Here is a 282309-nt window from a genome sequence, read left to right on the forward strand (position 1 = left end):
GTTAATTAAATGGATTCCCCTCATACCTTGACTACGTGCCCTGCAGTATTTGCCCTCATTTGGTCTGCACATGGCCTATTGATTTAACACATTCAATAAGAGCCCCTTCTGCACACATTACCCTCACTTTACCTTCTGTCTTCTTGCTTCTGTCACCTCTACTTTTATATCACCATGAGATACATGTAGCTGGATGTTCATATTCTTTATATTAATTAAATATTCATTTAAACTGGATTCACACAATGTGTAAAATCCTCATGTTTTAGGATACCTGGCCTGGAGAGCGGAAGACTGTGCTGAGCGGTGTTTCGAAGTCGGCAGACTGAATGCCGTGTGTGATAACTCCGACTGCCTGTGTGACGACGACTGTTTCCGGCATCTGCGCCTTCACCCTTGGTCCGACCCTAACATTGCCTGTCACAAACTGTGTGCACGGAGCAACGCCACGACCGGGCGATGTCGAAATTCCGGCAACTGTATATGCTCCAAAGCCCTCTGATAATATGCGTAACAACAGAACTATACTTATAGGGGTCAGTATAGGGCTTCTGGTAGATGTACATGTTCATGGGCCCTGTGACAACATGCGAACAATAAATAGAACCGTACCTTGGGTTTCAGCATAGGGGTTCTGGCAGATGTACATGTTCATGGGCCCATTTATAATATACATGACCGGGTGATGGTATAAGGACTTCTTCAGATGTAGGCCTATATGTTCACGGGCCCTCTTCCCTGTACAAACAAAGGCTATTGACATTCGGATGATCTAAAATAACCTGGATTTAACCAATGTTTGGAAAAGGCTGTGTTGGTTTTCCATATAAAGTACATAAACTTCTAACATAATACAGCTCTTTTTACCATATATAAATGTGGACACCGCCTACATTTTTGAATACGACAAAGTGACGTCTCTATTTTTTCTTTTCAGAGCCAAGGTGCATGTACCGGTAATATCAGCACTTCAGATCATATGTGTATGTGTACAATTCACTTTCACAGTTTCAAACAATTGATCGCAACTGTTTTAGAATAACTTAACTTTCCAGATGAAAGGACTGAACGAGCTAGTCAAGAGTACTGCCACATGTCAAATCACTGAAACGCCTTATTGCATTACAGAATCCTTTTATTTCAAAAGATTTTGAAAATGCACAAAATGTCTTTACATGTGACTCGTTTCTTGCATGGCAAACCTCCAGCAGGTGAAACGATGGTTAGGCCTATGTTCAGACCGTTTTGGCGATCACGTGGCGTGGTTCAGACAGAAAGGGTTGTTCAGCTCGCCTAGATGCTGGTTCTGTCTCCAGGCCAGATGTCAGAGATCGATGCACGCACGACATTACAAAGTTGATAACCCTTTCTTTTCGGCATCCTGACCACGCACCTCCTCCTCGGCAAATTCGGAAGTGAGCTCGGGCATACAGCCTTTTTGGGATATTCTTGTAAAAATAGTTTTGTTGTTGACTTGCCTTTTTGCTTGGAACCACTGATCTTGGTGATAATGGATTCCCATATCCCTGAACGGCGAAGCATTGTGACTGTATACTTGCACATATTTCCTTCAGTACTGACACAGCTTTTTCTACCGCGGTGCACTTCATTTTCGCGATTTCACAGTGCCGGCTAGATCAAAGTTGACAATGAGCACGAATTTTCCTGACGGTCACGAAGTCTAAAGCCACATCTTCCCATGGTCTTGGTGAAATAGTGGCTCTCCTAACTGGCTCAGTTCGCTTCGCATTGCTCACAAGCTGACACCCATGACAGTTTCACAGTGTTTTGGGCGTTGTTTCCAAGACCAGACCACCACACGTTTTTGCTTCACGACAGTGCCTCCTTTATGCGTTCTTTATGGACCGTCGTTAACACACTTGGACGTAACCCCTGGAATGATGCTTCGGGACCTGCGTAAAATAATTTTGTCTGGAGCCGGTGTGTAGTTCTTTATGTAGTTGTTGACAACCCCACTTAAGGTCAAGACTAGGATCGTCCTACTCCCTACAAGCACCCGCACGTGTATGTCTAGGCTCTTTACAATCATGAGAAATCTGCGAGTTACGTGCTTAGAAACACGACCTCATATACCTTGCACGATTGTTTTGAATATAAGTTTTTTGTTGTACAGTTTGATTTGGTGACGCTCATGGTGGCCTACTTTCTTGCGCCAGATTTCGGCAAAGCTCGAAACGTCTTACAACGTTTTGTACGGTAACTTTTCCTGGGGTTACCTGAGTGAAAACTTTTGCCCTCAGGTTGAATTGATTTCATCCAGGTGAATGCTGTTTTCATCCAGGTGGAAAATTAAAGGCTTTGCTCCGGTTCGAAAGACGGTGGAAAACAGCTTTGATGGGGAATTTGTCACAACAGATATAATTTCGTACTCTCTGTTTAGCCGTTTGTGTAACGTTCGTATAATTAATATACACGTATAGCTAAAACGCCTTTCTCCATCTTCAGTTCAGAGATGAGAACGTGGCTTTTATTTCAACGTGGATAGAAACTGTTTCCATTCAGGTGAGATCTGTTACCAGATGAAAACTATTCTAAACAGGTGATTATTGTTTTCACCCAAGTGGAATGAAATAAAAGTTGAAAAAATTAAAATCTTGTCAGCTTCTTTGTTATAGGGACTCTACGGATGTTATGTATAGCCTTGTGACAATAGACATAGCAACAGGACAATAGAGCGTTACCTGAACAGCCATGTCGATCTATTCTGACGGACGAGAGTGTATACCGTGGTACGTATGTAACTGGGAAATATTGCTGATAAAAGTGGTTTTAAAAATCTTGAACAACATATACCAGAAATTAAAACTTTAAAATCATGTATTATTTGGAAACCAAACGAATCCACACAGTCCTTTGTGTACTGATTGTGGTTGGAAATAAAGCGTTCGGGTCTTTAATATTCGTATCAGCTTTACTTATATCCCTCCCCAAACCCCTGCCCCTCCGCCCCCCCCCCCCCCCCACCACCCCCACCCACAGCTGAAGTGATGCAATAGTTGGGTGTTTACGCTAGCTTTAATCCTCTCTTTATACTGGATGATTTGAGAACATTTACTGTGGTACTATATAAGATTATGGTACATTGTGAGATGTGCAATTCTGACGCCAATATACTATATATCACATTCACATTCATATGGTTATGGAACTATATTTATGTAGAGACATATACATGTATGTGTACACACCCGTACACATCTAAAAATGGCATTTAAATCTATAAAAGGTATACTGATTTAAAGAGGATAACTCATTCTTCTTCAAAGCAATAGACAGAAGCCAGGCATTCGGTGAGTTGTAATTATTTGCGAATAAAAACCATGTACAGGTATTCAAGTAAATGAGATTGGAAGACGTCAGGGTAGGTAACGCAATCTGAATCATTTCACAGTATCTGACACTAAGTGTTATCTTTTCTTGAAATACTCTCTGGGGAGAAAACTCTTCGACGAAAAACATGACCGATGCTTAAATAATAGTTCTTTCCAGGGAAAAGTCTTTCTCTCCCATAGTGAAAATTATTGAGAACAAAACATCTTGAAAATGTATATGTTCTCTGTTTAGATTATGACAAATTTTGTGTTGTACGGTGTTGTCTTATAAAGTTTATAAACCGTTAAACAATGTCAAGTGATCTCTCTCTTTATAAATGCCAAGCACAACTTGAGACTGAAATAAGCTTTTTCGAATCAAGGGAAGTAATTATGACTATAAGTTGCAGGAGTTATCGTTTCCTGGAAAATATTCAGGGGAATTAACCGCCTTTGTAACTATATCTTGACCGAGTTATCTTTCCTTGGAGTTGATCAGGGGAGACAATTTTGCAATTTAATGAATTTGTCATGCAATGGAAAGAGTTGTCGTTCGTGGTAGGGATATCTGATTTTATAACGATTAACAGAAAAACAGAATATCTATAAAAATCTAATAACAAGGTATTTTTATTTGATTTTTTGTCATAAATATTCTAAAGATATTGTAAATTTAGTGAGCTTATTCTGAATGCAAGTATTAGTGTATTGTTTATGTGACTTAATCTAGTATAAAACGAACGGCCCCTGGCTGTTGCGAGTCATAGCAACGGGACGATACAACGATGGCGGACTTCGAAGAAGTGGAAACTGATCGATATTACTTACAAAGTATCCTTTGCATTTTATTTTTATTAGAATGCGTTGACGTCTGGCTGGTTTAAGTAATTTTCTATACCTTACTTACATTCCTTTGCTAATTTTACGCCTTTATTACCCATTATGGTTTAACTACCGATAACCGCTACTCAGGAGTACAACAACAACACAATTAGACCGTACAGGTGGTTGATATGAACATGATTGAGCTGTGTTGACATGGTGTTTGTAAACACATGTTTATTCACGGGACACATGTTACTTACGTTTTCAATATAACATGCTTGTATTACTTTAGATCAGTGAATGACTTTTGGATGCTAGTGCGATCAATTTAAAGGCACGTGCATGTACTTGTTGGAAATATGCTCTGAAGTCTCTGATTCGAGTGACTTACATATGCAGCTATAATTACAAAGGTACCAAAGAACTTCTGGTAAACCATTTAAAACTTTGTTCGAAAACAACAAAACAAAAAAAAACGTTGTTTCATTTTGCTAGTAGAACAATTTTAAAAGAATTTAAGAAGTGAATTTAAATTCTAAAGTTGGCTGTTTATTTTACCGATAGTGTATTAATCAAGGGACAATAAATAAATGATTTGACTGAACACAGTCATGTTGAGGACAAATTGAAACCATTTGATAACTGAAAATTCAAGCATTGGTCTTTTGGGTGGCAGTGAGAGGTAGCACAATAGTGCGTCCCAATGACCCAAGACCCTCCCACCAATGCGGTCACTGTGAGTTCAAGTCCAGCTCGTGCTGGCTTCCTCTCCGACTGTATGTAGGAAGGCCTGACAACAGCCTGCGGATGGTCGTGGGTTTCCCCAGCCCAGTCTCCTCCCACCATAATGAAGACTGTTGTCCTATAAGTTAAATATTCTTGAGTGGGTCATAAAAACACCAGTTGATTAAATAAGTAAATAAATAAATTTATTTTGGTGCTGCAGTCTGCTGAAAAAAATATTTATGTATAAGAATATAGACATATTTTACTTCCTGTAGTTTAAATGCCCCAGTTACAAGTGTTAAATATGGCACACACAGGTAACAAATGTGTTGAATTTGTGATAATTGAACTGTTGAAGTTTTCCATAAATCTCATTTCTGTTTCTTCTTTATAAAAAAATCCTACCAGTACAAGGAAGGTTCATTTTACCAATCACATTATGATTGATTGTAAAACATGTTACCTACTTAACGTGTCCACCAGAAACTGAAATAGCAGGAGATTCTGATGATGAATATCAATATGAAGAAGTCCCAGTGGATGAAGATTTTATTCCTTCAGGTTAGTTTATTGTGCTATTTTGCTCTTTTATTTACCGATTCATTGTATACACTATACAAATATTTGTTAATTGTCTTCTGTGCTTCTACCTTTTAACTTTCTTGATCTAATATGTGTGCAGGTGATGTCTGCTTTACTAAAAGTCAAAGATCTAATTTTGATTGATAACTTTTGATAGAAAAGTACAATTACTAACATCTCACAGCCTGAAACGGCCTGAGTGCATGGCAAGATTATAGTAACTTAGGGTAATTCACTTAGGGTGTTTCTGATTCTGGTTTAGTAACACTTGAATTTTGAAAGTATTTAATTTTCATTCTTGACATTTGAAGATGTCAACTTTGTCACCATGTGTTAGGAAAAGTGAAAAGGCAGATATTTTTAAAGCCATATTATTTATACTTTTGCTGAAGTAAAATGCATTTCCATCATAGAAATGATGAGGAGAGGTCTCGCATGTTTTATTTAGGAAGTTTGATATGTTAGATAACAATACATCAGAGATTTCACACAGTGTCCTTATTTCCCGTTCAGAGGCCGATGAAGATTTAGACTTTGCCGTGAGAACCATTTGTGAAAGCAAAGAAGATGGGGAGGCTATGGTAAGAATTTTACAATCAGATTTCTTCAGAAGAGCATCAGTGATGTGCATTAAGTTAAAAAGACGTACATATTAATTAGGGATCCAGGCTATCCTAGCGGGACACTTGTAGAAATCGCTTGGATTATTATTACTGAGCTCATAAAAATGTGTTATCTCGCAAACTGGTAAAGGTACAAAAACTAAACTTTGCAGTTTTTATAAGACATCAGGCTACCAGAAATGGTAGAAGACTAGTAGCATGGATCCCAGAAACACTGTCAGATAACAGCTTTAATTAAGTTTAAAATCAAACAAGGCTCTTCTTGACCAATGAGCTCACTGATTTGTTGAATCTCACTCATGTTGGCTCTGCTCTGACTGTACATCAGTCTCACTCACACATGTATGTTCAGTAATCAGCAGACATCAGGGCCTGTGGGACAAAGGTGCATTCTTTAAAGTAATTTTTGCTCCCATCAATGTTTAAAACATCATTTATTTCTATATTTTATTTCATATATCATGGCTTCTGAAGTTCAGATATTTGTAAATTTGTCTTAATGTAAGACACATTAAATTGTTACTCATTTTTTGTGGATTCAGCCAGGTATTTTTCTTTGTTGAATGACTGTCTGCATCCATAGAGGGAAATACTATAACAGAGCATTAAGTGTTAGTTCACTGCTGACATAACTTTTGTCATCTTATGTTGTTTTATAAATTCAGTCGCTGCGAATTCAAGTCCAACTCATGCTGGTTTCCTCTCCGTTATGTGGGAAGGTCTGCCAGGAACCTGCAGATGGTTATGGGTTTACGCCGGGCTCTGCCCGGTTTTCTCCCACCATAATGCTGGCTGCCATCATAGAAGTGAAATATTCTTGAGCACAGCGTAAAACACCAATCACATCATTAAATAGATAAATAAATATATTATCATTGATCTGCTTTAGTAACAGGAATCAAATGGTGTGATAACAGGACCATAAATACAAGAAGTAATGCACAAAATTACCAAAGAAAGGAAAGTGGTGATAATGACTTTCCAGAGTGGTTTAATTTGATCGTTTTCTTTTTTCAAGTATATCACAGTGGCTTGAATCCCCTCTCCTGAAGTATATTTTTAGTTATGTGAAGACGTTCAAAGTTATCACCATAAGGGGTATCTTTAAGAAGTAAGACTGACGAAAACTGGCGTTTTTTTGAGGTCAGGTCAACTGCTTTAGTGGAGCTTTCTCCCTGTGCATATTCTTTTTTTGTGCATCTTTAAATCTTTAAAGTCTGTGTGTGTGCGGAAGTTTAGAACCGTCCTAGGTTGAAAAAGGTTTTTTTTTTATTCTTGCAAAGTTGTCTCCCTTTCTCTGTACATTTTGCATCTGCACGTCTCGCCTGGACTCCAGGGATATATCTGCAAGTGAGACCTTCGGTCTGAGGGTATACATGGAAACCCTATGTACCCCCGCAGTCCCGTCATATTCGGTCTTGTATGTTTGGCATTTCAACCAATCAAATCGATAGAATTTTCTCTGGCTATTGATAAATATGCATGTATTTCTTATCCTGTGTGCTCTTCAGGAAAAACAAGATGTTCCACCAAAACCTTCTGTAACCCAAAAACCGGAGATTGTGGATGACTTTGTGAGAAACTTCCTGGTTCGGATGGGTCTTAACAAAACTCTTGACTGTTTTCAAACAGAATGGTACGTTTTGCATACTGTTTTCATTTTAATACATAAAACTTCATCTTATCCTGATATACTTCCCATATTTCAATGTCCAGGTGTATTGAACTCTACCACAGTCCTATTACACTAAGCACATGTGCATTTGTAAAGCATCGTGTGTTAAAACACATAATTACTGTACATTTAGTTGTACTCGGTTGTATGTTTGGTAGAGGTATAGTCCCTGACTTGTACACCAGGAAGCAGCTGCTGGGTCGGATACAGTTGTTTGTAATATGTTTGGTTCAGGTATGAGTTACAGCAGCGTGGAGTACTGAAGCAGGAAGATGTGGGTGTGGTCCCTGACCTGTACACCAGGAACGAGCTACTGGATCAGGAGGTCAAGTACCTGCAGCGGGAGCTCAACAAGTACAAAGATGCTGCCATGTAAATATTATAACCTTCCTTTTGTGTCTCCCCAACCAATCCAAAAAGTCCAAAAATTTTCAGGCTAAACTGTGTAATAAACTTTATAGCTACTTGTGTTTGTGATTATTAAAATGGATTCTAATGTACTCCAAGACAGTATTCTGAGACGCAGTACCTGAATCAAGGGCAGAATAAAAGCGTATTTCATGTTTTTTTGCATTTTTTGCCAGGAAAGCCAAAGATACTTACGTGAAGTTGAGGAAGGAGCGAGATTATCATCGCATGCATCACAAAAGAGTGGTCCAGGAGAAAAACCAGCTGGTTACAGATATCAAAAGGTATAGCTGTTAATATTGCATGTACCTCAGTTTTGCACTGTCCCCCCCCTGTGAAAGATTAACATTATGTTAATGTTATGAATGTTGAATCATCTAGGCAGGGACAATGCAGTGTTAGAAAGATATTCATATACCTATTTACCTAATTTATGTCTTCTTCTTTCAGTCTGTTATGATGACCATCCACAAAAAAACAAATTGAGCTGACATGCCGCACTACGTGATCTTTTTGAAATGGGCCCCAGTTCATTCATCATGGGGTTTTGGTGACAATAGTCGTCAACACTCATGTGGCTTTTTGTCAATGTTTTTTGACCACTCCTTGTGTTCTGCCAACATGGTTTGGTTATCTGTAGGAAAGTCCCTGCCTTATGTCAGTGGTTTACCAGGAGCACTCTTGTTTGCCCCAACCGGAAGGTTTACCCGGAGCACTTGTTTCCTCCACCCAGGTTTACCACGATCACTCTTGTTTCCTCCACCCAGAAAACTGACTGCCACAGTATGAGGGAAAACTTTTTCAATGTGATGCGAAAACGACAAAAGTAAATAAATACTCTGGTAACATTGTTTTTCAGACTGCGTCGTCATTACAACTCTTATGAGCCCACCCTTCAACAGCTTAAGACGAAGTATGAGCTTGCAATGAAGGAGAAAATGTTATCTCAGCTAGAGCGTGACCGAGCCTTGGGTCAGGTGGCCGGTCTTCAGAGCACACTGAAAACTGTGGAGAACTTCAAGGGAGCCTCGTGTGCCCATCAGCCAGGTCAGGTCCTTATCCACTTCTGACAGTCAGGGTTCCATAAATGCCTGTTCAGTGGTCATCTTGCACTTCTGCAAGAAGTTCTGAGTGCAGATCATGTACTGCATTTATCATTTCAAACCCCTGTAACCTTTGTGATGTAATGCTCACAAAATTGGTCACCACGGCAGATGAATCAGCTGTAAAATTCATCACTGGTGTTAACCAGTATTTTCTACCCCGAACACAGCATAGCTGTACATTTACATTGAATAAATAGACATTTCATCCCACGCTTTCATCCATTTAGTGTTTACAAAAGTATATCACAGTAAGCACGACTTGTACCTTGCACAGGACAAATGTACAATAAATGTACAGATAAAGATGAGCATATTTTGTCACATAGTTAACTTGTTTTTCTTTGCCTGTATTCAGCTAAATCTTCTGTGCCCCAAAGCCGGCCCATCAGGGGAGTAATCTTGGATGAGGAGGGTCGAGGCCCCACCCAGAGAGCTCTGGCCCAGGAAAGGGAGAAACTGGGAGAGACTAAAGATGTCAGGGAGTTACCTCTGGCTTATGAGAGACACCCAAATGTAAGATTGAATTTCATATTATCTTAGATGATAGATGATAGATCCATCCAGCACATGATAGCATTTTTGATAACTGTAGCACTAGTTTCAGGGCGATACAGTTCTGTATTGTCAGTGATTAGCAGCCCTACAAAGCATGACGTCTGAATGCCTAAAGCATACTGTTCATTTCGGCCTGGTGCCATGGTAGATTGAAGTTCATTAAAGATACATGCAAACCAAAGGTATATGAGTAACTTGATCCTTGGCATGGTTTTGTTTTCAGGACACAGAGTTTCCTCCAGACAGGGGAGTTAACCCTTACCTGGCCCAGGTGAAGGCCCCATCAGGCCATCTGACCAGGACTGGTGGATTCCGACTCTCAAACACCTTACAGGCACATGCTCTGTCTATCAGTGGGTGAGTTGTTTTGTAAAACAGTTCTAAGTAGTCATAGGTTAATGTAATGAATTAATAAGGCGTTAAATTAAGATTTTTTTCATGCTTATACACATCCTCAGTATGCCAGCATCTCCATATTGTTTTTCTGTTCCTTTTTTCCCAGCCTTGCTCTTCATCCAAGAAAACAGATCCTGGCCACTGTAAGTGATGACAAGACATGGAAGATGTGGTCAGTGCCGAATGGGGAGCTGATCATGACTGGGGATGGACACACTGCCTGGCTCTCCTCATGTGACTTCCACCCATCGTGAGTACAACACTCATCAGACACTCATCTTAATATACTGTAACACTATCATCATGGTCAGCTCCTACCTCTGGTGTGTTCTGTTGCCTGTGTTTTTCTTGTCTGTTGTGAAGTTTTAATTGTGGTCTGATATGCAGACAAGTGGTAGGTGCAAGATGTTATTTAGAATGCTACCAGAAAATTGCTAAATGGCTAAAACATTTTAGGCCATAAACTGGTGGATACTGTTAAATATTAATCAGTTTAACTATTAGTACCTGTGAGTCTGGAGAAGAAAGTTAGTAACAGTCATTGTGATAAACCACTGACATGTGATGTATACAAGTAGGCTGACAGTCAGCGTATGACCTGTGGGTTTGATTTTATACTTACAGGGGTTCCCGCCTGGCCACTACCAGCGGAGACAGCACTGTGAAAATCTGGGACTTTTCCAAATCAGAATGCATCCACACTTTCTCAGATCACACTCTGGCAGGTAAAGTGACAATCCATGAATAACACAGAACATCTAGGTGATGTAAGTTCAGAGACAGTTAGGCATTATAAAGGTAGATGTACATGTGTGTTGAATTGCTTTTATAGTGTTACAGCGCACATTGGTACAGTATATCTAAGTAAACTGTTATAATGCGCAAGGGCCACTTTCATGAAGCTCTGACTCAGCTAAGTAAGCCCTTAACTACTATGGCAATGTATGTTGTAGAGATACAAAGTGCACTTAGCTAAGGGCAAATTAACACTAAGTAAGCTTCATGACACCAGCCCCCGATTTACCATATTAACTTTCTGATGTATACTGACTACCTAGATGGTACTTGTCCCTGAAGTGGTGAATCTGTTGTCTTGTCTTGTCAGTGTGGAGTGGAAGCTGGCATTCCTGTGGAGACTTTCTGGCCACCTGCTCTATGGACAGAACAGGCAAAGTCTGGGATCTTAACAGGTGAGAGCTAACAGGATGGCCACCTGTATCCTTAGTCTGCTAACTTAATACCATTAAAATCCAATGGAGACCATAATTTATCACATATGTTTGTCATCACTTTTATCTGTTAAAACAGTCATATCACTAGGATATTTCTCCTTGCAGCAAAGCCAGTCCCAGTGGCAACATATTTTTAATGCTTCCTCAGTGGACAAGCTCAGACTGTCAGAGTATACTGTCACTATACAAAAACAATGCACTTTATGTTGTGTTTTTTTTTGAGCAGTCTGCGATGCCGTTACACTCTGAGAGGCCACACAGATGCAGTTAACAGCATTCAGTTCCTGCCCTTCTCTAACATCCTTCTGACAAGCTCAGCAGATAAAACCCTGTCTCTGTGGGACGCCAGGACGGTATGCATGGCCTGTACTTAAAAATATCATCAACACAACAGCTGTCTTTGTTAAACCTCATTGCTTCTGACTGAAAACATAGGCTGGCTTGAATTTGAACTTGAACCAGTTCATAAACACTGGCACTGATTAAATATTAACCCAAGCACAAGTCACTGCAGCTCACTTAAGTCATAAACCAAGAAAATAATCTGTGTAAGCGAACTGGAGATGCTTAAGATTTTCCCATACATGCGCATATGTACTAGCCAGTTTGATCAGTGTTCCACACATTAATTAACTTGTGATTTTCATGATGTAGAACTGAATGTGTAAGTTTAGTACATACTTTTCTGTTTGTTTGTGACACACATTTTACTTCTTTGCGTTGCTTTTTACAGGGATTGTGTGCTCAGACATTTTACGGCCATGTGCATTCAGTCAACCATGGGCTGTTCAATATGAAGGTAAGAATATGTATTAATACCAAAATGTGCTGATTTATTGAGCAGCAAGGAATATGACAGATGTCACCATATATGAATAAAACTGAAAAAGTAGTGAGTAGAAATAAATCATTTTTCTTTGGTTATAGCCGGAAGTAATGCTACCATAGCCCCACTGAATCTGCTTTTCTGTGGTACACTGTGAGTGCTGATACAGAGGTACATGAACACAAACGTTATTGCTTTCACAGTATATTTTACAAGCTGTTGTTTTGTTCTGGTTTCATTCCTCAACACCTGTGTTTCTTTAGGGTGACACAGTTGCATCCTGTGACTCGTATGGTAATGTCAAGTTGTGGGACGTGAGGACTGTCTCCCCAATGGTCAGCTTTGATGTAGGACCACACCCTGCAAACAAGCTGGCATTTGATCCTTCAGGTGCGTAGGTTTCTGCAACTTTTCGAAGTAAAACTCCTGCAACCATTTCAAAACTTTTACTTTGCTGTTTCTATAAAGGAGTGATTACAGTTCTGAAATTTTACACTTTAGAATTGCCTTCTGTCATTGGAGGTACATGTGTTTGTATGCACCATGGACATGAGCCAATTACTCAAAGCTGGTCTTTATTCAAGTCAAAATTTTAATGCTCATTTGTATACCTTAGGTGGTGAAATAGGTACAGTAGTGTTTATGACAGTTGTATCAGATGTGTACAGTTTATCCTTGTTTACAGGTGTGGTGTTGGCTGTTGGTAGCAATGATAGCACAGTGAAGATGTACGAGCTAGCCAATGGACAGGTGGGTGTTGTCAAGTAGCAGTTTGCATGAAACAAAACCCTGCATTTACACTGTGTAACTTTTTTTTTTCACATATATTTTCATTGCTTTTAGAACTATTTATTTTGATTCATTTGATTGGTATTTTTGTACAGTATTTTACAAAAATGCACTTGCATGATATTTGTGGGGTTAATAATGGGCGGGGTCAGGAAAACAACAGCAATATTACTGTTACCCTAGTTACCAAACAAGCCCATTTTATCATGATGCCATACACAGGTTTTTATGTCTCATCGAGTCTGCTGCGTAACGCACCATACACTAATATTTGAGCGCTTCCCGTCTGCAGTACAGTTTAAGTCCTTTGTAAATGAGAGTTTTACCCTTATTACTAGTAACACCGTACAGCTGGGGCATGTATGTGCTCAGTGTCAGTGCTGTTTTGTGTGACAGTCTGCCACTCATCACCACACATTGTTGTGTTTCAGATATTGAATTGATCGGCCATGAAGACGCTGTCCGTGTGGAGTTTTGACCGTGGTGGAGAGTTCCTGGTGACTGGAGGGAGTGACTCAACTGTCAGGATTTGGTCCTAACTCTATTCTCACTATCTCTTCCTATACTAATTTATGTAACCTGAACTCAAATGCAAAGAAGTTTTTGTTATCAATAAATTTTAACAAAAACAGACCTGGGCAACTTGTCTTTCATGATCGTATCAAGTAGTCCTTAGCTGCAGCTGTGGGCTTCAAGACAACTAAGGGCCTGGTTTTTAAGATCACAAGGCTGGCTTGGATTTAAGTCCCACTTAGGGACATTCCAACTCCAATGAACACAAGGTCAATTCCCCAAACGAGATCAGACAGCTTTGTGACAATGTGGCCAGGTGAGACCGTAAGCCAGATTTAAATACACAGTGATGCCTTTAGATTCAACTGTATGAGCTCAACACAGCATTCATTAACTGTCAACTTTGATTGTAAAGGTTTCAGGAGTTTTATATTTACCTTTCTCGCAAAGATACTGGCTTCAGATAACATGCAGGAAGTACTGACACTCGAAGAGCAAGCCATGGTGAAGCTGGCAACATCCCCACTCTGCAGACACCACATCAACCAGTATTTACTCTTATTTTAATTGCACATAATGAAAAAAAACAACAAATAAGTTATGAAGGTGTTTTTAATAATGTTTGTCTACCAATCCATATACACTTCAGTCAATGTAGCACTGGATCCTCTCTGATGTAGAAATGTCATTATGACGTGGAAAACAAAATGCAGAAATTACCGGTATTCCATTATGAAAACTGGTCCTGTGTCACAAACACGTACATATCAAAGCTTCCAAGTGAATTACCCCAGGACAAACAAAAAGCCGAGTATCAAACTGTTCTTCCTGAGGAATACAAATGTAACACTGCGCATAGAAAGCAGCAGCCCAGGACCACTGAAAACAGCTTATAAGCTATATGTACTAATAATTTAAAGTTCTTCCCACAACAGCACAGACAGGATATTAACCTAAACACACAGTGTTTACAAGTTTGAATAGCTACATGACGAAAAAAAAAAAAAAAAAATCACCTCCTCACAACACTGATGTAAAACTAAAGGTAAGGCAAGGTATCAAGGTACACGTAGAAATGAAAAATGACAATGAAAGCACTGATATTGGGATTACTAATCCACTGTTGTTTACACAGCTAAATGAAATATAATGAGGACTTCTTTGGTAATCCCAATTTAAACTAAGAGGTTCTGGGTTTCTGGTGCACAACTAGTGCAAATGGGAACAGGGTAGGAGTTAAAGGCGAGTAAGAACTAAATGTACCGCATATTAGGTGGAAGTGTCCAAGTAAACACAGTGGGTAAATACATCATTGTGATCTTCATATCTACTATGAGATGATAATCTAGAAGGGAAAACCCGACTGACATATTATGAAATCCACTTATGTTGAAAGCCACAGACACAGATACACAGAGGGATATACACAAACAACTTCACGCGGACAGTATACCTTGAAAAAGGTTCATTCGGTATGTAATAGCTCAAGTCGACATTCTTCCCTCACACATTAGGTAACATGATACATGTATGGCTATATTAACAGTACAGGCTATGCTAGCCGTTCAACAAAACCATACGCTTGCGGGCGTGTGACGGGAATATGCACCATGAGATATGTAGGTATAGATATTTACACCAAGAGGGATCACATGGCCACCTATGCATCCACAGACATCTCCCAGATGCATTGCTATGTATAAATTTGATTTTATATTATCTAACTCTGATCATGAAAATGTACACAGTATAACACCATATATATGTCTACAAACAAATACAACAAAGTAACTGACCAGATATACCATGATCTACAGTTTTGTCCACATAAATCATCTTTTATTGTATAACTCTATAGACAAGCTCCTGTTCCATGTCCACATACGGACCAGAAGAGGCCAGCAAAACTCATACAATTTGACAGTCTTCTGCCTATGCTAATTATTGCTCTTTGACACATGTACAAAAAATTAATTAGGAGCCTGTAGACTGTTTCACAAATCTGTCACAACATGCACCTGGCAAAATGGCATATAGGGAGGACATGCCTCATTGTAATAAATGTTGTGTTGTGACAGTTTTGTAACACATTCCCCTGCTTCTTACATTTCAAGCATCATACTACATATTAGACATCCTTTCTGTCTGCTTTCAAACTGAAATCAAAACGATAGCGTAACTATCAAAAGCATAAATAACCATTTTATGTGGTTTGCATTAAAATTCTTAAAAAACAGAGGTCATAGAAAAGCCCTTTGCTAAAATTTCAAGGAGTTCTATATAAATCAATAACAAACAGCTGTGCACCAACATGCCAGACTTGTCACGCCCAACTAATATGATAAATTATGACAATATCCCTGTCCACACCGGACACTTATTTACAGCATTGTGTCTATCCTGAATAACACAATACGAGTTTTTTGCATTAACAGAGTTATTGCATGCTGATTTCACTTCCCTCTGTTTTACTGGCTCAACATAAAATTAGGAGAAATCCACCCTCTTCGTAATATATATATATAAATATATATATATATATATATATATATATATATATATATATTAGCATGGAGCCAATGCTTACAGCTCTGTACACTATTTACAGGGTAGTAGTATTTGTTCTGTGTAAATGCTACATGTCATAGAGTCTGTGTCCAGATCTATGTGCTGCCTATATCCTCAGCAGGAGAGGCTGGAGAGGGGGACTGAGCTGTTAGTTCATCCACTTCCTACAGCCAACTGCTCCACAGCAACATGGAATCTTGTGCTGCTCATCCTCAAAATCAAACTTGTAATCATAGGTCAACTGCAACACAATCAACATAGCATTAATACACTCACAAAATTCAAAAAGATTATTGCTGAAAACAATCACCGTTTTTACTGGTTAGGAATCCTGAGCACAACAAAATGAGTTCAGCAATGATTCATCGGTTCATTGTAGTTGAATGCCACTCCCAAAATTTTTCAATGAGTTTACCAATAAACAGGATAGTACTGTACTCCAGAACGGAAATCAATTTGTTTCATTGAAACTGACCCCTCCTCTCCTCTGGCAATACGGCGATTTGTAATGATGATGATTTTACTCTCTTTCTCAAAGGGCACCACCTCAGCCACACAGTTGGGGTTGCACGAGTGATTGATGTAAGCGGGCAGGGCCTCCTGCCATAGTGGCATCAATCACTGTCTCTGGGTCAATACGGAACATGTACACACCTCGGTTCTGAGGGAACAAACAGGATTCAATTACATTCATACGTCTGATACATAGGACAATACATTCTATCATAAGAACAAACAACCTTGGAAGTTATGTAATTTTACAAAAAAGCACAAGTATCAGAGCAGGTATTCTTGTCACAACCTACCTGTGACTCGTAGATCTCCTCTCGTCTGTTGGCAACTTCATCACGAATCAAATCTCCAATGTACTCAATCACCATGGTGTGCTTCTCCAAATCCCTTGCAGAAAACAAACCTAGTCCCTGTAGACACATGAAGCTCACTTTTTAGCTCAATTTGTTAAGCACAACAAAAAATTTTACAAAGCTTACAGAATAATTAGATGCACAACACAAGTAGCAAGAACAATATTTGATCAATCTTAAAGAATGGAAATCCATCAAGTCTGTTATATGTATGCACTTCTAGTGTTCAGTTACCATCCCCTATTTGACCCAGTGGTAGTTGTGTAATGTAAAATTTACAAACTGTTCATACACAGTATGCCTTTTGTTACCTGAATTCTGGATCTGCCCAGGTAGACATTGTTCTTCCACTCTGACTTAAGTCGGCGGGTACTGCTGTGACTTGGAGTGCACAAACTGCCTTCATGTAAGGGGAGTTGATGTCCCCAGTCACACCTGTCACTGTTGCGGGTAAAGATCGTGATGTGCTCGACTGAAGAGTGTGAGGCCTACAACAACATATTCAACATTTTTAACAAGAATGTTACTAAAAAAACAATAGCCAGCCTTCACACACACAACTGCCAGTAACACACTGTGTACTCTGTACAGATTGTACAAGTACTGTGAATTACCTGGAGTTAAACATTTTTCAAATGGTACATTGTGCTTGATTCATCCACCTCACACGGCCATTTCAGAGGGTAAAGTGTTGGTACCTTTACGTGCATGTGAAGTGCATTTTTTAGATATTAAAACTTCATGTGAAAATACAGTATACATACCTGTATGTATATTAATCTCAACTAAGTCAAAACATTAAAAAGTGTAAAAAAAAACTGTACCTTTTAAAATGTGTGCGCAGCTTGGGCTCTGTTCGGGCACATCCTGTAGGGTTGATTGCCAGGGGCATTTCAATCAATGGTGACCTTCCAAACTTGAATATGTAATTCTGCAGCAAGTCTGTCCCTGGTAACTGAAGATAGGAGAAAACATGGTAATGCTGATTTACAGAGATAACCTTAATTAGGAAATGAACACTGAAAAGTGACGGGTCATGTAATCAACACTGAAGCAAGTTTAAAAGTCAAGCCAGCAGTAACTGGTGTTGAAATGAAGCTGTCTGCACAGCTCACATAGTGAGCAAACCAAAGAACTGGGCTTGCAACACTTTCTCAAATCTACTAAACAATATCAATTGTACAAAATGCAAACTTACCGATTCTACCACTCGGAGGATGGCTGGTTCAGCCAGTCCAAATAACTCCTCCCCAGTGAGAAAAGAGGGAAACATTTTGACCAAGTCCAGCTGTTTTCTCAGTTTTTCCACTGGTTCCAAAACTCGCAACCAAGCACCTGTCAATCAGTGAATGAATAAACACATCATGCACACGAGAACACACACTTAATAATGCCACACACTGGAAACTGTACAAAAATTTGGCAAATTGATTCAACCTGACAGATATGATGGACAACTAGGTGTGCTGGACAACAACTTTACCCTGATGCTTACTTTTAGCAGAAGGCTCTTTGATGACAACATCTTCGTAGCCTTTCTCAGACACCTGGATGACGAACTCCGGGTAGCCTTCATTATCCCGTATGCTGCACATGTACCTACATCGCTTGTGAACACGCTTCATGCTCCAGTAAAACCGAGTCACCTTGAAACCAACCTGTCACACAAAAAAATAGTCAGATACACGCCATGAGATTTGACAAAGATTTTACAGAGAAAATTACAGACAACTTGCTCGCTTTTACAAGTTTGCTGTTACAAAGTAGCCGATTACACCCAAATAATGCTACAAAGGGTATGGGGATGAGCAGACTTACAGGATAGATGTATTCTCGTGTGTGGAAACGCCCAGTCTGTATCTGATGAGGCAATAACTGGCCTATGTTGTGAAGAATCAAAGAGCCAATACGCAAACAGAATCTGTTCTCTTCCTGGTGAACCATGCTGCAAAGTTAAACAAGTTTGAGTAAGTACATGCACATGCTGACATTACAGAACATACAACCCAATATACTGGTTAACTTGATGTACACATATTTAACATAATTTTGGACAAAAAATGCAGCCTGTTTACTTAGAAAGTCTGTGACTTTCTGACTGCCAGAATATCCACTATAACTGGTGAACCACATTTAAACACATTAACTGAGAAGATTGTTACCTTGCCACCTGCTTGTCCTCGTCTCTGTTGACATACACCCGCCGGTACACAATCAGCGAGTCTAGCTCTGTATCTGGGTGGCCTTTAGGGGCATGCATGGAGCAGAGAATGGTCTGAAACAGAAATAAGGAATCTGAGTGAGAAAAATCAACACCTTCACGCCATATAGAGTAAAAAAAACAAAAAACTTCACACATCAACTTGGTTACGTCAAACAAATAAATGCAATGTACAGCTTTTTCCTCAACACTGGTGAGGCTCACCTTATCCTGGAAAAACATACAGCCTTCATTGATAGCACAGGCCACATGGTAGATGTTAGCACAGCGGACCTTGAAACACCCCAAAGTGGCTCCCACTTTATGGCAGGAAGAACAATTGACGCCCAGACTGCGCTTCAATGCCTGGTCCACATTGATCAAGGCTCCATTCAAGGTTTCATAGACATCATAAGACCAGAGGGCACAGTTAAGATGACACCATCTATCTATGTCCATATTCAGCAACCTGAAAATGACAAACTGGTATTAGCAATGACATTTTAAGAGCGAGCAGACAGTGGAGAATACCATCAAGCTAGAAGAGAGCAACACAAGAATTGCGGCATACTCAACAACCGTCTGGGTAGGCAACCAACTGTCTTTCATTGACAGTAATTTTAAACAACCTCTCTGGAAGTAATACGTCCCTTTCTGTTTGGAATGGTCAGAAAGACAGTTATGTCAATGTCCATAAGAGAACAAAATGCAGTGCAACTCACCAAATACCCTTTGGTCATAACAACATTTGCACAGGGCAATGTGTATACAAGACTATAAGATACAGGCCCACTGACCTTGAAAAATCATGTCAAGGTCGATGATAAACTTCTTCTACTAGGTGCAAGTCGAGGAAACATGTTTGAGAGTTCAAGAGGGATATCACACTTACAATCCTTTCACAAAATACAATGTCAATGGATAGACAAAATAGACAAAATAGGCTACGGTCAACACAGATGAAGAAGATTCTTTTCCACGTTCAAGTATTCATGTGGTACAGTGTGTTAGTCTGGTAAACCCGAATACAAGCCCTAGCCTGATGGCCTTACCTTCCTGGTCCATCAGAGGACCCGTCCCCTGTCTGGTGACAGAACGTACACTTTCTTGTGTCTTCAGTCAGTGGCTCAGCAGTCAGGATGATCTTCATGTTGGTCATTAGCTGATAACAGAAAAACCAACAACCTTAAAATACTAAATCACCAATGCATATCGCTTTTCTCCAATGCAACTTTAGTACATATAGAAATAAACCACAGAGTATGGGATATAACTTTCTGGGTATAGCACATTATTAAGTGTTGAAAATTGTTCAAAGCCATTTCAGGTTTTGAATCAGTGACTTCAGATTGTACGTGGCTGACATGTACTGGTTGTGCCAACTGAATTGGCTTACCATCCGTATGTTCTTGTCTGTGGGGGCTGAGCTCCTCTTCACAGGTTGAACAAGTATGTTCAGCTCTACTTTCTTCCATCTCACATCCTTCCACTTCTTCACCAGTGGCTGCAAAAGATTAGTAGTATCCATAGATGAAACAGACATTAGATGGTAAATTTGACCTTCCATAAGGATGACTCAAAATAACGACTGTAATTCTTCAACCTTTTCACATGTATGCAAGCCGTGTTTAGTCAAGCATATTATGAAATTATACTTTTTGCTAAGCCCTGAAACTGGCCAATCCTGCCAAAGGAGTTTTGTCTCCAAATCAAATTAAAACTATAAAATAAATTGAAAGTTTATTTCATATGCGAAAAGGTGTTGACTGATCAAATTATACTTTTTGCTAGGCCCTGAAACTGACCAATCCTGCCAAAGGAGATTTGTCTCCAAAATCAAATTAAAATTATAAAATAAATTGAAAGTTTATTTCATACGCGAAAAGGTTGATGACTTAGGGTAATAAAAACGATGATTTTCAAAGAAAGAATAAAATAAAATTTCCCTTTTTTCTTCCATACAGATCAACAGCTAAAACCTAGTTCTGGAAGAATTTTGTTACAATAAACCTGAGAAGGCGTTTTGTGCAACAGCCTCGGTGGGTACCTTAAAGAGGCCATCAGTGATCACGATTGACATCGAGGTAGCCTTTAATTTTCCAGATTCAGAGATGATCACATCTCCACCAAACTTCTTCCACAATTTGAAATCTACTTATTTCTACCTTATACTGTGTACTGGGTAATAAAATAAATCCACAGGACTGAGGTACACTGGATGAGGCTTACCTTTTGTGGCTGTGTCTCCAGATTAGTGCTGTTACTGCGGCGGCGATGTTTGGCTCGATCCTCATTCCTCTTAGGACTAGGAAACAAGGCTGGGGAGCCAAGGGAGGGGGAAGACTTCGGTGTGGCTGACGGTGTGGAAGTATTGGAGGTCGATATGGTGAGAGCAGTGAGACAGCTGGACGCAGTGGTGCTCGCTGGTGGCACTGAAGCCACAAGAGCTGGGATAGAGGTCACTGTTAATTGGCTAGACACTGTCCCAGGCAGGGGAGCTCTAGCTGCTGTAGGGGAGCTCAGTTTTGGGGATTGAGCAGGTGTTGGTGTTGGGGTAGAAGCTGACACAGGTACAGGCTGAATGGTCTTCGGAGAGCTGGTAGGTTCAGCCACGACACTCTTGTGTTCCACAAGGTCACAGGCTTCCTTCACCTCAGCAGGTGGGTGGGTCTTGTGGGTTATAGCAAACTGCCTGTAGCAGTTCATGCTACAAAACGTGATCTCTTCATCTTCTGAGTCCTGCAAAATTTGTTTGATGTGTATTAAATGCTATACAAGTATGTTTCCCTTACATGATAATAGTACACATGTAGCATATAGATGAAGGAGCCACTATCCTTAGCCAGCTACATCCTCCTGACAATGCCACAGATGATTGCTGGATCCAGGCAAAGCCCCTCAGTAAGAGAAGGTCAAAGAAATGTTAAACTCAATGACTTTTTTATTTGATGACAACTCCATTACATACTAAATAACTAATTCTTCCTCTGCTCTAAAAATTAAGGCAAGACTTCTCATCAGGTTAAAATTATAGATGACACAACACCTACCTGTTCTTCTTTGGTAAGGAACAACATTTCTGATTTCTTCTTCCTAACCCCAGGGTTTATAACTGTCACATCACAGTGCCTACAGAATTTCGGCTTTGACTTTATCAATGACTGCACATGCACTGCTTCTTCTTTATCTGAAAAAAAAAACAAAACAAAAAGACATACACACGCATCACTATGGACCAGGGGGTAAATTGCAAATGATATCTTTCCTTCATGCTGCACCTGAATGAATGATATAACCATTGTAGTGTAAAAAAATCAAAGCGGCTTTCCCAGCAGAGCCTACAGCCAAATTACAATAAATCTCTTCTAAAATAGAGAGCTCATGCCTAATGGCTCAACAGTGTATTAAGTTATAAACTAGATAACCAGTCTCTCATGAAACACTCTAGATAAGTCATAAGTTGTGCTTACGTTTCATGTTAAGCTTGAAGAGCTCCGGGGAAGGGCTGCGACTGATCTCATAGGAGGGAGGTACAGCGATTTTCAGCAGGTCAGCGATGGAGGAGAGGACACCGACGATATCCTCAGTGGCTGAGGCAGACAGGGTGAGGGTGACAGACACCTGCTGCTCCATCATTGGGTCCTTCAAACCCATAGCCAATCCAGGGATCTTGGTTGAGAGCTCCTCTGCATCCAAGCCCATAGCAAATGCCAGGTTATCCTTAGTCTTCAGGTCTCTCTCAACAGATGGCTTCATCTTACTCACAAGCTCAAAGCCATGCTTGATCTCCCGCTTTGGATCAAAGTCCAGCTTTTTCTTGAATTCTGTGTCCTCCTTAAAGCTAGCTGGTTCAGCTTTGATGGGCACAGGATGAACCAAAGGAAATGCTGGAGAGGAGGAGCGACTGTCAGAGCGGTCAGGGTCAATGTAGGTCAGCCCTGGCAGGTCAGGTTGACGCTCATCAAATGTCAGTTCAGGTGAGGAGGAGGAAATGATTGTATCAGGTGAGTCTGCATTTCTGAAAAAAAAAACAAAAACAGGACAGTAATTAAAATAGATTTCCTTTGAAACATAGGTAGTACAAAATTCTTATCAAGATGACTAATAACAGAACTTAATAATAAAAAAATGTAGACAATAAGTTGAAACAGCGTTCGTGAAGTTCACGATGTGACTACTCACCTAGATCCCAGTCTGGGTTCAATCAGAGGTCCTGAGGGGAGGTTGGGAATCTTCACTGTGGGGCGGGGGTCCACAGGTACCATTGGTCTTCCTGCCAATGCTTTGGACTGAGGCATGCTGACTCCAGAGAAGGCTCCAGGGCCGACACCTATTTTCAGTGGAATTATGGGATGATAGAGGAGGCAGTAGCGCTGCTGCTCGGACTCGGGACCTATGGTGACAGCGAGGAGACAGGAGTACATGAGGCGGACTCTAGCTGTCTGCTCACACCTGCAGTCCTTACTAGTGTAGCCTCGCAGCTTATCAAGCTTGATGGCACGTGCCTTAGGTTTGTCCACACGCTACATTCATGCAAAAACCCTCCGAAAAAAAGTTCAGAAGAGAGGGGTAGGATTCATGCCATGTACAAAGCTTTGCTTTTTCTTTTTTTATATATACCCCAGCAATTTCAATATAGCAGTCATATTTTGGAAAAGATATTTAAAAAAAAAAAAAAAAATTTAAGAAACCAAAACCATTTTCCTGCACTTTCTTTTTGTCAGCCTGATGGCAGAATGTACAGTCTCATGCCAGCCATGCTCATGCTCTATGTAGTCCTGTCAGCCTCACACAATGTCACGCCAGGTCACACGGAGTCCACTCATCACAGGAAAGAGGACATGCTATCAAAACAACTGGATATGTAAAAGTTATATCTATGCACTTCCAAGACTAGGGTTGGGGGAGGGCCTTGGTAAGTTTTCCAAAACAACTATAAACTTTTGCCACTGCAAACAATGGGTGGTCACGGTTAGCAATGGATTAAGGAATTTATGTTTGTTAGAAGGAATTTTAACAAATGCACATTTGGGAGTAGTGGTACATATGTATGTATTTTCGGCTTTTTACTATACTAAACTATCAAACATAAAATGCTTTCATATTTCATATTTTCTAAGAGAATTTTTTTTATCCATTTTTTTTTCACCCATTTATCACTATGGGTGGGCAGGTTAAACCCAAAACAAATGGCTGTAAATGATCCAAAGCTGACAAACTTACCTGTAGATTTCTCCTGCTCCCCATCACTGAGAAATTTCCTGCGTGCTGCAATATCCATTGGGTTCACTTTGTACATTTCCATGGGTAGACACCGAGACAAGGTCTGTAGGTTGCCCAATCCCCCATAATGGTCCACCATACCATCTATGTAGGCTCTACCAAACACGCCGCGCACACGTGTCTCCACTTGTTCTGTGGACAGGCAAAAGAAACATGCTTCATACATCGTTCATGTAAGTCAGATGTACTGAATAAGCGGCCTGGATTGAAAACTTCCGTAACTCCTCTAGTTGTATTCATAAAAGTCGTCATCCTAAATTCATCAGTATTTTATGCATATATGTCTCTTACCTCCTAGTACCCCGCTGCCAACTATGGGGCACACCCCAAAATTGATGCCAACATTGGGTTCCTGGAGTGGCACACTAGGCATAGCTTTTAGCTGTTCCATCAGCTTTGTGGCAAAGATTTCCATGTCCTCTGGACTCATGTTGTTCTTGTTTTTCTTTCGTTTCTTAGGCTGTCCATCCTTCCCCACACCATCTTTGTCTTTCTTCTTTTTCCGCTTCAGCTTTACTCCATCTTTAGAGGTTTTCTTTGTCTTTCTTAAGTCCTCAAACTCTCTCCTTCTTTGTTCAAATTCTAGTTTTCTCATTTCTGAAAAAAACAAACAACTAATCATAATATAGTGTTCCTGACCAGTTGCAATCCCGCTACACTCTATTCCAGCTTTCTTCACTAAGTAGATATCAGAAATAACTTTAACAGTGCTGATTAACAATGTACAGCTACCTGTTCAACTGAGCAAACAGGTAGGCCTTTCTTACCCATCAGCTTTTCTTTATCCTCCTGGGGAATAACTCCATCTGGTTCATCCTCACAGGGCAACTCTTTTTCCGTGCACAGTGGCATCCGGTCAATCATCTCCAGCTGACGCTGTTGTTCTGGGGTCAGCTGGACTGTCTCATCCAGGTCCTGCAAGAATGTCTACTCGCTTATCATCAAATACATCCACTATACTATCTAATATGTGGTACTTTAGAAAACTTTTCCTTTATCTTTTGTCATGGGTGGGGGGTTTGTTTTTGCCTGTCTTTATTTGTCCATGTTTCTAATTGTCAACAATTTTATCCCAAAAAAAGTTAAGCAGAGATTTGCACGTCCCTGCCTGTGGAGCACAAATTCATACATTTGGCTGTGAGAGTGGTTTGCATTCTCAGAGGGAAAGGAACAACTGTACAAAGTAAAGTACCTGCCAATTAAGCAGCCACTAAGGGGCAACAAAAGGACTGTAGGGGTTATAAAAGTCAAAACTACATTGATGATTACCTCACTAGGCCTACGTCTCCCAGGCTGTGTTGCAAGCAGCTGCTTAAGTAACACATTCTGCCTAGCCCGCTCTGCATCAGACATCTCTGCCTTTTTACCTGCATGAAAGTAAATACATTTATTTATTTATTTGTTTTATTCTGAAGAATTTTTCACATATACAACAGTGGTCAACTGTACTTGTTGAAGAAATTGGAGTGCCAAGGCTTAACCAATGTCCTTAAATTGACGAACTCTCTCATATGTGAAAAACAAATATGCATGCCATATTGGTGGAAGACAACAAGTCTTCAATGAAAACAAAACTTAACAAACGGCCAAATGAGAGTCATCAAGCACTTCTTTTCACGAAAGCCCCATGAACAGTGAAAATCTGTGAAAATCTACAAATTTCTTGCATGAGATGGGCTCTGCACCAGGAACACATGCCTAATATTTAAGGACTGATATTCTTAACCAAATTAAGGACTATACAGTTAAATACTAAGATTCCATGAAATCTTAGTCAAAATAAGACTGCAACAAAAAATTTCTTTGTCGAAGAAAAAATTGATAAACTCCAAAACAATTCAAGCTGTTAGCAAACATTTTTAGCAGCCTCGTGCAGTTCATAACAAAAAGAGAAAATCAAATGGTAAGAAGGAAAAGGGATTAACTGGTTTTGAACCTGAGAGTGTAGTGTGTGCAATGAGCCCATTACTAAAAACAAGTGAAAAAAGAGGATACATTGTTTTTGGGTACGTTGTTTTTAGATATATTGTTTTTTGGAACTCTTGTATGGCAACTTCAATATCCTGCAGACACTCCATTGCTCCACTGCAGTGGAGATTCCATGTTAAGTGAATGGGAGAGGGCAATAAGTAATCTCTGTACGGTGTGGACCCCTTAAATACACACCTAGAGGCGCAAAAGCTCACCTGGGGACTTGATCAGCTCGAGCTTCAGCTGTTCCACAATCTGCTGTCTATCCATTGGTCTATCAATCTGAGACAGTCCAAGCGGCACTTGTGAGGAACCTTGTTGTGGGGTAGATGCTCCCGGATGGCCTTGTAGGTTGTTGAAATCTTGAGGCAGATGTCCAATACCTTGCCTAGCCTGTGCTAATGAGGTCGGCACAGGTATGTCTGACTTGATTTCATAACGTACCTGGCGAGGGTCCACTCCCTCAGAACTGGTGGACATGAGTGGAGCAGACATTGCTGAGCTAGGTGTAGTGTTCATACTACATGTGGGCACCACACCTGCACTGCCAGAGGTCTGGGGGCCACCACCATGCATGCTAGAGGGTACAGGAAGACCCACACTGCTGTAAGGAGGTGGAGGGCCACTGGTCATGTAAGGGTGAGGCAGGCAATTCTGTGGGGCCCCAGGGTGAGCAGGCCTGGGGTGGCCACCAGCCATGTGTCCTGCCATACCTGTCATCAGTCCTGGATGAGGTGGCCTGGTTGAAGTCTGGGTTAGAATTCCCGGACCAGGAAGCTGTAGGCCAGGTGTGACACTCATCTCTGATGTAGGGGGATGAACTTGTTCCGCTGGGGGAAGGTGCAGCGCATACCTCTGATTAGGGTCTGGCTGACCACCAGGATGAGCTTGAGGTCCCCCAGACAGCAGCTGGCTGATGTGAGTAGACACGGTCTGTCCTTGCTCCATACCCTGCTCCACCTTAATCTGTGAGGTAGATAACACAGGCTGGTTGCTGTGGAATGACTGATCACTGCTGTGGGGTGTGGCAGAGGTGGTTGGGTGTAGGGCTGACTGGGCGGGGTCAGTACTCTGAGTCTGGGCAGACTGAGCGTGACCTCCACTCCCTCCTGTCTTCCCATCAGCAGACTTGTTCTGAGACTGTTCTTTATGTTTAGCCACATTGCTCAGAATCTCCACAATCCTCCGATCTGTCTCAGACTGAACTGGTATACTCTCTATACCTCTTGGAGCTGGAGCAGAACTTGTCCCTCCTGCTGACAAAATGAGACTCGTTTCATTGAACTCTGAAGAAATACATCCACACTACCATACAGAAGGTAGCTGGTTAAGGAATAAAAGAACATACATGTACCTAAAACAATATGCAAGATTTTCCCACATATATCAAGTGAAGACATAGGACATCAATGAATATGCATTTAGCTAGATGTATATAATGAATACAGTGTGTAAATTCCAAGACGAGTACAAGTGTACTAAACACAACAGGACACAGGCAACAAACAGAGGGAAGAGAGATGTATGTTTATACTGTACCTAGATGGGGAGAAGGGTCACTGGGGGTGGTGCCGGTGGCAGTTGACAGGGTGAGAGAGTCGCCAGACAGGGCAGAGCTAGCAGTAGGTAAGGGAGGGCATGGTTCAGAAGCATTCTGGGCCTGGTTCTTCTTTTTCCGCTTTTTCTTTTTCTTGGGTGGCTGAGATGGGGGGCTCTCGTCGGCAGCCATCTCACCGGGTAGTAAAGGCGGGAAATGTGGGGAGATTTCAAAGCCTGCAATGGCATGGGGAGCTCTCAAATAAGCCAATCACATAAAAAGCCAGTGTCACATCCGAAATCATTCAGAAAATGACAGCATGCAGTTAGGTAAGGGACTCACAATATGTTAAGGACAGAAAAATGCACATCACTTCATATGCAAACAACATGATATCATAAAGTCATAAACACATGGAAAGCTTTCCATAACATTTAAGAGTAAACTGCACCATGACAACAGGGCTCCACCAAATTACCTCACTTGATGTAATTTTCCCACAAAAAATATGTGTGGTTAAAGTCTGACCTCTGAAAATAGCTAATGGTGATTTCGTCATTAAAACCTACCTTTGTGAAATGAGCTGAAAGAACTAAAGGATATAACAGGCAGTTTGTATCTTACCTGAAGGAGGAGGAGTAGGAAAATTTGGTGCCTTCCATGAACCCAATTTGGGGAAAAACTTATTTATGTTTTAGACAAATACAAACCGATTTGGGAAGCTCAAAATATTATTTTAAGATTTTCTAATATTTTTTTTAATATTTTTTTTTGTAAGAAATCTAAAATCCACTTGAAATCATCGGGACATTAGACAAGAGAGCTAGGTTAAATTTTGCTGAATGGGTAAATTATACTAAAGCTGAAATCTACTGCATGATTCACAAGATGAGATGTCCCACTGTTTCATGCAGCCAAAACTAATCTTTACTTGTCCAAAACTTATCACCATGGATGCAGTCTCGCGTCAAGGGAGAAAACTCAGTAGAGGCCCATCATAAAAAAAAAAAAACACTTCTACTCCACATGTGCTTACCAAAGTTCATCTTTGGTAAGAATAGAATAACCAACTAATTAATGAACTTAATGAAGTTTTGGTTTTGTTCTTGGGCAGTGACATGCCAGAAAAACAATCCACAGTCATACACACACAGAGCATGCAGCCAGTTAATACAGGCTTACATTTACATGTATGTACGATACAGAACACACATTTTCAGAGCACAATGAGCTATATACTAACACGAACAAGCAACTTCATAACCTGCATATTATACCTTATTTACAGTCTCACCTATCAATTTACCACAGCCAAACTAAATGCACATTGAAGTGTTTACAACTTGGGGACCCACTTCTTACTCAATTTCACAATGTTGTTGTTGTTTTAAAGTCATTTCATATTATTTTAACAAAAACCTTGCTTTAAACAGGGAAAATGTGCACAAAGGTTGGTAAAATGAAGTGTTATGTTGGCAAATTAGGTGTTCAAAGTTAAACTGACAAGTTTGCTGATGGCGCATGTCAACTGCGATTTGCACTGATGTTAGACTGTTATCCTCGTCACTTTACGTACCCTCAATGACCCATAGCACATAACAGCATTTGCTTTGATCTAGAAGCCTGACCTTGAGAAGCAGACATTACAATTTGCTCATCGCTGATTCTGAGATAATGTTTTGCATTTCAGGGAAAATGGAACTACAGGAAACTGTTCCATAGGAAATACATGGCTACATTTTGATAATACTTGACCATTACTCAATGCTGATTATGTGGTGTTGTTAGGAAAACTAGCAGAGGAGAGATGTTAGAAACATACCAGAGGTTAGAGGTGGGCGAGGGCCGAACTGTGAGCCCATCTGATCAGCAGGGGGGTTGCCCAGCTCTCCCAATGAGGCAAAGTGACCCCGGGCATGCTCTGGGAAGCGGGGATCACCACCTGCCATATTGGGAAACTTCTGAGCCGGGTCAAATGGGAATCTTGAACCTGTAATGGCATTTTATCTATCACCTTCCACTAAATGTTCAAAAGATACTGTAAATAATCTAACCACTTTATAAAACTTAGAAATGGTAGCAAGACTACCAAACAACTCGCCTGTATGAATGCAAAACTTCAGCTCAAAGCACATCAGCATATAGTACTGAAATCCTGAATTTGGTAATTTATGGTAATTAACGTACACACAGAGCATTAGTGATGTAACATCCCCCTTGCGTCACTGGGCTTCACTGGCTTGTAAAACTTCAGGTCAATACATGCTGTACTTTTTTTATACCACCCCTAATACTTTGTTTAACTTGGATTGTAATACACAATACATTAAGTCAGGAATTCAGCAATTTACCGTATTTAATATGCACACGCCCATTCAACAATGGAATATACCCCTCATGTATGGTGCTCTACATGTGTGCAAACCCTGAGCTCAATACATGCAGTACTTTTTAGGATACCACCCTTAACATTTTGTTTAACATTGCTTTCTCTGATAATGAACGCCAACGCCAAAGGTGCGACATACGCTACGCCTGTACTTTGTACGGACAAGCTAAATGGTCCTCTATGAACTCCATGTGATAAACCTGTTATTTAGTAATGGATAATGGCTCGGCAGCAGAGGTTATACATGTACCATTTGCCACCATAGACATGTACCACTAATTTCCACGCCATTCATAATCCGTGCCAACTGACCTGTTTGCCGATGTTCACCTGGCTCTTTGTTATTATCAGCCAAAGAACAAGATGTGACAAGGACCAACACATAATTTTTCTTACCACTAGGATGACAAACAAAATAACATCACTAGTAGTACAACTTTTCTTTTTGTCCTTTTCTTCTGAAATGATCACCAGAATTGTAATGAACGAAAAAAGTTCATTATGCTCTAATTAATGTATATCAAATTACTAATTGTTACAGCCTGCATTTTGCACTCAAAGTTAACATCAAATACAAGGTTAAGTACAGAACACCTGTACATACAAACAATATCAAACAGATGCTAAATTCATACAGCAATGAAGCCTACCTGGCATTCTTTGTGGTCCAGCCCCTGAAAATCGGGGCCCAGAAAACCTAGGTCCCATACCTGGGGTAACACCACTCGGTGGAAAGCGAGGTCGCTGCTCAAAAGGGAGATGGCCCTCTCCAAAAAATGGCATGTGTGGTGCAACCTCCTTCATTTCTGGAGAGAAGAAAATTCTGTCAAACAACATGGTCTGGTAACAGGTCTGGTTAAATTCATAAACTTTATATAAATCTAGGGATTTTAAAGATGCATATCTTCACTTAAGGTTTTATATTTGCAAACATGATATGGACTGAGAACACTTTGTTTCTCAACTCTATCAGGGTGATGATTGAGAAAATGCCAACAAGTAGCCAGTGTTCACCTTGTTGTTGTATGGCTCTCTGCTGGTCTATCTGTTTCTGGAGCTGCTGACGCTGCATTTCTTGCTGGAGTCGGAGCTTTTCAAGCTGTTCTCTCTGCTGATAATCCTCACTGAATGGATTATTGTCCTGCGGGGAAAACCATTCTTCCTTTCTGAAAGTTGCCTTCTGGCACGCAGTCATTAGGGTGGGTGTTAGTATGTCTTAACAGAGGATTGTAACATTCACAAAACAGACTGGAGACAACATTACATTTACATGGAGTAACCTGGTAATCTGTCATACTAACCCTGACCATATTAGTGAGCATAACAGAAGTAAAACCATACACCAGACTTCAATATATCTGGTATATTTGAGACTTGTAACAATTGAATATTCCCAAAAAGGATGCCAAGGGTTGTCCAAATACAAGAAGTCCTAAAATTAGACATCATAAATGAAGAGTGTTACTTCTTCAGCATGATAGCCATCCCAAGTAGTGCTAGGACAGATATGTCTGGTAAATCTCACAACAGTGGACTGTATGAACTAAGGGAGGTGAATGTTGAAACACTTACCCCTGGCACTACACTGGTGGCTGCTGGTTTGGGCTGTTGATTCATGATCTGAAGACGTCTCTGAACATAGGCTTCATACTCCTGTCTCTGGGAGGGGCTGATCCTCACTGCTCCATGCTGCCCTGGCATTTTGGGGGCAGGGTTTGATGGGGGTACCCCAGACCTGTCAGGTGTACCTCCAGGGGAGTGAAGTGGGGACATACCCATGGGAGAAAGCTGTTGGCCGGGCAGGTCTTTCTGTACACCTGGCAACATTGGCTGACCACTTCCCTGAGGACCACCTTGAGGCCACTGGAGACCATACAATTCCTGAAACAATGAAGCCTATGATAGAACATGTAATATTGCCGACCTGTAATAGAAGTTACAGCCACATTTAAATGTGTTACTCCAGTTCCCCAGGAAATTAGGTACAGGTATTAAAATAAAATGAAGGAAGATTTACCATGAATAATATTAGTTAATATAAACTGAAGAGTATGGAAAAACAAGATCATTGTCAGTTTCCGTAAGATTTTCCGGATGTGACATGATAATATTCCTACAGTAATGCTGAATCAGGCAGATATGACACGAAGAAAGGCAAATATGCTGGAATGAAGTTAAGAGTGTTTGAAAGTACAATGTCATTTAGTGAAAACAATTCAAACTGTCTCAATCATTAAGACAGAGAGGTCTTGACACTGGTGTCAATCTGTATGTAGGTATTGAGATATAAGTCTACTCACCTTCTGCTTGAGTACGGCGTAAAACACCTATCAAATAAATACATAACTGCTCACCTTCTGTTTTTTCCTGTACTCCTCAATGTGGTGCTGGTGCTGCCTGTGCTGCTTACGATAACCATCTAGCTGTTTCTGGAGAACGGACTGCTCCTGAGTCACTCGCTCCAGTTCCTGGGCATCAGCTATAGGCATTTCCTGCCCATTTTTCTTAGCCTGTAAAACATTTTAATTAGTTAAAATGCAAGGCACACATTCATACAGCTTTGAACATTTCCCTTGTGCAACTGCAGTCAGCATTACTGTGAGAAGATGCCCACTGCCATCTCCAGGTTGTTGGCAAACCTTTTCACGTACAGCCAGAGGAGGCCAGAACTAGACCAATGAAACTTTTTTTTACAGTGAATTTCTTTCCAATATTCAAACAATATTATTCCTGTGAAGAAGCACAACTTGCAAGTGTCTAAACATTAGGTATTTAGCAACCTGTATTTATGTTACACAATCAAATACCTTCAAAAAGTATGGTTGATTGATTTGGTGTACCACACAGTACATGTATATGATGATGGTCAGTGGTTGGGTTGTATGTGCAGAAAATAGCCAGTAAACTTGGAACAATTCACAGCATATCCAACAAGTCACCAGAGCCTACCCTTGAAAAGGCCGGCTCCGTATAAAATGTATCTTAGCCAAGAATGGAATGTTGCTATACCTGTCTATTCCTGGCATTGATAGCTTTCTTGGTTTTCTTGAACTTAGCAATTTGCTGCTCCAAACACTTGATCTGCATGGCCAGATATTGGGCATGTTTGTTCAGCCAGTCTTCATACTGCATATCAGCCAAGTCCGCTGTGAACAAAAGTACACATAGCAACATTACTCTTTCTCATCTCTTGTTCTGGCATAGGAAAAAACAGAAATCATAGTAGTGTGTTGACATAAACAGAGCGAGTTATAGACTACTTACATCCCTGAGTGGGCGGTGGTGGAGGTGGTGGTGGCATGGTTGGAGACTGTAGAGTTGGAGACTGCCCTGGAGAGAAGCCTGGACTGGGTGGAGGGAACGGTGAGGGCGTTCTTGGGCTCAGCTGCTGGGCCATCTGAGCTGGTGGCCGGCCAGTGTAACCAGGAGGGGCTCCTAGTGGATAACTTTGCTGAAGGCCACCCTCAGGGACATGGGTCCAATTGGGATCAGATGTCGGAGGATGTTGAAGTCTAAAACCATTACCAAACATTTAATATTATCCTTATAGAAAGCTGCCACAATAATGGCACAAAGGTAATTCCTTAATACTTGCGTAAACAGAGTTACATACATGTGTCAAGAGAAGGCTTCTTTCATTAAAATTACCTATCCAGCAGTACAGAGTTTTTAACAATAAACTTTCCTATGAACACAAACCTGGGTGGTTGCTGGGTTCCTGGAGGGAAACTGCCAGGTCCTGGATACTGCGGAGGAACACCTGGAACACCAAACATGGTCAAATGAGCATAGCAGCTTTATTTTCATATCCACATGGTCACATACAGTACATTACCCAATATTCATCAGCTGTATAATTATCTCAACCAATGTTTGGTGTTAAGGTAAATGTTATTATGAACAGTTCAATCACAAGTGGTCTTTTCGCAAACCTGTAAAATGGGTTACAGATCTTGTATATATATACCTGAACGTCGTGCCATGGTAGGATCCACACCTCCATCCTGTCTATGGAGCATCGCCTTCTGAGCAGCATGTCTCTTCAGTTCCTCCTTTTCCTGTGTCAACAACACAGTACATTGATTATATCTGACAATCCAAACATGGCTGAAATATTGATGTGGACAATAACACCAGCAATACAAACATATGAAACCCCTACTGACCGTAGTATTTTGAATCACTAGTGAAGCATATATACCTTTTCCAGAAGGTCTTGTATCAGTAACGGTTGTTCTTCCAGTAGCTGTGGGCGACGCTGTCCTGGTGAAGCCATCCTTGGGGGTCCAGGAGGATTAGCCCCAATTCCTGTGGGCAAAGGGCTGTGATGCCGCACAGCCTGGCCTGGAGTTGGCACTGGAAAATGTGTGGGTAGACCAGGCCTGCTTGCAGGCCCTGCTCCTGGGGCCACTATCGGGTTTATTGGTTGTCTGACTCCAGGGTAAGGGGCTCTAGGACTGGGGGGAGGCATCATTCTGTGACCAGGCATCACCTCCTTTGATACCGGGGCTTGTGGGTGACCTCCCATAGATACGGGGGGACCAGGGGCTCTTGGAGGAAAGCCTGCACCATCTGGCCCGATAGGGCGGATCTGCAGTGGACCAACAGGACCAGATGGGCCTACTGAACTCGGGGGACCAGGAGGCATTTGATAGCCCGTGCTAGAACTGGGCATGTCCATCGACTGGGGCAAACCTTGAGCCTGTGGTGGTCCAGGATACGTGCCTCTCGGGAATTGTCCTCTGAAATTATGCTGCGAGGCTGCCGATTGTCCATACACAATACTACTGGGTGTTGGGGTAAGTGTGCCCCTGGTGGGCATGTGGGTACCTGGCTGGGTGTATGTTCCCTGTACATACTGGTTAGTGGGTGTGGTCGGGGCTTTAGAGAAGCGTATACCAGGAGAGGGCAGAGGTGATGGTGGAGCAGAGCTGGAGGCAGTAGGGCTGGGCACAGGCATTCTAGGGGAAGGCTGGCCTGGTTGTGACGTCTGAGAGTGGTAAGGAGACTGAGAGGCTGGTTGACTGTATGGTGACTGAGCCCCAGGTGTAGGTGGACTCTGGTGATACGGGGACTGAACAAGTCCACCAGTCGCTGGTCCACCAATGGAGGGACTGAAAGGAGACTGAGGTACAGCTCCAAAAGGGGAATGCTGGAGTGCCACAGGTGTGCCTGGCTGACTGTGAGGAGAGCTGATGGAAGCAGCTTGTGTATATGGGGATTGCACCCCAGGGGTTCTGGGAGAGGGCTGACCACTTCGGCTGGCTATATCTCTTGGTGACTGGGAAGGATTGGCCATCCTGCCAGCATTCAGCTGTTGATGAAGAGCAGGAAGAGCATCAGAAGGCTTCTGAGCTGTCTCCGCACCATACTGCCCTGTTGTTCTGTTCACATTCTCACCTCCTGCCCCTTCCACTTTCACTTTCCTTTCCTCTTTCCCTTGTTCTGTTCCTTCCTCTGGCTGTTTCGTTCTCTCAGCCTGCTTGGATGGATCAGTCTCACTTTTACGATCCTCTTCTGTATAGTCTTTGCCTTCTTCCGTTTCTCTTTCAAGTTTCTTCTTTAAACTAAACTCCAGGAATTTGGCCTGGAAGTCAATGACAGGTGTTGGTTTGTCAGTGGGGGAATCTTTAGAAGTGTGGCTGGTTTCTGTGGACTCCCCTGGTTTAGTATCCGTGCTGGGTGCTGACTCTGCTGTCTCTGAGACGGGTGTAGGCGCTGTGGGCTCCTCATCCTCTGCGGGGTGGGGATCATCTACAGAATCATCAAGATCTAGATCCCCAGAGAGATTCTCAAGTTCACCATCAGCCAGGGCCAGAATGTCAAAGGTCCCATCAGGTTCTGAAATATGACCACTCACATATATACACCACACACTTCAAGTCCAGTTAAGATGAAGACTTCGAGATAAGACATAATGACAACAGAGTTTCATCCCCTTGTGAAGTGAAAGAAAGGTAGGATGATATCCTGCTTGAAAAGTTTCAGCAGAGTTCCTTCTAGATATATGCTTTTTTTTACCAAATTTTAAGGGATAACACGGTATTTTTACTTCTTTTACACTCGGAATAACACACTTAGGACAAAAAATGAAATGAAACTTTAACACATGCATAGGAGCAATTCTTACTGAGAAGATCGTTGATGCTTTCATCTTTGTCATCTTTATCATCCTCCGAGAGGGAGCGCTTAGGGCTCTGTGAAGGAGGTAGACCCTGTCCATGACCAGCCATCATAGGTGCAGTGTCCTGGGATTGGGCCTGGGAAGAGCTGGGATCTGGGTAAGCTGTGTTACCCTGAGGCATTCTCTGGGGAGGAGGCATGGCCATCCTGCCCAGCATTTGAGCCCCTGATGGTGGTATGGGCAGCTCCGAGGCTTGGGGAGAGCCTTGGGACTGAGCCTGCATCTGTCTGATCAGGTTACTGTACGGTTCCATGGACCTAGGGCCACCCATGGGTGACTGGGGGTCCATCTGTGGGGGTTGAGGGGAAGCTTGGGGCTGCCCTGGCTGTGCACCAGGCATACGGCTATCCAGCATCTTCATGTACTGCTCTCTCTGTCTTTGCGCTTGGTTCATGTCCTGAAAAATAATGTTGAAATTATAAGACCTATTACTTTTATATTCATTTTTCAATCAATATTTTTCACAGGTTTGATAACATCTGGAGAGCAATACTCTGGTCTATTTATTCTCCTCACTTTCTGGAACAAATGAACATGTTGAAATAAAGGGCTGAAATATAAATTTTCTTGAAATTTCACAGTAATTTTTGCCTTTTATTTTGTTGATTAGTCGATTAGTAGCTAGCTATAATGGAGTATGCATTTACCGAGACAATTTTTTTTCACAATGTATCAAGGCTAAATTTACAACTATTACAGTTACCTGCTGATGTGTCAATTCTATGAAGGGTCCTTGGTGGCCCGGCCTAGGCCCTGGGGAGGACTGGCTCATGGGACTTAGTGGAGGCATTCTTCCCCCAGGAGAACCGGCACCTTGACCAGTAAACATCATCTGACCTGGGCCAGGTGGACGAATAGGCCGCACCTGTCCTGGGCCTCTCATTGCAGAGTCTGGGTATGGCCCGCGGGGTCCATAACCTGAAACAAATATCCACTTTGTAAAGCAATCGTAACAGTACAGCAAACTTTCAGAGTCTACACATACAGTGGAGGAACCAAAGTTCCTGAGGTAATTCAATGACCTTTGTCATTGACATACCGGACAAACCTACAGAAACCAAAGCATCAAAATGCAACCTGATTGGTCAAGAACCGAACAGTCGCAGCAAGCCAGTACTTTACCTGTCTGAGCCAGGAGGTTGGATCACTACAAGGTTGTATAATAACTGTATGAGCCAGGGGGTTGGATCACTACAAGGTTGTATTATAACTGTATGAGCCAGGAGGTTGGATCACTACAAGGCTGTATAATAACTGTATGAGCCAGGAGGTTGGATCACTACAAGGCTGTATAATAACTGTATGAACCAGGGGGTTGGATCACTACAAGGCTGTATAATAACTGTCTGAGCCAGAAGGTGGTACCGCCACAAGCAGGGTTGGGATTAAGCCGCGAACACTTGTTCGGGTTTATACAGCAAAGCAGTTTACAGTGCCTTAAACAGTGCATTTACACTGCAAAGCACTTAAATCTGAATACAATTTGATGACAGGTCAAATAATGATATAACCGAGACAGCTTTTTAAGATACTGAAAAATCAAAAAAATAATGAGCTGCACTAAAACTTGGTCATGTACCTGGAGGGAACTGCCCTGGGTGAGGAGGTCTGACCACACCCCCTTGCCATCTATCTGCCCCTGGGCCGCGAGGACGAAACTGACTGGGGGAAGTCTGCTGCCGACCATCCTTCTCATCAAACACTGGTGGGTGCATACCTTGTGGAAATCAAAGGTGATAAAACAATTACACTCAGCCACATCGCAAAACAAAATAAGGCAATAATATTGAAGATTAAACAATATTTCTCTGGCGCTCACATGAAACAAGATTAAGGCAGTCACAACTGGTAATCATTCATTGAAAAGACAAGAACTATTTGGAAAAGCTAAGAACCTTGTTGTATTGGGGAAGAGCTGGCTCCCTCTGGTGGCCAGTGATGGAGAGGGACTTGACCATCCTGTAACATCTTCTCGCTCTCTTCCTGAATACGCTTCATCTGCCTGTTCTTGGTATGTTGAATCAACATGTCCCTCAGATGCCTTTTGTTAGGGTCTAATTCCGTGCCCTGTAACACAGACACTTAGGCATTAAAAAGCTAAACTCTTCATTTCGAGGTTGTAGGGAATTTAAAAACATTCATCTTCATGAATGTACATGCATTACTCATCCTTTTCAATGATGAGAAACAAAATGGAAACATTGGAACATATCACACCATCTCACAGTGTACACCTTACCTACACGTAGGACACCTGATATAACATACACATTAAGATTAAGACAGACCTGAAATGCATGCTCACCAAGCTTGTGAAAAAATTTACATATCTGCATTTATTCCCCCACTGCTTATGTAATTCGTTCATCTCTTCACATGACCCCCACCACCATCAACCCCACATTGCATAGTATTAGACATTCATTTAAAGTTATTTTCATAAAGATTTATGCTTATTGTCTTAACTATGTGTCAACTGTGTGCAAGAGAAAATTCCATCATAAACTACTATAGTAAATATCTTCATCACTTTGTCAAAAGTGTAATGTTATTATAAATCATTACAAGTAAGCACATAACATTAAAACAATCTGCAGAAAGGTTGAAATATCATAAAAGCAAACTGCACTGTTCAAGATACATCTTTAAGTTCAAAAAATAAAAACCCACATGAAAACACAAACACTGATAGAACACTAACTACTCGGGTTACCTGTCAATTGGCAGCCATGCACTCAATACAGCAGGAAGTACATGTACTAGTCTGAATTCGCTCACATGTTTTGCCAATGTTTAAATGCAAAGTTAGTTTCTGATGCAAATTAAAATCCTTTCCAGGCCAAATACAGCGTCTTACTTTGGGTTCCATTTTGGACTAATTTTAGGCTAAAATATAGCAATATAGCAATACAGCAATAGCAATATATGGTGTAGTATCAGGTTAAATATGAAACTTAGCAGCAAGGAAATGATCAGTAACATTAAATCACAACTATCAAAATAAACTTCTTGGTTTGACAATGGGTTTTCTTGGTCCTTGACTGGATTTGGCCTGGACACCCCTTATGAGAATAAAAAATTGCCTGCTTTTAAATCACATCTGAGCAAATTTATTCTGCCTGAGGCAAGAGAATGAAGTGTTAACTTTCCACCAAGAGGAAACAGCACTAAACCCGAGTGAGGACAAAGTCTCTTTCACATCAGCTGACTCCTTTTTGTATCTGAATAAAATTTGCCATTACTGTCAGAGATAAATATAAAGATAACTCCTGAATTTCGGAGATCAGGTAGAATGACCAAACCCATTTATGCAGTAACCTCATTAAAACAAGCAACATATTAAAAGCTGATTTTGTTTTGTGTTAAAGTGGACAAACAGGCAGCTGTTAAAGAGACTTTGTTAGCATAAGATCCCCCACCTGGCTGTGCAAGCCACTTACCAACATGTGGTGATGAGAGAATCTACTAGAGCAAGGCCACATTCCATGCGGCGCAAAGAGTGTTTGCCGTCTCCGGGCATAGTGGAGGTACTGAGGCAGCTAATCAGAGAAGACACCAACCAAACCAAAAAATTGAGAGCAACAAAACCACTAAACTGTTAAACTACATGTATGTTGTCCAATGAAACAAAAAATAAACAGAAACGATGCTACAGCACTATAACAAAACAGCTGACAACATACAGCTGAAGATGTCAAATAATGCAAAGAAATGCTTTCCAGCTTCACATATAGTTATATACATGTAGGTGATTCCAAGGCAACTGACAAATCACACTCTGGTAAATAAAAAGGCTAAAACAGCCAGTCGAAAAACTGGTTTAGAACAATGAGTTGAAGAGCAAAGCATGTCTTTTCAATATTTGGCAGAATGATGTCATGGATATGAATTGCAAGAAGCACCAAAACCTGTCTACTAAACAAGTCACCAAACCCAGTGTACATTAAGAAAGAATAAGCTCTGTGAATGTAAGACACAGGTGTAGTCTTGTAACTATTCAATCCATCAGTGTTCTGTACCAGGAGCCACAGCTGAACATTTCACCAGTCAACAATTTTCAAGATAGTCTCAGAAATGTCAGAAGATTACTTTGCCATGCCCACCAGATGTGACAACTGTTCTCTGCCACGCAGCCACAGCAATGGCTGCCTGATAAAGAAGACTCGAAAGTTTGTTACCTTTACTGACAAGACTTTCTTGCTTGGTTAATAGAGTAGCTGAGAGCCAATTTATCAACCATATCTGGTACAACACAGAAGGAACGACATTTAAGCACAACAAGTCAGTTAAGCCACTGATCCAGTAGTTTAGTAGATAGGCAGATACATTTGTATGTGTATATATATACATATATATAAATATACACAGAGCATGCAACTGTTATATGTTCCTACTGGATAATTTAAACAAAGCAGTTAACAAATTAAGCCAGGAGTTGTTCATCTGAAGTCTGCCATACAAACTGGTTAATGAATAAAGGCCAATCATGACAATTTGCCACAAGGCTCTCTCCTTAGTTGTTCATATGTTTTTAAAACGAAAATGTGTGATAAAGAGGGAAAGAAATTACTGTAAAGCCTGTTACTCATTTTGGCATTGCCACTTTATCTTGCCTTCTACCTTGCACTACTGAATCAATTGACCATGCTTTAAAATTTAGAGACAACATTTCACAAGTTCTATCAAAGCTGTAACTAAGACTATTAGCATGCCAGCCTAATGAAGACCATTGCGTGCAATAAGCTCCTACCATAGCTGGATTTTGTTGTCGCTCATCTCGTCCACCCACCATGTACTCCATTCCTCTGTCAAGGACACCAGGCCTTGGGGTCCCAGGCTGGCTACTGTATGGTTCAGCTACAGATGCAGGAACAGGGGTGCGTGGTGGGTGAGCATAGGGGTCCAGAGGTCCCATCGGTCTTGCTGGCCTAAGAAATGGATCACCACCTGGGTGTTGCGGGGATGAGGTAGGGGGCTGTCCATACACCTCGTGAGGGGATCGAATGCCAGGGCCTGACGACACAGGGTGATGAAAATGACCTGGTGCTCTGGGACCTGGCTGAGGGAAGTTTGGCCTCATTTGGTGCTTCAGGAAGTCTGGTGGTGGCCTTGGGGTTCCTGGTGGATGAGCATATGGGTCTTGAGATGGAGGCCTGGGTGTGCCTGGAGGATGGGCATAGGGGTCCTGTGGTGGTGGCCGTGGTGTCCCTGGAGGATGGGAATATGGGTCCTGCTGCTGGGGTCTTGATGTACCCGGAGGATGAGCATATGGATCATGAGGCGGTCTGGGTGTTCCTGGTGGTTGAGCATATGGGTCTACGGGGGGTCTGGGGGTCCCAGGTGGATGCGAGTATGGGTCTTGAGGAGGTGGAGGTCGGATAATACGACCGCCTGGCGACATTAAAGGTTGTTCTACCCCAGGCCTGGGAGTGCCAGGTGGCTGGCCATACGGGTCGTCATGTCTCAGTGGAGGTTGCTGTAGGGACATAGCGATGGAAGAAGATCCAGTAGATGTCTGCGGTAATCCTGGTCTATGGCCAGAGAACACTTGATGATGTTTGGAGGTGACCTGTGGCCGACTGAAGGGATCCTGAGGCGGGGTAGGCCGACCTGACTCCCCTGGCCTTGGTGTACCTGGAGGTAAAGCATACGGGTCATAACCTTGTGAACTGGGCTGCCGCGCCAGTGGGGACTGTGGTGGTGGCAGAACTCTGTTACCCGGGCTAAAAGGATCTGTGGAAGAAGCCGTTGGCTGAGGAGTGCCTGGGGCCTGTGAGAACATGTCCTGCATGGGCTGCTGAGAGGGGGACTGAATGAATGGATCAGAGGCAGGGCGGGGGACTGGGGAGGCCATAGAGTGGGGATGACTGGGTAACCTCTGGAACTGACCACTATCAGACCTTTCAGGTGAGAAGGCATAGGGGTCGTCCTCCATAGGCTGAGAGCCTGTCTGGGGGCTGATATGAAGAGGATGAGGGGCCAGGCGAGTAGCCAAACCACCTGGACTTATTTGTATTGAACCTGAACAAAATAAAAGAAGAACTTATATCCCACTTTATTTATGCAAAAGTCATGCATGGACCAAGCTTTTTTTCCCAATCACAAAATGAATTTTTACACATGATTTCATCAAAATCGAACAATACTTGAAAACATTAATGCACAGAAACCAATGGTCAAAGACTTAAAGATCAACTTAATCGTTGGTTCCTCAAAGAGCAGTTGTACACACACTTAATAATTTTAATAAAATTATTGGATAGAAACAAAAGCCTTAACAGACCATCCAAAAGCCAACAGCATCCCTTGTTTTTGTGATAAAGTAGCAACCAGTTATCTTGGCTTATTTTAAACTACTTCAAAACAGAACAATTAGAGGATGATATGAAAGTTTACAAAATTGCTCCATTTCTTCTTATCAAATGTGACACACAAAATATGTAAATATCAAGATTAAAGACATGATTAGAGGCTTACCTTGGGACCCTTGTCTCATCAGCCCAGGCCTGGAGGGTACACCTTGACTATCAATGCCCATTCCTTGCCTAGGGGAAAGCATACCTGAGGCTGAAGCGGATGGACCAGGGCCACGCATAACTGTAAGCACAAGTGAACGAATGAATGCTTGAGATTTAACATTGCATTTAACAATTTTTCAGTCATACGACGACAAGGAGTCATTAGGTGTGTGTACACTGTGTCTTCTTGTGGCAGGTCCATGCCGCCACAGTGCTGCTGCCACTGAAGTATTATGCCGAATACACCAGTCATGTTACACTGAGACTGGGCTAACCAATCCTGTTTCCTTGACCTAACCTCTCAGTGCTGAGCACCAAGCAAGGCAGGAAAAAGTACTATTTTTTAAAGTCTTTGGTATGACTGGACCCAGGTTTGATCCTGGGTCTCGCGACTTCTAGGCAGATGCTCTAACCATTAGGCCACCAAGGCGATCTGTAAGCACAAGTGAGACAAGTGTCGCATGGAAACCATACAAAAGTTACCCACCAAATTTTTCATAAACAATGATGAACAATTCTCTTTCTGCGGGACTAACATAAGATCACGTCAGTAACAAGTATTATTCATGGAAAGCCAAGTTAGCAAACAACAGTTTAGATCACACTTAGTATCCTCATAAAATATTTGTACGCTTTCAACACAAAGTGGATCACAAAGAAAGCCTTGTAATGTTTTACCATCTCCTCCAGAGCCAGGGTGTTGAGGAGAGGCCAGTGGGGACATTTGGGAGCCCATGAAGTGTTGACCGTGGTCCTGTTCCATGGGACTGTGAAGCTGTGAGGCAGGCTGTGTGAAGGAGCCGATATCTGGGAACCTGGGTGGAGGAGGTGGGGGAGGCATCTGATCAGAGGCTACAATACCATCCTGTCTCATCTTCAGGTCTTGAGTGATCTGCTAAAGAAGGATAATAGGGTCTCCATTATTTCTAACTTTGGGGAAGGAGGAATAAATATGTAAACAATGATGTATAGATGTAATAAATGATACGATATTTCTATTTCCCCTTCATAATTTGGCACCATAGGAATCACTGAGGATCATTAAATTCAAAAACTTCAAAGATTTTGATCTACTATACTTACTTTTTGTGCCTTAGTTATTCTGTTGCTGGTTCGATTCTTTCTTGCTTTTGCCTGTAATGGGAACGGAACATTTATCATCAACTATGTGCCGTCTTTTCTGTTCATCTCACTGTTAATTAACTCAATGCTCAAATAATGTGGGGATAGTAAGCTTTGTTCTTGGAGAGAAAAGAGTTAATATCAAAAGCCGTTCCACGTTTTCCAGTGAATAGATCCAGCTTTGCCAGCCACGTTAGATCGAGCAGTCTTCACCCAGAAGTCTTCATGGTCTAGGAAAAGGGGACTTAATGTGAGTAATCCAGAGAGATCTGCCACCTATCACCAGGCTTTAGAAGAATACAAACTGACCAAAGTACATGCCAACTAACACAGCACAGTTCATACTTGTTCACAACAACTTTCAGACTAAGAAAATGTATGCTGTATGGTATCCACAAGAGACAGTACATACCAGGTACGGGGCTTTCTGCTGAGGGCTCAGCTTACGCCACAGCTTAGCAATCTGTTTGGCCCTTTCAGGCCAGTCTGTCAAAAATAGGGAGAAAGGTGTCATCTAGTTTCACGATACTGGTACCTTACAATAACTACAGTTTATGAAGCATTCATGCAATGTATTTTTCACATTAACACCAAAAGAGATACATGTTATAACTAAAATCAGATGTTAAAAGCAAAGATGACATTAAAATGAAGTAGTGTAGCCTCGCTATAAGATGCCTCGATATAGCGGGCAACTGGATATAACGTGACCCAAATCTTGTCCCCAAAAAACCTGTCGTGTACTTTAAAGTGAGAACAGATAAAACTGCAAAGGAATAAAGATTTTTCATCCAGAAATATATGTTAATAATGCAGCATCATTTGCTTCATTTCCCACTGTTGGTGTGTGACCCATGTGTGATTTGATATTTTAGGCTTTAGCTTTTGAATATTATGTGAGCATAAGCAAAAAGACATTGATTTTTCATGAATAATGGAAGAGGATGGAACTGGTTACATTTCTTTGCCAGCGAGTTTGATTCCAAACTCACATGTGACATTGTTGTTGCAGCATTACTTGTGCATGTGTATATGACTTCATCAGCTAGCAAACTCAGAACACATTTTTCTCATTGTGATAGACATACTTCATAAAGAAATTCATACTTGTACACTTTCAGTAAATGCTGATAACTTTAATCAGATTATTGAATGGCTATAATGCGAGGTGTGAAACTGCAGGAAATGAGATTTGGCTTAGGGGGCCTATCGGCATGCTGACTTTCAAGAGCTAAGATGAACTCGCTTCTGGGAATGGCTCCTTAATTTTTTTTTCTCTTTCCTTTATTTAATACACTGATTTAGCATGATATGCATTAAAATGATGAACATTATCTTTTTTTTGTTCAGTAGTTGTTTCACGGTCACGTGATAAGGTTGACAGTTGTCTGCAGTCTGCCATTTTGAATCTGAGACATCTAAGTTCCATGAGTTACTTCTGATACAAGCAAATATGAATGATTGGATATCAAATGCACTGTAGCTGTTTTTATTTAAAAATAAAGTGGCTGAAATTACGTTATTTGAATTCAGCTTGTGGAGATGGTTAACATGCACTGCGTTTTGTATATCAGCTCGGATCTGTAATTACGCTACACGAGGATAGCACCGCGGGATATAACTCAACATAAGCTGAATTGCTTGTGTTGAGTAAATGGAAAGTTGAGAACCGCAGAATACTAGTTGAATCCTTAGGTAACAAAAAATCTCATGCATTTATAGTAAACCATTAGTAACAACAAGAAAGCATTTGACAAAACACATTTTGCATCAATAAAACTTTCTTCAATGTCAAAACCTTGACCTATAGGTAACGTCATTTCATTATAGGGTGAGGTAGCCTACTACGCGCTGAGAAACCTGTCAAAAAAGCAGCCCGCTATAGCCAGGATACACTGTATATATTAGATGAAAGACCATTAACAATTGTCTGGGATAATAGATGGAGTTATTTTTTTTATATTTGTTCAAACTTGTAAAATGTATTTGAATATTTTATTCTATGGTGGCCTTTTCTAACCACATTAGGACCAGTGATGTCACAAAGTTTTTGCACCTTAACTTGCACATGACTGTTACATTTGATCATTCAAAATACATGAACATATAGATCTATGAATGCATTCACCGATTTGACCATGCAACAAAATATTTCAGGGAAAAAGAATGGATGTGATACCACTGATACCCTCTGAGTCACAACAGACCACCACAGAATCTGATGTTTTCACATCATTTTACTGTTACAAAAATTGTAAAAAAAATAAATCAAAGTATTTTCTTGGTCAGTTTTTAATGGTCATTCATGTGATGTATAAAATTTAGTTTTGCCTCTGCCTTTACAAAAACAAAACCCAAAAAAAATGGGTAAATGAGTCGGAGAGGCACAAGAATACAGTTTAAGTTAAAATAATAGTCATCAGAAACTGATTTGAACACCAGGCATTGTTGCAAATTTACTATTGGGAAGTTTCATATTTGGATAGTGCCCTCTGTTTTACCATCCCTACAAAACTACAGTGGGGATATTTGTGTAGGAAAAGGGTTCCTTTTAGAAGCTTAGGTTGTTGAATTAAACCTGGTTGTGTACCTGGAAATTCCACCTTGAGTTCTGGGTGAACCTGGTTGGCAAACAGAACAGGAGAGACTGTGGCCCACTCTCCTAATAGCTCATCCTTTTCCCACTTGAGGACACTCCTCCTACTCCCACCATCCTGGCCATCCTCAAACTCAGACAGCATGGGAGGCCATACTGATGGCTGAGGTCCAGCAAAGTTTGGGCTGAACTGGTGGCTGCAACAATCAATAGATCAGTGAATACAACTGCATGATATGCTGGTCAAAAACCTGTATATCCTCAATAGATATAAAATAAACTGTCAATACTTGGCAGTGTGAATACACCACATCAAAGCCGCAGTCTATACTGGCTGTTTCACTGACCCTATGACTAGATCTTGTACAAAGAGCAAAGGTGGCAGAGACCACTGACCTTATTGATAAATGTGACCAATAACAATACAATACAAAAACTTGTGTAATGTCTACACTTTAGCCAACCAAAGAAACAGAACTCAAGAGTCCAAGAACAAGCAATGGGTGTCTCACCTATAGTCTTGGTTATATGGTGGTGCTGGTGGCATTGGCAGAGCCTGATTTCCTGACATATCAGCTGGAGGTCTGGGGCCCTGAAGTTGTCCTGGGTGGCCAGGAGGCACAAGTCCCATACCTGGGTGATGAGGGGGTTGAGGGGGTGGTGGTGGCCCCTGTGGTGCCCCTGGTACTCTTGGAGGCATGTGACCACCATGCCCAGGCATACCACTTGGTCCAGACATTGGAACATTGAAAGAACCATCTCCTATACCAAACAAAAAAGCAAAATACTAACATGTCCAAATTAACACAGCACAATGATGTTAACACAAATATATAGTTAAATCCTTGGACTGTGAAAAAACAACTAAACCTCAACCAGGGGCAATAAAAGACAGAACATGACACTACCTGCTGGTTGATGATGTTCTGATGTAGTGTCAGGGTCCAGAACTCCTTTGATCAAGTCTTCCACAGTCTTACTGTCTATATGCGGTAAGCCACCTACAGAGAGATGAGCAAACATTATGAATATAGTCAACGCAATTCTGAATACAGTTAACATCATCCCCACTGCAGTGAAAAAAAGGAGTCACGAAGATGAATCCAAGACATAAAACTCTGATATCCAGGTATTCGCCCCTGAACCCATAGTATTTGAAACTTGGCCCCAAATTTGGACTCTAATTCCCTCCCTTACCTGTGGACAGCATGTTATCCACGTCTATGTTCTTCACGACATCCAGGCTTGGGCTTAATATGCGAGCCAGGTTATCTATGTTGTCCTTGGTTTCAGAGGACTTCAGGCCTTGGTCTCCTTCTCCCTGGTCCTCTTCCATTGGTATCCCTAAACAAATATAGTACAATTACTTGTTAGCAACATGCCATGTTTATCCCGGAAATATGCATAGCACCTTAGAAGGAAGAAAAAAAACAAAGAAACAGTATATGTGCAATTTTAAAATGTTTTTAGCAGTTAGTACCTGATTCCTTGGCCAGTTCCAGAATGTCAAAGAAATCGGCATCATGAGGGAGAAGATCACTTGGCAGGATATCTTTAAGGTCTCCTACATCTGAAAGAGAACACATGGCCATTAAGTCCTTGCATTCAAGTTGTTTACCAGAAAAGGAATAATACATTCCAAGGCAAAATGCAATAGATCAATTTTCACTTTCAATGTCTTAATAATTATTATAGAATTGATATCAGCGATTTGAACTTCCTACCATGAAAAATAATGTATCTGACCATAAAATTTCAGCTCAAATGCAGCGATCAAAAACGGGATAATATAAATCGCTAATTCCTACCAATTGGGTGACTGTCCTCTGACTGTTCTCCTGACTGGTTATGCTCAGCTGCACTGGATGTACTCTGACTGACTGCAGGTGGAGCAGGAGGTGGGGGTGGTGGAGGGGCAGGAGGTGCCTCCTTAGTCTGGGGCGTGAGCTCCTTGTTAAGACTGATCTCGCTGTCATTCTTCACCTCAATGGTCATGGGTTGTGGAGAGGGGCTTCTTGACAGATCCTTCTCTATCTCCATCGTGGGGCCTGCTGTGTTCTCTTTACTTACATCCAGTAAAGACTTCCCAAAGAATGCCTCCTGTGGATGCAAAAATAATTTGATACAGTTGTTTAATTAATGTGTGTACTAAACAAAATATTTTCATGAATTCAAAAGACAACTGTCAATTTTAAGGAATCATTTGTTCCAAACAAACAAGAATGGATCCAAACACACAACTTGATTGGTTAAAAGACTACAGCCCAGGGCCCACTTGCACTAAACTTTGCAAACCATTTTTTCGTAACTTATCTCGGAAATGATGTCGCCTTATTGCAATATAACCTATAAGTCTTTTACGAAAAAAGTTATGAGAAATCTGACTTAACAATCTGTTGTGAAAGGCGCCCCTGACCTTCAAGATGACTAGTCAGTAAACGGGTCCTAAGGTTACAGTGAACTGACAGAGTATGCACATCAGAAGAGACTTGATTTGAATGAAACAAAGCAAAATAACTACTAGTTTTTCATCAACAAACAATTGGGAATTAATCTCAGATAACAGATTATGAAATGGTATACCTGCAAGTACATGGGGTAATTTTCTTCCAAAGGCAGCTTTTTCTTTCCCCGTCGCTTTTTCTTTGGTTTATCTTTGGAGGCCTCTGCTGTAACAGCGTCCCCTGTAGTTGGTCTATCACCTGTAACACACAAGTGTTTGAAACAGCTCAGTAAAATAACAGCTGATTATTTATAGGAGTCTGTTCAACATTCCTCAGCATTCTACAATATAAAGCAGATTTCAGTTTAAACTCACCTTCAGTCTTAGCATTTCCACTGGCTCCAACATCCCCTTCAAAAGATTCTTCAGCTTGCTCAGAAGTCTGGCGCTTGAAGGACTTGCGATGCCGCACAATAAATCCACCAACACCTGTACATAAGAAATTAATGTAGAAAACATCAAAACTGAAGCAAAAACAATTCACATGGCAATGGAAGTCTGGCGCTTGAAGGACTTGCGATGCCGCACAATAAATCCACCAACACCTGTACATAAGAAATTAATGTAGAAAACATCAAAACTGAAGCAAAAACAATTCACATGGCAATGGAAGAGCAAGATTGTTTTTTTTTTTTTTCAACCTTGTAGCTGGTAGAAAGGCTACAAAGAGCTGGCCTGTAGGAAACAATACATAAAGTTCTGAAACATTTACCTGAACACGGATTCTACCATACAACAGACAAAAAACATGTCAAGGTCATAAATTTTGTAATTTAGTCATTAACACATGTCGGACATAAACACCCCTTGTGTCACCGTGCTTTACATGTGTGCAAAACCTCAGCTCAATACATACAGTACTTTCTGAGATTCCACCCCTAACATTTACCTAACATTGATTCTAATAAACAAAACAAGTCATGAATAATTAAGGTTTCAAATATCAAAACAAAATACTTATTGAAGTTAAAGGATGTACAAATGTACTCACCAACTTTCAGGGGCTTCCTAGTTCTTTTTTTCTTTACGCCTTCACCACTCTCCTCTTGTTTAACAGGTGTGCCATCCACAGGTGGAGATCCACCAATGACGCCTACAGTACTATCAATATCAGGTGTGATGCCATCAGGTTTTGACATGCTATCCTCTGAGAGTCCACTTGGCACACCCTCACACTTCAGGGTCTTCTCTGTGCCAGTTACGTCAGGGATCTCCCCAGTATCCATGGCCGTCACAACACCTGCTAATTAAACATTTACACACGGCCAATAAGGAGATTTTTACAGTAACAGTTAAAGGATAGTATACCTTATCAAGACTTAAGGCATAAGCAACACATTTCTGTTTTCGCTTTGTTCTTTATAATGCCAGTAAAACAACTGGTAAGCCTGAATAGTCATATTAGTACTTGTACGGACTGTTGATGTAAAAACTTGCAACACATAGCATATGAAGCCTTTACAAGGCTACAAGCATTATCAGAGTTTTGGACCTATACTTACTTTTGTCATCTTGGTCATCCCCATCCAGAGACTTGTCACTCAGAGAGAGAAGGCGGGCCATGTGAGGATGCTTGACTGTTGGCTCCACCTTCTTTGCTCGATTACGTGATTTTTTCTTCTCCATGACAACCATCTGACTCTGTATCTGATCCCTGCCCGAGGCAGAGACATACACTCCATCCATTAGGAAATGTTTGGGGGATTCTGAAAAGCAAAACATTTTGACTTAGAGTACCCCTGAAGATACCTCTATGGTTTATGCTATATACCCCCAGAAGCAGATGTCCTTCTTATATGTGTTTTCTATGGTTTTTCTTTTCCTTTTTCTCTCTCTTTTTTTCTTTTGGATCAACTTTACATTGTTCACGCCTGTTTTTGAGTCTGGATTTTGGATGATGACATATCTCACATCAAAGGCAATATGTATTCCAGGCAAGTCATCCTCTGGGAGAACATGATGCACAAACTGATCTGTCAGATCATCTTAAAATAATACAACTAAACACCACTCACACAACGGTGCATATGTAAGATAGAAAAAGTTATGAACTTGGTACATACCTGGCTCTTTGGGTACATATGGGGGCGGTAATGGAGGAACTGGGGGTGGGGGTGGGGTGGGTGGCTTCTCAATCTTCTCCTCTGGTGGCGGTAAAGGGGGTGGAGGAGGCGGTGGTGGTACTGCAATAACAATATCACATCAAATTTAAAGGTAATACTATTGGCTTGTGATTTAAATATTTTGTATTACATTGTTATTCCCAAGTATTTATTTACTTGACATCGTGAGCAAAACATTCAATTACAAGTGGCTTTTCAAGCAACAACTGTAGCTATAGATCTATTCTGAATTTCTCTGAATCAGTTTGAATATTAAACTTGCTGCAAGACGTGGGAGAAAAAGTTCTAGCCTTAGTGAGTCACAATTAAAATGAATGCAACATTGTTTTCAAGCATTCAATGTAAAGTAACTTACAAGGCCCAGGATGACCAGTTTTGGGTCTGCAAAAGTAACAGTGATAACCAAAGTCAGCTGCTCTCTCCGCATCTTCTTCACTTTTCAGTCCATCACAAAGAGCATGTAGCCATCTGTAGATAGCAATTCAGAAGTAAGTCAGGGTCATCATTGTTTGCTATTGCAACGGCAGTATTTCCATAACTATACATGGTCACAGACTTATTTGTGTTAAATATATAAAGCCAGTAAACAATACCATAAAGGAAACCTTACCACAGGTGAATTTTACAGCCATGAAACTATGCTTAAAAAAGGCATTAGGAAAATTGCTGAACTTCAGTTTACTGAACTTTCTCCAAAATCTACTCATGAATAGACCGAGTACAGTGAGGCTTAACTGCACCCAATGTACTGATAACCAATCTGTATCAAATCTATGTTGCACCAAAGTATTGGTTACCACAATGTTGATTTCCTGAAGTTTTCAGATATTACTAAAATATATATAAATAAATTGCAGTTACTGAATGGTTAGTTGGTGACTGCTGCTTACCGATCACACTGCACACACTGTATGATCAACTCCTCTTCTTTGTAAGCTTTCCTGCATACAGGACAGGTAGTCTTACTGTGACAGGCTCCACACTGAGTGTAGTTGTTCTGCCACTGACAGCCAAACCCTGGGGTGGTAGCAGCACAGTTCACACAGCACACACACCTGAATAAGCACAAGGCAACACAACAATCAATTAGTACACTAAATTACTAGTCAAATCTTTGTCGGGATAAAATAAGTACCGAAAGGACAAGTTCTGGTAAATTACATTGAACTTTGCACCAGAAGGGCAAACAAATGCCATAAAATATTACTTTTGGAGGTGAAACTTACATTTGTTCTGAAGGATATAACTAAGAACTGGCCAAAATGGGCAACTTAGAAAAGGTCACCTACCAACATCATTTAATGTATGTGACTTAAAGTAAGGTTTTACATTTCAAGTGGTGCAAAGGACATGCAGGTTACACAAAATTTCATACCAAAACAATGAATAACAATAAGCTACACAGCCAAACAATTATGATTACCACTAAAATTTTCAACAAACTTTTGTTGTATTTGATATACTCCCAAACTGTCATTTACCATTTACACTTCCAAGTCCCTTTGGGCACATGATCCAGTGGGGGATTGAGACAGTAGGTATGATAGCTGATGTCACAATCATCACATAACAGTAGTCTCCCTTCATCATGGGGTTTGCCACAGCCCTCACACACGGTGCAGTCTAAACAACGCCAGCCTTTCTGTAACATCACTTTGGTTACCTGAAAAGAAAAATGCCATCATCGACGTGCTATTCCCTGCTAAGCTGGGTTTTCAATTTTGAATGTGACATGACTTTGACAGTTAAGTTTAAAACCTATCTGATAAAGTGTGCTTTCTAAATATGCTGATCAGTTAATGCTTAGATGCATTCCTTAAGTATGGAATAGTAAGAAATCAAATCTGGTGACTCACCTTAATGCTGACACAATACGGGTGGTAACACTGGCCACACTGCGTACAGGCTATTAGTCGGCCCTCGTCGCCATTCCCATAGCTTCCACAACTTTTACACATATCCTAAATGACAAAATTCAAACAGTATTATTTGGACAAGCATAATGTGAGTGGACTTTGGCCACAATGTTATTTAATGTTTATTCTAGAAAAACATTAATATAAAACTTAATTCATCAGTTAGTAAATTCATGTATTATCCTTTCTCTCTGTCCAATCACCTAAAAAATGGCACAGATAAACCTTAGTGGCCTTTCATCCGAAGACATGCAATGCTGGTGTTTCATTACATTATTGTAATGAATGCTGTTGAACTTCATGCAGAATTGACAAGTTTTCTAATAAACACAAAATGTATTGTGAGAAGCATTTGGGGGAGTCTCATATTTGGCTCAAAAACAGCCAGTAACAATGTCCACACCATTAGGTAACAGCTTACTATGCAGATACACCACCCTTCCCCACCAAAGTTAATTTACTGTACAGGCACACCTCCCTCCCCCAACAAAGTTAATTTGTGCAGCCTCAGTGTTGACACAAAGACCTTTTTGCAAGTCAATTGCAGTCACATCATATGTTACAAAGTTGCCTCATTCAAATTACATATACTCCATGACACACTCGCTAACAGTTATATCTTTGGTATAGCAGCCTCACACAATGAAAGTTATGTTCCTCTTAATGAGGTAACCCAGAGGTGAGGAACCATTTGACAATAGCATAGCATTCTGTGTCTCCTAACATGAAGAGCCCATACTCAATCAATACAGATGCCCACACACTCCTTACTCTGGAATCTAGACAAAAAGCTTCAACCAGCCTCCACACTGAAACTGCCATGATCAATTCTCTCACAAATCTTCATATTACTCGTTAACAGTGACCAAAAATGAAAACTAAGAAACCAAAACATGGTTAATCTTACTGACCTGATCCAGAGTGAAGTTGTCCTTAGAGCTGGCAATCACAATAGTGGAGGGATGGTCATCCCCTTTGTCATCTTTCGATTCACTGTTCGATGAAGCTTCTCTCATCTAATAAAGTATTGTAGTCATGGTCAGTAATACAAAGCAACAATTTCTTTACTAAGATTACCAAAAAGTCCACAACTTTTAAACATTGTACAAGTAATAGAAATTATCTACTTGATATGTGTTTAATATTGTGAGTACAAAATTATCACTTGTGTAACAGCAGTCAGGCTTATAGGTGAAGAAACTTTCCACATTTACTACTCTTATTTTAGAACATTCTATTGCTTTTACCATCCATTACCCTTAAAGTCTTGTGAACTTGCGGTATGACAATATGTATGTAAAGGAAGAACAAACCTGTCCAGATTTGACTTTAGCTTTTGGGCCCCTCCTCTTATCAGCAAATGATGGCCTCTGTCGTCGTTTTTCTGCAGCTAAGTGACGACCCTGGCAACAAGCAAAAGTATTAATTAACCACAAAGTCAGATAACCATTAATCATATGTTTACTTATTTATATGATTTTTGTCAAGAATATTTCATTTATACAACGGCAACTACCATTGTGGTGGGAGGAAACCATGCAGAACTAAGGCAAAACTCACGACCATCCTCAGGTAGCTGGAATTCCAACCAGAGAGGAAGTCAACATGAGATGGACTTGAATCGTAATCATACACATGCACAAAGTATATCAATACATAGTAAACCTGTATAGATCTGACAACATACCTTTGGCCTGCCTGCTCCCATCCTCTTCCTGGCCACAGCCCCTGGCTTTCCCTTTCCTGGGCCCAAAAATGCCTCCTTCACACCCTTCACACCTGACATGTGGAAGGAGGCATGCGAGCCCAACCGAAAACCCTCAGAAAACTGATGAGATTCCTGTGGGACACAAATACAATATGTTTGAGTGTATTCAGGTTTATTCTGGGTGTGTTCACTACTGTTCTGCAGAGACTGGTAAAGTACATGTAACAACACAAACAACAAGCATTAATCCATGTATCTCAAAAATGACCGGTTCACTATGGTTTTGAGTTGATCACAGGTGATTTTAATAGAGATCAAAAACCAGAAGAAGATCAGTCAATATTTGAACAATTATATACTGCACAGCTTATATGAAGAAGAGATAGTTCTCACAATCACGTACATGTAGCAGATTGGAAGTACATAAATCCGCACATTTACCTTATCAATAGCCACCATATCAATGTCCATGCTGGACAAGGAGTCTTCATTCAGTAGAAGAGATTCATGAGAATCTGGCAAAGGGTCATCTAACAAGTAACTGTCATCCTTCACTGAACTCTCTCCATCTGCAAAACAAATATACAGACAGTATTTAGCCAAGCAAATTGATAAAACCCAACTTGGCCCAAATCTTCATTTTTCATCATATACAGAATATCAACTAATACAAATTTGTAACTAACCTTTGCTAATCTCATCAAAGGAATCCTCTGCCACAGGTATGAAACTCCCTACATCACCCTGAAGATAACAATGCAAACCTTTAGCCTAGACATTGGTACCAAAATTTAACACACATTATGTACAGGTATTGCAAACACAAAAAAACAAACAATAATCCCAGGCCTTTGGCACAATCTACTGCAAGGGTACACATGAAAGTATTATATTGGACAATGTTATTTGGTTTCAAGACTGAAAAATGAGAAACCCATTTTACCATCGTGTACTAACTTTTAAATACCTAAAACTCCCTCCAAAGGCATTTTAAAAAAATTTCTGAATCAAAAAAGGACTATAATTTCATTTAAAAAGTAGAAAAAAACAGTAAGAATCTCAAACTTAATCTGCAAATTGTCAAGGTTAAGGAACATAGATACACACTTACAAAGTTTGTCAACACTCTCCTGGACACAATTATGTGGTAGTATTGAACACTCACCGGATAGCCATGTTTTTTGCAGGAGGGGCACATGTATTCCACGGCACCTTCATTATCCTTCAATTTCTTCAACACGCTGCTATCCACACTCTCATCACAGTCAGCATGAACATATCTGCAGAATTAAAATTACCTCTTTCATACTTAGAGTAAACAGTCTAGTCTGTGATTACTATATATATAATTCCAACGTATATAATTACTTCAGTCATTAATGAGGTCCAAAAAATTATGTCAAGCTTAAGCTGTCATTGGTTTTGATGGATAGCACAATGTGTATGATGTTGAACACCTCATCCAATCAACAGAAGTTTGCAAATTTTAAATTTCAGTGATACACATAAGTTACAAAATCGGTCTTAAGTTGGAGAAAAAAAAAGGACTTACTTTCTACAAAGGTTGCACTGGACCATGGCCTTCTGTGTAAAGTGTCTGTAAGCCTTGCCGCACAGTGGACATGAAAGACCTTTGTTTCTCTGCTGGTAACAGCTATCACACACAGAGTAGTTGAGGTGCCACCTTGAGCTGGGACCATTCCCTGGGGTTCGAGCTCCACAATCCCCACACACACGGCAGTTCTAAGTACAAACAACCATGACAACATATTCATTTTATTTTACCCTATTTTGTAACAAATACCTTTAGTCCTAAACCTAGTTTACACAATCTGTCTTTAAAAATCTAAACAGAAGCTGGGTATACAATTTATTCCCATTGTAGTTGCTGTAGTCTATATATAATCTGTGTTTTCCACAAGCAGCAACAGTGCAAGGTGAGAATACGCTACAAAGAAAGCTATCTACCACAATGACTAAATAACTTACCTTACACTTCCAGCCATTCTTTGGAATAGTTGTCATAACAGGCTTGAGACAGAAGGTATGATATCCCTTATCACAGGTATCACACACCAACATCTTGCTGTCATCACCAGGTTGCCTGGGAATACAGATTGCATGGAATAAACACATAAATGTAGAAAAATTACAATTAAACACAGTGCATGGGAAGGTCTGTTAGCAACCTGCGGATGGTCATGGGTTTCCTTGGGTCCTGCCCAGTTTCTTTCCACCATGATGCTAGCCTTTGTCTAATAAGTGAAATATTCTTGAGTATGGTATTTAACACCAACCAAATAAATAAATAAATAAATTAAAGACAGACATACACATTGTTTTCATAATATTCAAAGAAACAAAATAAACTAAAAGGTTGTAAAGGACATACTGCACTTTTTCTCCTGAATTTCTCAAAAACTATGGAATGATCCAAGGTGGTGATGGTTAGGATCACCCCCATGATCTACCAAACAAGTTAAAGTATTCAAGTTACCTGCAAGTTTGACAGATTTTACAGTCAGGGCACTGCCAGCCAGCTCTAACCACTGGATTGACCTCTACATTGGGATGAAGACAGCTACCATGGTAATGTTGACCACAGCTAGTACAGAAGAGCTGCTCTATAATATTACCCGGTGTCTCACACACAACACAATAAGCCTCTTGACCAGCTGGAACAGAAAAAAAACGTCTCATTAAAGCGTATTAAATTTACTTGCCAGTGAAAAATATAGAGCATCAAGGGATTGAGTGAATGAAATATACTGAATTGTGCAGTCTTGATATACTTTTGATACCTCAAGCCTGTCACCCATTAAAATAATGTTCAAGTCAACATACCAATGGTTTCTGCTTGTTCTGTGTGGTCTGGACACAACAAAGACATTGTCTTGATATCCTAAACAGAAAATGATAACATTACATAGATATAATCAAAAAGAGGCAAACTGAGTTCTATATTACAAAGGACATTTACCCCATTTAATATCCGGACAGACTCACATGTACAGAAATCATATATGCCAAGGAGTTTCGGTATTTCTTACCTGAAAACAACCTCCTCCTGATGCACATGGATAGTGATATTTCTTATTGCACTTTGGAATCCGACATGATATAGTAGCACCATAGCGATGACAATAATTACATTTCTGAAACAGAGAATATTTAATACAACACCTGGTAACATCAGAAAATGGTGGTTCTGGGTATAGTGTAAGGATCAGTAATAACGACACGAATTCCTTCATTTTTAGGGGGAACACAATATCTGGATCAACACTGAGGCAAATCATAAAAATGAAACCTAGGCAAGGAAGATAAATCCTGCCAATTAGGCTAGAAACACCAAGCTGGTTGTCAAGACTAATGCTATATACATTGTATGTTTGCATACCCATCACTAATATTCAAATTACTGTTTTTGTTTCCATACTCGATCAATACTATCATAGACCAAACTATGCTTGCACCTACTTGAATTCTTTCTGGGATTTATGGAAATAATCTGTGTGGGCCATTATTCGGTCTATCGACCGAATAAAAAGCTTAACATCAACATTTTTAATAAACATCTGGTAGTTCCTAGAATCTTTCATTCAATACTTGAATACGAGGTTTCTGCCATGATATTTTTTAAAATACAGATGCGAGATAAGATGGAAAAAAACATTCGATATCGATAAACTCATGGGCTTTTCACTGAGATGAGAAATCCGACTATTTGCTTAAATACTTAATGTTGATGAAGAACTTACTTGAAGATAACCAGCAAAGACGGCTCTGTCCACACATTGTAGAGTGAAATCCTCTATCTGAACTACTCCCTCAGACCAGGCTGCACAGCAGTGGTGGGCAAGTGTATGACCTACATAACACACAAACAGAAAACAATGACAGCATCAGGTACCATTTCTCATAGTTCTTGTCCATGACTATGCTGGACAGAACTTGATCTATCCCACAAAAAGTCTTAAATATAAATACTTTTTATTTACTTTAATTAATCATATCACAAATTATTTTACCTGATGGTTCAAAAAGCTGATTGACATCTGTGTCCTCCTGATAGCCTACTCTACTCAGTTCGTTAACAATCTGAATGATTCGTCCCTCCTCCTCTGATGTGTGAGTAGCAAGGCGACGTGGTGACTTGCTTCTCTCCCTACAGGAGAAAACATGAACTATGAATGTCAATTTCAAATTTATAGGAAACTTTAGATAATCACATGGAATACACAACTTTAAGTAGGATTTCTGCGAGACTGAAGATTTATAATGTATTTAGCTTACAATGCTTTCCTTTCATACCTTGTTCCTGGTGCTCTTGATCGACGACACGGTGCATTTTTGGAGTTTCTATCTGAGCTGTCAGCCTCTACTCTTCGTAGTTTCTGCTGCTGTTGAGCCCTCTTGAATGGGTTAAATCCCGGGGTAGGATCATATCGAGACAGTTCCCCCTGACCTAAAAGGCTCTTCTCTCCACAATTACAGAAAGCACAGATCCTACCACAGCTTGGAAAAAAAAAAAAAAACATTGTTTGCATTATAATACAATAAAAGGATACAAAACAAAATTAAACGAACAGTGTCATTTACAGGTAGTACAAATTTGTTGAACATGAAATCAGTGTTCACTGACTCCATATACTGAAGTCATTTTATTTTATAGCTATGTTGTCATTGTTGGGGACATTCCTTCTTTCCCTATAGGATTCCTGATGATGGTAACAAAGCTAAATGACTGTTGTACTTCTATTCTTCACAGGAATGGTCACACTTACCATTCTGGTTCCTCCAAGGCACCAGCAGCTGAATCTGAAGGAATCAAAAAGTGGAGATATATACAGTAATCAATATTCCCTCATGACTAAATGTACTACACGGAATGGTACACGAATATTTAGATTCTACAGTGTTACAAGCCATAATTTCCTTGAAAATGCTGAACAAAACACCGAGAGACATCCTCAATACAAATAATACATTTGAAATGGAAAAAAAAAAATGACAAATGTTTCAGGCATTAGTCAACCGGCCATACTTAGCTCAAATCATAAGGAAATGCAAACTAGAGCTCAGTTCAAAATAAAACATTCCTGGTCAGTTCAGTAATTACTGCCACTTTACTATGAATGTGTGAGGGCTAATACCTGACATGCTGGACTCTTCTTGCTCTGCTGGGTAATAATACATGTCAGACTCCACATCTTCATCCATCTCTGCATCAGACGACTTGGATTCTTGAGCCATGGCTTCTGATGCAAGTTGACGACTCCTACGAGGAGGCCTGTTCCTGTTAATAAACATACATAATTGTTCAATCCTTTCCACATGGCCTATCACTTAAATTAAAACGTAAGCAATACTGAAAATAAAAACATATTGTAGCAAGGTACATGTATTCACATATTAATGTAATTAAAGAATTCAAAAAATTACATCTTTGAAACAAAAGTGCAACCTGAACGAATTGAAATGAACAGAGGTTTCTCTCTTCTACACTACAAATTATGGAGATTTTTATCATTTTAGATTTACTTCTTCCTCTTTGGAATTGGTGAAGCCACTCCATCTTTTCGAGGTCGCCCAGGTCCTCTTCGACTGGAGATGCCCAAAAATTCTGAGTGCATGGTAGCGTCTCCCTGAAGCGAATAGTCTTCAGTAAGACCAGTCATCTCTTCTGGACCTTCAGATCTTAGTTTTCCGGCCCCATGTGCCACAGCAGCTATTGCCTGACTGATGTTGTCTTCAGCTACATTTTCCGATGCCACCTTTGTCTCAACAGCACTTGGTTGTCCCTCAACTTCCAGCTTTACTGAACTTAAGTCAGGCTCTACTTTAACAGATGCCTGCACCATAGGGCTGCTACAACTCTGCACCCTTGCAGAAGTTCCTGCTGGAGCTTCTGTTGTTCCAGACTCTGTAGTTTCCACAGCAGTCTCCTGTTCACCCTCCTTGTTGTCATGCTCGCGTGTGGGTTCAATGACACTGGCAGACTCACGCTCCTGACTCCCAGCAACACAATCCACACTTTCTTTTTTGACTTCAGAAGCTGAAATGATAGGCAGATGTCTTTGTTCAGTATTCTAAAACACATACAAGACTCGGTATAAATTTCCATACAATATACAAAAGTTTGTGTTGAAACTAATAGTCATCCAGTTAAGGGAAACGAAGAAAAGTTTCACATACACATACGACAGGATGAGTAAAAGACCAAGTCAACACACAAATGAATGAGTTTCAAATAACGTACACATATATGTATTTATTTTATACATAAAAGTCTAAAAGCACTAGGGCCTACACACAGTAATATAACAAGTGGTAAGAAAAGTGAAAAAAAAAAAAAACACACACACACACATGGATAAATATAAACAGCACATTTGTAGATGACTGAAGCAATCATAAACAGGCCTGAATATGCACAGGATGTGGCAAGAATTAAATCAATTAAGAAATCAATTAAATCAATGAAAAAATTCACTTATTTTGGCCTGTGTTGGTCTTGACACCATAGCAATGGAATTTACTTTGTCCTCTAATCCCATTACGAGGTTCAGTATATCCATTTGTCCTTGCTGTACAGAGAATACCTTTAACTTCATGACACTTGAGCATCAACAATGGAACAAGTCTGTGCTTTCATCATCCTCTTCATCATCATCGTCACTGCACACACTAGCAGTGTTACTGCCGAGAAGTTCTGTGGCAGGACTATTCCAGTCACGAATTTCAGTGTCATGAGTGTGCACATTGATGTCTATATCCGCTAGTTCTCCAAAGGTACAGCCAAAGAGATCATGAGCTAGCTTCACGAGAGCCAGGGGAATGTCGTTGTCATCATTGTCATCCTTTGATGCTGACACATTTTTGTAACTGCGAAACCCACATTTCATAACACACTTCTGAATTGTGGGCTTGTCCACTTCCTTCCAGGCACTTGCTATCTAGTATACAGCCGGGCATCTTGAAACCATTCCAAGCATAGCTGATTGATGCCTTCATTCCCGGTCACTCGGCTCTGTATTTTAAGTTGGCTGACATGTTTGACATGTAATTCTTGATAATGTCGTTTTTCTATCATAGTACCATTTGCAACTGGGTTTTTCCGACGCCAAGTTCTTTGTCGATTTTCAGAGTGCTTTTCTTCTGTTTCTCAGCAAGTTCAATCCCTTGCATATGTTGTTCCAGAGTTAGAACTTTGCAGTAGAACAGCAATGACATGATAGGAGTTGGTTTTAACACAGTTCACCTGCCATATTTATTCCATGAAAAGAATTCCCCTGTCGATGATTACAAGTGTGATTGGTCATTAAAACAATAAACCTTGAAGCTATTGGTTAATGAAGAAGCTAATTGATTGGTCAAGGAAAAGCAGCAGTTTACAAGACTGCAAATTTTCAATCCCTGTAAAAGCTGGCGAAGTTGGTGACCGCCATTTTGGAATTTTCGAAGCGCCTGGTCATCGGCTAATTGCCCATGGATCAAGTCTTCTGGACACATGAAAGAGGTTTCTATTGGATTTTTGTTACCAAATATAGAGGCCACTGGACGTGTTAGACAGGTGCCCACATATTACAGGTCATTTAACATGGAAATTCGCTTGATCGCGGCAAAGAGTGGCCGTTTAGAGCAGATGGACACTACTTACAGGTGATCGCAAGTACATGTTGGACTGTATACCAAAACTGAAAGGGAGATCAGTCCTTCATGTAATGCTAACAAACCATTAAGTAAGTTTACTTGTTTGTTTCACGGTGCTTAGTTACACGTCCTGTTTATAATCTGATCATGTCAGAAACTGTTCAGATTCAATGCGGACATTTAGAGAGATGCTTTACGATTATGTCATGTCAAAGTCACCAGGCAGTAAAACATTAAAGGCTTGAATTCAATCCACGCAAGGCTATACCTATACTGACAGGTTAATAGGATCACTGTGAGTTGTTACTAGTGGCATAACAAGGAGAAACATGTACTCTGTATATGCATACAATTTGAAGAGAAAAGTGAATAACTAGTGGCATACTGGGGGCAAGGGAAACTTGTTTATTTTTTATGTATATGTGATGCATTAACAATTACAGCCATTTGAGTTGTAATGCGACATATCAATAGTTTAATGACCCTTAATACTGATCAAGTAGTCTTTTCACCAAAGAGCTTCATCTGTCGTCCTTCACTTCAATTATGTAATCTGAAACTAATCTTCCAAACTTGTTCCCAATGAGAGGGATGACATTCTGTGAAAGTATCATACCTACTTTCACAAAACATAGACATATTTCTTGAACTTTTTTGTGTATTAAGGCATTTTATTGGTTATACTGCCGTAAGGCAACATCATTTACAAGAAAAGTTACAAAAAAATGATTTACAAAGTTTTGTAAAAGTGCACCCAGTCAATTGAAATTTGTATTATGTAGGAAAACTGTAACTAGTTGAAAGTATTCATCAGTTTGTAGTGAAAATGTTAAGCCCATTTGTCACAATAGCAAATTCATCCAGGATGGCTATCTTGCCTGGATTTCCAATCGAAGTTTGGGGCTTATAATTAGTGCATGTACAAAGGTTTGTAAAGCCCAAATACTATTTCAGAAAACTGAATTTATGCTGACAATGACACTAACAAAACCGTTATGTTCACATTGAAAAGGCTGTTCATAAACCTCCCTGGAATAAAGACAGTCATCGTTATCGTCCATACTGTTGAAGTCCATATAAAACATTCATCATAACGTCTGTGTTAATGAATCCATGTTGATGACACTACCATCATTACTGTTCAATGTATGCATGCATGCAAGCAAGCGTCCAGCATGGTCGTCGTTATCTAGATAAGATCATCATTTTTGCGACGAAGGACACACAAACAAATATTTCTTCCCATGAACTAACTTAATTGGTACTATCAACTCTGACACAAGCAACTTACCCATTTCTGTGTTTAACGTTCTTGCAGAACGACATTTTTAACTTTCATCTTGTTTGATCAGTCCAAACACGGGGAAGCCGGTCAGCGACAGTTTGGGAAACGGCGTTAGGCTGCAGGCTCTGCACTTGATCGGATCCGTTTTCAGTAAAACCGTTGTGTCCCTAGCAAAATTTTATGAAGTTAACTAGCTAGTCAAAATGACTATTCACCTAAAACTGTTAATAAATGAAATCCATGATGAACAATCGAGTGTTTAGAAGCGATGACGGACACGGGCCGTGCCGGGGCTTGGCACGGTCAAAGCGACGACGGTCCCCCCGCGAGAGGGGAAATCAGACGGTGGGGCTGTATCGTTTGAAGTTCTTTACCCTCGATCGCTCCAAGCAGCGGTTGAAACTGCAGCATCAGATTTAAAAACATTTCTTAAACCTAAGCCCCAATTAATTATACGACTAATCTACACACTAAAAACGGTACAAAATAGGACGGGAGCATCTCTTGTAATCTGACTCCCCGTCCTGCACACTGCCATGATAACCGAAGAGGGTTGTGGACCGATCCGAGGTAGAAAATAGTTCCCCGGAAGTAACAATGTGACCAGTTTTATTAATGGTTTAGGATAAAATTCAATAAGCATAATTTTTACAGTACTTCTTGGTTCATTTGAACGTATGTGTAAATGCAAAGTAACATTTTCCTGCATTGTTCCTAGAACTTGCGCAGGGAACTACATTGTTGATTTTGCCCATGAATCGCGTAGCCTAGTTTTTGTTATGCTAATGCCCGAGCTAATAACTGAAAGGGTCGACCCAGAAAGTGTTGCTAGATGTACACAAGCATCTCCTGTGGATGCATCAATTAATCTGAAAGATGTACAGAATTTCGTAAATGTTGAAAAGATGTGTAGCGGTTAGCCGTGGTTTAACTGGAAACGATGTCTGAGTCAGTAGAGGTGACGCTGCGTTGTTAACAAGCTCGTTCGCGTCATTACCACGTTTACCACGAAGCGTTTCCATCATTCGGCCACCGCCCCACTTTGGCCTAGTTTTAACCGTGGGCCCAACTCCAGACAAGGTGTTATGTATTACCTGCATGCTCAGATGACAGAAACTTTCAACACCCCAACATCTGTATAGCAGAAAGTGAATGTTAGTGTGTTACTTCTATGTAAATCACCTTGTGCTTCTAGACATGTTAACTCATCTATGGCAACAAAGCATGAGAATGGTTAACGCTAAATTTTACTACGCACTAAACCTGGGACTAGTATAATTAATTATGTTAGTCCCAGACTAAATGAATGTCATCAGTTGGATATGCTGTATGCCTGTATATATTTACTACCGAAGTGTTATGCACCTAGTGGATTGGTGACAGTTCTGTGAAAAGGCATGGACACAGGAATAAATTTTTTCAAGGCTGTCTCCATGTATGACATAGGCCTACATGTAATACTATGGAAGAAGGTACGTGTAGCTACGCGCTGCACTTCATCCACATACATGTAGGTCTGTTTTCAGTACCTGCTATCATTTTGACTGAAGTTTGAAATAGAACTATGTATGGTAACAGTACTTACAGCTAATCCAGTATTGTGACTACACTCTGACACTTCCTTGCTTGCTCCATATTCTTCCTTTACCATTCACTGATATGAACATGTGAAACTTTTTTCCTTTGTCAGCTTTATTTATAAGTAGTTCAGCAGGCTAACATGTGGAGCTAATGCAGATATCTATATATAGTGTTAATACATGTATATACGGATATTGGCTACCATACTTCATTTTTTGGAAAAATCAGGCTATAGCCTGCCTACTCCAGGATATCAGTATAGTATTTCTGAAATGGCATCATTAAAAGCTAGGGATAAGACATCCATAAATGTTGAGAAGCTAACTGGGATATACCATGACCCATTTTCTTGATACTTATCATATTTGACCAAGATTTGTGAAGCGATGAGCCTATAGCCAGCCCTCTCCGGCCATGCGTGGGAAGGTCTGCAGCAACCTGAGGATGGCCATGGGTTTCCACCGGGCTCTGCCCAGTTTTCTCCCACCATAATGCTGGCCGCAATTTTATAAGTGAAATATTCTTGAGTATGGCATAAAACACCAATCAAATGAATAAATAAATTTAGCTACCCCATTTGGGTACAGAGCCTTGTGCTCGTCTTGATTCGTCAGGATATTTCTCAAGTATCTGCTGTAGTGCAAGTTTACTCTGGTTCTCTCCTCCCATAAACTTAAATGCATTATGATTAAATAGTGTTTCATAAAAAATCAAAGAGGCCAACATGTACATGCATGTGCAAATGAAACTAGGACAATGCCATGTCAGTCATAACACACACCATGATTCCTAGAAAGCACAAGGATTTTTCATAATTTCCATAAAGCGATGTTTGCACATAAACCAAATATGTCTGATTTATGTGTTTTTTTAATACTATACCTTAACTTAATGAGGTTCTTTTTGAGGTACCACAATGCTCTTTTCACTCAGTGTCAGCTGTCATCATTGAGCCTGAGTCTACCCCATTTTAACTTTGGCTGTGGCTTACTGGATCACTTTTTTCTCTGAAGACTGATTGATTGATTGATGTTTAAGCACAGTGCCCAATAATCCCCTGCTTATACGACAGCAGTCAGTGCCTGGAGTAAACCACAGCGAGTGCCAGCGCCCTGACAAACCTCTTGACCCAACCAAAAAACTAGTGCTGGATTTGAACATGTGACATCACTGATCAAGGACTTGACAATAACTGTGAACCTCCATGACCCACAGAAGTCAAGTTTCTCCTTCAGATATAGCATTAGCACCACGATGTAGCATTTCTTGTTTTTCAAATGATACATCACTGAGGTAAAACTGTCATAAAACTATTGTGTCTATCTTAAAACTATGTGTTTAATAAATACAATAACATGGGACGATAAAACTTTTGACATGCAAAATGCTCAAGAATAAGATTGTTTGAGATGAAATCATTTATTAATGAATATGACTATTTCACTTGATTTGCTCACACAATGTTCATCATGACATTTAGCACCATGAGGCATAATATATGTATGCATTGTGCCTCTCTACAGCAAGCCATCTTTTATTTGTAGTAGTGATTTACACACACAGAAATGACCAAAACACACAATATGTGAAGAAGTGGAATACAGGCACGTGCTGAGAAAGCATAGATACTGAATGACTTGTATAAAACAATGATGGACAACACAACAATGGCAGACTTATCACTTAGTATTTCAATAATCCATATTTAATACACAAAATCCAAATCAGGTACGTACTGTACATGTATGTATGAATCCTGAAATGTTACTATAACCAGGAGTTGCACTTAGACAAAGGAAGTGATCACCTGCCGCTAAGAAAATTTCATGCCTAATTTTCAAGTGACTGAACATACCATCTGTTTGAAGATTTTTACTGTTCTTACTCCGAGTATCACATCCTCATGCAGGTTTATCTATTCTCAGGTTCTTACCCCATTCTGATGTGAACAGGTAAAGTGAAGACTGTTATCATGAAAGAATATGCCTATCTTAAAAGTTAACAAACATACATGTAAGCCAAATGGGAAAATTAATCTCTCCCTTTCCAATTTGTAAGAGTAAAACACATTTCAACAAATCTATGCCGACAAACACTTAACATTTACAATGTACATGTACATATACATTACCACAATTCATGTATGTAAGGAAAGATTATGTAAAATGTTACACATAGATATATATATATATATATGCTAAAATAGCAACATAAACATTTTTTTTTTTGAAAATTTGTTTACCCAACATGTATCAACATAAGCAACACAACAGCTACCTGTTCTTTTAACAGATACTTTCTCTTCTACTTTCTCTCTGATTCATATCAAATACATACACATGGTGATTTCAATAGCAATGTGCATTAGACATCTACATGCATAGCTGATGTATTCATGATTAAATGTATGTAATACCAATTATATGAGCAAAACACAAGGATAATCAAAATCTTATAGAGAGATGTGTATAATAGATGATGGTCAGAAGCTGATGCACTGAAAAGTCCTGAAGAGCTGATAAAAACTTTGACCATATGCTAACAGTGGCCCAGTCGCGCACACTGTTACAATGACAAAAAGTCAAGACACATGCTCACAAACGACAAAACGAAAATTATTCATTTACTGGCACCTGTATAAAAAATTTTAAAAACCATGCAGCAGCTTTAGAAAATGTAGCAATTTTGAAGGTAGCATCAGTTAAGTGGAATTAGACATTACATGTCTTACATAAGATCCCCACAGTGACAATACCTTACTCAAAGGCTGCCCCAATTACATGTATTGATGCTATTTTCTTATCAACTTTATGTTCTGAAAAATCACTGTACAGCCTACACTCACATCCTCATATAGGGTTACAGCCATGATTTCAAAATAAAGTTTAAACATTATTAATTTGTTTACATGCATGGAGTTACTAGTTAGTTCACTTATGGTAGTAAATTTATTACACATTGATGTTACCTGACTAGATATCTAACAAAATATACATGGACATGTATTATGTCGAGTGAACCTGAGGTACGACAATCTGCACCAAACTCTGATGTCATTATATTAACAATTTGAAATACAGTGAATGGTTACTGGTACACAATACAGAGCATCTTCTATGTGATCAACCAAGAATGCCACAAAGGCACAACAGAGAACATGGCGTAACATGTCTTAATACCACAAGATACATTTTCAGCAAAGTTCTTTCAAAGAAATTGAAATTCATATACAGAACCATCTTTTAATTCAGCCCAGCATGTCATCTATGAATTATATACGTGTACATGTAATAGTACACCTGTAGGTCATAGCTACATGTAGAACAATTTACAAGTGCCTTCATATTCAGCTGGATGGATGGTAATTCTTTCAGTGACTGACTGATGAATGTACACGTACATGTACAAAACTACAAACAAATACACAACGCAGAAGGAAACCAGGCCCAAAATCCAAAGCCATGGTAACACAACATATGATAGATCCAACAAAAGCCACGTAACTACAGCCTTTTGAGATGTTTAGAACAGACAAAGATAACCTACTGACATCAGGTACATGGGTGTTTAATAAAACTTTATCACAAATTGCTGCTGAAAATATCAAACGAAAAGGACATGCAATATTTTAATATCATATATACCATACGTACATGTAGCATGAAAAAGTCCATGCACGCAGAGTTTGAAATGTAAACTAAATGTAAGTATATAAAATGTTCAACTGACAAAGCATGCGAGTTGAGAGTACGTAGCAGGTTTTGCTCAAACAGCACAATTACTGTTCCACATTTACACAATCAGTGACTGACCAATTCCTAAAATGCTGTTACTAGCAACAGCATCATCTCAAGATAAAATCTACAAAATAAAATGTGCACAAGCCTGCAGGATATGACCTGATCGAGGAGGCATCCCAAGTACAGTCCTGCTCTTCTTTTCACACATGGAATGCTGGAAGACATGTTAATCTACCCTACACATTTAGCTGTTTAATTACCAATATATATATCTAGCAATCATAGCCAGAACACTTTGCTTGAGTTATCAAACACTTTCGTAAGCATGTATGTCCTTAATGCTTCTGTGACATAACCACCTCCTGTCCAGATGGAACACTGGTGTAACAAGAAGAAGCCTCTACTTCAGGAGAATAACAGCTTGTGACTTATTTTTGATTCAGCGGATCTAAATCCTCCAAGGAGAAGTCATCTGTTCCAAAGGAAATCCCGCGACTGAAACCAGTCTGAAAGAAAAAAAAAAACAATATTGTAGCACGCATACACAAGTAGCTTACTTCAGCTCTAAGAAAAATTTCAGAACTCAAATGTGTCTACTGTATGACTTCCAGAAGTCAACCAGTTCTTAAAGCCCACATAATTCAAAGCTTAATACAGCACTATTTCTGTTCATTTAATTCAGGAAGATATTACGGAGACAAGGTACATGTATTAGTCTGCTACAATGACAGACATCCAGACATGCTCCAAAAGCCTGAAGATCCTTGTCATTATATCCAAACTATTTATTTACTTCATGTGATTGGATTGAATTAGAGTTCGCCCCATACTCAAAAATTATGGTGGGAGAAAAACAGGCAGAGCCCGTGGGATATCCACAACTATCCACAGGTTTCTGGCAGACCTTCGCACGTAAATCTGTCCCAGCAATTCTGGAAACACCACATGGACTAATATACTATATAATGTCCAAAAATTAATCAGCTCCTGTAGCCGTTATCATTAAGCACCAAACACAATTTTACTAAATTCAGAGGTATGTACATATTGTGCTGACCAGTCCAATTGTTTTCTACATCAAAATACTGACAAAGAACTGAGAAACCCCTAAAGTTGTCTGGTTCCCACTGTTCATATCATGCAGATCAGCCTACTAGTTCTGGGAGCATACAGAGGACAACAGAGGCATCAGATGACTTCAGAGGACAAACACAATACGTCTCAACCTGGATAGTGGGGCATACATAATCAACAGCTACCTCTCTAATGTTTCCCAAAATACTACATTACTAGAGATACTACAGAACAAAGAATTAAACAAACATCTTCAATCTCAAAGCTACCCTACCTGTGTGTTGTGAATTTACTTTTATACTTCCTAGTAGCATCATTATAATAATAAACAAACACTCTTATGGAGCCAAACATGTCTCCTACATATCGGTTTAAGCCATCATAATAATAGCTACTGGCATGCCAAAGTCCATGACAAAACAAAATTTGCTGTAATTTTGTTGAAAACAACTGAAACGAATAAAACTTGAACCTGTTCTGTAACCTGTTTCCGTGAAGCCATGTTACAAGTTCCGATTGAATATGATGATTTCATCCTTTTTGTTTAAATGGACGAAACGGTCTGAAACTTGTGACAAGCTTCAATTTAATACACAGCAAACTGTTTTGAAAAAAAAAAAACATAGTCCACATAAATATCCAAGTTCAAAATAGAGCAAAAATGGCCACAAGTTTAAAAATGGACTAAACCACTCGATCTGTAAATCATCATGACAAAGCCACACACCAGATCAATTCAATACAATGAAGCATTCTGAAAGTACACAAAACTGATTACTGACAGACAAGATGTAAGCTTATAGTCCTCATCTGAGCTGTCATAGGGCTAATTTCAACTGAGGCTAATCTGTTTGACAATCATAAACTGGAAAAAGCTAGACACACTGGTGAATACATGTAGAAACATATGTACCTGTAAATCCATCAGCTCATTGTCAACATTCTGGATGGCCACATCAAGCTCTTGGGGATTTTTTGTTGGTGTAAAAGCTCCCATACCAAATGGGTCATCATAGGCAGCTGGGGAGGCTGTAGCGCCTTGAACTGTGAAGGAGATTTAAAGATCAGTTAAATCAGGTGCAAGAGGCAAACAACTGTCATAAAGTATTACTTTTGGTACGGAGACTTGGTGCATTTTTCCAGTAGGATATCATCATACCTTCCAAACAAAGGTCAAAGTGCCATCCTAAGATCAACTGACATCTCAGAATCAGGAACTTAGAATTGGTAGCAAGGCTACCAAAGGGCTTGCCTGTATGAGACACATGAATGCAAAACTTCTTGCAAACACTCAATGCATAAAGAATCCAAGTCCTGAATTTGGTAATTTACGATAATTAATACTATCACAGAGCATCGGCGCTGGAACATTCCCCTTCCACCATTGTGCTTCATATGCATGTAAAACTTCAGGTCAATACATACAATACTTTTAAAGATACCAACCCTAAAGGTTTGTTTAACAGTGATTCTAATACATAATATATAAGTCAAAAATTCAGTAATTTACGGTACTTAATACATACACATGGAATCAATATGGAATACTTCCCCCTCCCCTACTCATGCTATTCTCCTCTACATGTGTGCAAACCCTGAGCTCAATGCATGTAGTACTTTTTAAGATACCACCCCTAACATTTTGTTTTAACATTTAACACTTCACATTTCTATTATTGGATGCCGACACTGACACCAATGCTCAGGGCACAACATCAGCTATGCCCGTGCTTTATACAAGCCAGCTAAAAATAGGCAACTTAGTCATTGGTGAAATTTTTTGCCAGTGGTACCACAAAATTACTACACTGTGCATCAATGGTGAATAATCAAATAAATCATTTCCTACTTTTAAGTCAGCAACTTAAGTCTATAAATCTGAATCTGAATGAATAATTGAAGAAAATCAATGAAAAAAATTTAGCCAAAAAATCTGTTATCATTTATCACCATTACTATGTGAAAACACAGATAAGAACAAATAGCAAAGAAAGAAAAGAAACTAGTACTAATACATACCTGTAGGTGGGATGCGATGAAAGGGATTTGTTGAATGTGGAGGGGAGACGGGTGACTGAATACTGCCCGTACTCTGAGCTCGTAGCTTTACTGATGCAGGAGGGGGTGATACTGAAAATATATTACCAAACACATAAGCCTAATGTATTGTACATTTCTTTCCAGCTACTGGCTCTTCTGTAGGTTATGCCAAAAATTTCTCCAGTGTTGCCTTTGTATGTACATAAGTAAGCCCCAGTTGCTCATTTTTTTTTTTTTTTTTACAGTTGGTGTTTAATGCCTTCCTCAACAACTTTTTTTGTTCTCTTTGCAGCAATATGATTTGTGGGTGAAGAAACCAGTGTGCCAGGAAAAGCCATACAAAACTCGCCGTCAAAACAGGAACAACTGGATTTATAGACAAACTTCAGCTAAATGAGCGTGTAGCAAAGCACCATTGCATGTCTGAATACATCTGAGCAAAATTAATTTTTTAAAAATTTAGAAAGAATCAGCATTTAATACAAAAATAATTCACATCAATACATGTTATACAGCACTGAGCCCCAAAGAAATAGGTGCATCAATATCTAATTAGAACAAATTCCTTATAAATAAAAAGAAAAACGCATGCAGTAAGATTTTAAGGAAAATACATACATGTACATGTATGAGTGTGGAACACACATACTAAAACACACACACTAAACAGACTGACAAGGATAGGGTATCCGTAACAATTAAACAGAAATTTTCTAAAATGGACCCTGAGCCAGAATGATTGAATTACTTACTTAGTGGAGCTGGAGAATGCTGGTGGTTTGTTCCATTAGTTTGTGCAACAGTAAAGTTGTCATCAAATACCAGATTTTCCAGCCTTCTTCCCACTGCAGGCTTTGAAGATGCTGGGGTCTAAAAATGACAAAACATATGGACAATTTATAGGAAATTAATTTGTAGTTCTGTATCTGTGTTACTCACCTTAAAGTGAACAAATTAATGTATTTCTGGGAGATGTATTATTAATTACTCTTCTTGGATTTGGATGAAATGTTGTGCTCGGCCAAGCTGTTGAATGTTGGTGGTGATCAAGATTTTGATTTAGATACAGGAATGTTTTTGCTGATTCTTTACCATTGTGAAATAGGCCACCAATACACACTACCACTACGCAATGTGGGGATAATATGCAGGGTGACATACGCGCTCTCAGATAATCTTTTACTAATAATTTATTCAGACAACATAAAATTTGATATTTTCAACCCTTTTGCTAAATATTTTTTAAGTAAACAGCCATAAATAATTGTCAAAACTATTGATGTCTGAAAAAAAATGACCTTCCTCATGTTTCACTTACCTGAGGACTTACTGGAGACTGCGGAAGGCGGGAATTATTGATACTTGTAGAGTTGTTGTTGTTGTTGGTACTAGTACTGCGAATAGCAGTCAGGTCTGCTATCTGGAAGATATACATGTACACATCTTTCTTTTATTTTCTTGAAAAAAATCATTCATTTCATCTATGTTACAATTTTGCACCTAAATTTATATTTCAGACTATTGCACTCAATCAAGCAAGAGATCCATAATATTGGGTGATGTCTAACTTTCTTCTCATAAGAGTATTGTCCCTTTCATATTCTGCCTTAATATGTTGCATTGGTAGTTAAAGAGCTGTTCCAGTTCCAAAGCCTTGGTGTTTTAATTGAATTACATGACAAGGATCTACACAATCTGGAACCCTATCAAAATGGTAACAGATTTGAGAGCCTGAGTATTTGCAGAGTATCACGTCTTCCTGGACGTTCTTGGTTCTTGGACATAAAATAAAATTTCTCTGTTGCTTTCACTTCTGCCTTATGTTATATTAGACAAGAATAAGTGCTGTCATCCACTCATGACATATAGCCATAGCTTCATTCCAGCAAAATTGTGCAGAAATTATATGTAGCCTACCTTTCAAGGATACAACAATTGTACCAAATGAATGGTGTTATGCATCATAAACCTTTTTTGGACATTGCTGTCAGTTCTGTTACATAGCGCTACTGCATATAATTGTAACAATTTAGTCTAATCATCTTGAAACTGGAATAGGTCTTCGAATGAGGAAAGGTGTATGTTTGTTCTTCTGTAAGCCATATATTTTCCCCAATTTTACATTTTCATACGTAACTATTTCATCAGTAAGGCATCTAAAATTAGGAATGCTGACATGAAACTTACATTATTGGCCTGCTTGTACTGCTCAAGATCTGATCGGTCCTTCAACTGTGATATCTCTGTAATTCTTTTTTTCAGCTGTTCATTCTCCTGCTGAAGAGTCTGGACCTAAACAAAACAAAACATAATGTTAAATGATTAAAATGCAAATATTACTGTGTGAAATAAATCTTAAAGTTGTGAACTTTAAGAAAGACACCACCAAATACCATATTAATGCAAGAGTGTAATTATGCTTTGGAGACACCGCAAGAATTTTAAAATTTGTGAAATAACAAAAGATGTTGCTATAACATGTCAGGTCCTTGTGAACCACTCTGTTGACATTTACAGTCATTTCCCAATATTATGCATTTGTAAGTCGTTTTTACATGTAGCAAAATAGGCAGGTATTCTGTAATTATCCTGGTTGTTGTAGATAGTCATGGGTTTTACCTGAATCTATTAAGCTTAGTGAAATTCTTCAGTACAGTAATCAGAAGAACAGCCAGTAATGTTGCCAGGAATGCATCGTGCACCCCTGACATACTAAAACGCTGAAGTAAACTCACAATCAACACATCCTGGGGATGCACTCAATTTTTCTACCTGAGCAATAACACTATATTATGAACAACAAATCTGTGTCGAAATCATAAAAATAAACAGGAAAAACCTTTCTCTCCACCAACTGACAGGGTTATATCTTGAGAGTTTTATTTCATGTGATTTCATTGTCATATAAGGTTCTTAAATTATATAGCTTGCACAATTTTTCCCTCAGCCATGATATGATTTGGAAATGTGTTTTGACAGTAAATGCAACTGGCAAAGTATGAGACAAGCACATTGCGAAGTGAAAAGATTTGAATCACAAAAGCACAGTGCATGTATCTTGCATAGAAGACATCCTGTGTTTATAGTTTCAACCATCAACCAATCCAAATCATTATTAACATCAAACATGAGTTTACTCCCTTGATATGGCAATTTGCCAAAAAGAAAAAACCCACAATCGATTTTGGGACCGACTAAATATCCACTTATTTAAACTCAAATGGCCACAATGATAGCCTATTGACGCCAATGCATAGCTAAGTCCACAACAGAACAAAAATGTCTACAATGTTGTTGAAAATGGACAAACAGCCCGGAACTCAGCTTGGTCTGTAACTTGTCATTGTGAAGCTATGTATCAAGTCCACAAAAATGCTGAAGTCCAAATTTGGACAAAACAGGCATAATTTTGTTCAAACTGGATGTAAAGGTCTGAATCTCAAACCTTATCCATAACTTATTATGCTGATTAACACATGTATTAAAGCTCAAATCAATGCCATGAACAATTTTGAAAAAACAATCTGCAATCTTTTCAAGAAAAAAGAAAAAAAAAAATTTTGTCCATAGGGGTCCTGACTCAGATTTGACATGTAACTTGTTATCATGAAGCCAAGCTCTAATCAATTACCTTTCGAAAAAAAGTCTTGTGAATTCCAAAATGGTTGTTTGGTATAACATGCTCTCCTTTAAACTGAATATCAAGTACAGATAACATTAGTTTTGCTTAATATACATGCCAATCGTAGCTACCTTTTTCTGTAAGAGCAAATGTTGTTTCTTCTGGTCCATGTCCTTGCCAGAGCTCTCTAAAAAGCGACGGTAAGCCAAATCAAAGGCTTGTCCCACAGTCAATGTGATCTCTTCTGCCTGAAATATCATAACGTATAGAACATCTGTATAATAAATTCTGCAAACGTTTTTTACAATATTTGTTCAAACGAATCTGCTCCCACAAATAGTAGGTAAAAGAAATTCACGGTGATAATATTTTATGTTTTCATTCTCATAAACCTTCATTACACACTCCGGGGCCTCCGTGGCTCAGTCGGTTAGCGTGCTAGCGCAGCGTAATGACCCAGGAGCCTCTCACCAATGCGATGGCTGTGAGTTCAAGTCCGGCCGTAAGTGGGAAGGTCTGTCAGCAACCTGCGGATGGTTGTGGGTTTCCCCCGGGGCTGCGCCAGGTTTCCAACAACCATAATGCTGGCCGCCGTCGTATAAGTGAAATATTCTTGAGTACGGCGTAAATCACCAATCAAATAAATAAATCAAATAAATCATTACACACAGTTTTGTAAAAATTATCTCCCTTGATGTTGAATATTCATGCATAAGTACTTGTCCACACGGACTAGATGAGTTAATATTGGTTTTGCATTATTTCCATAAGAAAAGGATAAAATATTCATACATACTGTAAATTCATGAAAACTTACATCACCTATTATAAATATAATACATGTATATAATGTTTCAACACAATAACTCTTGTTTTCCCATAGAGACTTTAAGCTCTATCGTATTCTGTGATCATTTTGGTTTAAGTATAAGTTGCCTCCCTTGACACTGAATTCCAGGTGCATAAGCACATTTGACAGGTGAAGAGGGTAAAAATAACATTACTTGTACACTATTTCCGTAAGACAGTCATCAGATCATAATCCATACTGAAATTACATGTTAACTAATACCACTTACCATTTGTACATGTATATAGCCTTAAGATTCAACAAAAGGATATAATTATTATACAGTAAATGACCAAGACTTTCATGGAATTTTTCACCTTCAGCCTTATGTTACATCAGACGAGAATATGTGCTGCAATCCATTCGTGATATATAGCCATAGCTACATTCCAGCAAAATTGTACAGAAATTATGTGTAGCCTGCCAAAGACTTTTCGAGGATACAACAACTATGCCAACTGTACATGTACATGCATATTCCCATATGATTCAACAAATTAATACAATAAAAGTACCCACAATTTCATGGAATTTTTTCACTTTCTGCCTTTCACATTTCTGTTCTACAAACTGTTGTACAGAACGTGGGTTGGTGAAAATTTTCTTTGAAATTTTATGTCATTTCCTGTTAATCATACATGCAAATAATTTCACATGTTTTAATACAAACTCAGTAGAGCAGAGCTCTATTTAGTAGATCAGAGAATGTAAAATTCCACGAAATAATAGGCGATTTACTGTAGTCATTTTAGCGAACAAACTAGCGAACAAACTACTTACACATTTCTCACTGTCAAAAACATAACAGAAGTGCTTGCTGCTGTCTCCAGCCTTGGCAATAAATGTGAACATCCTCTTGTCAGCCTTGTCATCAGCACAGTAGGATATTCTGTGTAAGGGATACTGGTGCATAATCACCTACATAGACAAAAGTAGCATGTTCAATTTTTTTCCCAGCAAACAATCAATGAAATATTCAGTCTTCAACCTTTTAATCTGCTGAAAGGCAAGTTTGTAAGGAATATATTTATTATATTACTTTGATATGCAAAGTGGTTTAACACACAAACTAATGCTTGATAAGCCAGCTGCTAAGCTTTTATGTCACACAGGTGGCAAACACATGCATTTGACTTTTTCAAATAAAATCGAGAACACCTGACCATTCTTGACATCCCAAATTCTATCTCCAGATAAGCCTATAAAAAATCTGAAAAACTTAAAACCACTAAATACATTAAACCTTGCTTTCATGGTGATTAAAAAAAAACAGTAACATGTAGAGGTGCAGCTGATTTGAGTGCTAATGGCCTGTTGCTGTAATTTGTCAGCTCCAAATATTACAACAGTGTACACGTAAGGCTAGCTTGTGATAGCAGGTCAGACTCATTTGTGGCATACTTATTGAGCTGCCTCACTGGAATGAGGTGCCCAGGACACCTGAAATGCTATCCCACCCAGCCACATTATACTGACACCTAGTCATCATCCTTTACTTGGCCTGCCACAGAATATTTGCTTAACATGTATTATTATGTTGCACCACAAAATACAATCTACAAATCTCTTTCTTTTACACTAAGAGCATTTAAATGATCTGTTTTTCCGATTCATCACTGAAGCAAAATTGTTTTGTCCATAGTGTGTATATTCCAGGCCTACATGTAGGTGGTGTTCATTAATGCTTAATACAACACAAAAATACAGCCATTATTTAATGACTAACCTTGTTTTTAGGGTCTTGTATAGTAACTCCATCTGCAGAGATGGTCAGCTCTACCTTTGGTGGCTTTTGGCCTTCAGCTTTACGAATGTGTCGAGAGAACTACAATTATGACAACATTGGCATAACAGTTCAGCTTTCAGTACTAAAACAAATTACTAGCACAATCAGTTTTATATTTAAAATACATATCTGTATCAGTTACAAAAGCTACCAAAGAATTTTAACATCTGCATAGTTACAATACAAATGGAACAGTAGAAAGTACTAAAACATGCATGTACTTTGTGGGGAAAATTATTTAGGATCTACTGCAAAAGTTCTATTCTGTAAACTGTCACTGACCTTCATTTTCCTAATGGCATCTCGGACAACATCTGTGCCCTTAGGTTGTTCAACTTCTGTTTCCCCCAAAAACTGTAATCACATATAACAGATTCTACATGTACATGAATATCGAAATTAAGGGTATATATCATTCTTAATTATGTATAGATTACTGTTATTACAAGATCATGGTATCATTTCCATTGACCTGTTAATGAAATGACACAAACTACATGTGAATACCTTTACATAATAATGAGTAAAAAAACACAAGGGTATAAATGTACACTGAATATATATATCTTATGATAACAAAAAATGTGCAAGTAATAAAACCATAGCACATTTTTTCCCTCCCCAAAAAATTAATGGCAAATTATGAAATGAGAATTCAGATGTTTTAATTAGACTTTTATGTATCTAACATGGCAAAAAAACAACGAATATATGTTTTGTTGGTTTGACATAAACCTTTCACAAACGTAAGGGTACAAAAGCTGACTTTTGAAAAAAGAACACCAGACAATGACAGAGAAACATCCACTGACCTTGACATTGTAGACAATGTGACCCTTAACCAGGGAGTCTGGTGGGTGGACCCACTGTTTGTTCACTGAAGTAGAAAACAATAGCACAAGAATAAACATATGGTTTACACCATTCCTCTTCTAGATCCTCATACATATAACCAAAAAACATGCGAGTATTGGGAGAGCATTTTGTGACAACCCACCAGCCATCTCATGGATATTATAGAGGATTTTTTGCAATTGCAAAATACTTCATTTTTTGTCTGCTATTCATCTCCTGGACTGATGTTTTGTTTATTTAATTGGTGTTTAAAGCAGTACTCCAGGATTTTTGCCCTATACAAAGGTAGTCAGGTTTATTGGTGGAGGACACCAGAGTGCCTGGAGGAAACCACAACACTTGGCAAATTTCCACACTTAAAGCCTCAGTCGAAGCATTAAGAGCTTGACTTAACCCCCCCCCCTCCCAAATCCTTTGATCAAGGGCTTGTAAGACAGTCCATTAACCATATGATCCAGCAACAGCCCTTTGAAATTTTTAACAAGTACATGTAGCTTATTAAAAAGACTGTCCTTGTTATCTGAAAAACAGTCCTGACTCAATAAATTAAACATGGCAGGCAGTACGCAATCATTTTTACTGGTTGTTTGACTGCTATTGCAAACGGTCCATTTCTCAAATAGCTGTGCTGCTTGGGAGATAACATTAAATACACCCAGTGAAGCCCTGAGATAACATGTACTTGACCCATGCATCACAGACAAGGGCAGACTGCAGTTTACATAAAGCTTCAAACCAAAGACAATTTTTGCCTCTGACCGCTTTACATCAGAAAACTAACTAACATGTCATTCAGAGTACATCTACATGACATGTAGACGTGCATGTGTATATATAGAAAAGTAGCAGATTTAGAGAACCTGTTTTGTAACGCGCAAGCTCAAGAGTCATGTGTTCCAGTCTGGGTTGGCTACAAATAACTTTACAACAATTATTTGAACACCAACATAAAATTTATATAAACTTTTAAATACTTGACATCAAAGAAAACATCAGTCCCCCCAGCTTAACTTTACTTTTTGTAATTTTTCTTCAATACACCTTAGTGATAAGTGCATACAAATTTTCCTGTACAGAAAAAAAATTGGAGTCATCTTACCAAAAAGAGTTTAACATATTAATGTCTAATATAGACACATCAGCTGTTGTGCATGCTATAAATGTACTGAATACAAAGAATGACTACAAATAGCAGTCATAAAAAAGTTCACATCCCCCTTTCTTACATCTGCTTGATACCATACGATACGAGTGAGTCAAAGAGTGCATTTACAGGTACATCACTGGTCTAAAACGGTCAGATAACCAGGTAAAGCTTTCTACGCTGTAAATGTACATGAGTAAAGGAGCATTCAGGACTGATCTCAGAAAACTAACATACATGGGAGCAAAAAAACTGGCACCAGCTTTATTTGAACTTACAGCTTCAATACTAATGCAAAGAGGCATTGAAAGATCTATCTGGGGTTTAACTATCTGGTATAAGGGCCAAATAACTTTTTATGATTCATACATACACATATAAGTCACTCTAGCCCAAGAAACAATTTGTAAAATTATATATTTAAAATTTATATACTATCCCACCAATGATTCACCTTATGATTGTCATGCAATCTGTCAGTTCCATGTTTGGCCATGGTTTGGTCAGAATTAACTCTGTTCTTCTATCTACCTTATCTTCTATGTTACAATGTGCCTGATTATGCAATATGTGGAAACACTGCATCCAATAAGTTCATTTTGCATGATTACGCCATTACTAAAATACAACATCCATATAAAAGAACAGACCGGTAATAGCTTGACACCAACAGACAATAAGTTTATCTCTTTGTCACTGAATGGGGTGACATGCTTTCTATGATATCTCAGATTAAGAAGCATGTGCATCCTGTATGAAATGTATCATGTGATAGCAAACTTTGGACGTCCTACCTAACACCCTACACAACAAGGTTTCAATGACCTACATCTAATTTTTGGAATCATTTAGGGCCATAGATACTGTACACATGTCAATTTAGATTTGTAAACTGTCATCTCTACATCATGGCTTTGGCGATTCTATCACAGACAACTGTCTACTGAACAAATTTTGACAATGTACATGTAGTATATGAGTTCAAGTTTTAAAATCCTTAACCACTCCAGCAGCAAAAACAATATGGTTTTGTTCAAAGTAAGTTTTCCATTGTGACATGCACACCCCAAAGCTACTTTTCCCTATACTTATATCCTACATGTATATCAAAACCTAGGGTACATATATACATATGTACATCTAGTACTGCATACTGCAATTGTATGTACTTACAGGACTTCATGCTGGAACCTTGAGTAGAGACTGTGTCTTTCTGAGAACTTTGGTGACTCTGTACCCACTTTGCGAAGGCGGTCGGGCGACTGGTGGCTCCTCCCTGGGTGCGTACGGAGCTTGATGATGAGCCTGAAGAGCTGAGTTTGAAGGAGGAGGGTGAGAGAACAGAGGGTTTACCAGCAGGACTGTGTCGTGAGGAAGTGTTACCAGAGCCGCTTACTTTGGATCCTCCCCCACTTGCGCCGTTACTGCCGATGTGGATGTACTTCCTCTGTCCAAAGTCCCTGTTTGGAAGAAGCAGAGTGTTTTGGCTACTTACAAAGTAATCTTTGGCCACTTTAACCATATCCATCATGTAATTCCTTGGAGTAGCCTATCACTGGTTATCTTACACACACACAAGCTGATCAGTTGTCACCCCAAGCATAAGCCCTGCACACATGCAGGTGAAGGCACTAAAACAAGGTCTATCCACTGACCACTGGAAGTCATGACTGCATGTGTCAACCACAGCTCTTGGACAAATAACCCACCTAATCTCTCAGTTTAACTCTAAAGTCAGCTGATAAGGGGCATGGAAAACTGCCAGACTGCTTATGGACAGACAACCAGTGGACATGGACCCATGCAACCAGGTGTAAACATAAAGCATTGGCTAAGGACAGCTGCGTCTGTGAGAAGGCTGTTGGCTCACAGCCAATCTTGACAGCATGTCTAGGACAGTCTCTGCACAGCCACTTTCACAATCAGCTGCTTCACACATGTACCAGTCTGCAAAACTGTCCAGCTAGAGTAATCCGCACAACATTATGCCCGTCCAATGAAGGCAGTTCGTACTGGTCAGCTAATGCTAAGCTTTTACATGTCCTCAGCGTCCCTGACCACACACCTGTTATCTCCAGCTTTACTGGTGCATCAGTCAGTCCAGGCTAATGAAGTAGGTTACCTGGGCAAACAGTGGGTTAACTTAGATAAGTGGAGATAATGTACATGAAGATCTTCCATGTACAGAGGTTGGCTGGCTGTCACTACTCTTTAGGCTGCTGTGCCCAGGTCTCCTACACCACAAATCTAATCCATGTACCACAAGTCTGACTACATTTCAACAATACAGTGTATTTTTGGCACATGGCTGAATAAGACATGGCTGCTCCTTTCCCTAGCATACATATTAATTAACCTGGTAACATAGGTGAAAACCCCAACTGTCAATCAGGCGTGTAAATGAAATGTACACATACATGTACACCTACCTGTACATGTACATAAGCTTACTTATGAATGCACATCTTCTAGCTGGGTCATACACACATGTACTTACACCCTATCAAAAATACAACTGAACAAATATTCTGTATTCACCGCATTATTCAACCTGACACATGTACACTCAACAACTTCTCATCATGTGAACTTCATTAGCGTGTGTACATGAAATTAAATTAACCCCATGGACAGTTGTGTAGTTCAAATCAATCTGTAATATATATAAGTTTGAGGAAAATTATATTATCTTTTGTTGGAAAGTTATATATATGCATGTACATGTACTCTCATGCACTTATTCTCATCCTTTCACAACAAAGATAACAGTGCAATGGATCAGACAGAGGCTGGCCACAATTCCTGACATCATGCAATTGCAGCACGAACGTAAAATATTAAGTCACCAGTCACCATACATCTGTGCACAGGCACATGAAAACTAACTATTGTATTTCACCTAAAACTTAGCATTTTTTTGAGTGAGACTATTCGCTTGATTCTTATTGATTCATCCACTTAGTATGGCCAACTAAGGGTTTTTTGTGAAGTTGGATATAACTTCTTATCTGAAATTTCTTAAGGGTTGACATCAACAGTGTCATTTTAATGCCTTTAATTGCTTCTGTACATATATACTTACCAAAACTTTAGGAGAAATACAGTATTAAGCTTTTCCATTGTGTACTTCAACATGGCCCTTATTCCACCCATATGCATTTAATATTTATACATGTATATAATGTGTTTATTCTTGAGTAGGGCATAAAACATCAATCACATAAACAAAATAAATATTATGTTTCTGATTGACCTGATGACATAATATTTCCCATAGATTGATACTATTAGGCTGCATGCTTTTATATTGCTGTTGTGGGCTGGCTATAATCCTCCACAACTTTATGTAAACCAGATCCTATAGGACAAATACAAACCATAAGTGTAATCTTATGTGTCACGCTTTTTTTAAATGAATTTGGGACTACACATAAAAATGTACATTATAAAAAAAAAACAAACAAAAAAAAAAACAGTATACAACTGAAAGAGCAGAAAGCTAGGATTGATGTAAAGAATGGGGACTCCCTGCATGCACCAGTAAACACATATGCCCAATGGCATTTACATTAAGACATGGCAGTTAAAAAATTAAGGAAAAACTTTGAGTGAACAGTATGCGTGGTTATAAAACAATTTGGCCAGCAGCCAAATAAAGTGCTTTTCAGCAAGTGAACAACTGATTACATTTGTGGCAAATACAGTAATGTGACATATAATATAAACTGTATAGTGTACATGTAATTCTCCTTAAGAACTACATGTACATGTAGCTGTTCAGTAGATTTAACTGTGAATGAATGATTGGTCTCTCTAACAGATAGCAGATTAAGATACACGTAGCTGATATTGCACCACACTGCGCTCTATCATGATACTCCATCTTGCGTAGCTTAAACTATGAGAATTCGATTCAGTTTAATTGTTACTTCCAAACTTCATGGAAGTAAATTTATATCACGAGTCGTCTTATTCACAACATTACATGCTTCATGTTCTTCTCTGCATTACACATCAGTGTGTACTTTAAAATTAATGTACATGTAATGAGAAAGTTGTTCTTTTATTTATCACTGTCACCATGATTGATATAATTAGAGGATAGATAAAGACAAAAGCAAGAGATTATCACAATTACCATAATGTTCTCTCCCTTCTCCAGTACCACTAACACTGTCACCAAATTTTGATGACAAATTAATTTTGTTGTTAACGCACAAGTTACATGTCTGCTGCATAGATATCAACCAAAACATTCTATCCATTTAGCTCTTGCTTCAGGCTGAAGTTCCTTCAAATTCGAAAACTTTTGTAGCTGTTACTGAGAGTCTGCAGGACAGCTGTCTATATTAAACTACATGTACTTTTTTTTGATAAATTATACTGGACATAAAAATCACACCTATACATATATGGTTACTCTACAAGCTTGTATGTACCACCACTGGCTGATGGCTACTAGCACTCCAGAAGGACTATACATGTACTATATACTGTACATATCACAGAACTCCTTGTGAGGTCAGAACTGGGCATATTCCCAAAACATACCGTTCATAGCGAAGCTGACAGCTAGAGAATTGACATTCACAAGTCTATAGTACATGCGCATGTGTACATGTAAGTACTATTGTACTAACACTCAGTGGGAATCATGGTATATGTGTTTAACAGAACACAAAAATAGTTTAGAGGACCTCTGTACAAATACAGGTATGATTTACTGGATGAACATTGTTACACTCTCTCTGTACACCCTCTCTGCTCTTCTGCACTTATATGGGCATGTAGGTACACCCATGTACACAATGTAGGCCTATCATACATGCAATACTTCTTGATTAAACACATAACACATTCACCACACATAAGTGTATAAGCTGTAATTTTTGGAATGATCGATTTACAAGTTGTAATCTGAAAGGTGCGAAGTTGTTAATGTGTTGAATACCAACAATACATGTAATACAGGTATTTAATGATGTATGTTAGATAAATGTACAAGTACATGTAGTCCCTTTCAACTGTAATAATATATAAACATATATACTCTACAGGCCACTGTGTGAACATGTCTACATGTACTGTAAATACAGCACAATACAATTTTCTTAATTACAGACTATCACTGAACAATTCCATGCATTGGTAGCATACAATGGATTTAAAAGTATCAGTACTTACAAAGTCTAAGGCTGAGCAATCAGACAGGACAAATAAAAGATATCCTGAACTGCTGTGGTACATGTACTGTCACTGTCTGTGACAAAACAACATGACACTAAGAGAGACGAGGTACTGACTGCAGAGGTAGATGTGTCACAATAACATATATATGTCTACGTGTATGTGCGAGGCCGTGAATCAGCCGGGTGTAAAGACTCTGGTCACAGTGCACAGTAATAATCAGTCCTTAGCTTCTTAAAAACACCCCCTAGGCTTCCAGTGCTAGCCTGTGCAGGAAGTAAACTCTCAAGGGTAGGCCAGATTTCGAGCAAGAAAAAAAAAATGAAATCAGAACAGGATATAGTTTGTGGCAAGTACATGTTGGCCACAGTGCTGCTGGTTGTTAATGATGTTGCAATAGAGAACATGTATGTGCCTGCAAATCATTCACCAGTATACTAAAGAGTCTGCCAGACGATGCCCTCATGTTTGGTTATACACATGTATGCTATCATCACAACACGCACCTGTTCTCCCAGAAGGCTCAGGAAACTTAACACTTCCATACATGTATGTACATTGACAAGTAAGCAGCCCTCTGAAGGTCTGCTTATCACGTTTCATCTATGAAAGTTCTGTTCAAAGCATAACTAGCAGAATAAAACTGAGAAGAAAATGTGACACACAGTCCCTACATATCCACTATCGTGGAAACCCTCACTGAATTTCTGCACAAAAAAAGTGTACGTACATGTAAAATTATATGGTTTACTATTAGAAATGAAAAGTAACAGGTACATGCACATGTTAGAGATTGTAAAGAATAGATGAAATTTCACCCCCCAAAAAGCGCATTTTAAGGGGCAAACAAATGTTATAAAATGTTACTTTTAATGCTGAAACATCTTTTTTTTCAGCAGGACATCAAACCTTTCAAACAAACTTCAAAATACTTTTCTCAGATGATTACAGTTCTCAGAATCAGAACAAAGTGTGTTGTGGATGAAATTTTACGTTATATTTACTGTACTCCAACACACCTCAATTTCACACATGTGTAAAGCATGTCATACACTTTACATCTACACTCTGCTATACATATTTAGCTCGGAAGTCTACTATGCACTGTCTCATCGATACATAAGATGTGTAACAGGACATGAAATCTGACTGTAAGAAGTAGCCCAGGTGAATGTTGCTAATTTCTAGCTATGGCAGATATAATGTTACAGCTTTGTACTTACATGAACATATCCATACATGTACCCCTCAATTTTCTCATGCAATTCTGGATTGCCTTATCGTAAATGTGATGACTAAACTCCTGCAAGATGTGATTATAACAAAACCTGCAAGTTTACACACTTTGAAAAACTCTGCAACCAATCACAAGTCCTTCCTTTGTGCCAATAGTCCTTATTTATGCACGGATGAATCTCAGAAAGTTTTCTCCAATAAAAAACTACTCAAGACCACTTGAAGAAAAAAATATACTATAAACCTTGTTTCTATTCATGTACATCATTGACTAAAAAGACAAATTAAATATAAAATTTCAAACTAAAAATAACTAAAATATGTAAGGTAAATAATTCCATATGTAACCCTTTCAACACCCATTATAAATGTACATACATGTAACACCACATATTGTAAATATAAAAGCTTACATGTGCTCCTTGCTGTATTTTGTATAAACATAATGCCAGACTGTTGTACATTTACTTCACTGTTTCTCACTTTTCAAGTTCAAGTTTTTCTACCTTTTGCATACAACTGGGTAACCACATGTATGAAAGTAATTTTTGAGTGTTAATTATTTAATTCATTTGATTTTTACTTCATGCTTTAAATACTCAAGAATTTTTAACTTGATAGCTTTCAGTTTTATAGCCGGAGGAAACTGACAAAATTGCCCATATGTAACAGAGATATGTACACCGTATGCACATGTGAAGACAAGCAGTCTCCAACAAATGTTAGACAGCACAAATGTTCACAGGTGCATCACTGACTGCCTATTGTTGCCAAGACACCACAAGTAGTGTTAATTACTTGTTTATTTTTCACATTGTGTTTTGTGTCGTGCTCAAGAATATTTCACTCGCACAACAGCCAGCATAAGCTGAACCTGAACTTAGAAAGATCACAGTGGTGCGACAATCCTAGGTCAATGCGCCGCGCTGGCACACTATCCACATTGGCCACAGACAGTTCCCTGTTAATTACTATTTAATTAATTTAACAGCTAAAATCAAGACTTTTATGCTGTACTTTGTCAAGCAATTGCTCTGTAGAAGTACCATTTCATGTAGGACTTCATCTCTAAGTATGATGTATGTTTCTTCATGCTGAAGGTAAATTATCAAACAATCTCCTAATCCAGTGTAGAATGCCACTGGCATGCACACCAAAGCCAGGTTGTTTACATACAGCCACTACCTCCTAGCTGCTGTACCCACCAGTTCCGCATCTACATCTCAACGAAAATACCAACCATATGAGAAAAAGTGAGGCTAAATCATGTACTCACCCCCAGAAGCAGGCAGTAAGAGCCCGCAGCTTACGCTTAATGGGCATTCTACCTGGTTTGTCAGAGCTAAATCTACACCCGACACATCCTCAGGTAAAAAATGTAGCATACAGGAGAGAAATATTTCACAAGTTTTGTGATAGGTACCAGGTATTGACACTGTCTTCAGCTTGAACCCAGAGTACCTGAAGACTTTAGTTCACACTGATTCCCTGTTAACCCTCCAAAGTTAACCCCAACACTGCCAAATATTAGTAATTAGAGGATGGGAATCAACTGACTTGTATCACTCATCTTCATACTGATTGTGCACCAATATGCACGTCACTATAACTGAATACTCCATGTATAAAAGGTAGATGTAAATCTGGCAATAACTCCTTGCACATGTTGAAGAAATAAATATATTAAGAGAAGGTATGTGTGCAATATGTATATCGATGCTACACTTCTATGTACATAGATCTACTTGTAGTTCATACACATGTAAAGATGTCTAATAGTAGAGCAGCCTGCCTCTCCCTGCATGCCTTACCTCAGTGCTTATCTCCTCTCCTACTCACAGCTGCCAGCTAACTAACACACTGATGCCTTTTAACCCACAGTTATAACCTCAATAATACTACAGTACATGTAACTTAGATGATCCAGGTCAGTTTATATACATCTTTATATATGCACAATTTAACATACATACAATCTACACAAATATTTTAATGGGAAGCTGCTTTCAACATTACAACCTACATGTAGACAGTACAAACTCCATCAACAATCACTCTTACGATGACCTATTGACATATGAAACTGTACAAAGTCTTAAATTAATCCAAATGACTTAGATAAGTGTGATTATAGGCAAAAAGCCACTACTAACAGCTATGTTCAAATTACTTGACCATGTACATATATGAAGGGTGCACATGACCTAGTTGCACACAACAGCTGACTTTTTAATGATTTGGTTAATGGACAATTGTCTAACATTCTTTTGTCTGCCAGCTGACAAAGTCTCTCAGTATACAGTGCTAGGTGTTCAGTCCTATTATTCTAAAGCTACAGTAACACAAAATAAAGCCAGCACCTCCTTAACAGCGGTGCAGGTAGAGCTCCTGAACTACATATACATGTACATTGGAACATATATAAACCACGGTGAAGGTGAATCCCCAGAGCTAGATGTACACTTACACTAGAACACAATTGGACCCACATCAATTCAATGTGTACATTCTAGACTCGACGTCAAGCTAAATAGAAGGCCCAAAATGACAGTAGAATGAATGGTTTTCTTCTGTAACGTTGCAGTGTGTGTGTGTACTCACCAGTTATTTTTATGATCACAGGCACACTGATAATTGTGATGTAATGATGGAAAGAACAATTCAGTTCACAGCTTTGGATCATCTTGATACACGCGGGAAGGATTTATCAAAGTCTCTTACCACAGATATTATGAAAAAAGAACACAATCCTAGTGTGCAATCAGAGTCAGTCATTCTGGCATTCACCTGTATCCTTCAAACCTTGCCTATGAGAGATAATAACAGGTATATGGATCAGACGATCATGAACCCACAACCAGACAGGTGACAAAACTAAGCAATCAGTCTCATTGTGGTATAAAAATTCAGTTTGCCATCGACAATGCAAGATGTCAAATTATATTTACCTTTACAACTTATCAGATCATACATGTAAGATGAACACTACTTGTGCTTTTAAAAAAATGATCACACATGTACATACACAATAATTACCATGCAGGTCAATGAACAATGATTTCAGGTTGTTCCCTAATGACTAGTCCTTGTCTTATAAATGACCTCGCTCAAAACACACTATCAGCCAATGAGAAAACCTACATACATGTACATGTGCATACATAAAAAGTATGTTTTTTTAAAACCATACACCATATGTTTATCTGACAGTTACAGATACATGTATATAAGTTCATCTAAAAGGCACCTGATCAATAGAGGGTTCATTTAATCTTATATGTACTTCACTGTGGCTATGGCTATTTACTGAAGATAGAAACACACTCAAGAACCTTTCAAGTTGTCATGCCTGTAAACTGTGAGCATAGAGCTTGTGTAAAGTTCAGCTCAACTGCATGCATGGCTTTAGTGTTGTGCCTGTATGTTAGTACATACATGTAAAGTACCACTGAAACACAGTTTTAATTCCATTCCCAAAATCTTACAATTCTTTTTGATACACTGTTTGAAAATTGTTTTTAAAATGGTTCCCATTCATCTCATTTGATTATCACTACCACAGTATTGAACTTTTCAGAAAATTCTCAAAGAAATTTCTTTCCTTCTATCTCTTAAAAATATGTTAGCGTTTCCTGTCATCCATACTCAGTGCTTCGCTCTGTATGCAATGTACTTACAATAATTACTATCATAAACCACCATTTTAAGGGATTTGAGTCATATTATGATATAAATCTTACAAATTCAATAAAGTGTGGCATGAATTATTTACAGAGCACTACAACGTAATCGAGTCGGATCTTGTGTAAAACACTTACCCCTTTACAATCCCTGTGGCTAGTGGTGAGTGGAATCTCTTGTATACAGAAGTCTGTTGTGGGCTCCCTGTTAAGTCATCTACCCAAGAAGAATATAAGTGACTTTTGTTCCTGATGGCCTTCATCATCTAGCCTCATCCAACATCTCACAAGAATAAAATGTCTTACACTGAGACACATATAGCCAGACAAGAATTAATCTTCAACTTCACAATTCTACCACAAAGCCGATGCAGGAACTTACACACATGTTAGTCACTCACACAATGAAACAGCTGATCTACGTGTAAACCAGAATGTTCTACACCAAGAAAAGCTTAGAACATTTGGTAAGAGAAAGATTATCAAATTCTGATATTAGAGCTGTTTCAATCTTTCCAGCAATGGACATAAAGCTGTGACGATACAACTGTTTCATGCAGTCTGACACATGGAAGCCTGGTCCATTAGTTTGACTCCTATCCTTCACAAGAATTGAACCAATATCCCAATGTCCTTCCTGTTACAGATGGTCCCTTTCTCAACTGCTCTGTGTGTCTTCCAAGGAGAACACTGATTAACTGTCAACACAGAGGCTTGCGTGCTGCCAAGTACGTGCTGCTGCAGGCGAATCAATAAGCTGTCAAATGAATGGACACTGATAAAATAACAATATCCCCAGTACTGGCCAAGAATGCCACTGGCTGCAAGCCTTTCATTGAGTAATTCCCACCAGGAGGTGAGCAAGAGGGACAGGCACAGGGTCAAATAATTAACCACTTTGTTTGCCAGTGGAAACACAGCAAACATAGCTTCTTGACAGCCTGTTAGAGTCATCTAGCCAATACTTACATGTGCAGTACCTTCCTCATCAAGACCACATACAGATTAGATCTAGAACCCATGCACAAAGTTGCATACAGCAGTAATGTTACTGCAGTTTTTGTACATGCATGTTCCCACAAAGACAGACACATATATTCTTATCTTAAGAAAGCACAGATGAAAATTGTTGATGAGAAACACTGCATTCTGATTATACTGAACACAAAAGGTTTAATACCTCTTTCTGCCATCAGTCATGAAAATAAATACATGACACTGAAAACACCATTAAATATCCAAAATGGACATAGGTCCCAATTCCACACACGTTATCTGAACAGACGGTGCATGGGTACATGTATGTTATCCAAATATAAACATCTGAAATAACAAAATACATGTAAATGTGTGCTACACAAAAGTAACTTTATCAGTCGATAAAGATACGACATATATAATATGTGCAGGAGTATATGTACATGTACCTTCAATCTTCCACCAATCCGACTGGTGTGTTATGCCATACTCAAAACATACAGTGTATGACTTATACAGGATCCAGTCATGCAGAATCCATCATGCTCAAGATAACAAGCCTCCGTCAATTAATCAAGGGGTGGTTCCAAAAAGAGTTGCAGTACATGTAATTCAGATCCAACAATGCACACGAACTTCAGTTGATCTAGCCAGAGCTGAATTCAGACAAGTGAATTCATTGTTCTTTGTCCTGAGGTTGAGTTGTTCCCAAATGATGATTAGTTGTAGCAATACGTTGTTTCTATTCTGCTGCTTTCCACCTACCTGTATTTCAGTATGTTAATTCCCTGCATCAGAACAAGGAAGATCACAGTTGCTTTTTTGATGGGGATCAAATCAAGCTACATGTATGAACAAGTTACACAACAAGCAAGATGACATTAGAAGCTTATCTCAAATGCTCAGCGAACATTATGTTTTATAGTGTAGTGAATACCATTTACCAAGACATGTACTCTATCCAACATAATGTTCATAATAGGGTTTACTGTGGACTGCCACAACATGCCAGCCTTCCAAGCCTCAGGCATATTCACCTACTTTGCCAGTCAGGATCCAATCACAAATGAGCCTTCAACACTTCACTGATGCATGAGTTAACAAAAATCAATTACATTCATAATTGCACTAATTATTTATCACCCATTACATTGCCATTGGGTGTTATACTTCTAATTTAGGTATGGAATTGTACCAGTACATGTACCTGTAGACGGTAGTACAGCACATTGGCAAATACATGTTGGAAGGTATCTGTTTACAGCCTTGTAGGTACAGTTGTATAAATGTATGTGGAGCCCTCCTTGGGCATTAGCAGTCTGCTGTGTGCACTCAAAAGACACCACCTTTAACATACTGAGATCCAAACAACAAATGCTTGTCTACAAATGTAGAACTTCAAACTCAAGTTTCACAATTAAATATCCATGTTCATGAATTACAAAAAAAGGTTTCTTGTGTTCTAAGAATAGATACCAGGCTTATGTACATGTATTTTCAGAAGACAAGAATCAAATTTCAAGGCCTTGAGCAAAACCTGGTCGCACAGAAGTTTAATGGGTCTCTTTTCCACTTTCAGTTCAGAAAATCAGAAAAAATTCTTTGTAAAAATAGACAAAGTCTACCAAAAAAATGATCTGAAAGGAGATATTGTGTCCAGACAGATGCAAGTGATGTCTCCCCCACTCCTGGTTCACCTGTGACTCCTGTACCCGAGTACCACAGAATGTCACTTCTACAGGCTGCTCTTGTCACATAACAGCTCTCTGTGCCTAAGTGCACCTGTACCTGTAAGGCATACCTGTATCTGTCAAACTATTGTTCTGATTCTACATAAACTACATGTACTCTTTCATATGGCAATGGCCAAAACATTTCTTCCTCAATGAATCTAGCCTACATGTATCATCCCGGTAAAGCTGAATCCATGCTCCATCTTGTCACAACCAAAAATTTTAAGAATCAAAATATTTTTTTGCCACTTGACTAATGTACCATGGGAAAATTCACCCTTATCTACATGTATTATACATGTGTGTAGATGGAGTACATCTAGTCATTAAACATTCAGAGTAGTCACCAGAAAAATGTCTGAAGTTGAAAAGAAGTGTGTGTAACATGTAAATTAAACACTTTAGTATTCAATGATTCTGAGTGGCACACACGTACAGTACGTTAAGAACAACTTTTGTAGACGTCTTTAAAAGTGATATCTGCTTTACCAGAGTCTGACATCCTGTCTGAAGGACTGAGTCAAACACTTCACAGCAGGTTTCTACCCTTGTACAGTGTTTAGGTTAAGCACTTGATGAGGAAATTCTCCCTGACATGCTCTATTGGTCCTTTGTAAATGCAGACCCTTTGTTTCAATTTCCATGATACCCAGTCCATATGTATTGTGAAAACTTTACCTTCTGGAATAATACATGTGTACTTTCGCTTTTCCCTATATAAAACACAGTACATGTACCCCTAAGTGTAATTAAATAAATGTAACATAACCACATCCTATATGTACATCTTGAAGTTAAAAACAGTTTTACGATCAGAATGAAATGTGTATTGTTCATCATGGCAAAAGTTCAATTGTTTCTTAATGAATAAGTAAGTACATGTATCTTATCATACCGTGTGACCTGAGATAACAGGTGCACATGCCCTTAATTGATGTTACACACACAAACTGCATGTCAATGATGAAGACACTAGATGACCCATAAAGCATATGGACTACCATATAACCTCCAGAACAGCAAACTGTACCATTTTGAGACTAACTACTTTGACAGTTTAACAAGACAAATTTAGGCCCTTGGGGTGAAGAGCAGATATGTGCCTCAATCACTTCAGCTAAGATTTTTATGTGTGCAAAAACAACCTACATGTATTTGTTACTGCTTCCAATCCCTTAAGATAGAGAAAAAAAGTACTGCTGCCCTGAAGTCCTCCAAACAGCACTCACCTACATGTAAATGTAGCTGAAATCTTGTTTAAAAAATCACACACACTGTATATATCCAAAACTAAAATATTACACAGGCCTCAAATGGCCTGAATAATGGATGCACTTCTCTGAAAATACATATAGCACTATCATGCCAATAAAACAGCAATCTGTGTCCCAGCACACAGGAAAATTGATAATTAGATAGGGATACATATAAACACAACCTACATGTAAGAAACAGCTCGGCCAAAGCAGGGCTAAAAAAGACCTGATTACTGGGAAGGTATCACCATGCAGTGCATGTCTGCTGACTTTAGCTACATATCTGGCACACTAGTGCTTAATGTATTTTATCTCAAGTTTGGTGTGTAAAAATGTAATTTCAGAAGCACATTAAGGCACCCTTAATGCCAAAATTTCATGCAATAAGAAATTACTAACTTCATACAAACCTTTCATGTCACACTATATGGTAAATGAATCCATCAAAACCAAGCAAAATGTGTCACTTAAAATGTTTATTTATTTGATTGATGTTTTACGCCATACTCAAGAATATTTATTTTCACTTATACAACAGCAGCCAGCATAACACATGTAGTGGGAGGAAAGCAGCAGGAAGGGCCTGGCGAAAACTCGTGACCTGAGAGGAAGCCAGCATGAGCTGGACTTGAACCCATAGCGACTGTATTGGTGAGGGCGCCCTGGGTTATGCCACAGCCACCCCCACACGACACCCTAACCACCTCGCCCACCGAGACCCCTTACTAACAGGGGCAATACAGTACATTAAGAGGATGATTGACTTACATATATAGTACCCGACACTTACAGCACTTGAAAGTGTGACACAGAAAGCAAACAATCCATAAATATGTTTCAAAAGCCTTTTCTAACATAACTGGCCACATCAGTTCCCCAATAAGATGCACATATAAGAGTGCACATAAACTATATGCCAACTGTACAAAGAGCATACAGCAGTGCAAGCAAACACTTATAATGAAACTGTCAAATCCTAGTTGGGACAGTTGTGCTGTGCTAGATTAACATCAACCAATACGATTAATTCTTGATTTAAACAGTTGATGCCTTAAAAATAAAATACATGTATTTACGTAAATGTAGTATGAAAAAAGTAGATATACATATATATGTACACACAAATGAGACTGACATGTTTATCTATGAGTGCATTTAAGGACATGTGCAAAATACATGTTACATGTATACAAAATTGATTCTATCATTCAGAAAAATATAATATATGTGTGCTTTGTTGGAATGTATATTTCTAAATTACATGCATATACATTTGATAGTTGTTCTACGCCCTAGTGATGAATATTTCACAGTAAATGTCATGTGTCATGACATGAGAACTAAACTGAGCTGAGACAATACTACTCACATGTACATCATGATGTAGCAGACAAACTTTTCAACCACAGTCACAGCCAAACTGTTAATTGAAGGTCAAAAACTCCATTTTGTCTCTGGACACACTTGTCAAATTTTGACATTTATAATGTTTTCCTCATTTTCACGTTCAATTTACACAAATTTTGAACTATGCTCTTCATACAGTCAAACAGAGAACATGCATCAGTTGGTTCTCATTTCTTCAATAAAGTCTATCATTCATAGTTACCTCCTCCATTTACTTTTTTCTTTCCACACTGTGGAGTGCATGATCAATTAACCTGGGTAATTTCTCAGTATTTCTCGGTGTACTGAGAAACTCCCACAAGGAGTAAGGAATGAAAAGAAAAGAGATGTTAAAAGAAGGGTTTTTTCTGGAGCTTCAGATCAAGTGGATTAAAAAGATCTAATTTCAAAAAACAAACAATTCCAGTTAGACAAGACAGGTACGTACACAGTAATAGCTAGCCACGTCTGTGAATTACACAAAGACAGAACATGGTTATTTGACAAGTTAGAAAAAGCTAAGTGGCTGGATGCATTTCTGCTCAGACTGGGCCTTGTCAGAGAAGGATGTATATATGTGCATAATGGGTTGTGTTAACTGGGCCAGCTTACATGTGCACATAGGCTTGGGGAGCGCTCAGGGACACATAAGCTGTTGTGAGTTACACCAGGTCACTGACATAACCTCAGCAAAACCACCATCATTGCATCCACTAATCAATTACAGCAGTTACAGACTGAATAACAGTCTCACACCTGCCACTAGGGACATAACACTACACTTTTACAGCTTGGTTGTGGGCTTATTTTTATTGTCACGGCATTCACTGTTGATGTATTGAGCTATTGTGTGTAGCATACATGAAGCTGAGAACTCTTATCAATGTTAATGCACTGAGCCATTCATCAACAGTAAATGCAATGCTCTTTTTGTGACTGTCGTGAATTTATGCATGAGTTGATGGGTTCATCTGTGCTGCACACAATTCACATCTGATGTTTTTTAGCATGCACATCCTATATGAAACAAGGTATAACATGATCTCCCATTCATTCATTCCAGTAAACAAGGATGTGGGAATGAGGTATCCAGTCCAAGTTTTGAGCCAAATAAAACAATTAGGTGTACAGGAAAACCATCACAACTCGAGTACACACAAGTATATGTAGGCCTACATGTATGTTATCAAAGTATTGACTGAGATCAATGAACTGAAATTTGTATGTAATTCAAATTCCATTCATGCCAGTGGGAATTGCAGACATATTATATACATATCTAAGCCTTGCTTGTCACTGACTTTACATGCGGATAATAAGTGTTAATTAGCATGACGACAATGGGGAGGCTGGCACATAAGTGTATTATACAGGTGATCAGTCGCAATGATAGAACATGAAAGTGCCAATTATCCACTAGAATGAGTGCCACATCAGCTGCGTCTGAAGTCTGATACAATTTTCTAAAGTACTGCAACATACATGCACTTGTAGCTCTCACCACTGTAATAGAGGCTTCTTTCACTCCAATACTTTTAAGCATTCATTTGAATAATGCTTTTAACAGCATTTACATTTATGTGTAGCTGCAGCATTTAGTCCAGGTGTCTCTTTTATTTGCATTATTGCATGTGTCTCTTTTATCATAGTTAAATTTGAGACTCAAATAATGTTAACTAATAACTGTGACAATAGAGAAACAAAACCAAGCAATTAAATAGAATTTTACAATAAACAAAAGGTTTTGAGCTTGAAAAAAGTGCTTACATGCCATGTCAATCCCCCAATTTGCATACAATAAATCTAATATACACACAAGAAAAACTCTCAGAAATGCATCTTTTCTAAACGGGCCCTATCCATGTACAGCTGGATTAGCATATCCTGTTGCATGTAATTGGTGCCGGGGGGCTTGTGTGTATTATACATTAGGGACACCTATCACATGTTCACTAAACGGCTGGAAAAACCTACAATAAACCAAATCAGCCTTTAACAAAGATCACAGTAATTAGCCCTATCAGCCAAGGGTGTCTTTCCATCCATTTTTTTTTTTACATTATTGCAGTTGTACATGTATCTACTGTCAATGAAGTCCTGTTTCTTGCACTTCAATAGAGTAATTAAGAACATGTTTACACTCTTGTCTAACACTAAATGCAACTTTCTCAAGCAGAATCATGTCATCTACATATATTCAAAGGCAGATTTTTTTTCTTTTTTGTTGTTGAAGGAATTTTGGAATAAAGAATATGTTTTATAGATAAATGAGAAGCCAGTGGAAACCCAGATGTCAGCTACATGTACATGTATAAGCTCTGATATCAAAATGCCGCCAAGTTAGGAAGGTCAAGCTCAAGACTGGTTCCTTGATTAAATGAGCACTCTACTGTGTCCATACAATCAGATTAACTTTTCAATCAGTGTTAATTTAGAAGACCTGATGGCCAAAGTAATATGCACATGACTAAATATGCAGACATATATTATTAAGGACAACATTCCCACTGAGGGAGAGATGACTGATAAAAATGTATGTACATTTACTTTATTCACATTTACTCCATACAAACACAACAGCACTGTAAATGAGCTTTGACACAGATCTGACATTCCCTGGATCAAGTTACATGTACATGTACTCAAAGTGACACTATTGATCAATTAACTCTTTAACAGCCGGATAATACTTACATGTATTGTTATTTCAGTGGAACTTTGATAGTACACGTAGGTACAAAAATTAATCGCCTTCAAAGTATAGAATAATACCAATTCATTATACCAAGACCATCTGACTCCACATCCATAACAGACAGACATCCCCTTTTGTCAATTCAAAATGATGTTTTGTGATAAGTTTATTTGCTTCTTGAGTGCTGTGCACAAGACATAAATTAATACCACGCTTTTGCTGAACACAGCATCCTACTAAATTTTCCATATAATATTTCAGAGATAGGAGATTGGTGTGATGCCGCATTAATGTGGGCTTGTGATTAAAATCTTTATAGGGTAAAAGATATATGTAAGCAAAAATAGAATCACAAAACCACCTATTTTTCTCAAGATGTGATACACATGATATATGTGTACGTGTATGCTGACACTCAGCTGAATAGTTAGGTGGAGTAGATTTATCAATTTAATGTCACAATTTCAATAAATGACACGGAAGCCATGCTGAGCTTATTTCAGTTAACTTAAACCATCATCAGGATATAAGAGAAGCGATAACCTGGCATAAATACATGTACATACTCAACTGTCAAAAAAGCTGTCTACATTAGTGTCGTACCCATAGCTGCTTACTTTGAAACATACTGTACGTGTGATGTACATGAACATTTAACAGTACATCATAGTATTCTGCTGAGCTGGAGTTAAAAATTCCTGCTCTAATTCTTAATGAATATGTATAAGATTAAGAACACATCTACATTGTTTGCCTTTATCTCATCACACCAATAATGATCCTAATGAAGATCAACAAAAAAATATTTGTTTGGACTATGATACATCAAATGCCTTGAAGAATCAAGAATGTCTGTATGATAGTTAGATCTGGCCCAAATAGATCAAATTATTTCACAGATCATGCACTTACAAAACATGTAAACTTTAAAGAGAAGTTTCTATGGTCCAGAATTTCTAACAAGCATCAAAGATGCACTTTTGGTCTTACTGATACATGTGGGAGAGATGCAACAATTAATGTAACCTCATTAAAACTCCCCTGTACCAATGACAATGTATATGTGTCTGTTCCCAAAAAGTGCTCCATGTCCCAAACCTTCACATGAAGACCACAGGTTCCAGGTCCAGCAAGGGTAACCTTACACCAGGCTCTCAGGTTCACACCAAACCACATCCAGGTACATGTACATGTATCACTTACCAGAAACTAGGCTAGTTACATGTAATACATTTACCACTACAAAGCTCTTGTTCATTTTAAACCCTGACAGAAGTCAAAGGCTTTTAAATCACTTTTCATTAACAAATGATTTTACTTGTTTGTTTACAAAATATCATAACAACCACTTCTATAAATACCAACAGATGTGGCTGAAATAAGCTACACCCTGTATATGGAGCCTAATTAATGCATGTCTAACAAGTGCACATCTAACTTGACAATAATCAATTATTTATGTCTGACACTGGAGGCAAAGCAATAAACTACATGTACATGTGTTGATACTAATTCTTAGACACAACATTGAGCTCTGAATAAACAGCTCCTCTTTAAACTCTGTATAGTCATTATGCGTTATACACACTCTATAACCTGTTCTGTATGTACCATACTTTGTCGCTTTCCAACACAAGATCTGGTTATATCACTGCCATAATCCTGAACTTTCCTTCTCAGTCATTTCTATGGCACCCATAATAACTGCATATACCTACATGAGGAACATCAGCATGTGATATTAACAGATCACTAGCCTTCAGAAGAACACAAGTTTACCCAAACTACCATGGTTTATCTGTCATCTAAATATTCATGCTTTGATGAGACTCATAGCAAATATGATATTCTGTCTTTATTAATTAAAGTAATGAAAGCACTTTTTCAAGGCTTACATGTTTATGAACATTGAAACAGAAATATCAAATATCAAAGAATAGATATTTTATAAAACACTGACTGTTTCACAGAATGGAAAATGTCAAAATCCATATTCACCAAGCTTTACTAATCATAAGAGTCATGTAATATTATGTTTTGAATGTTTTCATGTTCACAAAGTTTGTATACCACATATTTTTGTGCAATAGAGCATATATACTATATACATGTATAGATCACCAACTCTGAGATGTAATATGGTTTACATGAGCTAAAACGTTTACAAGATCTTCAAACTCAAATATGATCACATGTGATCTTTATTATTTTTCCTACCTCTGAACTCACTATAATTACATGTGTCATGGGGAAGAGCACATGGGTTTGTCTTTTTGTCTGATGTTAGACCAAATACATTTCAAACTGAATCTAAAACTTTCTCTTACATAACAAAGATTAATTCAAATCTGAGCAAAACTATCTATCTGATATTAACATCAACTTTGCTGAGATCTTTATCTTTCTACATCATTTCCTGATTGCACAATAACCCAGTATCATGCACACAACTGATCTGACTTACCTGAGAACATTGGAGAGAAAATAGTTTTGAATGCAATGAGCTGTTGTTGACATGGTGATGTTGGAGTCCCAAGTTATTCTGAGCAGTAGATGATCAGCTTTGTTCACCAGGGTACAGTGTCAGTGTGGTGAAGGTTTTACCTGGCCCTGCTGTATCTGCTGGCACCAGAAGTCACGCCAGTCAGGAGGCTGTGGTCAGGAAGTCAGTCAGCTCACAGCCTGATCCCAGCCATATGAATTAACTAATCAAAAAAACAGGACCATCCTCCACGGCTGCTGAATAGCCAAACAGGCTTGAGATAACTTTGGCCAGCTAGCTTCCACGATCAATTTTTACATGCGTTCTGCTTATCATGGAACATCTAAACAGAGCAGGTATGACTGAGTTAAGCAGCGGGACATGCTGCACCAGTCCTCTCAAAGCACACTAGGCCTTCACTGCACTGGAAAATGGCATCCCATGGCCACAGCTGGCCAGTCAATTGTCATGGAAACACCAGCCAAAATGTCACTCCAGCACCTTCAAAGGTGATGCTGAGTGGTGTGGGGCTTCAAAAGGCCACAGTGCATCAGGTGCTAACTTCCTAATTAACATAGGCAGGCAATCCAGGTATTACACTCATTAACCAATCTATGCAGGTACTTCCACCTTAATCCTTAACCAATCTGGGGTCCCACACAACTACATCCCTCTGTCTGTCCGGGTACAGTCACAACTCTGAAGTGTTAAACACACGGCTACAATGCCTCCTTGTTCATACTCACTCTTAATTCACAGATATTTTAACTCATTTAATTTGACAAAAATACATCTCTAACATTAATACTGATAAGGTCTATAAATCTGTATGTATTTATAGTGCGGTAATGTAACCTGTTTAGTTGGCTGGGGATAATCAGTGCAGCTCACCTTGATCACTATTCCTGTCTCTTATCCTCTATGAATAAGAAAAGGAGAAGGGAAGAAAAAGCCCTATGTTGAGGATCGGGATAGACAATGCCAGCAGTCAGGCTGAGCTCCTGTCTTTGTAATTATCCATCTATCATCAGAAGGGATGGCCAGTCAAACTGGATTGCTCACATCCAGACATTCATGGCTTTAGCATTTAATAATTGTATTTGATCATAGTGCACCATCTCCGTCTCTGATGCAAGATTCATGCTATACATATTAGCGCACTGACAGTATTCCTAAAACAAGCAGGCAGCAATACCACTGTACCACATGTACGTGTACATTGTAGACCAAAACAAGATCTGATCGATCCTCTTTGACAGCTGCTTTAAGGCGACATAATGGAAGCATGCTTTTGAATAAATATCAATACTGAAAACCAACTAACAACAATACACTACATATTTACCACCTTGCCCATTTACACCTTTTCATGTACTCAACAAAACTTCACAAGTTAAAATGAAACAAATTCCGTGTTTTCCTGTGTGTCTACATTACTTTAGTATATAATACATGGATAGCAGCCCAACTCTTAAATATATTTTAATCTCAACAGACTGGATCATATTTTTAACACACTGTACATGTAAATGAGTATAACAGTACCGAATTGCTTCATGCATAAGGTTGCAGCAACGAAGTGCAGTTGGGGAATATTAACATAGTTCATAAGTTAAATGGTTTAAACTAAACCATTTTAATACATCACATTTTCTTCCTTTTTTTTTTTGTTATTTATTCTGTTCCATTATTATTATAGTTACAGACACCAATTATCCTTGGGACAGGGATTGGCAGCCAGTAAATTGAAGGCGCACAAGTAATTACATGTAAGCTAATTTGAATATGTCCTGGTATCAGGTAAATGCTTAGGATCCTATGTTTTATGCAGTTCTGCTCTAATGGTTATGGGTGTCATATTGTACCTTACACTGAACTTTATTCTCACTTGCATCACTCAGAGATTTTTTCTTATCTGACCATATTTTTTGTACGTCGTCTACAATGATTAACCATCTCTGGATGTTAAAAGATAGAGATGTATGCTAGTATTCCATTTATATTCGAACACCTATATAAATCACTTCTACAAGCTGAACCTAGGCCAGATTAGATGTAGGCTGCAGGACAGAAATATAAGTAGCCAGAATGTAAAAATCATTTTTGCACTGCATATAAATTAATTGGGTGGGGGGGGGGGGGGATTATGACAAGCTGGACAACTTTCAAACATGCTTGTAAAGTTTTTTTTTTTTTTTTTAACAAGAGGCCCACTGCATACACATCAAAATCACAACAAAGAGGCTACAATTTTCACATATACATGAACATGTATGTCGGCAAAGACAATGTTTAGTGCTTCCTAATCTACAAACACATTCATCAATATTAAGATTAATGTAATGTTAAGATTGATTAATGTCTCGCACCATTTTCAAGGACATTTCACTCATGTATGACAGCAGTCAAATGTATGGAGAGAGGATACCAGAAGTCGAGAGTAAAACACTAAACTGTGACAAGTAACATATTAGTAGTCGCTTATTAGAAAGCTTGCCCAATATCAAACAGCTATCAACAATACCTTGATACTGCTGGGTGGGAGATCCACAGGTCGAAGAAGTTTATCAGGTAGACATGCAGTAAACAAGATTAGATATCTTCATAAAAATTCCTTGCACATTCTCTGAGAATTCATCATCACACAGTTTGACGTGCATGCATAATCAGCTCTTCTTAAATGAATTAAAAATTTCATTAAAATATCTTTCAAGCATCAGTGACAGCAACCTACTAGTGCTGTTAATGGATCAGACAGATAAATTACATGTAACCAGCAAATCTGCTCCAAAAGGTTAAACCTCTGATTAAGGGATTGTAAACCAATCCCTCAATCTTGCTCATGTGGTTAGGCTTCATAACAAATGTTGGAAAATATTGTTTAGACAATGTCTGACATACTTCAAAGCCAAAGTAGCTGCAGGTGTAGACAACTTTATCTGAGTACATATGGTACATACAGACTATCTAAATACATAAACAGGTACTTTGAGACAGGCTGGTAAATTAACTGCAGATAGATGTATATATATCAACATGTGCTATGAAAACCTTAGCCCTGCCCAAAAAGTACTTTTTTAGAAAAGAATAACTTCTGACATCATCATCTTATTTTATCAAACACAATCTTGTAGTATGTGTTTTACAACAGACACCTACATGTACATGTATGCACTGTATATATGTATGTACTGTATATGTGTACCTTTCTCACATATAAAAAGAGACAACCTTAAAATATGGGAATCTGATGACAGGTACATGTACACTGAACCAGATGCCTGTGATTGTAACACACCCTCAAGTATAATCACAACATAGATACAGACTGGTAGTAACAGACTGCTGTCAGACCTGGAGAGAAGGACTAGGATAGGTCCTGGGACTTCAGTGTAAAAGATGGTGTCTCGTTACCCAAAACCAACATGTACATTTGCAATCATCTATCAACACATTAAAGTATTAATTAAGTTGGTGAGAACAACCATTTAAGGACTTTAACAATAAAAAATATAAAAAATCCCCATGGAATCCACTGACCTGCAGTGAAACATACATACCAGTATACCTGTACATGTAGGCCTCATTTTTTTTTTCAGAAATTATACAAGACGACATATACAAAATGTTATCTTTGTATTGGTTATTACTTATTTTATTTAAGTCATATCAATAATTTTATCCAATATTTTACAGATTCCTGACATGAAAATTAAAAACCTCTACATGGATGCTATCCTATCTGTGAAAACAACACCATGCCCACAGGTTACTTGTATATGTATGACAGGATCACAGTTATATGTAAGTGATGCCACATGGTCCAACCCCAAATGAAACTGAAGATACATGTAGAACACAGGTTATGGCCTGCTCTAACACTTTCATATTTATGAAAATTCCCAACTTCATGGTATTAACAAGATTATCACATGCCAAATATCTACATTCAAGATACTCCCATAAGATAACAAAGACACAGACACGTATACATATATCCATGTGCATGTAATGTAAATGTAGATTAACTCTAGAAAAAGCAACAGCCTTAAAAGATAATGAAACAGCCACAAAAAAAAACTCTTAACAAAAAGCACTCCTCATGGCACACTGTAAGATACTTTCAATGATTAATAGCTTTCAAGCACCATACATGTATGTTGTATACATACATGTATATGTACATGTACAGTATGTCTGCATATGCATGTCAATAGCTATACAAAAAAAACAATCTGAGAGACCAAAAACTGCTTACATTTGACATTACATTTCGATAGACACATTTTGTAAATGTGTGTACAGGTACTTACTCATTGTGGGGTAGCTTAGGGACATTCCCAGCCCTATCCATGTCAAACTCCTCTATCTCCTCAGCCAGCTCCAGGGGCATTGTGTCATCCATTGTTATAAATTAGTTTTTCAACTGATGAACTTCTAACCAAATAATTAATCAGCAAGGATCACAGTATTAACAATACATAGTATCCTGTGAGATATTGCAAGCTATCAAATTCACCAAGAGAAAAAGTGCTCATTTAAATCATGCAACAAGTTAAAGTGCACTTTCCGACCTGAAATAGTTTAGCCCACACACAGGCCAAACTAAGGGGGAGGGGCACTATGGAGAAATCGTTAGAGAATATCAGTATCACTCCTCCCAAAGGTACCCCGTGTCAACATCTGCAAGCAATGCTTCAACACTTTCTCATGAGGACAATACAACTAATAAAACCTCTTCAGTACTACACAACATTAGTAAGGAGAGCACTCAAGTACCACTTGACCATACTATAGAGAAGCCATATGGCATGAATACTGTTGAGTGGTGATAGAGGCTAAATGTATTATGTGCACTGTAAGATTTCCATCCCTGTACTGTTGAATGGAGATAGAGACTACATGTATTATGTGAACTGTAAGATTTCCATCCCTGTCCTACATGCACATGAACTTATCCAGAATACCACCCTAATAAGCACTGTAAATATACCACAAGTGAGGGCCTAATGTTAAACTTTGCCCAGGGTGACATAACGCTACATGTATGTGAGGGCAACATTAAACCAATGATGGTGAACAATATCAGGTTTGGGTCTGTCCAAACTGTCCCACCCAGGCCTAACAACTTGACCACGGTACATGTATGTCATAAACACCTCTCTCAAACATGTCCATATCACCAGATTCATGTACCTCCATAAGTGTTGTACACAACATAACTCTTTTTCATGAACTTACCTCATAATTGCCAGCCAGGATCCTACAACCTATATTAAATGTTTCAAACAGCCTAGTCTAAGACAAACCACAAACTGTCTTAACAAATACCTACTCTTTGTAAGCCATCTATTGTGTTATATTATTAACCTGTTCTGTCTTGACGGTGGGTTTTTTTTTTTACGATAAAAGGTCTTAACAGAAACATGACTGAATAGTTGACAGTATGTGACTGTTTAATTTATCAACCAGCCACAGTCATCAGGTTATCAAAGTGAAGAATGTGCATTTCTATCTTACTGATAACACACAGGATTAATCATGCTCAAAAAACTACACCATAAAGAATGTTGTCAGTGGCCATAAAGTGATGGTAACTACATGTAAAGATATTTTTTTCTTTTAAATAATACACTGCTGATGAGCTTTTGAACAATGAACAATTGTGATACAAATACATGTATTTTATTCCTACCTCATGCTAACCTGTTATCAATTTCTAAAATACACTGTACATCTTGTTGAAATTGGTTAGCTTTTTAACAATATATCAATACTTGTGTATTAAGTACACTGGCACATATCTTTCAGGCATATATATTAGAACATGTACATATGCCAGGCAAAAATATAACCAGAGAAAGAGACATGTAATCTTATTTGCTATGACAATAATTGGGCCTAATCTGCTCCTGCAGAAATCATTTCCTTTCACTGACAGATGTAGGGGAACCATAAACATGTACATGTGGCCCACATCATGATCCGAAAGTGTCATATGACAAAGATGAGGCTAAAGCGCTTAACCGCTTTTGAAGACCTGCATATTTATAAGAATGTACAAATGAATTCACATGCAAAAACTGAAAACAACTGCAGATATCGTACGTACAAGTACAGGTATACGTATACAGTAAATTTTAGCTTTTCGGCCATTATGAAATAACTCTCGTCCACATCTGCAATAAAATGAGGAAACCCAGATTACTACATCACATGTAGACCGTCAATGATGCTGAAAAAAAGGCTGGTTGATAAATTAAACAGTCACATACTGTCAACTATTCAGTCATGTTTCTGTTACAGACCTTTTATCAGCATCAGTGTTACCATTCATTTATCAGATATGCAGACTTTAATCTATTATAGTGTCAAAGTTGTCACTTCAAATTGTTTTATAATGCTGACCTGTGCAATCTGAAGAAAAAAGGTTGGCACAAATTAAACAGAAACAGAAATCCTTTTCACTACCATTTTCTAAATTAAGCTTTTTACACTGCCCACTAAATAAAGCCTAAGCCTACTGTACAGTACATGTACATACATTTGGTAGGTTATTATAACATACTGCAGAGTACGTGTTTGTTAACATCAGGGGCTAATATATTCCCCTTGTTTGATGAGAGTTATTTCCCTTGATCTACATATAACTGCATACACTTTTAATACATATATCATTATACCAGTAGACTTAAATTGTGGTGTACTTTAAAGAGCTCTAAGAGTAATACCCAAGAATTGAACAGCATTATGATATGCATGCATTTCACAAACCCAAATTATAAAAATGATCCACGCACATGAACCCATGACACTTGAGCCTGAACAGTTAAAATACATCACCTTTAGCACACTGTCACTATGTGCCTATACAAAGGTACGTATACACCATTCTGATTATATATATATATATACATATAAAATATATATATACTTATTTGATTGCTGTTTCATTCAGAAAAATAAATATGTATCCACAGGACAGTGAAGCAAAGTACATGTATAATTTCTTCAAGGCTGAAGTCTGCACGAAGCACAGACCCTTGTCTAGGAATATATGCTGTAAGGGCAGGATACTAATATGCACTTCAAATACAGATCACAGTGGCATTTCAAACCACACACACGCCATGTACATCTATTAACACTCTGTCTGGGCACATGTGCCAAAGCACCATGCCTCAGAATTTCTATTTAAATGTTGATTCATTGAGATGAATTGGAGTGTTCCTATTTGTCAACATTCAGTAAATAAGTCATCCACTTAAGGCAATAAAATACAGAAGTTAAACAATGCATGAAAGGAACTCAAAAAGTAACATTTTGATGTGAAGGAAAACAAACAAAAGTTATGCCAAAACAAATTCAGGCTTATTTCACATCTTAAAAAAAAAACTTCCATTTTAGGCATTTTCCATCAATGGGCGGAACTTTTTGGAAATAACATCATTAAAGAACATACTAGTAATGCAGGACAATATTAGGGTCAATCAACTCATATACTTCACCACCACCACCACCCTATTTTTATGCCCCAATTAGGACACATTCTAAACTGCATGTTAATAAAAAAGCATTTATTGTGCATGTGTCCTTTAAATGCAACATTAGTTCCAAAATCAATAATGCAGTTAACCTGCCAAATCATTCTTTTAAATAACCATTCCATGTACATGTATGAATAAGAGTTGCTGCAACAGGTCAGCTGATGTCTTATTTAATAAGACCATGCAAGTACACTGCAGAACAGAGGCAGCAAAAGCATGGGGGACAGAGATTTTATTTGTATGGGACAGTACTGTACACATCATTTATTTTCTCCATGAAAGCTTTTGCAAAATTGTGTGAAAAAGTATGAAAAAGTATAAAAACAAAAAGTATGAGCCATAACAGTTTAATACCCACGATACAATTAACCAAGATGTAAAATCTTTATAGTGTTATGATATTTCAGAGTGATAATCATGTGTTATATAAAAGGGCTTAGCATTTCAAAGCTTATTTATTCCTTAGCATTGTACAAAAAAACATGTAATTCAGTATAATCTAAATCTTAATAACAAAGAGCTGCCTTTGTTAAACAAACAAAAAAAAATGTAATAGACCATCGCAATAACTTCCATCAGTGTTATACAATCATGAGTAACATATTTAATCTACCAGTGTGTAAACATATGGAAAGACATAGCCAAGTGACATCATGCATACCAACATTTTGTTCATACAAACATCACAATGTTATAGTCTGAGACATGATTTATCACTCACATAAACATGCCACCAATCAAGGTGTGCCAGATAGCACTGAATTGTATCTGAATGCATGCTTTAGGAACTATAATGGGGAGAACACCTAGAGAAGGGAGAACAAAGTTACAGTGCCTCCCAACATGCAAGCAGTTTGCACTCTATGCTGATCACTTTCAGAAATTCCCAAGTAGCACTGACTGAAAATACATGTACCAACAAAGAGACATATTAAATGACAAGATAGTAAATTATATGCCCTAAAAATGCATAACCGGTACCAAACCATTACACTGTAAATTACAGTAATCATTTCCCCTTCATGTTTCATCAATTTTTTTTAATTTTTTTCTATTCATATCTTGTGATCATGGCAAAGGGATTATATAACCAGTGTATAACAGATGTGCCAGAGGTTGAATGAAAGTGGAGACGCAACATTCGTTCCAATTTCCTTTTCTGAAAACCAAAGCTACACATATCTGAAATATGACACCAAAGATAAATGACTGATGAATCATGCAGCATCACTGATACTGATAAGAAACAGCAGGAAATCAGTGCATGTTTAATTATTTTCACAACTGTTTTAATACACGTTTTAATACAGAACCTCTTACCTGCCAAAGTCATTACACTGCCTTCTCCCTCTGTCTGTTCACCTCAGATCCATGTCAACAACTGATTTTGCATACCTACGATACATGGTTAATTATGATGTTAACAAGCTGGTGTCTGAGGGAATTAAGGTACCGGGTGGAAGAAAAAATGGTCAGCGAAGAGCGCCACCTGGTAGAGAAAGTGATGTCTCGTACCTTGCTTTCGTATACAAAATTAATCATATACAATGTACGAGTGAACCACTTCTGATAATAAGAGAATCTTCTCTGTTCGTGAGTGAGAAACGATGACTTGTTTGTCGAAACCACGGTGATTAGATGGACACGATTCATGATGGAGACATTACTTAGCGATGCTCATAACGGAAGGACAATATCATGGGCAATTGGAAGGGCGTGTGTCTGTGAAAAGCTCAAGCAGGTTGATGCCATCGCTGTTTGACGTTTCTCAGTGAGCGAAAATGGCCGACGTTCATGGTCACTGCCAAACCAGAGAAAATGTAGAACTTGATTTCCAGCGATCCAGAGCAAGACACATTTCTTCTGGAAGTGGTAACGAAATAGAAGACGAAGCCCTTGATCCAAGAGTTCAGGTGATAATAATTAATATCTTCGATATTGTTTGTACTACACTGATAATCACTTAACTCATACTCAGTCAAGACTGGTAATTTTCAAATATAACGAATCAACAAATTGGGTGTATTTTGTTTAAAATCCTATATATTCCGCACCAGATGTTCTAAAATGACCCATTTTGTTAGGTATGGTTGTTGATTCGAATAAGTAATAGACTTAATGTAATCCCAGTTTCTCAGAGGGATACATGTACTTCGTTATTACCCTATGTCTTCTAATTTTTGGGATACCTGGTCTTGGGACACCATATTCTCAGCACTTTTAACATGCAAGAGATAGGAAAAAAAATGTTATCTGGGCACCCTGCTATAACAAAATATTCTTTCTATTATACGTCCATGATAACTGATGAAATCATTGCTAAAGTTGTCATTTAAGACTGGTTGCGTGATCTTGTCTTGTTAGGTTGATTTTCGTATCTTTTTGGTGCGCAGATTTAAGACTTAAGTACACCCGACTCGCCATGCCAGCACAAAGTTATTTTGCCGACAGCGACAGAAATACTTCTGTGGATTTCATCAACATTTTGACTCGAGAATGGATTAAGACTTGCAGGAGTGGTAATAAAGGTCACATTGTCTTTAATGTACACCAGAAATTGACATGTGCCGATGTTTTAAAGTGGATTTACAGGCCCACTTTGTTCCACAATCGAGTTTTTGAGTTGAACAATTAAACAGTGAGGCAGGTAAATGTCAGAAATTGTTGAAAATAGACCACATTGTTTAAGTTAATTCAATCAGCTAACTTCTTGGTTCATCTCCAGCCCTTTGGCTGGATACAGTACTATGATGCTGATGAACAAAGATGTGGAAGCTACACATATTGGGTGGTTCCAGACTTTGGCCCTTACTTTTGTTTGATTTCTTTCAGTAGCTCTCTCGATATCAGGACATAAAGTACATGTAGGAGAGTTGCAGCACAGTGTCAAAGTTAAACCGTCGAAAAGATTTTGGCATAACCCAACCCTATCAGAAACACTAGTTGTGGTAAACCAGTTACATTTGGATCCTCAGGATGCATGTTACATGGAGAGCATGTGTCTCTGTAATGTTCTTCTGTCAATTTGAGGATGGATTATGCATGCAAATGCTTGTACATGCCCTGCAGTTTCTTTTGACCTGAACGTTGATAGGAAGTGCGGGTCTGAAGTAAAGTCTACATAAAAATAGACATACATGTATATCCTGATTTTTCATTGTTGTACATTACTAAATGAAAGTGAATTATGATAACAGTAACTTGACAAATATGACTGCAGGTTTACATGCATAAATAAGTTGTTTTTTTTTAACCTTATTTATCTGATAATAGCCCATGAGTTAAATGTCATTAATTATTAGGATTTCTAATGACATTTTCTGCTGATTACTTACAACTATTTCAGACATTGACAATGAGGCTAGTTTAAAATGAAATAATTTGGGCCAGCATTTTGGAGGGAGGAAGTCATGTGGAGTCCACTGGAAAGCCCATGACTATCCACAGATTACTGACAGTCCATCTCACATACGATCAGAGAGGAAGCCAACATGAGCTCAACTTGAACTCAAAACCCATTACATTAGTGATACACATTTTTGTACTCTTTAATCACAGTTTTGGTAAATTATTTTAACAGGAGGAACTGGAAAAGTTAAATCATGGCTCAGACGATATCAACAGGCTGGAACTGGAGTTGGATGTAAGCATAACTATTGTCTTTCTTTAATTGCTTTTCCATGTTGTACATTACCAATCAGAAAGCTATACTTTTTCAGACTCTAAACACATCACTGTTCAAGCTAATGATTCTCATTAATTTTGCAAACACCCTAATGATACAATAAAGAGTGCTTACTGCTATAGAGAGAGTGTATGGTTTTTGTGAGTAGAAGTGCATGCACATGCCAATGTACTTTAGGCAGTGGAAAACTAGCTCATTTCTTTTTATTCATCCTTTCTCATTTCTGTACTATGTTTACATTTTAAACATGTAAATTACATATAAATTTAAGAATTTTTGTGTAACATTGCCTATTTTTCTGTTTCAGGATGCAAGGTCCACTTTTCGGCAAACATTGTCGGATTCTACTCAGAAGTTAAACACCTTGACAAAGAAGTTGGGATCATGCATAGAAAAAGCAAGGCCATATTACGATGCAAAGGATGCGAGCAAAGGAGGTATACACTGTACATATTCATATGAAATATTACTGATGATGTTTGTTAACACCTGTTAAACCCACCTTGGTATAACATGTATTTATATCATATCCCACGTTAGCATGAAATTCATGCATGCTTTCTATTTTCTTTTACAGTAAAATGGTATATTTTTAGGTGATATTACTTAAAATGACCCTGTATGTGAATTGTATTTTTGCATAGTTTGATTATATCAGTCTTTCAAATATCACAATCATTCGCCCTTACCCTTGTTGTTTCAAGGCACAAGTAGAGACTCAGCGTGCAGCCTTGAGGTTTGAGAGGGCTATGAGCATGCATGAGGCAGCCAAGGAGATGGTGCAGTTAGCAGAGCAAGGTTATATGAACAAAGGCGAGCCCTTTGACCCAGCCTGGCAGGAAATGCTGAATCATGCCACAATGAAGGTAGACAATGCCAACAGATAAACATATATCTCTCTTTTTGATCACAAGGGTTTTTTTGCTTTGAGACTCCAGGAAATATAGCTGTTCAGGTCTTTTTTTTTTGATGTTTTATTTAAAGTGACCCTTCTTACACTTACCAAATTACAAATATCATCCACTGCAACTAACCCATGGGTAGAATCTTCATTATATAACATGTATCTCTTAGACATATCAGTTTCTTTTAGCAGAGCTCCAGAAATTCAAATGTCGTACATCCAAAGTCTCATTGTGGTTAGTGTGTAAACCTATGATGAACATATAGAAACTTGTTTGGGTTTTCTCCAATTCTCCTTTTTTCCATTCAGTGGCTGGCATAATACAGTCAAAAGCTGGCTGTCAGCCAGGACCTGATTAATTAGGTAAATTGCAGCACATCTAGCAATGATCCTAAATGTACATCTATACATTAAAGGTGAAACATTCAGATTACTCCAGTGTTATAACATTCTTGGCAAGGATTCCCTTGACCAGATGTGTTGACAGTATGTATGTATAAGCTGTTGTGATTTAGGTGAATGAAGCTGAGAAGGAGAGAATAGAGAGTGAACAGGAACATCAGCTCACGGCCAAGTTCTATAATGAAGCTGATCAAAGAGTGCAATTCCTACAAAAAGAGCTGAAGAGAGCGATCACAAAGTCCAGGTATGTTTATGGCATGTGTGTTGAGAATCATAAGCTAGAGCATTTGCATAAGGAAAGGCAACACAAAGTGGGCTAAGCTCATTGTGAAGGAATAACTACACTGAAGAAAATTGGATACTTGCACATTTGATATATAGCATAATAAAGAACAGTGCACCGTCTCACATTAAGTGTGTTATCTGCTAAAAGCACATGCAAGCACAAGCACATGGGGAATTATTTTGTCTGTTCTGTTGATACTTTACATAATATTGATGTGGTTAAGCTAAACTTGTGCTCTAGAAACAAGCTGGAATGCCATGATAAATTAACAGTTAATAAATATTGTCTAATCATTGATGGTCACCATTTAGATATGACAGCTTGTGTTATTTGCTGTTTTCGTACCTCTAACTATTCTTCAGTGTTGAAGCAGTTGTTGCAAAACATAGCTACATGTGAGACTTCTGTTGTCCTGCTAGTAGTGTGTTACTGCTCATTTATATTGGCGCAATCCCATTCCTAGTTGCTCTCATATATCCCATACCTGCAGGTCTCCCTTTTTACCCTTGTCTCTTGTTTTTTTTTTTACTCCCCTTTTTATTATTTTTAACTTTTTTGAACACCTCTGATAATCATTATAAGTATTTATTTATACAGCTGCATGGGGTGCCATGGTTAGACAAAACTGCACAAGTATGCATGTGTGGATTAAATGGGGTGAAGGTTAATGATTCCTGGTGATTGACACTCAATTTTCACGATACTTTTTGATAGCCTACTACGCACTCACTAATAATTGACACTGGTAATTAAACACAGTGCATGTATATTTATAATTGAATGACACTAGTACAAACTATTTGCCAGTTTATTGCCAGGGTTAAACAGGTTAAAACGGCGGCTGTCAAACATGAATTCAGCCTGCTGCTAGTATTGACCTTTCCAGAAACTAAATCTTCTCCTGATCACTTTTCTTTGTTCACAAACTATTACATTGTCTCTAAGCAAGGACACTCTGCTGTATATGACCTAGAAGGTACTGCCAAAATGCAAAATGATTTATGACAATAGTTTGATTTCTGTATCGTTGAAAGACAGTGATATAATATATTAAGTTGACAGAAACTTAACTTACGTGAAATACAGAAGTTAGACATAGTAATTTCTTAAATACGGCTGGCACAAGTTTTTGTCGGTTTACTCCGGGCTCTGCCTGTTTTCACACCACAATGCCGGCCCCCATCATGTAAGTGAAATACTGTTGAGTAGGGCATAATCAATTCAATAAATAAATAAATTTTTCACATAAAGCATTGTTCTCCTGTCGGTACAAGTACTTATAGCACTTCAGCCGTGACCAGAGTGCTATGATAATAAATGTTGCTGGTCATACATGTAAAAGTTTGCTCCACTGATTTCCAAACAGGCTCTTACTGTTTGTGAGACGTGGGTGACAGTCGACAGTGATCATGTAGCTGGTTGCACAGTCTAATGTTCCTTGAAGATTACTTGCTGTGCACATACGTAGTACATGTGAAAGTTTGTCAAGCATTTAGCCTGTGTGCTCCGGTTTTTGTCACCCATAAAGCTAGCTGCCATCATATAAGGGAGAAAAAAACTTGAGGTATTAAGCAGTAAAGAAATAAATTAAATTGTTACCAAAGACAGATTTAGGCAGTACTGTACTGGTTATCACTTACAAAATTTGCAGAGATTAAACTGAAAAGAAGCTATGAAGTTATCACTGGTTTATAACAAGATTTTATACATGTCTTGCATTTTACATTCTTTTATACATTAAAATCAAGCAGTAAAATTGCTGATCTCCTTTTACCAGAAGCTGCTTTTTACATAAAGTGGAATTATCATCTTATTTGCCAGATCATATTAAATATTTCTGTTGCATTTGCAAATGTTTACATTTCAAACCTGTTGTACCCAAGCTATCTTTGAGAATTGACTTTATACCCTCTGATGACATATCATGTGAATTGTTTCTACTCACAGTCTGATAGTCTGTTTGTCTATGAATGATCTCTGAATGATCTCTGCATCAGTGGTTTTTCAGATATACAGCAACATATCCATGTATCAGAATGAAAGCCTGAGCACCTCCACCAAATGGATGTTCTTTCTTTAGTGGCACAATCTGTTAATGCACCGGAGAAAAGGCTATACTAAAGATGTTACAAAGGGTGGTGGTCTTGCCTTGTAAATATCCCCCTCGCTGAGTTTAGATCATTATAGCTAGTCATCTGGTTGTGTTTTAATACAAGATTCACTTATAATTACTCTCATCATTATTGTACCAGATTACTTTTTGGGATATGACATAACGACAACAGAGTGACATCCGGTAGAGACGTGACACCATTGCTTTATGACATGGTAAAGTCAGTCTGATTGATATTTACAGTATGGAAGACTTATTAAACAAGATATATAAATAATATTTTGAATGAGATTCACAGGTTGGTTTGGTTGTCAAATGTAGCGAAAATGATGACATTGTGCACAAAGTTTTATCTACATCTGTGTGGTGCAGAGAAATACTTTGCATAGTGTCATGAAGCTTGCATCTTTATTGACACAAACAAATCATTTTTAATATTATTTTCATAACAATTATATGCTTAAATTCCTCTGCAAAATGGGCTTTGGTGGTTGAAACGGTTAAGGATTTACAGTAAATGGAAACACTTTCATGTTAAAAGCTACATGTAGGCCAGTGGCCCTAACATGCTATATGTCTGATATCATTGTGTTCAGGATGTCACTACAAGTATGTTGTAATGATGTAACTCGAAAACAATGAAAACTTTGTGTCATGGGTAGTCATTATGATTCAACCTATTTCATAACATTTGGATAGCTGTACTTTTTGTGCTTGTGTGAAATCAATAATGAAACAGATTTAAGCTTCTTACATGTACATGTTTTGATTATGTGCAAACATAAAATGAAAAAATAGGTTGGACAGCCTTGCTTTCTTTTATATATTATGCTTTTATTTACCAGTATTTATATATGTTTTTGTAATCTTGTGGCTTTTGTACATCACATTATTTCATGGCCAAACTTATTTCTATCTTATCACACATGTTAAATTCATTTTTATATATACTCCATTTAATACTGGAAAACCTGGATAAATTTATTCCTATCCATATGAAAATTTGAGTTAAATAACTGATCAATTGAAAATCTTCATTTGCGGTAACAATGATTATGTAACTTTATCAGAAACATTGCTCTTCTGACCTGCTAATCCAGATTTTCCATTTTGCTTTCTGGCTAGTTACTCAACACGCAGCAGTTTACTTCAACTCAATAACATTGTCAACCAACATCGATTAGAAATCCTGTAAGTAAACTGTATTCTTGAAATTCTAGTGGTATCTGTCACCTTCTGCACTAACCTAGATGTACCTAATATGGTGATATCTGAGCCCACCCTATATCACAATCAGTTACTCGTATCTGTTGTATACATTTATTCCACAGCAACAACACACTTGTACATGCTCCGTTTGTGACATTGAAACTGCATGCACATCATGGAAAAGAAATGTACTTCATGCTATGTTTTAAAGGAAGAGAAAACATTAGTAGTGCAAACTTCTTATGAAAAGCTATGTGTACATGTATGTTTTACAATTTTTTGGATTTAATTCTCTAAGAGAAATGGGCATTTGAAAAGAAACTGGGTGCAATGCATGTCTAACAAACATAGGTATACCAAAGTTTGGTGTTTCTCTTATGAAAAGTGTTAAACCAGGATTTTAATCATTTTTCATTACATAATCAGTATATTCATATAAATGTACATGTATGTTGTTTGAATTCATATTTAACGCATGTTAAATATACATTTAAATAAAATAGCATGTATTTAGACATGCATCGCATCCTGATTTTGAGCATATGATAAGTCAGATGTCCATTATATCTGAGGGGTAATTCTAACATCCACCACACAAAAACTGTTGTTAATTGTCATTTTCTCCTGTACGAAACCTTCAAGAAAAAAATTCTCAGAGGCCATATTTTTAAATAACTTAAGTTTCCTTCACCCAGAATCAGGTTTTGACACCGTTAACACAGAGAAATTCAGGCTGGAAATTGTAAAAATAAACACATTATTGCCAAAAACCACAATCATAAGCCTCTAATGCATGCTAACTTGAGAATAAATAACTACACTTGAGGTGTACATGCCATTACACAAAGTATAGTGCTATACATTGTATGCGTTGCTTATATCAGTTCTTTTATCCATTCAGAAACAAGACTTCTTTGACAAGTTTGACAAATCAAAATACATGTGAATATTTATTCAATGTTTGTCTGTTTTGGTTGCAAATATGAAGTTAGACATAAAGTATTAATGTCAGTTCTGTTGACTTTTACAGTCATTGCTGCTGCAGCTTGGTAGAGCACATTCATGTACATCATTCAGTTTGTCTAATACGTAAAGTGTGTCTTTATCCTTTTCAGGCCATATTTTGAAATGAAAGGGAAATTTAATCAACTAATGGAGGTAAGCAGGTCGCTATTTATATCTCATGTCAGTAATTTATTTAAATAATATATATTGTTTCTTGTGACTTATTCTCTTCTTGTAAGTACGATCCCCTTGATTTTATAATATTTAAACACATATACTTAAACTTCCTGAAAAGTTAAATGTACCGCTTCAAGTAGTAAAACTGAATGAGAATTTCTTTCAGAGGTGAAAATAACAGTTGAAAACTATGTTTATAATATTATTACATTTTTACCATTTGAGTCAGTTAGCGTGCTAGTGCAGTGACCCAGAAGCCTCTCACCAATGTGGTCGCTGTGAGTTCAGCTCATACTGGCTTCCTCTCTGGCTGTAAGTGGGAAGGTCTGTCAGCAACCTGCAGATGGTTATGGGTTTCCCTCACAACCATCCATTGGTTTCATGGAAGTGTTTTACACACCACAGCAAGTTCACTTCTAATGAGTGAGATCACAGACTTGAATCCAGCTCTTGCTGGTTTGACTGCAGAGTTGACAGGTACCTGGCAGTGGTGCTGAAAGATGCCTGCTTTCCACCAAAAATAAGCCTGACCACGTACACACAAGCACATACATTCTTTAGTACGACATGAGATTTCAAATAAATAAGTAAATTGACAGGATATTCCAGTTGACTATTTGATTGCCAGTTTAATAATGTACTTTAATGTTTCTCTTTGAAGGAACAGAAACAGTATGTGGCCAAGCTGGAGGCTCAGGTTGTGGCCGCCAAATCCATGTACTCAGAGGCACTGAGGAACCTGGAGTCTATTAGTGATGACATTCACAGGCAGCGGATGGAGAGACGCAAACACAAAGAGCTTGGCATCAGGAGTGCTGGTGTCGGGGCAGAATCCCCGGCCCCTCCCCCAATGAGGGAAGGTGGTGTTATGATTGAGGGCAGTGACAAAACTCATCCAGACACTCAGATGGACTCCCCAGAAATCAAGACAGGTAGTCACGAGGATGGGGACATGCTCTCCCCTGTCTTATATCGTTCACCTGAGAGTGCTAGAAACAACAGTTATCGTCAGGCAATAGATGCCAGTATGTCCAAGTCTCCCACATATGAGAGCATCAACTCAGCTGATTATGATGAAAACTTTGATGTCCCTAGCTTAGAGGACGAATACATGGCACTGCCTCCTACTCAAACCTCCCAGGGGAAATCAGTTGTCCAATCTTTCCCCAAGACTGTTGGTTCCATTCCTGAAGAAAATGACAGTGTGTTCCCCAGTTCACCAAATACGCGCGCAGCACCATCAAAAGACTATGTTTCAGATGTTCGCAGCTCTAGCCCATCTTCCTCTATGGGCTCCCCATCTGGGACTAGGAAAGCAAAGCTCCAAGGAATTATTCTTAAAATTGATTCCAGTATGGACGGAGGCCTGAGGCATCCAAGTTTTAAACCCCCAAAGAACTCAGTCGATGTATGCTACTGCTCCTCATTACTACAAAGGGCTCAGCAATAATGTCAGCCAAAAAACCTGTAGGGAATGGTGTCACAAGGCATCCTCTGTCACGACCAATGAATGGTTCACTGTGTCACCTATACTTAACAATGGCCGCCCCTCAGGAGTTGGTGAAAAGGCGACGACAGAGAATCCAGCTGTGATGGCTGGGGTAACGGCCAGTCCTGTCAAGAAACAGGCCACCTTGTGCCTACCCCGCCCAGCCAGTTCGCAGGATCTGGAAGATAACTCGGACACTGAGAGTATTGCAAGTACAGGACCCATGCTGGACGATGAGCTGGTGGAGATGGCAACATTGGAACTGCCAGACGAGGAAGAGCTCGCACAGGAGGAGAATGAGTTCAGGCAGAGGTTCAAAAGAGATTCTTGGAGGCGTCCGCAGCCTGCCGCCTCACCTTAGCTACTTGGCCAACTACTTACCACAGCAACCCGGGGATAGTGCTAGCCTAGAATCTCTACCAGAACGCCACTAAGGTGGAGGACTCTGACAATAGATTGACACAGGAGAAATTAGGTCTCTCCTCAGAACCTGTAGAATCCTCAGGAGGGATGAAGCAGAAAAAGTTTTGTGTATGAGTGTATTTTTGTGTGATTGTTATTTTTTTTACTTTACCAAATTCTTTTTAAAATTTTTATCATGCAGAATATTAAATTCATTTTTAGTTTCGTCAGTCATAGTTTTTATCAATCATTGTTTCATATTATTTTTTTTTCCTTTGGAATGTACAATTGCCTGTAGTAGTTTTACACAGATTCTTATGGCAGTGTTGATCCTTAGTGACAGTTTTAGCATCTTTGGTCAAGGTGTGACTACTAGAGCTCTGTGATATTGTCATGTATGGTATCACTTGTATCTCCTTATTAGTGTTGATTGATGACATAGAACTACAAGGCACAGGTGCCTGTGTGTTATACTGTATCTAACCTTGTATAAAATTTTAAAATGATATGTTTTCTATGATGATAGAACTGATTTAGAATATGTTTACGTACACAAAACTCAAGCTACTAATTAGAAATATGTAGATAACTTAGTAAAGAGATATGGTCATATTTTTAAACAACTGCACAATTCTAGTCAGTTTTAGCAGTATGCCTAATTATTTTTAATCCACTTAAAGGATTAGTGTCCAGATTTAGCTACTTAACATAACAATATGTTACCAGGAGGGCCTCTGAGAAACGTAATTAGGGCTTTAAATCCTTCAAAACAATAGATTTACTGCCCTAGCCGATCTCCAGCCGAAGCTTAGTTTTGGATTGTTTTCTGTTTTAATCGTCTGTAGCCGGTCTGAAACCACTAGCATTGGCGTAGCTGTCAAACGGCCATTGCGTTGTTGCACACAGTTCACAAGTTGTTAGAAGGCCACTCATTGGCTCACATGAGAGTCATGGCGAATGGGATAGCATATATCAATTGGAAGCCATCACGTGGTAGTATCTACTTTACTTTCACTTTACAGGCAACTGAAGATTGATCAAACCAATGACGAATGAATTCTGCTTTGTTTTACACCCATTAAGTCCTATCACCAGAGTTTATATACATATGTTTAAAGCCGGGTTTTTCCTCCCTGCTGTTAAAATTTAGCTGCCTGCCAGGATTTCTTATCCCAACTCCTGCCAGCCCGACAGAGATTTGGCTGTGTTTGGTGGGTATCAAACCATTCTGTCTTATGCCGTGAAAAAAATGCATAAACCAAGCCTCATTATCTCATGATTTTAATGCCAGATTACTGTACTTTTTTGGCAATATTTTTTAATATGTGCAGGGGTAACTAATTATGAATAAATAACCATTCTGGACTGTAATCCTTTAACTTAGACCATGATATAGTCCTCTCTAATGCATACAGACACAACAAATAAGACTGCGCAAAGTAGCATCGTTCTTAAGTACCGGTACTGTTGTTGGACATCTGTGCTCGATCATTATATCAAGTGATAATATAAGCATCAAATTTAAATGAAGTTTTATGGGGAGACTGAACGGAAGGTTACAAAAGTAACACTAACATTTCTATGCACAACCTGCATATCAGTCAGTTGTCTCAGTTTACTTCCATAGTGTTTGTATCCAGGCATTTGTGTGAAAACATTTGTTTAGTTCATGATGGCCTTGGTAACTGGCCCAGCATTAGAATAACATTAAACGTTTATCCATGGTGGACCGAGATGGTGTCTCGTTCAGGTCAGGAGGTCAATACAGAACACACGTGGACAGGCTTTCTGAAGAACCCTTTGAGTATAGCCCATTCTGACAAGAATTAGCCTAAAAAACCAGTACATGTATTTGTGGGAAGTCTCAAGTTGTCTGTATTGAGCTCAGGCATATTTCTCATGTTGAAAAAATGACCAGATCTTTCCTGGTAAAATATATATTTTTTTAGTGGTAGTGTATCAGTTTTAGTGTCTTTTAAAGTCACCAGCGTCCGTTGTCCCAATTGTTAACTTGCACAGACTGTTCTGGGTATCAGTGAATACGTGTATTAGGTTCTTTTACGTCATTACTGTTATGAAGACAATGGGGTATTATAGAACAATATCCTTGGACTTTTACCATATTTTTGCCTTTTGAGTTATAATGTATGCTACATTGTTTTTGTTTTTGGCTTTCGCATGGGGGATGGAAGGGGTCTTTCTGTGGTATGTCTGCACTGTGGTATTGCCATTTATGAAGATGTTGTGAATGGCGCCTGTAAGTTATGGAAAGTTCTTACACTTGAGGTTTTATTTCAGTAAAAGTCTTCAGATTCTAACTTTTTGTTGTTTTATTCCCTCTTTTAGCTCATTGTGATTGGAGTGAGTGCTAGTTAACTGTGAATAATTATTGAGTACAAGCGTGTTCAAACTGAATGCCAGTAATCTGAAAGAGAATTCTGTCGCTGTTTAACCTAATTGTAATTCCGGAATATACATGTAGGGGCACGTTGTGAACTGCTTTGTTATAAAGCCATAATTTCTGACTACCTGTAAATATGACAAGCTACACGTTTAGGATCACTCTATCCTGAAATTGTTGCATTCTTTAAAGTGATACGGAGTAGATTTTGATTGGCTGGAGTGAGAGATAGGAAAGTCCAGACTAACCATTGCCTAAGCTGAATTGTAGGTGTGGTACATTTTTTCAAGCGTAACCAAGGCTGCAAGTTTTGACTCCAGGAACCCTATCTCAACCGTCAGCCAGTCAGCGTCGATTCTGTAAAATGATCACCCAACGACGGCTTAGATGTCGCATAAGGTTCAGTAATTTGTGTTGGAGACAAAACTGTGATATTGTCAAATAAAATGCACTGAAGGCAGCAAAAAATCACAACAATAACTGACAAATATCAGACTCGTACCTGTACTGCGGTGGTAAAGCGAATCTAATGAAAAAAAGTTACAATGCCACTAATCATTAATCTTTGCTAATGATTATGTCCTGTGACGAATGTGATGTTCACACACGTATATACCAGTATAAGAAAGTCAGGCAAAACCGCGTATGTTTTGTCTGGCCACTTTAACCAGTCATGGTATAATCCATATATCGATCAGATGAGACCTGCCGTTTCAGCCCATTCTCAAAGGAATTGTCTAGATTCCCCGTGTTTTCACTGTTCTCTGGGGTCAGTTTCATGAAGCATACTTAGTGTTAAGCACAGGCTTTAGTTAAGTGCACTTCATATCTCTACAACACATGATGACATGGTAGTTAAGGGCTTACCTAGGTAAGTGAGCTTCGTGAAACCGGCCCCTGGTGAAAATTGAGGGTCGATTGTGTCCTCTTGTGTGGTGTTGCACGGACGTCGCTAGGGATAACGGTCCATCCAGTGTAACACGTCTCGTAGGTCCCTGTATATGTAGCTCTTAATATATATAGAAATGAAACCCAATTCAAATTTGGGACTCGTAAATCCGTGATATATATACATATATATATATATATATATATATATATGCTAATCATAATCAGAGCATTCCTCAGCGACAAAAGCTTCCTTTCACGTACATGTACCTTGGCGTCTCTTTAATTTATTCAATGATGATTTGATCATAATTTTATCAAATTGAAGGAAATTGAAAAAACATATTTCATCAAAAAGCTACATTAATTATGGTGCATGGCGTTTTTTCCGGATTGGTCGGTTCTCTGATATAATAGAGCTTAAGGTCAGAATCTTTCCACATTGACACAGGGACACTGTGACAACATATAGTACAAGACCTCACTAAGTCCAGATGGCGTCCTATGTGTTTGAGTACTTATATTATTTAGCTTTTTTATTGTGGAAGACAAAAACGGCCAGATTTAAAGACTTCATTCCATGTCTTAGAGAAAAATGTACCTTAAAGTGCTTAAATATCGCTTTAATCTATTGGACATTCTAAGATGTATGTATACGTTTAATTTGGCAGGGCTAAATCATTCACATTTTTATCATATTAAGTGAAATATTCTTGAGTACGGCGTAAAACACCAATCAAATCAATTTTTTATCGTTAATATTTTTTACTGTCAGAAATGGTGCGCACTCGTTCTGTTACACTTAGCGATGTACGTTTTCTGATTTATAACATAAAATCTTATATGCATTACAAGGGGGGAGGAAGCAAGTGAGAAGTTAGGGGGTGGGGGGGTCGGGGATCGGGTTACTATCCCAACCAATCAGCCGAGGGTCCAAGACCCGCCAAGGCGTCAGAAGCTCTTGGATCCGGTATAGACTTGCACGCGTTTGAGCGCATTTAAAGTAAAAGACAACTAAAACGATGAAGTAAGCTTCATCGGACAGACAACTGAAAACTATAGTTTTAAAATACAGTCATTTATCTTTTTAGATGTTTTGTCCCCAAGACGTTCAAATCTTTGAATCCTATGAGGGGCGTTATGGGCCATACTGACAGTTTTTTAGGAACTCTGACGTCACATCACAGTTTTTGCCTTATACGTTCACCAGAAGGAAGGTATTGTTGAGAACATTATTTTAGTAATACTTTACGCTTGTGGCAAAATATTCTATTCCAACAATATATGTCGTGGTTAGAGTTGAAAAACCTCAAGTGAGGTCAGAGTTCCTGAACATTGCTAGTAGGGTCCATAAATCCCATCTTAAAATTTGAACGCTTTTAACTCTCTTGAACAAAATCCTAACAAATAATGATTGTATCTTTACGCATAGTTTTAAGTTGTCTAGTGATGCCTACTTTTGAGCATTTTTTTTTTTTTGTTCTTTTTACTTTTTTTTTTCCTTTAAGAGAAAAAATATTCATCTATCCTAAAGGTTGTGATTAAATATACTGCATGTTTTGGCACAAATTTAGTTATCGGATCGCTTACATATTTTACATAAATGTGCTTACTTTCCGTCAAAATCCGCGCCATACCATGCACTTGTAAACTATTCAAATACGGCATGCGGATTAACTGAAGAATGTCAGTTCTACATTGGCAAGGGTAACCATGCACGTATAGTAAGCGGGATGGTGAGGCGGTGGGATCGTATAAAGGCAAGCGAAACTACCCCATCTAAGTAGGCGAGGTCCAGGGGCCACCCGGCCCCGAAAGCTCTGAGATTCCTGACGTACGGGGGCATACAAATAGATATATGGAGCCTTTAAAGGAAAAAACCTCTAAAAATCGAAGTAGACATCACTAAATAGACCACTTAAAACAATGCACAAATATACTTTCCTTCATTCTTTTAGATTTTTGTGAAAGGAGTTAAAGGCGCTCAAACACTTGATTTCTATAAGGTGGGCTTAATGGACCACACTATCTGAGTTTAGGAACTCCGAGGTCACAGGAAGTTCTTCCAACCCTAATCACGACACTGAATGTTGAAATAACTCTTTATATCCAGGGGTAAAAGATTATTATAAAAATGTTCCGAAAAATTTCTTCATTCTGGTTATGGTCAGGAAAAAAAAGGTGATGTGACGTCAGAGTTCCTAGATAACATCAGTATGGCTCATAAAGCCCACCACAGTATTCAAATATTTGAATGCCTTTCAACACTCTTTTAAAAAATCTGGAAAGCCTAAGCGAAAGTATTTTACGCATAATTTTCAGCTGTCTACTTGATGAGCCTTACTTCATATCTTAATTTTCTTTTACTTTACTTGAAAATTGTTGAAAATTTGTATGCAAAGTTGGAGCTCATCTCAACGGGGAGGGGGCAGCCGCAAAATCACAAAAGGGAATTCCAATAAGCATTATGATAAAAACAAATGTAAACTCGATATTCTAGCGTTTTGTATGATGGTAAACATGCAGGCAGACATGCATGGCTTCAAAACCACCAGCTTAGTAAGTGTTATAGCCTTTGCTGAAAATATATATGCCATAAAATAAACACACAAAACAAAAACACTTGTGGTGTATGAGCACAAACTTGTGTTTGATTTCAAAAAACACACGTGCTGTGTGTGTATAGGGCAAATACTGTATAGATTTGCTGGCGGCTGGATGATAAGGCGCGTTTGGAAGGAATTGAAGTACATGTTTGAATGATAAGTTACATAGCCCGGTTTTGCACATTGCAAAATTTCAGATATCAGTTTTCAACAACGACATGATCACTTTACCCCAGGATAAAAAAACAAAATTAAGAAATGTTTTAAGTCATTTGTTTGATTGGTGATTTACGCCGTACTCAAGAATATTTCACTTATATGACAACGGCTAGCATTATGGTGGGAGGAAACTAGGCAGTGCCCCGGGTAAACCACGACCATCCGCAGGTTGCTGAAAGACCTTCGAAATGTTTTAATAATTGGATCAAAACAATGAAGGAAAGCACTTAACATTCATTGTTTTGTATTTTTATTATATAAATGGATTGAAGAGTGGGGTGGCCTGAGTTGGCTCTCTCGCTTTGGAAAGTGCGGGGGCACTCCACCCATCCCCTTGTCCCCTACGCCTCTGTATTAGCGAGAAAAGAAGGAACGATTTCACACAGCAAACTTGCTGACTTGTAGCTTGAGGCGGTGTATAGTCAGTGATGTTATAAGTTTTAAGCTCTCTTTATTTTTGGCCTTTTGGGTTTTACTTGGAATTTGTACGACCACGTCTTTCTCTTTTTTTTACTTTTGAAATAAGAGTACATGAACATTGAAACCCTGGCCTAATTCAAAATACACTCCAGGCACACAACCCTACAGTTGGGTGTTATATGAGGCTAAGCATTTCATATAAACCTGACGAGCTTCAAATGGCGAAGCTTTATTCCATGTTTTCCAAATATCCCTCTCAACTGTCACTCGACACTCGTGCTGTGCTGTCATGTTTGCCTTACCTACTTTACTCTGTCTGTAGGTGGACGCGTGCGTATACACACACGACAACCGATTCTTGCTAGTGAAAATACTATACATACATAAACACGCCATGTTCTTAAGGCCACACATAACATTTCGCATTTGGCCGCGGTGTTAGCGTGCCAGCGCGGAACAATGACCCATGAGCCTCTCACAAAGGCCTACCAGCAAGCTGCGGATAGTCGTGGGTTTCCCCGACCTCTGTCCGTTTTCCTCGCACCATAATGCTGGTGGACGTCGTATAAGTAAAATATTCTTGAGTACTGTGTAAAACACCAATCAAGTAAATAAACAAATAACATTTGGCTTGGGTTATACCAAAATGCAATGATAATACTACGTTTTAGGAGCTAGTTCATAGTAGCCTTCAGGAATTCTTTGTTATTATAAAAATTAGATTTATTTTGTTATTAATATTATTGTGCAGGTATGAAGGTGATGGAAGTTTGTTCTTGTACAGGTACTCAGTCTTTGGCATAAAGCATGTATTTGGAAAACGTGAAGCTCGTCCACATAAAAACAACAAACAAACAAAAAATAACAAAAAAAGGCACGCACGCACAATACAGTTTCAAATAAGACTTTTATCTGGGTTAAGGAAGTAATGTCTTTGTGTCTCTGTTAATGCCTTGATTTGGATGAAATTTTGTGTATGCACAAAAGATCGGACCAAGGAACGATTCTTCACCACGGTCAGGTAGGACCCACATGCACATTTTATCAATACTTGTAGATTTTTTTCATTATTGTGTTGCCTCCATAGAACAAGTCTTAAGGTTGCACGTGCGAAATTGATGCAATTGGGATTTGCCTCCTAGCTGAAGCATTTTGGACACAAAAGAAAGCGCTTTGCCTAGTGTTATTAACCACTTTGTCTACATAAATAGTAAAGAAAATTGATGTGCTCTTGTAACCTTAGGGATGTTAAGTGTACAGTGTTAAGTCCCCTGTATGGATCCTCATGCAGACAATGCTTTCCCCTGGCTGAAGGGACCGTGTATCGACTTGACTATATTAAGCACCTAGAGTGCTTACTATAGTTAAGAAAACATATATCTCGTGAATTATCGTTGAGCAAAATGTCTAGATCTGGCAACATAACTTTAACTTGCAATTAACACTTGCAACTACTGACTTTATGATGACGATGAAAAGGTCACGGATTGCTGCTTGGCCTATGGCCATGCTGTACAAAAAGTTTCATCCAAATAATGTAATACCCTTTTTGTAAAGTTGCTGACCGACAGACAGAGAGATTTTATATATTTATTTATTTGATTGATGTTTTACGCCGTACTGAATAATATTTCACTTATACGACGGAGGCCAGCATTATGACGGGAGGAAACCGGGCAGAGCCCGGAGGAAACCCAGGACCATCCGCAGGTTGCTGCTAGCAGACCTTCCCACGTGCGGCCGGAGAGGAAGCTTGAACATACAGCGACCGCATTGGTGAGAGGCTCCTGGGCCACGGAGGCCCCGACAGAGAGAGACAGCGAGAGAAAACTAATCAACAGGCAGACAGGAGACAACTAATCGACATGTATAGTTTGTTTGTTTGACTGATTCGTGTTTTACGCCGTACTCAAGAATATTTCGCTTAAACGACCTCGGCCAGCGTTATGACGGGAGGAAACCGGGCACAGACCGCTGGAAACCTACGGCCATCCGCAGGTTGCTGACAGACCTTACCACATGCGGCCGGAGAGGAAGCCACCATGAGCTGGACCTGAACCCACAAAGACCGCATTGGTGAGAGGCTTCTGGGTCATTACGCTGCGCTATGTATAGTTTGTGATTGGGTGCCTGACATTTGAGGTCGTTGGTTTGTGATTGGAAGCCTGGGATTTGAGGTCGTTGGTTTGAAACTCTGAGTTGTCTTGACCCTAAAATGTGTACCCAGAAGAGTATTTCCAAATAACCACAATTCTGTTGAATTACAGTTCAATTAATTCATTATTTGAATTTCGGCTTCCCCACTGTATATCTACTGTCATTATAACGAGAAGAAAAGCACCCTGTCTCAACGTTATAGTTACATGTATATGCATATGTTTACACACGGATTCCTGCGTGTAGTTGTTCAGCATTCCCAGCTTCTATATAGTGAACTATGTCACAGTGCCCGTCTATATAATATCCCTATGCAATGCTGCGTGTCAAGAATGGAAAAATTCGTGTGTAGAGAGATGTATTTCAAAGCAGCAAAAAGAGATAATACAACGCAGGATCGTGTTACTGACTGGAGCTTATGATTGTCAGCTTAAGCAAACATTTAGTGGAAGTCTTACACCGTACCATTTCTTATACGACATCAGCCAGGGTATATACCCCGCGATGCCTGTCTATCATTTTTGTTGCTGGGTTTCGATGATTGTTGACACACATATTGGGCTTATCTAAGATTTCAGCTACCTCTGACTGCATTTCTGGAGACTGCGCTTGTGGAAGGCAGTGCCTCCTGTAGGTCATCTATCTGAAGTCACACCTGAGAGTAAGTATACGAATTATCCACACCGATTTCTGTCCCTAGCTCCTCGTGACGTTTTCTGATATCGTCCAAAAAAGAAAGGAACTGTAGTTATTATCTGCAAACTGTGAGAAGACCGTAAATTTAAATAATATGATACTTTATCCGAAAACAAAGGCGCGTGGTGTTGGCACAGGGTGGTAATATGAACATCCATTTGTGACTTCACTATTGACTTCGTTTTACTATAGCTCGTAAAACACAACTCCTGTACGATAACATGTAAAACTTACGACATACGGCCGTTTCAAAAATTCATACTATATGCACCTGCTCGCCTGTACTAATTGCAGGCATAACTTATGCCATGCCCAGAGCATTAACGTCTTCGTCGAATAACACTTAAAGCAATGTTAAAGTCATTTTTTAATGATGGTACCTTACAAAGCACTCACGTTTGAGCTCAGGTTTTACATACAAGTAAAACACAACGATACGAGTGGCGGGGGTGGGAGGGGAGGGGCTGGAGGTTTTATAATCAATGTTAAGGCAAAAATATCACAGAATCCATATTAAGGTAAATGTTTAAGAACCTTATGAGTTCAGGTAAAGTTTTGTATTGATGTGTCTCCTACAGGAATCTTCTTTTGTATCTTCGCTACCAAATCTATTTTTATGAACCAACATGTAAAGTTTACAACCCACGCATTTCTTTCACTTGTGAATTTCCTTTTTGCTGAAGGACGAAGGGAACGGGTAAAGCCATCAAAGATCTCGCGATCTACATGCATAAGAAGATAGCTCACTATCGTCCTTGTCGTGCAATCAATAATATGAACTTCCGATAAATTTCTATCAGATAAATCTGTGTAAAAGAAAAACAGTGGAGACAAATTGTATCGCTAAGTGCTACCACTATGCGTTCATTGTATGTAGGCCTATATATCTGGGAATTCATCTCAGATAAAGCATAAATGCCTGGTGTATGTACGACATCCTTTGAAATATTCCTGAAGGGATAAACTTTTTAAATAAGAATAAAAACATATTTACCATTTCAGGAAGAAGACTGGCGCAATTCTGAGTTTTACAGAGATAATAAATCCAGTCAAACGTTAACTGCGTGTCGACAATTATTTTGTTCAGAAATATTGATTTTGTGTAGAATGTCGTCACTGAATTCGACATCATTATTAAAGCCGATATAGCGAAGTTCGGCTATTATCAATTATCCGATATGCCCATGTGTTCGTTCTCTTGAAGCCATAGATGGTCGATTGAGTGTCGGGTGACTGAGGGGAATCAGTCAGGACAATGACGTTCTCTACTGGACTGAGCTGGTTACACAGGTTCAGCCTTTTCACCTTTGCCCTGTGTATTTTGGGTTGTCCCATGGACCATTTCTCCCAGGAATCACCAAAAGATGTAAGCCCCATCCCCACTGTGTTCCAGACTAGCAGGTAAATATTGTTGACACATTCTGCATTGGTTTGTCCAACTTTTAGTTGTGGATTAATTAGAAATGTGTACTACTATACCGCTTTGATAAATGGTATGGAATTAACACTTTATAGCAACAGTGAGTACATGCATTTTACGAGCGGACATATTGCTCGATGAAGCATTTGGTACTGAAACTACTGAATGAAACTTTTTCTTAACTTTGTGCACAATCTCTCGTTTTATAGCCATAAGTATATGCGTGCTAGGCTACAGGTACAAGAAAAGCTTCAGTATGATTGCAAACAGCAGTAAAAGTATATGCACTATTCCATAATCGGGTGAACACAGCACTGTATGTTCGTCTTGACCTAAGGCATGCTTGCTCACATAAGGCTATACCAAAGGGCAAAATTACAAGTTCGCGTTGACATATTCATGTTTGCTGAGTAAGAAAAACGATACCACTTTCACCAACCAATCCTTTGGTTGGTGAAAGTGGTATCCAGATAATCCTCCTCTGGAGAACAACATATTGATCAGATTGTTTACAGGACATACATGTAGACTCAGTCTGTTGTGCTCACCAGTTACTCACTCTGTTGTGCTCACCAGTTTCTCACTCTGTTGTGCTCATCAGTTGTGCTGTCTGGTTATCTCCTCATGCATTCATGATCTCAACCATTTCTCAACACAGCATGTATAAACAAATCGCCCTGCAGGCAGAAAGGGTGCATTCAACTTATGGATATGGCATAGTGACTGCTTGAGATTGAACCCATCAAGACCATCACCTTGCGATGGTGCTTGTACTTTAATCCGCGCTTAATGGTGCTACCAGTTGGTAAACGGGCTTTGTATGTATTTCCCCTTAGCATGATAGATACGTGTTACCGATGAAGTTTAATACAAACCAGACTGAACTAGAATTGTCGTCTTGGTGGAAAGATCATCATAGAAGATATTAAAGAGCCATATAATTACAAATAGGAGAATTCATGGAAATTTGATTTAATTTCCATTTGATTTAGTTTCGGTGTTCATTATGAAAATTTGTTTGAAAACACTGAGGGTCATTGCAGGATTTTCATAAGGTTAATTCAAACCTGCATAAAAATAAGACGTTTTTGAAGACTGATATTTGTAGAACCCGAACATCCAGTGGATGACTTGAACGTGCCAGAAGTAATGTAATCTTTTAAATCAGCATGGTTGATCAATGGCAACAACATTTAAATTTCTCAGTTACCACTTCCAAACAACCTTTCAAGCATGATTGTTGTTAGGGTTGTTGTTTTGAAAATTGTTGCTTTTTGTAACTATGGAGATTTACTTTGTATTGATGGCGGGTATGTATTCGGATCTGGATTAAACAGGAAAAAGCACTAATATTTTTACTGGAGCAAGCAGGTCTGTAATATGGATTGTCTGTGCACGCCTGTGTCAATCCAGGATTTGACCAAATTTCGTAGGTATATGTTCTTTTTTTGTCACATTCCAGGCTTCCTCACGATAACTCTACGAATGGCATTGACTTCCGGTACATGGCATCTGTTGGGAACGGCCATTTAGCAACAGTTGTCTACAGCGACACTATTTACGTGAATGGACTGTACAATGGTGTATTGGGTGAGTAGGCCTACAGTAGAACCAGCTCATGCAACATTTGCGTTTAACAACCGTTTTCATTTAATTACAAATAGAAAACAGATTTGAATCACCAAGACCTATCTTACACGTGGTTAACACACATATATATACATAAACCAGAATGCCGTGAAGTGCAAGCTCCAGTTCCAGCGTCAGATTTTCTGTATTGTGTGCACATATTTTCAGGATGGAGTCACCGTGCACGAATCCCTTCCACGCAGGCAATCCGTATCCAGGTGGCAGGTAAACAGTGCAATACGACCAGAGAATACAGCTTGGACGTCGCCAGAGGTAAAAACTTGATTGTTTCAGTACTAAAACTTACCAAATCTTTTTTGGTACCATGTACATCGTAGTGATACGCGGAGTTTGATTGGGCGAGCATGCATGTGCACAAGTTGCTGTTAACATACATGTATAATAATCATATGTAACACTCATTGGGTATATCTGAACAACAATGAAAACGTAGTTTAGTGTGTTGTCAATGATTATGCATGGTATAGTCTATAGCCTATATAGATATTATTAGTAGACCTATGCACAGTATCGCTGGTAAATTCCATGTAAGCTACTGTTTTGAATCCGCAATAGATTCTGACTGTAGTGCCGTAATGTGATCCAGCTCTCACTGGCATGCCTATGACATTCCATAGTGGGGAGGTTGTCCGGAATCTGGTGATGTATAATGCTTTCTCCAAGACTTTGGTTATTTCCTTTGTCCATTAACCTGTGGGAAAGCTGTTATATACTTAATCAGTGAAACTATCGTGAAAATTGTAAGCTTAAAATGCATGTATTTTAAAAAAAAATCTACTTGTAGGTGTTTTTGAGGAAGTGTTAGCTGTAGACGGTATGGGGGGTCGGGTAGTCCAGCGGACGTACGCTCATCAGCGCTTTACACGCCTCCTGATCACAGAGGTTATGGTGGACAGACAATCAACCACGGGTCAGCCCTTCGTCATAGAGCTGCGTAACTACCCTGGCAAAGAGAGTACCGACATTAAGTTCTCGGAACAAGTCGATTTCGTCAACAACATCTGGTAAAGAGAATCGCATGCTTGTTATTTAGAATTACCGATGTGGAAAACTTCCAAAGGTCTATAAAGAAGTGGTATATTGTGCTTGTATGTTTGGTAAATCTCTCAGTTTAAGTGTTTGTGTAAAGGATGTATAGTAATTCCTGCTATTCATCTACCAAGAAGATGAGTATAGTGGAAAAGCATAGATACTTCGCCAAATACACTCAGCATATTGTATATTTGACGGGCCCTGGAAATGACCTATGTAATTTTGTCGAAAACTGAAACTTCATGTATGCGACTTCTCAGTTTTTGGGAGTATATATATGCTGTTACACTGTGCTAAATCCCGTTGTTAAAACACCGTTTTTGGTATTAACCTACAGGCCTTCCTACCAGCAGAATGGGACGACGCTGGAGGCTGAGCTGAACATGACCACCGCTAGCGGAATCGGTTCGCAGTCACCAGATGATAACGAAGGCGTACTACAGACTGTTAATATGCTTTCTACAAAACTCCCCAACTCCCTCACCTTAGACTCACATCAACAGAAGGGACGGTGGATTTTCTTTACCTCAATTGACCTGAATTACACCTCGGCGAAAACAGAGTTTCAGAATGGGTTGGATATTTTATCAAATGCGCCTGACTACTTGTACCAGAGTCATATAAAAGCTTGGGAATCCAGGTGGAACGGAGGGAGAATAGAGGTTTCCGGAAACCTTCAACTTCAAAAGCTAATTTATGGATCGTTTTATTATCTGCTCAGTTCTCTTCCATCCATGGAATCAAATCTTCCCGCCAACCAATTCTATGGTCTCAGCCCTGGCGGTCTGTCGAACGGAGCTAATGCCACAGACTATCAGGGTCACGTGTTCTGGGACATGGAGACATGGATGTATCCCACAATGCTTATGTTCCACCCCAAACTGGCCAAGGAGATGCTGTCGTACAGAAATAACGGTATGGAATTTGCCTATGAACGGGCTCGGGACGGTGGTTATGCGGGACTGCGCTTTCCTTGGCAGAGTGCGCTTACTGGAGCAGAGTTGACAACAGTCTGTATTCCGTGCCGTGACAATGAACAGCATATCACGGGTGATATTGGATTTGCAGCAAGACAGTATCTGACAGCAACTCGGGACACAGACTGGCTAAAATCAGAACAAGGATATCAACTTATCAGAGATATCGCCTTTTTTTGGGCCACCAGGGCAACCTATAGTGCGGACAAAGATGCCTATGACATCGATGGTAATTAAACTGTGTACATTTACTTTTTCTGATCAAACCATTGTTAGTGTGAAGTTCTGCAGCAACTTGCATATGGTCCTTTTTTCAGAGCATAGTTTCCTCCCATCATACATATTACCTGTCCACAATTTCTGGGGCTCAGCTTCATAATAGTTTTTAATTCCGTTTAACCTGCATGGAACTAGGGGCTTAATATGCATTGTGTTCAGGAAAATAAGGATGCTTAGATTGACAGTTACAATTAAAGAGCAATTGAGGTTCATGTGTTTAATTAGCAACACCTTAGAAATTAGCATGCATGGTACAAAGTTTGAGTACTGATTAAATTTGCGCACCTATACATGTATACAGATCATTCCTTGTGTTTTTCCGACATCATTGAAAACTGTGGAATATTTCCTGTTATGTGACTTCGTTCAAATTTCTTATTCTATATACATTTAGTTTGGCTCGTCGGTGGTCTGCGTCAAACGTTGTTTTGGAAATTGTTCTTGAAATTTGTGAACTGAACATCCATTAATGCTTTTTATTTAACTCCGTTCTTTCCACGGCCATGCATGGAGATGCCACCTATGACGAGTGAGCTCGGAGTTGAAAACTGACCATTGTCAATTATAGAATATTCAACCATGACTGAAGAAATCAAGTGATTTTACATCACCTATTTACGTTTGTTAATTGGTTTGTAAATGTCAACACTGTTGTCGCTGGTTTCATACATTTTGGTATACGGTCTTAATTTTGTGTCCAAAAATGAAATATCTCACTCATTATGAAAACATCTGTATATTTTCCTCTAGAGCAAAGTATATAGCCGCCTTGGTAACAACAAACACGTACTCTACAGCTCTCATACGCTAAGGCCATTTGGCGAGACTTACATTCTTCGACGACCGCTGGTCTTCCACCAGTGTGGCATGCAAGTGTACGCGAACAGTATAAACACCGTCGTATATAATTCTTGAGTATGGCGTTGAACATCAAATCATTTAACCAACACTCAAAACCCACATGCAATGAACAGACCTGTCCGTAAAACTGGTTGTCCTCTGCAGATGGTATCTAACTTAAACGCGAATACTTCCAAAAGAAAAAAAACGTGTGAATTTCCACAAATAGTGTATATGTTAAACATAAATTTATACTTCTTGAAGATACCACCAACATCTAGAGTAAAATACATTTGTCCAAAAATTTATGGCGAATAATAGCCGCCAAATACAAATGCTTTCCATAAATAAAAGTTTCTGAAAGGACAATACATGTATAGTTTCACCCAAAGACATCTCACCTCTGATTTGCAGCTTGTGTCCATGCCCATGCTGTAAAAACTGTAATCCTGTAACAGTATGAATTAGTGATAGAAAGTACGAAAATGACCACAAGTCCTAGAGATCACGAGTTTTTTGTCCGTATTTGAAGTTTGATTTTATAAGGCGAACTTTGGAGAGAAGAGATTTGATAATATATACTTGATAAACTTTTCGTTTCAGATAATTTAAAAATAAAATTGTTGTAAATATTAAGTTGTCAAATATCGGAAACACTATACCAGGCCCTATTATATTCCTGTTATAAAATTTGTAAACTTAACTATTACGACAGCACGGTAAGTTTTGAAGACACGTAAAACAAATGTATCGTTTATAGTATACGTATATGTAGGTGTTTCATATATATATATATATATATATATATATATATATATATATGTATATATATATATGTATACATACATACATGTATGTATAGGACTAGATAGACTTGCAAGGCATGATTTTGTCTGTGCCTGCAGCTGTGCGTGTATTTTTATCTTTTAAGGTGTAATGCCACCAGATGAGTATGCACAGTCTGTGAACAATTCAGTGTACACAAACGTCCTCGCCAAGAAGAGCATCCTGTTTGCTAGATATGCCGCTTGTCTCAATGACCTGGATTACTCCAAAGAAATTAACGATTCCCTCATTTCAAAAGCTGAAAACATCTTCATCCCATTTAACCAGTCATCCCGGTATCACCCAGAGTTTGAAGGGTACGAGAGTTATGACAATGGTAAGTCGCACCCTCAATATTTTTAATCCTGCTCAGCGATAGTGAAGGTTAGCGAGGAGAATGTTCACTTTCGGTGAATTCATTTAGCCTATATGGCGTATACATTATATTAAAGTTAAAAATGTCAACAGATTAAGTAAGTCTCAGTGGAAAGACCAACATGTTCTTACTCTATCCAAATCTACCTTTAATTGTGTATATGTGAAGGCTTCCAATCTGAAATCTTGAAGCCTATATTGTTTTTGCTCAAACATTTAAAAACATATATTTGGACAGTGCTTTTTGACGTTTTTGTAGAAAACTACAAATGGCAACTTCTTGAAATTTGGCAGCAAGATTATCTTTCAGGGTTCAGAAGTTTGTTCCTCTAGGTTCCGGGGTGTGGTGGCCATATTGTATTTCGCGAAAAACCTTTAAATATATTTCTCTCAAGGGCCACTGGGTGGATTTTTTTGAAGTTCTGTCGGGTGCAACTAGGCCTAATATCATAGTTTAAAGAAGACTTTAAAATCCGTTAAAAACCGTAGAAGCTCGCCATTGGTCGAATATAGGGCACAGTAGACGTAGGCAAACAGAAAGTCTTGAAGAAGAAATAGATCTAAATGTTTGTAAAAGACGAAGTCTTACATGGAATCATCCGTTCCACATATTCTGGTGCTTTTTGTTGTTTTTTTTTTTTTAGATGCTCCCTTGCGAAAGTAACCATGTTCTGTTGTAGTGGCGCGGGCTGTTTAATCTGGGGGACCCTCAGCAGTTGCAGACTGCGCATTTGTCCCAGTAAATCACGGCATGTTGTAGGTACACATAAAGTGAAACAGGCAGACGTGATCCTGCTGGGGTATCCCCTTATGTACGACATGGATATAGATGTCCGTCGCAACGATCTGGAGAAGTATGAGAAAGTGACAGATGAGGGTGGCCCAGCCATGACATGGGGAATGTTCGCTATCGGCTGGCTAGAGCTGGGCGATGAACAGAGAGCTGCTGGGCTGTTCAACAAGTCACACTCACCGTACACCAGGGAACCTTTCAAAGTATTGACCTTACATACATATGTAGCAACTTTTTGTGCAATTTCAATGGACCAAGCTACGATTTTAAAAGATCGAAGTCATAGTACTTCTGTCAATTTGCATATATCTGCGCATAACAAGATAATGGGCGATGAAATTTAAATCTGATCTTGTGATTTTATTGTGATGGTGTTGAACATTTCCTTTATATTAAATGCATAGTATGGGACATTTTTAAACAAAGCATGAAGTAATGTGTATAAAACCCGGTAGTTCATACGATGATCACATGTCAGATGGGGAACTACATGTAGATGTGCAACGTGTCTATATTGAATGGTATTGTCATAGCCTATTGGTTTCACTTGTATTTGTGTTTTGTTTTTTTTTGTTTTTTATAATTGGAAAATGAAGTTCAGATCAACATAAGGCACATGTATGTATCCTTTCAGATCTGGACGGAAGATCATTATGGTCATGGAGCAGTGAACTTCATCACAGGGATGGGAGGATTTTTGCAAGCAGTATTTTTTGGTTATGGTGGTGTGCGGTTACAAGTCGAGCAGCTCACTTTTGACCCAAGACTTCCTCCAGGAACAGATGGCATGAAGCTTATAGATGTGGATTATCTGGGATCCAGATTTGATGTCATTATAAAGGCTGAAAGAGTTCAGATTAATGTGACAGAGGCCCCCCTGGGGTCAGAGTTGATCCTGACTGTTAGCTCAGATGGCTCACAGTTCCTCCTGACAAAAGGTACATGTACATCAGCATGTTTGTTTTATTAACTGTTGCTTATTGTCAGCATTAAAAACGGAAAGGCAGTACTTCTGTATTAATACATCTAAATTCATTACTATCAAGCTTTTATTATGATAACAGGCATGGGAATAATCAGTGTATTGAATATGGATGTCAGGCCTTCTTATTTCGAACACTAATGAAACAGAAAACTTTCTATTACCATTACAAAATGCCTTAACTACCCTAATTGTTCTAATTTTTTGGACACCTGGTCTGCTCTTTTTCACCAATATAAATGTAATTGTAGGAGGAATATTTAGTTTCTTCTTTTCACATGGTCAGTACATGTAATGACAAACATATTCATATCTTTACTCTCCCCAAAACTGAGAGAGATATGTAATTCTTTGCTTTCAGCACTATTTACATCTGTCCGAAAAATTAGAGGAAGTAGGGTAATATAAACTTGCAGTGTCAGGCAGTTTTTTTGGTAAGATGGCTGTGACAAGGCAATCCTGTTGAGGTTTGAACCAACAAGTTTTTGGTTTCATGATCAGGATTCTACCACTGGACGAACTTGAAATTCCCTCCAGACTGGAGGTACATGTAAATATAGCATTTAGATTCCACCCTGTTACATGGGATTGTCAATAAGAATGAATATCATAATGATGTTTTAATACCTCCTTTCTTAGGTAGACTGATTGACATGGCCAGAGAAGCATTTTCCTTGAAAGGATCAGAAGAGACAGACTGTCCTGTGCCTGAAGGTGACATTTAGAACATTGCCCTCATGCCAGTCAGTGCTGAAAGTAGCAAATCCGTACCATGAGGTTAACGTTCTTATGACAGTGCTAACAATTTGCAGACGCTCTACAGTTTCCTTGTGCTGCATGATCAGTAGCACCAATTTTAGTTCAATTTTACAAATAACTCCAGCCCTTTATTTTTCATCATCTAACAAACCTAAAGTTAAATGTCAGAATTATTCAATATTGCCATGTTTTAGAATTCAGTTTGTCCAATATTACCCTGTATTTGCAGGAAGCTCATGTTCCCCTGGTGTCCCATGGTCAGATTTGTCACCCACGCCCAGTGTGAGTCCCAGCTCTGGGGTTCTTACTAACCCAGTCAACTACATAGTTCTCACCCACACACAAGGGAAAGGCTGTCATACAATGCTGGACTGTAAATATCAGGCCAGCAACTATTCGGTAAGTCTGCATTCAGACAAAAAAACATTTACATCTTGCTAACCGAAATTTTTTTTCTAGATTTACTTGAAGGAATCACCATTTGAATCCTAATTTACCAGGACTTGAGATGAAATTGTGACAGGGATGGTCTTCAGCATGTTTCATCAGTAGGGGATCACTGTAAATATACCAGTCTTTGATGTGTCCTGCTATAAGGGGACACTTATGTCATGTAATAGAAATAGTGTTTTAAATGATCTAAAACCTGAAGTACAAAACAACCGAAAAAACTAAAAGTCTCCAATATATATATATACACCCTGTTCACCTGTAAAGAAGAATTTTCTGGAGAAGAATTATTTGTTACTTTGTGAAGAGACAGTGTCTTTACTACACCAGTGTCAAAGATTTCAGAATACTTGTAGAGTAACAGGTCATAATCTTCAGCCTTTGATACAACTATTTCACAGTTCTGGATCAGGTCATGTCATAAGCTTATATAGCTTCATTGTGTATGGAAAATGCCTGACAGTAATATAGTATAGACAGTAATCAGATAAAAGAATGGCTTATAGTGCAGGTAATGTAAGTGCATTGTTGATGTGTTGTTGGTTTCAGAATGACTACAACTACCTGGTTGGGGAGAATGGTATAGCATATGAAGGTGTGGGCAGCAGGTTTACCAGCGGAGTGATGACCCAGTTGACTAACAGAGCTATTACTATAGCTGTCATGGGAGATTTCAAATGTACTGCCCCTAACACTAAAGCATTTGCAGCAGTTAAGCGCATTGCCAAATGCCTGTTAGAAAGGTGGGTGCCAAATATTACTCAAGAAGTTTTATTTTGTCTGTGATGTTTTTGTGCCTGTGTTATCATCAATCATTTTATCTTATACAAATTCTACCTACTTCTGCCTACTTAAAAAAAAATTGTTATTTTTAATCCAGGTTGCGTCAATAAATAAGGTCACATTAAAGTTATGATGTTCAGGGCATGTAATAATAATTATAGAAACATACTAGTGCTTTGCAGAGTGTTTGCATGACACGCCTGAGAGCCTGGTTGAGGTATATTATGAAATTTGCATTCAAACTTGTCACTCTGATTCCTTACATTTGCCTGATTTATGAGTCATTAGTCCGCATGTTGTTTCTTTCATCATTTAAGTGTTATTGATAAAACTGTTTATCTTATTCCAGAAACATATATTGAATATTAATAATGACCATGGTTCATCTATATTATAATATCCTCATTTCTTTTGTAATAGTATATACAAACCATGTTTAACACCAGCAGTTTTATTTTTTGGATCTACATGTACTTTTGTCTTTTTTTTGTGTTAAAAAAAATATATTTTTATATATTATTTTGGAACTGTGCAATATTCCAGTGGGAAATTGTCTAGGAATTACACTGTGCTGACACTAGAACAAGCTACTGACAGTGGATCCTCAACTGAGAGGGATGATGCTATGTTCTGTGTTATCAAACAGTGGAAACACTGGGTATGTAATTGGTATTATATTCTACAATCGAAAATTACAGTTTTAAAAATTCTTAGTTTAACAAATAAAATATTTTGGCTACATTGTTAAGGTTCTTTGCTTTTACTATAACTGCATTTGTAGAGAGAATAAAACACTTGACTTTATATCCAATGTGACAGTTAACACATTGTTTCAAATACAAATATTCTGAAATACAGATATTAATGGGAAGAGTGTTTATTAGTGCCCCATCGGTCTGCCTGTTGGTCGGTCATTTCGCTATCTACACAACATGTTTATATTGGTATTGCGATTTTTACAGATATTCACATGGTACAGGTATCTGCATTGTTGATAACTGAAAGCTTAGCATGACTTTATCATGTTTAGATACACAAGTTTGAAACTTACATGCATCTGGTTTTTTTAAAGTGAACAATGTTTCCAATATTCTTTTTATTACCTAATCACTGTAAGTACTTTAATGGGTGAATTGTGCCCAAGCTCAGCATGATATATGGACATCCATTTTAGATGCAATATGTTTGGAATGTTTGTTTCCTCAGCAGTCATTTCAGTCGTCAGGAGAGCTGAGGTACCCACGCTGTGATAGGCTGTGTGACAGAGAGACAGACTATACTTTTCAATCAGACGGGTTTACAGACCTGAGTGAGGAGCCTCATATATTCCGCACAGATAGGTGCGTTTACAACTAGTGTCTTGAACACTTACAACTAAACAGTAAAAAAATGATTCAAATCAAGAAAGTAAATATTGGCACAGTGTTTCAGCATTATGTTTTTCCACACAATTACGGCTCTGCAAAGCTCTGAACTACTAGTTTCGTTATTGTTTTGTAGCAAAGCAGCAGTTTTTTCAAAAAGAGCCTCAAGTAAAAATTCTATACTTCTCTGTTTTCAAGACTCCCCATGGTGGCGGGCAGCCAGTCAGTTGACACCAGATACATGCCCTCTGTTGGAAACGGGCATATAGCCACGGTGTTGTACAGCTCCTCTGTCTATATGAATGGATTGTTCAATGGATATAAAGGTATTGTGTACAGAAATCGATTGATTGGTTAACGATTAATGGCATGCTCAGGTGTATTTGACTTGTAAGGCAGCTGTCAGTGTCATTGGTGGAGGAAACAGGATTGCCTGGAGTAAACTTGTATGGTAAACATGTCTTCCACTGATAAAACTGACCTTTGTATAAGTGGAATGTTCTTGAGTATGACATTAACCAACATTCATGTAAATAAAATAAATGAAATCTTCCACAGTATATTTGGGGTGGTTTTTGTTTATAATACCATCTGAAGTGCCCTGCAATCTATATGTATGTCAATCCCATATTGCAAGCTAAGGGAGAGCAGATGTTGATGAGATGCTGATTTCTTGTTATGTGTACATTATGTAAATTTGACATCTGTGTTGTCCAAATGGTTGCTGGTTATATCAGAGTTCTTTAAATGATTGAGGTTGAGAGTCAGAGTATCAACATCCCTCCCAGTTTCAGTGGTCATTGCAGGAGCCCCAGCAGGCTTACTAATGTTTCTGAGTGGGAGCACTCAGAAACATTAGTATTCTTGAGCTTGTATAAAATATAAAAGGAAATCTAAAATTCACAGGGAGTACTGTAAGTAACGGAACATTTTAATTTCTTTGTTAGGTAACAGTCACAGAGCCCGAATTCCATCCCTGCATAACGTAAGAGCCTCCCTGACTGGAACTTCCGATCAGGAATCATGGTCGTATTCTCTCGATGTGAAGAAAGGTAGGTGTGCACCAAATGGTGAAAGTGAATGTGCTATCTTAACCAATGCCTGAGAAACATTGTCAGCATTATGGAGACGGTTTTGCTCAATTTGGATGGGAGAGGCAACAGGGCACATTTCATAAAACTTATTTTTGTCACATCGTATTTGCCTGTTATTTAACATTTTGTCATTTAAGACAGTGTACATGTACAATGTATCTACACATCATCATGATGCTGTGCCTTTTTCATACCGCAGGGGTGTTTGAAGAAAGACATGAAACTCCCAATGCCACTGTTCTTGTTAGGACCTATGCTCATCAGCATTACACCCAACTTCTGGTGACAGAGGTCAGAGTTCACAGGTCAGAAGGTCACAGGGGGAATGTTACAATACAGCTAGAAAACTTCCCTGGTAAGCCAAGTGCTGACATAGACTTCAGTCAACATCAACAATACTATGACAAAGAGAACAGGTAAGTTATTTGTAAGTGTCATACACAAGTGATCAGTTGAATGAATTTGATGTATTAAAAATCACAACAGATTACTTCAAACTTACAATTTGGAACAGCTCATTACAAGGTAAAATATAACTTGCTGTAAATGTAAGAAACAGTGTGTTGATTTGTTGTTTTCATTCTGATTAAGGAAATAATCACTCTGTTTACTCGCCGTACATGGGAAGGTCTGTCAGCAACCTGCGGATGTTTGTGGATCGTGCTCTGCCCAATTTCCTTCCACCATAATGATGGCTGCCGTCGTATATGTGAAATATTCTTGAGACTCCAATCAAACTAACAAATCAAACAAATCTAAAACCCATCTTTGGTTGGTTTTATTCCTGTTTCTGAAGGCTAATAGAGGGATGTTTCTGGCGAAGAGGTGTAACAAAGCAGTCTGAGTGGAACACATCCTCAACACAGGAGGTGTACCAGTACTGGAAACGTCTGGACACAGAACTGGTACTGCTGGAGGCACAGGAGTCAGAGACGTGGATTTACATATCTGCCTTAGACAGTGACAAGACAAGGGCAGCCACTGTGTTCCAGTCAGGCCTCTGGAGGATTGGGGATGGAAGTGATCGACTGTATCACAGCCATGCAGAGGCTTGGCGTCAGAAGTGGGATAATGGTCAGATAGAGCTTGAGGGAAGCACACACCTGTCCAAGTTAGCCCACAGTAGCCAGTATTACCTTCTTAGCTCCCTCCCTTCCTTAACTCCAAACTTCCCCAATGAACAGTTTTATGGGTTGTCTTCAGATACCTTGGCACGTGGTGGGAGTGGTCATGTTCAGTGGTACATGGATGCTGTGTTATTCCCACCTGTATTACTGTTCCATCCAGAGCTAGCGAAGGCCATTTTGTCATATCGCGGGCTCACAATGCCAGCAGCGTATGAGCGAGGAGAAAGTGGTGGTCTGTGGTTTCCATGGGAAAGTGGAGTCACAGGGATGGACATCACCCCAGACATCTCATCCTGTACCACATGTGCTGACTCCGCCAAACATGTCAGTGGAGACATCGCCATGGCAGCACATCAGTACCTTATCCTTACCCAGGATATAGACTGGTTGAAGGAGGAAGGATATAAATTGATGAGAGACATTGCCAGGTTCTGGAAACAACAACTATTGTGGGATGATCAGAAACATGTGTATGTCATCAATAGTAAGTATAGTAGTTAGGCCCAACAAATGCTTGGCTGTGAACTTCATGTATACCTGGACATTGTAACATTTGATTTTCTCATTAATTAAAATGTACATATGCAGGAGATGGACATATATAGGAGATGGACATATATAGGAGTTGATGATAATTTAATTGAGAAACACACTTGTAGAAGCTTCTTAGAACATGAAATATTGTTGGCTTTGATAATTTTTTTGCTAAAAGGTGATTTTGCTGAAGGGTTGCTCCCACTACAGCTTATCTGCATTTGACCAGTTAATCCATTGGTCATGTTGGTTTATTCCAACTCCCAATGGTTGGGTTATGGCTGTAAGTCAGGAGGTATCTAACAACTTGAGGGTGATGACTTTCTCTCATCTCTGCCTGCTTTCTTCCGTCCATAAACTAACATAAATGCAGCAAAATGAGGGAAATAGTCATGAGACACAATGTCTCAGAAACTAATTGTGGTTACAGCTTCCAAATCGTGCTCATACGTTCCCTTCAGCTTGCAGTTTTTATAATAGCACCTTTTTGTCCTCATATTCTCTGACGTACATGAGCGCAGGTGTGAAATATACATGTACCATCAATTCTTCTAATTTTTATGACACCTGGTCTGCTGTTTTTAGACAGTACACATGTAATTGTATAAGGAATATTTAGTTTCTTTTTTTCTCACATGGTGAGACCATCTAATGAACAACATATTTATATCTTTACTTTTCCAAAGAACTGGGATAGAAATGTGATTCTTTGCTTTCAGAAATACTAATACCTGGCCTGAAATTTAAAAGAATGAGGTGAATTATTTTTCTCATTTTCTTTTTATCTTCATAGATGTAACCCCTCCAGATGAATTGGCAGGCAGTGTGAATAACTCTGCTTATACAAATTACCTGGCCAGACTAAATATTCATCAAAGTAGATACGCTGCTTGTATTAAAAGTAGAAACTATAAGAATGAAATAACAGATGAATGGCTGAAGATGGCTGATGGCATCTTTGTGCCGTTTGATTCTGTGAAGATGGGGAATTTGGAGTATGAAGGATTTACAGCAGTTGGTAAGTGTTAGGTAATTGACAGATGGTGCATGTACTTGTCTGACAATTTATACCATAAAACAGGAAGAGAATTATTTATTTATTTGATTGGTGTTTTAATCCGTACTCAAGAATATTTCACTTACGATGGCAGCCACCATTATGGTGGGTGGAAACCGGGCACAGCCCGGGGGAAACCCACGACCATCCGCAGGTTGCTGCAGACCTTCCCACGTATGGCCGGAGAGGAAGCCAGCATGAGCTGGACTTGAACTCACAGCGATCCCATTGGTGAGAGACCCCTGGGTCATAACGCTGCGCTAGCGCGCTAACCAACTGAGCCACGGAGGCCCCAGGAAGAGAATATGTCTGACTTATCATAACTTATCATCTTTCTTGTGTCAGATGTTTTTTCCAGAGCATGATTTCCCCATTTGTAAGAGCAGATGAAACATTACCTGAAAATATTAAAAATAAATTGACTAATGACTTGAATGTTTTAAATATTATGAAACTTTCCAATCACGAGTTTGTTTCATGCGGACTCTTTGTATTTCCCCATCAGACCTGAGTGCTGTGAAGCTACCAGATGTGATCCTGTTGAGTTATCCCCTGATGATGGCACTGAACGACAGTGTACTGAGGATTGAACTGGAGCGATACTCCAACCTCACACACTCAGACTCTGTTATGGCATGGGCTATGTTTGCCATCAACTGGCTTGAGCTGGGGGACTTACAACAAGCAGAAGATGCTTTCAAAAACAGCTACCTGTCCTTGGTGAAAGAGCCTTTCAAGGTGAATACTAGGTTTGGTTCAGTGTTTCCCTTCCGGATACTTCATGTTATTTATTTGTTTATTCATTTCATAGGGTGTTTTATGCCGTACCCAGGAATAATTACCTTCCAAATGCCTGGTGGCATATAGGCTTGCAGGTCAGTAGAAAGATTTGACTGATAAACAGGAACCTTCTTCCTCGACTCAGGGTACCTTGTGAATACCACGGACTGATGTATGTTTGGGTTAGTGTTAGGTTAAATGTGTTTAAAATTGAAATGTGATCAAATACCATTCATTGGTGAATGTTTTCTTCAGATGTCTTCAGTTGATGCCTATTTCATATAGGTAGATGCATGGGCCAAATAAGCAGGGAGAAAATTTGTTTGCATTTATTTGCAGTATATGAGAGGAACAGTTTATAGTGAAAGTGTCTTGCATAATCTATGAATTGTTGTTATATGAATTACGCACAGTTTTGCTGTCTTACACATTACAGGCACTGTTGTATAACAATGATGCCATCAGAGCTCTCAAGATGTTCTTATGGTATAGATTGTTCCCGTCTTGACATGTACATGTAACCAGTCATGGTTATGTTGTGTGTTTGTCACTGCATGTTGTAGGTGTGGCAGTCATCCCTATCAGATGTGGGGCATACCAACTCTCTTGTGGCCATGTCCAGCTTCCTTCAGGCTCTGATATTTGGTTATGGTGGAGTTCGGCTGAAAACTGACCACTTGGAGGTTAATCCCAAGCTACCATCTAACCTGACAGGCATGAAGATGAAGGACTTAGACTACCTGGGTAACAGCATTGATATTGAAATCATGGAGGAGACAGTACGAGTGATGATCAGAAGAATGTCTGCAAAACAGCTGTATATATCCAGGGATATTGGACAAAAGCTGGAGATAGTAGCCAAGCTTGAAGAAGGTATTTTAGAGGAACTGTTACCATAGTATTGAAATGTCATCCAGTGGTGTGAAGACACCAGACATGATGCCATGTATATATTATCTTTAAACATAAGCATATTAACTATTACTAAAATATAAAGTACGTGTGTGTGTGTCTTTTTTTGTTTCAGATATCATTCCAAAATATATGTTAACTAGTCTTATACATTTTAGCAAATTATGATCAAACTGCATGTATGCTTTCTTGTTTTTCTGGCTGTTGTTGATAGTTTTGAATATTGTTCCTTGTTTCAGGTGTAGAAATCATTCTGTCCAGAACCCGGTTTTACATTTTTACATCGAATGTGACAGAATGTCCTGTTTCTATGGGTATGTGATTAGAGTTGGTTACCATTGATATATTTCTTACATTTGGCGTTGTTCTTTCATCCTCTAATGATGTTTGTATATGATTCTACACAGAATCTGTTGCCATCCTGTTAAATTTTGTTCATGATAGCTTAAGTTATTCTAAAAATCACTTTATCCTGATTTGCTAGAAATAAAATTTGTGTGAAACTCGCTGGGTTTTTTATTCAGGATGTTTGTTAGGTACCTGGCAATAAATGATTATGAATGGTCCCCAGATAGTCAGTTTTCCTCCACTGGCACTCATAAACCTGACCCTCTTTCTAGAAGTGAAAATTCCTGAGTATACCAGTCAAATAAAGATAAATAATAAGTTTTCATGTATGAAGTATGTCAAATGAAAGAACATTTAACACTGTGAAATGAGAAACGCAGTTCCTTCAACCTAGTTAAATGCATTTGAAACTTTATATTCTTCAGTGGCCTTTTCTGACCACACAGTATTTTGTCTGAAGACGTCACATCAGGTTCTTGCACCGTGCAGCATAATGGACAGCTAGATTTCATTGTTCAAAATGCATATATGCATGTATATGTTTGAATTTGATTTTTAAAAGAATTTTACTCAGTTGGAAAAATTCTAAAAAAATCAGACTACCGGTATTTTGCTCTTGGACAGTGTTTAATGATCTTTGATCTGATATGTACTTCATTTTACTGTTTTCTTTGCCTTTAAAACAGGAATCATTAGTAAAATGTTATTTCTTTTGACCCATTTTCAAGGACATACCATGGCTTTGGTAGGTTAGCTGTATTTTACCTTTGTTTTTTTTGTTTGCTTTGTCAGGAACATCCTATGTGCCTATGGTAATGAGATCTGAGTGGGGAGCTATGAGTCCACGATCTCCTGTCAGTGTTGTGAACCCAGCTGAGAGGGTGATTGTGTACCAGACAGCAGGTTCCAGGTGTACAGACAAGAGCGCTTGTATAAAGGAAGTCAACTCTCTGCAGGTAGTTCTCATTTCAGGAGAATGGCTATCTTTTTTTTTTGTCAGAGAACTTTTTGGTATTGCTGTTTACATATATGTACACATGTGCACATGTATATAAATATTTATTTTCTCAAAATAATTATGGACCAGGTAAAGTGCTAAAATATTAAGATGATTTGATGACGATGTTGATGTTTTAATAGGCAGGTTAGTTTTACTTGTTTTTATCCCAAACATTTTATTTGATTGGTGTTAACTGGGGTACTCAAGAATATTTCACTTATCTGAGAGTGGTGAGGGAGGAAACCAGGCAGAGCCTGGGGAAACACACAACCATGCGACCACAGTGCATGCCCAAACACTTAAATTTCTGGACAAGAGAGGTGGAGCATTACCTGCGCTGTTTGTATCTTAGTTTGACATTTTTTTACATTTATTGGTGTAGAAGTTAAAAATGAGAATTCTATTCTGCAGTATACATGTACATGGTATACATGTATACATGTATACATGTACATGGAAGTACAATATTAACAATAGCTAATATGTTGATATTAATCATTGATAAAATCAGCGCAAGAAACATTCATTTCTTCATGCATGTTGTTTTCAGATGAAGGACATGAAGGATGGTAAGCTGTCTGATGTAGCGTACAACTTTTTGGTTGGGGAGGATGGTCGTGTGTATGAGGGTCGAGGCTGGGAAACCCTGGCTCACTTCCCCACCGGCTCTGCCATTGACAACTTAGGTAAGCCATGCTTAGTCTAGGTGTACACTAGAATATACCAGCTGTTCACACTGTTTATGATAATTAGCGTGTACCATGTACATTTACGGTGTTGATATGGTACTGAATTTGTATTAAGACCCCACTTATTTACATTGCTGTGTGAGAAACTTTTATGAGTGATTATCAAGTTGATTTTATTTATTTTTATTTTGATTGGTGTTTTACACCGTTCTCAAGAATATTTCACTGATATGACAGCAGCCAACATTATGGTAAGGTGGTTTTAGAGCCTTCATGCACAAGTGTGTGAGATTGTCGCTAAAAACTAACCTCTGTGAAGTCCTGTAACCTATCAGTGTCTCTATTCTACATACAGTTTCTCTGTTACATGAAGTCTGCATTATTGTGTACCTGGGGTTGTATTGTTACAAATATTGGAATTATGAGAGACTTCACTAGTTGAAGTCTTTGATAATGTTCTGTTACATGTTTGGCTATGTTGTTCCAGCTATTGGAGTGATGGGAGACTTCATGTGTGAGTTCCCATCTGATCTGGCCATGGTTGCTCTCAGACAGTTGATTAAAAACGGAGTAGAGAGGTAAACATTTTGTTTGCTCTTAAAATTGCCCAAAATTGTACAATTACCTTGTTGCAGTAACAGTAACTGACCATATTCAGTGATATGTGTGGCTTGTTGTATAAATTAGCTTTTGTCTCCAGCAGATGGCATATTAAATTTGAATGAAGATCTGTATTTCAAATGCTGAGACTAGACCAGCATAAATGAATTCTGATAGTTTACTGTGAGTGGGTGTCATGTGACATGTTTTCTGTTGTAGGGGATATATTCATTGGAACTACACACTTCTTGGAGGACGGCAGTTAGATAATATACACAATCTCATTACAACAGAGGATCGGCTTCTGTGTCAACTATCGAAATCTGTACACTGGGTAAGAGGGAAGTTTTAATTCTGATGTGTGAAAATCTGCATGCTTAGTATATTAAAACTTTCAAGACGTATCTCTCAAAACCTCTCTGAGGGCTGGATATATGGTATAACTTTTAATATTAACAGTTACATAGAAATTTACTTTACATGAGTGTCAACTGTTTAATTGTTTCACACACTGATGGTATTACAGCATTATCACAGTGTCAGTAATAACATGTGGACGATTTACAATACAGGAGCCATACCAGTATGGTGGGATGTTTGTGAAACCAAAGTGTGACAGGAAATGTGAACGACCATTTCAAACACCTGAAAGCCGCTTCCATGATATTAGTGAAAAGGCGACATTATTTGAAACAGACAAGTGAGTGAAATTATGTTTTATGTTTTTGCCTTTATTCAGGAAAGTTTTTCACTTAATTTCCTCATTTAATATTTGCTGATGTGACAGCACCTGGGCCATTTCTTTCCATGAGTGCATATGATAGACTTAAGGATGTTTCATAGATCTGAACAAACACGAAAAACATTCATGATTCAGCACTTTGAATGCTACTTCAGGTTTCTGTGTTCCATTGTTCTTTTTAAACTTGTTTACACATACATGTACATGTAAGTGAGTGAGTGCTTGGGGTTTAGCACATGAACATATAAGTTCAGATTATATGTTTCTCGCTAATGTTTGTAAGTCTTTAATATGTGAGAACTGGAACGAGTACATGTATATGGTGTGTTGATCTGTTATACAGGCTGCCTACTCTCATGGACTCTGATGAAGTGGATTTCAACTACATGGCCTCTGTGGGGAATGGTCATTTGTCCACTGTTGTGTACAGCCCCACTGTGTATGTGAATGGCCTGTACAATGGACCTACAGGTACATGTATTGACTTTATTCCTGTGTGAATAACTTACATGTAGGTGTATTAACAATGTAGTAAGTTATTGTTTAGCAAATCAACATAAACTTTCTTGTCATGGGGTGTACTATAAAACACTGATAGTTACTTACATATTCTCAAATTATCCATTTGTATTGTTATAGTGTAAAGACAATCCCACTGGCTGGCCACAGTCAGTCCACAGTTAATTTTCCATTCCATTTCCATTCATATCAACAATGTTCCATGTTTGACTCTTCCTAGGCTGGAGTCACCGTGCCCGGATACCCGCGCTCAATGCTATCCGTGTTAACTTCACTGATACCCCCGAAAATCATGTGAAAAGGAAATTTGCCCTTGATGTTGAGAGAGGTTAGTGGGCTGAGACTAGTTAATTCTTCATTGGTAGATTTAGCAAATGGCTGACCAGTATTGGTGTGAAGTCTAGAACTGCTTTTAGTGAGATTAGATTAGTGTTTTTACTTTTGTTGATCCATTTTTTTTTCCACACATAATCCTCTATGCTGTTAACTAAGCAAAATATTGAGTATGGCCAAAGAAACAAGTGAAATATTGAGTATGGCCAGAGACCCAAGTGAAATCCTTGTTCACAGAAATATTGAGTATGGCCAAACACACAAGTGAAATCCTCGTTCACAGAAATATTGAGTATGGCCAAACACACAAGTGAAATCCTTGTTCACATAAATATTGAGTATGGCCAAACACACAAGTGAAATCCTTGTTCACATAAATATTGATTACAGCCAAACATACAAGTGAAATCCTTGCTCACAGAAAAAATGAGTGCGGCCAAACACACAAGTGAAATCCTTGTACACAGAATAATGAACAACAGTGACAAATACATGTATGTGTCAATCAGTACCGTAATTGTTGTTTCAGGTGCAATCTGACCAGGATATTGAACTAAATGCTCTTAATTTGGTTACGTGAGAGGGATGTGAAATTTGCGTTGTGTTGGCTTAATTTGCTCTTATGGGATCACTGCAATACTATAATGCCATTAATAATTGGCTGAGTCAGTTTTATATTTATTTAATTTTAATTTTTCAGTAATGTATCAAATTACTCTCACCTATTTGCTTTAAATTTCTAGCGGTGTTTGAAGAGAAAATCCTGTCCCCGAAGATCCATGTCTTACAAAGGACGTACGCTCATCAATTTTACACTCGCCTCCTGATCACAGAGATACACGTCCAGAGACGCCCAGGTGTCCGGGGAGACGTGACTTTTGACCTGGACTTAAACATAGGAGGAGCAAGCAAGGACATTACCTTTAATGCATTTGAGAACGTCACGAATGATCAGATAAAGGAGTGAGTCCGATTGAACTTTTTTGAGAACGGTCTGTGTTTCAATATCACTACAATCAGACCTAAAAAATTCCACCCCTATAGACCTATACTAGCCAGTGACTATCTAGATGTGTGAAAGTAGCTACTCCCAGCCCATTGGATGATCTGCCTCAGGTGGTAGAGGTAAAGCCTTCCTACTGACAAGAGTTGTCATTTCATCAAACAAATGACTGAAAGAGCTGACTTGACTTCCCAAAACTATGGAAGTAAGAATTTGATTGATTCAACAGCAGAAGGGCTGAGAGTTGGTCTCCTTCAGATCTAGTGAGTGACAAGCCAATATGAGTGACTTCTAGGAATGACTTCCGTGAGATTAGTTTATAGTTGTACTGACCCAAGTTTTTTTCACCCATAATCTGTTGTCTGTTTTGTCATTGAGTATGGGAAAACAATCACGCATGACGTGTTTACACCCAGGGAATTACATTCCATGTGCACTGTGCTTCAAGTGTATATGAAAATGATATATTTGTTGCAGATGTGATTGTGTCTATCATCATGGGCGCACTAATGAGGCAGAGATAAATGGCACTGCCCTCCAGGACATTCACCTCTATTGGAACAAGCGTCCTGAGTCCGTGACCTTGCCGGCTGACCTTGAAACATACGTGTGGATTTACCTGACAGCTATGGATCAGAATCGCGGAGTGGCCGAGGAATCCATGAAGGCTGGTTTGCATAGGCTGCGTGAAGGGGATCAGGTTCTCTTCGAGAAACATGTGCAGGCTTGGAAATTACGCTGGGATAGAGGTCGAATTGAAGTTGATGGCGATGTCTATCTTAGTAAGCGAATCTACGGCTCTTTTTATTACCTCCTAAGTTTTCTCCCTGCGTCTGATCCATACATCACACCTAATCAGTTCTATGGTCTCAGTCCAGGTGGTCTGGCAAATGGTGCCAACTGGACAGACTATCAGGGTCACGTGTTCTGGGACATGGAGACCTGGATGTATCCCACAATGCTCATGTTCCACCCAGAACTTGCCAAGGAGATGCTGTCATACAGGATTCATGGGATGAAGTATGCAGAAATGAGGGCCAAAGAAGGGAACTATTCTGGTTTGAGGTTCCCCTGGGAGAGCGCTTTCACAGGATATGAACAGACGCCAGATATCTGTGTGCCATGCCGAGAAAACCAACTTCACATCACAGGAGACATCGCACTGGCTGCACGACAATACCTAACCTTGACACGTGACTTTCAGTGGCTCAAGCGAGAGAAAGGTTACGAGTTTATCCGTGGAATGGCTGACTTTTGGAGGTCACGACCCACATGGAATGCCACAAAACAGGCTTATGATGTGAATGGTAATGATTGGTCTTCGTTGTTTTAAAGCTGTAATCCTAATAAATACAGTACAGTAAATCACATATATTTTCATGGATTTTTTCTTCCACTAATGAACCAGCTATACTAAAAAAAAAAAAAAAACCTGGGTGGCAAATTTTATTTGATCATTAGCACTTCCACACTTTAAATTTTTTTCCCCAACTAATCAACCCTCTGCACTACACAGCAGGATGATTAGTTCATGTTAAACAGGTAATAGCCGAATAAAGGTTAAAATAATCGTAGTAGTCTTTCTGTCTCTGGATGTAATAATTGAAATATAATATTTTTCAAACTTGAAATATCTGCAACATCAAATAAACTGAAATTGAACTGAATCTGGCAGACTGAGTTATCATTTTGCCTACATATACAGGTGTGATGCCTCCAGATGAACATGCTCAGAGTATCAACAATTCAGTGTACACGAATGTTGGGGCAAAACTCAGTGTACACTTTGCCAGGTACGCAGCATGTCTCTTGGGGATGAATGCCACAGAGGAAGTGCCTGATGATTGGTTAGAAGTAGCAGATAAACTCTATTTGCCATTTAACAGTAAAGGCCAATATCACCCAGAGTTTGAAGGATTTGAACAGTGGACAGGTCAGTTCACTTTATTCTTCATTTTTCCAATATTGTTTTTCATGGTTGTTTCTGATTGCATCAAACTTGAATCTTAATGGTTAACATTCACATGGTTTTCAGAGAAAAGATTTTAAAAACCATGTTTCCACCAGAGTTTAACCTTACAATTAATGTCAAAGCAAGTAATGATTTCTTACAAATTATTTTCTCCTCTGTGACAGTCTGTTGTGTTACCACATACTTATGAAATAAATACCTGTATAACAATTCTTTGTGACTTTAACTCGAACTACCACCTGAATTGAAATAACCATGAGAAATTTCTTTGCTGCTGTTTTCCAATGTTAATCTATCATGTATTCGACATACTAGATGAGAGAGGAATTAAACAAGCAGACGCCATCCTGCTGGGCTACCCTCAGATGTGGCCAATGAGTCCTGAGGTCAGAAGGAATGACCTTGAGATGTATGAGAAGATAACAAACCCACTCGGGCCAGCCATGACCTGGGGAATGTATGCTATTGGTTGGCTGGAGTTAGGGGATGAGGCCAGAGCTAGAGAACTCTTCTGGAGGAGCTACAAGCTTTACGTGCGAGAACCATTCAAGGTTTGTTCAGTTTCTTAACCTTTCATGTGAACATTCCTTTCTGTGCAAGACATGTAAACACAAAAATGGAATAAGTATAAAGTTTAGAGATGAATGGGCTTAAAGCAGAGTTTGACAACACGGATTCAAAACAGGCAACTCAGGTTTGTTAGAACATGTACATATAATGTTTAGTATAATATGTGTTAGTTCTGGATGTAAATGTCAATATTTTGACTCCAGATTTTGGTGTTTAACACTGTAAACGTTACTAGTGCTTATGTTGTGGAAAATGTGAATGAAATTCTGTTTTGACATAAATAGCCAATGGTTTTCCTAGAAATTTAATGGCATCGATCTCCATATTTCCAATCTTATATTTTTAAAGGAGATACCCAAAAACTTTATTTTCACATTAAATGATGACTAGATCATAACAATATTTATGCTGTGTTAGTCTGTAAACTGCATTTAAAAATATATTATCTTGGCTAGTTCTATTTAAAAAATTCCATTAAAGTTGGACCATCTGCCTATCTTGTCGACCGCAGAGCGGTGGCCGACGACGTCATGCCAGTAACATCTGCCAGGATTATGTATTGAAAAACCCTGCAAAGCATTACCAAATCCATGCATTAGGCTTACCTGCTGTGTGCTTTTCCAGAATTAGCCATTGTATAAATGAATCTATAGTTACCCCTACATGTACACCTCATAATTAGCACACTGAAAATCATATAAGTAGAACAGCTTTGCAGCAAATATTTTGAAAAATACAGAAGTTGTTGTAGATCCTTGAAAAGCGTGTACACCATAGTGACTGGGTGATACGATGACCGATTTTCACTCACGTACCTGCCACTGTAGATAATGCAGCTGCAGTCCCATCTGGTTTGTCTGCCACAAATTGGACATGGACATCCCGTGGAGAATGTAGCATGGTTTCACGGTCCACAGTCTATAAATCTTTATAACCAAGTTGAGCTATAGACCTACTGGTGGCAACATGAGGATTGACACGACGCAAGGATCCATGCTGTCAGACCAGTGGATTGTGAGTTGTAGTGACGAGATAGAAAAGTCTTTTGCTCAACGCTGGTGAAAGTAACAATCGAGCTAATCTTTTATGTTTAACTTTGTATTGCCGACAAAAATCAATAAGGCTTGAACTATATTGAATGGAAACAGTGATTGGTAAAGACATCTAAATGCCAACTTAAACTTAGTCTGAGTCCAGTTATGGGCATCACGGTACGGCATGCTGTGAGGTATCACGCCTGCGTGGTGTGAACAGTAGGTTATTGGCTCCCTACAGTTCGTGTCACAGCCTGCTGCTTCAAACAAGCAAGTAACTAAACAGCTTCCATTGAAAATCCCGGCTTCTTTTCTTTTTCATTTGTCTTTTTGGGAGTTAAATCAGCCTTTTCTTTTAAAGGTAGAATTAACAAGTCTCAGACACGTACGACTACAATCGATCAAGGGTGTTCACGATGAGACATCTGGTTCATATTTTCTCAGTCTGTGTCAGTTTAGACCATGTGAAACTTTACAGTATCCTGTGTTGTGTTACTGCAGGCGCAAGCCACACTTAGGCATGGATTGTACCGGTCACAAGGTCAAGGATGGCTTGATCATAGTGCTGTAGAGGTTTGATCACAAAATTCTACTGTTTTTCTTCCCTTTTCGACATTTTAAACAATCAAAATGGATTCAGGGGACAAACTATGTATAAGCAGTTTGGAAAGCCCAGCATTGGGGTTCTGCTTTAGGTCACTGACATTTTGCTGTGTCATGGTGTCAGCAACATTTCGTTGGTTGCGTCACAATTCCCATGCGATGACACTACAGTCTTTGTGATGTCACCTTGCGCATCCATTTCAGTGTAATGAGATTGGACCACAAGCATGGGTATTACTTTCATACATTAACATTGTCATATGTTGGCCGGCCGGGTCAGCACCATGTTGGAAGGGTATATATATATAATAAAGTACATGTATTATCTCACCAGCAGCTGGACCTGGCATATAATACAGATAAACTAATTATAAACACCCATGAGTTAGTGTTTGTACAGTGATGATTTAACCCGTTGCTGTAGGTCAGTGTCTCGTAGTGATGAAATATCTTCAGCGTTATTCACCCATATTGTGTGCAGATCTGGACAGAGGTGAAGACTGGCCTAGGAGCAGTAAACTTTATCACAGGCATGGGAGGCTTCCTGCAGACTGTCTTCTTTGGTTACGGAGGCGCAAGGATACACGTAGAACATTTGTCCTTTGACCCCCGCGTGCCGCCAGGAAACACTGCTTTACGGTTTGTTGGAGTGGATTATCTGGAGAACTCTTTTGATATGGAAATCACCCATGATAGAGTGCGGATTCTGCCCACGAAAACCTCCCCCGACTACCCACTAGTACTCAGAATGACGATGTCTAGGGCAGAGTACAAGTTCATCAAAGGTAGGATGAAAGGATTATGTCATCTCTGTTTATGTAGTTTGAGGGTATAAACTTGCAAGGAACATTTAGCTTAAGCCTTACTTTTTGTTTTTTTTTATTAAATATGATTAAGATCATACAGCTGAGGCTTGAACTTAAATTTGTACTTGATTTTTTGGTCACAGACAAAGAGCTGTTGTTACCGAGGAAAGCATTTACCTTAAGGACATCTGTGGTGACAGACTGCCCTGTACCTGAAGGTAAGACCTCTACACTTGCATCTTGTAAACTGGTAGTGCATACTTTTCTCTTGTACATTCGTTTATATGTATTCTATTCTAGTCTATTGTTTGGTAGCGTTGATTTTGTTTATTTATTTTATCAATGTTTTACGCCATACTCAAGAATATTTCACTGATACGACGGCAGTCAGCATTATGGTGGGCGGAAAATCGCTGTGTTTGCAAACAATACAGTAAACCATGCTTGTACATTGTGTGACATTAAGAAATGAAAATGTCCAAATTGTTCCCTTCCCCTCCCGTGGTGGTATCTTCAGCTGTTGATATTTGAAATTGCCTGCATTACAATTCCAGGTAGTTCATGTCCCCTCGTTATAGAGCGTTCTTCTTGGGACACTGACCCTCCCACCTGGTCAGCCTTAGCTCGCTCACACCCAGCCAAATACGTCATTCTTCATCACACCACCATGGCCAGGTGTTTTAACTACGGGGACTGTAAACAGCAAGCCAGACTGACAGAGGTCAGAAACTACAAAGCTTGTCTAACATTGGCATTAAATTATTACTACCTAGAGTTCAGACATATATGCTAAATAGCAAGGAATTTGATTATATTTATATAATTTGTAATGTTGGTGAAATGCAGTTCTGTCCACATTGATGAACCTGAAACAGTCACTAACATGTAATTATTCTGTGTCATTATTTAGAGCTTATTACTATCAAGAGTTCAGTATGTGAAGAAATCATAGAATTATAACCTGCATGTTGCAGAACATTTTCTTACATGCCCATGTCTCTTCGTTGTTGTGACCTACACTGTTTTGTTTATGCATTTACCTATGTACAGATGTACCACAAGGCCTCTATCCCCCAAGGCTTAGGACTGTCAGATGTGGGGTACAGTTTTCTGGTCGGAGAAGATGGCAGTGTATTTGAGGGAAGGGGTTGGGATGCATCTCTGCCAGACATACTAGGGGACAAAAAGAATTCCATTGGTTTGTTGTGTTTAGCATACAGAACACAAAGATTACATAATTAGGAGTATAATTTCACAAAAAATGGAGACTTTTAATATTTTTCCTGTGGTAAATATGAACTTAACAGTTTTCCAAACAAGTTCAAATTTTTTTTGAAAGAAGGTTCCCATATTGAAAGATTAGTTCCTAGCACATTAACATATACTGCAGCCTACTGTGATGTTGAGATCCTTTCTACATGACAATTCTTAAAGACTGTTTAATTCATTGTTCATTGCTGTGCTATGATTATTTCTTTGTTGTCTGTCACATTCAAGGCTGTATATTTATTCCGACTTTCACATGGAACACAGTGGAGGAAAGCAGCATTTGTATTACATACAAGTACTTGTACAAGGTGTGAAGATATATGTCACACATGATTCATGCATCTAAAGTTAGCCATCTCCGATTTCTCCTGGCAGGGATTGGTGCACTTGGGGACTTCTCCTGTGGTGAGCCCAGTGAGAAGTTTCTGGAGGCCATACAGAGACTGATCAAGTGTGGGGTGGAGAGGTGAGGCTAAAGTGCATCTAAACAATCTAGGCTATGTTTTCTGTATGTGTACATTTCCTACAATCCTGGGAATTAAGCTTTTAGAGGCATTCTGGCAATTTTCATGTGATTTTTGAATTTTTGCAAGTTGTGAAAGCAGGCCATTGGTTAAATATAGGATATCACAGAAAGATTTGATTTTTAAAACAAATTCTAAACGGCTCAGTATGTTTTGCTCTCCTTATTTCAAAACTGATCTCACTGTTTTCCTACATCATACTGTGTTGTTGCAAATTGTGTTAAAAGTGCCAAAAAAAAATGACCTTGAAAATTTGTCACATTCTACCTGATTATGTTTAAACATTTAGCTGTGAATTGTGAGTTCCTATTGGCCATCAAGGTTAAATGCTGGAATTCAGTTCAGTTGTTGCAGGTACACAGGTAGATTAGAAAGAGTTTAAATCCCAGTGATGGGTGATAGTGGAAATCGTGGTACAAGGACTGAATTGTTTTGTCAAAGCTGAAAGTGATCGTGTCTCCTTGCAAATAAAACCAGAGATATGGGACTAACACATTCAATATTTCAGTACATGGAGACAAAACTGATTTAACTGGAAATTATGTAATTGCTACAGGAAAACACAGAAGCACAGAAATGCTGTTTTCTAATTGCTGTAATTTATACTTTGTCATGGTCAAGAATTTCAAGAAATTTTTCTTCCTCAAATCTTCATTTTGCAGGAAGAAGATTCATCCACATTATCGGGTGATTGGTTTTGATCAGATTCACCATAATGATGTTCCGGCTGATCGGCTCCTTTGTGAGATCCAATCTTGGCCACAGTGGGTGAGTATCATGAGTGAAACAAAAGTCTGTGTATAAATGTTCTTACTGTATGTTTCATATTATGGGCTTATTATGTCTAATGTTACAAATACTGATTCTGTCAGTGGAGGAGAACATGGAAATCTCAGTTTTTCAGTCGCCACATAGATCTGGCTACAGGAATGAAAGTCAGTGTGGCCATAAAACTACATTCAGATAATGAATAATTTGTAACATTTAATGCATATGTATGATGTATTTCTTATTCTCTTACTGCCTTTTCTTGTTTCAATCTCATCCTGTAACAGCTTTTTCCTGTTTCAGCCTGCAGCCTGTCTCTTCCTGATACAGCTTCATCCTGCAACAGCTAGCCTCTACCTGTTACAGCCTTCTTCCTGTTACAGCCTTCTTCCTGTTACAGCCTTCTTCCATTTGGCTTTATGTGGTGTCTGAGCCTCACTCCATCTATTTACATCTTAATCCTTCTCCAGCTAACTCTAGAATCTACAAATAAATGATACTTGACATTTTACAGCATAATTTTGACACGGGAAAAATGATGGCAGGGCTAGACTGTGACAGTCCGTGTGATCCTACAGCACCCAGGACACTAGAGGGGGATGTCAAAGATGAGAGTCCCCACCCTACTGTTTTCATGACTCACAAGTGGGTGAAACATTTAGGGTTCACTTCGGTTTGTACAGTTAGTACAGTACAGTTTGAGAGAATTCCAGCCTATTGATGCAGAGATCTTGAAATGGCCAGGTCTTCCTTTTTTATGATGCGTCTGTGTTTGAACTGCATACATTACTATTTTGAGAATGTCACAGAACGATTTGTAACTTTCAAGCAAAGAAAGGTGGGGTGAAGGAAGTACATCATTAACACATAAACACATATGGACCAGCTATTCAATTTGGTATGTTCTCACATGATTAAACAACAGTGTGTCCTTAATATGAGGAGTAATATGATGATAATGAGGTGTATATCTAATAATAATAATGCAATTATAGGTTAAAATACATGTAGATTGGAAAAACTGTTTGCTGGATATCGTACTTTAGCTGTGATTCTTCGCCTTCAGGTTACCAATGAAGAAAGGCAGTGAGGAGGTTGACTTTCGTTACATGGCATCTGTGGGTAACGGTCACCTAGCTACGACAGTCTACAGTGACACTGTCTATGTGAACGGCCTTTACAATGGACCCACAGGTACCTCCTCCACATAAAAGCAAGCTTTTGTTCCGTTTATTGTGAAATTTTTGAAAATAAATTTGAGATTTGTTTTTCTTTAAGTATATGGGTAAGGCGAGTATGTCATATCTATTGCCAGAAAAGTCATCCTTTTTCTCTTGGAATATACACTTGCAAGGGGATTATGCTGTCATATTGAATGGAAAACAACCTGACTGCTTGAAGCAATGCTGTTCATGTAGAATGAGTGTGCATTCAAACTTTAGCTGGCACCTTACAGGCACAAACATGTATATCTGGGTGGCATAAGCAGGATGATGCTCCTGAGAGTTGATTCTTGTTTTATAGAATAAGTATGCAATTGTCACTCATTGGTTATCAGCTGCTGTTAGAGTACATGTGTAAGACAATTTGTAAACACTGCAATTAGATAACTTTGGTACATCTGACTGGTAGTGACAAGTTTCTTCCCAGGCTGGACACACAGAGCTCGCATCCCATCTTACAATGCAATACGCTTACACGTCCAAGGGCAGCCAAGTGAAGCAGTCAAGAGGACATATGCTTTGGATGTTGAAAGTGGTAGGTGGGCAAATAATCAAAACATAAACATGGATTTATGGATGTTGTTTCCAGTGTTGTTTAGAGAACAGCAAAATAGTGTACATTACTGCAACTGGAATTTGTCAGCATTTTTGCATGTTTATGCTCTGCCAAGTGTGGCATACAAATGGCATTTGCAGGACATGTGCATAAACTGAAGAAATTGTGCAATTTGTTAAGCACTGAATTTGACCAGTGCACTGGATACAGTTTGGGCTCTAAGATGATTTTGGTGAGTATGAATGAATTAAATCTGGTTGTACATAAAAATACTGTAGATTGATCCAATCAGATCCAATTCTGATTGGAAAGTACACTAGACAGATATTCAAATCCTTAAGAATTGCTGTATGGTGTTTTTGTTTTCTTTAAGTCTGTCATTGTAGTTAAATTTGTCATTTTTGAGTTTTTAGTTAAATGATATGGATATTTTCTGCCATCACAAAAATGTGAATAATGATAGTTTGCTGATCAGAGAGAATTTGGATTATCCACATGCATTTATGCAGATGTTTCTGCCTATTTCCAGCCGTGTTTGAAGAGAGTATTATCTCCCCTTATGTGACCGTCAAACAGAGAACGTATGCACATCAGTATTATAACAGGCTGTTACTGACTGAGATCCTTGTAACAAGGCAGGGTGATACTGACATGGCTGTCGTGCTTACAGTGAAAAACAACAGGGGAAATGACAGTATAGATATCAGCTTTAAGCAGCCTGAAAATTACCAACGACCCGAAATGTGAGTTATGTGCAGCTCTATTGAACATATTTTAGGTGATGCTGGTCGGAAAATATAAAGTACTGTCCAGATGGAAACTGTCTTACTGATGATAAGAAGACCGTTACTTTTTCTGGGGTGCATTTTGAGTTCTTTCCCTTTTTATATGGTGTTTTCTAATGGCTAATATACATTAATGTACAGCTGTATTCATGGATCGTGGTGTTAAGGTACATCATTTCCTGTTATTTTGTTACATTGCTGCTTATATTCTTTTCTTTATTTGATACCTGATGTCGCAGTTAAGAATGTATGTGACTTTCATCAGGTTTTAAATATTAGCTGAGAAGACTGGAGTGCAAAGAGTAAATTACAGCTCTTTTCCAGGTACTTGACAAACCACCTACCTTAATTAAAATTAAAGCCAAATCAGACAAGCTAATGTGATCAGTCATATCGTTAAGACTTGTCCAGCATGTGTATAACCGCCTCATCGTAGGAGTTTAGGTCCATCATTTTTGTGAGTTTCACACATTGTTTCTAACGGTTATTGTGGTTCATTGGTTACAGCTGTCCTGATGGCTGTTCTCTGATGGAAGGTCAGACCCTGATTCCAGAGACAGAAACCAGCTCCCTACACCATATCACAGTTGTCTGGAAGAACCTGCCTGCTAAGCTTCGCGTGGAGCCTGGTGTGAGTGAGGCACGCTGGCTGTTTGCCATGTCAGCTGACCAGAACAGGATTGCTGCAGAACAGACATTTGACGATGCACTGCGTCAGTGGACAGCTAACCATGACTACCTGTACAACATGCACGTTAAGGCCTGGGAGGAGAAGTGGAACAAAGGACGAATTGAAGTTGATGACAATCCACGTCTGTCCAAGCTCATTTATGGAAGTTTCTACTACATGTTATCGTTCTTGCCTTCCACAGACACATTTGTTCCAAATAACCAGTTCTATGGTCTCAGTCCAGGCGGTCTGGCAAATGGTGCCAACTGGACAGACTATCAGGGACACGTGTTCTGGGACATGGAGACCTGGATGTATCCCACAATGCTCATGTTCCACCCAGAACTTGCCAAGGAGATGCTGTCTTATCGTATCTACAGTATGCCTCCCTCCCAGAAGCGTGCCGAGAGTGGAGGGTATTCAGGGCTGCGCTATCCATGGGAAGCTGCTTTCACCGGAGGGGAAGTAACTCCTGATATCTGTGTACCCTGTCGTGAAAACCAGCAGCACATTACTGGTGATATAGCTTTTGCTGCCAGGCAATATCTAACTGCTACCCGAGACATACACTGGCTTAAATCAGAGAAAGGCTATGAGTTCATCAAAGGAATGGCAGAATTCTGGAAAACTCGGCCAGAATGGAATGAGAAGACCGGTTACTATGATATAAATGGTAGGTGCATTCTTGTACATGCACACACTAGTATTTGTATTTGTACTTAAAAGGAGCTATAGGTTTATCCCTTGTCTGTCTGTCAGTCCATCACAACATTTTGGACTTTTTTGTCCATTTGAGATGAAATTGTGTACGTTTTTGTCCTGTTGTGCATTTACAGACTTTTTCAAAAGAGTTCGTTAATCTGAAGTAAAACTTTATACGTGGTTTCACGGAGGCAAGTTAGAGATCAAGCTTGAACTTTGGGGTATTTTCATTCGTTTTCACAAATTCATAGCTGTTTTTGTTCTGTTGCGGTCTTAAACATTATTCTGACTGCTCAAACTGGTGCAGGACATTGTAAAAGAATTACTTTCAAAATGCTTGCTTTCCTGATTTTTTAAGGGTCTACTTCAGTGGGCTGTCTTCATTTAAAGCAGTGCATGCAATAGCAGCAGTGGAATTTGTGAATAACACCATATTGATGTACCAGATCAGCTGCATCCATCCTTTCTATCAAGAATGACAAATACCTTTGTCAGCATATAACCTCTAAATCATAAACACTAAGCTCAGCTTTCTCTACACCTGATGTGCTTTGTAGGAGTTATGCCCCCTGATGAGCATCAACTCAGCATCAACAACTCTGTTTACACCAACATTGGTGCCAAGCTCAGTATTCACTTTGCTCGCTATGCTGCATGTTTGGTTGGGATGAAAGCCACAGAAGAAATCAGTGAGGACTGGTTGGAAGTTGCCAGAAAGATCTTCATTCCCTTTGATGATGAACGACAATATCACCCAGAATTCCAGGGCTATGGAAATGTGACGGGTTAGTAATTTATTGTTCTGTATGATTGTAAGCAGTCATTGAATATTGGGTACTTGATAGGCACTAATTCACATTGATTGTTTATCAGTGGCATTGTGAGTAGACATGTTAACCTGCATGCAGTGTTGTGTATTTATTGTTGTGGTCTTTTGCTCATAAATCTAAGGGTAATTATAATAACAATTTTATGAAATGACATTGTAAGCTACTCAAGCCTGGAAGGAATGCTTGCAATCTGTTATCATAGTAATCATTATATAAACTGTTCTTGTTGATTAAATGTGTGAATGGACTTTTTGTATGCATAACAAGATCTGAGTTTTTTGTAGGTGAAAAGAAAATTGTGAAACAGGCAGACGTCATCTTGGCTGGTTTCCCTCAGATGTGGCCCATGCCTGCCACTGTGCGGCAGAATGACCTTGAGGTCTACGAGATGGTTACCCACCCAGGAGGACCAGCCATGACATGGGGGATGTTTGCCATTGGTTGGCTGGAGCTGGGAAATGAGGAGAAAGCTGCAGACACATTTCACAGGAGTTACTCTTTGTACACACGAGAACCATTCAAGGTGACCAATCATAAATGTGTTTCTATTATGCTGGAATTAAAAGGAACTCTTGAAATGCTAACTCTTATTAAATTGGGTCTATCTGCCCATCCATCTTCCTTGCCTTGATTAAATATTGTCCACTTTTTTTTCATGTATGTTAATTTTGTGTAGGCTCAAATCATTTTGGAAAAAGACATCACTCATCCATGCATCACTTTTGCATATTTAGAATGGGATATAAATACTTTCAAGTTGCTTGTTTATATTGTCTTAATTTTGTTTTATAAATATGACATGAAATTCGTTGTTTTTACTATGGGTCGTTAGATCTGGACAGAGGCCCGATCTGGTATTGGTGCTGTTAACTTCATCACAGGAATGGGTGGATTCCTGCAGGCGGTATTTTTCGGTTATGGTGGAGCGCGATTACATGTAGAAAAATTGGACTTTGATCCGCGGCTGGTACCAGGGACGTCAGCAATGCGATTTAAGGGACTAAACTACCTGGGGAACTCTCTGGATGTGGAAATAAAACAGTACTCAGTTCAGGTGATTTGTAGACTTGAGTCCAGAAAACACCCTCTGATGCTGGAAAGTTTGGAGTCAGGTGTGCGTTATCATCTCAAACAAGGTAGGCCTAACTATAGTACAGATGTTCAGTCAACAGTTTAGTTGTTCTGTCAAATCATTGTGCAAGTAGAGCAGGAAGGAAACATTAGCATGTCAAAGTGGAATCACTTGAACTAGATGTGACTGTATGAGGATAAGAAATATCATACAAACTGTTGTAAAGTACCTGCCACTGGATAGTATTACCACAAAAAGTACATGTACATGTGTCAACTCTGGTTGTAGACTCTACATCTTTCTTGTTGCATGTTTATATTTATTGCATTTACACCTGTTGTTAACATTTGTGTATTCATAACATTTGTGCCAGTCAGTAAAGTCTGTCAGTTTATTGCAGATTAAACTGTATGACTTGTTACATTCAAGAGGATGTGTTAAAAACTTTCTACATGTATGTTTCAGACAAAGAATTAACATTTGGAAGAGAGCCTTTCACAGTTCGTGCTGTTGATGTCACTGATTGTCCACTGCCAGAAGGTATGTTTATACCATACGCTGTCGATCTTTTTGTGGTTATTTATCCATACAGCAATTTCCCAAAACACAATTAGAGAATTAAATTACAAAATAGATGAAATGCCATGAAAAATTCTTGTTCTCCAGATGTTTCTAACAAATCCTTGTATAATGGCTATCTTCCAAATCCAACATACATACTCATGTACTTACATCTCTCTGTACTGTAAGGTGGCTCTTGCCCTGAGATCATCTGGAGGAAGACCCCTACAATGGTTCCCAAGCCCAAGTACAAGACAGTGGTTGTACGTCAGACAGGGGGTAACCGCTGCTTTGATCAGTCAGACTGTAAGAGTATTGTTGATCACAACCAGGTAGGACTTCTGATGGCATACATGGAACTTTGGCACATCTGTGTGTAATATGTGTAGATATGTGATGTAGTACAAAGTTCTACCCCAGCTAAATGTTTCAGTTTCACACACCACAGAAAATACCTTGCGTTTTTAACCTTACTGTCGATGGCGAAGAAAAAAAATTCCTCATTCCGAATTTCATGGATTTGTCCTTGGCAGAAGGATGAGCTATGCACAAAATTTAATCCAAATCCCTGCATAGCTTTTGCCATTAACTTGCTGACAGGCAAATTTGCTGACTCAGCAAAAAAAGTGCCCTCTTTTGGTAGTGGTAATAAGCAAATGTGCATAATGTACACGAAGGGTTCAACTACATGTACCTGTGGGACATGAAAGTACGGGAATAATATAACCTACTACAGATGTGTCAAGAATATAGTTGGTGTTACTTTTTGTTGTTAATGATTTAAATGTGGTAAACAGTATTGTTTCAAAACATCCTGACTATGTACTATGGAGTTGTCAGACTTCATTTTTATGCCTTGTACTTGTGTCCAGATTGCTAACTTTTGCTGTCATTTTTGTGTTAGTTTAATTTGCTATTGTTCTCTCCAGACTTATGCAGGGTTTCACTTCTTGGTGGGGGATGATGGTAGGGTGTATGGAGGGGAGGGCTGGGACATTCCTACAGATGAAGCTTTGAGTGAGTATCTCAGATGTTCCAGCCACATGTACATGTATATGTAACCATAGCTAAGTTTGACCTCTTCGCTTGTTTGTTATTACCAAGTAATACTTATGGCTATATTCAAGTAAGAGTTCATTGACCAAACAATTGACAGAATAAGATTTTTGACAAGTTATGCATTGTGGAATTTGGCCACTGCCAAGTTTCTATTCATTTTACTGCTGTAACATACATTCACCAACATGAAATAACAGATGTGGTAATGAGAAAATTCTGAAATAAAACAGTCTTGTGTTTTGAGTGCCGATAATAAGGGATAATCCATCTAAATAAGGCCTCCGCTCCATGCAGTAATCCACAGCATCGCCAGTAATCACCCAGTTTATAGGAACACGGCATGATGTCGTCTACGAACTCAACGATATACTTACCACTTACAAATCAGAAAATATATACAAGCTTTCATATCCACAAAACTTTTACTAAAAATGTACAACAGTTTCCGAGACAAACATTTGGAATTCATCTGACATTAACTGCCACCTTTGTCTTTGGCGATCCTTAAAATGCCAAAAGTTTTGATGAATATTGGATTTATTAATTACGTGAAACTGTAAAGCACAGATTATTAGTTTGGTAAATACAAAGATGGTTCGGATATTGTCCTATTTGGAAGAGTTCTCACCTTCAAACACATCCCCTATATGTACAACAGAATGGGTACGGAAAGGCCGTTAGTCTACTGACGATAGACCAGCAATAGCTGATATCTATAAATTGTTATTCACTGTTATTTTTATCATCAATCCAGATCAAAGAGTAATTTACCGTATAGATTTTTGGAATGAGAAAACCAACAACAGAAATGTTCAAAGAGAAAATCTCTATTAAACGTTGTGAAAGTTATTAAAACAATCTTGTGTGTACATGCTCTGCATTCACCAACATACAAGTAATGGGTATACAGTGTAGTAATAAGAAAAATCTGAAAAAAAGTCTTGTTTTGATTAATTATAATGAGGGATAATCCATCTAAATAAGGCTTCCACTCCATTCAGTAATTCAGAGTCGCCAGTAATCCCCCCAGTTTATAGGAACACGGCATGATGTCGTCTCTGAACTCAACGATATACTTACCACTTACAAAAAAAAAAATATACACAAGCATTTCATATCCACAAAACTTTTACTAAACATGTGCAACAGTTACCGAGACAGACGTTTGGAAAGGCCGTTAATCCACCGGCGATAGAACGGCGATAGACCTGTGGATAGATAGCATGTTAGGCTTACATGGTGTGCTCCAAGGGACTATGTTGGTGTCTCAGACCACCCCCCACCTCCCCACCCCATGGCAGTAAACAGTCCCGGTGATTAGGCTGGCGGGGGTGGGGGAAAACGCGATAACAACGCGAGAGAAAGCCGCGAAACAGTCTAGAGACACCCGATAGATAGGCGGTAGAAAACCCGATAACTTTCCGTTTTGATGTGGGCTGTACTGTACGGTAGATATGATTTGCATGATTACTGTTGTAAGTATCACATCTTTCTTGTGCACACAAATAAATCATAGGAATAAGACGTTCTTTAAGATGTGCCTTAATTATGTTAGCTCTGGTCTGTTACAGAAATTGGTTTTATTGGAGAGTTCACTTGTAAGAAACCATCACAGTTGGCCATTGCTGCAGCGAAACAACTTATCAAGTGTAAAGTTGAGATGTAAGTGTTATTGCTGCACCCAAGGAGTCACCTACAAATGTAAATTGCAATGAATGGAATTCTGTACATGTACATAACAAAATGAAAAAAAAATAGTATATTCTGTAAAACGTATTTAAGTGCTTACTGTAATTACCTCAATGTCTTGTGCTCACAAGATGTGGAAGGTATAACGGAAAGCTGTTCAATGTACTCAATTATCATGTCTTGTGCTCACAAGATGTGGAAGGTATAACGGAAAGCTGTTCATTGTACTCAATTATCATGTCTTGTGCTCACAAGATGTGGAAGGTATAACGGAAAGCTGTTCAATGTACTCAATTATCATGTCTTGTGCTCACAAGATGTGGAAGGTATAACGGAAAGCTGTTCAATGTACTCAATTATCATGTCTTGTGCACACAAGATGTGGAAAGTATAAGGGCAAGCTGTTCAATGTACTCAATTATCATGTCTTGTGCACCCAGGGGTACTATGCTGGAATATGACCATGGATTGTTAACTCTACTCTATAAATGTAGATTATTATGTCTTGTGGGCACAAGAAATATGTTGGAGTATGATCAAAGCTGTTAAATGTGCTAAATGATAGTGTATTGTGCTGACAGGGGTATGTTGGAGTATGACTACAAGCTGTTAACCCTACGTCAGACCAAAGACCCTGATTGTCAGACTGCTTACTGCCCGGGGGACAGACTGGACTGCGTCCTTATCACCTGGAAGGCCTGGGTATGAAACCATTATGACAACATTGTGTGTAGTCTTACTGCTTTATCTGAATTATTTGATATATATGCAGCAGTGTGAATCTTTGATTGGATAATTGACTATCCAAAGATAATTTATAGATTTTTTAAGTTGCTTTATAGGCATCATATATTATATATCTTAATCCTAACATATACCCATGATGTATTAACTGACAGGCCATGATTGATAAGTATGTAATATTTTTATTTTTTGATTGTCTCTTACAATACAACCTGAACACTGGCGCAGTTACAACCTACTTGTTGCTGTCTAGTGATTGAGGCCAGTTACGGTTCAGTTCAGTTCAGTTCAGGTTAAAGCTGTTCTTCTCAAACTGCTTATATGTGGAGAGTGATGAATTATGAAATAAAACCATGAACTTCGAAAAGTCCCTCTCACTTTTGAGGAATGCCTGGAGAATTAACATTTCTGGAAAGCAGGAAAAGAGAACTACGTGAAAACCCAGTAAAGGCATGAATTTTCAGAAACTATAATGTGGGCTTCAAAGACAACACGCTGTCCTGTCGATAAATTAACCTGTCAATTCCATGTTACTGGTGAGCCAATCATGTTGTATGTCACAGTGTTGAGTGTTGGGATAGTAAAGGTGAAATCAAGCTAACTAAGAAAGCTACTAATACCTTTTCAGTGTTTGGGTTGTAAGGTCATACTAAAGATTTTTCCCTTATAATGCTGTAGAAGTCAGTTTTATGAGTGGAGGAAACCAATGTCCTTTGGCAAGTTATTAATGAACTTTCCGAAATGTAACATACAGATTTGAATTGTGCACCATTTTGGTGGAAAACAAGCCGTCTTTAATAGACTGCACGAGTGGGCCACATGAGTTTAAACGGGCTTGATGAATTCAAATTGGCCTTATAAGTTTAAGTGGGCCCCATGAGTTCAAACGGGTCCCATGAGTTCAAACAGGCCCCATGAGTTCAAATGGGTATCCTGTGTGTCCAAGCAATATGGACAAATTTTATTATAGTCACATGTGTATTTGTTTCTGCCTGTAAACATTATAGTACTTTCATGCTGCTTAAATTTGGTATAAACTTTCTGTGATAAAGCGAGAATTACGAGTGAGATGAATTGTTGATTTTTCTGAACAGGACAAGGAGCAAGTAGGAGGAAAGTTCCAGGCACCCAAATGTCATGGATCGTGTTTCCTGCCAGACCCCACTGCATCCTCCCACAGTAGTCAATACACAGATATCAGTGACCAACCTACACTTTTCCAAACCGAACAGTAAGTTATCACAGAGGTACACAGATATCATTGATTTGTCTACCGTCTTCCAGACCAAACAGTAAGTTAGTTGTACACAGATATCATTGATTTTGTCGACCATCTTCAAGACCAAACAGTAAGTTACCTGTAAACAGATATCATTGATTTGTCGACCATCTTCAAGACCAAACAGTAAGTTACCTGTAAACAGATATCATTGATTTGTCTACCATCTTCTAGACCAAACTGTAAGTTAGCTGTACACGGATATCATTGATTTGTCAACTGTCTTCCAGACAAAACAGTAAGTTACACTGTACCTGTAAACAGGTATCATTGATTTGTCTACCATCTTCTAGACCAAACAGTAAGTTAGCTGTACACAGATATCATTGATTTGTTTACCGTCTTCCAGACCAAACAGTAAGTTAGCTGTACACGGATATCATTGATTTGTCAACTGTCTTCCAGACAAAACAGTAAGTTACACTGTACCTGTAAACAGGTATCATTGATTTGTCGAACATCTTCAAGACCAAACAGTAAGTTACCTGTAAACAGATATCATTGATTTGTCTACCGTCTTTCAGACCAAAGAGTAAGTTAGCTGTACACAGATATCATTGATTTGTCTACTGTCTTCCAGACCAAACAGTAAGTTAGCTGTACACAGATATCTTTGATTTGTCTACCGTCTTCCAGACCAAACAGTAAGTTAGCTGTACACAGATATCAGTGATATGCCTACGCTCTTCCAGGCCAGACAGTAAGCTAACTGTACACAGATATCAGTGATATGCCTACGCTCTTCCAGGCCAGAGAGTAAGCTAGCTGTACACACATATCAGTGATATGCCTACGCTCTTCCAGGCCAGAGAGTAAGCTAGCTGTACACAGATATCAGTAATATGCCTACACTCTTCCAGGCCAGAGAGTAAGCTAGCTGTACACAGATATCAGTGATATGCCTACGCTCTTCCAGGCCAGACAGTAAGCTAGCTGTACACAGATATCAGTGATATGCCTACACTCTTCCAGGCCAGAGAGTAAGCTAGCTGTACACAGATATCAGTGATGTGCCTACGCTCTTCCAGGCCAGAGAGTAAGCTAGCTGTACACAGATATCAGTGATATGCCTACGCTCTTCCAGGCCAGAGAGTAAGCTAGCTGTACACAGATATCAGTAATATGCCTACACTCTTCCAGGCCAGAGAGTAAGCTAGCTGTACACAAATATCAGTGATGTGCCTACGCTCTTCCAGGCCAGAGAGTAAGCTAGCTGTACACAGATATCAGTGATATGCCTATACTCTTCTAGGGCAGACAGTAAGCTAGCTGTACACAGATATCAGTGGTTTGCCTACACCCTTCCAAACCTATAGTAAGTTAACTGTACACTAGTCTGACATCAGCGATCTGCCTAACAGTTAAGTTAGCTGTATACAGATATTGGTGATCTGCCTAAGAACAATATCCAGGTGTTAAATATTTCATTTCAGTGTATAAACACAGTGTATACTATCAGTTTTATTGTTTTGCAGACTCCCAGTGGACAGTAAAACTGGGAAGATTGACTTCAGCTATATGGCCTCTGTTTCAAACGGTCACCTAGCCACTGTGGTGTTCAGTGATACCATCTATGTCAATGGTCTTTACAATGAACATATGGGTAATTCTGTTTATGCATGTACTTGTAACTGTTAAGAAAATACACTTGAAGCATCATACAACTGTAATCATTAACTTTTAATTCTATTCTTTATTATTTGCATTGGAACTACATGTACTCTATGTGTCCATGTATCTTATTAATGCACATAGTTTTTTTGGAGAAAAATAAACGGACTTAAAATGTAGGCATCTTCTACCCTTGTCCTGTTCCTTTTCCAGACCATTAGGAGAAACTTATCCTTTACGAATCATGTGATCTTTCTGAAGACTCAGCTATTGTTGACATTACTGCATATTGTCAGTGTATGAAACCTTGACATTTAGGTTGGAGTCACCGCGCTCGTATCCCATCACCGAATGCTGTCAGAGTTGACAGGATTGTGGAGGAAAACCCTGACAGGGTGAAGCGATTATTTACCCTTGATGTGGAGAAAGGTATGGGAAATGTTACTTTATGTTTAGCAGGGTGAAATGTTACAGCTTTGCTTTGTCCCCAAATCAAGTGACAGAGTTTGGTATGTTCTGTGGTAAAATAACTCCAGAATGTTTGTACTGGATTGAGGTGGAGCTGAGGTCAAAACAAAAGTAATGTTACAGGTGTAAATATGCCAAAGACAAAAACCATTTCAGTGTTACGATGTGTAAAAGTGTGTTTTTTTTAATGTATTTTTTGCAATCACAAGTATTCATCATTTTCATTGGCTCTAAAAATCCTCTTGTTTTATGTTGCAGCTGTGTTTATGGAAACAATTGAGACCCCAAACCTGCTGGTTGTTGATCGTATCTACGCTCACCAGACGTTCACCCGTGTACTCATCACAGAGATAACAGTTACCAGAAAACCTTCAGCCAAAGGAAGCTTCATGCTCAAACTTACCGGTAACCAAGGAAACGCCTCCATCGACTTGGAAATGCTGGAAGAAAGAAGCTACAATGGAAATGATGACAGCATTTTGTGAGTATTTACTCCTCTTTTCCTTGTTAGTTCTCAGACTTGATTGTGAAATGTCGAAATGTCAAAGTTCATCACACACTCTAGCAGTCAGTAACCATCAGATTTATTTCAAAATCCATTCAGGATAATTTAATCTTCCTTTTTCTTTCTTGAGTACGCGTAGAACACTGATGAAATAAATAAATCAAAACTGATACTTAATACAACATGGATTCCTCAGGTCCATTAAAAAAAAGATTTTTAAGACTTTTATTGAAAAAAATTTCATTTTGGAATAAACCCTTGAAAGTACTTGTTAATATCATATTATACTATATTCAGAATGGACCGATATTAAAGTAAGCTGCCCAAATAGTATGTTATTAATTTTTTCTGAACGTTTTTTACTTAAATTGAATTGAATTTTGGGAACTCCTGATTTTGGCATTAAACAACAATGAAAGGAGTAATTTGTCTGTGAAAGTGCTAGAAAACATGGGATGATAGTTCCCTGAAAGTCATTTTTTTATGGGTGGGAACCCTGGACTACATTATATCAGGGCTGTGGATTAAGTATGCATGAACTTGTCTTGGTTATGATTCCTGTGAGAGATCGTATTCATAAGTATTTGGTTTTGTTTAATAAGGTTTAAGCACGCGAGGACATTGGTGCCTGAGATCAGGAATATGTCTACATCTGATGTGTACATGGTTTACACCATCACACCCCAGGAGTTGGTACTGACAGAAAACGAGAATACTAAGACCCTCTTCATCCTTACTTCTGTGGGTATGGATATCTCCAAAGTCACAGAAAACTTTGACAGTGTGGAAGGAATGGTCGCTGCTAGTCCTAAATCAATCTATGAGACCCATGTTCTTGCCTGGAGAGAAAAGTGGAAGAGAGGTCACATTGAGATTGATGGCAATCTGAAGTTGTCTAAGCTGGTGTATGGCTGTTTTTATTATTTGTTGAGTTTCCTGCCCTCCACACAACCCTTCAGTCCTAGTCAACCATTTAATGGTCTCAGTCCCGGCGGCCTGGCAAATGGTGCCAACTGGACAGACTATCAGGGTCACGTGTTCTGGGACATGGAGACCTGGATGTATCCCACAATGCTCATGTTCCACCCAGAACTTGCCAAGGAGATGCTGTCGTACAGGATTCGAGGAATGAAGTATGCATATGACCGAGCTCGAAGCGGTGGATATGAGGGCTTGAGATTTCCATGGGAAGCAGCTCAGACTGGAATTGAGGTGACACCAGATATTTGCGTGCCCTGTCGGGAAAACCAACTTCACATCACGGGAGATATCGCCATGGCAGCCAAACAGTTCATGAGTGTCACTAAAGATCTTCACTGGCTTAAGTCTGAGAAAGGATACACACTTATCAAAGACATTGCTAGATTCTGGAAGTCTAGACCCACATGGAACGAGGCAAAACAGGAGTATGAAATTAAAGGTATGAAAATTGTTATGACTGTGTGTAATCACCTCATGATAGGATGCTGTGATCCATAGACAGAGATCTTATAAACATCTTTAAATGTTTATAACCTAAAAAGTCAAGAGCATATATCATACAGAAATATCATGTCATACAGTAACAGGAATATCATGTCATAAGGTGACAGGAATATTATGTCATACTGAAACAGGAATATCTCATATGGTAAGAGGAATATCATGTCATATGCTAACAGGAAAATCATGTCATACAGTGACAGGAATATCATGTCATATGCTAACAGGAATATCATGTGATAGGGTGACAGGAATATCATGTCATACTGAAACAGGAATATCTCATATGGTAAGAGGAATATCATGGCATACATTAACAAGATTATCATGTCATATGGTGACAGGAATATCATGTCATACTGAAACAGGAATATCATGTCATACTGTAATAGGAATATCATGTCGTACTGTAACAAGAATATCATGTCATACAGTAACAGGAATACCATGTCATATGGTAACAGGAATATCATGTCATACAGTGACAGGAATATAATGTCATACAGTCACAGGAATATCATGTCACACAATCACAAGAATATCATGTCATACAGTAAAAGGTATATCTTGTTATACAGTAATAGTAATGTTGAGTACTACATTATCAGTTTGAAATGACACCTTGGATCTAATCTGGATTGACCTGTGTTCTTTTATGGACACCTTGGCACCATATGTTAACAGTTTGCCTCGAAATCATCATTCTAAAGGCAGAAATGAACAATAGACGACACGGCTAGTGGTTGATTTACGTGTACTTTATGCAGGAACAAGTCCTCACAAATGCAGTAATATTTGCCAACAGGATGTAATGCCATGTACATGTATCTTATCCAGCAGAAACATTTATATAGATATATGTATTCACTGTGTGGTAAATATGTAATTCGTGCATGTGTATGTTTGTCTTACAGGAGTGATGCCCCCTGATGAGCATGCTCAGAATGTGAGTAACTCTGTCTACACCAATGTCCAGGCTCAGCTCAGCATTTACTATGCCCGTTACATGGCCTGTATCAACAATCTCAATGCCAGGACAGAGGTGACGGATGACTGGCTACATGTAGCTGACAATTTACATATTCCTTTTGACGAGACGCGAATGTTTCACCCAGAGTATGAGGGATATGTGGAAGGCTCAGGTAAAACTTGTACATGGCAGTACCTGCAATGATGTATTCTTTCAGTTGCTACACATGTATATATCTTTTTTGTCATATTTAATGGCAGTTTAGACAATTTTCTTCATCTTCATAATTTTACTGGAAACAAGAAAAGAAAGCACTTAGGACTGAAAAACTTAAAAATACAATGTTTACACAAACTTGGAATAAAAGCTGTAAAGGTGATGTCTCCTCCAAAATGAAAAGTTTACCTCTAATTATGAATTGATAGTAATAGTGATGTGTCATTTGTGACATATTTTGGTGAAAACTTCCAGATAATCGTGGCGTGAAACAGGCTGATGTGATACTGTTAGGCTTCCCGTTGATGTACAACGTGAGTGAAGAGGTACGACGAAACGACCTGCTACACTACGAGCGTGTCACAAATGCCTTTGGGCCGGCCATGACCTGGGGAATGTTTTCTATTGGCTGGTTGGAACTTGGTGATATAGACAAGGCAGCAGAGTTATTTACCAAAAGTTATGAGCTCTATACCAGAGAACCCTTCAAGGTGAGGATAATATACAGACATACAGTCTTGGTTTGTTTGTTTCTTGTTTTAAATACATTCTTGCCACAGTATGGCTGCAATATTGCCGCAGTAGCATTAAGCTATAATCATTCATTTCATGGATGTATTTGCAATAAATTTTGTTGGAGACCAAGAGAAAAAAATGCCCACATTGTCAGCAGTAAATCTATTGATTGATTATGGTAACAATACATCAGTCAGATGATGGTAGTTTGTTTGGAACTGTAACATTGTCATTCTAGTTTACAATCACAACTTTACAAGGCATAAAGATAGTTGGCACCACTGAACCATTCATGTGTTTATTGGTGAAACCTGAGGCAATGGCACCCAACCCACTTCTGATTGAAGCTCCTGTACGCAACCTCTATGGAAATTGTAACTTGGATGACATGAATTTAAGATTAAAGTATGTAGAACAGTTTCAACTGGATAACTCTTATTTGATATGACGTTTTGCCGTTGTGGTTGTTGCTTCTGGTAGAAATTAGATCACACAAACCAAAAGCAGAGTTAACATCTAAGGGTAGTTTTTAAAAGGATTTGTGTTACTGAGTAACTCATTGCAGAAAGTATGTTTTATGATTCATCAATTGGATAAATGTAATTACTATGAAATATTGTGTAAACCAAGTGGTTGTTTACCAGATCTGGACAGAGGCTCGCTCTGGTATTGGAGCTGTCAACTTTATCACTGGAATGGGAGGCTTCCTCCAAGCTGTGTACTTTGGCTATGGTGGGGTTCGTATTTACAATGAACACATGAGCTTTAACCCGCGTCTGCCCCCTATGACATCTGGGTTACGCCTGTTAGGGATGAACTACCTGGGGAACAGCCTGGATGTAGTGATACGTCACAACACTGTCAGCATCACGGTCACCCACAGCTCGCAGCTAGAGCCGCTCTATCTCAAGGTGCTCTCTACACAGGCAGTGTATGATCTGCAGCTGGGTGAGTAGTAATGCCTGCACTCTCAGGCAATTGTTCACCAACTAATTACACTGATACTGTGTGAAGTGTTGTACAGAAGGCAGATTAGTTTATGAAAAATCGTATAAACTTATATGTAATTTACAGTAAATCAGCCGGATTACAGTACAGCCGGATCCTCGCCAAATATCCTATACCTATCGTGGCCAGGCAGTCCATCGTGGATCAGGGTCCACGTATTATGGATGGGCCATCTGTTCACGGCTTGGCCATCATACACATAACGTGCTACTGCCCATGCTGTTTTGTTACAGACTTTACGGCAAATCCATCCTGTCCTCATGTTTTGATGAGTATTTTTGCCTGCTTGACAATTTCCCGTAATATTGGAGTGTATTGTACAAGTGTTTATAGCCTACTACTGGAGACTGTTGTGCACGCATACACCTTGTAAAGATTGGGAACATAGACAAATGATGCTGTGACGTCATCATTAGCTGCAGTAAATAATCTGCAGACATAAAAGTAATTACATTGTTGAAGAGTTTTCAAGTTAACTCGTCCCAAGAATATACTCATGTAGCAGTTATGTTGATGCCATAAAATCATGTAAACATAAAATCATATGCATACAGTAGAACATGATCCCACCATGGTGGTGCCATGATACATGCCCATTGTACACGTACAGTGGAACACAGTCCCACCACGGTGGCGCCATGATACATGCCCATCATACACGTACAGTGGAACATGATCCCACATGGCGGTGCCATGATACATGCCCATCATATGTGTACAGTGGAACATGATCCCACCGTGGTGGCGCCATGATACATGCCCATCATATGCGTACAGTAGAACATGATCCCACTGTGGTGGCGCCATGATACATGCCCATCATATGCGTACAGTAGAACATGATCCCACCATGGTGGCGCCATGATACATGCCCATCATACACATACAGTGGAACATGATCCCACTGTAGCGGTGCCATGATACATGCCCATCATACGCGTACAGTGGAACGTGATCCCACCATGGTGGCGCCATGATACATGCCCATCGTACGCGTACAGTGGAACATGATCCCACTGTGGCGGTGCCATGATACATGCCCATCATACGCGTACAGTGGAACGTGATCCCACTGTGGCGGTGCCATGATACATGCCCATCATACGCGTACAGTGGAACATGATCCCACTGTGGCGGTGCCATGATACATGCCCGTCATACGCATACAATGGAACATGATCCCACCATGGCGGTGCCATGATACATGCCCATCGTACGCGTACAGTGGAACATGATCCCACTGTGGCGGTGCCATGATACATGCCCATCATACACGTACAGTGGAACATGATCCCACCATATTGGCACCATGATACATTCCCATCATATGCGTACAGTGGAACATGATCCCACCACGGTTGCGCCATGATACATTCCCATCATATGCGCACAGTGGAACATGATCCCACCATGGTGGTGCCATGATACATGCCCATCGTACGCGTACAGTGGAACACGGTCCCACCGTGGTGGTGCCATGATACATGCCCATCATATGTGTACAGTAGAACATGATCCCACCATGGTGGCGCCATGATACATGCCCATCATATGCGTACAGTGGAACATGTTCGCACCATGGTGGCGGCATGATAATGCCCATCATACGCGTACAGTGGAACATGATCCCACCATGGTGATGCCATGATACATGCCCATCGTACGCGTACAGTGGAACACGATCCCACCATGGTGGCGCCATGATACATGCCCATCATATGCGTACAGTGGAACATGATCCCTCCATGGTGGCGCCAGGATACATGCCCATCGTACACGTACAGTGGAACATGATTCCACCATGGTGGCGCCATGACACATGCCCATCGTACGCGTACAGTGGAACATGATTCCACCATGGTGGCGCCACGATACATGCCCATCGTACACGTACAGTGGAACATGATCCCTCCATGGTGGCGCCACGATACATGCCCATCGTACACGTACAGTGGAACACAATCCCACCATGGTGGCGCCATGATACATGCCCATCGTACGCGTACAGTGGAACATGATTCCACCATGGTGGCGCCACGATACATGCCCATCGTACACGTACAGTGGAACATGATTCCACCATGGTGGCGCCACGATACATGCCCATCGTACACGTACAGTGGAACATGATCCCTCCATGGTGGCGCCACAATACATGCCCATCATACACGTACAGTGGAACATGATTCCACCATGGTGGCGCCATGACACATGCCCATCGTACGCGTACAGTGGAACACGATGCCACCATGGTGGCGCCACGATACATGCCCATCGTACACGTACAGTGGAACATGATCCCACCATGGTGGCGCCACGATGCATGCCCATCGTACGCGTACAGTGGAACATGATTCCACCATGGTGGCGCCATGATACATGCCCATCGTGCGCGTACAGTGGAACATGATCCCTCCATGGTGGCGCCATGATATATGCCCATCGTACACGTACAGTGGAACATGATCCCTCCATGGTGGTGCCATGATACATGCCCATCGTACACGTACAGTGGAACATGATTCCACCATGGTGGCGCCATGACACATGCCCATCGTACGTGTACAATGGAACATGATCCCACCATGGTGGCACCACGATGCATGCCCATCGTACGCGTACAGTGGAACATGATCCCACTATGGTGGCGCCATGATACATGGCCATCGTACGCGTACAGTGGAACATGATCCCACCACGGTGGCGCCATGACACATGCCCATCGTACGTGTACAATGGAACATGATCCGACCATGGTGGGCCCACCATACACTGACTGTGGAACCATGATGGGCGTAAGATATTTGGCTGGAATGTCGGCTGTACTGTAGCTCCAGAAGATTTAGTTGGTGAAAAACTTCAAGGAATTATTGGTGATTTAATGTCCTGTATTAAGACCTACTTGGAGGATGTTAAATGTATGATTCAGATATGTTCTTGAACATTTCACTATATTTTTATAGCTGAATGGTACAAATGCTTCATATAGACAATTACTAGATATACATCCCAGCTATGGTACCTTCCTTCCTCTTACTCCTATGTTACTGTACACTAATACGTGTATGGTTTGTCTTTGCAGATGTGGAGGTTGTGATAAAGAAAGAAGCTTTCACCATAGCATCCTACCATGTATCAGACTGCCCATATCCCCAGGGTAATTTATGAACTATTACCATTACAAAACTATTGCCTACAATACTGGCAGATGTATTGACATTGGGCTCGTAAGGTTTGTGGTATTCAGTAACTGGTTCTCAGGGAGCAAAGGAATGATCTTCACTGTGCTGGTTACATGTCTCAAGTCTCAAAATCTCAAAATCTTTATGTAAAATGTAGGGTGGATGCAGCAAGTGTCTGTGTGACCTTCATACCCAAGAGTTCCTGTTTCAGGTCTTTAAAGATATTAAAATTGGCATCCATAGTACTTTGTCACTGGACACTCAGCATAAATGAATAGAGCACATAGCAGATGACCCAGTGTCAATATATCATGAGGTGAGTGGGGCATCATGTCTGGTGTCTTCAGACTGCAGCTGGCCTACCAGTGTCAGCTTCATGTTCCAGGTATGTTGATACTATTGTAGTAAGACTGAAATATTGTTGATGTATTAACCTTGAAAGACAAAAAAAACAAATTGAAGCAAATTTATCCGTCCTCAGGTGTAGTGATATTGATTACTCATAATGTTGATGTGATTATCATGATGGATGATGGATGTCCAGTTCTTCTCACTCCTCAATAAATTTAACTAAGGAAGTTTTGTATGATATTTAGAATTAATCACATATTTATAGAGCCAGCCGTGTATTAAGACACTGGAAACAAACTGCCATGAACAATGTAAATATTGTAGATCCAGTGTGCCCAGCTGTGATTAGTCGCAGGGACTGGAGCTCTTCTATGATGGAGGACGCAGAGATGCTGGGGCACCCCGTGGGCAACGTGATAGTGTACCAGACATCAAGCAGGAACTGTTACAGCAGACAGTCATGTGGGAAGGAGGCCAAGTCACAGCTGGTATAGTTGCCAGAACCATGTTGTCTTGGACATATCACATTCTATCAACCTCAGTTGTCAATTGCTTCACAGGTCTCCCTGTTCAGTCCTGCAGTTTTTTTTAGGCATGCATAAAAAAAGACAAGAAAGATGGAAAAGACACACAAATACACAGAATTTGGAAAAAGACCATATTTAATTAATGAGGAAGGAATGAAAAATAATCATACTATTAAAGCACATGTACATCAATATGATTGAGTTTTTAGGTTACTCATAACCCTTTTGAAGAGATATCCTCAAGATCTGATTTATTCATTGCAGAATTCTGAAGGGCATGTTAAATATAACTTCCTCATTGGTGAAGATGGTAGCATATTTGAAGGACGGGGATGGAAGTTGGCTGGAGATCATTCAGAAGATTTCAATACCAAATCAATAGGTCAGCAGTGGTCTGCTATTTCTGATGTTTTATTTTGACTTTTTCTCATGGGGATGTATATTACACACCTATTGGCAGGTTTTTAGGTTTTATCTTGGCCACTATGTAGCTTTTTTGGATTTCATCACATGCATTGGTCCTTCTTGTGCAATGTGAAATTGGCATGAGTAAAGCTTATGTGGTAACTAAAATATTTGAGCTTATCAAAACAAAATGTTCACAATATGTCAAAAGAGACACCATACCATTGAACATCGAAATATTCATTGTACACGATCTCATATCTAATACATGACATTTACACGTACTTGACTGGTGTTGAATGTCCTGCTGAAGAATACTCGTATGACAACTGTAATTCAGCCTGTTTGCAAGATGTTTATTCAAGCATATTCTGATGGTATTATTCTGTGTTCACTGATAAAAATATACTTTTTGTGAAGCCATGAAATCGGTCAATCCAACCAATGTAGTTTTTTCTCCAAAATCAAGTTAAAAACATAGATAAATTGCAGTGAAAGTTGTAATTTCATATGGAAAAAAGTTGAAAAATTACGGTAGGAGACAGCCAGGCTGTAGCGTGGGGAGTAAGCCACCACCCAGACAAAACTACATGTATATTACTAGTATATGGGGTAGGGACAAGATGCAGACTATGCTGTACAATTTTCATTGAGTTACCTGTACTTCAGCGGGACTTGTTTGATTTCAGCTATTGCACTGCTAGGTAATTTTACAACTGCTGGACCAAGCAAACGGGGGATGTCAGCTGTGAAACTATTAATAAAGTGTGGAATGGAAATGTAAGTGCAGTGCTGTAACATTTGCTGTCACATTCTCTCAGGTAAATGTACATAGTTTGAATAGAAAGCTTGTAAAACATAAAACATTTGCAATGCTTCTGATCTGAAATCTCAAAGAGACAAGATCTCTGATGTGTTTCAGTTATAATAAGATAATTCAAACAGTCTTTTTCTGTGGTGACAGATAGGTAGAAGAGATAGGGGTGATGTAATGGATGTGGTGACAGATAGGTAGAGAGATAGGGGTGATGTAATGGATGCACCTGCAGCATTCCAGTTTCCCATGGATCATTTCACATAATAGCATTTTACATTTATGCGTGTTATGTCATGTCTGCTCAGCTTACTTGTTAGATTTGGTTAATTTTGCTTTTAGTGGGAAGATCAATGAGACGTACAGTTTGATGGGAGAGAAGCAGATCCGAGCTGGTACCTGTGACACCTGTCCTGCTGACAGACTGCTGTGTGAACTGATGAAGTCTCACAGATGGGTACGTCTCTCTTGCCCAATCTCTGCTATTATTAGCAGACTCTCTACTGATGGTTACTGTCTCTATTATTAGCAGACTCTCTACTGATGGTTATTGTCCCTATTATTACCAGACTCTCTACTCATGGTTATTGTCTCTATTATTAGCGGACTCTCTACTGATGGTTACTGTCTCCATTATTAGCAGACTCTCTACTAATGGTCATTGTCCCTATTATTACCAGACTCTCCACTGATGGTTGTTGTCTCTATTATTAGCAGACTCTCTACTGATGGTTACTGTCTCTATTATTAACAGACTCTCCACTGATGGTTATTCTCTCTATTATTAATAGACTCTCCACTGATGGTTACTGTCTCTATTATTAGCAGACTCTTTACTGATGGTTACTGTCTCTGTTATTAGCAGACTCTCTACTGATGGTTATTGTCTCTATTATTGGTGTACTCTCTACTCATGGTTATTGTCTCTATTATTAGCAGACTCTCTACTGATGGTTATTGTCTCTATTATTAGTGGACTCTATACTCATGGTTATTGTCTCTATTATTAGCGGAATCTCTACTCATGGTTATTGTCTCTGATATTAGTAGACTCTATACTGATGGTTATTGTCGCTATTATAAGCGGACTGGTTACTGTCAACAGCTAATCCTCAATAATGCTTGACCAATGAATTTAATCCAGTTGTTGCTGGTTCAGCTGCACCCAAAAGTCGGGGTGCTTGTTGGGTATCTTGCAAAAGGGCTATGGTTTACTCCCGCAGACCGGTTTCTTCCGCCATAAACTTGGTAATCGTCAGAAGTGAATAAACGAGTACAACGTTATCCTCAATAACATATTTCCTACTGGTAATATTGGGGAAACATTGAAAATGGGAATTAAAAAGCATTGAACTACATAATTTTCACCTTGAAAATCAAATTTTGTGGACCTTAATTTTACCATTTGGGCTGTGTTATGTACTTACAGTTATGTTTGAAGCAGATACAAAATAACTGATTTTCTCTCTTGTGTTTCTCTCCTCACAGCACAATTACCAGGCAGGTGGGTCATTCAAAGCCCCATGCTGTATGGAGGTGTGTGGGGAAGACAAGAAAACCACCCCCAAGCCTACATCCAAGCCGAGCTCTGTCTCCACCCCACTGTTTACACGGACTCATACCCTGGTCATCCTTACAGCACTTATTACTGGACTGCTCTTATAGTAGATAATATAGTCTATACATGTAATACACAGATCTGTCATGTAATTCACAGATCTGTCATGTAATTCACAGATCCGTCATGTAATACACAGATCTGTCATGTAATTCACAGATCTGACATGTAATACCCAGATCTATACACCTAATAAACGGATCTGTCATGTAATTCACAGATCCGTCATGTAATACACAGATCTGACATGTACATATACCTATGTTCATGTTTATGTGACAACCGAGCCATTAATCAAAGGTTTGCATTTTTTTTCTTTGAGGAGACATTATCACCAAGGAGTATTACCTAGTTTCTGTTATCAATTCCGTGGAGGAGTATGATGTAATTTTGTCAACATTTCTGCTGATATTTATATAAACTTTCAAGTTTACTGAAACAATGAAGACTTGACATTTTCTTCTTATATGTAATTACTAGGTCACAGAGTGCAAGTTAGACTTCCTCAATATAATCTGTACATGTAATACCCAGATCTATACACCTAATAAACAGATCTGTCATGTACTACACCGATCTGACATGTAATACACAGCTCTGACATGTAATACCCAGATCTATACACCTAATAAACAGATCTGTCATGTACTACACCGATCTGACATGTAATACACAGCTCTGACATGTAATACCCAGATCTATACACCTAATAAACAGATCTGTCATATACTACACCGATCTGACATGTAATACACAGCTCTGACATGTAATACCCAGATCTATACACCTAATAAACAGATCTGTCATGTACTACACCGATCTGACATGTAATACACAGATCTGACATGTAATACCCAGATCTATACACCTAATAAACAGATCTGTCATGTACTACACCGATCTGACATGTAATACACAGCTCTGACATGTAATACCCAGATCTATACACCTAATAAACAGATCTGTCATGTACTACACCGATCTGACATGTAATACACAGCTCTGACATGTAATACCCAGATCTATACACCTAATAAACAGATCTGTCATGTACTACACCGATCTGACATGTAATACACAGCTCTGACATGTAATACCCAGATCTATACACCTAATAAACAGATCTGTCATATACTACACCGATCTGACATGTAATACACCGATCTGACATGTAATACACAGATCTGACATGTACATATGTTCATGTTTATGTGACAACCGAGCCATTAATCAAAGGTTTGTATTTTCTTTCTTTGAGGAGACATTATCACCAAGGAGTATTACCTAGTTTCTGTTATCCATTAGTTCTGGGCAGCATGGCCATTCTTGTGGCGTAACTCTCTGAAGGCTGCTGTTATTGTATTATAAATATGACTGCTGTTCTGTGTGAACCTCACACAGGATCGAGATGGGGCAGCCTTCAACTTTGTCAATATCAAGTCTGTTGACAGTCAGCAATTAGAGAGATGTACAGGTAGATGTCTTCACACAAGGTTTATGAGGCATTCTAACCCTGTGCTTTTGTACTGAGTACTGATGTCATAACATCTGTAATAGCCAGTTACAGTACAAAACTCCTACTGAAAAGAACACGATCCTCATTGTGAAAGTGAACACTATGTAACAAAATCATGCCAAAATATTTCCTAAGTTGCCATTCAGATATACAAAGAATGATCTCAATTGATATGACCCTTTAAGATGATCATCGAGTCAACGAATATAACCTAAGCTTCATCTGTCGTGTAAATTTAACATCTGTCTGTTACATCGTGTAAATTTAACAAAATTTATATCAAAAATAAATGCATGCGAGGTAGTGAGTCAGTGTATTGTGAAGCCCATACCACTTTATATTTTTATGTACCATGGACAGGTACATAAGTAAACATACATTTTTTTATCAGATTTCACCAATGAAATATAATTCAACAAATATAGGCTGTTTATGTTTTATTGAGAAAACAATAAAAGAAAATTCAATATTATCTGATATTTTGTATAAATATGACATTTTATCCAAGATCAAGGATTTTTGAAAATGTTAATTAAATTTGATGCTGTTTATATTTACACTAACTGTATGTGTGATATCAATGGGCTGGACAAAGCAATCCAAATTTATGACAAAAAAAGGCATACAATTGATTCCCTGAATCAGACACACATGGCCCCCTCTAAATATGGAGATTCTCAGCGAGTAAATTTGAATGAATCCGACTCCCTTCTGGATAAGACCGTTTAGAAGTGCGGGTGACTTATTTCATGTTTGACTAAGTGTAGGTGACTGACATCACACTTGCTTTGTATCCAGTTATTAATCCCTTGTTCTGTGCCCAGTCATCAGTGTTGCACTCTGTGTCCAGTCATCAATCCCTTGTTCTGGATCCAATCATCCATGCCTTGTTCTGTGTCCAGTCAGCAATCCCTTGTTCTGTATCCGGTCATCAATCCCTTGTTATGTGTCCAGTCATCCGTCCATGCTCTGTATCCAGTCATCAATCACTTGTTCTGTATCTAGTCACCAGTCCCTTTGTTTTGGGTCCAATCATTAATCCCTTCTTCTGTGTCCAGTCATCGGTCTCTTGCTCTATATCCAGTCATCAATCCTTTGCTCTGGGTCCAGCCTTCGGTTCCCAGTCCCTTGCTCTTTATCCAGACATCAATCGCTTGCTCTGTATCCAGTCGCCAATCCATTGCTTTATATCCAGGCACCAACTTGTTCCTCTGCATACGGTCAGCAATCCATTGTTCTGTAACTGGTTGCATATCCCTTGTTCTCTATCCAGCCGCCAGCCCCTTGATCTGTATCCAGTGACCAATCCTTTTTCAATCTCTTACCTAGCCGCAAAGCCTTGGTGTCAAGCGACACCTAGCTTATGAAGCGTGCCTTCCTACATAGCGGAGTCCCAGGTTAAACGCCAGGAATACATGTTAACCGTCTAGACCACCCCACCAACAGGCGATTTAGTGCCTGACTGAGGACGCTGGTTCGAAACCCACAGTGGTCTTAGCCAATTTTCAGCAGTAGAATCTGTGCTATATTCAGAAAGTGTAATCCCTATTAACGATAATACTGTGAAGAGTATTCAGTTTTTTTTTGTCCTGATGGCGTTATCGATAAAGGCTTTTCGACCTCAGTGAAGGGAAGCTGTGGCCACTGAGCCGACTGTATGTGAGGACATCTGCCGGCCTCAATCTGCCGTCCCGCGCTGCAGCATCCACTTTTCCCGCCCCACACAGTTGTTCAGGCTCATGGAGCTCCGCCCTGACAGACCCTCCAGTCTCCCTGCTTTTCTTCCCCCCTGTATACTTACTTAAAGACGAGAACCTGGCTCTAACGCCAGTGAATACAGGTTTGGTGGCGGGCTCTGGTAGTACGGGGCTCTTGCATTGGACCGGCCTCGGCAGGCTCCTCACAGGTGAGCCTCTGAGACTGGAATGCTGTACCGGTATTAATTTCTTGGTGGTGGGATTTGAGATTGACTCAATACTAGTATTTATAGCAGATTTGAGTTCTAGCTTTCGCAAGAGTTCGTTGTAACTGCGGATGTTTCTGCGCTTTCTTTCAGCCGGAATGTTGGAACCTGACAGAACAAATACTTGTCTCTGGCGTACAGGAGGAACTGTGAAAAAAGCGAACACTCGTGTATTTGATACAGAATTGTTATTTTGACGTGTAATTTTTTTTCTGTGTGCAATACACAAAACGTTAGCGAGAATGTTGATAACAAAAATACATTTTCTGATATTCAAAGCGTAAGGTGCAGAGCGCGGAAACTATTGCACCATCACGGTGCAACGTTTGAATTTCATCTCGATACCAAGACTACAACTGATTAAGAAAAGGTGTAAAGAGCAAATTTAATATGGACATACAGTCGGGTAACAAAAATGTATTCACCGATGATGGTATCAATACTTCATATATAAAGTGAGCAAAATGTAGAAAACAAGCCTTGGAAAGATGAGCAGATGTATGTGCAGTGTCTTAAGGAAAGAAAAATAAGGCAAATACAAAATGCCAACAAATTCCGATGAGACACTCGTCAGCTGAATATAGGAAACAAATCTTACTGGTAGATATTTGAGGCTAACAGTTAAATAACAAATAAACAGCACAGATAAATCTCTTGGGATGTTTATGGCGGCTTGAAATTCAGACGTGAATACATACATGGATAACATGATGTTGATGGACATGGCAATCAAAGCCGTTCAAGTGTTTACAGGGAAGCGGTGAATATGCTTGTCACTATGAAGCCCTGGTTGTCGGCCTTGCGGTAATGAGATGCTCGTATCTCAAGGGTCTAATCAGGATCAGGTGTAGCTGATACGACAGAAGGTGATGGCGATGTACCCTACCACAAATGATCATGAACCAGATGGAATATGTTTTAGCATAACGTGAACCATCAGTAGAATTATTTAAAGATTACTATAGAAAGTCTGACCCGACTTGTTTGAGAGAAGAATAACATCATATTTGTGAGAAAAAATAGAAAAATTCATATTTTTATAAAATTGGAAATGGAATTTCATTAAGCGATTCATGTCAACTAATATTTCCTTACCACGTCCCATTTCAGTGGAAATACGTCTTACATAAAGATAAATACAATTTAACTGAATGACTCACTCAGGGTAAATCTGGCATGTTATACGTGTGGCATTTCGTTTAGATACCTTACCTTTTGGATAGCTCGGCCCTTTCCGGCAATTCTCAGGATAGACAATACTCTGAAGCTCTTTTTTTATTTCCAAACGGTTTAGACTGATTTGCACGGATGCCTTTCGTTTTTTCTTCTCGATAGAATTCAGCTTTTGTTGCAGTTCGTGTTCGGCCAAAAAATTCTTTGTTATCACCCGACAAAGTCGGTCCGATGTCGGGTAACCAGATGCCATCACCTAACAAACACGTTTGAAAGTGTCAAATTTTACCTGTGTATAGAAAGCTTACACTCGTTACGAACTAAACATGCTTCCAGTTTTAGCGTGTAATTTATGTCACATGCTGCAAGGCATATTGGATTGGGTACACACAATGTAGATTTATATTGTTTACGTAATGGATTGTTTCGTATGAATACAACCATTGGATGTATGTACATGTGGGACAGACAGTTTATGGTGCCTATCCTTCCGCATATGGGGTCGAGTAAACACTGCAGAGAACAGCACGCTATATACTACTCGTAAAATATGGGGTTTAAATAGAGGGTAATAAAGGTGTAAATTTATGCCCGACCTCAAATCCCCTCTGTGCACAAAATGTGATATACTGTCTCGTCTATAAACCACAATACAAACACGTACCTAAGCTATACTGTGATCTTGTCGTCAAGGTCCCGTTCCTCACTGATTTTAACTAAGCGCACTAACGTCGTCATCCTAGCTATAGCTGTCCTCGGGGAGTACACGTCTTACAGGCGTGAATAGGTCTGTACCTGTGCATATCAAACCACCTACAATATGATTCATGTCGCGATTGATTCAAAAATATCTTTCCGATGCATATGGTGATTGTGACATATAGGTATTTCTTATTATTTTTGTTTGGTTTTATATACAAACTATTTATATGGTATCACAGAGTATATTATATCTTTGACAAAAATTACCTAAGTGAATTCCATATGAAGACTTAAGACGCCAGCCTGAAGTTGTTTACTGTGAGACTGGGAAAGGTGAACATTGTTTTGCACGATGTATGGAATGGCTTTACCTATTCACAGCTACACTGCGGTCGTTTTTCCCGTGGCACGTATATTCATTGTCACGCTCGATATCCGCGATGCAGATTGATAGCTGCTAGGTCAGTTTCAGCAATATGTATACATCAATCAAAGACACGATGAACAGATGAGGGATGTAACGGATTTGTATTCGTGGGCAAATGTGGCAATCAAGGAAGATAACACTCTATGATATTTCTAATTAAATGCCAACTTGGCGATCGCTGCAACCCCTTGTATACTGAAAAAAAAAACAAAGAAAGAAAGAAAACCAGTATGTCGGGTGAGTGATGCTAGAATGCATTCTGTTATAACATAATTCTGTGTATTATTGAAGGAAATATCAAAATAGAAAATCTGTGCTATATAACAATAAAACAATACACTCGATGTCATCACTCAACAGACTTTCTAGTTTGTTGAACACATAGAGATAGACTACATATCTGTACACTAAATATGTGTCATGTATAATGCTGTCACTTAAAATGCAAACTATAACTTAATTTCCCTTTGTATGTAACAATAGCTGGCTTTCCACCTATATGATCTGCATATCTACACACCACATGCGTTAAAGTTAGTCAGTAACTTGCCAAAGGGCAATGGTTTACTCCGGAGTGGTTCCCTACCACCCGTAAAACTGACCGCCATCGTGTAAGTGAAAAATTCTTGAACATGGCGTTAAGCAACCATCAATTAGATAAATAAGCTGTATTGGCCAATGTTTTTGGATTAGAGGTAATGTGAAGGGTCACATGAATTTACAGTCTGCTCCGGGAACCCAACGATGGCGTTTTAGCGCAATAGCAATGTTCACAAGTCTCACACGTTGTTCCAGAGTACCTAGTAAGCATATGCTTTACATCGTCGTTGTGGTTAATGTCCAGAATTTATACTAGTTTTTTTCTTCTTAATTGTTACAGGCGCCTGATACGGAGACTTCTTTTAGCATCTGGTAAATCTATGCGTCGGAACCATTCGTGTAACAGTCGTCAACCAAAATGTTTACTGCTGAATAATGCAGAATATACGATTAGAATAGTTAAGAATAAATTCCTTAATTTAGTTGCGCGCCGGATTTGCTTTGCCTTTATGTATTTTTTATTTCGGTAATTTATCAATGAAGCAAGGTGTATCAGCTCTCACGCACGCACTCTCTTCTTGCTCCTGTGGATTTAATCAAGAGAGTTTGACATCAAGTTCAGTTGATATATACCAGTGGGACAGTTTAATGGGGGAATAAGAGAAATGACTTTCTACACGAGGTCAGGAGATAACGTTTGGTGACTGCTTGTCGAGGTCAGCCATTACTGATACACGCATTCGTATAATCAGCTTGTCTTTAACAAAGCAGGCGGGGATTCTAATGAATTAAACATGTAACGATTCGGAATTCATGGCCGACTGTCACTGACATTCGTCTGGAAGGTGTTACAGTGTATACTAGGCCACACTTTGAGCTGTTCGTTGAGTTGTTGATAGCACGGACAAGGGATTGGACAATTCTAAATGTGTTTATACTGGGCTAGTTGTTCAAATCCATTCTTGATTTTTGTGAACCCGAGACAAAGGGTTATATGACATTGTCATGGCTGACAGTCTATATACCTCAGAGCGATTGTGCAAGGTGATCACACAGAATTTCAGAGAGGATATCGAACTGAAACAAAGACTGAGAGCACTTGAAGGAAAAAGACGTCAGGCTTTGGTGCGGATTATTCTGAAAACTCTAGAAATCGAGAGAGATATCGGACCCTTGCTACTTCCGGGTGTGTCAAAGTCTGCTATCCGTGCTTATCGCCGTAAGTTTCACACAAATTTTGATATGGCCGTACGTGTTGTCCAGTGCTGTTGTTCACTTTACATGTATGCTATCCACTCGGTTTTGACGACGGTGGTATAGAGATTTCAATGTTCCCAGATATGGGCGTACCTGTTGTTCATTTTACCTGTACATTATTTACTGGATTACAATAATCGCGATGGTAGAAATTTCAATGCTCTGATATGAGCGTGCATGTTGTTCACTTTACGTGTACTTTGTCCACTTTATTGTACTAGTCACGATCGTAGAGATTAAAGAACCGGACATGCCCCATCACTACAAGCTTAGGGATGCTTGATCCCATGGATTGCCATTATCGGAAATGTTCTAACAGAAGGGAGCGTTAAATTTCATGTTTCCCCTACGGCTGCTCTTTCCACGTTACAAGTCTATTCATCTGAATAGGCTCATGTCTTTAGGATTCAAGAGATTTGTCCCAAATATTACAACAATAGTGACTTACTTCAGCATTAGATTTAACATATTTGTAAACGGTTGAAAAAACATTTTCAGTTGAGATCATGAATTTTCAGACAGTCAGAAACCCAGCATTGTGTCCTTCCTATATAAATAAAATCATCTCATGAGCACTGTTCATACAAACCATGTAAAAGGCCATCCCTTTGAGTTGCAAAATGCATGATTCCGTCGTGAGAATTCGACTGCAGGTCAATGCAAGACATTTTGGTCCAGTTGTAGGAACTTTTCCTCGTTCTGTGTATACACTAATTACAGCCATATTCACCTGTTGTTACAGGGTATAACAAAAGACCAGCAGACCACTCGAGTTCATCTGGCGACAGTAAAAAAATTGTGGACAGACGAGCTATCAACGAGAAAAGTTACCAGGAGCTGATCGAATACAGGTTCGCCCAAATCAGGGCAAATACGAACAACGATCCCGACAGCGTTACCTTCCTTAGAACCCGCTCTGCGTTCAACTCACTACGACTACCAGACATCTACAGCGCCAAAAGAATGACAGAGAGCTCAGAAAAACAGCCTATACCGGAGATGACCAGGGGCTCACAGAAGTTCATCTTGGCAGTAGCCTCACGGTCTGGTCAACCACGGAGAGCACCACAGACCGGATGTACTTCGTCTGGGTTCACTAACGGGCGTCCGACCACTGTAGACTTCACACGAAAACTAAATTGACTCCTTTTTCTTTGGTTGTAAACATGTAAATCGATTCCTCCAAGTTACTAGTATAGCGCATGCATGACGTCCAGTGACGTCTTCTATATCCTTTTCTGGCACGTTTGTCATTGGTTAGAAAGTGTCAGTTACACATGAAAGCAGTATTGTTTAATTGTCGTGATGTACATTGACGTGGTATCTCAACCGTTGGCTTTCTACAAATACCATTAATTGTCTAATTTTCATGAGATATCATTCACATTGAATAAACACCAGTATCGAAATCAACTCATGTCTTAAAATTTCTTTATTTACTCCACTTTATTTATTTTCCTTTGTTTCGTTAGGATTTTTTTTTCTTAAATTAACTTTAAACGTGCATATTTGACAGCAATTTGTGGAAGGTGAAGAGATTCAGTGAGCGAGTAGAATACATGTGCGATGTAATCCTATACTGCGATCTGGATCTAGCGGGCAACCTGTTCTCTTTCAGTCGCTAGGACAGGCTCGGTGTGGATGTAGTCCACGCCTTGAACAGGGAATTTGAGGATTTCCACGCCCTTACCTCTCATGCGGGCCCTAGGGATTTGTAAAACACAATCAACGACGCTTTGATGGCAGTTTGTACAAGAGTTAACGTTCGCTAATGACCAATTCTCCTCCATTTATTATGGTGCGCACGTCACATATAAGATACTTCGCCAGTAACTTGCCACAGGTTCACGTAGGTGGACACAGACCCCTATTAGAACTCCCGTTTTTCGGGAACGAATGTAGTTCTGTGTTTGTTTTTTTAGGGTGTAAAGTCTTTGCTGCCAGCCTGCCGTTTTGGGTGTACGGGCGCATGCTTGGTATCAAAATGATGAAAATTGTCTAAGCTTTGGGCAGGTATGAGTTTTAATGATGAAGGTGGTGACGAGGCTGCGAGTGACGTCCCCTGGGCGTTGCTAGACACCCCTCCCAGCTGCCGGCATAGAAAGGTCCAGAATTTGACGGTAAACCTATGTCATGAGTTTATGCCTTCTTTCTCATAGGCTGGACCAGGTATGCACCAAAGCTTTTTGGCCACGGAATGTTTGGGACTGAGCTACAGTGGTAACGTTAACATTGTCGCTTGTGGGAAATTAATGGGGGCCTGTGGCCTGGCGATTTAACCAGGGCGTTCCGGTTTTGGCCATCCACAAAACTGAAGGGAAAGGTTCATGATCAACAATGAAATAAAGGAGTAAAATAACATGATATTGATTGCGTCATATAAGAAGTTTAACAGGCTGCTGGTCATATGTAATGACAAACATATGGTACCCATATCCACCATCAGAACACATTAACAAGTGATTCTCTCAAGTATACATCTAGCAAATACAAACGTAAATTTGCTGGATTGACAATACGTGTGAAAGAGTTGGATTAACAGGTTACGTGGTTATGCCCCTTTATTCGGTCATCAAGAGTTATCGCCCATGAGTCCGACTGTCAAAGGATTTGACAGGTGCGACACTGCCGATAACAAGTTGGATAGTGTGGGTTGAATTTCGAGTTCATATGAAACATTGATGTTTGCTTTGACGTTTTAAAGAACACGGGGAAGTAATTGCAGCTTCTAGAGGTTAATGGAAAAGGAAAATGAGCGCTGCTATGAAAGGCTAAACTCGAACCGATTTCTCCGTAATTTTTACAGTTTGCGTGTATTAGTCAGGGCCCGATTGTCGTTACTTGACTTCATGCATATGCCGGTACCATATTTTACATTATTGATTTGAACAATACACCAAGATGCTTCGGATTTGTATTATCACATAAGTGACCGCAAGTCTAAAGGTCAGACTGGATGTCACCCCGAGGGATTATTCAATAATTTATTGTTAGTTTCACTCATTATTAGCTCTGTTGGGTTGTCACAGGAGACTATTTCAGCTCCTCTCTCTGGCTGGCGGAGTATCGTAGCCACAGGGGCAACCAGTGGTAAGCCATACACCCTTTCACGCCATGTCCGATTAGCCCTTCCTAAATGATATCTGTAGTCCTAAACAGGTGTCCCCGGGTTTTTAAATGGAGCATGTTCTGACATTGGTTTGGGGACATTCTTGGCTGAGCAAAATTTTGCCAAATCTAACCTCAAAGCAATCTTGGGCTATTTGCACCCTTATTGTCACTTCAAATCAGCATCCATGAAACACTAAAAGTCAGTCTTTGTTTTAGTCCATTCATCATAACATCACTGTAGTGGCTGAGTGTCAAGCTTAACAGTGAGAGACCTAGGTAAGTGGTTGTAGTCTTATGGCGAGAGTAATAAAAGCAATCACGTCTACGGGGAATCATAACATAACCCAGTTAAACCCAGCCCATGGGTACGTAACAAATCTCCTGACCAAATCGCTCAGCCAACCCAATAGGAAAAGTACTCAGATACAAACTTTTTTTGTCTGGTCATTTGAGGAGAGCCCTTTAAACCTTGGCCATGGAAATGATCTTAGTTTAGTGCCAACAGATATGTAATGATGCTGTTGGACACCCATAACTTCTGTCGTATTAACAATGGTTCTTCATTCGATTCTTTGTACAGGAAACCTTAAATAGCACATATTTCTTCATGGATAATAACAAGTTGCCCCCGCCAACTCAGTCTTCTCAGCGTGGGAAAGTGAAGCTGTCAGAAATCAGACAAAGGACAGACAGTGAGGACAATCCAGGTACACATGGCATTGAGAAGTCAGCCCATGAGGAAATACTTATCCAGACCTTACAGCGCCTCAAAGATCAGGTGACTTCCATCAGTCAAGCAAGAGAGAATTCCCCAGACGTAAACCTCGTCTTCTCTTCCTCATTGGAGAATGACATGAAACAAATATGGAAGGCAACGAAATACACTCCTGATGAGAAACAAAGGAGGCATATAGCTGAGATTATCTGCAGCTCAGGCTTCTTGGAGCTGTGCGATCAACTGTGGATACTTTGTCACTGGAAGTCGATGTGGCTATTTAACATGGAGAATTATTCTGTGTTTAAGGTGCTCAAGCAATGTCTGCATGCCATGTGGAACATCAGTGATATATCGCCTACCTTCTGTCAGAGTCTATGCGACTCGGGTTTTGTGAATACCTTCCAGTTGACGCTTGCCAACCACTTCAAGTCTGAGAGGCCATTTCTGAACAATGACAGGGTGGTGTCATATGCTAAGTGCCTGCTGGGAATACTGCATAATATTGTACGTCAGAGAGAAGACAGTCATTCAATTCTAAGGCAGAATCTCAAACTCTTCAAGCTGTTCAGTCTGTCCGATCACTTGATGATTAAAACAAAGGCAACAATGATCCTTTCGTACATTGTGAAAGAATCCGAGACCAGCATGATTACATCAAACCAGGAGACCATCACCTTCATGACGTTGTTACTGAGAAATGCCCTCGAATCTCCGTACCACTTCTCCACAAAGTACGGCATCTCTGCCTGTGAGGTTCTGAATGGTTTGAACAACTTAGCAGTCAATGACAGTAACAAGGCGAGGATTGTTGACTCTGGGATTCTGCCACTATATGTGTCTCTCCTCCAGCCTGACTGTACAGACAGTGAACAGCTGCTAGCAGCTAAAGGTCTCTGGCTCATCAGCTTCTGTAAATCCAGGAAAGATGAGTGTCTCAAGAGTGGTTGTGTAGAAGGTGAGAGCAATGGTACTCTAAAGTTTGCCTTAAGGTTAAACAAGTTACTCTGTTATACCTGTTATTTCATTGTTGTTTAGTGTGATACTAAAGAATTTTCACTTATAGTTGTCAGACCTGTGAAAACTGGAGCACTCTCGGTTAACCAGTGAACTTTGGCAAGTTACCGTCAAACTTTCGCACACGAAAGTGAGTGATTGACCTTTTAAACAGCCACATTGATGGTAAGAGGGGGAATCCACAAATTTTCTGTTCAAGGCATCCGTTGAACCTGCACTTTATTGGGTCCAAGGTCAAAGGCATTGAAAGAGTTGTTCTTTGAGGTACTGTAAGAAATATGGATCAAAATTACATAGTACGGGATATGAGCTTTATTTGATCCCATGATTCAGAGCCTGTTTTTTTTTTTTTTGTTGTTTCAGCTTTAAGTAGGTTGGAAAAAGGTGACAACGAGGCGCTGTGTCATGCAGCCAGAGGAGCATTGTGGGAAATCCAGAATAACGTCGTGATCGGACAAGAGTTGATTGAACCTCTGCCAGTGGAGAAATTTGGTGAGACACAGATGTATATCATGTCTTACTGTTTACATGTACTATTTATTGAAAGTATTAGAAGTGTGTACAGTGTTTGTCCAAATTTCATTAGATTGCCATGTCATAAAAACTACAAGGATGACTTTTAATTTAATATTTTAACTAAAACCTGTAGAATGAATAGTGTCATAATTTATTTGTGCGCTCATCTGTGTTTTCTTTCCACATTGGTAAAAATTGTTGATTACCAGATGGGCAGGTGGTATAAACATGTACTGGCACAAATACCACTGAGCTTATCAAATGTCTGTTGCAGCAAGTCCGGTGAATGTTCCCCATGTGATGATCAGTTATCAGTGGGACTCCAAACCCATCATGTTAAAGGTCAAGGACAAACTGAAGGATGCTGGGTACAAAGTGTGGATGGATGTAGAGCAAATGAGTGAGTTAGTTATGTGTTGTACACTTGATGCCATAAAGTGTACGAGTGGTCTTCTTGGTCTGCTACCAATAGCATATACTCACCTAGATTTTGATTAGAGATTAGGGGTTTTCAATCTGTTTTATTCTAGTCCATATTTTTGTAATGGTGAGTTATTGTACTGCGGTTTTCGCATGTTAAAGTTCATAGAGAATCATCAAGCAAAGATTCTCTTCAAGCTTGCTTCATCTTGCACATAGATGGAAGAAATGGGAACCTTTCTATCTCAGAACTTTCAGGTCCAAGCTCTGTTGCATTTTGTTCCTGTTTGTCCCATTTCCAGTACAAATGTTGCCTATGGTTGATAAGTAGTACATTATAGTAGTACATTATAATAGTACAAGGGAACAATGTGCAGTAATTTTTGGAACTGTGTCACATTTGTGGAAGTCCTTGGCATCCAATTTAGATTTTGTTATTAGCAGGATGAACAGATGATGCTTGGTGGCTGTTTTTGTTGCATAGTTTCAGAGTGATATGCACATGTAGTTAGTGGAGGCATTTCTATTGAGTGTGTTGTTGTGTACAGGTGGCTCCACCCTGGAAGCCATGGCCCTGGCTGTAGAGGGGGCAGCTGTTGTCATTGTGGCGATGTCCCAGAAGTACAAGGATAGCCCCAGTTGCAGAACAGGTCAGCACAGCACATCCACCATCGTGTAATTTGTCATACTGCTTGATAAATAAAAGTCTTTTGCATCACTGCTTAAGATTTCTCCTTAAATATTGTTCCTCATGGAGAAAGCCTGTCAAATGCATGTGGTTTTGGGGTGTGAGTTTAAACCTGTCCTTCAACTGAAAATTGTACATTCTCATTTTCACTTTTCATCGGGCTGCCGACCTTGACAAAGTGGTCACTGACGCATGTGTGGCTGATTGTGAAGACAATTGGTCTTCCACCAGTATGCTGTGCATGTGGAAAAGTTTGTCAGTAATTTGCTGAAGGTTGGTGGTATATGCAGGCACTCTGGTGTACTGACCCCCATTGTGTAATAATGAAGTCTTTTGCATGGTGTTAAACAACAATCAAGCAAATAAATAAATGTACATGTTCCATAAAAAATGTTTCTTTTAATATTTGTAAATGTATTTCAGTTATAATGAATTGAATTTATTCCATCATTATGAATAAGAAAACAGGATATTATTTTTGGTTTAACAGTAGGAATATTGCTTTATGAAAATAAAGCAGTAAAGTGTGATACACATGGTTAACTAGTAAACAGATATTGACTGTAAATAAGTGATTATTCAGATTTGAAGAATTGGCAGTGAATAAACTTTTATTTATTTAGAATTGAACAGGTTTGAGAGTAAAGAGCTTCCTTTTTTATTTAAGTGATGTCAGGATTTAAAGTTCTTCAGGGTCAAAATATGATGATAGATTTGTAGATTTGCCTACAGTCCAAGATTCTGTGCTCTAGAACAATAATAATGGTCACTGAGGTACTACTTGTATTGGTTCGAGCCATTGCGGTAAAGACATGAAATAACTGTTTGTTGATTTTAGAGGCTGAGTACACATACAAGTTAAGGAAGGCTGTACTGCCGCTACAGGTTGAGCCCAGTTACTCTCCAGATGGCTGGCTGGGCATGCTAGTTGGAACTCGGCTCTACATCTCTGTTTACCACACGGATCAAGTTGATGCTGCTCTAGCTAAAATATTGTCAGAACTTGGGAACAGAGGAAAGCAGGTGTCTCCAGATAACAGGGTCACTTTTCAGAGAACTACCCAGCAAACTGAGCAGTTGATTCAGCAAAGTCATCAACAGGAAGTAGGTGGAATTCTTCCCAATGCAGGGCTGTCAGTGGATTGGAGGAAGTGGTCAGAAGCTCAAGTGGCAGACTGGTTGTCAAAGTCAGGAATAAACAGACTGTCAGTGTATGTATTTGTCACTTCCCTGTCGAAAGTCTTGAAAGACTTCATACAAAACTGCAAAAGTCAGTGTTACATTAACCAGAATATTGATTTATTATATTGCTATTCACAAGAATTTTCCAATTGTGTCATGGTGGAGGAAACAAGAGTGCCTGGAGCAAACCACTGATCTTTTGACAAGTTGACAAGGCAAACATTTCGGCTTGTTTCATGTTACATTGGTAGAAGGCAAGTGGCCACCAGTGAACTGCATGTAAGCCTAAGCCCACTGCTGACTTCCTAATGCCTTGAGAACAATAAAAGAAATGAAAGGTGCCTTATAGTTCACTCTGAAATCAGCCTGACACAAAGAGTCAGATTAATTCCAGTCAAGGTCTAGTAATGGATTGGCAGCTGTAGTCTTTGGTCATTGTCTGTTGGCAACTTCAAGTGTTTTTTACAACTTTGCACTTGAGCTTAATAAGGTAATCTATTGATGTATCTGATTATAACTGTCCATTACTATCTGGTAATTATGTTTGTTTTGCAGATTTCCAGAGATGGATGGCTCCTTGTTGGCAGAGCTGCACAGAATGTACGACAGGGCCCCTGAGGTGTTCTTCTCCATGTTGAAGACTGAGCTAAAGCTGCTACTGAAGGAGAGACTTCAGCTGTCTAGGGCCTTGTCTTCCCTACCATGAACATTGAGCTAAATCTGCTACATGTACTGATGGAGAGACCCCAGCTGTCCACGGCCTTGTATTCTCTGCCACGAACGGGTCATGTTGTTTGCTTATTGAATGAGGGTTCCCCTGTTTTTACGTGCACGTTGTACATGCTTATTGAGCTATGGTCTGATGTAGTTACCTCAATGGACAACCTTTCTGAACTAGTTCACACAGTAATGATTATTTTCTTTCTCCACTGAATATTGAACACCAAAAGATATACGTGTTACAACATATCCAGACATGAAAAATATTAGGGTGCCTGTTAAGCTTATATTTGATACTAGCATGGGGTAAAAGTGCTGAAGTTTTCTTGTTCTCTCACAACTATTACAGGGAATACACGCCCAGTCATCGATGAATGAAATCGATGTAGGCCAGGCAGAGACTAGCAACTAGTAACTTTACAACTGTTTGCTATGCTAAATTTGTCAGTTATCATTGTAATTGTTAAGAAATTGTGTTAATTGTGACACCAAAGATGAAAGCAAGTGCTTATATGGTACATATAAGGCAGTAACATGCTAAGACTGAATTTGTGTAAAGCTCAAAACTTTGTGAGCCAAGGACCAGGGCCGAGTTTCACAAAGTGGCGCACGATATGTTGTATGTCATTATTACCATACCATTGTCCTATATGTGCAATTATGGTACATGTACTACATCTTTGTGAAACTAGGCCCAGGACTTCAGTTGTGGTTAGTGGTTTTACTGTTCCAGACCACATTGCTACATGTGTACATGTACATGTTCACGTGATTCAGTGGCTGTAGGTATTTAAGTACAAATGATGATACCATTGATGGATGTAATGTTTATAAAACAAAAAAAGCTTTAGTAAAGCGATACATGTACATGTTGTTGTGAGGATTGAGCATGTGTCTAATAGTACATATTTACAATTGCCTTCATGTGCTGAAATGGCTGGGTGCCTTAATATTGCTGAGGGTTAAAAGATTTTAGCCTCTTTTACAAACTTGAAGCGAAACCATTTAAGGATTTGTTCAACTTGTATAATAAGGTTGTAGTGCAAGAATAAGGTCCTGTTGGATTCGTGGAGGCAAGGGGAAATAAAATGTTAATCACCTCAAGCTTGGGATGCATAAGTTAGATTGTTTCGCTTGTAGTGATGAACTTCACCGCCAGCAAACTATGCAGGCGATGTTCTCTGGAGCAGACACTGTACACAGACAGTGAAATTGCTGGCATATTTTCTTGCTTGTATCTGATATATTTGATACAAGAGAGTTTCAGAAAGGACAAGATTGCCTGTGAAATATGCCTTCAACAGTAAGGACATATTTGTCAGACTATTAGAAATTCACAAAATATGAATATATGAGCGAAAAAATCCATTTAATGTCTCCCCAGCTCAAGAGAATGCCTTGTTTTGAATCATGAAGTTTGATCAGAGTATGTTCTTTTCTGAAATGGATTTCTTTCATTAAACCGTAGTTAAGCCCTATCCGTAAAGTCAAACATATTTAGGCCACTACATACATTATTAAAAGCCAATTACATCAGTTTTATACTATGCTCGTAACCGGCTTAGGTTATCAGTCCGTCCTGGGATTAAGATAGACATCTATCTTAATCCCAGGTCTGTCCAAAGAGAACGGTATTCTGGCATCAGATTTTCATATGTAAAGGGATCGTGATGTTAAAGGAGAGGTGAGTTTTCTGCATCATTAAACAGTGAAAACCATTACAAATAGGGACAGTTGTCCAAAAAAAACCACGTACCTTCCAGGGATGTTTGGAGGACTGCCTGAAGCTGTGTTGTAGGGGTTATGATAGACTTGTTGCAGATTTAGGGGCTGTTCAATGTGTTTTTCCTTCAGTTGCTTGTCTACAGCTACATATGTTACACGCTTCTTATTCCAAGCTTCACATAGTACAGTACTTCTGCTATGTCCAGACGACCGGCACTTATTACTTAATGTATCACATCAGCTAGAGGCACACCTCAATGTTTTTCAGATGTTAATTAGGAATTACTACTAGAGTACATTTCCATTGAGTTTTATCATAATAAAAGTGCTTATATTTGTTTTAGGTAGATTATCTAATGCTCTATGTTATAACGTATGTGATGGCATCATTTAGGAGCTGTACCTGTCTACATGTAATACGAGTGCTCCTGGTCACATTCCAGTTTTTAAGTGCAGTATATTAATATTGCAAATTGTGCCATCAGTTGTACCATGTTTTCCTGAGGCAGTGTTATTGCTGTTAATGTTACATATTAGTGCTCAGTGCCTTTTGCTGAGTTTCTATTCTTATACATGTATACATTTACACGTTTTATTTTTATTTGCTCACCTTTACAAGTTTCTTAGTGCAATAAAGTATGCGCATATCAGTGTTTACAATGAGAGTTTGTTTTATTTTATTTAATGAAGCATCCAGCTTGATATTCATTTAATTGATATTCACTGAAATTAATATTCACTCAGGCTAGACACTCCAGGCCATTTTCAATACTGTCTGATTTCACTGGTGAAAATGAGACCACACCATTTGAGTTGAAGGCCCTGTTTTGTCCTGGTCAATGAGAGGGCATGGTGGCAACAGATTTTGCCTTGGGTATAAAGTGAGTTGGGTGTGTTGGCCTGTGATTGCATCATGGTCTCCTATTTTGAAAATTTCAGCCTCATCCTTAAGTCCAGATGTTTGTTGGGAACTTAGTGAAGGTCACTGGTTTACTCCGGGCACTCAAGCTTTCTCCACCCATAAACCTGACAACTGTCATGGCTGTCAGAAAAGCTGAAAGTTTTGAGTGCTGCGTTAGTGATCAACCACAGAAAAACAGGTCACATTTGTGGGTGCCAAAAACCTGACAAATCTGACATAAACAAGCTTGAAATATCAAAAGAAAAAAGATGAACACAGACTATAAATTGCAATCATAAAATGTTTAATGTTTATTATCAAATCTATGTACATGTGTTAATTACTTTGTAGGTCCACTATCTGTTTTTCAGCTATGTACATTTATGTACAAACATTTATATATACATCTGTACAACACCAGTGTTATCACACATCAAGTCAGCTAATGTATAATTAAAATATCTTATGTCATTGCAAAGGTGCACACTTTGCAACAGGCAACGAAAATTCTTCCCACATGGTATGGGAAGATCTCAGGACAAAATATCACCCATGTCATGCACTGTTAAAATAAGCATTACACCTGTCATCTTTGTCGCCTTTTGATGTCATCGCTTATTTCTTTGAATCCATCCTTGATCTCTTTAGTAAATGTATTAAACCTGCTTCCACTGATCTTTGCTTCTTCTCTCAGTCTGTTCATAGCCTCAGAATCTTTTAGTTTGTGCATGCTTTCTTCACCTAAAAGAGAAATTGGCTATTTTAAAATTAAAGAGACAACAGTATCATCTGGAATAGCATACAACTGTCTGTATGGGGTAGGTTTTTTTTTTCCATTTTAACAGCTCAGATTAAATCCATACTTCAAAAACTGACAAAGCATTGTATATATGCTTATTCATAACAATTTTCTGGTGGCCAGAATTTGGTTAACTCCACTCACAGATAAAAATCATGTTAGCGATGCTCTAAAATTTTTGGAAGTCATTTTGTACGCATAAATATACGTTATACATGAACAAATCAGAATACAACACAATGTACCATGAGAATTTACTGGACAGAACAGCTTCCCGTCCCACTCATGCTCTTCAAAAGTCTGCGAGATGCCAAAACACAGACTGATGATCTGAATATCTAAGCAAACCAATCAAATGAAATATTACTTATTGACAACCCCAATCTTCATTTGTCAAATTGGGTTCCCAAGGACTACTTCTCCTCTGTTTTGGTCATGTGAAACAGAGCATGGGAGATGTAAGTTATGCACAACTCCATCCAATCAGTTCTAAAGGTAATATTAAAGCTAAGTTCTATGTAATATGCATTTATACCTATTTCTTTTCCTTTGAAAAACAGAAAGGCAGTCATCTGTGCAGCTCTACGCATTGGGTAGCTATCTGCTAGCTGAAAATAAACCAGTATGTCAGATATAATTAACTGTAATGTATGTACATCGTACGTCGTCGTTTATTTCAGAACACACAATGAAATTCCAAGGTGCATATATAAAGTACCAGTAACAGTGAATATTAAAGCTTACTGGAGTAATGATTGAAAGTATAGGGCTTAATGTCAGTATTTCAGCCATACTGTAGCGAAAAGTGTCAAGAAATTTGCATTTAACTTGGAGACAAAAGCAGTAGGCTTGTGGCAAACAAACAGGCCTACTAACACATCTAACAACGATATGATTTTGATGGGCACAGCTAACTGCAAAAATGGCGGAGTATCAATACATGTGTGATCACCATAACATGCTTTATAAAATGCCCGGCGTCTTTCAAGTTGAATATCACACCAAATTTACAGGCAATGTAAAGCCAAAAGGCTTCAAATTTAAATGATTACCTTTTGTATAAGTTGTTCATTCCGGGACAGATAGCTGTAAAAGGTAAATAATGCACACATAAGAGATGCGTAAAGTTAATTCAAGAATGTCATATGTTGTTCCCTTATATTTTATATTTCTAACATTCATTCGGTCGATAGATCAATACGGAGGGAGATCATTTATCTCAATGAATTAGGCAGTACAGGTTACGGTATCACAAGCTGTGTCTAACTCTTTGTTTCCAGTCATGATACTGACACTATTCAATTTCTAATTTTAGTTCTATGGATCTATGTTTGTCAACAAAAACATTGTACCATAGATCTGGACTTACATTAGTCCATCTATATGGACTCAGTGTGATACTTCAAAATTAGGACATTCATCGTAACACCAAGTCCATCAACAACTCTCAAAAAACATGGCGCACATTTCAAACTCCCATCTCCTCCCCACTTATGGCACTGTAACTCACCTCCTCTGTTCATTTGTATGTAATTTTATAGTGGAATCTCTAATAGGCCCTACTCCTCTTACCAAGTGCCTCGCCGTCCACAGCCATTCGAAGTGTTACGTGACCAGACCTATTTCTGGGTTTGAAATACACCGGAGTTTTGGTATTGAAATCATCAAGAAAACTATTATATTTCGATTGCCATCTCTAAGAACAGCTTCAACCTTCTTAATTCAATCCAACAAGGCATAAAGAACTTGTATTTTCAGTGCAGGTAAGCCTGGGTCCCGTAAGCGTGGACCTCATTGAGATCGGCTCCATCGAGTTGGAGTGCGCAGATATGCGACGATTTGTTTGAGGGTCGGCAATGTGCTCAGTGTTACGATGAATGTCAATTGTAAAATAGCAAAATGAGTACATCTAGGTGGACTAGACTTAGGCCCTACATGTACATCATTGTGTACAGTATAGTACAAGCTTGAGTAAATATCATCAACATCAGGTCACCCTTTTATTTACCCACAAAGCCGTCTGATTCTTCGTTAATGTGGTGAACACAGTTACAGACTTTTCTGAACAGGACAATCAAGTGAAAATTATATAATACGGTACCCTAAAATCGCCCGTAACACCATCGTCGTCTGATATCATCAAGCAGCGAACATTCCCCCTCTGACTGAGACCGGCTTCAGGATACCAGAGCTCTACGATGGGAAAATTTAGCCGCTTACATCAACCAACATAGATCATACCGTGACTACTGCGTTTTAATTCCCACACCTTTGATCACACCGAATTTTACAAGCGAAGTTTTGATATAGAACCAATAAATTAATATTCCTGTGAGATTCATCCGCAAAAGATCTGCTCATACGGGCATATAACATTCGTGTGTGCTACAAAGTCACCACCTTTACCGTGAGTGTAGTTTACATGTGCGCGTGTGGAAGCATGGAGGTGGTGGAAGGGAAAATGGTTTCTGGTCATTCTTGCCTTGAATTCAAAATTATAGGGCTCTCTTGTGCTACTTATTCCATATTTTTAAGGCTTTGGACAAAAGTTTTAAAGCTGTGAAAATGAATGTCATATTTAAAGCTTTGAAACGATTTTTAAACCTATAAAAAAGAAATGTTTAATGATTTGAAAATGATTTTTAAACCTTTAAAAAAAAAAGCACTATTTCCGAATGTTTAAAAAACGAGCCAGAAATTCTCAGTGCCTATGCTATAATAAATATCGATACATGAAAATCTCTACGAGGGGACTGGTCATGCTTACACACGTATGTATGTTGGTACTTTCTACTATAAATACAACTGTATAGCATGTAATATTGTATTTCACATACGACATATAACCTATAGTATACTATAATATGGCCGCTTGCCACGTGCTTTTTGCACTTCAAGCAAACTCTAAGGCTGGATCCACGGTAGGAAAGGTGAAAGTCCAAACTAAAGTTATCATTTTTTCTGACGAGCGCCGAATCGGCTCTGTTACCACTCGTTCAAGAATGTCAGTAACAGAGGAAGAAAGCAAATTCACAACTGAATACAAAGTTTATTTTCAGTAACTCTATCGCTCAAAATGTGTGTAAGAACACCAGTTGTTGACAGTTTTAGTTGAGGTTAGCGGTGCCGGGCATTCCAGTATGAGACATTAGTCCCCTGGTGTCGGTCCCAGTGGAACAGTTACGGTTCTCGTAACCCGTACCTTGTCTTCTCTAATACATTTACTGCTTTATTTGACAGCACGTGAACAGCAGTCGATACATAAATATGTGCACCACTGGAACAGCGTGGCTGTGCACTGCATGGTTTACCCTACTCCGGCATGTTGTTTGATGTCAAAGACTTCTGTCAATAAAGCCCCAGAAATGCATGTATCATTACCTGTAGGCCTACCGGTAGCACGAAAGTTTCCTTACTTTTCGTATTGACTTTTTTTTTTTATATATAGTCCCACCAGTAGGTTATTTAAATTTTAACTAAAGATATTCTAGGGAAGGGTATCAGGAAAGTGCAGTTAAATATGTTGAATTACCCTTGAGAAAAGCAAAAATATTTCTCTTAGAAACTCGTGTATTTCTAACGGGTGGTTCATTCCACAGGCGGTCGAATCCAGTCTGTAAACCTTATATACTGGTAGGCTATGCCATCTCGGCCTACCAGCATCCTACATATACATCAGCATAAAAAGTATATATGCCATGAACTTGTATTTATATGGCACAAACACGATTTACTGACTAGATTCCAGCGCTTGTGGTCAATCAGATTAATTTGAAAATCAGAACTATAAAATTAAAGCCTGTCAGCACAGCCACCCTGTCTCGTCTGGAACACCTTTATTTAATGTGATATTTCGTAAACATCAAGCTGGTAGGATCTTTCCTTTATCAACGTCGGTACTCTAAGGCCTCATGCCTGCACTGTGATAAGCAATTAGGCTTGTAGACCTTCTACCGACATGTCTTGGATAATTATACCAGAAATCATTCTCACAAAGTCATCATAATATAGGCTGGACATTTACCATTTTATTATAAATTTTAACATTTTCCATATAACATCTGAAATAGGCCTAAATATATATATACATATCTACAGCAATATTTTGATCAATAAATTCTTAAATTCTTGTACAAATTTGCCACTTCAAGTTTTCATAAACTGCATACCGGTACATGACAAGCTAAGCTCTTACCTTTTTTGGTAACTTATACATCAATAATGTACCAATATATCAATGACATAGGCTTGTCCATCACACTATTAAGTTGGATACTGGTGGATAGGCCCTAATTTCTGATTGCCACAAACTACCTGGTACTCAGAAACACAACAATAAAACACCTGGTCAAATTTTAAGCTCCTTGGATCAGATGTTAAGAGATGTTAAGATACCATTAAGTATTAAGGCTGGTAGTAGCAAACCACAGTAATGCATGAAAACAAGACTGACAGTATTATCATTAATAGGGATTACACTTTCTGAAAATAGCACAGATTCTAGTGCTAAAATTTGGCTGAGACCACCGCAGGTTTCGAACCAGTGACCTCAGAGTCAGGCACCAAATCGACAGCAATACATGTCAACTGTCTAGATCACTCAACCATGGTAATGCATGTTCGCTGTAAAGCATACTGGTCATCTATCTTCTATTTTTGTGGAAGGCCTGTTGGTCTCAGCCAAATTTCAGCACTAGAATCTGTGCTGTATTCAGAAAGTGTAATCTCTATTAACGGTAATACTGTTACTTAATCCACTTCTAAAATATCATCTGTACCTATCTCAAAACAGGACTAGTACTAAGATTTTAAGTATGACTTAACTTTTAGTGCATTAAAGATAAAAACTACATGAAATCAAGTTAACAGTCTTCAACTTACATGCATTCCTATTAAGACGAAATCACATTACGTTCACAACCGATGCAAAATAAACCTAGAATTCACAGTTCAGCACTGAAACATGGCCTCGGCAAATGTCGTCTTCATCAATGATTACATTTATAAATTAGTCAACAAAATGTCCACAGGATCATTACCAGTCAGCATGAAACAATAAATTCGAAATCATCATTGGTGTATCTCCTTGAATAGCCTTGTATACATTTACTGGAGAAAAATTATTGGAACTGTCAATGCACAAATTGTCATTTATCACAGTCTTTTCTTGGTTGGGGTGGAAGTCAACATGTACACAGCCTGCATCACCGCATGGCAAGGATTCTTCAAAGAAACAATGTTTATATTAGAAAACTACACGAGCAAATAACAATAAACACATGTGAGAAACTTTCACAATAATATAGCACTTTTTTGTGTGTTAAGTATCATGTTTGAAAAAAGAATTCCACACAACTAAATAAAACAGAAGACCACTGTACTTATAGTACTATCCTGCAGTACATAAGACATTTGTACAATTAACATTTTCTGTAAATGGTTCTGAAAAGTACAAGTATGTCCATTTATCCACTAACAGACGAACTCTCAAGAACCCTCATTATAACTTTCACACATACAGGTCTAGTTTTATATCCACTATTACTTTCACAAAAGCACTAAATACTCTTCCACCTGACGGGGAATGGTGCATACTCTCCTCCGTTTTCCTCTGATCAGGAGAATGGTTTATAGTAGACCAGATAGGACCACAGGATTATGATGCCAGGGTTTTCCTTAGGGTTGGGATCAGTGCCGTTAAACCACCCGTAATACTGCAAGCGGTTGTATGAATTTGTGGTCACATGGTTGGTGATGTCGATCCGCCAGCTGTCCACCTGCTGTCCGTCACACCAGCCATCACGGCCGTACAGCCAGGTGCCATGCTCGTTAGGGATCACTCCAGCAGGTACATGATCAGCACAACCCTCGGGTGTGCCTGAAAAGAACAGCAATATTAGTATACTGTGTTATATGTGACCAGTACTGTACACTTGTTAATCTGTAAACTGGACTGTTAATAGGAAGGTATGCAACACAAATCACTACGCAGATTCCAAACTGTGGTACTGTTCCAAGATTAGCTTATATTTCAGTACCTGTGCTTGTGTTAGAAAAAGAGGTACATTCTTGTACATAGAGTGAATTGGATATTTACCTGCATTATCAAAGGTGATGTTGGTGGTGATGTTGTTCACATTGAAGTGATGGGAGGTAACACAGAACTCTCCACACCCGTTCTCATCACTGCCATGACCTGTGATCACTGAGTAAATCAACACCTGCCAAAAAGGAGTAAATCAGCATGTGTCACAGAGTCATATCCACATGTTAACATGGAGCCTGTCATGATGGGGTAAATCAGCATGTGGCACAGAGTCACATCAACATGTAAACATGGAGCCTGTCATGATGGAGTAAATCAGCATGTGACACAGAGTCACATCAACATGTAAACATAGATCCTGTAATGATGGGGTAAATGGGGTCATGTGACACAGAGCCACATCACCATGTAAGCATACATGTAGAGCCTGTTATGATGGAGTAAATCAGCATGTGACATAGAGCCACATCAACATGTAAACATAGATCCTGCTATGATGGAGTAAATCAGCATGTGGCACAGACTAACATCAACATGTAAACATGGAGCTTGTCACGACGGAGTAAATCAGCATGTGACACAGAGTCACATCCACATGTAAACATAGATCCTGTTATGATGGGGTAAATCAGCATGTGGCACAGAATAACATCAACATGTTGACATGGAGCCTGTCATGATGGGGTAAATCAGCATGTGGTATAGAGTCACATCCACATGTAAACATAGATCCTGTAATGATGGGGTAAATGGGGTCATGTGACACAGAGCCACATCAGCATGTAAGCATACATGTATAGCCTGTCATGATGGAGTAACTCAGCATGTGACACAGTCACATAAACATGGAGCCTGTCATGATGGAGTAACTCAGCATGTGGCACAGAGTCACATAAACATGGAGACTGTCATGATGGAGTAACTCAGCATGTGACACAGTCACATAAACATGGAGACTGTCATGATGGAGTAACTCAGCATGTGACACAGAGTCACATACACATGGAGCCTGTCATGGTGGAGTAACTCAGCATGTGACACAGAGTCACATACACATGGAGCCTGTCATGATGGAGTAACTCAGCATGTGACACAGTCACATAAACATGGAGCCTGTCATGATGGAGTAACTCAGCATGTGACACAGAGTCACATACACATGGAGCCTGTCATGATGGAGTAACTCAGCATGTGACACAGTCACATAAACATGGAGCCTGTCATGATGGAGTAACTCAGCATGTGACATAGTCACATAAACATGGAGCCTGTCATGATGGAGTAACTCAGCATGTGACACAGTCACATACACATGGAGCCTGTCATGATGGAGTAACTCATCATATGACACAGAGTCACATAAACATGGAGCCTGTCATGATGGAGTAACTCAGCATGTGACACAGAGTCACATACACATGGAGCCTGTCATGATGGAGTAACTCAGCATGTGACACAGTCACATAAACATGGAGCCTGTCATGATGGAGTAACTCAGCATGTGACATAGTCACATAAACATGGAGCCTGTCATGATGGAGTAACTCAGCATGTGACACAGAGTCACATACACATGGAGTCTGTCATGATGGAGTAACTCAGCATGTGACACAGTCACATACACATGGAGCCTGTCATGATGGAGTAACTCATCATATGACACAGAGTCACATAAACATGGAGCCTGTCATGATGGAGTAACTCAGCATGTGACACAGTCACATAAACACGGAGCCTGTCATGATGGAGTAACTCAGCATGTGACACAGAGTCACATACACATGGAGCCTGTCATGATGGAGTAACTCAGCATGTGACACAGAGTCACTTAAACATGGAGCCTGTCATGATGGAGTAACTCAGCATGTGACACAGAGTCACTTAAACATGGAGCCTGTCATGATGGAGTAACTCAGTACAGAATTACATCAACATTTACAAAAACTGAACAAATAAATCTGCACCTGCATTCACATTAGCATGTGAGCCTGTAAAACAGCATGAAGTGCTTATGTGAAGAAAGTCCAAGTTTGGTAGAGCGTTCGCAGACCAAAAGTGGCATTATTAAAAAAATTTTATTTTATTAATTTCTTATTTTAAAAAAAATTCAGTGATGGCATAAACACTACCATTTTGAACGTCTGAAAGTACATTTTCAAACATCAAATGTGAAATTCAATAATAAAGTAATGCCAATTTAACAAACGTTCAAAAACATGGTAGTAACTGTTTTTATCTCTCGGTGAATACTATCTGTTTTTACATGTTTACAGCAATTTTTATTATGTCATCAATTACTTTAAATCATAAGATACAAATTACAAACCCTTAAAGGAAGTTAATTACATGTAACAACACAAAATCTGCATACATTAGTACAGCATCAACACATACATTTTCATATATTCACCTTACCTTTTTAGTATCCTGAGGTACTGTGAATTGAATTGGCTGGAAGTTGGAGTTGTATTTCTTATCAAAAGTGGCTCCTGGATGATACAACGGCAGAACAGAGGCTGGGTACACTCCTGTGCAAATTGGACGTGAAATTCCAAATACCACGATTATATCATTTTAATGACAAAGTTTGCTACAAAGTATTTATTTATTTATTTATTTGATTGGTGTTTTATGCCGTACTCAAGAATATTTAACTTATACGACAGCGGCCAGCATTATGGTGGGAGGAAACCGGGTAACGCCCGAGGGAAACCCACAACGATCCGCAGGTTGCTACAAAGTACAGGTTGTCCATAAGTACATTATGATGTGCACCATATATGAATGAATAAAATAATTTTGGAACAAACTATTTACTTTATTCATACTAAGTTATTAATCTGGACTTTGAATCTGCACATTTCTTACTTTTAGGGGAACATGTATTTATAGCAATACTCAATTATATGTCACTGATATAAAGGTAGTATGATTGAGAAGTTGCAGAAAATGAACAGCCTGGAGGAAATCATACCTTTGTTAATGAGTGAATTAAATGATTGTGGTTTTATTTCCACACTAGTTCAGTTTCAGTCAAACAATGCCAAACATTGACTAAAAGTATGAGAAGCCTATTGCCTGCAGCCGAACCAAAGACAGTCAGGTTTGTGGTTGGAAGAAACCAGATCACCCACAATAAACAACCACCCAAACTCTCCACAATAAACAGCCGCCATTAACTATGCTCCAACAAAACCTGCAGCAGAACTCGCACGAGCTTGATTGAATCTGTGAGCTCTATGGTCCAGAGCCCTTCTACTGTAGTGAGACAAACACTTGATCCGAATGAGCAGTAACCCATAATGTGTTGTTATTCCCTAATACAGCGAGAAGCTCCAAGCGAAGGTTCAAAATGACCGATTTCACGTAACCTTGGGTTTTAGGCTGTGAAAATCTCAGGTTAAGAGATGGTATCCATGGCAATGCCCAGGGAGCTGTTTTCATTGTGAATGTGCAGGAGGGCCCATCTAACAAAGGAAGAAGTGGGGTGATGTCCGTCAACCAACGACCCACTCGTCTACAACAGGTAAACACAATCTATATTAGATCAAGGCTTTTGGTGCTTGTTCATCAATATTCTGAACACAAATCATGTTTGGCTCTTCATAAGCAGCATAGCTGTGTTTTAACTGCATACAGAATCATTCCTGATTGGCTGACAAAGATGGGGGATCCTGAGTTAAAGCAAAACATACACATTTCTTGTCTTACATGTGACATGCTTGGAATCCACAAAAGGTTACCTTGTGCAAAAAGTTACCCCCAAGGAAATGTACCTTCTGAATGGCGAGATCCAGCGGCCAATCTCCAGCTCGCAGAACTGGGGCGGTCTCCCTAGACAACACACAAACAGCTGAATGGTGTGATCCCAGTGGGCACAGCTGGTGTCCCGAGTGCCTGGGCAGGATAGTGACATGTCCAGCTCCACCTTCCCATACTGCCTCATCTCTGTGGCCATAATACACAGAATGTACATGTAACGGTTATGGCCATTCTCTAACAAAGCCTTTACATGCACATAGTAAGTTTGAAGTTTTCTAAATTTATACTAATGTGGCAAATGCCAGATAATTTCAACATGCTAGTCACACCATTACATCCAATGAAAGATAACATCAAAAATTACAACAAAAAGGAAATAAGATGCCCTCAAATCATCTAAAAAAATCATCTGATAGAATTTAAAAATCACATAAAACAAAGCTTTTATACATTATCCTTGTCTGTTCAAAAATATATTTCAAACATTTATTTCTTCATAACCAGCAGTGCTAAAAGGATAGCTCTTCATTTATAGTGGTAATCACTTTGCATGCCAAGCTTTCTTAGAGAGCTAAGATCATATTCTTTTGACTGAGTAGACATCATTAAGATGGCGGGGAGAAAAGGTTTAAGCAGATACTTTTCATGCAATTAGTATCTAATAACTCCCACCCCTCCAAAAAATCTTTGGAGAAAAGCAGAAGAAATATTGGTTAACTATAAACAAGGAATGCCTTGACACAAGACAAGTGGATATAACTGTGTCTGGAATTTTGAACAAAAATATATACTAGTATCCTAAATAAGTTTGTTCTAATTTACAACCCAATAAACATGAGAGACACTCACTTTCCATGGAAGGCAGTGTGACATTAGCCACCACACCTGCCTGACCCTGCATCACCTGACTGCTGAACACAGGGACCACCAGGGAGGCCTCATCCAGCCGGCCACTCAGCTCAGTCTTGTAGTTTAACCTGTACCAGCAAAACACTTTGTACAATCAGGAGTAGGCTACACATTGGTTGGTGGTTAACATCGCAATTCACATAGTGTAAAGCCTTGTTAGAACTGTTTTCTTGACATTGGTTCAGAGTAGCTTTTCATTATCCCTTCTGGACTATATTTGATTGATTTATTTATTTGATTGGTGTTATACGTAGTACTCAGGAATATCTCACATATGCATTGGTGGATTATGGTGGGAGAAAAATGGTCAGAGCCCAGCGAAAACCCACGACCATCCGCAGGTTGCTCAGAGATGTAAATGTACTATGTGTTAAGCACTAACCACTGAGCTTCCCACACGAGGAACTTGAACGATGGATACAGCCACCAGCCTGACTCGGCGAGACGCCCCTCACTGTCGATTGCAAAATGGTAATTGTCTGATGGCGTGGTCTGGAAATACACAGTCTTCTTCTTGTCTCTGAAACAAAAGGCCTAATGTAATCAATGATTATTGTAGGCATACCCCAAAAGTCAACCAAATCTGTGTGGTATACATGTATATGGTTGTTATGTATCTGCCATGTTTCTTCTTTACGTGTAATGGTACAGCAGTAAAGCTCTCACTTCTGGTCATTTGACATTTGACAATCTGTATGAAGTTCATGGGCATTTATTAAGATCTTAACTACTTTAACTCTCTCGAAGTTGAGAAGAGCCCCAAACACATCTGCCACACCTCTGTCTGTCAGAATACCATTACAGTTTACTTGTATCCTGTTCATCACTCAAAGATACTACTGGACAAACATACATGTATTGTCTTGGAACTGAAACAATACAAAACTGGGTGCTGGTAGTACCACATCTCCTTACCCTATCAGGCTTGGTGTCCCGAGCACCATACTGGCTGGGATCCTTAGAGGGATGCTACACTCTTCTCCCTCACAGTTCATGTCCTTGAGGTGCCCTGGGACAAAAGAGGTCACCAACACACCTATAGCCCCTGATTTCTGCATGGCAGCCACCTACAATGACAACATCAGTCCTCCTAACATTCATACAATGTGCATAAACATGGATACACATTAAGTTCACATTTTAACAAAATGCACACAGTTTATAATTGTTGATACATACAACACAGGGGGAGTGAGTGAGTGAGTGCTTGGGGTTTAACGTCGTACTCAACAATTTTTCAGTCATATGACGATGAAGAAATCCTTAGGGTGCATGTACGTGTAATGTGCCTCCTTGTAGCAGGAAGGATTTCCATCGCTCTTTTATCTAGTGCTGCTTCACTGAGACGACTTACCGAAGGCCAGTAAGCCGCCCCGCCCGAGCCATTATACTGATACGGGTCAACCAGTCGTTGCACTATCCCCTTCATGCTGAACGCCAAGCGAGGAAGTTACAACTTCCTCTTTTAAACTCTTAGGTGTGACTCGATCAAGGATTGATCCTGGATCTACCGGTCCCGAAGCAGACTCTCTACCAACTGTGCTATCCGGGCCAACACAGGGGAACATAGCTCCTTCAGCAACATGCACAGGTAAAGTGTGTTTCACCAAAATTGACACATGCAACAAGAGTAGTTTCTATGGGTTTTTATTCTGTATTGATTCTTACCTTAGTGAAGAATGAGCAGCCACCTGAGGTCACATAGGCCACACTACCATTGACAGCGGGTGAGGGGAGACAACCACTGCCTGCATCTGTCAGGGCTATAGCAGTCTTGTTTGGGAAGATGGACTCAGGAGAAGGCAGCCAATCATAACGAGCATCCAGTCGTTCGGAAACTATGGCACCACTGATATCTGAACAGAGTGTAAATTCATGCTTGAAACAACTTTATCTCTGTAAATACATCTTACCACTGACAAACTCTGTAGCAACTTCAAAACACACTGGGGCCTCCATGGCTCAGTTGGTTAGCATGCTAGCACAGCGTAATGACCAGGGAGCCTCTAACCAATGCGGTCGCTGTGAGTTCAAGTCCAGTTCATGCTGGCTTCCTCTCCGGCCGTACGTGGGAAAGTCTGTCAGCAACCCGCAGATGGTCGTTGGTTTCCCCTGCACTCTGCCCGGTTTCCTCCCACCATAATCCTGGCCGCTGTCACATAAGTGAAATATTCTTGAGTATGGCGTAAAACACCAATCAAATAAATAAATAAAATAAATAAAAACACATACGATTGATACAAATGACTAAGTCTAGGCAACTAAATGCACTGTACAAGATCTGCAAAAATTTTCTCTGGGGAACTTCTCACAGTTTCAAATATTCTGTGACAACGCACATATTTATCAGTGTAAGATTTTGATGTACAAAATATTCATATTCAAAAGACTAACAGCTATCAGTCAACCTGTAACCTGTGTATGGTTGTGAGTTTTTCCCCTGCTCAGCCTGGTTTCCTCACGCCATAATGCTGGCCACTGTCCTATACGTGAATCACACGTATTCTTCATCATGACATAACAACATCAATCAAATAAATATACGTCCGTCAACCTACTGCTTGGCTTATTACATGTACACAGATGTTGTTACCTGGCGACTGAACAACCACTTGGGAATAGCCACAGTTGTGATCTACACACATCCATTCCTTTAGTACACTGGGTATCCAATTCCCTAAACCCTTCACAGGGCTAACAACAAAATGAAGCCGACTGGAAATATCACTGAAGCTAACCGAACTGGACCTGTATGGAGAAAACAACTCAATTACAGCCTATGGATCAAATCTGACTGTTTACACTCCCAGTGAATTGTATGTGGGTGGGATGGGAAGAGGAGTTCAATAATTAACACAGTTGAATAATGAAGTTGAGCATATAAATACAAACATAAATACGAAACAGTTGTGGTATGTCTAAAAGGTACATAAAACATCCTTGGGAAAAGAAAAAGGGATAAAGTTTTAATTCTGGTTTGTATGAGCCGTAGGTTTATGTCATATTGTTTAAAATCGTATTTAACATTTCAACATTAGCATAGAGTGCTTTTAATTTTAAGTCAATCATATGATAAGCTGGTTCATTTCTTTGGCTAAACTGGCCTACTTAATTAGATATGAAATAAGAGCATTCAGAGAGATGTGCACCGGTACAATAACTGTGCTGCCTATTGATGTTTATAAGCCTACACTGCCCCTTTCGGCCTGTTGCCAGTGACTGTGTAAAAAACATGGTGGGTTATAAACCTTACATAGATTGAAAACCCCGCACTATCTGTTGTTTCATCCACAGCGCAGTTGAAAAACCGTCTTTGAGAGGCACATCAGACAGAAATATAACATGAGTGTTGTTAGGTAGTTTGGAGAGTGGTGTGATTAACGCCACGAAGGAATTCCACAGACAGTCCATGAACCCCACATCTGGATCATACACGTGAAACATCAAGCTCTTGTTTAACAGTTCCTTGTTAGGGAATTCTAGCACGCCGTCTAATGTTATCAGACTAAATGCGGGGGCCTTGTCACCGGGGTTGTACGTCACGATCTCTCCATCTTTCAACTTTTCTTCGTTTAATTTATTGAAATGAGCAATGTTAAAATCCGCCACCTGTTTTTGGTGCTTTGTTATTCGTGTCTGTTGTTTGAGTCCACCATTGACATCAGTCTTCATCTTGCCCTGCATCGGGCGCAAAACTTCCTGATGAGCTTTAGCTAGTTTAGCAGGTTTATTATCGTTCGGCCGCTGCAGCTTGAACGTGTTGAATCTGGAACTACCCTTCAGCTCCACTAAATGTTCATGTAGTAATGTTGACCGAGAAATAAATAGCAACTTATCACTATCTTCTCTTGAAAGAGATATCTGTTCGCTCAAAACAACGATAAACACCACAAGAAAAAATAATACAAAATGACACACGCTTGTGAACGCCGCCATTTTTGTGTCATGTGATTTGCTCGGCAAATTAAATTCTACACCTTCATGTAAGTCGGATAAAGCTACGTGGATTTGGTTGCAATGTCACCTAGATAAAATGTTGACCAAATACTAGTATTGATACTTGTTTTTGTCGGATATGCACCAAGACTGTCAAATATATCATTTCAGAACACAAGTTAGTACGGTAAGCCAGTACAGTAAGACAGTAGGCCTAATTTCACTCACTTGCTTGTCGGAAATGTTATTTAGGCCTGTTTCCTCAACCATGGGGGCTACCTGTTTGTGCCAGTGTTTATTTGTCTGTTTGTCAGCAACTTTACGAGAAAGGTTATGCAGGGATTGTGATGAAATTATGTGCACTGGTAACCCGAATCGACATGGATCCCAGATGACCGATTAGAGCAGAGTATACTGTCCCTTTGACTGTAGTGCGGGAATTTGTAACTTCAGCTATGGCGGAGGTTTGCGGCCTTTGCCTTCCAGTTCATTACCGTCCACCAGGAACATTATGTTTTTGCCGTCTTTTGGTGGCCTGTCTGTCGGCGAAATTACGTGCACGGGTTGGCCTTGGGCCAAGGACCAATCCAATAAATGTTGATGTTGATCCGGATCAACAAAGTATGTGAACGATTCTTCACCATTGATAGGCTAGGTGATACGCAAATGTAAATGCATGGCAGCTAGTAGTTGTAACGACTGAAGTTTGTTCTCTAGGAGTATCCTCTCTAGGCCTATTCCATTCAGCTGAATAGTGTTCTTACGGCACACTTACGGCACCACAGGAGGCCTGTATATTCACTAATTTTCACTTGACCGGGGTCAGCTTTATGGTTTATAAAATATAATGAAATGATATTAAGTCCAGACAACGGGCACTTGGCACTGTGCCATGCAGTCAAAACTCTACGAGTATATTCGTCTAAAATAGCCAGGTAATACAATTTTAAATGAACTATTCAGAGTATATAGGCTATATAGACGTGATATTTTCAAAACCCGAATGAACAGTAGGCCTACGCACATGGTGGGGCTTTAGGGAAAACTCGTCTGCCTTCAAAACGGAGGACTATCACTGACTTGAAAAAATCGTGTTAACTTCTTTTGCTTGTTTGTATAGGCTACATGTGTGCCTGGAGTTCAAATTCCCCTTAGACACTATTTCCCTCATCTCACGAACGTCATGACAAAGGTACCATGCCGACAAGACACACAACTCAGCCAGAGTAAAACTAACCGGTCTGACCCGTTTCCTTGAGCGATAATCCAGGAAACTACAGGCATTTATACTTGTAAATGTAACTTTTCTTATCTATTAATTTGTGTTTGAGACACAACAATCATTTTCGCATTGACTACACCGTATTACGGTACAGAAATATTAAGATAAATTCAACATTTACAGATTGGACTGCGAAAAAGTCGTATAAATTTAGCCTTCTTTCTTTCCCTTACCCGTCTAGAAAGAGCTATTGATACAGTAAATCAAGATATCCTACTCAGACACTTAATCATTATAGTTTTCGAGGTGTTGGTAACGACTGGTTCTTTAGTTTTCCCGCTTGACTCGGTTAATTCTCGGTCCACTGTTTTTCTTCATCTCCACTGATGATCTGAATGTGTGTTCTGACATGTTGAAGATGAGCAAAGTGCAATGTTTACGCATTATGACCCATCTGTATTATTTGGTTTTCCTACAATATGTTGTCTTCAAACGTCGCCAGAAATAAACTGGTGCGTGATAAAGGAACAAAGCCTATAGTCTGTAAACGGCTACGTCCACTACTTTTTATTTATTTATTTCATTGGTGTTTTGCGCAGCACTCAAGAACATTTTCACTTCTTGACTGCGTGTCTTCTTTTGTGAATTGCATGAGCGGGAACTATTTTTATTTATTTATTGATGTATTCATTTATTTGATTGGCGCTGGAACTATTTTTAAGGATTGATAAATCTTTCATCAGTGATATTTAGTAACGAAATTTGAATACTTAAGAGAGAATCTGTGTCATACTCCGGCTTTCATAAGAATCTTTCATGTTCTTTGACATCTTGAATATGACATCTTACTTTTCGTTTTGTGGCTACTATTAGGCTAAAGAGAATTTAGCCTAACAATAGTCGTACATTTAGTTTCATAATATTTGTTTTCACAATATATACATCATCATATTCCCTTTCTTAAATTGCAGTTTATTTACGTTACACCCTTTTTATGAAGTATCACAAATATGGCTATGTTAAATACAAAATTGCTTTTGTCAAAAGACAGAGAGACTGTTCTGAACATTTGTCCCATAGCAAGCCTTGTGGTATTTAGGATACTGACTCTCACTGTGCACCAGCTGGGACCAGTATTAGTTGTACTGATTTGGCCCGGACATTGGACCCTGTGTACTGGGTAAAGTCTTGTTTATGTGTGCCAATCTCTATCTTTGACTAGATACTAATATGGCTTGGTTATCCTTCCCCATTGTTTATGGGTTTCTTGGTGGATAGGCCAGACTTAATAAACGATTATATATGCGTGATTTAGATATATAGGTCTAGTAAAGACTACAGTTCAACAGCCTGGATAAATGACACCGTGTATCACCTAAGCCACCTGTTCACACAGATAACCAGCGACGTAATTGAGTGTTATAATTGTCATCGCCTGATCTTAAATGAACAATGGACGACGAAACTGAGGAACACAAAAGTAACAGCGACAAATGTCCACTTCTTCACAAAGAGAACACTTTCGATCAGTACAGTTATACAAGTCTGGGATCTGTACAAGACGACAGTGGCAATGAGGATGGCTCTGATTCGGAGGGGCCGGGACATGGGCGTGGTTCTGCCACCAAGGAAACCGTCAGACTCTACAACAGAAGGTTCTATATCCTCACCCTCTTCTCTCTCATAGCAATCGTACAGGGGCTAGTCTGGAACACGTGGAGTCCTATATCCCAGTCTGCCAAACGTGTCTTCCACTGGTCGGATGGGGATGTAGCTTTGTTGGCAGACTGGGGGCCTATTACATACGTCATCTCTATGGTCTTCTTCTCTTGGCTTTTAGACACCAAAGGTACGTTTATAATTCCAGAAACATAGTACAAATGACTTCCACCCATAACAAGAAACTAATTATACCAAAAGAGGCGATATTTCAGTCAGTTAATAAAATGTGCAAGTACTTCTGGAGAGATATTAAGTTTAACGATCGACATACATATGACAACTGTTGAGTTATTTGAAAGCTTAACATCTTCAGGCCAACACTATCAGGATTTCAGAATAATTTCATCTTTAAGTTAGAAAACAGAATGAATGTTCAAAGCTGTTCACCTTGCACAAATGTAATCGTTCCACTACTTTACTTTATAGCAGCTTTTTCTTAATCTTCAGTCTGTGATCTTCATAATCGGTCTGTGCTACTTACAAATATGATCTCTATTATCGGTTTCTTATCATACTTAGAAAATCGTGGTGGTCTTCTTAAATTCGTAATTCCGTTTTTGTATGGGCTATATTCTGGGATGTAAAATGATGATTCAATAATCTGTTAAGTGCCGTATATTACATTTGTAGTACATATTCTTCCTCCTGTAGGCTTGAAAGTGTCGTGTTTAGTCTGCAGTTTTCTTCTTGCTGGAGGAACGGGTATAAGGTGTATCACGGAGGAACAACCATGGGCAAACTGGTAGGTGTTAGTCTAGAGTTAAATAGCTCATGACGACATGAATAGGAAAATACACACTATGGGTTACCTTTGTACATACATAGTATCATAGATTGTGAAACATTAATTTACTTGATTCTGTATTAACAGGTTAATGCACAGCGGTCAGATTTTGAATGGGTTTGCGGGCCCTATTGCCATGGCGGGATGTACCGTTATCTCGGCAGTCTGGTTCCCGCCAAACCAGCGAACCACGGCCACCAGTATTGGAGCAATGTGTAACGTGTTTGGAGTGGCGGTGTCATTCCTCATAGGTAATATATATTAGGTCAGCTGAGACTAAATACAAATAATTTACCACCCTGGACAGCTTTGTTGTTGCATGAAACTGGAGTTATTGATATACCATGAAAATTATGGTTCGTGCATTGTTCCAGGCCTTGTTTTCGAATCGGTGAAACTGGGACTATTTCGTTATTTTATTGTAGGCCCCCTTTTGGTTCCACAGCATCGACTTGATTGCAATATGACACAGCTTCTCGATTACAATGAAAGGTATAATTCTCGTTCTTTCGTAGTATGTAAAATTATCATCCGTAATAATTCACTGTTCATACTATATAAGCAAATTTGTTTTCAGTTAACTTTACTGCTTCGGTTGCCTCGTAGTTGGGAGAGGCTGGGATCAAACCCACCTCGGGGCTATACTAAAGACTTTTAAAATGGTACTTGCTACTGCCTTGCTTGGCGCTCAGCACTGAGAGGTTAAAGCAAGGAGACATGACTGGTTGGCCCGGTGGCTGTATAACGTGACAGGGTGGGGTGTCATGTCTGGTGTCTTTGGCATGGTATTTCGGTGGCGGCATCACTGTGGCGACGTGGATTCGGTGAAGACAACTTGCCTTTCATCGTTTAGGAATATAACTTGCCAAACGATAAATGGCAATCACTTGCCACCTGTTTCCTCCACGTACAATACATTGACAGCCATCGTAAGTGTAAACCATTCTGACGTGACGTTAAACAAGAATAAATCAATCAATTATTCAATCAAAGTTAATCCTTAGAGCTAACAGGATTGTAAGTTGCTGTTCACACATGAGACACTGGTGAATAACGTAAATATTGTTGTAGTCAAACTATGCTGCACAGCTCCTCACAGTCCGGTAACTACAGTGATCCGGGATGTGGCAACGTTACGGCCATGAAAGGTTGGTGTCGCAAGAAGTTAGACTTGATGACTTCGTTTTTAAGTGGAAGATCACACATAAATTATTCTAACTTTTCTGGAAACATTGAAGAAGACATCATTTGATCAGAATAATAACTAAATTTGTTAATACTTCAATTCTTGTTTAATATTCGCTGTCAAGCTTAATTCAGAATTTTGTACATTTGTTTTCAGAATTACTCGGACAAGAGCGTTTAGACGTTATGAAGTTGCTGTACATAGGTGGGTGTATTTTCAATTTTGTTTTCGGTTCTCGGGTCGGATCAGTGCACAATCACACACATTATGGAGTCGGATTGGCGCACAACCACACATATTATAGAGTCGGATTAGTGCACCATCGCACACAGTATTGACTGCGCAGAGTGATTTATACGGAAATATTTTTCTGCCTTTTCAGGCGTAATGTACTACATGTTATTTTTTCGGTCTTTTCAGACGGATTGTATTAAATGTTAAGGTTTTTCCGCCTTTTCAGGCGTAGTGTACGACATGTTAAGGTTTTTGTGGAATACATCTTTCTGGAGGTTGTCTGTGAAATATCCACAATATTCTGTTAAAAATTTTCTTATTGGAATTTATGTTTTAGGCACTGCTTCTGTATTTTCTTGTGAAAATGCCTTCATGCTCCATTGTTACGGTTTACGTACATATAGAGTTTGAAACAGCTGATTCAGTTGTTCTGGAGACATTTTTGTATGCCTTCGTTAAAAGCCCTAAATTCTGCAGCATTATGGTTTTCGTTGACAGAGCATTATTTTGCTTTGCTAAATGCCCTGCAGTCTCCTTTGTTACTGTTTATGTTGTCACGCTTTGGATTGGCTGTTTCATTTATTCTGGCTTTACTTTTATGTTTCTTTACTAAAACCCATACATGCTGTGGTGTTACTGCTTTTTGTTGACAGAATTTGGCATAGCTGGTTCAGTTTTTCTGGCAACACTTCTGTATTTCCCGGCTAAACCTCCACACCCTCCCAGTATAACAGCCACCGTGGACAGGGCGGACTTTAAAGCAGGAGTAATGTCACTGCTCAAGTAAACGGTTGAGTTTCTTTGGAAAGTAAATTATTTTCATGCACAGTTAAGTGAAATCCCCCTGTCTGTTCGCCCATCCGTTTCATACACCGTATATTGTTTTGTACTCCTACATTAAGCTAAGGAAGCCTCTGAAACTCACAGATTTTGTAGCATATTCCACTTGTATCCCAAATGACGTTTTTTTTATTTTTATTTTACTCGTGTTTCACTTCTTTTTTATCTTTTTAAGTGGGGGGGAGGAGGTGGGGGGGGGGGGTCCTGGAGCTCATTATCTTTGTAGTAGATACTTATAGCCTACCGGTATACACCTAAATAATTTTCCGGTAATTAAGATTATCCTCTTTAAAGATCTTAGGCGTGACCCGACCCAAGATTGACCCTGGATCTACTGATACCGATCTATGACTTGGTGATGTATATACTGGTAACATTCTACACAAATGAAAAAGGGTTTGATTTTATTCCAGGGTTTGACACATGACCTGAGAGGTAATAATCCTTGTGTTTGATTTCCAGGAATCGTCATTTTTGGCTGATTTCTCTGGTATATGGCTTGTCTATAGGGATTGAGAATACCTGGATGTCCGTCCTGGATATCAACTTTAATAAGCTGGGAGTGTCACAAGTACTTCGACCTTTATTCTCTAAACCGTGTTCTAGTGAACATGGAACATGACAATTTAAAGGAAAGAATGAGCATAAGTATACAAGAGAGGCGTGTGTAGGCTGTCATGTATGTTGACGTCTTATTTTCTCCAGTCTATTTTGAGTATTTGGACCCAAACTGTATCATTTGTCGGGCTCATTAGAGAGCTCAGGCGACACAATGGCTGCTCTTACAGCTGTCTATATCCTAGAATTTGATTGCGTTTGTCTCGCTTGTGATATTTATTTGTTTGTCATTGTAAACATTGTCCTTATTTTATGTTCGAATATTTTCAATTCAGGCACAGATATACTATTGCAGCATTAAAAAAACCGAACCAATGGAAATCAAGCTTGCGTGGTAGCCTTTTTAGATCTGTTAAAAAAAAACGTTAAAACTGAAAAAAAAAACAGAATATCTTCTGGTGTATTGTTTCTTAGGACCAAGCCGGCTGGATGGGTTTTTATGCCACTGTAGCCGGTACTATAGGCGCCATGGTCGTTGCTAGGTAAGCAGTATTAATTTTGGTCATACTTATGCAATCTGTGGAAGCCCATCGGGTCATCACAACATCTTTTTGCCCTATCGCTCCGTCGTTCTTCACTTACACAAATAAAATATCGGTGGTCTCGTTTTCGCCCTATCAGGCTGAGAGAAACGCAGAAAACGACGCCAATTTAGCTGCGGAATGAGGTGGTTTTCTGCTCTTGATATATCCACATACAACATGCCTTTCTGTCTTCCTGTAATGATTCAAAGATGAGAACCACGGTATTTTGATGTGAAATGGAGCGTTTCTCCCACTGTTTGTGAGTGAAACAAAAAGATCGACAATGCAACAACAAGACATTTTATTTGTTAAATTTCGCCTTCAGGTAGCACATTGGCGCATGGTCTGGAGCCCCAACAGCTGGTGATTTCACAAATGCTGCTGGGGCAAACCCAATGAACTGCTCCTTATGGCGTTTACATCAGCATATCTTTAACCAGAAGGTCATATCTTTAGTTTTTAATGTCGTTTTGGCGCATTGACTGCAATCCGATAGCGCGACAACACAATATATTAATTTTAAATTTAATAGCAACCCCTTTAATTTTACACGGCTAAGATAACCTATCACACCAGCTTTTGTTCATTATTTCTATGATTTTTGTGTTAAAATCTTGTACTGTTTGATATTCCAGGTTCGCGGACACCTTTGCCAAACACATGAAGGTGTATCTCTTAGTGCTGTATGCACTGTCTTCTGGTGCCTTTATCTGGATTGCTTTGATGTTCATCCAAGTAGCACCGTTCCAAACAGGTAACTAACATCGACCTTAAAACTATTAATTTTTCGACTGATAACCAATACACAACCGACCAAAAACCTATGTGAGTGGAATGTTGGTCATGTTGGAAATGCAGAAACTTTAAAAGTGTTCAAAACGTGTTGTAATCACAAAGCAGGACTGAGGTAGTGGTCTACACAGCAAATTACATTAGGCGGGAAAAGCTCCTCATTGAACTGAATTTAAGACACAATGACGTCATTGTAAAGTGTTATATGACAGTTGCCCGACATTGTGCCTGTTTGCAGAGTACCTGTACATAGCCGTGGTTCTTGGAGGGTTATGTCTGAACTCCGCTGTACCGTTACTGTATGAGTTGTCTTGTGAGATCACTTTCCCAGTGTCTGAAGGAGTGACAAGTGGCGCCCTCACTCTTTACTTCAACATCTCGGCTCTGGTCTTCCTCTCTGTCATGATGATACCTAATATAGGTGAGCCAGAGCTATCCGATTGTTTCCATAGGCCCTATATATAGCTTTCGGCACAATTCTACAGAAATAAAAAAGTATATCTGCTACAAACAGACGTCACCATACATTTACCGAAATAACGTTGAAAGCAACTTCAAACAAATGCAAACAAATATGTAAGCAACAAGGGCTTTAGCAGAGACAATATACTTTTTTTAGTTCAGCCTTGCGCGGAAGTAAGACTGGATTTACATTGAAGTTTTGATTACGTTTTACTGGTGATACGGGCAAAATATAATAATTCAACAAAAGTCTCTGCACTAAACAAATCATTTGTTCTCTCCGGTGACGTAAAATAAACATTAGCAGTAACACAAGAATTCGCTACAAATCCTTTTGAGGAAACAGTGGAAATAATTTCTCCTCACTAGCAGCTTTTGTCTTTTGTCTTCAGGGGATAGCTGGACAACTTGGAGTGTCCCCGGAACAATCTTTGTTTGCATACCGATGTTGCTTATTGTCAAAGAGAAGTACAACCGTTTGAATATGGACATTGAAGTGGAATCGCCTAAAGAAAATGCAAGAAGACCAGATGAGACGTAAACACAACTGACACAAAACTGAAGATGTTCACAAGAGAAGATAACTTTGGCAAAGTCTCAAAGAGTAACGAAACAGTTAGATTATCTCCCTTGATATAGTTGGCAATGTTATACAGCAAGTCTCTTGAAACAGCATCGGTGCAGAGCTGTCAAGCCAGAAATACCAAAGAAGTAAGAAATCCAAACAACCGGAGTCCACCGGGGCTGCAAACCCCGGTTCGAATCCAGGGAAAATGCCTGGAAGGGGTTTAGGGAAGTCCTCGGGAGGAAATGGTTTTGGGTATTTTAAACGGTATGTTAGATACTTTTGCTGGCAAGTTAGCACATATTTTGCCGTTGTATGAAATGAAAACATCATGGGCCTACAGTAATATTATGAAACTTTTTTTGTGTGAAAAAACGCGAGATTCAATACATTTACTGTGAGAACGCGATTTTGAAAAAAAAAAACCCAACAAAACATAAGAGTTAACAGGCATGTGGATGGTCTCGAAACATCTTCAATATACTAGGTACTTGTGCATTAACTAGATGTCTTTCCATTCATTTCAATGCATTTAAATAAATATTTTTCAGTTTTCACTTTGAAGTGGTCCAACTGCTATTATGTTACTTGACTAAATGTTATATTCATCATGCTTGTACTTGAATAGCAGCATGCTCCATACGGAACGGTGGAAATGTTACATATACAATCAGTAGGAACCATTTTGCTTCTCATAATCACTGAAAGATTAGAACATATTTCAGTAAGTATCAGTCATTTTACAATAAAACCCAAAATCGTCTTGGTGTTGACACATTCATTGTTGTTGTCGTCTTCATGCTTTCATCGTCATTTTCATCCCTTTTATTGTCCTCATTAATGTGCGAATTTTAATATTTGCGCAATCTGTTCCAATCGAAATTGTATCCTCACCTCAGACGTATAACAGTACTGCTTTCTCCAATACAGTAGGTTAAACTGATACTGATTCCGAAAAAACGTTAAAATCACTGAAAAAAAATATTGTATCCGTCGAAGTTAACACGAAATTCTTTCATGAGGACGGAAAATTTCTGAACATGAAAAGTCTTTATGATTCTCTGCACGTGGAAAAACGTTTGTGTTACTAAATAGGACGTTGTCATGATTGATCTTCAACCGAAAACGCCTTCTCGTGGATGCTAAGTGGTTGTGTTGAATGCGTTCAACAGTTTTGAATGAAACTATATACATGCTATATCAGAGCATATAACTTCGCGGGATAAATACCTCATGGGCTGCTTGTGAGTTGAACATACGCTATCACAGTGATGAATAAATTGTATACATACGCTCCAAACTATACAATTACACGTATATCATGGACGCCCCAAACAACATAATTACATGTATATCAAGAACCCCTCAAACTACATAATTACATGTATATCACGGACGCCTCAAACTATACAATTACACGTATATCATGGACGCCTCAAACAACATAATTACATGTATATCAAGGACCCCCCAAACTACATAATTACATTTATATCACGGAAGCCCCAAACTACACAATTACACGTATATCACGGACGCCCCAAACTACATAATTGCATGTATATCACGCCCCTCCCCTCAAAATACATAATTACATGTGTACCATGGACGCTCCAAACTACATAATTACACGTATATCACGGAAGCCCCAAACTACACAATTACACGTATATCACGGACGCTCCAAACTACATAATTACATGTATATCACCTACGCCCCAAACTACATAATTACACACATATCACGGTTATTGTTATTTTAGTAAATTTAACGGTATGTTTTAGAAATTGTACATTTCCTTTTAAAATTGTTTATTTATTTAATTGGTGCTTTACACGTACTCAAGAATATTTCGCTTATACGGCCAGCATTATGAAGGGGATGAAACCGGGCAGAACCGGGGCAAACCCACGACCATCCGCAGGTTACCTTTTAAAACTAATAACTTTGTCTGTGGCGATGTATATATGCGCATGGTATACTTTTAACATTGTATTGGTAATAATTTAACTAAATATTTCATAACTAAATATTTAACTAAATATTTCAATACCATACGATTTGCAAGTTCATACATACATATGTACATTGTGAACTATTGCTGTAATATTGTTTTAAATGAGTTTATAAAACTCATTTGACAAATCAGTTCAGATTTGTTTATTTTGTCCTCATTAATGTGCGAATTTTAATATTTGCGCAATATTATTTATTTATTTGATTGGTATTTTACGCCGTACTCGAGAATATTTCACTTATACGACGGCGGCCAACATCATGGTGGGCGGAAATCGGAGTCCGGGGGAAACCCACGACCATTCGCAGATTACTGGCAGACCTTCTCACTTACCAAATCAGGTAAGATAGATACCGTATAGTTGTACCGATATAGTTGTCAAAAATATACATGAATTACTAAGGCATTGGCCATTGTAAATTTTCTTTCTTTTATTAAGCAAGTCCAGCTCATGCTAACTTCCTCTCCAGCTTTACGTGGGAAGGTCTTCCAGCAACCTGTGGATGGTCGTGGGTTTCTCTGGGCTGTGCTCGGTTTTCTCCCACCATAATGCTGGCCGTCGTCGTGTAAATGAAATATTCTTGAGTACGGCGTAAAACACGAATCAAATAAATAAATAAATAAATCTTTTAATGTAAAATGTAACTGAAATACAGTTGCTCGATATCAACAATTGAATTTTAAATATCATTAAAATACTTTTGGCATTCAATTATTTACATATAAAGACAAACGTGGGAATACTTGCGACTTGAAGATGTTGATGCAAATAAATATTTAATTATGTACTACGACCATTTTTGAATCTAGCATGAATATCGATTATCATTTATCGTTATGGGTAATTCTGTAGTACATGTGAATTAGCCCCTGTAAATTCCGGTCAGCACATGCATCAATTTCATGGCTTGGAAACGCAGGAATTACTTTCTACCAATGTCCCAGTGGCTGGCAGTTAATAATATAATTTATAGTAGGTGAAGCTAAAGTCTGATTCCGCTATGTGGTATTCTTAATATGTAAGGAGATGAATAAATAAATGAATAATAAATAAATGAATAGTTTCTCAGGAGGGATAGCCATGATGAACAAAGAGTCAAACTGGCGTCTACATCGCATCTACGTAAAATATACAGAGTTTAAATTACAGTGAGAATGATGCTTTGTTGAATACAATAGTCTCACGCACATACTGATCTATCGACGGTACACTTAAAAAAAAACGATGGTAAGGAAGTCTGTTTTTTAAAATTAATAGTTGTTGTCGTGGCAAGAAACCGATGACTGTCACATTACATTTAACAGTAAGCATTAACAGTAGTCTCCATTAATTTCCGGCTTTTGGACATATGTTATACCCGATGCATACAAGACTGAAGAGCACGCACGTTGACTGACAACTACCATACTGGAGTGCACAAATATTGATTTTGGTCACCTTCTCACCAGATAAGTACCAAAGACAATAGCGAGCAGGTTTATATGCAAATAAAACAAACATAGCTCACAGCAACAGTGTATGAGTCACCTTTATTTCTGGTCACTGCAAATATTGACATGGTTAAGCCGATGTTAAAAGCCACGAGGGCCACACTAAAAGCGTTACAAGTACCATATTCACCCCTAACTCAGCAAACGGAAGAATGTTTTTGCGTGATATACTGTATTATAGCAAAACTAATACAAAGTTGTGTTTAATATAGGTTTCAACAGAAATGAACAGTCATTTGGGTTGGTGTTTTTATTAATAATATTTCACTTCTATGGCGGCGTTCTCTTAAATACGTTTTCTTATCTAATTATCTTATTTATTTATTTGATTGGTGCTTTAAGCCGTACTCAAGAATATTTCACTTATACAACGGCAGTCAGCATTATGGTGGAAAGAAACCGGGCAGAGCCCGGAGGAAACCCACGACCATTCGCAGGTTGCTGGCAGACCTTCCCACTTACCTGAAAGTCATCTAGGTACGAAATAATTCAACGGAGTTTAAATGTAAACGTCCATATTATCATTGGCTGAATAACGGGAGAGTTGCATTAAGCCATACTGGAAACATTACAGCGACAGAAAAACAAAGACACTTAAATGAGAGAGATGTGCATGGGTAGAGACGTGAGGCATATCCTCTGAATTTCTTCTTATAAGTTGTCTACCTTGAGTAAATGAAACCTCAGACGGCATTTTTATATTTGTTTTGAAGGCGAACAATTTATCTGAAGAAAGACGAACGTTACTGGTTAAAGTTGTATTGTAGCATTCTGACCACACATCACCACATCTCTTCCGGGAAGCGACTCATTAAAATGTGCTGCTGTAATTATGGGTGCGAATTTAAGAGGTTTTCTGGAGCTAAAGTGACACATTCCCCCGGCATATGGCCCACCACGATGATCTGTTTATTGGAAGTTTCCGTTTAGCACCTGTTTCTCTACTTATTCTTGGTTAATTACCTTCACTACACTTGGGCAGCCTTGGCGCATGGCCAGTCACCGGGCTCTCTCGTCAGCTTATTGCATGCCACATGGTACAATCCAGTCTCGTGCAACTTTCAAATGATAAATTATAAAATGATGCGCACAACTCTGCTTATGTCTTCAATACTGGACCTCTTTGCTTCGGCTGGAAATGATGTCTTTATCTAGCAGTTGTTAAGCCAATGTTAGCTGCCATCTCGTCGCACTGGATAATACAACCTTCGAAGCTCAAACACAACCCACCTCTCTGCCATAATATATGGTAGAAGGCTTGTATTGGGCTTAGGTATAATAGTAACTGACGATAATGAAGAACATTTCAGTTGGCCATGGTCAGTTAGACCCACATTGACCGTATCATTGGCGAACTTTTAGGCTTCTCGTCTGACGGGATACGTGATCAAACAGCTATGTTTTCAATCAATGTTCGGGTAGGTTCAATTATAAGCTGACAAAGAGAGAAAATTTCTGAGAACTATATCACCTCCTAAAAATATTTTTTGGCACTGTTTAAGCTGAGATTCTCTAGAAGCATAGACCTACATGCTGTAATGAGTATATCCGCCAAAGGTGAACAAACCCTTTAATCTAATAATTGGAATGAGAAGTGGTCACCAGTATTGCTCTCTAATTTGTGGTATGTACACAATTTTCAGGTTCTGTTCGCTCGCAAAATTCTCCTAATATTTCCACATTTTGTTCTTTTCTACGAGTTCTTTCTACTTTGATTGAATGGGTAATTACATACGAGTAGCTGTGCTATATATGTCATGTATGTTAACAGAACATTTCCGAGCTTAGCCAAGTGACACGAACACGTGAATGTTTTACGTCAAATGGCATGTTCGATTTTTGATGCGAAAACACTTTAAACAATTCAATACTTTTTTGTTTAAGGACATCCTTAGAAATCAAAACATCATTTTTATCCTGTGCCGACAGTTGGCCGAACCAGGACTGGGATATAAAAAGTATTATTTGTTTTATTTTCACATGACTTGGGTCATTTATAGTGGTAGGGTCACTGATGTTTTCTACAAAGCTTGAAAATATGTCATAAGAGTGAAAGTAGAGAAATACAATAAATGACGCATCGAATATATGTATTTGAAAAGCCTGAAACGAACGTTTGTGCAATTTCATCAAGCGCAGACAGAACGTCTACATCAAGAGATAAGTACAAAAAAGGCATAGCAACATTTCTGGACATTCAGATAATAAAGGTTTTAAGGGGTTTAATAACAACAACAAAAACATGTTGCATCTAGCGTTGCTATATACTGGTCAGGTACCTATGAACTCAAAGTTTACGAACGAACAAATTAGTAGATTCACCACACTTTCATTTTTGGACTGGATAGATCTTCTGGTACATTTGGGCATGTGCAAAAATGAAAAAAATCACATTTTAACTCTTAAAAAACCTGACCAGAGAATAATTTGTCACTGGTAAATAATTATCTTTGAATTATATCATTTTTACTCGGTGTCCACAGGCTTTCATTTATAATGTTGGTACAAAATTGTTCTTCCCAAAGTTCATAATTGCCTGTGATGACAATCATTGTCAGTGACATCTTAACCAGGTGCAACTGATGATAAGTTAAACGTTTAAACGAGATGAAAACTTGAATTAGTTAGCTACAGACCGCCTGTGATTGGCAGGTGTTCTCTCAGCTTGTTGAGATCGTCATCATGTGATATTACCAAAACAATTTGTCAAGCAGTGACTTTTTATTGCCGCCACTTAGACCTTATATTTCCAACATCGCTGATAAGTGGGGGAGGGCCATCGGTAACCTTAGGTAGTAAAAGTTGTGCCCCTTTAGGATGTGGTAGTGTGTTATTAGCCTGTGTTGATAAATCAGGACCGATGTTGTTGACAGTGAAAAACAGCTGTGAATATCTGCAGAAAACCCTCCAAACTACTTCACTGCATGCTAGGAGTCTACCGTCAGAAAGCTATGAGCGGGGATGATAGTCAGTGCACTTCCTTGGTTTAAGTATTTTTTGACTTCACACTGTGCGATTGCCAGTGGCGTATGAACGTGGCCCTCGGCCCACGAGTCGCTGGTAGCACCACCCACTTTTCCTTACGTACTACGGCTGCCAAGTTGGCTGACGGGCTGACGCTACTGGCTGACGTTTCCTTAGCACTCACTGGACAGTATCCTGCTTAGATGGCATCCGAACAGGTCGTATAAAAATTAAAAGCCGGTTTTCCTCGCACATCAGATTCAGATCGGCAGAGGATAACAATGGGCGTGGACAGTAACCATTGATCACCGTGACCAGCCTGCAGCCTGGACGAGCACGCCTTCCGGTGCTTTTATATAACCCACAGACAGGTTGTACCGGAGAGTTGTTTGTTGACAGATGAATGGTAGCTATATACTATAGGTGACTAGATCCTAAACAAGGTACACAGGTGACTCGTGATCAGGACTTGCCAGCATGGCCATGGAACACAGCATGTACGGGATGAACCCCCGATCGTACTCGTGTTCTCTGGACCATTATGGATCAGGAGGAGCTGTCAACTTCGGCTTACCCCAGAGCTTTCAGCGCCTTCCCCCCTCGGGACGATGTTTGGGGGTAGTGGCTGTTCCTCTGGTACTCCCAAACTTTAGCTGTTCTCAGCAGTCCTACAACTGGGCCTTGTCATCAATGTCTCAATCGGCGGCATCCAGTCTTTACGGTAACTCCTCGTGTGAGTGGGGATCGAGAGCGGCTTTGTATTCAGGGACTATCACACGGCTATTTTAAAGAAAATGATGTACCTGGTAATTCCTTTCAACAGACAGTGAGTAAATGTGGAGTGGCTTGTGCCCCCCTCGCCATATAGCGCTGTGTTTGGGTCCCTCAGCTAAGGACGTCTACGAAGATGACGCCATTTCAAATTGCTTAAAATCTAAAGGTAGGTGAAGACACTGTTTTCGAACCCTCAGAATGTCGTTGTGATCATAATTTAACTGTTTTGGTAAAAGAATTTTACCAAAATTTGAAATTTAACCTGTTCATGCTAACTTACTCAATGTTACCAGTTTTGCTGATTTACCACAATCATGACTTTTATTGGTGTATTAACTGAAACTGGACCAAACTCTCAAACATAATTATTTACAAACTTTCTTAATTTTTAACAAATAATTTTGATAATTTTTAGCTATACTTAATTTGTCAAAGTCAGTTTTTGAGTTGAACTGTCTTGGCTAAAACTATCCCACTTAAATCTGACTTGTAGAATTTGATGTGAAACGTGATGAAGCCTTACCAGATATACTAAACTTGACACTTGTCATTGGTTTGAATTATTTGTTCGGCTGATCGTTGTCAATAATTACAAATTTCCGATGAACAGATGCATTATCCAATATTGTGTTTTTGGTCGTATAGACTATTGATATAATGGGATAACACCGGTCTCCAATGACGACAAATTCATCATCTTGCAAGATTTCTTTACTACTCCTTGGTGTTAAAATTTGACAGGAGACATGCCGCTGTACAGCTGTTAGGATTTACTGACGCAAACAGGGTTGTGTTTAGAAAACAAAAACTTTGATTACTTGAAAAGATATTCATGCTTTTGTTTTTGTGGTTATTAAATGCAATTCTTTTGAGGAAACTTGCATCTTGGCAAAGAGCCATAAAAATTAGATTTTACAAACTGGATTATGGATATACATAATTTGAGTTATGGCTAATTTCCGGTCCTAAAATGTGTCCAGTCGGCATGGGAAAATAAATTTTGACCCTGTTTTTGCATGATTAAATTTCTTCATGTCATCATGCAGTTGTCATGAACAGTGATATTATCAAAATTAATTCATGTTTGAACGATCACATGCCGATACTTTCACCGGTAAGCTTGACTTAGAAATCAGTATCACAATTTCATCGTTGGTTTAGTCTGACTTATTTTACCCCATAGTCAACATACCTTTGTGAATCCGTGCAAGGTGTATACATTTCGTGTCAGCACGTTCTACATGCAGAGAAATGAATAAACACTGAGCTTTTTTTTTTCTTCCACGTTTTCAATATAGTCGAATTAGGTTTGTGAAGTCATACTGAACATCTCTATCCCCAAGCCGTTAAACTAATTTCAAGGAGGCAAATTATTGACCATTCAGATTTTGTAATGTATACCATTTTCATAATAAGAAATATTGTTTGATAAGTCACTATCCGTTTGACATTTTTCTTTAATGTAATACGGTGTTTTGAATGATAAAGGCTGACATCTGGTGATAAAAATTTTCGTTGGAGTGTCATAACCAAAAGTACACAAGTTTGTTAAACAAAGGACTTTTTACATTTTTCTGGTGGTTATAGATATTAAAAAGTGTAACACAGTATCAAAGTTCAAAAACGAAAGCTGATATTCCTTGGTCAGAATTTCCGTTGTAGAGTTGTGTCAAGCCAGATGAAGACTTGTACTAAGCCAAGACATTGATACTTATTTGGAAATTATCCTGATAGCTCATTGACCTCCCCTGACAAATTGCTTCAGTTCTAGTGTGTGTGGTTCTCCTTGTCCACAAGCCTCTTATATGGAGAACAGAAAGCACGTGAAACCCGCCGGCACCCCGTCTGCTCAGTGACCCCCGGGCTATTCAAACAGACTTGTAATGAAATCTTCAATTAAGTGTTGGTATTTCTAGAAACATGTGTGGCTGGGTCTGGATCGTGGCTGAGTGTCCTGCCTCTTGGTTTTTGCCGCTACAGGCCGTCCTCTCTTGTCGTGGCCTTCTTGAATCCTCTCTCACCTCAGCAGCTTCGCATCATCCCTATCTTTATTACCTTACTTATCGCCAAATAAAAATCACAGGCATTTGACGACGAAGTGTGTAATATAAGTCGTGCGTTACGAATTAAGGTGGAGTATTTCTGTCATTGTTCTAGCTATAGAGGAGCTCCTCAGTTCACGTAGTTGCCCTTTGGCTGTCAGGAGGGGCCCATCTCTGCCGAAACTCTCGCACGGAGTAATCTGTCTTACTCAGGGCCGTCCCGGTGGGCTCTTCCTCATAACACCCTCTTCCACCCTCCCCAAACAATCCACGCTGCCTTTCTCACACAAATTGAGAGGAAGACCACTGGTCTGGTTTTCCCATTTTCTGCTCAACTTTCTCTAAAGGCAATATCGCTTTTCCCGCTTCCATGCACTTGTGAATCCTATTGCGAATTAAACGAGGTTAGAATGTTTTGAAGGCGCTGAGGTGATAAGGGGAAATGATTTATCAATTGTTTCAGAGTGTCAGGTATGTTGCTACAATGATTAAGTGACGACAGTAACAACTGATCAGAGATAAGTAATAATGTAGATAAAAGCTGTTTATGCCAACAAAATTAGTTTAAAACATACTGGAAGCTGGATAAGCGGCAGAAAAGGGTCCTAAATTGTTCAGATTAATGCTGAGATTTGACGTGTTGCTGTGGATTTTCCTTGAACATTTATATTCCGTAATTTATTCGTGTTTAAGATATGTTGATCGAAAGTCTACATTATATTCTGTATCTGTCTGCATAGTGTCCGCTTAAAATTCAGGCAATGTAACCTATAACTTAGATTAAATCAAATTAGGTACCCTTTCAAAAGTACAAGCTATTAGCTATATGGAATACTATGTAGGCGATATGCTAAAAGCATAACCGACCATGACCAAAGCAAAATCATCGACGGCCATTATTGTTCACAGAATCACCATCACTAGCTTGAACAAATTTACTAATATGCAAGAAGGAGCAGTAAAAACGTTAGAGCATAGCTTTTGAGATTAAATCAAACATAAATTTACGGAAGTACTTTGATTGTAACATATCTGCATCCGCATTTTACAGCGCCATTTTATTTCACCAGGGCGGCTATAGCCTTTTTTAAAATAAATTTGTGTCGTGCTGAAGTACGCAACTAAATCATAGAATAAATCTTAAGTTCTTGGATCATATTTCCAACTGTAAAATCTCGTATCTGGTCGAACAGGTGCTTGCCATAGAAGAGAAAGTGAGGAATATGTAAGTAATCTGGCTTATCAGATCTGCTTAACGAACTTTGAAGTGTTCCGCTAATGACAATTCCATATCAGCAAACATTAGCATTGGTGATGACATTATCAGCTGGTGTCAGCTAGGTGCACTTCACTAACTCATTGTTCTGAACGATCACAAACTATTGGTGGGTACTTGTGAATTATTGTGGCACATAGAATACACAAGCCTGCTGTGTTCCTCTAATCACTGGGTTCATTGCAGTTTGACATGTTGGAATCTGTTAATTAATAAATAAAATAATAAGCATTTATCTGATAGCAATCGCCATCCACATCTTTCGAAAAACATTAAACTTTTTTTGGCCATTTTTCAGCGTGAGTCTAAGTCTGAAACTTTACCATATTTGCAAACACTCAAACGCAAGTGAATTTAAAACACAAAATATTTGGTTGGAGTAAACTGATCCGCTGTTTGACGAGGGTGGGAACATGTGGACGTGAAGAGATGGGGGGCGAGTGCTTCGCCCCGCATGCCCGCTGAACCAGAAGGAGCTGAGACCGACTTGCTACAGCCAAGTACCGTGTAATCGGAAGGAGCAGCTGTGAAATTCCCTTTTAATTTGGGGGAATTTGAGGTCAGAAGAAGCTGACATGGTACAAATGATAGATAGCCCCCAAACTGATCGGATTAGTCCCAACCTGTATACCAATAGTCCAGTGAGTGACTCATGGTGGTCTAACAGAAGAAATTTCAACAACGAAGAAGGAGAAACTTGCTACTGGCAAAACTGAGAACGCGGCCCTCAATTTATACTAACCATGGAAGAGTGTAATGTACCGATGCAACATATGAATGCATATATGCGAAACCCAATATTTTGTGCGAAGTAAAACAATTGAATACTTATGCTATGTTTCCATTGAAAATATGTCATTACAATACTGCTTTTATATTAATCAATTTTAATGACGTGAAACTTTCACAAAGTACATTATGGAAAACACAACAACGAGAAACATGAAAGTGAACTTATGAAATGAATGGCATCTCAATGGATGATATTCTTTTTCGTATACAAAGCACATCTTGCATACTTTATGTCAGTATACAAGAAGTATTGCTATGTCAATTCTACGTCATGAAATAAAAGTATAAAAGAATGTCACTGGAGTTTTATATTCTTCGATATACCGAATGAAATGACGTCTTCAGAAAAAGAGTTTGGTTGCTAGGATTACACCTGGCTGTGTTGATCTTTACTGGACTTTCAGAATTAAACCAGCTCTGAACTGTCTGGAACGGTTAAAACCTTGAACACGTTACACCATAATTAAGGGAATATCAAGTTGCACGTAAACATTTGTGCTTCCCAGTAGACACGAGAATCCCTACCTAATTTCATGACTTGCTGGCTTCCTCTCCGGCCGTACGTGGGAAGGTCTGCCATACACCTGCGGATGGTCGTGAGTTTTCCCCGGGCTCGGCCCGGTTTCCTCCCACCATAATGCTGGCCGCCGTCGCATAAGTGAAATATTCTTGAGTACGGCGTAAAACACCAATCAAATAAATAAATCAAATAAATAAGCTAATTTCATGACAGAAGTTAATTCACTGATAGCTTATGAGGATCATTGAGGATAAAAAAATCTGATGATGAGTTTTGATTGGAGTATATGCGAGCGTTGCCTTTTATGCGTATCTGTGATACCTTTGTAAAAATAGCATACATAACACGAAGTCATATGTTGATAAGTCATAAGTCATAAGTCTTACGATAGTAAAGCTCAGTGGTAAGTTTCCTTTCCTTTATTATGATTTACTCCTGCCTGCAATATAAACAAATGATGTGATCAGCCCAGTGATCAGCCTCGCAATGTTTTCAGCCGAGATTGCGTATCCAACACAAAAATACATTTAAGCCCAGACGATGACGTAAGCTGACGAATGATTGGTGAATTATCACGTGGCCGCAGATTTCTATCAATCAGTGAGCTCGTAATGTGATCCGTCTCACATCTGTCACCGGCCGTTACATTTATCAGATACGCCGATACTCAAACACTTACTTATCTCCTCCAGTAATTTGAGTAATTTACTTCATTAAATCAGTCTTGTCTCCCACGGCCATCGGCCAACCGGTGCTGGGTAAATACAGGGCTGCATGGGTAATTTGAATAGGAAATTCCTTTGATTGCTTTGTGCTTGTGCAAATCCCTACACCTGTAACTTTGCAAATGAGATCTGCATGCACATCATGTGCAAAATAATTAATGTATGTGCAATACAAAAGTTTTTCTTTAACATTGGTACAACTTACATAATTTGTAAAAAAAAGTAATAAAGAAATATACCAGATGTTTTGAAGCAGAGCATCATGTGACTTAGACGACAAATTATCATGACAGAAGGTAAGGTGTACTTAAAAAAACACACAATAACTTAGATGCATAATGCAATATAACGCATGTTGTTGGAGCAAGGGCATAAATAAGATGTACATTACAGATTACAGATAGTTTAGTGGGACGTCAATTCTGGCCGTGTAGTGGACTGTTTGGTGTCAGTCACTGTGTTTTCACAGATGCAAATAATGAACAATCACAATATTAGACGGAAGTTTTTACCCGCAGATTCCGATACCGAACATACCCTACAGTGTTAGATCATATTCTTCATCGCGGGTTCCGAAATACAAAACAGTCACAGTGTTAGATCTTTTTCGTTTTGCAGGTTCAAAATTCTGCTCAGCCATAGTGTCATAGATGGGAATTTTTTTTCGCAGTTTCAGATCCCGAAATCTAATCCCAAAAAATTTACTCTTTCAGATTCTCCGAACTCCGATAGCTACAAGGTTGATCTGAGCAGCAAGCCAAGAAAGGAGAGAACAGCGTTCACCAAACACCAAATCCGAGAGCTGGAGAAAGAGTTTGCCATACACAACTACTTGACCAGGTTACGACGTTATGAGATAGCTGTGGCACTAAACCTCACGGAGAGACAGGTGAGTTATGCAGACTTGCATGAAGGACATCAACATATAATATGCTAATGCCATATTCCCCTTCCTCGCTTACAAAATGTATTTTGAATGCCGTGTTCAATGATTTAGTTCTTCACGGAAACCGTTTTGGTTAGATTAGAAAACTTGTGAAGCTAAAACAATTTATAAAGCATAGTATTCTACAATCATATCTACATACCGATAAAACATGTAATTTATGGGAAAAAAATAATACAAAAGACTATAGCATGGTGAGTAAATCCAGAACAGCGAGAATTGTGTGAAATTACTTGGGATTTTATTGTAATTGTTCATGTAATTACTTGAATAGTAAGAACTTATAAATTCCCTTGACCGAGCAGAATCAGCTAAAAATGCATTGGTGCATCAAGAAAGAGATGGTATACTTATTGAGTAGAAATAATGAGTTGTTCTTATACCGATACTGCATAAGCAAGCATGTAATAATATCTGCTTATAACATGCTTGAATTATTGATTGATCGTACGGATGACATAGGTACTAATGCCAAAACTGAACGTACGTTATACAGAAAGAGTATCTTTAGGGCTTTGATACACCATCTAACTTTAGCTACATTCCTGGATAAGTTCCAGAATATTCAGTTATTTTTTCCAACATATCGTGTGTATTGACTACTTGTTCAGGATAAATTCTCCGTAAAAGTCCAAACGCCTACCAATTTTTTTTCTAGACGACGTCTGGAATAGACACTGAAGCAAGCTCAGTTGCATCTGTATACATCGATGTGAGTGTTGCCAGAAAGTTTGCATTTATATGTCTGAAAATGCAATATAGTGAGACACAAATGACATATCTTATAATGCCAATAGTCCGAAAAGGCTCGTTTTAAACAATCCATAGGAACACCTAACCTGATAATTCTATAACTGCCAGTTGTAGAGGCGCGAGGCTGGCGTGTTATCAGGGACTGGTTACGCTATTGCGACGTTCCGTCACAGCGTCTGCTCTACTGTACAGCGCCCGTGAACGGCTGGCCTGTACCGCCCGTACTCTCGCTCTCTCTCCCGCGTCCCCCCGAAACACGTGTGTGGTTATTGATAACACAGAGCCTCGGTTTTTGAACCGAGCTGATGAGTTTTACAGACTCCTAAAAGATAAATATAAAAGATACATCAATCACTGGAGTCCCTGAGCTCAGACACGGCCCTGTCCGAAACCACGCAGAACTCGAAACGAAAGACTATGAAAATACTTTACAATTTGACAGTTTACTTCCATCGTAACGTTCATGTATATAAAAACAAAATATTTTATCGCAATTTTCTCAGTTCGCAAAGCTTTTATGAAACGATTTGGATCACAGTTTTTATACGGTAACTGGTGGGGAATTCTGGCTTCGCTCCGCTTGTCTGAGGCCAAAGGTACTCACGATATGCCAGAAGTTGAAAACATCATATTACATCTTTGAGGATATATATGTCTACTCTTTTTAAGGCAGAGTCTCAAATAACAAGAGCTAGGGTCACAAAGACTCTTATGTAACCATATCGGTACAAAACGACAGCAAAAACTACGTGCCAAAGTCAAAGTTAAGACTTATATTACCATATGCTAACATTTTTTAAAAATGAGAATTGCATAAGGGATACGTTGGAAGATGTGAACTTTACAACCTATTTCTTGACATTTTATCCTATTTTGCATGGAAGAGAGACAACCATTCTAAACAAACTACAACACTTGGCCCTGTATAACAGCTATAAAAACCCCACAACTCTCGGTGTCGCTCGTCTTGAGGGCAGTTCAGATCTGTTTGTGAGAGATAGCTGTGCCATAAACCTCACAAGATTCTGTCTCGCGAGACCTTTGACAAGGTTGAGATTTCACTGTAGATGCGAGAGTTTTGCAAGTGTATAGGACAAGGAGTGATTATCTATAAAGTTCGTTACCAAGTTATACAAAACCAATAAATTGATTATATGAGACAATTCATAACTTTGCATGCACAAAAAATGGAAGAAACAAAAAATGGAAAAACCCTTTGGTAGCATTCAAGTAAGGAAAAACAAGGACAGTATTTTCAATTTATACTTTCATCTGAATCATTTGAATTCTCACACCACATGTTTGCGTCAGAGTTTGTGGTTTCATTTTTGTCAGATTAGCTATATATATATATATATATATATATATATATATATATATATATATATATATATATATATATATATATATATATATATATAGCATGACTTGGATAATCTGCCTCACATAATCATATGTCATATCCATCTGTATTTACTCCGTGTTTTCATTTACATTTCAGGTAAAAGTTTGGTTCCAAAATAGACGCATGAAATGGAAGAGAGTTAAAGGGGCTAAACTGGTGAAGGATAAAGTGACTGGCCAACTAAAGCCCATTTTACCTCCCAACGTAAGTGTGAAGGGGGATATGTTTACAAGTGCTGTGGCAGAAATCAAGGAGTCCCCCGTGTCGTCCAATGAATAATGAACATCACATGGCTATAGCCAGCCAATCACAGGTGTATATATTCGTCATTATGTGACTTCTACGAGGATTCATCCTCACGTGCAATTGGAACTCTGTGACATATTATATATACTGTAGAAATCGGATCCGACAGGACGATTATTTGTGTCTGTGTTTCTTTTTTTTTAAACCTAGAACTTTTATATCATACGCGTACATTGCCTAGCAATTTTGTAAATTATTTCATGGTCTTTTTACCAGCCCTTTTCTCAGACATGCGTCCAACGACAAGCCCTGTTCATTTTGTGAGGTGTCAGTGTTTTTGACGGAGACTCCTCTAACCGACCGACAGCGCTAGATGTGTATATTTCTTCCTTGGTATTTACAAATTATATCACGTCCACGTCAACCTCCGTCCCTCAGTCAGTGTTACTGCATGGAGTGAAACCAATCTGCGGTCATTTCAGACTCACCTGAATCTGAAATTTCTCCAAATATCTGAGAGAAATCTATTTTGCACAATTTGGGTACGAAATAAATGTTTTATTTTATGACTTTGATTTAAGTTATTTGGTTTTGATTAATTCACTGGAGGAGATCATGTCAGACGACATTAACTAAGGTGCCAAAATGATGACTTTAACATTTTCATATCTGCCTATATATGTAACAAAATCAAAATATAAAAAAACAATATGTATGTGTGTATTTGTCTTATATCAAGAAACGACACGTCTTTGGGCCGTAACGTGCGACAACTGAGGTTTACGCTATTCTATCGGGTTTTAAAAATGTCCGTCTGTTTTTGTTTGCTTGTTAATGCTCTCATCATCTATATATCTTAAGGTGTTTAGGCCCGAAAATCAGTTTTGGAATACAATGCAGTAAATGTGGCCTAGCATTAGACTTAACATTGGCATTGGAAACAGATGACTACACTGGCTTAAATGAAGCTCAAAATGGACCAGTCAATCAAATCACAACTCGTATCATAAGAATATAGTCATGTTATTCTCGTGATTTCAGTATTGCATTTATGTATTATCCCACCACAAAATGTTGGACGAAGAAGACAAAATCGTTGATCGTTTGCTTAAGAAAATTCCAATTTTGCTTGATAAAAGTTTATTTATTTGAGTGCCCCACCCTCGGCGATGTCTGTTGACAGAATTAGCCGGAGTACTGGGTTTGTGTCCCCTCCGCACATGTTGTCCACAAGTGGTCACCAGGTTTCTCCGTGTCACGAGCTGCCGGACAGGTGCGCGCCACATCACATGTGCGCCGCACAGATCCCCACGCGAGAACCCCGCTCATGTCATACTACTCTCTAACCGTATTTCCTTGACACGGAAATTCTGCTGTATTACCCTTCAACTGCTTCCAATTAATTCAGCCGCCACTAAATCGTCCTGTCGGAAAATACAGCTCCACTTTCCACAAGCGTCTTGTTCACGAGACACGCGGCGGAGCCTGGTGGGTGGTGGGAAATATTGCATATCAGAAATACCGAGTTAAGCGCGAAGATGTACGAGGCCAAAAGTCTTCCTCTGCAGCACGTAATTACTTTATGAGACGAGAGGCGCGGATAAAGAAAGCGGTGATTATCCTGTTCTGGACCTTATGTCTGCAGGTAGTCATTTGTTACATGTGGATTACATTTGGCATTGTTAACTCCTACAGCACATCCTTAATTTAATAAAAAAAATGGTGCGAAAAATTGCGGAGACATTTCAGGTTGTTGGGACGTTCCTGTAACGTGTCTTTCAGCAAGTAGAGCTATTTACTCCGATGTGAGCCAAGGGGACCAGTAAACTCACTTAAATTACGCGATACATCATGTAAATTAAATCATTACCTTATTAAAGACCCAACCATTCCGAAAATTCTTCTGCAGCCTGAAAAAGCAGACTAGCAAATTTATCAGAGGCGAAAACCTGAAGACTTTGGAACTATATATTGAAATCAACCAGGGAACCAATGCCGAAATGAGTCATCTGTGTATTTATAACCACCACAATTACAAAACTGTTCTAAGAGATTTGGAAGTTATGTATTGTGTGCTTCACCTCGGGACACTAACTTCCCATTTCTACAAGCGAACTTTCTGTTTTCATATTCCACGCTTTTTTCCTAGGCTTTACTTAGGAAGTGTCACAACTATCTGGCTATGACAGCATCGGTTTCTTTCAGTTCTGCCCGGTTTCCATCCTAAAAAACACCAACCGTTGTAAAGTTAGACATATGTTTGAATAAGACATAAATCATCAATCTAGTATATTAGCAACACATACAACTGTGTTTTTTTTACTTATTTCTTTGATTGGTGTATGGAAAATGTTTCACATATTATTCAGTGGAATGGATGGAGGAAACCAGCCAGAGCTCGCAGGAAATCATCGGAATGCTTTTCTAGAGGAAACCTTGGATACAGCTCAGAGGAAACCGCCGGGATGGTGGAAGGAGGATACTGTGCACAGGTGTCTGGAAACCACCGGACTGGTGGAAGGAGTACACCAGGCACAGCTGACAAGAAACTACTGGAGTAGTGCAAGAAAGTTACTGGGCACACCTGACTGGACACCGCATGTATCTATATATATATATATATAATTACAAATCCCTCAAGGTAAATTGACAGTGAAAAGCAGTGTCGAAGGAAAGAGCATTAAATCAAGGACACTTTGTCCTGTTGTGATTCACCCGAGAAAAAAAAACAAAAAAACAAAAACAAAAATCGACCCGAAGGGGAGCATTGCCTTGAACCTCATCTATCGAGGACAAAATATATCGGGTGGGCATAAAAAATGGACCGTACTTTGACACTCAATATCTCCGAAACCCTCTTACGTCAGCTTCTAAAAATTCATACACTCAAAAGCCATTATGTCCTAAGTATACAGACCAAATTTCAATTTCATCCTTTAAGATTTCTGTTCATGGGACCAAAATCAAAACCAAGAGTCAAAAACGCATGTTCCGGACGTTTCAAAATGATGTTCTACCTTGTTTTACTTGAAAAGGTGATCAACTGGTCCGCCATCTTCTCGGTAGACGGCGCGCTAACGTTTCTTCCATGAACTGATTGAGTCCCCAATCTCCTTAAGAGTAAGTTTTTTCCAGCAGTCCCTCATGCGTGTCACACGCGCGCGCTCTACTCATGACACCTGGCAGTTGATGCAATGTGGGACACCCGAACGTGCGTTTTCATTGTAACCCTGTGTATAGATTACTCAGACTATGACCTTGAAAACTGGTCAGTATATTAACAAGATCATGCCATTTGAATGTCTAAAGTTTGAAAAGGTTTGAAGAAAGGATAATACAGCAATACAGCATGAAAGTAGGGTTCATTTTTTTATGCCCACCCGATATATCTCTAGTTTATCTCAGGGAAAACAGAATCTTCGCCTATCACCAGAGATTAGAGCTATCCGATGCACTAATTTGATCAAACTAAATAAATGCATATCACCTGTGATTCTGTTTAATGCTTAACGCTTATATCTGAGACGACAGACATGCAATGTAATTTATACCGGCGGCTGTTATGCGAATGTCTGTTTCGACGTACAAAATCACACAATTGAACACGTTTCGATGAAAGGAGAAGAAAACTAGAGGTTGACATGGAGCTTGTGACAATACATGACGGAAGATACTGTGACTGGCCATTCATTCAAATAAATATAGCTAGAATATATATGACGGACAATATGCGACATATGAACGTCTTCAGGGAAATGATGCCATCAACTGCACTGGTGCAGAAGACGGTTAAGTGAGACAATCGCTTGGTGTGATTGGTAATTAAAGATGACAACAAGTTATGTTATCCTTCGGAATCGCTTTGATCTAACACCTCTGTAGATGTTGTGATTAATTTGTTGTGAATTTCTGGTGTTTGATTAGCACTCTCATGCGTGAACACACAAACTGGATAACGGTTTACAAGGCGACGACATAATGGAAACTGAAAAAGAGATGACAGATCCAATTGGGCAAGCTATACAGTCTGAATGCGCCGCTGGAGATGCGGCATGATATGAGGGATTAGTTTACGTGGCACATTAAATGATGTAGGGGGGTTCGTCACTATGGACATCAACACAGCTGGAGAGGCTGGTTGAAACACTTGTCACATTACAACAGATATCTCCCAAATCAATCTCTATTATACTGTCTCAAAGTGGTAAATAAATGGCTTCACGTTACGAGGGTTGTGGGGATTGGGTGTATAGTGGGTGAGCTGATACAGCCAGACTGCCAACTATCGGCCTGCGATCTGATATCACCTCTCGGCTTGTTTCCTGTCCGATTGTCTCAATCTCTGACATGTAACCATTTTACTGGATAACATATTGTCTGTGTCACTAATGTCAGCCATGCCTCCTCTCACAACTTTATCACACGCCGCCGAGAACCGTGTTCTCTCTATACTCTAGACAGAGATACTGACCTTGAAAAATAGTGCGTGTGTTATGTATGTCATACTATGACGGCTTGCGCATTAATTGATACTCCATTAACAACACGGATCACTGAAGGACATTAATAGCTCTGTGATTTCACACTGTCGTCTGTTTATGTTTCTTGAGGCTTACAATCTCTAGATCGATATCAGAGTTTTGGGAGTATAGTGGGCTTGTTTGAGGCAAACATATACCGCAACAGCAGCATACATCAGTCTGTAAGATGTCTCCAAGATGTAGAGTAAATGTTTGCATGTTATTTATTTATTTATTTGTTTGACTGGTGTTTTACGCTGTACACTCGACGATCCGCAGGTTGCATCTTACTGTCGTTAATATAAACTCAATTGGTTGTCGACAAATGAAAATTTGTTCGAAACTATGGTGTAAAATGAATACAGCCTTTTCAGTGTTGTGTTTGGGAAATTTTCGTGGCTAATTTATTTACCATTCTTTAAAGCCAGACATCGTAGCAGATATTTGTACACCAGTCGCCAACAATAATGGACGTTCCTGGCCAGTAATGACAAGATTTTAATTTAATTATTGTTTAACACAAACCACCAAAGCTATAACTAAGGAATGTAACTTGAGATAATGTAAAGGGAGAAAAGTCAACAGTTTTCAATGAGGCTGAAAAGGCACAAAGGATGATCTTGGTGGGCGAAGTTGAACAGCATTTAAATCGTGTACAAATCTAGCATACACGTTGTCGCAATAAAAAAAATATAAACAAGCGCTTTGATTGCAGCTATATGAAACAAGGCGATTCTATTCATCAGTTATATGCAACCAATTAGCCCTTTATTTGAAACTAATAGTCCAACGTGGCTATTTTGTTCAGGACGATGCATACATGGCCTCGGGTACCTCGTTATGAGGAATTACGCATGTCATATATGAAGCAGAGCTTAGGAACTTCTGGACCCATATTTACTCACAATAATTATTCTCACTGTAAACTTTAAAAAAAACTTTGAAACTAGAGAGTTTGATGGAATATTTTTTGAAACAATTCATAGAAAATAAACCAGAATACATTTTTTAGTTAGTACATGTGCCTCTATCCATGGTTTGGTTATATCATATTTACGAGATACGGCCTTTGACTCGATTGTCATGATCCACGCCTATATCAGCTGGTATGGGGAGTTAACTATCGCACAGCGGTTCAGCACATTGTCCAGTCAAATACGTGGCCTTCGAATGCGGCCAGCTTAACTGGCATATGGGCATTGATCCACTATTTTAACCTATCTGTAATATAGGAAAAAATATGCTGATAAAATTGACGCGGTGATTATTTCTTTCTTTCTTAACTGACATTCAAGTTAGATTTTAAATGTACATCAGATTGGAAAGACTAAGGTTTATATATATTTTGGTTAAAAATTATCGGCAATCCGGATATGACTTTGGAAGAAAAGGTAGGTCAGAAAGGTATTATTAGTTTCAAAAGTCGAATTTCCAGTTGCAGAACGGAAACAATAACATTGACATGAAAAAAGGCATCAACTACTTCATTCAAAGGCTTCTTTAAGAGGTGAATCCAGTCGATGCACCAGACGGCACATTCGACGCATTGCCGAGGCGTTGGAAGAAACCCATCCACCTTCGATGGATTTAAAGTTGACAAAAGATAGTCCTGATGGCACATCTCACATTTGGGTATATATTAGTCTGTGCAACCTATGCGTCAGAACAGATGAAGGATAGCCAAGATCTCCTCGCGTGTCAGCTTTATGTCAAAAGGGACAAATCCAATCCTGGAGGTGTAAATTGTACGAGTTTAATATTTGATTTGGATGTCATGCCTGTGATACTGTCTGTTCCGCATTGTATTGGAAAGTGTCGATTGCCTTTCTCATGTATCTTACAATTTATGCGTCTTACTTATTTCTTACATATTCCTTTGGAAGCTTGTGTTTTATATTGCTTTCCAAGCGGATCTTGGAAGCGACTGTCGACTTGGAACATGGTTTTACGAGTTGTATACAAATGTTGGATTCAAATATGCCTCAAAATCAGTCAAAAGCTCTCGTGTGACATTTGTCCGTTATCACACTGTCGTCGTTTCTTGGATTTTAATCCTAATGCTATCTCACACATACAGGAACAAATAATAAGTGCAGCTGATATTTATCAAACTATATGTATATACAATAAAATATAGGTGAATTAGCGATTTAACTGGCGTTTGGTGACTCATACTATATACATAATTATAATAATTTATGTGCGCAAGTTGTTTTATCTTCTTCCTATTGTGGCTTTTTAAAGGCTGGGTTATATGGTAAATATTATGGACTTGAAACATGTATATATACTGACATGGAAACGTTAACTTTCTAACTTAATCCATATCTATAGTGACGCAGCTAAAATTATATTTTCATGTAAACATACCAATTGGTATTGAACATGTAAGGATTTTGTCTCCTGCAGCAAGAACAATTTCATTCATGTTACTGTTCCCGAGATCATGAAACTTATAGACTTAATCCTGACTTATTCTTATTTTCAAAGCAACTGACTGCGCTAAAATTCTGGCTCACAGTGGGGATTTTATTTCAATCTAAAACTAGGAACACTAAGACGAAACTTGACTTAAGCCTAAAACACATGCAGTTTATTATGCCATGCTATACGTCGACGTTACGTCCTGGTGCAACTGTATGTTTATGATTATGTGAAGCTGGTCAACAGCTAACATAACGTTGAGTTCATATTAAGACAAAAATATAGGCAATATCTGTGTCTTTTTAAATCAGTTATTGCTACCGCCTTCCAAATGACGCAATAACATTCCGTTTAACTATTAACATTCGAAACAAAAACGAGCAGCACAAAAGGGTTCTGTGCATGTCTTAGTCACAAAGAGCTAAAATACAATTATTTCTGGTTAAGGCAGGATAATCTTGTACCGAAATTTACTATGATTATTAGGCGTAACCCGGGGTTAGAGATTTATGTGCATCGTTTTGAATAAAATTGCCATGTTGGTCATACGAACGTTTGCAGTTAAATTTGTTAACATATTTGTGGTTAACGTAAAAACTGGGTACATTGTGGTTGACGAATGTATGCACGGAAGTCAGTATATTGTTTTATTTCTCCTGTGGTCGTCACGTAGATGCTTATATACACGGATCTATATAAAGATCTTCGATCGTAAAAGGTATGAGATAGGTATTTCCAAACAAACGCTGTATATTTTGATAGTTAAACTCAGTGAAGTAGCAAATTTTGGCTTTTCACTCCTCATATGGTACCAGTTAGCTTATCATTTATTTGAAATTAATTATGCCTCTTTCTATATGAATGAGCATTTGCTTCTCAATAATAAACACACCGAGTCACATTTTAACTTTTGACTGAAGTTGACTGAAAACCCACAAATTTTTAATCGAATGTTCTTATTCATAAATGTCAAAGAATCTGTTAAATGAATAACATTACAAGTATTAGACGAGCAGAGAGAGTATTAAATCTATCTAGTTTTTTAATTGGAGAGTCTGGTCCTTTCTTTGAGATTTTTATTTTAATCTGGTGTGTTGGCATTTCTGTTTGGATGAGTCAGTTTTGCGTGCGATATTTTTTCAGCCAGATGTTTGGGGACAAAGCATTGACACCACAAGATGTGGCTACATCCTGATATATCTAGTAACGTAGTATCCTCCATCAGCTAGCGGGAATAAATATTGAAAACTCGCGGTATAATGGTGAGCGGCACAACTGTCTCCGATTATGATTTCGCTATGTTCTTTGCCTTTTTGTTTCGCACTCGGGTTTTCTTTGAAGCTAACGTCACTCTCTGGTGCATAGGGAACATGACCCCGGCCCGTACCACTTAACTCGCAACCGGCACCGCCACGGGAACTTTTTCTGCCGGCATTTGTCTTGTGCGTCCGTCTCATTTTACACAACTCTCAGATGAGTTTAGCCTATAGCGGCATAGTGTCGTGTAAATTCTGCCACATTACGCTTCTAAAGTGAAAAGTTGGTGGTGGAAAGGTCGGATGGAGAGAGTGGGGTAGGAGGTAGAGTTAGGCTAGCTCGGGACAGCTAGTGCACAGCCTGGCCTCTATTACAACGGAGGCATTTTGAAGCTATACAACAACAATGTCTATCAATTTTTGCGGGAGTACTGGGTGCAATCGGCTGTGTTGTAAGGTCAGGGCTGGGAAGTCGACTCCTCCCCCCACCTGTCCGCCTGCTCCCCCCACGCCCCCGAGATACTCACACCAGCCTGACTTAACCCCAGCAGGGAAACACAGTCTACACGGCCACCGCCCGCGGTAACACCCAGCTAGTATACTACTTAAGCATTATCCCACACTCGTAAATATTTATATCTCAAGACAAAAACAACCTCTTCAAATACAAAATTTTTTGTTTTAAAAGCGCCATTTTTGTCTCACTTTTAACAAGTATAATAATAAAATCTTAGAGTTATTAACACACGTTGAAAAATTGATCACATTCAAAATGTGTATTTGTCTTTCCTCTTCGATACCGGTGTTTTCAAAATATGAATTTGCATTTTGTACTGTATTATTCCATTTTTGTGCCATTACAGTTCTTCTATCATTTCGACAACTAATTCTAACGAGAAATAAAGAGTAAAATTAGCAATTCACATTCACAATTATTTTTGCATTAAAAAGTGATAAAGACTGGTGTGATAATGTATGTAATTTTATGCGGGAATGTACAAAAAACTTCTCTGTTAATGGTATAAGAAACACACTATTATAAAAGCCCGTATGTTTGTATCGGAAACTGGTTGGGTCAAGATAATAAGATAATAAATATAATATAATAAAAGGCCTAACATTATTTTTTCCTCCTAGTTATATTTTTTATTTTCAAATATAAACAGACAAAATCTACTTACCCACGTAGACGAGTTATTATTAAAGAACACTTTCTCTATTGTAAGAGCTGAAATTTTCGTTTATCATTTTACATAAATTGTTTTCTTCGCTCAATATTTAGGTCAAAGTTAAGCACTTCACTAAATATGATGCCGACCATTCTACGTTTATCTTAAATTTCCTTATAGTAATATGGAGCCAATGATCTTTTCAATTATATGTGTGTAAAGCCTTGACGAATTAATTATTCAGTTTGATATACCAATACAGAGACTTCATAAAAAAACAGCAACAAAACAAACAAAGAATAAAAAAACAAAAAAAAAAACAAAACAAATCAGACAGAAATTGATCTTTAGGACGTTACAACATATGCAACCATCAGGTTTAAACGAGTTTGAAAGTGAGTTTATCATCTTGGGAGCAAGCTCGGCAAACTGATGGGAAGGATGGTCGAAGTAATTAAGCACATGACAGAGGCATTAAATCTGGACACCGTGCTAACGGCTGTGAAAATAGTGATCCCTGGACGACACTAAAGCAGGATCAAAGTCCTACAAGTCCTGGATCGAATTCTATGGCATTTTAATGACTGTCACTAAAAGTTGGCATTATCATGATGATAAAGTTAACCGAACATCTACTGAATTTTAGCCACAGCTCGGCGTGACGTTCATGCAACACTGGGTCATCAAAAAGAGATTCTTCACGCAAGTTTTCCCAATATACCATTATATGAAACTATATATAATATATTTAAAAATTACGATATCTGTAATACAAAATCTTGTAGGCGAGGATAATTTATGTGTGGGTGATGACTTTTGTCAAATAAATTTAAACTTTTCTTGGCTTTGTGTGAAAACTTAATGACGTCAAGAGAAAGGTCTTGTTAAAACGACATGGCTTTCGTAATGACGTTGGGAGAAAGATATTGTCTAAAAAGGATGGCAGTTTCTGAAGTGTATAATTATTGTAGTGTAAACTAAGAAAAGATCATGAAGATTAAAACCAGACGGTTGTACATGTGATAGATGACAAGTGGTCTCCTACAACCTGTGAAACGTTGCTTCTTGTCAACAAGATAGAACAGTTCGCAGAGTAGTGCTAATTGGTATTAAAATAAGGCAGAACGGTTACCGAATCGTTGTTGATAAAATGCCTGCCCAAGCACTCGCCTTAGTTTACCAAGATGATTTTGAATTAATAAGTGTGACTTGTTTGGCCCACTGAGAAAACCTTTTTCCAGTTGCACGTGCCCTTGTTGACTTCATAGAGAGACTTTCCAAACCAGCGAATTTGTACATTTTGCTTTTATCTTTGATTTCTTATTTTTGTAAATTCAAATGAAAAGAGCATCAATCATCACTGTATGATTGTAGGATATCTCCTTTACATGTTACTAATTATATTTACAATGTACATAATTATTTCTAAAATATTCCTCTTTCCCTAAGAAAGTTGCATTGGAAATTGATTATTGGCCAGGAATGTCCCTGTATGGTGTACGACTCTTGAACATGACGCTTCGATTGCATCCGATTTGAAACACGTTTTTTTCATTCCTCGTATTGCGCATTTCGTACAATTTACCACAAAATTCAGGGTAACATCAAAGTGAAATAGTAATTTTGGATGAAGTTCACTCTAAGGAGATGAAAATATTAATATCAATATGTTATGATCATAATAATAATAATAATAATAATAATAATAATAATAATAATAATAACCAAACAAAATTATTTTCAAGTATATGCATATGTTAATGTGGAAATGTTCAGTACATTATACGATAACTAAAATATATTCTCCGATATCTCTGGAAAATACTGACACCGAACTGTATGAATTTTCTCGGTTTTATGAAGAATTTTTAATTACACCCTTCGTACGAGTAAAACAAATATTTCCAAATACAATACCATCTTTGCACTTTCTTCATTAATCCTGAAGCCGCGTTCAGATGCCGCAGTTTGCCAAACTTTACCGATCGATCTTTACCTTTGGACATTAATCGATTCACACGTTTCACTTTTCTTGGAATCTGCACATGGCACCAGTATTAATGGGCTAACGGTATATTTTATCCAAAATAGAATCCAAGATACGTCTGTGCATCAAACATTGAAACACGTTGGTTGTCTCTCATTGATGTTTAGTTGTACTTAAAGGACTATATTATACAAATAAAATTCTGTAATATTTTATACCATAGCCAGTTAAATGTTCAACTCTTTTATATTTATTGACTTCAGGCCTGCGATATAGTTGTTGATGAGCCAGCCGAGCAAATCTTGTAAAGTTGATGGCGCATGTCAGTAGCCAATCCAGTTGATTCGAACATGCGACTTCAATAATCAAAGGCATGGTGTCAGCAGCAAGAGCGAACCCCTTTACAACTTAGCCAGCAAGCGATTGACTACTGTAACATGTTTTGGTAAATATCTAAAATGACCATTTCAGGAGAAACACACATATTTGTAGTGGCAATCGGAAAGTAGGCTTTGTAATCAGAAAACAACAGAAAACATGCAGACAAGATACTGAAGAAGGATTGATAGATTGTTTTGTAATAGCATACTCAAGAATTTTTAACCTGTACTTGAAAAAAGATATTATTTAAGAAGTTGCCTGTATATAATGAGGGTACATGTGAACGGTTCATGGATGTGCAGGGGCACAGATATTGGCATGACTGACAGTATATGTTCCACATTTGCTCAGTGGTCTGCCAGTGGTTGTACCTGATGCCTTTATAACGACTATTGTATTTAGAAGTCATTGTGGTGGTCAGTCTGGACGAAGAGGGCGCTCGGTGCTCCCTGACCAGACGTCCACACCGACTCACCCGAACGCGCCACTACACCGGAAGGTGTCACCATCGAAAGTCGGGAACCACTTTTTGACAGAGCTCTCCAATTTACGGACGGTGGACTCAGCGGATGGCTTTCGCGTTAGTTTCTGCTTGACATGTTCGAGATCTCATATTGCTTTCTTTATGGCAATTTAAAATACTGACCTCTAGCCAATACTTCTATAACACTGTCACAACAGAACTTTGAATGCTAATATCAGTGACAAATGTCACATGTCCATATTGCGATGAAAGGTGGGAATAATAATTGTCAGGTAACCTCCCTTTCCTCCAGAAACCTTATTGTAAATACACTAGTTTCCTTGTAGGCACAAACAGCGATGAAGCTGGAAGGTGCGGACTCATGGAAGCTGTAGACAAAGAAGACAGACCGAGTGCAGAGTTACAATTAACACGCCAGGCATGCTGTGGCGACCAGCATCCCGTGAATACAATAACACCTCAGCACTCTGCTAATCCATGCTTTGCAGTGTAGTCCAAATTGCTTGGCTTGTACGAGTTGCCTTCCTTCCGTATATTTGAAGAACGGTACACTCATACGGAAGTAGAATAACCAAAATTATTGGTAATTATACAATGGTTACAGCGCTATAGCTTTCCCCGTGAATGAAGTTAATAAATCCATTCATGAAGTTCAACATTAAACATATACTTGAACATTTAAGAGTAACATTATTGGATATGTATGGATAAACACACATTGTGACTCTCTCGTCGTGTGCGTAAAACATATATACCTTGTAATATAAGTTTCTGTCATGTTCTGTCAAGATATTTACTAAACTGACAATAACAAAACATTTCATAATATACGTGCCATTTGGCAATACAGTAAACTTGGGATGCGTACTCATTTTATATTAACATCTTTGAGATGTACGATTTTTGATCGAAATAACGAATATTGGACAAGATGCGACATGAGAATAGCAATCTTGTTATTTAATTCTATGCCGGGTTATATGCTGTCTATAACAAGATGCTAAATTGTCAAATTTGATAAAATATTAACATAATTTCCATAATATAACATAATTTAATTTTAACGAAGACAAAAATAAGTATCGCCTAATAATAGCATCGAGAATGTTACGTAACACGAAGGCAAGATAAAGAGATTTCTTCACCGTATATGTAAGTTTATTTTAAAGTGCAAATCTGAACCGTTTTATGGCAAAGCTCCATGACCGCTTTTAGCTAATGACTCAGGCAAGCACAGTTAGTGGAGGTATTGGGGTAATTATTAAATTTGTACTTGTATAACTTGATAATCAAGTTTTGACCACAACCCAGTGAATCCTGCTCAACAAAAACAAAACTGAGCAGAAGTATTTTGTTACATGATGTAATATGTTATATGTTGCAGAAGATGTCAAAGGAGAGAGAATGCCGATTCTTGGCACGGTGGTGACGTAGATATAAAACAACAGAGCAACTAGAGAAACACCAGAGCAGCGACGACAGCGTGGTAGTTGGCAAATGCATAGTTTCACGTAACCGGTAAAATCCGGTCTCTTGTCAATTTACCTAAGATAGGGTATTATTCTAACTGTTACAGCTTTACAAGTGTTAATGTAAATGTTTAAACAGTACCGGGACCAATTATAAAGGCCCACTAGCTCCATGACTTAAGCAGAATTAAGTAAGAAATGTGTTGTGGTAGCCATTGCAATTTATCAAAGGTCAGTGAACAAGAATTATTCAAAATGATGTCTTATCATGATATTTACTGATCAATCAAGTTTGAATGTACGAACCTTCAATGGCCCAAAAGGTACATCCCGCGTGACAAACACCCTTGACTGTGTATTTGAGTGTGACATAGATCTTGGAAGTAAAGAAAACATTACCATCAGAATCTGCGAAACAAGATGATGATTTATACCCCGCTGGTTGCGAATACAAAAGAATTTAGGGTATTTAATTGTCTTGTGTTTTGTCGATTGAACCGAGTCTTACCAAGCCTTGTCAGCTTGTAGACTCATCTCCTAATGAACTCTACTTAAGGCTCGGTAATATTGTGATAACAATACTACAACGTGAGAATTCTTGACGCCCTGCCGGCGGTGGGGGTTAACAGAGTGGAGTTGGCTAATGGGGCAGCACGGCAGCTCTCACGTCGTGTGAGGTGTGGAATGAGAAGCAATCAGCCACTGTTTCTGTCAACTCTACACATACTCACATGACGTGTAGAGAGCTCTGAAATAGTACTGCACACTTGGCCGGTAACTCTATACGTAATTTGTCGGAGTTGAGGGCTTCTTTTGTACACACCACCGTGGAGAAATCCACGATACAAGAAACAGAACCTGGTGAAGGTGTTTTTTGTAGTCATTTTTTTACCTCACTACAATCTGTGAATATCATCAGGCAGAAGTATGTAAGACCGCCATGTCGTGGGCCCAGCCTGGATACCTCACCCTTCATCCCTGTATAAACGTTAGTACTTCATGGATATAGACCACCAGATCGCCTTATACCATCAAGTCAGCTTAAATCCCTGCTATCCCCTTACACCTGAGAATGGCGTGATATCAAGGGGACAAAATCCGGGCCATTCCTCACCCCTCTCACATAACATTATGTCACGATACCGTAAGTCTTCTTCAGTCGTTTTAGCTCTCATTAAACCACTGCGTGGAACGACGCCGTAAACCTTCTTCGCTTGTTTTAGTTCTCGTTATATCACTGTATGGCATGACACCGTAAGCCTTCTTCACTTGTTTTAGTTCTCGTTATATCACTGTATGGCATGACACCGTAAGCCTTCTTCACTTGTTTTAGTTCTCTTTATATCACTGTATGGCATGACACCGCAAGCCTTCTTCACTTTTTTAGTCCTCATTTTATCACTTTATGTCATGATATGGCAAGCCTTCTTCACTTGTACGTCAGGATACAGTGTCAGGATTCCTCACTTCTCTTATCTCCTGATATATCCCTGTATGTGAGAAAAGAGTGTCGGCATTCCTCACCTTTCTTATCTCCTTACATATCCCTGTATGTTGGGATACAGTGTCGGAATTCCTCATCTCTCCTGTCTCCTGATATATCCCTGTATGTCAGGATACAGTGTCAGGATTCCTCACCTCTCTTATATCCTGATATATCCCTGAATGTCGGGATACAGTGTCGGAATTCCTCACATCTCTTTATCTCCTGATATATCCCTGTATGTCGATATACAGTGTTGGAATTCCTCACCTCTCTTATATCCTGATATATCCCTGTATGCAGGATGCAGTGTCGGAATTCCTCATCTCTCCTATCTCCTGATATATCCCTGAATTTCAGGATACAGTGTCAGGATTCCTCACCCCTCTTATATCCTGATATATCCCTGTATGTCGGAATTCCTCATCTCTCTTATCTCCTGATATATCCCTGAATTTCAGGATACAGTGTCAGGATTCCTCACCTCTGTTATATCCTGATATATCCCTGTGTGTCAGGATGCAGTGTCGGTATTCCTCATCTCTCCTATCTCCTGATATATCCCTGTATATCAGAATACAGTGTCAGGATTCCTCACCTCTCTTATCTCTTGATATATCCCTGAATGTCGGGATACAGTGTCGGAATTCCTCACATCTCTTTATCTCCTTACATATCCCTGTATGTCGGGATACAGTGTCGGAATTCCTCACATCTCTTTATCTCCTGATATATCCCTGTATGTCGAGATACAGTGTTGGAATTGCTCACCTCTCTTATATCTTGATATATCCCTGTATATCAGGATACAGTGTCCGGATTTCTCACTTCTCTGATCTCCTGATATATCCCTGTATGTCAGGATAGAGGGTCGGGATTCCTCACCTCTCTTATTTCCTTACATATCCATGAATGTCGGGATACAGTGTCTGAATTCCTCACTTCTCTTATTTCCTGATATATCCCTGTATTTCAGGATACAGTGTCAGGATTCCTCACTTCTCTTATTTCCTGATATATCCTGTAAGCAGGATGCAGTGTCGGAATTCCTCGCCTCTCCTATCCCCTTATATATCCCTAAATGTCAGGATACAGAGTCGGAATTCCTCACGTCTTCTTTCACCTTATATATCCCTAAATGTCAGGATACAGAGTCGGAATTCCTCACCTCTCCTACCCACTTACCAATGGGTGTCAGAATGCAGTATCGGAATTCCTCACGTCTTCTATCACCTTATATATCCCTAAATGTCAGGATACAGAGTCGGAATTCCTCACCTCTCCTACCCACTTACCAATGGATGTCAGAATGCAGTATCGGAATTCCTCACGTCATCTATCCCCTTATATATCCCTGTATATCGGGTACAGTATAGGAATTCCTCACCTCTCCTACCCACTTACCAATGGGTGTCAGAATGCAGTATCGGAATTCCTCACGTCATCTATCCCCTTATATATCCCTGTATATCGGGTACAGTATAGGAATTCCTCACCTCTCCTACCCACTTACCAATGGATGTCAGAATGCAGTATCGGAATTCCTCACGTCTTCTATCCCCTTATATATCCCTGTATATCGGGTACAGTATAGGAATTCCTCACCTCTCCTACCCACTTACCAATGGGTGTCAGAATGCAGTATTGGAATTCCTCACGTCTTCTATCCCCTTATATATCCCTGTATATCGGGTACAGTATAGGAATTCCTCACCTCTCCTACCCACTTACCAATGGATGTCAGAATGCAGTATCGGAATTCCTCACGTCTTCTATCACCTTATATATCCCTGTATATCGGGTACAGTATAGGAATTCCTCACCTCTCCTACCCACTTACCAGTGGATGTCAGAATGCAGTATCGGAATTCCTCACGTCTTCTATCCCCTTATATATCCCTGTATATCGGGTACAGTATAGGAATTCCTCACCTCTCCTACCCACTTACCAATGGATGTCAGAATGCAGTATTGGAATTCCTCTCCCTACTTAATCCTTTTCTCTCTCCCTATATTTACCTATCCATATCAGTATACGCAATGTTTATTTATTTATTTGTTTATTTGATTGGTGTTCTATGCCGTTCTTAAGAATATTTCACTTATACGACGGCCGCCAGCATGCTGGTGGGAGGAAATCGAACAGAGCCTGAAGGAACATTTTTTAGTACGTGTAATAGCCTGGCCGGAATTTCTCGCCTCTTCTATCGCCCTATACAAACACAGCACGAAATCATTTTGCTGATAGCCGGAATTCCTCATCTCAATCAGTACAGATGGCGCGTAGGCGTGTCTCTGTCTTTTCGACCAGGTAATGTTTATACTTTGAAATATGACTGATTCGGCTGATTAACTGGTTAAACTCGTTCTTTGATACGTAGGGGTTGAGGTCTATGTGTGCAGAAGAAAACCACTTTCTAGACTCGCCCGAAACTTGACAAACCTCCTGACTTAAAGTCCCAGTCCCATCGACACAATTATACAATTGTAGCATGCCATGGATGTTTTTGATTTAATTGGTATCTTGTTTTGCAACATACACATCATAAAACCTTACGTATAGTCTGAAAACTGACTGAATAGCTGAGCTTGCACTATAAATATATTGCAAACTGATTTATTACGAGATATAACCTGGAAAAAACTAGAACGGTAAAACATATCAACGAGATATGTAAAAGATGGTCCAGAATCTTTCCATGTAAAATTCGTTGTGTTTCCTATCTATACGTTGCGATGCTTTAAGGAATCGCTTTATGGGGCTCTTCGCGGCAAGTTGTTCCCCATCGCTCGTGTTTATATGTGCTGATGCCGGCATACTGCGAGTGTTTTTCTTACATGAGAACTGTCGCATACTTGGCTGTGTTTTTGCCGGGACTTGTGTCCGACGGGGTTAAAACTGTATCAGTTACATAGAGAGAACAAACAATGGAATCTTGCTATTGAAATTCCCCAAAGGGTATATTTTGTTGCAAGTCTCGTTCTACATACCCTGGGGTCTGTTTCTTCGTACCCTGATATTTTTAACTGACTGTATCTACAAATTAGAAACAATGCCAGCGCTGTGGGTCCCGGCTAGTTGTGGGTACGGGAAGCATTTTGAGAATAGTACAGCGTCCGCTTCGGGAGATCTGATCAGTGCACGGTACTCAAGTAACGACTCAAAACGTCGCCTCGGACCACTTTTAAGCTTGAATTGCTTATTTGTCTTTTATTACAATTGAAAAGCGCTTTCCATCGAGAAGAATTTAAGACATTCACAAATATCAAAATTCAGTGTCACAAATTGGTACCCAAAAAACCTGTTGTGAATAAGCGATATTCACATTACAGAATTTCCTGCGCACACGACATTTTGTGAGAATTGAACGAGACTGTAATATTCTGTCAATATTTTGCAGAAAGTTTTGCCATACCTCATCACAGGGAGCATGCCGATTAGATGAACCACCAGGACACTTACGAAAGCAGAAACGTTGGTATCTCGGAGTGCCAACTTGCTGTATTTCAGGAATTTGGATTATGAAACTTGGCGCTATATGTATACGAATATAAACATCCGTCCTATTATGCATTATTATTAGTATTATGCATTTTAATTATTACCAACTCCAAGTGTAGAATATTGGAACATTATACCGTAGTTGTACAGAAGAAAGCCAGGCGACAGGGCGAGACAAGGCAATGTATGTATGTCTAGCCGTCGTGCATTCTCTTGTATTTTTCAAAGCTTTTTCACAACTGTCCCACCCACTGGAAATTACCACACGGCAAAGTCTCACTAAAGCGTCCTTTGAGGAAACTTTCAAGCGCGATGGACAAATATTTATACGTTCTCGGTGTTTCCCCCTTAGGGATACAGCGCGCTTATCGACTAAAGCATCAAAGGGAGAGATGAGGAAGGTTTGGGGCATCAATGGGCGGGTCCGCTGGAGCTGATCTGACGGAACCCGTGCCTGAGTTCACTGCGTCCGCATCAAGCGTACTCCGCTGACAGTGATATATTCAAGTCTATCACTGTTTTTTTTTTATTTCTTTGCGACTGAAGTGTAAATCGATCACAAATCTTAATATATCAGTGGTATACATTACCACTTTCCATGTATCACTCGACAAATGCTACTAACAAATAACTGACCAATATCTTTTCTTTCAAAACACTAAAAGTTGCCACTTGCTAATAAGCACCGAAAATGATTTTCACCGAGGATATTTGAAAAAAATTAAAAGATGTCATATAGTACCTGATCATGCAGTGATGGTGCAAGGTGGAACAATCGAGGTTACTTGAAAATATATTTATTCTAGAATTTATGCTAAAATGCAGCAGGTTAATTATGTATACATTTAAACCAATCCTCCAGAAGTTCAGCCGGCCAGTAGTGATCTGGTGTTCACATTGACATTACAAACACACCAGTTAACAGAATGTTGGAATGTTTATGGCATTACCTAACAATGAGATTTGTCGACCAGTTCTCCTATGCTATGGAGAATGGACGATGGATCGGGTGTTCATTGGTAGATTTTCACGTCCAAGCTTAACTGTTTCATCTCTAGTCATCCTTCACCACGGTATTCATCAATGTCAGACAGCTTTAAACAATCGTTCTTCAATTAACAGTAGACAGCTAGCGATAGAAGATGTTTTGTCAAACAGGCCACTGGATTGGGTAGTTCCAAACAGGAGTCCCATATTGTAAGCGCACTCAGTTTTTATTATTTACTTACAAAATATTTTGCACAGGTGTCATATTAACTTTATTATTATATTATTCACATTGTTAACTCACACACGCATGGAAAATATGTGTTGTGTATACATTGTGTATTTTCAACCTTAACTGTAAACCGGAATGAAACTAGCAAATGTACAACGACAAAGATGCCGTAATGTTGACCAAATGTCCAACGCATGTCTTAGCTCACCTTTAAGTCAAGTTGATTAGATGTTTACTGCAACCTTCTGTTTCTATTTTACAGAAGACATTGCCGGAATCATATCCAGTGTTAGCTTTGGACGGGCGTCACTCCATCACGCCCCCACCCCCTCTCTCTGCCTTAGTTATAAGGCTGTCAGCGGCTAATGTTCAAACTGTCATGTGTTCCACATATTATCTACCGAGGTACAAACCTATTTCCCTGGTGTTATGATATAATTAGTCTTCTCTGCCTTGCCACACTAACGAGACACTGTATATGTCAGCACTTCGGAATTAAATAAAACAGATCAAACGTCTGCAGGAGTGAGCAAAACCCTTCGTTGTTATTTTTTCTGCTTCTCCTGCTCTCTCCAAAAACACCACAACTTAAAGCTGCGAAGCTCGGGCCTGTCCACCTGGTCGCGTCTGGAGCAGGAGGATGCGCTATGGTTTTGCGAGAGGGTCTGTAAGGGGCTAATCATGCAAACATCGAAACGACTGGATATATATGCTTGAAGAAAACGATAAGTCAAAAAGTATATTTTGGTGGCTCACTTTATCAAACGTGTTCAGTGTCTATTCAATATTCGTCTATTCGTCATTTATGTAATTATTCAGCACCTTGAAACTTAAGTGGACTCAGGAAAACCGTTAACATTTAAACTGCAAAGATGGTAACTAAACTTTAACGCTTTAAAGATTATTTCTTAAGGCCCTATGAAACATCCAATATCCTAACAATACAGAGGATGTCTCAAGTGTATGTGTATCAGCTCAGCTCTTTGAAGAATAAAGATTGTTTTGTTCTTTGCGTTGTCGCTATCCTTGAATAAATTCCGACCTCTCCTGGTAACCAAGAGCAAGAAGTCGGCAAACGCTAACTTTCATCTCGTCTTCACTTTGCTCCGGGCTGGTTGCCTTCACTTCCCCCACCAGCGAGAAACGTGCACAGACATTGCTATCTGGTTACGCTGAAAAACCTCACAGCTGTGAAAACGCTTTGATAGCTACGAACAAATGTGAAATTCACTGCCAACAACCCCGATTCTGCCTTGTAATGACTGATCACAGAATGTGGATATCCTGCCCGGAGCTGGTTCCTTGCGCTTACTATACGGCAGCGACGCGCAGCTGGCGTCCCTCGTTTCTGTGTGGAAAGAAGAAGGTATCGCAGAGGAAAGAAGAAAGTTAACAATTTATGCTTTCGTATAACTCCTCACCAGTTGTCTTATTAACTTCTACTCGTCCGCCTTAGATCATCTGCCCTTTGAGTCGGATACAAAAGACTGGCTTTGAAAGACATATCATATACACAGGCCGGGCGGGCGTTTTCCTTTAGCAAGCGTCCATTTGGAGACCAGCTTGAGCAACAAACGGGTCCTCGCCCCGCCATCACGGCACACAAACAAACTACTGGTGAGCCGATGACGGAAACACAGGTGGTTAAATGCGCTGATTAATAGAAGGTTGTGGCTGAAATCTAAGGCGGCGTGTCGAACCAGACCAAGCTGTACAAACCACACTTGTTTCTCACTGTTTACATAAAATTTCTCTAAATATTTCGGGCATGCTTTCCTGGAGTGTTCCTTCATGGATTCCATGACAATTTGGAGAGCAGGTGAAGTAACACGATTAAACGTAAAAACAGTGTGAAGAGAGAAGACCTCCACCATGAGATACCACCAGCCATGGACAACGAATTCCCGTCCATAATACAGCAGTTCAGTGGGAAGAATTGTTATCATCTTTAAGTGAGAAATACAAAAACAGAACTGAATGATTTATCGACCAACAGGAAACAAACTGCTTTGATACATTTAAAATGCATGATATTTATTTAAAAACGTAATAAAGTCGAGGCACTGAATAGTATATACAAAAATGGGATCTCCCTGAGGGTGCAACGTCGATGAGATATACAAAGCCTCTGATTGGCTCTATGTTCACCATATGGCGGGCGTCCATTGGGTGAATAAGAGTGTATTTAAAAAAATCTTGTGACTGTTAGAAAAACACTTAACACTTTCCCCTAAAAAATGATTTTTTTTTCTTGGAACGAATCAATTTAGCAGAAGAAAGTAATACAAGTCTGATAATTTTGTAACGATTTCGGATGTCGAATTCGTAATATAAAAAATAACTCAGAATTTCCAAAAATGTGTTACCTTACGATGACACAGTTAAAGTTAAAGCACAAGCTTACTAAGACTAACTTTGATCATTTTAATTACAGTTTAGAAACATCATCATTCGATCCATCAACTAAATGTCCCGATGTGTTTATGGTGGTCTTTGATCGCGACAACTGATCACAAACCACAAAATCGCAATGTTTCTAGTACTCATATCAGACACTGGGTGGTCACCATCCCTCTTTCTCCACCTCAGCTGGTGATTTTCCAAGACATGCCTTCTGTTCGCCGAATCAAATCGCCTACAGTCCCTGGACAGGAAGTGGAGAATTTGTTATGCCGCAGTTCTCGTGACATCCTGACAGTACATCTAGTGTAGAATCTATCGGCTAACATTTTCTGCTTCGCTGCATGTTATTAAGTAGCGACGTGGCTGTTAAAACAAACATATGGCAACGATGGTGTCCAGGGCACACTAAGAGTTTGATTTTAATGGTGATTCACAGCCATCTCTTAGGCTTTCTGAGAAACAGTCAGTGGGACTTCCTGTGGACGTGACGTTAGGCGTCATTAATGGCTTGAGTTGACCAGTTACTTTATCTCGGACTAACTGAGCACCCTTTACCCTCTTCCACTTCATCCTCCGGTTTTGGAACCATACCTTTACCTGTGAACACAAGGAGGGCAAAAATAAGCAAACGTCACTGATATTTAATAATGTACCTGTAGTAGAAAAGTATGCATCCCGCTTCCCTTCGGTCCAAAAATTATTAATATTAACGGTTTGTGGATTTTGGCGATATAAATATTACCCAAGTATGTCTCGTTGGAATGATTATTATCATTCTTTCAGGTATCTACCGGCATCTTTTGTTTTAGTTAAATATTTTTTCCCATAGTGTTGCGTATATATTAATTAACTTTCTGGAAATCTAAAGCCTTCAGAAAAAAATAAAGGAAACATTTTTATATGTACATTATATATATCCAATCACTATAGGTGCACTTTCCCCTAGTACTGATTTAAAAAGATTGACCACCGTTGTGTGATACAAAAATGATAAGCGTTTCTTTGTCGAGTGTTATGAAACTGACAGGATTTTAAGTCTTCATGATCAGTGCCTTCTGTGTTATATGTAATCTTATGTAATTATTATCTATCATAAGATTACTATTAGATACAGGTCAAAGGTGTATAGCCATTATAAGAAAGTAGAACTCTGTCATGTGTGACTATTCAAGAAAAATGTTGTCAATTTTCAGCAGACTTCAGCAGACATAGTTCCATAAATTTCCGTTTTCATCTCGTCCTTTGTTCCTAGGGCTAATTAGAACCCTCTAGTTGACACGTGTGCCATATATTATATATCATCAAGGCACCGTTATCTTCAGCCAAAACTTTCTACGATTAATTACTACTGAAGATTTTGATTTTTCGTTCAATTATATCAACTAAAACAAATTAAAACATGTAATCCTATACATATTTGTAAACTTATGGCTTTATTTGAGGTAACGCAATGTGAAATATGGTTTACATAATAAACTGAATATAGTCAGTAAAATGGAATTTGTCGTACCAATTTGCAGAAATTAAAAAAAAATCGAACCGTATAACTGTTATTCCATGTTAGTCCATTAGTTGAATTTTCTTTGATCAAGGACAAATCCCACCTGTGGAACGCTGCTTAACAAAGCCCATTGGGATTCAAGTACCTTTCACTGCATTATGGTCACTCGACAACACATGCTTTCCTGCATAATTCAGGCTTTAGTGGCTTTGAGCATTTTGAATAACCTACGTATAACCTGTGTGTTAAGGACTTGCAGCCCCGTATTCACGGTCATTACGTGACCGCTACAATCAAGGGCCCGCATCCACACGGGGCACCAGTGACGCCACCAGGCCTAATCACGCTGACAGCCGTATGTTTATATGTTTATTTACATATATATACTTGGATTTCTACGGCTCTCCGAGCAGATTGCGAAGTTTGTTTTACTTCCACCCAGAACAGATTGAATGGCTTATCGTGAAATGTGTAAAGCATGAGGAAGGAGACTCGCAGTAGTGGCCAGGTCAGTTGGTACTATACCAGCGAGGACCAGGGAACGAGGTGCAGTTTGCTAATTCACGCTAAACATGTACAGTGACATGGCTCGTCTAGTTACCTCGGCACATAGAACTAAGGTTGGACTGGGAAAACTCCCTGCTCCCCAGATTCCTGCTTTTTGCCGGGAGAACATTTGGTGCATATCATCGGTCAGGCTCGTACAAAAGCCTGCTATTAATAAAATGTTTTGTTGGGTTTGTTCTCAAGATGCGGAGTTAAACTTAGCCTAGGAACAGTAAAGCACAAATTCAGTATTGGAGCGATGATAGGGTTTGAGCTATGCGCTGTACTATCAGACAGGTGACTTCTAGCCGCCAGCAACTTGTATTTATCTGTTTACAAGTAACCCTAGCCGGGTTTTCTTTAATTTCTTATGTCCTCATTCTGTTGAAGAAGTTGGAACTGAACATCCACAGAAGACATAACGTAATGTCTGGTTAGGTATAGATGAGTGATAAGTTTGTATGGCTCTGATATTCTCAACTTGTCCACCTGGACAAGTCAGGAGTTGGAAAACTAGAAATGGGAGGAAAACTTCACGAATAGTTCAAGGAAATAGGCTCACATCTGTCATGGTGCAGAACGAATCAGGAAGCCACTCTATATTTCCCAGAACATCTATGCATAAAGGCGATGTATAGTATTGCCCGGACGTGCCCTCAGCTCGGGGTTATAATTAATTAGCGGAACAGCTCGTCCACACGAGGTGTAAAGTCGGAGGGCCTAATACACTGGGCTGAAATAACTCAATTTACAAGGCTCAGTGCAACACGTGGTCACCAGATGGGGATGTGAGGTAAAAAGATATTTTCCTATTCCCCCATATACAATCAACAAATATTCCCTGTTTTTCTTCTGTCCTAACCCAGTCTAGGTTGTAGCAGAGTTCATTGACAATACAATCTGATTTTAGGGATTCCAAAGCTACCTTTCCAGATTCCCTTGTTTCACGGCGGCGCCATCTTTCCTCTGTCTCGGGAATTCTTTGGATGGGCCATGTCCCCAGGTACGCCTTCAGTCCATGTGTATAAACAAGCACCAGGACATTCGCCTGCACTCCGTGGCCATGCAGTTATATACAAGTCTACACTTAAAATTTATTTGTTCGCGGAAATATAGAAACACGCGATATTATTTGCTACTATCCTGCTATGCGACTAGCACCCATGTCATGTGTTCGACTGGAGATGAGACAATGTACGGCAGTTCACCAAACCCCAGTATCAACCCTGGCATTCACTGAGCAGTAACTCGACCGGTTTACACTTAACTGTGTCACATGATTATGTACAATCCAAGTCAAATTGGAAAATTTGTCAAAACATATTGGAAATTATAGAACAAAATATTGATGATAATTATTAGATTTAAACGGTACAACATTTTTCTGACTAACTTGATGAAGACGGCTAGTGGCATCATCAAACCTAACTGGTGCATCTATTATGCGTGTCAGTGGCTTTTGCAATTCGTCACCTTCTGTATATACACTTACCGATTTATCGACAAACGTTCACTACCCATTTTAATGTGTTACAGCGGTGTTTTCTGTTCCGATTATGATTTCTAGCAAAGTGACCTGTCCAAGCTTACCTGGCGTTCCGTAAGGTTCAAAGCCACAGCTATCTCGTACCGGCGTAACCTGGTTAAATAATTATGTGTGGCAAATTCTTTTTCTAACTCTTTGATCTGTTGTTTGGTAAAAGCTGTTCTTTCTTTCCTCGGTTTGGAAGACAGGTCTAACTTGTAGGAGTCCGGTGAGCCTGGGGAAAATATAATAAGGTATTTTGCCATCATGTGCATGTACAATTTGCTATTTTAAAAATCAATTTTCAAATCAGATAATAATTTATGTTACCTATGCATTGTGTTTCAAAATTTAAGACAAAGGGTACAAAGGATGGTTTTTTAACATATCGATACAAAGAAAAATTAGTTATAGCACTGACATATACATTATTATTATATCATACAGACATTAAAATAAATGTAATGAAAACGGACTACAGAGGTCCTACGAAGATCTTTTCTAACAGTTTCTTCGTGATGACTCAAACGTCCATCTCGATAACAATAAGTCTGTCTTCCTTGGCAGATTACTTTCTATGATATAAAATTATTTGTAAATTCGTTTCGTATAAATCGTACTTCCAAAAATCTCCAACATTTTCGTAGTACTGTTGTCGGTTTTTAACGGACTGCGTGTTGTTGCAGAAAATGTATTTTTTCAATAACAATACAATCATTGTATCTAATGTAATTGAAAGATTCACATTTACATTTCCCTTCTATAACTTTTTATCTTAAAATTTTGTTTCTGATTGATTATTTATTTACAGTGTCCATGAGATAAGCAAGTATTAGATAGTAATTGTTTTAATAAATCTTCAGCATCTTTCTGGGCAATTACCACCATGGTAATATTTATCACAAACAACTGTAAGATTGTAAGAGTTTAGAAACAATCAAATTTATTCTTCTCCGCAAAATTGGGTATAAGATATATTTCTAAATATTTACTTGTACTTTCACCAAAGTTAAACACTGGGGTTGAAAAATTATCAAGAAACCGTGGTAATCTATTCAAGTTTTAAATTTTGACATATAACATTTGTCAAATCCTTACTCTTAAGCAATGAGCAAACCAGATATACTTATCATGTCCAGTCGTAAATGCTGTCCTTGTGGAGGCAGAAATTGTATTGCTTATATTTGTGACATAGTTTACACGTTTACCTCATCGCTTTCACCTCTAGCACTCACAGATTTATAACATATTTTCTTATTTCCATGTCTAGCAGTAAATTCTGCGGACATCCTCAGTTCACTTATAGCGTGATATGTGCAAAAGAGAGGGTTTTAATAATCATACGACTTTATATACAACGAGCAGCATCGTTTACATGTTTAACAACCACGAGTCAAACGTTAAGTTAACAATATATAAAACTAAGAAAAATGAAAAAGTTTCGCTCTAAGGTTGATATTACAAGTAGGTAAAAATCTTCATATATTGAAACATTTTGTTATCTCGCCAAAGGATATGTAGAAGAGGGGAATGTAGCAAACCCTGTGTGCTTTCAAAAGGCGATGTGCCTAATATGTAGACTTGGTGAGTTTTGTGAGGAGCCCTTTACCTACACTGGTAAAAAAACGCCGTGTAAATAAACTTATGTCAGACGTCTCCATGTGTGCACGTGTGTTTGATGATGTCACGTGACAGAAATCACGTGGTTGTAATTAGATGGTTCAGATCAACGCGCAGCGGTGACGTCATTAATTAGTGACGTGTCGAGAAGCTAAGCAAACTCATTAATGGTCATGAGATACCGGAGATGTTGCTTAATTCCCCTTTAGCCTGACGCAAAGTGACATAAGAACAACTTTGAAGTTGGCCCTTGATCGCTCGAGGTGGTACAGTGGCCATATTGAAAGTCCTAAGAGACTAACTAACTGGACTATTGCCTATTAGTTTTCTGTGTGAAGTGCTACAGTCACACGGGTGTCAGTAATTAGCGGTTTATGTTACAGGTTAAACAGAGATCACCCGCTAGCTGATGAGGCTCGGATCATGGAAACAAAAAAAGGTGGCAGTTTTGTCACAATGCCGGAGGTGGCGGAAGTGAAAGACTGAGTGTGAAACACACTATAATAAAATATAATGGATATAAGTGAACACTATGTGACGAAGTGCATACAGTGTAGATATTCAACCTGTCCTTCGTAATGCCGATTTAAAATGTAGTCACCCATTTTCAGTTAAAAGTGGACAAACTATAATTTCTAGATGCTGATAGTTTCAAAAATGAAGATGATGAAGATGTTTCTGTAATACATTCCAAGCATTGTGCTAAAACTCAAAACAAAATATTTTTTGTTCAAATGATGAAAAAAAGAACAATAACGTGTTTTGAAACACTTCATTTCATCCGTAATTTTTCTTTTTTTCTCTACAAGGATGAAATAAAACTTGTAAAAATGGTTAAATTTAAGTTGTAATGATTAACGGGTATACTCTGTTCGCTATTTTAAAAGGCTGTAAATATTTTTATTTCGTTCCTTTTTTCAGTATACGATGTTGAAAAATTCGCAATCAAGAGCAAAGATCATTAATTTCAAAATGTTTAAATACATTTAGAACTAACAAAGATGAGGAGAGAAGTATTGTTGACAATTCCATAATATTTTACAAATATTCCAAACATGTACAAATACAATCATCAGCAACTGATAAATTATAAATTAAGATATTTTTTGAGCTACTGTAAAAAAGTTGGGCTTGTGGATGATATCCCCAACAAATAAAACTTTGAATTCCCTTTAAATTTTTTGGCTCTGTCCATGCATCCACTTTTAAACATTTTGTATACATCTCCACCCATAAACCACAACCATGCTGGGGCGAAAGCTAGAGGTTTTCCCAACGCCCAGCTTTGTCGTCTTAGAAGAGCGAACCCGCCCAACCGGTACCCTATGGTTTATCACGCTCTTAGTGATTGTTACCGTGAGACTTCACAGAGACTGAACATTGAGTGGCCAAATCTGGCATCAACTAAGCAATTGAAACTGAAGAAACTAGCAGGGGTTGAAGTGACGAACAGTTCTCTTGTTTATTGTGTGTTGTTCGCTTTATTTGTCTTATTCATTTACGGCAATAGAACAATAAACAATCCGATTATAGCAAATAACTCTATATGACATGTATATTGTGAATTGTGTCTGCACTAGATGGCCATGGGGAGATGTTTACCATGTTAGCATACAATAGAAAAAGCTTGTTGAATAGAGAAACCCGGTTTTCCACGTGGTGATGTAAACATGGCGGCGGATGGACAACGCCTGGTTGGTCAGAGAAACCCCAACAGGACGCCGTTTACGGTGTCAAACTAATACAATAACACCTCCACACATTGCACCAACGTGCCCAGTAGTATGCCAAAAATGCCCACAGGTCGCCTCTGCACTCGTTTCACCGGTATCTCAGACACCGTAGAGTTTAAGGTGAAACGGTTCAGCCAGGTCATCTAAATGCTAAGTCCCCAATATACACAGGTTATCAGAGGGACAGAACCTTCGCATAATAAACGTTACACCAACTACCGAGTTATTCGTGGGTTTTAAGCTTGTGTTTACCGACGCTGTTGCATCTCATGAGCAGATACATACAGTTAATGACGTAATCAGTTATACAATCGATTTATAGAATTTTTAGGTTGGTTTTGTGGCTACTGTGTGAATGAATAACTTGCAATTAAATGAAAAGATCATCGTAGATATTTATCCACTCTCTATTAATGTCATACCTGTATTTTGGGGACAATGTGTTTGAAAGTTTTTACTGTCACACAGAATTTCATGTTATTATTGGTTTACACGTTTGAAAATAATTGTCCTCGCGTGTTGTGCAATGTCGTACTTTATGCAATTATGAACTTATGACATATTCCAAATGCTACAAGTGGGTAAAGTTAAAACAAGCTTACGTGCTCTATACCCAAAAAGGTACACATGTGTAAAAACTTTCTATGCGTGAAAACACTCAGCATACAAATTTATACGCGCAGCAAATAAGTCAACATACTTAATATGTAATGGTTGCGTAAAACACTGTAAATGCACTATTTATAAGTTTCCTCTCCGAAATCTTACAATCGGTAGGCGGTATAGTGTAGGCCAGCTACCCAACATGCATGACTCACTGGTGTATTTTCGAAAGACGCTGAAACATATCCAGTGGGTAATATTTGGACTGTCACTTCCCTAAAACTTTCCTTGATTTCTAAAGCAGTCATCATGAGATGTATAACACACTTAAAGCCTTACAAAGGCTTCTACAACAGCCAGTAAATTTACATGGTGATCATTTTATTTTCTCGTGTGCATACAAATATACTTTCTGTACTGAAATCGATATATAAAATTAAATCTTATCAAACTAGTATTTCTTTATAACCGATGAAACTAAGTATTCATTGTTTAAAGATTTAAATATTCGAATTTCAGTCACTTTTATACATATTTTAAAAAAGTGTTTGATATGTGTAATGCTTGCATTAATTCTGTAAAATTAGTTGATGCATTTCACAGATATAATTTTAGATGACTTTACATTTTTCAAGTTCTCTCACAGGTGGAACTATTACGATTTTCTTGAAATATTACTGATGATTAATACAGATACACAGATGCATAGACAAATTTTCACTACTGGGCCTTTCTTACAACTGACCATATTGCAATTTTTATTTTAAACGAGGAAATTCTAAACAATTTGAAACGAAAATTAGGGATAGCATTTTTGTACACTTTGTACGCTAGAAGCAACAGGTCAGACATGATGTCAGTGATTAATATTGCTGTTGCAATTTTACTCAGTTTTGCGATTATACCTTAGTGTAGTTATAGTTACAGGTAAAAAGTGAGTTCTAACTAACCTGGACTCTTGTCGTCGGGACTGCCCATGGGACAGGTATGGGGTGGAGAACCATCACTAGGGTAAGAGGACGGAAAGGCAGACCCAGAACTGCAGTATTGAGAGGGAGTTTTTAAAACACAGCCGGAGTTAGGAGAGGATCGCGAGGCATTCACAGAATTAAAGTTATTACTGTCTCTGGATGAGAGAAAACTGGAGGTGCCATTGTATGTTCCGTTCAGATTGAATCCTGTGGTGGTGTGAGCTGAACTCCAGTCCTGATAGGAATACCCTAGCCCCGTACCTCCGTACACAGAGGAGAAAGGGCTGTGTCTCTGTAGGGTCTGTCCGAGCCCGTACCCCCCGGGCAGGGAATGAGGGTAGTGATGCAATGTCGGGGCACTCATTCCATAGAGTCGCTGGTCCATTCCCCTTAAAACATCCAGTGTGAAACAATTTTTTCCTACAACTTCAAGAAGTGAAACGTTTGTGAGTTTCGATTTTGCTCCGATCTCCCTTCTAGCCTTCAACTGGCAGTCCTATCTCTTTACACTCACTATATCACCCAGCTGATACGACGCCTAACGACATTAACAGATGTGGCCAGTCTTTGGCACACCAAAGGGAGGCCATGATTTTCTCTTGGCGGAAGGATACATTTCACGGGGGTGTGATTCCGCGCACACAGGAAGTTTATCCTGGGCCAGTCTTCTCGAATTCTGCCACCCTGAAACCTAGAGCCTTGCTCGCCGTCCACAGGGGGAAATCTCCACCAGCTTCAACTTAACTTAAAGATTGCTTTTAAAACTCTTTTGGCATTAGACAACGTTGTACCGAAGTCGAAAGCTGCTCGCCATATAATTCGGTCACGACTCGAGTCATTGATGAAAACTTCAAAAAAGAGGTTTACCGTAGCGAATCATCTGACATTTACAGATGTGGCTGCGGAACTAGAGAACACGTCGTTACAGAGAAGTAAACACGCCTTCGGCTACAGTACTAATGCTCTCAGAGCTGTTCTCTGCTCGGTCCGGGTTCTCAGACTTTGCCTGCCGAACGTATCGGTTACACTGCAAAAAACATCCTAGATGGTGTGATTAATGAAACAGGAAAAAAGGCAACACCCGATGTTGAAGGTTTCTGACAAATTCTTAAGCCAAATGGCAGTACGAAAGTTCTCATACAAACGTTATGACATGGAATGCCATGACCTTACTTTCAACAAAAGCGTTGAAAAAAGACCAAATGCAGCACAATACAAATCTGTGAGCAATGTAAAATGATCGTTGCCGCTACAATAATCGAAAAATTAAAAAGGTCTGTTGCGTAAAAACTGCAAGATATTTGAAACATTTTGATTGTCTGATGACATAGCCCGTTGCATGGGCTGAGGCTAAAATAAGTCTCAGAATGATTTCATTGTGTTTAAGTACAGATCTATTTAACTTCGCCTAGCACCAGTTTTCGGATGGGGCCGGGTGAGTAGGGATGGGGTGACACGTTAAGCCATGCATGCTGAAGGTATCACACCACCATAGATCATCAAGGGGTAACCTGAACTGGGTAATGACCTTCCATTATCGAGCTGGACACGGCGAACGTCATGGGTCAGCACCTCAGCAGATGGATGAAGCAAATTAAAGTGTAATTTCTCCTAATTTCACATTTATCATTTCGATTAGCCACGAAGGTAAATAGTAAACCTCCAATCAACAGCAGTGGTCAAGACTCCAAAATAAGCAAATATATGTTTAGATGATGGTCTCTTTGTTCTGTTAATGTACACGCGATTTTATTGTCGAACGTTAGACTCTATATCAATTAACACGAAGATACTACACCTACTTTGTACTCGCTGATTTTGCTGTAATGGGTTTGGTGATTTGCCGGTTGATGAGAGACAGGCCAAACGTTCCATAATAAAAACATGCGTCTCAAGTAACAAGACAACATAAGAAGTCGTCCAAGCTGAAGAGCATGTTTGTTTATTTTTGGAGGTTCAATTTACTTCTGGTTATTTTTCCCAAGATCACGCTGTTCACAGCTGTTGGAGGTTTTTCTCTTCAAAGTCAACACAGACCCAGGACAAACGATATGACCAAAATTCCAAGAACCATTGTTGTGCAATGTGGTTGATTTATTACATAATCTGCTAAAACGATTCGTATGTTGTATGGCCAATTGACGAACAGCATACAAGCACAAATGAGTCGTGTGATTGTTTAATGTTGATGACAAAGAAATGTCCCACCCAGCTATATGTAATCATGAAAAGAAAATGTTCTGCTTTGGATTTTATGTTAGATGTTATCTTTTACAAGACTATACAATTCCACCTAAGGTTTGGAGGGGGTCGAGTGTGATCTCTAGTTCGTACTGTCAAAGCCCTATCTCACTGCGGCTGTCGCGTGATCGAATCCAGTTCTCGGTGTTTTGACTCCGGCTTTAAGTTAGAAGGCTTGTGAAGTGGGCAGTAGTTCACTTATGTTTTCTTCCACCGATAAACTCGATCGTCGTCACAGGTAAAATCAAATAAATTAAATAAATGAATAAAACTTATCACCATGATCATGTAACAAAATGTTCGACATTGTATTTGTTTGCTTGTTTTTGGATTAACGTGTATTTCAACTTTATTTATTTCATTTACAACGATGCCTCCTTCACCGTAGCCGGCCGATTTTATTTTTATTTACACGGAACGAGATTACAATACTTACACCGAGGACCAATCCTGGGAAATTCCAAAGGTGCCTGTTTTAAGGTGTTCGGGATGAACCAACCCGGGATTGAACCCAGGCCGTTCCCCGTATGACGCGACCGGGAAACACCCTGTTTATGAACAGTACCTGTCTGGGAAAGTGTTGCTTCCTTGGATGACGATTTGATATAGTTTATTACATTTTCTTTAGCAGAGGAGCATTTTTGAGGGAGATAGAGGTGTTTCCATAATAACCTGTGAAAGTAGGTTACTATTTTGTGTGTCTTCTCTCCCACCCAGCGGCCCAATTAACCTGGCGGCCACCTGTGAGAGCACATGGGCACCCTGTTAACGAACTAGGGAAGTTAAACGCACACAAACAAGGGTGAGAGACCAGTACCCTCTCCCTCTGAACCACATCTGCTGGCCAGTAACAAATGACACATCCGTATATTTACGTGAACATAGAAAAAAGTTAAAACGTGGAGAAAATTTTGAGTCGACTTGAAACCTTACACAGCTTAAAATAGGCCCTGTCGTCGAGGTTCGCGAGCTACTAACCACACCGGTGGCTCTCGATAAGGCGGTTGAGACTTTATGGTCCACCGAAAAAATAGCTCTGTGTCACACAGAATGTCTGTTGTTCGCTATACGCAACAAGCTCTCCGACAATTCCTGGAATTTAAGGTTGAAAAGTTACACTTTTTGAAAGCGCAGTAATTACATGTATAGGATATAAAAGACTGCAAGGTAGAGATTAAAAGCTAAGTGCCCACGGTGATAGTGTGATAGTTAGCAAACGGGAAAATCGCGCCTCCAGTCAATCTACCTGACTTGACGTTTTATTCTAATTGCTCATGTAAATGCATTAACAATGACAGTTTACACCACCCCTAGCACACTGGATTAAACATAATTACGCAAAGAAATGCAGTTTTGTTAATTGCGACGGCAACGCAGATGTAGAAAGGGATTGGTTGTGGACCCAAGGCCAAAGTCTTAATGAAATAAAATTTCAACAGTGTAAATCCCGATCACTAAAACTCAAATGTTGACTAATTTCCCTGTATATTTCATTTGTTTATATTTAGACAATTTCTTTAGACAATTCCCTTGGGAGCAATTTGCCCCGCCTATCAGACGTCACTCAGTTCTCCCTACAGGCAGGGGTACGGTTTCTCGGAGGCTGGTAACTTGTTTTCATTAGACACGTTACGTAATCTAAGGTTTACTTGTGTTGCTGGCTATTCTACTGTGTTGTATACCGCCCCTGGGTAAATGTGGTCGACTGGCACTTGTGACTAATTTATTTATTCTCATTTTGGTCCGTAATAATTTTCAAGTGAGTTCTAATTCTGAAGAACTGCTATCTTTTCAGGGAAAACTGTATGCATGTGTTTATACTGAAAACATGAATATATACGTGTATTTATTGGTTGCCATTGATTTACTACCCGTTGTGTGTTTGTTTAAAACGTAAAACAAATGTAAAAAGCATATTTATTATGGCGTATATAACAGAAAGGAAAGGTATTACGCTGATTCATAAAAGGCTTCCCCTCCCGGTTTTTTGATGCTCAAAGATTACTATGTTAGATAATCAGCCATAGCCTATGTCTACAAAACAAGAGAAAATATAACCCTAGAACCCTGTTTGTTTCCGGCAAACTTAAACACATTTCTTTGTAGTGTACTCGTTTGGTTTGTGACGCCGTCCATTTGTTTGGTAATCGTTATGTAATCATGATACCAATTGGGGCTGAGGCGACAATCTGTGGCGCACGTGGCGGGTATATTCTTACTACACACACAGGACTGGGCGGGCTCAGTGACGTATACACGGGGAGGCCATGTCGCACAGCTTGCTGCATACACAGGCGTAGATAAATCTACTTACTGATAAGACAAATCTTGGGGTAGGGGCGGGGGGGGGGGGAATACAATTAATGTCTTTCGAAATCAAGACTTGTTTCGTACACGTGAATTTTCTAAAAACTGACAGATGAATAGTCTATGATAACATATGCAATTCTCACTGTAAACCGTGATTTCGGCTCACGCATTGCACACTTTTTTTCTTGCTCCAAAGCCTGATATCAATGCGTTGATCAATTCACCAACCAACCATTCAGTCTATGCTGAACGTGTATGTTGGCACAAATGTGCTCATGTATTTATTTCGTTTTTTATTTTCAAAAGTTCCTATCATGGACGGACTTAGCTATCTGCAATGGGAAACTTTTCCCCAATGGCAAATACGGTTCTCTTGTGATAAAAGAATACTACGGTATCACTTTGCCCACAAAACATCGCAAATTCAAGACTGAACGACACCACGGCTAGAGTCCGAATTATTTTAAGCGAGAAATGATCCTCATAGACAATTTTAAACTCTCTTCCTTTCATTACACGTTCTTTCTGAAGAGATTTTCACAGTTACTTAATGATAGAGCTTTCAATAAGTGAGAGTTATGTTTTGTGAAACAAAAATTTAAGATTTAATGGACAATACTGAAAATGCAACCGTGGGAACATTTTCCCCATCCATAGAATTTTAAATTAACTTACAGTTACAGTTTATTACATTACATTACATTAAACAACGTTGAATTATATTTCACGTGCATTACATTCACAAATGATCAATAAGTCTTACACGTACGGTAAGTTTTTGAAAAAGGCCAGTATAAAAGACTACAGCACATAGAGTAAAACCGGAGCAGAAAAACCTGTGAAATCTGGATTCATGTTAGTTAGGTAGGGTATTATTCCAACTGTTTATGTAAATACCTAACAGTAGAAACATAGACAACCCCTAAAATGATGATCAGGTAATAAATGTGCTAAATGATGTTACGTACAATTTATAACCTATTTCCAATATCAAACAAAAACTATATTAGACGTGACTGATATAGAAATAACCATAATGCTGTCTTGTCCTCAGATTTAATAAACAATTACACGAAGGATGCTATAAAACGAATTCTGGTCATACACGTCCCAAAAATAACATTTTTGTTACCGTCTGGTATAAGACAAAGCCATTTAGACGACTGTATGTAGCCGTTAACATTACACAAGATTTTACTGGTTTGAAGGGAGTTATTATCGTTTTGCATAGCCAAAAGTTTTTATATTTTGGGAACTGTCCCTTACTTGAGTGTGTGATCCAAAATTATCGATTTGGTCATTATTTGATATCTGTAAGTTTTGTTCTTCATCATAATATATTTATTTATTTCAATTCTGTCAGTGTTAATTGCAGTTACTCGGATAGCTTTATACTAATTGGTCGTGCATATGAGGTGTAGATATTTCTCATTATAACATTCGTTACATCATATGTCACTATTTCATTCGACGTCACAAGTTATTACTACAAAAGATATTCCATGAAACGCCTTTACTATTACTGTATTGAATTTTACAGTTTTCGTTTAAGTGGTAATGAAAGGAGTGTCTCCGGCACTCTGTAAGTTTTATAACTCAATAACTTCACCTTAACCCAGAGTTGGGTAGTTTATGTACCTATTTAGAGCATTCCTCCTTCGCTCTAACTGCTTGTGGTACCTTGGTGACATGAAATGGTCGACTGGTGTGGCAGTTTGCGCATGCAATCTAACGCTCGTTGAAGACCACTTGCCTTCCATCAGCATAGTATGGCTATGTGTAGGTTACATGCATATGGGAAAATTCATCAGTAACTTGCTAAGGGTCGGTGGTTTATGCCAGGCACTCCGCTTTCCTCCACTCTGAAAAAATGATCACCATCGTATATGTGAAACATTCTGGATATGGCGTTATTTATTTATTTATTTATTTATTTCTTTGATTGGTGTTTTTCGACGCACTGAAGAATATTTCACTTATATCATAGTGGCATATATGACGTTAAGCGAGAATCAAATTAACAGAACATTCCCGGCATCCCTACTTATCTTTTAATCAACAGGTCATAATGTCATACTTTACATACGTTCTCAGTTATTCGGTGGTTTGTTGTTTTGGAAACTCGCCTGTTACGTCCAATATGCATGGCTGGTAAGTAGTATGTACATGCACAAATGTCAGTTTCGACGCTTATACTTAACACTGCATTATCAGGAAATTTCCACTTATTTTTTTTATTATGGCGACGGTCAGATTTTTTGTGAAAAAAAATGTGTGACCACTGTCATTATACACAAAAACGATAGGTTCGATAATAGCTTGGTTACTTTTCTTTCTATTAAAACTGAATCTAAACATACAGGGTTTTCTGTAAACCTTTTTGAGAATTATGTTAGCCAATGACACGCATTGCCAATTACATTATCAGACAATTTG

At 39.0% G+C, this 282309-nt stretch overlaps 13 protein-coding genes across 18 annotated transcripts; 8 read left to right on the forward strand and 5 right to left on the reverse strand.

Moving 5' to 3' along the window:
* Positions 1–4047: 4047 nt before the first annotated feature.
* On the forward strand, positions 4048–13654 carry LOC135482290 (sperm-associated antigen 16 protein-like). The gene is given in 18 exon segments (XM_064762202.1): positions 4048–4163; positions 5367–5444; positions 5979–6046; positions 7600–7724; positions 7998–8135; positions 8348–8455; positions 9031–9218; positions 9633–9790; positions 10056–10189; positions 10335–10478; positions 10853–10953; positions 11334–11418; positions 11687–11813; positions 12194–12259; positions 12550–12676; positions 12972–13040; positions 13507–13543; positions 13545–13654. Coding segments are annotated over 18 exon segments (1869 nt in total). The 5' UTR covers positions 4048–4117; the 3' UTR covers positions 13615–13654.
* A 3142-nt stretch (positions 13655–16796) lies between these two features.
* Positions 16797–64557, reverse strand: LOC135482407 (histone-lysine N-methyltransferase 2C-like). The gene is made up of 74 exons (XM_064762374.1): positions 64020–64557; positions 60617–61130; positions 60229–60371; positions 59860–59893; positions 59387–59590; positions 59104–59240; positions 58834–58943; positions 58123–58227; positions 57917–57974; positions 57570–57747; positions 57062–57176; positions 56625–56815; positions 56238–56352; positions 55759–55816; positions 55514–55641; positions 55052–55204; positions 54678–54767; positions 54276–54380; positions 53305–53409; positions 52930–53111; positions 52339–52503; positions 51804–51916; positions 51389–51508; positions 50828–51031; positions 50317–50568; positions 49641–49754; positions 49406–49524; positions 48631–48922; positions 48303–48392; positions 48020–48166; positions 47731–47823; positions 47335–47584; positions 46817–47019; positions 44639–44712; positions 44188–44238; positions 43783–43999; positions 43064–43183; positions 41337–42607; positions 40027–40125; positions 38482–38653; positions 38166–38303; positions 37290–37504; positions 36533–36983; positions 34604–36243; positions 34370–34460; positions 34102–34162; positions 33667–33914; positions 33412–33548; positions 32757–32912; positions 31975–32283; positions 31417–31582; positions 31053–31208; positions 29836–30003; positions 28016–28249; positions 26692–27729; positions 25775–25872; positions 25273–25432; positions 24797–25102; positions 24446–24637; positions 23405–23615; positions 22693–23240; positions 22273–22409; positions 21452–21961; positions 20619–20726; positions 20275–20384; positions 19448–19691; positions 19185–19297; positions 18841–18967; positions 18518–18680; positions 18221–18357; positions 17847–17977; positions 17334–17510; positions 16963–17079; positions 16797–16817 (listed from the first exon to the last, which is right to left on the reverse strand). Exons 1-73 carry the CDS (start codon positions 64021–64023, stop codon positions 17073–17075), a joined length of 15582 nt encoding a protein of 5193 aa, XP_064618444.1. The 5' UTR covers positions 64024–64557; the 3' UTR covers positions 16797–16817; positions 16963–17072.
* Positions 64558–67277: 2720 nt separating this feature from the next.
* LOC135482411 (PTB domain-containing engulfment adapter protein 1-like) lies at positions 67278–106139 on the reverse strand. 4 transcript variants are annotated; one of them, XM_064762380.1, is made up of 13 exons: positions 105652–106137; positions 81879–82165; positions 79519–79583; positions 78989–79060; positions 78647–78745; positions 77701–77838; positions 76202–76318; positions 74636–74740; positions 73779–73868; positions 73201–73318; positions 72428–72538; positions 71322–71452; positions 67278–69840 (listed from the first exon to the last, which is right to left on the reverse strand). In XM_064762380.1, the coding sequence occupies exons 1-13, from the start codon at positions 105741–105743 to the stop codon at positions 69763–69765; spliced, it is 1503 nt and encodes a 500-aa protein (XP_064618450.1). In that variant the 5' UTR covers positions 105744–106137; the 3' UTR covers positions 67278–69762. The 4 variants fall into 4 exon arrangements, with proteins under 4 accessions (XP_064618450.1, XP_064618449.1, XP_064618451.1 ...); XM_064762379.1 differs by having other exon boundaries at positions 73767–73868; positions 105652–106129; XM_064762381.1 differs by lacking the exon at positions 105652–106137 and adding an exon at positions 101321–101408 and having other exon boundaries at positions 73767–73868.
* A 4313-nt stretch (positions 106140–110452) lies between these two features.
* LOC135482412 (uncharacterized) lies at positions 110453–122837 on the forward strand. Its single transcript, XM_064762383.1, is given in 10 exon segments — positions 110453–110798; positions 112466–112528; positions 112878–112988; positions 112990–113007; positions 113275–113436; positions 113990–114120; positions 118600–118642; positions 119328–120108; positions 120110–120492; positions 120494–122837. Coding segments are annotated over 10 exon segments (1920 nt in total). The 5' UTR covers positions 110453–110666; the 3' UTR covers positions 120590–122837.
* Positions 122838–131029: 8192 nt separating this feature from the next.
* LOC135463672 (uncharacterized) lies at positions 131030–146650 on the forward strand. Its single transcript, XM_064741056.1, has 19 exons — positions 131030–131345; positions 132827–132954; positions 133162–133266; positions 133799–134018; positions 134384–135252; positions 137074–137304; positions 138103–138338; positions 138770–139073; positions 139757–139831; positions 140106–140275; positions 140876–141069; positions 141653–141767; positions 142316–142449; positions 142672–142799; positions 143421–143525; positions 143767–143983; positions 144364–145178; positions 146022–146246; positions 146631–146650. The coding sequence occupies exons 1-19, from the start codon at positions 131200–131202 to the stop codon at positions 146648–146650; spliced, it is 4437 nt and encodes a 1478-aa protein (XP_064597126.1). The 5' UTR covers positions 131030–131199.
* A 150-nt stretch (positions 146651–146800) lies between these two features.
* LOC135482416 (uncharacterized) lies at positions 146801–185777 on the forward strand. The gene is made up of 47 exons (XM_064762386.1): positions 146801–147023; positions 147629–147938; positions 148217–148291; positions 149118–149281; positions 149876–150011; positions 150502–150592; positions 150834–150948; positions 151187–151314; positions 151700–151827; positions 152096–152203; positions 152952–153171; positions 153689–154518; positions 154917–155144; positions 155499–155734; positions 157872–158175; positions 158340–158414; positions 158751–158917; positions 159247–159394; positions 159841–159931; positions 160652–160757; positions 161272–161402; positions 161824–161951; positions 162408–162515; positions 163066–163279; positions 163829–164664; positions 165251–165478; positions 165808–166046; positions 166356–166659; positions 167061–167135; positions 167346–167488; positions 168086–168173; positions 169787–169877; positions 170486–170606; positions 171743–171879; positions 173403–173530; positions 173857–173967; positions 174265–174487; positions 175114–175931; positions 176908–177135; positions 177435–177670; positions 178340–178643; positions 181786–181860; positions 182561–182724; positions 183028–183145; positions 183858–183948; positions 184325–184439; positions 185471–185777. Exons 1-47 carry the CDS (start codon positions 146841–146843, stop codon positions 185645–185647), a joined length of 9474 nt encoding a protein of 3157 aa, XP_064618456.1. The 5' UTR covers positions 146801–146840; the 3' UTR covers positions 185648–185777.
* Positions 185778–192681: 6904 nt separating this feature from the next.
* On the forward strand, positions 192682–194574 carry LOC135462063 (uncharacterized). Its single transcript, XM_064739412.1, has 2 exons — positions 192682–193140; positions 193921–194574. The coding sequence occupies exons 1-2, from the start codon at positions 192927–192929 to the stop codon at positions 194319–194321; spliced, it is 615 nt and encodes a 204-aa protein (XP_064595482.1). The 5' UTR covers positions 192682–192926; the 3' UTR covers positions 194322–194574.
* A 2753-nt stretch (positions 194575–197327) lies between these two features.
* Positions 197328–203773, forward strand: LOC135479595 (uncharacterized). The gene is made up of 6 exons (XM_064759487.1): positions 197328–197962; positions 198385–198513; positions 198812–198937; positions 199506–199607; positions 200484–200856; positions 201383–203773. The coding sequence occupies exons 1-6, from the start codon at positions 197338–197340 to the stop codon at positions 201531–201533; spliced, it is 1506 nt and encodes a 501-aa protein (XP_064615557.1). The 5' UTR covers positions 197328–197337; the 3' UTR covers positions 201534–203773.
* Positions 203774–204456: 683 nt separating this feature from the next.
* Positions 204457–207129, reverse strand: LOC135461815 (protein NCBP2AS2 homolog). The gene is made up of 4 exons (XM_064739057.1): positions 207074–207129; positions 206025–206058; positions 205508–205580; positions 204457–204914 (listed from the first exon to the last, which is right to left on the reverse strand). The coding sequence occupies exons 1-4, from the start codon at positions 207094–207096 to the stop codon at positions 204760–204762; spliced, it is 285 nt and encodes a 94-aa protein (XP_064595127.1). The 5' UTR covers positions 207097–207129; the 3' UTR covers positions 204457–204759.
* A 1858-nt stretch (positions 207130–208987) lies between these two features.
* LOC135472977 (uncharacterized) lies at positions 208988–219613 on the reverse strand. 3 transcript variants are annotated; one of them, XM_064752750.1, is made up of 12 exons: positions 218943–219613; positions 218283–218437; positions 217358–217545; positions 216605–216756; positions 216072–216209; positions 215630–215757; positions 214795–214966; positions 214390–214535; positions 213434–213546; positions 211070–211193; positions 210568–210850; positions 208988–210195 (listed from the first exon to the last, which is right to left on the reverse strand). In XM_064752750.1, exons 1-11 carry the CDS (start codon positions 219371–219373, stop codon positions 210588–210590), a joined length of 2010 nt encoding a protein of 669 aa, XP_064608820.1. In that variant the 5' UTR covers positions 219374–219613; the 3' UTR covers positions 208988–210195; positions 210568–210587. The 3 variants fall into 3 exon arrangements, with proteins under 3 accessions (XP_064608820.1, XP_064608811.1, XP_064608803.1); XM_064752741.1 differs by having other exon boundaries at positions 210547–210850; XM_064752733.1 differs by having other exon boundaries at positions 208988–210850.
* Positions 219614–222205: 2592 nt separating this feature from the next.
* LOC135463683 (solute carrier family 49 member 4 homolog) lies at positions 222206–229250 on the forward strand. The gene is made up of 12 exons (XM_064741065.1): positions 222206–222696; positions 223221–223311; positions 223441–223604; positions 223779–223845; positions 224425–224501; positions 224696–224743; positions 225427–225556; positions 226076–226184; positions 226646–226713; positions 227391–227509; positions 227786–227968; positions 228402–229250. The coding sequence occupies exons 1-12, from the start codon at positions 222300–222302 to the stop codon at positions 228548–228550; spliced, it is 1602 nt and encodes a 533-aa protein (XP_064597135.1). The 5' UTR covers positions 222206–222299; the 3' UTR covers positions 228551–229250.
* A 6014-nt stretch (positions 229251–235264) lies between these two features.
* On the forward strand, positions 235265–245101 carry LOC135482108 (homeobox protein MOX-2-like). The gene is made up of 3 exons (XM_064761948.1): positions 235265–235987; positions 241890–242065; positions 244377–245101. Exons 1-3 carry the CDS (start codon positions 235882–235884, stop codon positions 244557–244559), a joined length of 465 nt encoding a protein of 154 aa, XP_064618018.1. The 5' UTR covers positions 235265–235881; the 3' UTR covers positions 244560–245101.
* A 21350-nt stretch (positions 245102–266451) lies between these two features.
* Positions 266452–276254, reverse strand: LOC135480083 (homeobox protein Hox-B4-like). The gene is made up of 3 exons (XM_064759832.1): positions 275302–276254; positions 270461–270630; positions 266452–267420 (listed from the first exon to the last, which is right to left on the reverse strand). The coding sequence occupies exons 1-3, from the start codon at positions 275705–275707 to the stop codon at positions 267229–267231; spliced, it is 768 nt and encodes a 255-aa protein (XP_064615902.1). The 5' UTR covers positions 275708–276254; the 3' UTR covers positions 266452–267228.
* Positions 276255–282309: the final 6055 nt, after the last annotated feature.

The sequence above is a fragment of the Liolophura sinensis genome, chromosome 1 (genome assembly GCF_032854445.1).
Source record: "Liolophura sinensis isolate JHLJ2023 chromosome 1, CUHK_Ljap_v2, whole genome shotgun sequence".
NCBI classification, from domain to species: domain Eukaryota; kingdom Metazoa; phylum Mollusca; class Polyplacophora; order Chitonida; family Chitonidae; genus Liolophura; species Liolophura sinensis.

What these genes read in the sequence shown, in the direction of transcription:
- LOC135463672 (XM_064741056.1), top strand. Translation starts at nt 131,200, where the DNA reads ATGACGTTCTCTACTGGACTGAGCTGGTTACACAGGTTCAGCCTTTTC. An exon ending in TTCTCTCGATGTGAAGAAAG is followed by an intron (nt 143,526 to 143,766) that starts GTAGGTGTGCAC and finishes TTCATACCGCAG; the next exon opens with GGGTGTTTGAAGAAAGACAT. An exon ending in TACTATGACAAAGAGAACAG is followed by an intron (nt 143,984 to 144,363) that starts GTAAGTTATTTG and finishes CTGTTTCTGAAG; the next exon opens with GCTAATAGAGGGATGTTTCT.
- LOC135461815 (XM_064739057.1), bottom strand. Translation starts at nt 207,096, where the DNA reads ATGGTGTTACGGGCGATTTTAGG. An exon ending in ATGAACAACTTATACAAAAG is followed by an intron (nt 205,581 to 206,024) that starts GTAATCATTTAA and finishes GTTTATTTTCAG; the next exon opens with CTAGCAGATAGCTACCCAAT. An exon ending in TTTCAAAGGAAAAGAAATAG is followed by an intron (nt 204,915 to 205,507) that starts GTATAAATGCAT and finishes TTTCTCTTTTAG; the next exon opens with GTGAAGAAAGCATGCACAAA.
- LOC135462063 (XM_064739412.1), top strand. Translation starts at nt 192,927, where the DNA reads ATGGCTGACAGTCTATATACCTCAGAGCGATTGTGCAAGGTGATCACA. An exon ending in TGCTATCCGTGCTTATCGCC is followed by an intron (nt 193,141 to 193,920) that starts GTAAGTTTCACA and finishes CTGTTGTTACAG; the next exon opens with GGTATAACAAAAGACCAGCA.
- LOC135479595 (XM_064759487.1), top strand. Translation starts at nt 197,338, where the DNA reads ATGTGGAACATCAGTGATATATCGCCTACCTTCTGTCAGAGTCTATGC. An exon ending in GATGGATGTAGAGCAAATGA is followed by an intron (nt 198,938 to 199,505) that starts GTGAGTTAGTTA and finishes TGTTGTGTACAG; the next exon opens with GTGGCTCCACCCTGGAAGCC. An exon ending in GGAATAAACAGACTGTCAGT is followed by an intron (nt 200,857 to 201,382) that starts GTATGTATTTGT and finishes TTTGTTTTGCAG; the next exon opens with ATTTCCAGAGATGGATGGCT.
- LOC135482407 (XM_064762374.1), bottom strand. An exon ending in TCTTTGCTGGTTATCTTCAA is followed by an intron (nt 58,228 to 58,833) that starts GTAAGTTCTTCA and finishes TCTCTGTTTCAG; the next exon opens with AAATGTAATTATTGTCATCG. An exon ending in ACTCAAGGTGGAATTTCCAG is followed by an intron (nt 44,713 to 46,816) that starts GTACACAACCAG and finishes TATTTTTGACAG; the next exon opens with ACTGGCCTGAAAGGGCCAAA.
- LOC135482411 (XM_064762379.1), bottom strand. Translation starts at nt 105,743, where the DNA reads ATGGATGACACAATGCCCCTGGAGCTGGCTGAGGAGATAGAGGAGTTT. An exon ending in TCATCGCATCCCACCTACAG is followed by an intron (nt 71,453 to 72,427) that starts GTATGTATTAGT and finishes TCTCCTTCACAG; the next exon opens with TTCAAGGCGCTACAGCCTCC. An exon ending in ATGAGCTGATGGATTTACAG is followed by an intron (nt 69,841 to 71,321) that starts GTACATATGTTT and finishes TTTTTCTTTCAG; the next exon opens with ACTGGTTTCAGTCGCGGGAT.
- LOC135480083 (XM_064759832.1), bottom strand. Translation starts at nt 275,707, where the DNA reads ATGGACCAGCGACTCTATGGAATGAGTGCCCCGACATTGCATCACTAC. An exon ending in TCCCGACGACAAGAGTCCAG is followed by an intron (nt 270,631 to 275,301) that starts GTTAGTTAGAAC and finishes TATTTTCCCCAG; the next exon opens with GCTCACCGGACTCCTACAAG. An exon ending in TGAACCTTACGGAACGCCAG is followed by an intron (nt 267,421 to 270,460) that starts GTAAGCTTGGAC and finishes TTGTGTTCACAG; the next exon opens with GTAAAGGTATGGTTCCAAAA.
- LOC135482416 (XM_064762386.1), top strand. Translation starts at nt 146,841, where the DNA reads ATGATGGCACTGAACGACAGTGTACTGAGGATTGAACTGGAGCGATAC. An exon ending in ATCAAGTGTGGGGTGGAGAG is followed by an intron (nt 159,932 to 160,651) that starts GTGAGGCTAAAG and finishes TTCATTTTGCAG; the next exon opens with GAAGAAGATTCATCCACATT. An exon ending in AGTGTATGATCTGCAGCTGG is followed by an intron (nt 178,644 to 181,785) that starts GTGAGTAGTAAT and finishes TTGTCTTTGCAG; the next exon opens with ATGTGGAGGTTGTGATAAAG.
- LOC135472977 (XM_064752750.1), bottom strand. Translation starts at nt 219,373, where the DNA reads ATGCAGGGCAAGATGAAGACTGATGTCAATGGTGGACTCAAACAACAG. An exon ending in GCTGCTCATTCTTCACTAAG is followed by an intron (nt 216,757 to 217,357) that starts GTAAGAATCAAT and finishes TTGTCATTGTAG; the next exon opens with GTGGCTGCCATGCAGAAATC. An exon ending in CATCACCTTTGATAATGCAG is followed by an intron (nt 210,851 to 211,069) that starts GTAAATATCCAA and finishes TGTTCTTTTCAG; the next exon opens with GCACACCCGAGGGTTGTGCT.
- LOC135482108 (XM_064761948.1), top strand. Translation starts at nt 235,882, where the DNA reads ATGTGGAGTGGCTTGTGCCCCCCTCGCCATATAGCGCTGTGTTTGGGT. An exon ending in AAATTGCTTAAAATCTAAAG is followed by an intron (nt 235,988 to 241,889) that starts GTAGGTGAAGAC and finishes TTACTCTTTCAG; the next exon opens with ATTCTCCGAACTCCGATAGC. An exon ending in TAAACCTCACGGAGAGACAG is followed by an intron (nt 242,066 to 244,376) that starts GTGAGTTATGCA and finishes TTTACATTTCAG; the next exon opens with GTAAAAGTTTGGTTCCAAAA.
- LOC135463683 (XM_064741065.1), top strand. Translation starts at nt 222,300, where the DNA reads ATGGACGACGAAACTGAGGAACACAAAAGTAACAGCGACAAATGTCCA. An exon ending in GAACAACCATGGGCAAACTG is followed by an intron (nt 223,312 to 223,440) that starts GTAGGTGTTAGT and finishes CTGTATTAACAG; the next exon opens with GTTAATGCACAGCGGTCAGA. An exon ending in TATGAAGTTGCTGTACATAG is followed by an intron (nt 224,744 to 225,426) that starts GTGGGTGTATTT and finishes TTTTGTTGACAG; the next exon opens with AATTTGGCATAGCTGGTTCA.